Here is a 270032-nt window from a genome sequence, read left to right as displayed (position 1 = left end):
GCCCCCTGCAGCTGGAATGTCCCACGCCGTCCTCCTTTGATGCGATTTCCCTGCCGACGGTCCCCAGACTCCCCATGTAATTAGTCGTCTAACTAGACGAATAGAAGTGCGACTGTGCGGCCGTGGCCGCGCGTCAGTGGGAGCTTACTGCACAGGCACAGTACGAAGTTTTCCTGTACTGCGCCTGGCCACGGCCGCACAGCCGCACTTCTATTCGTCTTTAAGCTAGGCATGTACTATTCAAGAATGTATTCTCGATCTGAGAAATTAATAATATTTCGCTGATCAAAAATAAAAAAAAATGTCACCACTCCATATCAAGATGGAGATTTTGGTAGTGTTTGAAATTCAATCATAATGCCACCAACATTAGCTGCATACCATTTAGGCTTCTTGCACACAGGGACGTTACAGGCGCACGTTAGTGCAGCCTGTAACGCTCCCCCAACGCACAGCAATGTAACACAAGTGGGCTGTTCACACTGCCCACGTTGCGTTACATTGTAACGCAGCAAAGTGCTGCATGCTGTGCGTTCTAGGCGGCTAAGCCGCGTTAGACTGTTTGCACATGCTCAGTGATGTTGGGGAGGAGGGGAGAGCGGCCGGGCGCTTGGCTAATTAATATTCACTGCACTCAGTGACGTGCAGTGTTTACTTCCTGGAGCGGCCGCTCTGTGCGGCGATTGGCCGAGCGGGACCACGTGATGCCGCATGCGTCCAAGAGTACGCATCACGGCATCACGGACGCCAGAGTGAGCTGCACAACGCGGCTCACTCCGACGTCCACACCAGAGAGCACCAGGCATTGCGTTAGGGGCACGTTATGTGCCCTATAACGTCCCCTAAACGCAACGTCCTGGTGTGTCACTAGCCTTATACAGAAAATACAGTACTATGCAGCTGTCTATCCATCCATCTCTCACCCTCCCCTGCATTAATGTGGTAGAGAAACAGTTTTCTGAAAATGTTCAAAGTGAAAATAAAGCGAGAAAGTCTGTATTTTTTTCATAGATTGTTATTGATTTATTATTTCATCAAATGAATATCAAATTTATTTCTATTTGTCACTTTTGATGATGTTGAAGTCTCAAGGTGGCTGCACACGATACAATAAAATTATCTGATTTTACAGCAATTCGATAAAAAAAGATCAGATTTCCCAAAAAATCTAAAGCTTTTTTTTTTTAATTTTTTTTATTTGAGCAAGAAATCCGATCAGATTTTACCATTTTTTATTCAATAACAGTTGATTAGGAATAGAGGATTTATCCGATAAATTTTTATGAAAATTTAATGATGTGTGGTAGATTGTCAATTTAGTAATACACTAGTTGACCTAAGCCCATTTAAAAAACGGGCTCTACGTCTCTTCAGGCCGCCAGTCAGTGTGCATGTGCGCGCACCCGTCCACCGCACGCGCGCACCTGTCTGCCCGGCTCCCTGTCCCCGTCCTCTTGTCCCAACGGCTGTCCGTGCTGCACATGTTCAGTAGCGCAAACACACGGACACAGGGACAGGATGACGCAGGGACACTTAGGAATACTATATAGGATACACCCTAGCAATTTTCTCTGAGTTTCCAATCATTTTTATCAAAATTGGGTATAAGAATTGTATGTACATATGTGTGTGGTACTTTGGTCAGATTTTTGAAATGTTACAATCAGTTAGAAAAATTGATTGCTATTCTTGAATTGAACAGGTATTTAAAAAATTGTTTGGTGTGTGGTCACCTTTAGGGCTTGATTTACAAAACGGTGCTAAATGGCTAAACGGTTGGAGGAGATTTTAAACTAGGATCTGGGGGGAGGCGGGAGGATAAAGTCTCAATATGTAGACAAGATGAGGTAAAAAGACAGTGGGAACCTAACATTATGGAGGGTGGAGAGGGGGGTGGGGACAGTGTAAAGATTAAGGAGGTTGGTAAAAATTCAAGTAGCCCATTTCATGCAGTGCTGGGCGTAATGGAAAAAGCTACGCTTACGGATCATTACGCGTAATTTTACGCTATTATGCATTACGGAATTACGCTTACGGCGTAGACATTCAATTTCGGTACATGTCTGTAATTACGCATAGCCCTTACGCAATTACGCGTAAGAATACTGTAATTCAGGTTGTTATGTTATAGGCTTACACGTAAAATCCTACTAGCAATTAATGCGTAAGGTCATGCTGCCAAGCGGAAAAGTTGACGCATGGATCAATGTTAGGTAGCCGCCGACTTTAAGGGTTAATAGCAAAGCCCCCTTAATTGCTTAGAGCCTCAAATTTGGAGAATATATTAAGGAGATCAGAAGGAATAAGAGGAAATTTTTTTTTTCAAAAAGACCTTATAGTTTTTGAGAAAATCGATGTTAAAATTTCAAAGGAAAAATATATACATTTAAAAACCCGCCGACTTTAACGGTTAATAGCAAAGCCTGCTTAAAATTTAGGAACACCAAATTCACAGGGTATATTAAGGGGATCAGTGGGAATAAGAGGAAATTTTTTTTTTTCAAAAAGACCTTATAGTTTTTGAGAAAATCGATTTTAAAGTTTCAAGGGCAAAAATGTCTTTTAAATGCGGAAAATGTCAGTTTTTTTGCACAGGTAACAATAGTGTTTTATTTTCATAGATTCCCCCAAGTGGGAAGAGTTTTACTTACTTCGTTCTGAGTGTGGGAAATATTAAAAAAAAACGACGTGGGGTCCCCCCTCCCAGACCTCTTTAACCCCTTGTCCCCCATGCAGACTGGGATAGCCAGAATGCGGAGCACCGGACGCGTGGGGCTCCGCACCCTGACTATACCAGCCCGCATGGTCCATGGATTGGGGGGTCTCGGAAGGGGAGGGGCAGCCAAGCTTTCCCCTCCCCCTCCAAGCCCTTGTCCAATCCAAGGACAAGGGGCTCTTCTCCACCTCCGATGGGCGGTGGAGGTGGAGGCCGCGATTTCCTGGGGGGGGGTTCATGGTGGCATCTGGGAGTCCCCTTTAAAAAGGTGTCCTCTAGATGCCCACCCCCCCTCCCAGGAGAAATGAGTATAGAGGTACTTGTACCCCTTACCCATTTCCTTTAAGAGTTAAAAGTAAATAAACACACAAACACATAGAAAAAGTATTTTAATTGAACAAAAAACATAACCACGAAAAAAGTCCTTTAATATTCTTAATTAACCATTAATACTTACCTGTCCCTTTAAAAGCCAGTTCCCACGCAATATCCTCGGAAATATACTAATCAGTTACAATGTAACAAAGTTGTTACAATGTAACAACTTTGTTACTTTGTAACTCCACCGCACCCGACGTCACTCGCCGCTCACCCGCCGGCCGCCGCATACACTAACGCTAAGTCCCCGCCGGCTCCCGCCGTCCACTCCGCCCACACCTGTCACCCATATACATGCTGGCACCCATGGGTGCCAGCATGTATATAGGTGACATGTGGGAGAGGCGGGGAGGGCAGCGGAGCCGGCGGGACTTAGCGTCCTGAACCCGACAGAGCTCTGAGCTATATAGCTTAGAGCTCTCTAAGCATCTTTGTATTTGGGCTCCAAGGAAATAGACGAACTAGAGTTCATTCTGAATGACAAAGGCTATGACATTGTGGGAATAACCGAGACATGGATGGATGAAAGCCATGACTGGATAGCTAATTTAAAAGGATACAATGTGTTTAGGAGGGATAGAACAGGGAAAAAAGGTGGAGGGGTTTGTCTCTTTGTTAAGAATTCTCTTACAGCTGTCCTCAACGATGAGATGGAGTTAGATTGCGAAGATGTGGAGTCCGTTTGGGTAAATATTCATGGTGGAAATAAAAGTTGCCAATTGCTTATTGGGGTATGCTGCAGGCCACCTCTTATTAATGAAGCTGCAGAACTGCGATTACTACAGCAGATTGAAAATGCTGCAAGTAAAAATGAGGTCATAATTATGGGCGACTTCAACTTTCCAGACATTGACTGGAGTATTGAGGCTACCCATTCTGGTAAAAGCAGCAGATTTCTGGCAGCACTACAGGACAATCACTTGACTCAAATGGTAACTGAACCAACTAGGGGGAATGTGTTACTGGATCTGATCATTTCTAATAGACCAGATAATGTATCAAATGTGCAGGTTCAAGAACATTTGGGAAATAGTGATCACAACATGATAACGTTTGATCTGGTGACTGATAGGCCACGGGGCAGCGGGACCACTAAAACTATGAATTTTAGAAAAGCAAAGTTCAATCAAATTAGGCAGGCACTAAGTTTGGTGAACTGGGATAATGTACTACAAGGGGAAGACACTGAAGGGAAATGGCAAGCTTTTAAACTTATACTCAATCAATATTGTAGTATGTATATCCCATATGGAAACAAAATATCTAGGAATAAAAAAAGGCCTCTATGGATGAATAGGTTAAAGATAAAATGAAGAGGAAAAAGAATGCCTATAAGGTCTTAAAACAGGAGGGGACCGAGGCTGCACTAAGCAATTATAAGGAGTGCAATAAAAATTGTAAAAAATAAATTAGGCAGGCAAAGATTGAAGCTGAAAAACAAATCACTAAGGATATCAAATCTAACCCCAAAAAGTTTTACAGGTACATTAACTCTAAAAAAAAGAAAGGTTGACTGTATAGGACTCCTAAAGGATGAGGGTGGGAACTCAATGGTGGATGACCAAGGTAAGGCAGAGTTATTAAATGCTTTCTTTGCTTCTGTCTCCACAAAAGAAACAGCACTGTTGCAAACTACAGAGGCGGAAGAGTCTCAATCTTCTAACTGTAATATTAAATACTTAACGCAGGAAGAAGTGAAGGCAAGACTAAATAAATAAAAAATAGACAAGGCACCTGGCCCGGATAGCATGCATCCTCGGGTCCTAAGGGAATTAAGTTCAGTTATAGATAAACCCCTTTATCTTATCTTTTGTGACTCTCTTGCAACTGGCAGAGTCCCAGTGGATTGGTGTACAGCCCACGTTTTCCCATTATTTAAGAAGGGCAAAAAATCAGATCCAGGAAATTATAGACCTGTAAGCTTAACATCAGTTGTATGCAAACTATTTGAGGGGTTACTAAGAGATACTATACATGACTTCATAGTAGAAAATAATCTTATTTCTCAGCATCAACATGGGTTTACTAAAGACAGGTCCTGTTTGACTAACATGCTCAGCTTTTATGAGGTAGTGAATGCTAATATGGATATTGGGAATGCTGTAGATGTGATATACTTGGACTTTGCAAAGGCCTTCGACACTGTTCCCCACAAAAGTCTGGTGCAACAGTTGAGGATGCAAGGATTGGGGAAGAGTCTGTGTTCATGGATAGGGAACTGGCTAATGGACAGAGAACAAAGAGTTGTGGTCAATGGATCGTACTCAAAATGGGAGACTGTTAGCAGTGGGGTCCCACAGGGGTCTGTTCTGGGTCCAGTGCTCTTTAATTTATTTATTAATGACCTAGTAGATTCAGTAGTGAGCAATGTTGCTATTTTTGCAGATGATACAAAATTGTGCAGAATCATAAACTCTCAGGAAGATAGTGTCATATTGCAACAGGATCTGGATAGGATGGCTATATGGGCACATACATGGCAGATGAAATTCAATGTTGACAAATGTAAAGTCATGCATTTTGGACGTACTAATGGTCTAGCACCATACAAAATAAATGGGATACAGTTGAGGACATCAAACTTGGAGAAGGACTTAGGAGTACTCATTGACAACAAGTTAAATAATCGTACTCAATGCCAAGCAGCTGCAGCTAAAGCTAACAAAATTTTGGGATGCATTAAAAGGGAAATAAAAACTCGAGATGTTAGCATAATATTGCCCCTGTTTAACTCTCTAGTAAGGCCACATCTGGAATATGGAATTCAGTTCTGGGCACCACATTACAAAAAAGATATTGCAGTATTAGAGCAGGTGCAGAGACGAGCAACAAAATTGATACGTGGGATGGAAGGTCTCACTTATCAAGAAAGGTTAGATAAACTGGGTTTATTTAGTCTAGAGAAAAGACGCCTTAGAGGGGATCTAATTAACATGTATAAATACATCAGAGGGCAATATAATAGCTTAGCGGATGAGCTTTTTGTCCCTAGGCCTTCTCAAAGGACTAGAGGACATGATCTGCGCATGAAGGAAAAACGTTTTAGCCATTTATTTAGGAAAGGGTTCTTTACAGTAAGAGTGATTAAGATGTGAAATGCATTGCCACAGGAAGTCGTTATGACAAACTCTATACCTGCATTTAAAGGGGGCTTAGATGCTTTCCTTGCGTTGAAAGACATCCATGGCTACAATTACTAGGTAATGCCAAATGATGTTGATCCAGGGATTTTATCTGATTGCCATCTGGAGTCGGGAAGGAATTTTTCCCTTTAGGGGCTAATTGGACCATGCCTTATAAGGGTTTTTTCGCCTTCCTCTGGATCAACAGGGATATGTGAGGGCGCAGGCTGGTGTTGTACTTTATACTGGTTGAACTCCATGGACGTATGTCTTTTTTCAACCAAAATAACTATGTAACTATGCTAACTTTAGCACTGGTCCTTAGCACGTCTAAACTCAGTTGAAATGTGAGAAGTAGTGATCGTGCGCAAAGTTCCACGCGCAAAGTTTTGCGCGCGCACTGCACAGAGCGCAGGGTGCTCCGCGTGAAGTGCCCACTAAAGCCTATGGGACTTTGCGCGCGGTACTTAGCGCACGATCTGATTGAGAAAACTGGTGCTAACCTACTTAGCACCCTGGTTAGCGCGCCTTAAGACTTTAGACGTGCTAAGTAAGTTAGCACCTCTTAGTAAATCAAGCCCCTAGAGTGTCTGTATTTTCGTATGCCAAAGCACACTACTTTTTTTCTGATAAATGGTACAGTAAAAAGAAAAAAAAATAACCAGCATGCGCTGTTTTTTGGAGTGAGGAGCGATGTAGGGTGGTGAATGAGCATTTGTGGGGAGGATAGTGGCACTCCTTCATTGCATGTTGTCTAGTGATCTGCCAGAGTGGATCGATGAGCAACCTAATGGAATGCCTGTACACACGATAGAGTCTTGCCCAAGAATTTAGGTAAATTTTTGTGTACACTTTAAAGGTAATGGTGCGCACGCACCCACAATAATTGTTGCACTAGAGATTGGCACTCAGTCACTAAGGTAATGATTTGGGGCCTGAGTGTTGTACCGATGCATTACTAGACTACAGCTGAGTGCTGCGTCCTGTTGCAGTGGAGCTGGTAGGAGGTATGTGTTATGATCGCTTCTGCAGCGTTTACTGCTGACTGCAGTGGTATTGCAAACCAAGCAGTTCTAATGTCATTACATGCATTTGCTTGCATAGTTTGGTTTGCACTTAAACTAGTTGCTGATTCCATCTGCAGTCGCTCTGAAGTTAATGACAGTTTAATATGCTTTTGTGTAAACAAACATTGTCTGCTGAAATGGAGGGGCAATCCCTTTCCTGCAGGCTGCATATCATTGTCTGCCTTTTCCTGCTATCAGCCTGTGATAAATTACCATTCACTTGTGTGGGAATCTTCAGGTCTGCTCCCATTGGATGACCTCAGTATAAAGAACTGCTTCCTGCAATGCCTCATGGGCTACCATAGTCTCAGATCCTGTCTGTTACTCTGCCCGTGCCCCACCTCGTTCCTAGTCCGTGTGGACTGCGCTGACTCCTGCGAAGGGGTCAGCGAGTCCTCCTAATTCTGCTCTTGTTTCTAGAAGTTGTTACTTTGCTTGTCTTGTGTCATATATTGGTTCATCGCCAATATATAAGCATACTTGCACGTTTATTATTTTCCTTGTATTCGTGTTACGTTGATACATCAGTGTCGCTGATATATACGTACACGAACTGTTTATATCCTGTGTTCCGTTAGTCAGCGTTCCAGCATGCTGAGCTAGTTATCCTGTTCCTGGTCCTGTTTGTGGATTGCGTTCATCTCTGCGAAGAGATAGCGAATCCTTCTGAGTCCTGTTCCCTGTATTACTCCAGTCTTAGTCAGAGTTCCTGCTTATGTCATATATCGGTTCATTGCCGATATATACATATGTTAGTCAGACGTTACAAATAGTTTCATTGATAGCTGTAATTGTAATACGCTAGGAAATCATACTTATTGTATATTTATCTGTGTTACGTTCATCTATCTTGATCCTGCTATTTCCTGACTATCCTGTCCTGTCTTGGTGAGGCACGCCATCGCTGCAAACGCATTGGCTACCTCATTCCAGTCTGTTTTATTGTGGACGCTTGCTGTCACTAAGTAGTGGCTAGTTAAGCAAGCGTTCATTCTGTCTACCTGTCCTGATCTCCTCAGTCCTGGTGTATGCGTCTCAGCACTACTTGCGCTGAGACGTTATTACGAAAGTGTTGTTTGTGGCTGTTCGGATCTGCACCGGCTCTGTGCACCACAATCTCCTATTGGAGTCAGTCCTCTACTCCACTAAACTGGGGATATCCTGATCCCTTGTGCTGGTGTGTGTACCTCCTTCACGTCAGCTTATGTGTTGCATGCTGACGGTGGAGATTACACCTCCAAGCGTAACATTATGGTAGCCCCATTACCAATCCCCATTGTGGGGGGGGTTCCCAGCAAAAATGACACTGTTTGTTATGGTTCCTGTTCCTTTAAGAAATTTGAGAAACTCAATTCTGAAACAGAAAATGAGTTTTTTTTCTGAATGTACCAGGTTCCTGGCCAATCCCGAGCTCCAGGCTACTCCTGTTTCAACGTGGGCCTCCCAGCTAGTTTATGTTTTATTTAAGGGAAGATTGTTTCAGTGGGCCTACGATGTCTTGGATCATACCAATTTAAAAGAGAGACCACTGGAATTTCTAGCGTTTGTGATCCATAACTGGCTGCGCAAAACCGATTTGCCTAGCCCTTTTGATAAGCTCCTGGCAGCTTGTCAATCAGCTGCTCCTTCTACTGCGTACAAAAATAATCAGCAAGCAGATAATTGTTCTGATAACTTTTCTTCTGCTAAGGCAGCAGGGTCTAAAGCCAAACGTAAACGCTCCAAAAGAAAAGCGTTACAATCAGCAGAGTCGTTGCCCTTGGCGACTGCGCATCAGATCTGTAATGAGACTCCGCCAGTAGCAGATAATGAAATTCAGTCACCATTCAGGGGAGTCAAATGGACCTATGAAACTACTAATGAACTTTCATTGCTAGCCAGGGAAAATAAAAGTTCTTGTTTAAATGAATTATCTGAATATGATTATGAAGATATATTACAGAGTATTGAACAGATCAATTTATTCGTGCAGCAAGGGAAATTTGCATACACTACAGTTCAACACTTGCTACAGGTATTGGAGATCCTTAGGCATAAGAAATCGGCCAATCACCTGCTAAATAACCCAATGTATGTTTCTGCCACTAACACATTTGCAAACTATGATCAGCCGGAATGCTCAGCTGTTAAATATGCATGGGATCCTCCATTTGAGAAAGGAGAGATGGAAGCCCTGGTCTATGAATGGAAGAAAGATGCAAGTTCATTTTGTCAGTTTTACAGTGCAAAAAGTGAATTAGTATTGAATGCATGCATTAAGTCTGCCTATAACCTAATAAAAACTGGTGTGTGTGGGTATGACTTTATGGCTCCATTGATCGATGTGTGGAAGATGATTTTGGACGATTTTTATGCGATTCAATCAGTTGATACCAGGGAAGACACACTGTCAATTGGAGACTGTCCCACTTCTCCAGTTACTGAGTCCCTGCCATGTCTTGTGAATGTTCCTGTAACTCCACCCTGTACCATGTATAACTCAGTGTTACTTCCCAGTAAAACAGAAGCCACTGATACTTTCTTAACTTTGCCCTGCACAAATTTCTCAGCAGAGAATCCAGAGGTCCTGCTGACTTCTGAGTCCAGCCTAGCCAGTACTCATGAGTCTTTGTTCAGTGAAACAGACATTAGAAAATCTTTGCCTGCCTCTGCAAACACTTCTGTAAAATTTACCTGTGTTAATAAAGTTCAACTCCTGTCTGATCCAGCAGATGCCAATAGATGCACTACATTAGTTTCTGAGTCCCAGCAATCCTGTCTAGAAACCTCAGAACCCCAGCATCTGAATTTTCCAATTTTACAATTGAATAGTGCTTCAGATGCACAAACTTTGTGTCTTGATCTTCCTGTCTCTACACCTCGCTCTAGTTTCGTGAATAGCTCAGAGCATCTGCTATGTGAACCTGAAATCGTAGAATTATTACCTTGTTCAGAAAATGTTCCAGTGAATTTGCCCTGTACCATGAATTGTGCAGTAGATTTCTCCAATGAAACTCAGGTCACAGAATCATTATGCTGTCCAGCAGGTGCTTCCATGGTTTTGCCCTGCAATATGGACTGTTCAGTGATCCTGTCCAGTGAAGCTGTGGTCGCAGAGTCTTATGCTTCACCCAGTACTTTGGATACTTCAAACCCTCTAGCAGAGGAGTCTGAGGCACTGCTTACCTCAGTTGGTGTTGCAGTAATATTCACTTGTCTAGCAGCTGTTTTGGAATTACAGTCTGCTCTAATAAAACTTGATGAATTTCTGCCCAGCAAAGCAGAAGCCATAGAAATATTGTCCTCGTCAGCAAGTGTGTTAGATACCTTGCCCTGTACACAGTCTGATTTAACCAATATTGTTGAGTCCATCTCCAGTATTGTAACAGCCGAGGAACTCCAGCCCTGTCCTCTGAATGTTTCAGAAGTCTTGCCCTGTAACATGGATAATTCTGACTCGCTGGAAAAAATAGTAGAAATCTCAGAATTTCAGTCCGGGTTAATGAGTGTTTCTGAAACCCAGCCCTGTATCCTGGAAAATTCTGGTTTTCTGCCCGGTGTGGCAGTAGTTCCAGAGTCCCCTTCCTGTCCAGTGAGTTTCTCAGTTTTGCCTAGTTCAGTGGGGATTGCTGCAATATTGACTTGTTTTGCAGCCCTTCATGAGCTCCAGTCCAGTGTATTTGATGAGTCTCTGTCTAGTCCAGAAGAAGCTATGGGAACCCTGTCTAGTTCAGTGCATACATCAGAAGATTTGCCCTGTCTTGTAAATGCCCCTGAACATGATTTGTTAATAACCCTGCTGGAATCAGCGACATCTAAGTCTGATCCTGCAGTTTTTAGTGAGAATCCAGTAACTGTGAAGTCTAGTCGTGATGAATTTTTTTTGCCCAGTTCTGGTTTCGGTCCTGTCTTGACTGACTTTGAGGTTCGCAGTTCCTTGACATGCCCAGAGGTTTCTCTTGTGCCGGTGTGCCCAGATGTGCTTCGTATGCCAGAGTGCCCAGATGTGTCTGTGTTAGCGTTGCCGGTTGGCCTGCATGCCCGGAGATGGTTCTGGTCCCTAAAAGCCCTGATCTTGATGTTTGTCCTTGTGACCCTGACTCTGGAGTTGCCCTGGGTTCCATAGGGGTTCTTGATAGTTCTCCATGTGAGCCTAAGGGGCGTTCTGACCTGTGGGGATCTCTTTGGAGCTTCCAAGTGTTCTGGGAGATCTCTGAGGAAACTTGTCCTGGTACCTTGGACTGGTTTAACAGTGGGTTTTGTGTTGGTAAGGACAGTTCCGGTGGGCATTGCAAAGGCTTTGGCGTTTTTGGGCGGTCCTTGGAAGGCGGTGGGTATCGCTCAGAGAGTTTCTTGGGCTTGTTTTCTGGAAGTCGTGGTTCTGATGGGTGTCACACTGGGGCTTGTAGTGCTGACGGCCGGGCATGGTTCGGTAGGTTCTGGTTCCAATTGGTCTAGTTTTGGTGAGACTGATTCGGGAATTTGGTTTTGTCGGGCTGATCCGACCTTCATGAATTTTCAGTCAGATCAGTTTGCTGGATTTCCCATTTCTGATTTTTTGGTTTGGGTGGTTCAGGAGAAATATGTCAGTTTTCATAGGCGTCCAGAGGCCGCGTTTAAGGGAGGGGGTACTGTTATGATCGCTTCTGCAGCGTTTACTGCTGACTGCAGTGGTATTGCAAACCAAGCAGTTCTAATGTCATTACATGCATTTGCTTGCATAGTTTGGTTTGCACTTAAACTAGTTGCTGATTCCATCTGCAGTCGCTCTGAAGTTAATGACAGTTTAATATGCTTTTGTGTAAACAAACATTGTCTGCTGCAATGGAGGGGCAATCCCTTTCCTGCAGGCTGCATATCATTGTCTGCCTTTTCCTGCTATCAGCCTGTGATTAATTACCATTCACTTGTGTGGGAATCTGCAGGTCTGCTCCCATTGGATGACCTCAGTATAAAGAACTGCTTCCTGCAATGCCTCATGGGCTACCATAGTCTCAGATCCTGTCTTTTACTCTGCCCGTGCCCCACCTCGTTCCTAGTCCGTGTGGACTGCGCTGACTCCTGCGAAGGGGTCAGCGAGTCCTCCTAGTTCTGCTCTTGTTTCTAGAAGTCGTTACTTTGCTTGTCTTGTGTCATATATTAAGCAAAACAGACAAATGATAAGCGCTCAAGGATGCACCTGAATTGTAAGCCATCAGCGGCAATGCAGAGCCCCCTAGGGCTGAATACATGCCTCTAATGCAAAACAGATGCAAAATTATGTGCTAACTCTAATCTAAAAATTTGAGAGTGAATTTAAAACAGTGAAGGCAGCTAGCCACTAGTATACTTACATTTAAGTTTGCACAGTGGGAGACATGGCAGCGCTTTCAAACAACCTCATACCTGAATGATTTAACTGCAATGGTGAGCAGAGCTCCAGAAACTGGACTAAATTACACACCCAGCATACACTGCAGGCAAAGAGAGGGAGGGGGAATTAGTGATTAAGCTGCATCGGTGGGCAGAGCTCCAGAAGCTGGACTATATTACACACCCTGCATCACTATAGACCAAGGGGGGGGGGTGTTAGCTTCAGTGATAATTAGTGCACAAATTATGACCTAATAGACTTCCCCACGGCGGTGACGTACCCCCTTGGGGAAGACCTACCTCTAACCTAGCAATAAAAACATAATTCCTCGTGCTGCTATTCATAAATGGTATACACATTTCATAAGACAAGCAAAACAGACAAATGATAAGCGCTCAAGGATGCACCTGAATTGTAAGCCATCAGCGGCAATGCAGAGCCCCCTAGGGCTGAATACATGCCTCTAATGCAAAACAGATGCAAAATTATGTGCTAACTCTAATCTAAAAATTTGAGAGTGAATTTAAAACAGTGAAGGCAGCTAGCCACTAGTATACTTACATTTAAGTTTGCACAGTGGGAGACATGGCAGCGCTTTCAAATAACCTCATACCTGAATGATTTAACTGCAATGGTGAGCAGAGCTCCAGAAACTGGACTAAATTACACACCCAGCATACACTGCAGGCAAACTTAAATGTAAGTATACTAGTGGCTAGCTGCCTTCACTGTTTTAAATTCACTCTCAAATTTTTAGATTAGAGTTAGCACATAATTTTGCATCTGTTTTGCATTAGAGGCATGTATTCAGCCCTAGGGGGCTCTGCATTGCCGCTGATGGCTTACAATTCAGGTGCATCCTTGAGCGCTTATCATTTGTCTGTTTTGCTTGTCTTATGAAATGTGTATACCATTTATGAATAGCAGCACGAGGAATTATGTTTTTATTGCTAGGTTAGAGGTAGGTCTTCCCCAAGGGGGTACGTCACCGCCGTGGGGAAGTCTATTAGGTCATAATTTGTGCACTAATTATCACTGAAGCTAACACCCCCCCCCCCTTGGTCTATAGTGATGCAGGGTGTGTAATATAGTCCAGCTTCTGGAGCTCTGCCCACCGATGCAGCTTAATCACTAATTCCCCCTCCCTCTCTTTGCCTGCAGTGTATGCTGGGTGTGTAATTTAGTCCAGTTTCTGGAGCTCTGCTCACCATTGCAGTTAAATCATTCAGGTATGAGGTTGTTTGAAAGCGCTGCCATGTCTCCCACTGTGCAAACTTAAATGTAAGTATACTAGTGGCTAGCTGCCTTCACTGTTTTAAATTCACTCTCAAATTTTTAGATTAGAGTTAGCACATAATTTTGCATCTATTTTGCATTAGAGGCATGTATTCAGCCCTAGGGGGCTCTGCATTGCCGCTGATGGCTTACAATTCAGGTGCATCCTTGAGCGCTTATCATTTGTCTGTTTTGCTTGTCTTATGAAATGTGTATACCATTTATGAATAGCAGCACGAGGAATTATGTTTTTATTGCTAGGTTAGAGGTAGGTCTTCCCCAAGGGGGTACGTCACCGCCGTGGGGAAGTCTATTAGGTCATAATTTGTGCACTAATTATCACTGAAGCTAACACCCCTGTCACAAGAGCCCCACTGGCCGTGAACACGCAAAACCGTCCGATCCGATTCTAGCACACAGATTGAGAGCTATGGACGCAATCTGCGTAGAATTGGCGGAGTTTGAGCGTCACGACGCAGTAGGGAGCCTGTGAGGTTACGAAAATACACTTTTACTCCAACCCAGGGGTAGATTTGCCACCATCTCTGTTTTCTATCAGCCCAGAGAAAACTGCTAACTGGCTATAGACCTGTGAAACAAACAACCGGTTAAAACTGTGCAATTCCTATCTATCTATCAAAACAGTAGCGTCCCTTCGGAAGTTTAGGTCTCGTCTGTGTATACTGAATAGAAGGTTTTACTGAGAGGTAAAGACCTTTTAAAAAGCCTTTATTTGTTACAATATAAATAATTAATATATACAGACAATCGTGAACAATTAAACGATGAGAGACAGTGATAACACAGTACATAAAAGAAAAAGGGATAAAAAGGAACGAATACTTATGATTCTGTGGAAAGTCCGTTCGGGAAAAGACAAAGTTCCTTTGTTGCAGTTAGTTCGCAATATGGGCGAACCACATGGCCGTTGCTCCGCCTGCAAGATGGCCACTGCTATTTCCCCAAGCAGTGGCAGTCTTTTCGGTATGATGGAAAGTGGGGGAATTGGCTGGGGGTCCTCATGCAATCAGTTTTGAGCACTGACATTTCTGGGCGGAGTCTCAAGCTCAGCCCAGGGGCGTGTCAGGCAGTGAGTTCTCAGGGGAGGAACTTCCAGCCATCCACAAAATATGTCCAATTTCATACCCCGCCGGGGTTTTGTCGCACATGCAAACCGATTTCATATTCAGATTGGGCTGAGAATACACGTTCATAGGACATCAAACTTGCAATATTTGGGGCGCACGGGGACCCCATTATTCATATCTCAGCCCCTGCTCGGGTTACCTGGCTATGTCTAGTATCACCATATTCTACAGAATTAGGGAAACAAAATTATGTAATTTTCATATTCCTCCCATGGATGGTATTTGCAAAATGTGACAAAGTTATCAACACCATGCATTCCATACTCAGTCTAGTCGGTGCCGTCAAGACTGGGAGGAATGTAGGTGTCAATAGACCTCATGCTGTGCTAGCTTCCCCTGTTGAATAGACTCTGTTGGTATTTCAGCTCTGCCCAATTAGCACATTAGTGTCACCAGAGCTTTTCCGGGAGCCTTAACAGGATTTCTTGCTAAACCAGGTTGCTTTAGCCATATGCTAACGCAGGCCCATTCAGCCCTCATGGCAAAAGGGGGGGGGGAAGGCAGGAAGGAAAAACTTCTATTTTAAAAATAAAGAATGTCAGTTTTCCGATCACGGTTGCGATCGGACAATCGGCCGCGAATCCTCGGACGACTGGGCGTCGCCCGGCGTCACACCTCCCCCTTCCCGAGCTCTGCTCAGGGAGGTGTCAACAGGACGCCTTCCATAGCAGCTATTGGCGCTGTTGGGTCGGGTTCCCCCTGACACCGCGACAGCCCATCAGCGTTTTGGTGTCGGCTGCCTGCTTTGTGTTGGATCGTAAAGTCGTACTGCTGCAATGACAGGCTCCACCGTAGGAGCTTGCCGTTGGTTCCAGCAGTACGGTTTAGCCAACTCAGGGGATTGTGATCAGTGACGATCGTGAAGGAGCGGCCGTACAGATACGACTGCAGTTTCTGTAGGGCCCACACGATCGCCAGGCACTCCTTTTCAGTTGTGGAGTAGGCTACCTCTCGGGGCAGGAGCTTCCGGCTCAGGTAGAGGATAGGGTGTTCATCCCCCTTTCCATCCACCTGGCTGAGGACTGCGCCGAGACCGTAGTCAGAGGCATCGGTTTGCACCACAAACCGACGACTGAAGTCTGGGGCCTGAAGCACAGGGGCGCTTGCGAGGGCCTGCTTCAAGGCCTGGAAGGCATTCTCGCAAGCGGGGGTCCAGCTAACAACCTTGGGGTGCTTCTTGCTAGTGGCATCGGTCAGGGGCTTCGCCAGTGTACTATAGGCGGGAACAAATTTCCTATAGTAGCCGGCGGTCCCCAGGAACGCCTGGACCTGCTTTTTCGTGATAGGTCGAGGCCATGCCAGGATGGCGTCCACCTTTCCCGTGTCAGGTTTCAGGGTGTTACCCCCCACCCGGTGACCTAAGTACTGCACCTCGGTCATGCCAATCTGACACTTACTCGGTTTAACCGTCAGATTGGCCATGGCCAGCCTCTCTAGTACCTGGGACAGGTGTTTGAGGTGTTCTTCCCAGGTGGGGCTGAACACCGCAATGTCATCCAGATACGCTACAGCGAACCCTTGCATTCCCTCTAGCAGGTCGTTCACGGCCCGCTGAAACGTGGCGGGGGCGTTCTTCATCCCAAAGGGCATCATCGTGAACTCGAAGAGGCCGAAAGGGGTGATGAAGGCCGACTTTTGCCTCGCGTCAGGTGCAAGTGGTATCTGCCAATACCCCCGGCTCAGATCCATGATTGATAGGTACCTGGCTGATGCCAGTGTATCTAGCAGCTCATCAATGCGAGGCATGGGGTAGGCGTCTGTAGTGGTGATGGCGTTCAGTTTCCTGTAGTCTACGCAGAACCGAGTTGTCTGGTCCTTCTTGGGGACCAGGACAACAGGGGCTGCCCAGGCACTACTGGACTTTTGAACCACCCCTAACTCCAGCATCTCCCTCACCTCCTTCTGCATGTCCGCCTGTACCTCGGGAGAGACACGGTAAGCGGATTGCCTGATGGGGGGATGGGTACCTGTATCTACCCCATGCACCGCCATACTGGTCCGCCCCGGGATACCGGAGAAGGTGTGCTGGTACTGGCCCAGCACCTTCTGTAACTGCTCTTGCTGGGCTGAGGCGAGCTGTGGATTGACGTTTAGGTCGCCGTCCACATCTCGTACGTCAGCCAGCAGGTCTAACAGGGGGTCTGCCTCTCCCTGCTCTAACCGGCTGCACACTGGCAGCGCATACTGGGTCCTGTCATGGTGGGCCTTCAGCATGTTTACATGAAAGCTCTTCTGCTTCCTGCCCCCCATGTTCACTAGATACGTCAGAGGGTTTAACCGCTGCACTACAGTAAAAGGCCCCTCCCAGGCTGCTTGCAGCTTGTTCTGCCTCACGGGAAGAAGGGCATATACCTTGTCACCCACATCAAATGACCGCTCTCCAGCAGTGCGGTCATACCATGCTTTTTGTTTGGCCTGAGCCTGGGCCAGGTTGTTGGTCACTACTGCGGACAGGGACTCCATTTTGTCCCTGAACTTGAGGACGTAATCGACCACGGAGACATCAGTGGGGTCGCCCTTGCCCTCCCATGTCTCCCGCATCAATTGTAAGGGTCCTCGGACATTCCTCCCATACAGGAGTTCAAACGGGGAAAACCCGGTTGACTCCTGCGGCACCTCCCTGTACGCAAACAACAGATGAGGCAGGTATCGTTCCCAGTCCCCACCTTGCGACTCAACAAACGTGGTCAGCATTTGCTTCAGCGTCCCGTTGAACCGTTCACACAGTCCATTGGTCTGCGGGTGGTAGGGACTGGAGACAATGTGCGTCATGTGTATCTTTTTGCACAGGGCCTCCATGAGTTCGGACATAAACTGGGATCCCTGATCGGAGAGCATCTCCGCAGGGAACCCGACTCGGGAGAAAATGTTAAGTAGCGCGTCTGCTACCTTGTCCGCCCTCAGGGAGGAAAGCGCCATGGCCTCAGGATAGCGGGTGGCGTAATCCACCACCGTCAGGATGTACCTTTTGCCACTGCTGCTGGGAGTGGGCAATGGTCCAATTATGTCGACTGCCACTCTGTGAAAGGGCTCACCTATGATTGGCAGTGGACACAAGGGAGCCTTGCGGGGGTTCCCAGCCCGTTTTACCTTTTGGCAAACAGTACATGAGCGGCAATAGTTGGTCACATCGATCCGCATCCTGGGCCAGTAGAAATGACCCTGGATACGGTCAAGTGTCTTGTGGATTCCCAAGTGCCCTGCCAGGGGAATGTCATGTGCGGACTTCAGCACATGCCCCCGGAAGGCACTGGGTACCACAAGCAACTTGGTACCCACACTTGTTTCACCTTCGGTGGGCTGTACAGGCTCGCTGTACAGCTTACCACCTTCCCAATATACCTTGAAGGTATCTTCATTCGTGAGGGGCTCCGAAGCCTGTCTTCTGAGTGCCTCGAGGCTAGGGTCAGTCTGGAGTGCTTGCACAAATGCAGCACTCTCGCTCTCAGCCAGCTGGCCCGTGGCATATGCAGTTAGTGGCTGAAGGCTACCATCCCTGTGGTCAGAGGAGGGGGAGGAGGCCGGAACCTCTTCCACCTGCTCTGAGCCCAGGTTCTGAGCAGCGCGGCTGCGTGTTACTGCCAGTACAGGTACACCTTCAGACTGGCACATACTGGCATTACTCACATCCTGGCTGCATGCATGAATTACAGTGACAGGTACAACAACATTTTCATCACAAACAATCGGTATATCAAACACAGGTACCTGTGACACAGGTACTATTGGACTCGGTACCCCTGGACTGGGCACATTCAACCCACCTCCCCCCTGTTCTTGCCCCTTGGTGCAAAGTACCTTAGTGTGGGCGGAGAGTCCGTCTCCCTCCTGGCAGTCTGAGGGGCTTGGGGCAGGTTCATAATAGGACACAAGCTTGCCCAGGTCGGTCCCCAACAAAACTGGGACCGGCAGTTGGTCCAGGACCCCAACAACCTTCTCTTGAACCCCCACCCCCCAATCGATGGACACCCGAGCCTGGGGAATGCGAGAAAGAGTGCCCCCCACTCCAGTGAGGGTAAGGTATTTGTCAGGGAGGATATTTTCCGTCGGGACCAGGTGCGCACGCACCAGGGTGACATCCGCTCCAGTGTCGCGGAAACCGGTAACAAGCTGGTCGTTCACTGTAACCAGCTGGTGGTTGCTCGTAGCGGAGTGGATCCCTCTCCCACCTGCGAACATGACGTTGTTGGGTGTTCCCGGCTGGGGTGCGCTGGCTGGCGGCAGTTGCCGTGGGCGAGGTGTAGGTGGTGCAGGAGCTGGCGCTGTCTGCCTCCGCTCCGGGCAGTTAAACTTCATGTGTCCGGGCTTGCGGCAAAAGTGACAGGTGATGCCCTCTGTTACTGCAGGCCTGGACGCAGCAGCTGCGCTGGAGGGCCTCTGGGGCGCACGGCTCACAGAGGTAGGAGAGTCTGCAAAATTGTGGGACTGACCTCCTCTCCAGCTAGATGGGGCAGTCCTGCGGGTCTCCGGCACCCTGGTCGTTGCAAAGGTCTCAGCGAGGTCTGCAGCGACCGTCGCTGACGCCGGTCGGCGCTCCAGCACAAACTGGCGTACATCAGCCGGGCAAATGTTCAGAAACTGCTCCAGGACGATTAAGTCCTCCAGGACACCGTAAGACCCTTTAGTGAGGCCTAGCGTCCACTGGCGGAGTGTGGTGAGCAGACTGCTGACCACATCTTGATAAGAATCAGTAGATTTTTTCTGCCAGGACCTGAACCTTTTCCGGTAGGTTTCTGGCGTCAGCTGGTACTTAGTGATTATAGCCTCCTTTATAGCGGTATAATCATTGTCCTTTTCCACAGGCAGCTCTGAGAAAGCATCAAGCGCTTTGTAGCGCAGCAAGGGTGTCAGATGTCTGGCCCACTGGTCTTGGGACAGACGATACTGACGGCAGGCCTTTTCAAAAGACCTCAAAAACAAGTCAATGTCAGTGTCTTTTTCGATAATAGCAAATTTAAATTTTGCACTTACTGGAGCGGCAGTCCCTTCAGCAGGGAGGCTGGGCGTTGAACTCCGGCTGGCTTGCTGCACTTTCGCCATGTTCAGCTCATGCTGTCGTCTCTCCCGCGCCTCTGCAGATTGGCGTTCCTCTCGCTTTTGCTCCGCCATGTACTGCAGGTACTTGTCCACATCAGTTTCCATCAGCTTTTGCAATGCCTGCTGCATTACTGGATCAACATAACTGGACAGTCCAGTACTGGCCGGTTCCAGGCGAGTACTTTCAGGGGTTCTGGGGTCGGGGATCACACTGACAGCCTCCTGCGTATCTGTTGCCGCATTGCCCGCGGGTTGCTCAACCTCGGTACGCACAGGATCTTCAGTCTCTGGTTCCCCTCGACTTGCGTTAGATGAGCCGGTGTCCTCCACAGTGGACACCTCCAGCGTCCGCAGATTCTGGCTATCCCATCGGTACAAGTCCGTTATCAGGTCCTGCTGTTTCTTGCCGCGGATGTCCATGCCTCTCGCCTCGCACAGACTCTGCAGGTCGGATAGGACCATGACCTTGTAATTCCCGGACATTTCCATGCCAAATAAAAGAAAACTTAGGGGAGGGGTACTGGTTACACAGTCTCTCTGTATATATGAAAAATATATTGCACTCAGTCACTACCAACGAATTAGTTCGTTTCTCGATAGGGCTAATTCGATAGCCCTACCTGAGATACTATCAGCACACACAGATCCCAAACGCTGCCGACCACTGTCACAAGAGCCCCACTGGCCGTGAACACGCAAAACCGTCCGATCCGATTCTAGCACACAGATTGAGAGCTATGGACGCAATCTGCGTAGAATTGGCGGAGTTTGAGCGTCACGACGCAGTAGGGAGCCTGTGAGGTTACGAAAATACACTTTTACTCCAACCCAGGGGTAGATTTGCCACCATCTCTGTTTTCTATCAGCCCAGAGAAAACTGCTAACTGGCTATAGACCTGTGAAACAAACAACCGGTTAAAACTGTGCAATTCCTATCTATCTATCAAAACAGTAGCGTCCCTTCGGAAGTTTAGGTCTCGTCTGTGTATACTGAATAGAAGGTTTTACTGAGAGGTAAAGACCTTTTAAAAAGCCTTTATTTGTTACAATATAAATAATTAATATATACAGACAATCGTGAACAATTAAACGATGAGAGACAGTGATAACACAGTACATAAAAGAAAAAGGGATAAAAAGGAACGAATACTTATGATTCTGTGGAAAGTCCGTTCGGGAAAAGACAAAGTTCCTTTGTTGCAGTTAGTTCGCAATATGGGCGAACCACATGGCCGTTGCTCCGCCTGCAAGATGGCCACTGCTATTTCCCCAAGCAGTGGCAGTCTTTTCGGTATGATGGAAAGTGGGGGAATTGGCTGGGGGTCCTCATGCAATCAGTTTTGAGCACTGACATTTCTGGGCGGAGTCTCAAGCTCAGCCCAGGGGCGTGTCAGGCAGTGAGTTCTCAGGGGAGGAACTTCCAGCCATCCACAAAATATGTCCAATTTCATACCCCGCCGGGGTTTTGTCGCACATGCAAACCGATTTCATATTCAGATTGGGCTGAGAATACACGTTCATAGGACATCAAACTTGCAATATTTGGGGCGCACGGGGACCCCATTATTCATATCTCAGCCCCTGCTCGGGTTACCTGGCTATGTCTAGTATCACCATATTCTACAGAATTAGGGAAACAAAATTATGTAATTTTCATATTCCTCCCATGGATGGTATTTGCAAAATGTGACAAAGTTATCAACACCATGCATTCCATACTCAGTCTAGTCGGTGCCGTCAAGACTGGGAGGAATGTAGGTGTCAATAGACCTCATGCTGTGCTAGCTTCCCCTGTTGAATAGACTCTGTTGGTATTTCAGCTCTGCCCAATTAGCACATTAGTGTCACCAGAGCTTTTCCGGGAGCCTTAACAGGATTTCTTGCTAAACCAGGTTGCTTTAGCCATATGCTAACGCAGGCCCATTCAGCCCTCATGGCAAAAGGGGGGGGGAAGGCAGGAAGGAAAAACTTCTATTTTAAAAATAAAGAATGTCAGTTTTCCGATCACGGTTGCGATCGGACAATCGGCCGCGAATCCTCGGACGACTGGGCGTCGCCCGGCGTCACAACCCCCCCCCCTTGGTCTATAGTGATGCAGGGTGTGTAATATAGTCCAGCTTCTGGAGCTCTGCCCACCGATGCAGCTTAATCACTAATTCCCCCTCCCTCTCTTTGCCTGCAGTGTATGCTGGGTGTGTAATTTAGTCCAGTTTCTGGAGCTCTGCTCACCATTGCAGTTAAATCATTCAGGTATGAGGTTATTTGAAAGCGCTGCCATGTCTCCCACTGTGCAAACTTAAATGTAAGTATACTAGTGGCTAGCTGCCTTCACTGTTTTAAATTCACTCTCAAATTTTTAGATTAGAGTTAGCACATAATTTTGCATCTGTTTTGCATTAGAGGCATGTATTCAGCCCTAGGGGGCTCTGCATTGCCGCTGATGGCTTACAATTCAGGTGCATCCTTGAGCGCTTATCATTTGTCTGTTTTACTTGTCTTATGAAATGTGTATACCATTTATGAATAGCAGCACGAGGAATTATGTTTTTATTGCTAGGTTAGAGGTAGGTCTTCCCCAAGGGGGTACGTCACCGCCGTGGGGAAGTCTATTAGGTCATAATTTGTGCACTAATTATCACTGAAGCTAACACCCCCCCTTGGTCTATAGTGATGCAGGGTGTGTAATATAGTCCAGCTTCTGGAGCTCTGCCCACCGATGCAGCTTAATCACTAATTCCCCCTCCCTCTCTTTGCCTGCAGTGTATGCTGGGTGTGTAATTTAGTCCAGTTTCTGGAGCTCTGCTCACCATTGCAGTTAAATCATTCAGGTATGAGGTTATTTGAAAGCGCTGCCATGTCTCCCATTGTGTCATATATTGGTTCATCGCCAATATATACGCATACTTGCACGTTTATTATTTTCCTTGTATTCGTGTTACGTTGATACATCAGTGTCGCTGATATATACGTACACGAACTGTTTATATCCTGTGTTCCGTTAGTCAGCGTTCCAGCACGCTGAGCTAGTTATCCTGTTCCTGGTCCTGTTTGTGGATTGCGTTCATCTCTGCGAAGAGATAGCGAATCCTTCTGAGTCCTGTTCCCTGTATTACTCCAGTCTTAGTCAGAGTTCCTGCTTATGTCATATATCGGTTCATTGCCGATATATACATATGTTAGTCAGACGTTACAAATAGTTTCATTGATAGCTGTAATTGTAATACGCTAGGAAATCATACTTATTGTATATTTATCTGTGTTACGTTCATCTATCTTGATCCTGCTATTTCCTGACTATCCTGTCCTGTCTTGGTGAGGCACGCCATCGCTGCAAACGCATTGGCTACCTCATTCCAGTCTGTTTTATTGTGGACGCTTGCTGTCACTAAGTAGTGGCTAGTTAAGCAAGCGTTCATTCTGTCTACCTGTCCTGATCTCCTCAGTCCTGGTTTATGCGTCTCAGCACTACTTGCGCTGAGACGTTATTACGAAAGTGTTGTTTGTGGCTGTTCGGATCTGCACCGGCTCTGTGCACCACAATCTCCTATTGGAGTCAGTCCTCTTCTCCACTAAACTGGGGATATCCTGATCCCTTGTGCTGGTGTGTGTACCTCCTTCACGTCAGCTTATGTGTTGCATGCTGACGGTGGAGATTACACCTCCAAGCGTAACAGTATGATGATGCAGAGCTTGACATATCAGTTTCTTGTGGGTGAAGAAAGGAGGGGAACAGTGCGCTCAGTCTTCACTGTTGTTTACAGGCATGCCAGATCTTTAAGTACTTCCAGTAAAAAAGACTGCATGATCAGCGGGGTCTCAATGATAAATATTTACCTGATATGATGTACTTGGGGTTGGGGCAGCCGCACAGATGACACTAGTACCCCAACCCCCCCCCCCCCCTGCTGCCCCCGCCCTTCCCCTCGTGAATGCAGTTGCAGCCATATTTTTGAGGTCGGCTGAAGCTCATCAGAAACCTCTGCCTGTGTTCCTTAAATGTTCAGAACACCGTTTAACCCAATTCGTATGTATGTTGTCATTGTTCTCATAGCCTGCATCTATATAAAAACAGTCTAATGCTAAGCATACACGGTGCGTTTATGCGCCGGTATCGAGCCAGCGGCTCGATGCTGGCGCGTCACCGCTCATCCGCATGTGCGCTTGGATTGATTCCCGCTAGTCAATTCCCGCGGATCGATTCCAGGGATCAAGCGGGGAATCTATCCAGCGGGTCATCGGACCTGTCGGATATTATCAATCGAGCCATCAGCGGCTCGATTGATAAGGAAGAATCTCACCGTGTATGCTTAGCATAAAAGAGACTGGAATAAATCTCCCTACCTAAGTGTTACTGCCTTCAAGAACAAGGTCCATGAGATATATCTCTAAGCAAAAAATCACTTACTCCCTTAATAAAAAAGGAAGATCAATTTCTTAAGATCTGGTCTCCATGGTCGGACTGGCATTCATCTCATGATTTGGTGTTGTCAGTTTGTAGGAATTGGGCTCTTAGTTTTGGTGCTTCCCGACTCAATTTCTTTGCACTATGCTTTGTCTAATATTTAATTTCTTCATGTGGTCTCCCTGGATTTAGCCTCTTACACTGTCTCAAACGATATACATTGTAATCTTCTTTTCGAGCTAATTTACCCTTTGGCCATGCTGTATTTTTTGTTTAACCTTAATAAACTTATGTAGAAAAAAAAAGAAAAACTAAAGGTAGCCATAAGTCTAGCGATTTTGCTTCAATCGACTAAGAAATTGACTTTATTGGGCAATCATCTTCTGTGTGGTTGATAAAAAGTCGACCAACTAGTGGCCCAAACACTACAAGCAATGTCCTATGCAATTCACCATTACTAAACGATCTGACCGATGATGTGCATCCATGTCCTGAATGCAAAAAATTGATTCTGTGCCTGCATAAACCAAAACACTGCATGACAATTCACTAAGATGTTTACCTTGTGTGGCTCTCCACACAGACATCCTTCTTACCTGATTTGGTCTGATACCCTGGAGGACGGGACTTCAGTCCGACAGAGCAGGAGAAGGAGACTTTTTAAAAGGCTGTTCTGCATCTCTTTAGATGTGAATATCTGTAAAGGAATGCCAGGGATGCACTGGACAAAAAACCTTCCTTGACACACAGCTTCCACAGCTGGTAGGTGAGACTTACTGAGCAGGGCTTAGTGAATTGAAGCATGTTAGTTCTGTAAATTAAAACTTCTGCAGCATGAGGGAAATCTTAGTGAATTTGGAAAAAAAAAAGTGTAAAATACAGAATGCGGTATTTTACTACCCTAAACTATGTTATGGAAAAAAGTTGGTTTAGCATTCCTGTCTGATTGTTTTCCAGTCAAATAAAATCCATTGAATAGATCAATTGCCTAAAAGGATGGCTGCAGATTGCTACATGTGTACAAGGCCTAGGGAGCTGCAGACCTCTCACACCATATTTAGCATTATCATGCATGCATCCACTATTAGAAAAACACTGACGAAAATCAGGTCTGGATTTCTGGAAAGGCCACAAAGGCCCGGGCTTTGGGCGGTAGCTGGACATGGACAAGGGATTGCTGCATATGGAAGAATAAGCTGCAAATGGAATGTTGAAGCTACACAGACATAAGGAGAAACGTACGGACATAGGGAGCTGCTGCTCAAGGGATCTGTATATAACTGAATGGGCTGCTGTCCATGAAGATTAGACGTGGAAGAGGGGACTGCACAAGAATTATGAGAGGGTGCTGCACATGGACAAGGGAACTGCAAGAAAGGTGACCTAGGGGTGGAAAAACTATAAATCCAACCTTGACCAAAATTGGTATCTTTGAAAGAATTGGAAATAAAAAAAACACTGCTGAAGAAGTGGAATATACAAGCTCATCTTATATTTGCCAAAAACAGCTTCATCATCCCCAGAACTTTGCATGCCCACACAACTTCCTCCAACAAGATGTGCGGCATGCTGGGAAGCTGACTGATCGTCCTCTAATGTCTGAAGATCAAACAACTTCCAGGCAGAGAACCGCCCATAGCTAGCACCACAAATGAACTGTTTGGACCATACAACTCTGGTGGTTACGTTGGCTGTGTCAGTCTCTATTGTTACTTCCATGACCATTAGAAAGTGTTGACATTTTTTGCAAAGCACTTTGTATCAAATTTCCTGTTATTTCTTCCTTTTATCCAGAAACTTGGCACAGAAAATGCTTATTAGCTTTTGTAGCATATTAATTTTGCCAGCTTAAGCTGTGTAATTGCGTAAACATTTTTTATTTTTGAATTATTATTTTTTTTAATATGTGCTCTATATCGTAAGATTGCCTTACATTTTGGGCTTGATTCACTAACTGGCGCTAAGTGTTAGCGCCGGAGTAAAAAAGAGTTTTCCAGCGCTAAGGCGGTTAGTGTGCCTTATCTGAGGTTAGTGTGCCTTATCTGAGGTTAGTGTGCTTTATCTGAGGTTAGTGTGCCTTATCTGAGGTTAGGTGTGCCTTATCTGAGTTAGTGTGCCTTATCTGAGGTTAGTGTGCCTTATCTGAGGTTAGTGTGCCTTATCTGAGGTTAGGTGTGCCTTATCTGAGGTTAGTGTGCCTTATCTGAGGTTAGTGTGCCTTATCTGAGTTAGTGTGCCTTATCTGAACTTAGTGCCTCTTAAGTAGCTTTGTGCACACTAAATAGCTTTGTGCACACTAAAAGATGCACAAAGCTACATCTCACACTGCAGATAAGGCACACTATCCTCAGATAAGGCACACTAACCTCAGATAAGGTTAGCGCTGTAGTTTGTGCCCACTAAGTGATAAGGCACACTAACCGGCTTAGCGCCGGTTAGTGAATCAAGCCCTTTGTATTCTAGTTGTGAAATATTGAGTTCCACTTAGCTCATTTGAGGGTATATTCACAAGTGTGGTAACTTCTAAGCAGTAGACATCTTACGTGTGGTATGGGCAGCATGGTGGCATATTGGATGGCACCCTTGCCTTGCAGTGCTGGGTCCACGGTTCGAATCTCAGCCAGGGCAACATCTGCACAGAGTTTGTAAGTTCTCCCCGTGTCTGCGTGGGTTTCCTCCGGGCATGGCGGGTTTCCTCCCACATCCTAAAAACATACAAATAAGTTGATTGGCTTCTTACTAAAATTGTCCCTAGACTATGATACATACAATGTCAGTGTTCCCCAACCCTGTCCTCAAGGCCCACCAATAGTGGATGTTTTGTAGAAATCTGCAGAGATAGTTAATCAGCTCTGTTGATGTTTGTGGTTTCCTGCACAACATGTACTGTTGGTGGGCCTTGAGGACAGAGTTTGGGAACACTGCACTACATGATACATACAAAGACATATTACTATGGTAGGGATTAGATTGCGAGCCCCTCTGAGCAGTAATACATTATGCATATAATTAACACACCAACTGTACCATAACTTACGTCTCAGTGAGTGTATGTGGTATTACGCAATTGCTTTATGCTTTACCCAGTGGCGTAGCTAAGGAGCTGTGGGCCCCGATGCAAGTTTTACAATGGGGCCCCCCCAAGCACTCTATACATAACAATTGATACAGCGCACCAAATCCTACCAATGGCAACTACAGTGTCAGAGGTGCAAGAAGGGGATGGGGAACAGTTTGTTAATGATTACCAATATTCAAAATATCTATAGAAGTGATTATTATGAGCACAGGACCAATAGAGAGCTAATACTGTAGTTGAGGGAGGGCCCTCAGGGGCCCCTCTGGCCCAAGGGCCCCGATGCGGTCGCTACCTCTGCAACCCCTATTGCTACGCCCCTGGCTTTACCTGTTGTGCGTAAAACTTTAAAGCGACCCTGAGATGAGGGGGCATAAATGTTTTATGCACACCTGGGGCTTCCTCCAGCCCCCTCCACACGGTTCGCTCTCTCGCAGCGCTCTAAAGCCTCCTAGATTCTCCCGTAGCAGCCCCGTTCTTTGCGGCCGGTTGGGCGTACTGCGCATGTGCAGCCCGGCCGCATGCGCTAGTGTGCAGCTGCAGAATGCTCCCAGCCATGGGAGCAAGACGTGGGAGCGCACTTGGCTGCACTGAGCCTGCGCTGGCTGCCCCGACTGACCGCAGAGAGCGGGGCTGCTATGGGAGAATCTAGGAGCCTTTTAGACTGTGGCAAGGGAGCAATCTGCACGGAGGGGGCTGGAGGAAGCCCCAGATATGTACAGCAGGGCTGCCCAATACGCCAATCGCGATCTACCAGTAGATCGCAAAGGACTGCTGGGTAGATCGTGTTGGCATTTTAAAATACTACGCCAGACGTTGACTATGCAGCGCTGGTGTACCATCTAATTGTGCTCCTCTGCTCCCCTACGCAGAGCAGCACACAGCCAATAGAATCTATCTATATGTGGGGGACCTATGCCTAGCTATCTATATGTGGGGGACCTATTCCTAGCTATCTATATGGGGGACCTATGCCTAGCTATCTATATGTGGGGGACCTATTCCTAGCTATCTATATGGTGGACCTATGCCTAGCTATCTATATGTGGGGGACCTATACCTAGCTATCTATATGGGGGGGACCTATGCCTAGCTATCTATATGTGGGGGACCTATACCTAGCTATCTATATGGGGGGACCGGTGCCTAGCTATCTATATGTGAGGGACCTATGCCTAGCTATCTATATGTGGGGGACCTATTCCTAGCTATCTATATGGGGGACCTATGCCTAGCTATCTATATGTGGGGGACCTATTGCTAGCTATCTATATGGGGACCTATGCCTAGCTATCTATATGTGGGGGACCTATACCTAGCTATCTATATGGGGGGACCAGTGCCTAGCTATCTATATGTGAGGGACCTATGCCTAGCTAGATAGCTATGGGGGGGGGGGGGGACCTATGCCTAGCTAGCTATATGGGGGACCTATGCCTAGCTAGCTATATGGGGGCACCTATGCCTAGCTATCTATATGTGGTGGACCTATGCCTAGCTATCTATATAAGGGGGACCTATGCCTAGCTATATGGGGGACCTATGCCTAGCTATCTATATGGGGAGACTTATGCCTAGCTATCTATGTGTGGGGGCACCTATGCCTAGCTATATGTGGGGACCTTTGCCTAGCTATCTATATGTGGGGGCACCTATACCTGACTATTATTTATTTATTTATTTATTTGTTGTATTTATAAAGCGCCAACATATTACGCAGCGCTGAACATTAATTTAGGTTACAGACAATATTTAGGGGTGACAAACAGCAATATGACAATACAGGAATACAAGAAAACCAGGTCACACAGCACAGTATGAGTACAAGGTAATGCTTAGTCAGTCACTGGATGGGAGCATGGAGTTAGGCAAGTTAGGTTCACTCAAATGCATAGCATGGGTGCACAGTAATAGAGGTGCATGATCAGGTAGGACACAAAAGGAGTGAGGACCCTGCCCAAAGGCTTACAATCTAGAGGGAGAGGTAGGGACACGAGAGGTAGGGGACCAGAGAGTTCGGCTGTGGGTTTAGAGCAATTGTGAGGGGTGGTAGGCAAGAGTGAAAAGGTGAGTTTTGAGGGCCTTCTTGAAGGTGTTGAAGGAGGGGGCTGCCCTAATGGGTGGAGGTAGGGAGTTCCATAGTGTCGGAGCGGCTCTTGAGAAGTCTTGGAGGCGTGCATGGGACTGGGTGATGCGGGGGACGGTCAGGCAAAGTTCATTGGAGGAGCGGAGTGAGCGGCTTGGTGTGTATCTCTGAGTAAGATCAGAAATGTAGGTTGGACAGGTTTTGTGGATGGATTTGTAGGTCAGACACAATATCTTGAATCTGATTCTGGACTGGATAGGAAGCCAGTGGAGGGATTCACGGAGGGGAGCCGCCCTGGTGGAGCGATGGGAGGAGTGGATAATTCTGGCAGCCGCATTCATGATGGACTGCAGTGGGGCTATTCGGGTCTTAGGGAGTCCAGACAGAAGGGCATTGCAGTAGTCGAGGCGGGAAATTATGAGGGCATGGATGAGGAGTTTGGTGGTGGCAGGGGTCAGGAAAGGGCGAATCTTACAGATGTTACGAAGGTGGAAGTTGCAGGACTTTGTGAGGTTTTGGATGTGGGGAGTGAAGGAGAGTGCGGAGTCCAGGGTGACACCCAGACAGCGGGCTTGAGAGGTAGGGTGAATAGTAGTGTGGTTAACAGTGACCTGCACATCTGGGAGGTCCAGGGATGACCGGGGTGGGAAGATCATAAATTCCGTTTTGTCTAGATTTAGTTTTAGGAACCTAGCGGACATCCAGTAGGAGATGGCAGATAGGCAGGAGGAGACCTTGTCCATGGTAGTGGTGGATATGTCAGGGGTGTGGAGATAGATTTGGGTGTCATCTGCATACAGATGATAGTTAAAACCCATGGAGGAGATAACCTTGCCAATGGAGGATGTGTATAGGGAGAACAGTAGGGGGCCAAGGACCGAGCCTTGGGGGACTCCCACTGAGAGGTGGTTGGAGGTGGACGAGGACTCATTGAAGGAGGTCGTGAAGGAGCGGTTGGAGAGGTAGGATGAAAGCCAGGTCAGGGCGAGATCGTGAATGCCCATGGATTGGAGGGACTGGAGGAGTAGGGGATGATCTACTGTATCAAAAGCTGCTGAAAGGTCAAGGAGGAGGAGAATGGTGTATTTACCTTCAGCTTTAGCTAAGGCAAGGTCATTGACCACTTTGGTGAGAGCCGTTTCGGTTGAGTGGGCAGGCCGAAATCCAGATTGCAGTGGGTCTAGTAGTGAGTTGGCATTGAGGTACTGGGTCAGACGCTCAAGGAGTTTTGAGGCAAAGGGGAGGAGGGAGATCGGGCGGTAGTTGGAGGGTAGCGAGGGGTCGAGGGAGGGTTTCTTGAGCAGAGGCAGTACAGTGGCCTGCTTGAAGTCTGAGGGGAAGGTGCCTGTGGATAGGGAGAGGTTAAACATGGTAGTGAGGACTGGGGCCAGATCCGTGAAGTGAGGCTGAAGTAGATCAGAAGGGATAGGGTCAAGGGGGGAGGTAGTGGTATGGGAAGTCTGCAGTAGGTGGTTGACCTCCTCAGTGGTAGTAGGAGTGAAGGAGGTGAGGGGAGGATAGGGTGGAGAAGGAGTAGGTTGTGAGCAGGTGGGAGGTGAAGATTGAAGATTGGATATTTCCTGACGGATGGAGACTATTTTGTTGGTGAAGTGGGTGGCTAAATCTGTGGCAGAGAGGGAGGAAACAGAAGGTGGGGGGGTGGGTTTAAGCAGGGAGTTGAAGGTGCTAAAAAGACGCCGGGGATTGGAAGCTTGTGCTCCGATGAGCTTGGTAAAGTATTCCAGCTTCGCATGAGCAAGGGCAGTGTGGAACTGCTGCAGGTTAGTCTTGTACTGTAGGAAATCCTGGTTTAGTCGAGTTTTCCGCCATTTTCGTTCAGTGGCGCGTGTTTCCCTCTGGAGGTTGCGAGTATGGGTAGTGCGCCAGGGCTGGGGGTTAGGGGGTCGGTTGCGGCGGAATATTGGTGGAGCAGCTTTCTCTAGGGCTGATGAGAGAATTTGGTGATACTGAGCTGCAGCAAGATTAGGACAGGTTAGGGTGGGGAGAGTGGAGGAGAGGCCATGGAGGGAGTCAGCAAGGACGCCAGGGTTGAGCTTGCGTAGGTCTCGCTGCCATCGACCAGGTGGGTGGGCGGGTAGTTTGGAGGTGCCTTCCGTGAGGAGGTTGAAGGCAAGAAGGTAATGGTCTGAGGGTGGAAATGGTGCGATGTCGAGGTCTGCAATGGTGGTGGATTTAGTGAATATAAGGTCGAGAGTGTGACGTGCAGTGTGAGTGGGGGCGTTGGTGTGTTGTACTAGGCCATGTGAGTTGGCTATGGTGAGTAGCCGGGTCGCAACAGAGTTCTTGGGTTCATTGATGGGTATATTGAAATCCCCGAGGATGATGGTGGGGAGGTCAGAGGAGAGGATGTGTGGGAGCCAGGAGGCAAGGTTGTCGAGAAATTGTCGTGTGGAGCCTGGAGGGCGGTATAAGACTGCAACAATGGCTGGGAGGGGATTGTAGAGGCGGATAGTGTGGGCCTCAAATGATGTGAATTGTAGGGAGGAAGGTGGAGTGAGGACACGGAATGTGCAGGATGGGGAGAGGAGCAGACCCACCCCTCCCCCGGTCCTGTTGTCTGGTCTGGGGGTGTGACTGAGGTGAAGCCCCCCGTATGAGAGGGCAGCCTCTGCGGCAGAGTCAGAGGGGGTGAGCCATGTCTCAGTGAGTGCGAGGATGGTGAGGGATTTGGAGAGGAAGAGGTTGTGGACCTCTGTAAGTTTATTGCGGACGGATCTGGCATTCCAGAGACCGCAGGGTAGGGGGAGCATGTGCTTGTGAGTGGGATGGATGGAAATGATGTTGGGGCGAGGATGGGTGTTGAAGTTATTTGTGGACAGAGAGCTGTGAAGCGGGTCAGCAGGGGATGCTTGTCTGGCAGCAGGCTGTGGCCCAGGGTTAGGCGATATATCACCAGCAGCAAGTAAGAGTAGGAGGGAGAGAGTAAGCAAATGTGAATGGGATTTACATGTTTGTGAGGTTTTTGAGCTGCTGGAGGGAGAGAGAGATTTCAGGAGAGCTAACAGTTCATGAAAAGCTGAGTAAGGTGAGCAAAGCAGAGCAGGTGAAATTAATATGGAGTGAGGTACACTGGGAGGATGCATATTGCAATGCAACTTGTAGATGTTTCCAGACAGGCAGAACATAAGAAAAAGTGCAGTAAACATGGTAAGTGTTAATGATTATCAGCAGGAAATTTCCAACTCCTAAACAGTTTATATGAGTATGCAGTTAGTGCAAGCAAACCTGTGTACATAAAGAGTCTACTTGGTAGTGCAACATATGTCCAGCAGTGGCATTTTGAGCAACAGCATTGGAGGCAGTTGTGGATGCAGAGTAGTAGTTTCCAGCAGAGTCCTTTGGCTGTTGATTCCTGTTTGAATTCCTGGGTGAATTCTTGGTAAATTCTTGGTAAGTTGTTGCAAAGCACTTTGTAATAAATGGCACTTAGGAATTAAATGGCACCAAATGACCTAGGCCACAAGTGACCTTCTTGCAGCGTTTAAATAGGTATGATAGCTGCCATGGCTGAAATGGAAGTGATTCTCAATTAGAAATTGAGAAAACAGTTCAGCTGGGGATGGGAGTGACTACTTTAAATGTTGATAGATCTCTCGATCTCAGGAATTTTAAAAGTAGCTCGCAAGTCAAAAAAGTGTGGGCACCCCTGAGGTACAGTATAAAACTTTTATACCCACCTTGTCTTCTTATATAAAAGTTTAAACACGCTATACTGATTCCCGCAGTTTAATGAATCCCTTGATCTCTGCATTGTAAGTCTGAATACAAACTGAAGAAGCAGAGCTTTATTTGTCAATTTGCTCTCATTTCCATGTCTGGCAAGCATACACAAAAAATAAAGCTCTAATATTTGCCGTTGCAGTTCTAATGTTCACGTGTTGAATAATTTTTTTTTTTGTGTGGGGAAAGTCTGTTTTTCAAGTGTCATTAACCTCCTTGCCGGTTCAATTCCTCCGGCAAGGAGGCAGCGCAGCACTTTTTTTTTATTTATTTATTTTTTTAAATCATGTAGCGAGCCCAGGGCTCGCTACATGATAGCCGCTGACGGCAGCATCCCCCCACCCACTCCGATCGCCTTCGGCGATCAGAGTAAGCAGGAAATGCCGTTCAGAACGGGATTTCCTGCAGGGCTTCCCCGGTCGCCATGGCGGGATGACGTCATAGGGAATCCCGATTGGCCAGGCAGCGCAGGGGTCTGGGGCAGGGGCGGCTCGGCGCGGCGGGTAGCGGCGAATCGGCGGGTGGCGGCGGCGATTGCGTACTACACGCAGCTAGCAAAGTGCTAGCTGCGTGTAGGGAAAAAAAATTATGCAAATCGGCCCAGCAGGGCCTGAGAAATCCTCCTGCGCAGGTTACCCCGAGCTGAGCTCGGGATAACCGGCAAGGAGGTTAAAGTTCATCCCTTTTTCACATTTAACAGTTGCATTACACTCCTTCTTCCAACAGGTACAAGAAACAAAGGGCCTGGTGCACAAATGGCTAGTAAATTTGCCATGCGTAAGTAGCGCACAGCAATTTTACTGGTACTAATGCTAGAGGAGCAGTGCTCATTACACTATTGGTATCAAGCGAGTTAAACTTCATTACTTCAAGTACATGATCAGCCCTGAGTAGACTGACAAAACAACCCTCACACATGGGGCTTGATTCACTAAACTGTGATAACTGATATCACGGTCGCGCTAGCGTTTTGCGCTCGTTATAACGCGTTTATCTTGAAGATACCGGAGCACAACCAGATTTTAATACCAGTATGTGGTTAGAATATAGCTTTTTGGGGGATGCATTTTATTCCAAGGGCATCCACTGTAAAGGGACACTTTTGTGAACCCTGCCACAGGGCATGCATGCTTGCACATAGTAATAACTTGTGATTGTTTATAGAACTGCGCTCACAAATTCTTTGGTTGCCTGTGCCCATGGAGGAATGGTCTTCAAACTACGGCCCGCAGACCGAATGCGGCACCCCGAGGCTTTTTCACTGGCCTCCCAAACACAAAATGTATAACTTATAGATGCGGCTCACTGCACCTTTAAATATTAAAACTTACTGTTTGAGCCTGTTAACCGCCACAGAACGTTTTAATAAGTCGCTCACTCCCACCGCTGCTGTGCACACATGCGCGCCCCCTGCCACTGTTACCCGTTGGTATACCACATTTCGTGATTGGGGAAGAGGAGCGCTCCACTACCAAATCACAATGCCTGGAATGAATGGACATGACCCCGATCAGGGGCCATGTCCATTCATAAAACAGGAAGCAGTCAGAGGCAGTAAAGTGTAAAAAAAAAAAAAAAGTGAACACTCCCTATTAAACAGGAGGGTGTTTGCAGCGCCATCTAGTGGCCAAAAAGTAAAATTATACACAAATTAATAACTTATACTTCCAAAGCCCCCCCCCCCCCCAAAAAAAAACCACTTGTAAACATAAAAATCAGTTTAAAAAATTATATATATATATATATATATATATATATATATATATATATATATATATATATACATATATATGTGTATATATATATACATATATATGTGTGTGTATATATATATATATATATATATATATATATATATATATATATATATATATATATATATATATATATATAATTGCCTTAGGGACTCTGCTTTTTTAATCAATATTTTATGAGGGTATATTACTATTGCTTTACTACATAGGGGCTTGTAATTTTAGGCCAGACTAAAAAACAAAACAGGAAAATAACACCTATATTTCCAAATAATATGTACAGACGATCCAGCAAGCTCATGGTGACCCAGAAATCATTGGAGTGTGTAAGGGACTACAATGGTCCTAAAAGCCCCCTTACTTAGATGTTAAGAAAAACAAAAGTTTGCTTTCCTAAAACAGAAAGAATTTGCGATAATTCAGGTTGGAGTGAGCTCGAGATGTCTCCCAGAGCACCACTGCTGAATATATGCAAATTAACCATTGTACCCTTAGAAGCTAAACACACCTCCAGAACCGCTGGAATGCAATGATGTGTCAGCTTGTTAATTTGTACAGAGCCATAATAATCCAACATGCATACAGACTGTTTCGGATTGTTTGATCCTCATCAGTGCATGGCATGGATTAATTTGGCTCTATGGAGTAGGGCTTGTAAATCCGAGAGGTACAGACTAACCAGCAAGCTCATGGTGACCCAAAACTCATTGGAGTGTGTAAGGGACTGCAATGGTCCTAAAAGCCCCCTTACTAAGATGTTAAGAAAAACAAAAGTTTGCTTTCCTAAAACAGAAAGAATTTGCGATAATTCAGGTTGGAGTGAGCTTGAGATGTCTCCCAGAGCCTTAGAAGCTAAACACACCTCCAGAACCGCTGGAATGCAATGATGTGTCAGCTTGTTAATTTGTACAGAGCCATAATAATCCAACATGCATACAGACTGCTTCTAAGGGTACAATGGTTAATTTGCATATATTCAGCAGTGGTGCTCTGGGAGACATCTCAAGCTCACTCCAACCTGAATTATCGCAAATTCTTTCTGTTTTAGGAAAGCAAACTTTTGTTTTTCCAAATAATATATTGTCGCTATACATTGTGATAGGGACATAATTTAAATGGTTTAATTATCGGAACAAATGGGCAAATAAAACGTGTGGGTTTTATCCACAGGAGAATGTTTTATTTTAAAACTAGAAATACCGGTAACTGAGAAATAATTAATTTTTGTTCAAATTTTTTATTGTTTTTCCCGTTAGAATAAAAAAATAGAAAGCCTAATTGGTGGCGAAAAAAAGCAAGGTATAGATCATTGTGTTGTGATAAGTAGTAATAAAGTTATTGGCAAATAAAAGGGAGGAGTACTGACAGGTACAAATTGCTATGGTCCGGTAGGCCCAGTTCACATTAGCGTTTCAGCCAAAAATCCGCTTCACCGGATCCGGATGGCTATGTCCGCAGCCCGGTTCACATTGAAAATGGAAAGTGAAAACGGATCTGATCAATGATTGATCGGAACCATTTTCACTCAATTTCCTCGACAAATACATACCTAATCTTCTGTAGCAGCCAACGGTAGAGGCTTCCTCTTCTTCTGCTGTGACTACACAGCATGTCATGCGACCAGTCACATGACATGGAAGAAGACCCTCTCTCACCCACCCGCCCGGCTGCTGCACCCTCCCTCACCCTTCCATCGTTTAGATTCACGCCCCCATCCCCTGTTCACACTAGTGAAAAAACGTTCCATTTTACATTGCCCCAAATGCTGCATAATTTGTTGTCCGGATCCGTTCTGCTGGGCAGAACGGTCCGAAAAATTAGGACCTGCAGCACTTTTTAGGTCCGGGGACCGAAACATACGGAACGTATCCGTACCAACGGACGCATGTGCATGGATCCATAGGTTAACATTGGATCCATTCACATTCGTTCCCGTTTGTACAGTATACGTTCCGGTTCCGATCCGCAAAAAAAGCTAATGTGAACCGGGCCTTAGGGTAAAAAAATCCCTTAGGGGTGAATTGGTTAAACAACTGGGCCATTTCCTTCACCTCATTAGAACTCAAAAAGTTGCTGTGTAAACGTGATTAATGTCTCAGACTTCTAGATAACTAAATGTTGAATGCACAATATATTTTTTTTTTAGATATAACAAGACATACGGTAAATAAACTTTCACATAAATATTTCACTTAAAGGAAACATACTAGGAAAAAAAAATAAAAACAAGATCTACTTACCTGGGGCTTCCTCCAGCTCCTGGCAGCCGACCTATCCCTCCCCGCAGCTCCAGGGTCCCGCAGTCTCCTCCATTGTAGATGCCGACCTCGCCAGGTCGGCATCTTCTGCACCTGCGCAGAACGCTCCAGGCCACATGGGCACGAGCGGCGTGGATGCGCACTCACGCAGGCGTAGAAGATGCTGACTTGGCGAGGTCGGCATCTGCAATGGAGGAGACCCCAGGACCCTGGAGCTGCGGCGAGGGACAGATCGGCTGCCAGGGGCTGGAGGAAGCCCCAAGTAAGTAGATTTTTTTCTCCTTGAACCTTTCCTTTAAAAAAAATAGTTGAATAATTGTATTTGCATGATCTGAATTTAAAAATGTCAGTGCCATCTAGTGAATATTTTACATATTGCACAAATCTAATCTGTACTAGGGTGCTGCTCAATTTGGTATTGTAGTAGTCAGTTTGCCATCTATTGGACATTTTATGTATTACATGCTACGTCTTTTTCGTGGTTTGTAAGGCCTCTTTTTCAAAACGCAAGTGCTCCTAAAAGTGCATTGTGTATGTTTTTCCATAGAAAACCATAACTTTCATACTTATGCATTTGTATATTTGTGCACTGCTTTGACAAGAACTCAGTGTGCTGCATTTTTTTAATGGGGGAAAGGAGGCCAGAAATGTACACTTTGTAATATAATGGATAGCAGAAGGAAGTATAAACATACAAAAATGTATAACAACACGGGGAGAAAATCGTACCCATTTTAGTGAATTGAACACCTGTTTCTTGTGTGAAATAGCCCCAAGTGTTACTTTGCAATATGATTGGAGCTGTAAAAAATGATATGTGTGGATCACCCAGCAGACATTAGTTGTATTTGATGAACCGTTTGACAAAGTTGATAAAGGAGGCTGATCTAAGGAGGAAACATATACCTATGAGATAATTCATTGTTGGTGTTTTACCAGTGATAAATAGAGCATTAGTAACATAGAACACCCATACAACAATGGATGTTTTGCATATTCAGCAGTGATGCACTGGGAGATATCTCGGCTCTCACTCCAACCTGAATAATTGCAAATATTTTCTGTTTTAAGAAAGCAAACTTTTGTTTAACATAGAACAGAGTCTCATATTTTTATTTTCAGTTTAAAAGCTTTATTTTTAACACTCTAAACAGCAGCCATGATAGTCTGATGTTAATCTGCTGAAAAACAAACAAAAGTAATTTGAACATTTTTTCTAAAAACTTAGAGATGCGGAAGAGTCCCTGGCTTCCTATTTAAAAAATGTAAATATGAAATACTTAATGCAAGTAGGGGTAAATGCAATACTAAATACAATCAAAACTGATAAGGCACTGTACCTGGATGGCATAGATCCTCGGGTGCTAAGGGAATCAAGTCTAGTTATAGATAAACCCCTTTACCGTACCTTTTGTGACTTTCTTTCAAGTGGGATAGTTCCAATAGATGGCACACAGCCCACATTTCCCAAAAATCAAAAAAGCAGATCTAGAAAATTATAGACTTGTAAGCTTAACATCAGTTGTGTGCAAACTATTTGACGGTTTCCTAAGAGATGCTGTACAAAACTTATTATCAGAGAATTATCTAATTTCTCCACATCAACATCGGTTTACTAAGGGCTAGTCTTGCAATACTACAATGCTCAGCTTTTATGAGGTGGTGAAAGCTAATGTGGATATTGGGAATGGTGTAGATGTGATATACTTGGATTTTGCTATGGCCTTCAATACTGTTTCCCACAACAGTCTGGTGCACAAACTGAAGATGCAAGGACTGGGGAAGAATCTCTGTGCATGGGTAAGGAACAGGCTAATGTAGAGAAAGGATAGAGTTGTGGTCAGTGGGTCATATTCAAAATGGGTGACTGTTAGGAGTGGGGTTCCACAGGGCTCAGTACTTGGTCCAGTACTCTTCAATGTATTTATTAATTACCTAGTAGATAAAGTAGAAAGTAATAAATAGTTATTGATGGCCAGAGCAAAGTATTATTCTCTAGTAGCTTGACTTTCTGTTTGTGTATTTTCCACCAATATTCCTTAACTTATCATATATCCATTTACCATCCATGCATGTACCTCTTGGTGTGACCTGTCATATTTCAAGTATCCCTTTACACCGGCACATTTTCTTTGCAGCCTTGTATACACTGTGTTCACACAGCTTTGGGCCAGTGGCATAGCTAGGGTTTTCAGCGCCCCAGGGACAAAGACAGTTTTTGCGCCCCCTCCGGACAAAATGGGTGTGGCCACACATCAGAATGTGGTTGTAGTCATGGGTGGAGTCAAATGTTATTAAAATAGCCATATGTGCCCCCTTACCCTTTCAGAAAGCCAGATGCTCCCCGTTTAAATAGCCAGATGTGCCCCCCTTTAATTAACATTTTTCTGTTGCTAACCCTTCTGTGCTCCTCTGCAGAGGGAGGGCGAGAAGCAGGTGCAATTCGGGCAGCCAGCGAGCCACCTTTCATGCATGTGGGGGGTGCAACGGCCGTGCTGAGCACCCTCACAGTGCTGCGCCCGGGGACACATGTTCCCCCTTGCCCACCCATAGCTACGCCTCTGCTTTGGACACCATTTGATAAGGTCTGTTTTGCTATGTATCATTATTTCCAGAAACTCAAATCTGTGATTAATTAAGCATGAAGGAGTATCCCATGAATCTGGTAAAAGAAACCCCCTGCGGTACTCACACCACTGGCTGACAATCTATACTACGAAGAATCAGTGTTGTTGCTAAGCAAAATTGTGTGGGGAAATATGGGCGCGCCATGCACCATGTAATGCGAATAATGGCTATAGCGGCGCTAACACAGTAATTTGGCCGCCATCAAAATACAGTACCCAAATTATTTTATAAAAACAGCAGAATTCCTCCGCCAGCAATAGCTGACAGCGGAATTATCTCTTACCCCAGAATCCATGGCGGCCTGGAGGGGGAATAGTAATTAACGCTGCTGGGACTTTTGCTGGAGCAGGGTGGTATCATGGTGAAGATACCACCTTCCAGCAGTGAGCTGAGTTACAGTCTATCTCCAGCAGAAGAAATAAATGCCTGCTTAGCAGAACCACTGATTCAACCATCCTCTGATATTCAATTGAGAATAAAACAGAAGAAAATTTGCAATAATTCAGCTATAAGTGAACATTTGTGGTTACCCACAATGCACCACTACTGAATTTGCAAATTATCTCTTTTCGCCCCTGCAAGCCAGGCAAGCATCCAGACCCCGCTGGTGTATAGCAAGCCTATAGCTTTAAATATTACACAGCCACATCAACCCCACTTATCTACATACATGTGGGGTTGATGTGGCTGTGTAATATTTAAAGCTATAGGCTTGCTATACACCAGGGGGGTCTGGATGCTTGCCTGGCTTGCAGGGGCAAAAATAGTACATTTCCTTTGAATTAGGGATCCAGTATAGTACCAAAGAGCATAGAATTTTTCAGACTCAACAGACTGATAGCACCTTTTTTTGGATGCAAGCAAATCATTTCAGAATCCCTGTACGGAACCTACAGTTGATCGGAAGATCTGAAAAGCATGAATTGTCTCTTGGGTGCAGTGTTACCAACTCATCCCTTTAATTACTGACACATATGAATTATACAGGTTTCGTGGCTAGGTAGATGCAGTTAAGGTACTGATTATGTGTAAGTAGCCCCAGAACCTGTATAACTTAGATCTGTCAGTAATTAAAGGCAGGAGTTTGCAACACTGCTTGGTTGATGAGATTGTCTCTTGACTTGAACTGGCCACAAAAGTCGCTCTATAAAACACATCAACCCCCCCCCCCTCCCCCACACACGCACACACGCACACACGCACACACACACTAAAGATGGCATGAACCTCCGATTTTCGCTCCAGCGAAAGTACAGTTCGCGCAAACTTTTGCGAACCCCAATAGACTTTAATGGAGAGGCGAACTTTGAAAACTAGAAAAATTGATGCTGGCCACAAAAGTGATGGAAAAGATGTTTCAAGGGGTCTAACACCTGGAGGGGGCATGGCGGAGTGGGATACATGCCAAAAGTCCCCGGGAAAAATCCGGATTGGACGCAAAGCAGCGTTTTAAGGGCAGAAATCACATTGAATGCTAAATTGTAGGCCTAAAGTGCTTTAAAATATCTTGCATGTGTATACATCAATCAGGGAGTGTAATTAGAGTACTGCTTCACACTGACACACCAAACTCACTGTGTAACGCACCACAAACAGCTGTTTGCGTAGTGACGGCCATGCTAGACTGGTGCGCACCATGGCCAGAGTGCAGGCCGTGGCGGTTTTCAAGCCCATATGGTCGCTGGGCTGTGGTGGCTCAATGATAGAACAACAGTGACTGTCCAGCTGATCAAATTTGGTCTGTCCACAATGAAGCAATGACCTTATTATCTTTGGTGTGCCACCCCACGAGATACTCATATAGCCGACGGTCATTGCTTCATTGTGATACGCAAGCCCCTTCACCGCAGCAAGGTAATGATCACGAAGGGAATGGGCACATGTACATGCCTTTTGTTTTGTTGTTGCAGCTGCAGTGCAGCCAGAAAAATTAGGCAGGCATGTACACGCACCAGAAAAATTAGTATAGCGGCCGCAAAATTCAGGAATCCGCCTGGAGTCCTGGACCCTGTTAGTGGTGGCGGAGAAGGCAAGCGGCCTGCAGGCAGAGATGCTGTGTGGGGAGTGACTTAGTCTTGGGGCAGGCAGCCAGTCACACAGCGTGCAGGCAGAGATGCTGTGTGTGGGGACTGACTTAGTCTTCGGGCGGGCAGTAGCCCTCCGGGATCCATGCCTCATTCATTTTGATAAAAGTGAGGTGCTGAACACTTTTGTGACCTAGGCGACTTCTCTTCTCAGTGACAATGCCTCCAGCTGCGCTGAAGGTCCTTTCTGACAGGACGCTTGAGGCAGGGCAAGACAGAAGTTGGATGGCAAATTGGGACAGCTCAGGCCACAGGTCAAGCCTGCGCACCCAGTAGTCCAAGGGTTCATCGCTGCTCACAGTGTCTACATCCACACTTAAGGCCAGGTAGTTGGCTACCTACCGGTCCAGGCGTTGGTGGAGGGTGGATCCGGAAGCACTAAGGCAAGGCGTTGGACTAAAGAATGTCCGCATGTCCGACATCACCATGAGATCGCTGGAGCGTCCTGTCCTTGCCTGCGTGGACATGGGAGGATTACTGGCAGTGGTACCTTTATTGCGTTGTGCTGTGACATCATCCTTAAATGCATTGTAAAGCATAGTTGCCTGCTTGTTCTGCATGTGCTGCATCCTTTCTGCCTTCTGGTGAGTTGGTAACATGTCCGCCACTTTGTGCCTATACCGAGGGTCTAGTAGCGTGGTAGGTGGGTGCACTGAACACAACAGGTATGGTATATGCAGTGATGAGGTGAGTGCACTGAACACAACAGGTAGGTATATGCAGTGATGGGTATTACAATGTGCACCTGTCACACACAGACAGGTACCGGACAGGCACAGTGACACTGCGTGCGCTCAACTCACGTAGGTAGGTGGGTGGGTGCACTGTGAACAACAGGTAGGTAGGTATATGCAGTGATGGGTATTACAATGTGCACCTGTCACACACAGACAGGTAGCAGACAGGCACAGTGACACTGCGTGCGCTCAACTCACGTAGGTAGGTGGGTGCACTGTGAACAACAGGTAGGTAGGTATATGCAGTAATGGGTATTACAATGTGCACCTGTCACACACACAGGTAGTCACTGAATGTGCTGGGCCTGGCAGTGGCACACACACAGTATGAATTATCAAGGCTGTCTATGCAACACATGTGTCAGTGGGAAACACAGAAAAAAAAATAGATCACAAGAACAAGATTATCTCTCAAAAGAGCTGTTGTGGGGTGCTATTTTAGCAATAAGAATTAGCAAGGAGCAAGCTAACAAGCCTACAAGAGCCTAACTAATCATTCCCTATGAGAGTCTGCAGCAGCTGTCCCTTCTCTATTTACTGCAGGCACACAAGTGAGTAAAATGTCTGGCGGGGCCTGCCTTTTATTAGGGGGGGAGTAGCTCCAGGAGGGAGTGTAGCCTGATTGGCTACAATGTGCCTGCTGACTGTGATGTAGAGGGTCAAAGTTGACCCTAATGGTGCATTATGGGGGCAAACTGAACTTCCGCAAAATCGCAATCGCGAACCCCCGGAAGTTCGACAGCGAATGGTTCGGGTCATCTCTAACACACACCACGATGTCTCCTTAGGGATAATAATGTCAAAAAAAGTTTCTGTACCGTGTTAGCCAAACAGATTATGTAGGTAGGAAAACCCAAAGTTTTGTAAAAGAAAAGCCTTTTAGGGTTCGTTCACATCTAGGGCGTTTTTCTTGGCCTTTTTTCAAGCACAGGCGATTTTCAAAATCGCCCACAAAACGGTATAAGAAGGTTCATGTCAATGCATTTTACCCGCTTTGCGCTCTGTGAACAAAGCCTCAATGACTAGCTGATAGAGTTAAATTATGCAACCTTTCTGGGATAGGAGGATAGAAGGGGACTAGATCCCAGAAAGCTTGCATAATTTATCAGTTAGCCATTAAAAGGTATTACTTTTATAAAACTTTGTTTTTTCTACCTACATCCTTAGGGATAACAAATGATTGCCAAGTGCGACTGGGGCACCAGTATATGTATGGCAGCCTCGGCTCTTGGCTTCCCCCTTACTGTCACCATCCAACCCCCCCTCCTTCCAGAACCTGCATGAGCCAAAACCTATTATAATTTATTATTTATTTATTGTATTTATAAAGCGCCAACATATTCCGGGTACAACCCCCATCAGCGTCTCTGGCTAAAGTATCAGAGGCAGAGGATCAGCTGGACAGCCAGGCAACTGGTGTTGTTTAAAGGGAAGGTTCGCGCAGGATATAAAAAACAAACTGCACTTACCTGGGGCTTCTTCCAGCTCCTGGCAGTCGATCGGTGCCCTCGCCACAGCTCCTCTCCCTCCCGGCGTCCAGCGGTGAAGAAGCCGACCACGCCAGGTCGGCTTCCAGGTCGGCTTCATGTGCGCTCCACGGCGCAGGTCGCGTGGTGTACGTGACGTCATCGTGTCTCTACTGCGCAGGCGCAGTAGTTTTGCGCCTGCGCAGTAGAGACCCGATGACGTCCCTACACCATGTGACCCCCCGCCGTGGAGCGCACAGAAGCCGACCTAGAAGCCAACCTGGAGAGGTCGGCTTCTTCACCGCTGGACGCCGGGAGGGAGAGGAGCTGTGGCGAGGGCACCGATCGACTGCCAGGAGCTGGAAGAAGCCCCAGGTAAGTGCAGTTTGTTTTTTATATCTTTACTTTAAGAAAAATATGTCAGCCTCCAAATCCCCCCTCACTTCATGTGCTTTAAGGTTTCTTTCTGTGTAAGAATACCTTGTTAAAGCAGTAAGGACTCTGTATTCTTCATAAGAATAAAGAGTTTGAATTTCTAATTATGTTTCTTACACGGATCACACAATTCTTATGTATCGGATTCATTAGATTCGAGATTCGAAAAGTTTAAGATATTCAAGAACCTGTTTGGATTCGGATTCGAGGAAATTTGGGATTTAGAGCGATGTTGGCCGTGAGCCTATTATCAATGTAAAATGTATTCCAGAACGTGCTGCTGTGGAATAGTGTGATTCAGGTCAAGGGTAACTGTATTTACTTGAGAAGACTTTGTTACCATGGCAACAGTGGAAACTAAAATTACCCTTGTGGAATGCTCGTTATCGAGCCCAGACAGAAATACATGATCTATGAATGAGAGCTTGTAGTATAATGACCAACAGACTTGTAGCCAGTTATCCGCTGGGCATTACAGTTTTTAGTTTCAGGAGACAGGAATAAAACAATGTACACCTGCATCTGTGCTAGATATTGGGAATATACATCCAAGTGAATTAAGTAAGCATGCCTGGTGTGTACAGCCATATATTATCTTAAGGTGTATCCGAGCTAAAAAAAACCACAACTATATTACACCAGCAGCACATATACAACAGTACTACCTAGCTCAGGGGTGCCCACATTTTTTAGGCCAAGGACCATATCACTGTTCTTGAGTGTGCTAGGGGGCTGAACTAGCATACTTAAACACAATTTTTTTGCTAATTGCTGTTAGATACACCATTCCTGTGACATTTTGCCATATAAAACATTTCCATAGGAAATAACCCATATACCGTGGCGTGTGCAGTTAGCACAGGGTGGGCAAACTACGGCCCGCGGGCAGGGACGGATCTAGGGGGGAGCAAGCGGGTCTCTTGCCCCAGGCGCAGTTTGTTAAATTCTTAAAAAGGCGGCAAAATGTGGATGGGGAATGGCAGTTTAGGCGCCAAAACCTGACCTTGCCCCAGGTGCAACTTGGGGCAACTTGGTCTAGATCCGTCCTTGCCCGCGGGCCAAATCCAACCTGCGTGGCCATTTCATCCAGCCCACCAGTGCAGGGCCGGATGGTGTGTATCCCCAGGAGGTGAACTGGCTTGGGGCGTCCAATGGACGCTACAAAAGTTCACTGGTCGCAGCCCGCAGCTCACCTTCAACCTGCTGGAGTCTGTAGATTCCGGAAGGTGGAGCAGGGCTATGGGAAAATGGTGTCTGAAGCCCTACACTGGAGACTATTTGTGTCTCCAGTGCAAGGCTTCGGGCACCATTTTCCTACAGCACTGCTCCTCCTGTCAGCACGGGAGTTTTGCAGTTGGACTTGCTGCACATAAGATGAGGGGAGCTACGCTGGAGGCCTAGAGAGGAGTCTTCTGCTAGGTGAATAAATGGTTTTTCGTTACTGGTGCACCACTAGTACCAGGGGGGCTATTAGGGGGCACAAATGGGGGGGGAGGACATAAAAAAAGAACACTGCCTTAGGGCCTGTACACACTGCTGCGCTTGCGCTGCGTTTTTAAAAACTCATGCGTTTTTAAAATCGCAAGGTCTTGATGACTTGTACACACTGGTGCGATGCGTTTTTAGAAAAACGCAATCGCAGTGCCTGCTGCGCTTTTTTAAGCGCAGCGCATGAAAAACGCATTAAAAACGCATGCGCTTGCGTTTTTGCCTGCGTTTTTCAGAAGTCAGTATCCCAGAAGACTCTGCAATCTCCTGATTCCTGTTGAAATGTAAACTAGAAAAAAAACAAAGGATTCTTTAGCCAATCAGCAATTACAAGAAAAACGCAAACGCACAAAAAACGCAGGCAAAAGCGCATGCGTTTTTAAAACTACATGCACTTTAAAAACGCATGCGCTTGCGATTTTTCTTGCGTTTTTCAGTGTGTACAGGCCCTAATGTATTTTTTTTAAAGGGGGAAAAATTGTGTTATATTTTGGTGAAACACTGCCACATTACATGAATTTACTGGGAAACGCTGCGCACTATGTGTATTTCTTGGGGAACGCTGCCACATTACATGTATATTCTGGTGAAACGCTGCCACATTACATGCATTTTCTGGTGAAACGCTGCACCATTATGTGTATTTTCTGGTTCAACCATGCACCATTATGTGTATTTTCTGGGGAAACGCTGCTTATGTATATTTTCTAGTGAAACGCTGCCACACGTTTCTTGCTGTCTGAGGGGTTCTGCCTGCTGTCCATGGACCTTTTTTGTTTGGTGTCAAAGAAGTCTGACTGCTTCCATTTGCTGTTTGTGAGAGGAAGGAACGTTGTCTAATTACCTTTTGGGCCCACTGTCTTTGCATTACACTGTTACATTACAGTTAGCTCCACCCACTTCCTGTGATGGCCACACCCATGTTTTGCCGTGGCGCGCGGCACACACTCCTGTTCTGCTCTCCAACCCCCCGGTCAAACTTGAGAACCTCATGTGGCATTCGAGTCAAAAAGTTTGCCCACCCCTGAGTTAGCATGTCTCTTTTAGTATGCAGGCATAGTGCCACTGACACAGTGTTGGCTGCTAATAAGTGGCCGTTTCTGCTACAGTATTGGATGATCTATAAAGGACATGGGGTAGGGGAAAAAACACAAAAAGAGTGCACTCAGAAGACTGATGATAAAAGGTAGACCAGCCGGTCGTAGACAGATCTCACCTGATGTGGTGGCTGATATGCCCTTATGGGTATTATCAGCTTGCAGGCTTTTGTCCCTCTCAGACCAGGGACCAGGTCAGAAGCAGGCTCTTTGTCCAAAGGGATCCTGTGGCTTGATGCAGGATATCAGGAGCAGCTGTCTGGTTTGTAGCCGTTGGTGTCCCAGCACTGGCTGTAACACCAGAGCTGCAGGCACCTGTGGGCTGTATGCAGGGCCGTGCAGAGGGTCCTTAAGTGGGGGGTGCTCAAATTTAAAAAAGCGGCCTGGCAACGTCTTCCCCTGCATGCCCCACTCCTCGTTTCTGGCTATGGGGGTATTGGTTGCCATGTGGGTGCTGAATACAGATACTGGGTGCGATGTGGGTTCTGAGTGTGAGTACAGAGTGTCATGTGGGTTCTGGCTACAGTTGGGTATCGAGTGTGATGCGGGTGTTGATTGCAAGTACTTAGTGCCATGTAAGATCTGGGTGCATGTACTGGAAGTCATGTGGGTGCTGGGTACAGGTACTGATTGTGACATGGGTGCGAATACTTGGCACCATGCCTGTACTGGGTACTGGCTATGGGTGGGCTTTGGTTATCACATGGGTTTTGAATGCAGGTACTTTAGGTGCGGGTACGGGTTAAGTGGGTGCTTGGTGCAGATAGTGGGGGCCATGTGAAAGCTGTGTGCAGGTGTGAGTACTGGGTGCAATTTTAGGCCAGGGTGCAGATACTTGGCGTCGTGTGAGTACTGGGTGCCAGCTATGAGGGGAAGGGGTGGGTGCTGGGAAAAGTAGAGGTCAGTGTGGGTGCTGCAGGAAGGGGCAGGGCCATGCAGAGGATCCTCACAGGGGTGGTGCTCAAATTTGAAATTGATAAATCATGCTAAATTGTGAGTTTTAACACACACACACACACACACACACACACACACACACACACACACAGACACACACACACACACACACACACACACACACACACCTTTATAGCAGTATCAGGCAGACTTTGTGTCTCCTTTCAACCAACTCTTTTGGCGCCACCACCCTCAAATCACCAGTGGTAGGTGCCCACTGTTAGTAGGTTAGAGTGGGCACAGTGGAGCCTACGGTGGAGGCACAGACTCACCTTTCATTACTGGGACCTCTGTCCCTCTTGATCAGCACCCAAGCCTCTTTTCAGGCAAAGCCAATACGCAGTGGTTGCTAAGCATTAGTAGATGCAAAACTGCAGTAAGTGCCAAGGTGCAGCGGGTGCCCGGATACAGTGGGTGGTAAGATGCAAAGGTTCACTTTGTGCTAAGTTGAAGTGGGTGTCGAGATGCCAAAGTACAGTCTGTGTCAAGCTGCTGTGGGCACCAAGGTCCAGTTTGTATTAGGTGTTTATTTGCAGTGGGTGCTATGCAGTATTGGGTGCTGAATGAGTAGCAGATGGTGATAAACAATAGTGGGTGCCATGTGAGTGTAATTGGTACAGGCAGACATGTGAGTGTTGGGCATGTTAGTAGGGAGTGCCATGTGTGGTTTGGATGTGTGCCATGGGAGAGTACTGAGTCTCATATGGGTTCGGACCAAGGATGGGTACTGGGTGCTATTTGGGTGCTGGCCATAGATGGGTACTGGGTGCATATAATGGCTTTGGAACTTGGTGACGTGTGAGTACTGTGCCATGTGGGTGTTGATTATGGGGGTATGTGGGTCTTAGGTGCCAATACTGAGTGCCAAGTGGGTACTGGGAGTGAGTACATGGTGACATATGGGTGATGGATGCTGGATAGTGGGGTATTTGTTGTCATGTGGGTGCTAAAGGCAGATGCCGGGTGCCATGTGGGTACTGGGTGCTGACACAGGGTGTCATGTGGATTCTGGCTGTATGGGTGTGTATCAATTATCATGTAGGTGTTGATTGCAGGTACTCAGTCCCTTGTGAGTTCTGCGTGCAAGTACTGGATGTCATATGTGAGTGCTTGGTGTTTGTACTGGGCACTAAGTGGAGGCTTAGTGCAACTGGAACTACTGCAGATGAAGCATGTGGGTGTTGGGTGCAGGTACTGGGTATCATAGGTGCGAATACTTGGTGCCATGCCTGCACTGGGTGCTAGCTATGGGTGGGCATTGTGTGTTATGTGGGTTCTGAGTGCAGGTACTTTGGGTGCTAGTACTAGTTATGTGAGAACAGATAGTGGGTGCCATGTGAAGGCGGTGTGCAGGTGTGAGTAGTGAGTGCCATGTTGGGGCTGGGTGCAAGTACTGTGTCATGTGGGTGTGAGTACTGGGTGCCAGCTATAGGGTGAAGGGGTGCAGGTACTGGGTGTCATGTGGCTGTTTGATGCAAGTACAAAGTGTCATATTGAGGCCAGATGTGAGTATTTGGTGCAGGGTGCAAGTACTGGGTGCTTGCTATAGTGGGGGTTACTGTTTGAGTGTAATGTGGGTGCTGAACATTGGTGGAATTGTTGTGGGTGCAGGGGGTGGGAGATCACTGTGGGTACTGCTATGAATGGCATAGTTGCTGCTAGGGGAGGTAGAGGTTAGTGTGGTTGCTGGGGGAGGTAGAGCTCAGTGTGGGTACTGGGGGAAGGGTAGGTCACTGTGGGTGCTGGGGGGAGTAACTGTGGGTGCCGAGGAAGGTAGAGGTCAGTATGAGTGCTGGAGGAAAGGGAGGTCACTGTGGGTCCTTTGGGGGAGGTCACTGTGGGTCTTGGGGGAGGTAGAGGGGGAGGTCACTATGGGTGCTGCTGTGAATGGCATAGTTGCTTGCTGCTAAGGGAGGTAGAGGTCAGTGTGGGTGCTGGGGGAAGGGTAATTCACTGCGGGTGCTGTGGAAGGAAGAGATCAGTATGGGTGCTGGAGGAAGGGGAGGTGACTGTGGGTGCCTGGATAGTCAGTGTAGTTAATGGAGGAGGGAGTGGATGCTGGGTGTTGGGAGAGGCCCCTGTGGGCGCTTGCAATGGGAGAGATCACTGTAGGTGCTGCTTTTGGGATGGGAGGTCCCTTTGGGTGCTGCAGGGGAAAGGAGAGTAGCCACTGGGGGAGGGAAAGATCACTGTGGGTGCTGGAGGAGGGATAGGTCAGTGTGGGTGCTGGGGTAGGCAGGATCACTGCTAGAGCTGGGGAGGGAGAGGTCACTGTAGGTGCTGGGGGAGGGAGAGGTTACTGTGGGTGCTAGGTGGAGGGACAGGTCACTGTGGGTGCTAGATGGAGGGAAATGTCACTGTGGGTGCTGAGTAAGGGAGAGGTCACTGTGGGTGCTAGGTGGAGGGAGAGGTCACTGTGGGTGCTAGGTGATGGGAGATATCACTGTGGGTACTGGGGAGGGAGAGGTCAGTATGGGTCCTAGGTGGAGGGAGAAGTCACTGTGGGTGCTAGGTGGATGGAGAGGTCACTGTGGGTGCTAGGGGAGGGAGTGGTCACTGTGGGTACTAGGTGGAGGGAGAGGTCACTATGGGTGCTGGGGGAGGTAGAAGTCAGTATGGGTCCTAGGTGGAGGGAGAGGTCAGTATGCCACACTAGGATTCCTGTCTGGGCCTCTTCACTTCAAAGTGTCCCAGGCGGGGCGGAGCTTCCCGCGGGTGGGCGGGGCTTACCACGACCAGGGGCGGAGCTTATTTTGCTTATTTTCAGATCTGCAGATGAAGTCTGTTAAACAAGGTTTTGTATGAGGATCTGCAGATATCATAGACTATGAATGCATTTTGCAGGGACGGATCTTTTGCAGATACTGATCTTTTGAATGTGTACAGCATCTTTGTGTGCAGCACCTTGCAAAGATTTTTATCTGATGGGGAGTTCAGCTCAATAGAATAGACTGTGTAGTGTATGGCTCTCATACTACATGGAAGGGGGTAAAATTGGTCTGATAGCTTTCATTTATCTTTCAAGTGTGTACACACCATTACGCAGTCACACAGGAGCTAATGAAAACCTACTGTGTATAGCTAAATTTTGACCACAGTCATCCAGTGAGTAATTGTGCAAAGTTTAGAAAGCTTGGCATTTCAAACGTGATATCGGCAGCAGTATATGTTTTCTCATTGAAGTCAATGACTAAAATCTGATTGGCTGTTTTATTGGCCCACCTTTTTTTCCCCCAATCTATTAGCCCCAGTCACCCAGTGACCAACACTTTAAAGTTTGGGAAGCCAGGAGTTCAAAGTTTAAAAATGGCTGCAGTTTTCCTTTCTCAACTGAAAACCAATGAGTGAAATTTGATTGGTGGCTCCACCCACTTGCTAACCCTGAGGGCATGTTTCCACTAACGCGAATTCGCATGCATTGTCTGCATGCAAATTCGCATAACCAATACAAGTGGATGGGCCTGTTTGCACTTGTCAGGAATTCTGGGCGGTTTGCTGTGCAGAAAAAATCTGTACGGCAGACCCGTCAGAATTCGCATGCAGCACACCCGCACGCGAATCGCCGGTAATGTAATTTAATAGGAAAACCGCAATCGTTTTTTGTCTTGCAGTTTTCCATGCGTTTTCGCCTGCGTAGTCGCATAAAAACCCATGTCAATGCTTACCGGCATTGACATGGTTAAAATCGCATAGCGCAAACCGCGAGCGATTCCGCGTGAAAATCCACATGGAAACGCAAACGAATCCGCACCCGCATGCAGATTCGTTGACGCGATTTTCGCGTCAAAAACGCAACGCACAAGTGGAAACGTACCCTAAAACAAAGTCACCCAATAACCAACTGTGTTAACTTTGGGGTTCTTGGCATCAGTAATGTAAAAATGGGAGCAGTTTGAATGTCTCCATTGAAAACAATAGGTGAAATTTGATTGGGTCTTGTTGGTCTAACACACAGTTTCAACATTTTACACACACCCCTCCCCTTCCCCTGTGACATTGTGATTAACTATACAAAGTATTTGGACTCTGACATTAATACTTTCATGAATTGCAGCATTTTTTTAATTATCCCACTGAGTAGAAATTCATAGCTATGAGAGTGACAGCAGTTGGAAAATTTAAACTGTCGCTTTCAACTGCCATAAGGCAGTTTAGCTGCTGATGATGTCAGGTGGAGGATCTGGTCCAGTGGGTAAATGTCCCTGCCTGCTAATCACAAGGTTAGCGGTTCAAGTACCACCCAGGACATGGGCAGGTGGCAAAAAAAAAAAAAACTCTCTGAGCCAAGGACACCAGTGTTTTTAGGTCACTGTCGTTTTTTGACACAGCATAGCACAGACTATTTTACACTACAAGGTGAATGGCCCTTTACTGAGCCCCAGCAGGTCCTCACACTTTAACCACTTCACAACTGAGGGGTTTTACCCCTGTAGCACCAGAGCAATTTTCACCTTTCATCGTTCCTTCCATTCATTCGTCTATAACTTTGTCATTATTTATCGCAATGAAATGAACTATATCTTGTTTTTTTCGCCACCAATTAGGCTTTCTTTAGGTGGGACATTATGCCAAGAATTATTTTATTCTAAATGTGTTTTAATGGGAAAATAGGAAAAAATGTGGGGAAAAAATCACTATTTTTCAGTTTTCGGCCATTATAGTTTTTAAATAATGCATGCTACTGTAATTAAAATCCATGAAATGTACTTGCCCATTTGTCCCCTTTATTACACCGTTTAAATTATGTCCCTATCACAATGTTTGGCGCCAATATTTTATTTGGAAATAAAGGTGCATTTTTTTCAGTTTTGAGGCCATCCCTAATTACAAGCCCATCATTTATAAAGTAACAGTGTTATACCCTCTTGACATAAATATTTAAAGAGCGCAGCCCCTAAGGTAACTATTTGTGTGTTTTTTTAATTCAATTTTTTTTATTACCCCCCCCCCCCAAAAAAAATGTGGAGTGTGGGAGGTAATGAGTTAATTTATAATGTAAAACTATATACAGTGATGTGAAAAACTATTTGCCCCTGTAACGATCGGTGAAGCACAGAGAGGATCTGATTACCGGTGATCTGCAGTATCACTGGGAATACAGATATATACCAGATTATAAGTGATCTGCAGTATCACCGATAATCCGATATACCAGCTAACCTCTGTTCACCTGAGTAGAGTGTAGTGTTTGGTGTAACAGTAACACTTTGAGGACTAAGCCTCAGCGCAGTAAGGTATACTGCACGGATTCCTTCCGAAGACCTGGACTCTCCAAGACGGGAGGAGTCAGGCTGAGAGTAGGAAGGATTGTCTAAAAGTAACACTCTGGAGGAAGTGTCACTGATAGAACGGGGAACCGCCTCCAACAGTGAGGTCGGTTCTCGAGGTCGGACAAGCCAGGTCGTACACACACGGACAGATAAAGTACAATATCAAGAGGCAAAGGCGGAGTCAGGTACAGGCAGGGTTCGGCAACAGGGTATCAGAAATATCGAGGTACAAGATCAGTAGGCAGAAGCAGAGTCTAAGGACGAGCCGGGGTTCGGCAACAGAGTATCAGAAATATCGAGGTACAAGATCAGAGTTCAGGAGGATAGTCAGGCAGGCAAAAGGTCATAACAGATAATCACAATCAAACTAGTACTTTAAGCTATGAACAGAAACTAGCTAAGTGTAGGATTACAGCTCCAGCTGGTCCCGGCACACTTGCGGATCTGACTACGGATCTGGGTGCTCCCACGTATGTGATCGCACGCCAGACAACCAGCAACTGAATAAGCAGCAGAATATATAGTTGCTGGACTCTGCTGCCCCGCCCGAACCATTCAGCCAATCATGAGTCCTGCAGGAATCAGCTGACCTTCCTGATCAGCTGACACTTCCTCTGCAGGTATAAAGGTCCTGAATTCAGGCCCGCGCGAGCATAGCTCTCCATCTGCCTAGGTGCACTAACAGACCCAGCCACACCAAGCACATGCTGCTGCATGCAAACAGCCGCTTTGCTGTCAGGACATGCGGCGGCTTTTCCGCGTTCCACCACACAACCAGACGCGTGCAAACCGCCGCGTAGGACGCGGAGTCAGCCGCCTAGCTCTTGGCACACGCGGCGGCTTTTCCACGTTTCCTCACAGCCCCCTTCCTGATTTCTTATTCTTTTGCATGTTTGTCACACTTAAATGTTTCTGCTCATCAAAAACCGTTAACTATTAGTCAAAGATAACATAATTGAACACAAAATGCAGTTTTAAATGATGGTTTTTCTTATTTAGTGAGAAAAAAAACTCCAAACCTACATGGCCCTGTGTGAAAAAGAAATTGTCCCTGAACCTAATAACTGGTTGGGCCACCCTTAGCAGCAATAACTGCAATCAAGCGTTTGCGATAACTTGCAACAAGTCTTTTACAGCGCTCTGGAGAAATTTTGGCCCACTCATCTTTGCAGAATTGTTGTAATTCAGTTTTATTTGAGGGTTTTCTAGCATGAACCGCCTTTTTAAGGTCATGCCACAACAGCTCAATAGGATTCAGGTCAGGACTTTGACTAGGCCACTCCAAAGTCTTTATTTTGTTTTTCTTCAGCCATTCAGAGGTGGATTTGCTGGTGTGTTTTGGGTCATTGTCCTGCTGCAGCACCCAAGATCGCTTCAGCTTGAGTTGACAAACAGATGGCCGGACATTCTCCTTCAGGATTTTTTGGTAGACAGTAAATTCATGGTTCCATCTATCACAGCAAGCCTTCCAGGTCCTGAAGCAGCAAAACAACCCCAGACCATCACACTACCACCACCATATTTTTCTGTTGGTATGATGTTCTTATACTGAAATGCTGTGTTACTTCTACGCCACATGTAACGGGACTAGCACCTTCCAAAAAGTTCAACTTTTGTCTCGTCGGTAGATGTTGTCCTGGGGTCTTTTGTGGCCTCTCGGATGAGTTTTCTCTGCGCTCTTGGGGTAATTTTGGTCGGCCGGCCACTCCTGGGAAGGTTCATCACTGTTCCATGTTTTTGCCATTCGTGGATAATGGCTCTCACTGTGGTTCGCTGGAGTCCCAAAGCTTTAGGAATGGCTTTATAACCTTTACCAGACTGATAGATCTCAATTACTTTTGTTCTCATTTGTTCCTGAATTTCTTTGGATCTTGGCATGATGTCTAGCTTTTGAGGTGCTTTTGGTCTACTTCTCTGTGTCAGATAAGCCCCTATTTAAGTGATTTCTTGATTGAAACAGGTGTGGCAGTAATCAGGCCTAGGGGTGACTACAGAAAGTGAACTCAGGTGTGATAAACCACAGTTAAGTTATTTTTAAACAAGGGGGGCAATCACTTTTTCACACAGGGCCATGTAGATTTGGAGTTTTTTTTCTCACTAAATAATAAAAACCATCATTTAAAACTGCATTTTGTGTTCAATTATGTTATTCTTTGCAAAAGAATAAGAAATCAGGAAGGGGGCAAATAGTTTTTCACATCACTGTAGTTATATATGAAAAATGCTTTTGGGTGTAGTTTTACTATTTGGCCACGAGATGGCCACAGTAATTTTTTGTGAATGGTCCTGTGAGCTAGGACGCTTACAGGAAGGTCAATGAGGCTGGGAAACTTTTTTTTTTTCTCACAATGATTGCGATGCTTCTCATAGAAGCAGCTGATCATTGCAGGGGGGACTAAGATCAACAAACGGGACCTTTTTTTCCCGTTCGTTGATCTGCAGGTGTGCGGGCGGCGGTGTGCGGGAGTGTGTGCACGAGCGAGCTGGAGTGCGGACAGAGGCGGTAGCTGCGGGAGGGGGCGGATATCTCCGTCCCTGGTTGTGAAAGGATGGAAAAAGGAGCAGAGATATCTGCAAATGTGGGGGTTAAAGTGGTTAGATTGAAGTTTGCATATGGGGTTCTCCCACAGTACCCCATATGAGTGCTCTTTTGCCTCTGCTGGTGAAAATTAACCACTTGAGGACCACAGGTTTACATCCCCCTAGTGACCAGGTGATTTTATTTTTTTACAATTCAGCACTCTGCAGCTTTAACAGTTTATTACTCGGCCATACAACTTAGCAGCCAAATTAATATTGCCTCCTTCTCTTCCCACCAACAGAGCTTGCAGTTGGTGGTATCTGATAGCTGCTGCGATATACATTTAAAAAAAAAAATTTCTCTCGTCCGCCATATATGCCCTCCCCCCCCCCCCCCCCCCCCCCCGAGATCCAACCACAATATAATTTGAGTAAGATAACGTAGATCCATGAGTAAGATAATGTAGATCCAATCACTACACGCTCCATTCGTGGCTGGCTGGCTGATCACGGATACCCGCTCTGTTTAAGAGCAGGGAACACGTGCGCATGCGCGCCTGCATTCCCTGCAAATCTCCGCCCTCCAGGACTTGACACTAATCGCCGTTCGGCAGGCCTGGGAGAGCATACTCTACACAGTCTACTCTATTGAGCTGAACTCGCCATCAGATAAAAATCTTTGCAAGATGCTGCACAGAAAGATGCTGTACACATTCAAAAGATCAGTATCTGCAAAAGATCCGTTCCTGCAAAATGCATTCATAGTCTATCTGCAGATCCTCATACACACCTTGTTTAACAGACATTCATCTGCAGATCAGATCCACCAGCAGGGCCGTGCAGAGGGTCCTTAAGTGGGGGGTGCTCAAATTTAAAAAAGCGGCCTGGCAACATCTTCCCCTGCATGCCCCCCTCCTCGTTTCTGGCTATGGGGGTATTGGTTGTCATGTGGGTGCTGAATGCAGATACTGGGTGCGATGTGGGTTCTGAGTGTGAGTACAGAGTGTCATGTGGGTTCTGGCTACAGTTGGGTATCGAGTGTGATGCGGGTGTTGATTGCAAGTACTTAGTGCCATGTAAGATCTGGGTGCATGTACTGGAAGTCATGTGGGTGCTGGGTACAGGTACTGATTGTGACATGGGTGCGAATACTTGGCACCATGCCTGTACTGGGTACTGGCTATGGGTGGGCTTTGGTTATCACATGGGTTTTGAATGCAGGTACTTTGGGTGCGGTTACGGGTTAAGTGGGTGCTTGGTGCAGATAGTGGGAGCCATGTGAAAGCTGTGTGCAGGTGTGAGTACTGGGTGCAATTTTAGGCCAGGGTGCAGATACTTGGCGTCATGTGAGTGTGAGTACTGGGTGCCAGCTATGAGGGGAAGGGGTGGGTGCTGGGAAAAGTAGAGGTCAGTGTGGGTGCTGCAGGAAGGGGCAGGGCCGTGCAGAGGATCCTCACAGGGGTGGTGCTCAAATTTGAAATTGATAAATCATGCTAAATTGTGTATGTAATATCCCCTCTCTAAAAAGCAGAAGGCAGTTTTAACACACACACACACACACACACACACACACACACACACACACACACACACACACACACACACACACACACACACACACACACACACACACACACACACACACACACACACACACACACACACACACACACACACACACCTTTATAGCAGTATCAGACAGACTTTGTGTCTCCTTTCAACCAATTCTTTTGGCGCCACCACCCTCAAATCACCAGTGGTAGGTGCCCACTGTTAGTAGGTTAGAGTGGGCACAGTGGAGCCCACAGTGAAGGCACAGACTCACCTTTCATTACTGGGACCTCTGTCCCTCTTGATCAGCACCCAAGCCTCTTTTCAGGCAAAGAAGAAGGGGTTACCAATACGCAGTGGTTGCTAAGCATTAGTAGATGCAAAACTGCAGTAAGTGCCAAGGTGCAGCGGGTGCCCGGATACAGTGGGTGGTAAGATGCAAAGGTTCACTTTGTGCTAAGTTGAAGTGGGTGTCGAGATGCCAAAGTACAGTCTGTGTCAAGCTGCTGTGGGCACCAAGGTCCAGTTTGTATTAGGTGTTTATTTGCAGTGGGTGCTATGCAGTATTGGGTGCTGAATGAGTAGCAGATGGTGATAAACAATAGTGGGTGCCATGTGAGTGTAATTGGTACAGGCAGACATGTGAGTGTTGGACATGTTAGTAGGGAGTGCCATGTGTGGTCTGGATGTGTGCCATGGGAGAGTACTGAGTCTCATATGGGTTCGGACCAAGGATGGGTACTGGGTGCTATTTGGGTGCTGGCCATAGATGGGTACTGGGTGCATATAATGGCTTTGGAACTTGGTGACGTGTGAGTACTGTGCCATGTGGGTGTTGATTATGGGGGTATGTGGGTCTTAGGTGCCAATACTGAGTGCCAAGTGGGTACTGGGAGTGAGTACATGGTGACATATGGGTGATGGATGCTGGATAGTGGGGTATTTGTTGTCATGTGGGTGCTAAAGGCAGATGCCGGGTGCCATGTGGGTACTGGGTGCTGACACAGGGTGTCATGTGGATTCTGGCTGTATGGGTGTGTATCAACTATCATGTAGGTGTTGATTGCAGGTACTCAGTCCCTTGTGAGTTCTGGGTGCAAGTACTGGATGTCATATGTGAGTGCTTGGTGTTTGTACTGGGCACTAAGTGGAGGCTTAGTGCAACTGGAACTACTGCAGATGAAGCATGTGGGTGTTGGGTGCAGGTACTGGGTATCATAGGTGCGAATACTTGGTGCCATGCCTGCACTGGGTGCTAGCTATGGGTGGGCATTGTGTGTTATGTGGGTTCTGAGTGCAGGTACTTTGGGTGCTAGTACTAGTTATGTGAGTGCAGATAGTGGGTGCCATGTGAAAGTGGTGTGCAGGTGTGAGTAGTGAGTGCCATGTTGGGGCTGGGTGCAAGTACTGTGTCATGTGGGTGTGAATACTGGGTGCCAGCTATAGGGTGAAGGGGTGCAGGTACTGGGTGTCATGTGGCTGTTTGATGCAAGTACAAAGTGTCATATTGAGGCCAGATGTAAGTATTTGGTGCAGGGTGCAAGTACTGGGTGCTTGCTATAGTGGGGGTTACTGGTTGAGTGTAATGTGGGTGCTGAACATTGGTGGAATTGTTGTGGGTGCAGGGGGTGGGAGATCACTTTGGGTACTGCTATGAATAGCAGGGGAGGTAGAGGTTAGTGTGGTTGCTGGGGGAGGTAGAGCTCAGTGTGGGTACTGGGGGAAGGGTAGGTCACTGTGGGTGCTGGGGGGAGTAACTGTGGGTGCTGAGGAAGGTAGAGGTCAGTATGAGTGCTGGAGGAAAGGGAGGTCACTGTGGGTCCTTTGGGGGAGGTCACTGTGGGTCTTGGGGGAGGTAGAGGCCCACAGGGGCCTCTCCCAACACCCAGCATCCACTCCCTCCTCCATTAACTACACTGACTATCCAGGCACCCACAGTCACCTCCCCTTCCTCCAGCACCCATACTGATCTCTTCCTTCCACAGCACCCGCAGTGAATTACCCTTCCCCCAGCACCCACACTGACCTCTACCTCCCTTAGCAGCAAGCAACTATGCCATTCACAGCAGCACCCATAGTGACCTCCCCCTCTACCTCCCCCAAGACCCACAGTGACCTCCCCCAAAGGACCCACAGTGACCTCCCTTTCCTACAGCACTCATACTGACCTCTACCTTCCTCAGCACCCACAGTTACTCCCCCCAGCACCCACAGTGACCTACCCTTCCCCCAGTACCCACACTGAGCTCTACCTCCCCCAGCAACCACACTAACCTCTACCTCCCCTAGCAGCAACTATGCTATTCATAGCAGTACCCACAGTGATCTCCCACCCCCTGCACCCACAACAATTCCACCAATGTTCAGCACCCACATTACACTCAACCAGTAACCCCCACTATAGCAAGCACCCAGTACTTGCACCCTGCACCAAATACTTACATCTGGCCTCAATAAGACACTTTGTACTTGCATCAAACAGCCACATGACACCCAGTACCTGCACCCCTTCACCCTATAGCTGGCACCCAGTATTCACACCCACATGACACAGTACTTGCACCCAGCCCCAACATGGCACTCACTACTCACACCTGCACACCACCTTCACATGGCACCCACTATCTGCACTCACATAACTAGTACTAGCACCCAAAGTACCTGCACTCAGAACCCACATAACACACAATGCCCACCCATAGCTAGCACCCAGTGCAGGCATGGCACCAAGTATTCGCACCTATGATACCCAGTACCTGCACCCAACACCCACATGCTTCATCTGCAGTAGTTCCAGTTGCACTAAGCCTCCACTTAGTGCCCAGTACAAACACCAAGCACTCACATATGACATCCAGTACTTGCACGCAGAACTCACAAGGGACTGAGTACCTGCAATCAACACCTACATGATAATTGATACACACCCCATACAGCCAGAATCCACATGACACCCTGTGTCAGCACCCAGTACCCACATGGCACCCGGCATCTGCCTTTAGCACCCACATGACAACAAATACCCCACTATCCAGCATCCATCACCCATATGTCACCATGTACTCACTCCCAGTACCCACTTGGCACTCAGTATTGGCACCTAAGACCCACATACCCCCATAATCAACACCCACATGGCACAGTACTCACACGTCACCAAGTTCCAAAGCTATTATATGCACCCAGTACCCATCTATGGCCAGCACCCAAATAGCACCCAGTACCCATCCTTGGTCCGAACCCATATGAGACTCAGTACTCTCCCATGGCACACATCCAGACCACACATGGCACTCCCTACTAACATGTCCAACACTCACATGTCTGCCTGTACCAATTACACTCACATGGCACCCACTATTGTTTATCACCATCTGCTACTCATTCAGCACCCAATACTGCATAGCACCCACTGCAAATAAACACCTAATACAAACTGGACCTTGGTGCCCACAGCAGCTTGACACAGACTGTACTTTGGCATCTCGACACCCACTTCAACTTAGCACAAAGTGAACCTTTGCATCTTACCACCCACTGTATCCGGGCACCCGCTGCACCTTGGCACTTACTGCAGTTTTGCATCTACTAATGCTTAGCAACCACTGCGTATTGGTAACCCCTTCTTCTTTGCCTGAAAAGAGGCTTGGGTGCTGATCAAAAGGGACAGAGGTCCCAGTAATGAAAGGTGAGTCTGTGCCTCCACTGTGGGCTCCACTGTGCCCACTCTAACCTACTAACAGTGGGCACCTACCACTGGTGATTTGAGGGTGGTGGCGCCAAAAGAATTGGTTGAAAGGAGACACAAAGTCTGCCTGATACTGCTATAAAGGGGTGTGTGTGTGTGGGTGTGTGTGTGTGTGTGTGTGTGTGTGTGTGTGTGTGTTTTTAGAGAGGGGATATTACATACACAATTTAGCATGATTTATCAATTTCAAATTTGAGCACCACCCCTGTGAGGATCCTCTGCACGGCCCTGCCCCTTCCTGCAGCACCCACACTGACCTCTACTTTTCCCAGCACCCACCCCTTCCCCTCATAGCTGGCACCCAGTACTCACACTCACATGACGCCAAGTATCTGCACCCTGGCCTAAAATTGCACCCAGTACTCACACCTGCACACAGCTTTCACATGGCTCCCACTATCTGCACCAAGCACCCACTTAACCCGTAACCGCACCCAAAGTACCTGCATTCAAAACCCATGTGATAACCAAAGCCCACCCATAGCCAGTACCCAGTACAGGCATGGTGCCAAGTATTCGCACCCATGTCACAATCAGTACCTGTACCCAGCACCCACATGACTTCCAGTACATGCACCCAGATCTTACATGGCACTAAGTACTTGCAATCAACACCCGCATCACACTCGATACCCAACTGTAGCCAGAACCCACATGACACTCTGTACTCACACTCAGAACCCACATCGCACCCAGTATCTGCATTCAGCACCCACATGACAACCAATACCCCCATAGCCAGAAACGAGGAGGGGGGCATGCAGGGGAAGATGTTGCCAGGCCGCTTTTTTAAATTTGAGCACTCCCCACTTAAGGACCCTCTGCACGGCCCTGATGGGAGAGATCACTGTAGGTGCTGCTTTTGGGATGGGAGGTCCCTGTGGGTGCTGCAGGGGAAAGGAGGGTAGCCACTGGGGGGAGGGAAAGATCACTGTGGGTGCTGGAGGAGGGATAGGTCAGTGTGGGTGCTGGGGTAGGCAGGATCACTGCTAGAGCTGGGGAGGGAGAGGTCACTGTGGGTGCTGGGGGAGGGAGAGGTTACTGTGGGTGCTAGGTGGAGGGAAAGGTCACTGTGGGTGCTGAGTAAGGGAGAGGTCACTGTGGGTGCTAGATGGAGGGAAAGGTCACTGTGGGTGCTGAGTAAGGGAGAGGTCACTGTGGGTGCTAGGTGGAGGGAAGAGGTCACTGTGGGTGCTAGGTGATGGGAGATATCACTGTGGGTACTAGGGAGGGAGAGGTCAGTATGGGTCCTAGGTGGAGGGAGAAGTCACTGTGGGTGCTAGGTGGATGGAGAGGTCACTGTGGGTGCTAGGGGAGGGAGTGGTCACTGTGGGTACTAGGTGGAGGGAGAGGTCACTATGGGTGCTGGGGGAGGTAGAAGTCAGTATGGGTCCTAGGTGGAGGGAGAGGTCAGTATGCCACACTAGGATTCCTGTCTGGGCCTCTTCACTTCAAAGTGTCCCAGGCGGGGGCGGAGCTTCCCGTGGGTGGGGCTTATCGAGATCAGGGGCGGAGCATATTTTGCCCCGCGAGAGGGGCCTTTTTTGAAGGTTTTTAAAAAGAGGGGGTGCCTGGGCACCCAGAGCACCCCCCTCTGCACGTGCCTAGCTGTATGAGACTCAATCCCTTAGCAGGGAGGGTCTACTTCCTGAAAAGATAGCAATCCACACACTGGAGCATGGCTTGATGTTTTGCAGAACTGCAGTAACAGCCACTTCAGTGCTACTGCTCACCACCCAGCCACTGCTGTGGTGTATCTGAACAGAGCAGTGTGTGTGCGCAAGCTATAGTATTGTTCTCTTACAGTAACTGTGTTATATGCCTTCTCATTCTCCCATACATTCTCCCATACTGCGCAGTCTCTGCTGCCACCGGTTTAGCTGATACTTTGTTCTTGCTTTGCAGCTGCTGTGAGTACACTTTGGATGGTTATTTGGAGAGGAGGGCATTTGTTTTTTTTGGCCTCTGCGTCTCCAGTGTATCTCTTAGGCTTTAGGGAGGGTCCATGATTTATACTTGCACCCATGCTCACTACCACCAGGGGTGCCTCTAGCCATTTTATCACTTTAGGCGAGAAGACCTGTGCCCCTCTCCCCATGAAAATAATCATAATGTGGCAGTTTTTCGCCATAAAGAAATTGTAATGCGGCAGTGTTTCACTTGAAAATAATCGTTATGCGGCAGCGCTTCGCCAGAAATTAATCAAAAAAGGGCAATGTTTCACCAGAAAATAATCGTAATGCAGCAGCATTTCACCAGAGGTTATACTTATTGCGGCAGCGTTTCACCAGAAAATACACAATGTGGGCAGCGTTTCACCAAAAAATACATGTAATCTGGGCAGCGTTTCACCAGAAAATACACATAGGCAGGGCTCCTCTCCCCCCCTCCCTCCCATTAGTTCCCCCTAACAGCCTTGATACCTGCCTGCACCTATAAGAAAAAAAGAAATTCTCACCTGCAGAAGACTCCTCTCTCGGCCTCCCTTCGGCACGCGGCAGCTCCCCCGATGATCTTCATGCAGCAACTTCGGGTGCAAAACCTCCACTTTGACAGGCAGAGGAGGGCTACGGGAAAATTGCGCCCGGAGCCCTGCACTGGAGACACAAATAGTCTCCAGTGCAGAGCTTCGGATACAATTTTTCGGTAGCCCCTGCTCTGCCTGCCGGAACCCAAAGACTCTGCAAGCTACAGAAATGAGCTTACGGGCTGCGGGCAGTGGACGCTGCAAGCCAGTTCACCACCTGGGGACACAACATCTGGTGGGGGGGTGGCCGCAGTCGCCCCCCCCCCCTCCCCCCGTGCCTCCCCTCCCGCACAGCACTCGTGACCCCCTGGTCGGCCTGGTGAACCAGACGCCTCTGCAAGAGGGTCAGAAGGAAGCACAAAGGGGGACACAAGGAGTCACAAAGGAGGACAGATGGAGTCACAGGGGGACTAAAGGAGGCACACAGGGGACAAAAGAAGGCACAATGGGGGACAGAGGAAGGCACAGGGGGACTGAAGAAGGCACACAGGGGGTCATAGGGAGGCACAGGGGGATGGAAGGTGGCACAAGGTCAGAAGAAGTCACAAAGGAGGTTAGAAGGAGGCATAAGGGGACAGAAGGATGTACACAGGGGGACAGAATGAGGCACAATGGGGGACAAAAGGAGGCACAATGTGGGACAGAATGAGACACAAAGGAGGACAGAAAGAGGCACAAGGACAGAAGGAGGTACGTAAAGCGGCAGTGGGAGGTACGGGGGACAGAATAAGGCATGAAGGCCAGAAGGGGGACTGAAGGAGGCACAAAGTGGGGCAGAAGGAGGCACAAAGTGGGGCAGAAGGAGGCACAAAGGGGAGCAGAAGGAGGCACAATGGGGACAGATTAAGGCACAAAGGGGGGCAAAAGAAGGCACAGGAGGAAAGAAGGGGGCATAGGGGGACTGAAGGAGGCACAGAGAGGACAAAAGGAGGCACGATGGGGGAACAAAAAAAAGCACAAAGGGGGTCAGAGGGAGGCACAGGGAGACAGAAGGAGGCACAAAAGGGGGACAGAAGATGGCAGAGGGGGGTGTAAGGAGGCACAGAGAGATAGAAGGAGGCAGAGGGGGACAGACAGAGCCACAGGGAGACAGAAGAAGGCTCAAAGGGGCACACAAGGAGGCACAGGGGGACAGAGGAAGGCGCAGGGGACAGAGGTAGCACATGGGGACTGAAGAGGCACATGGAGAAAGAAGGAGGCACAAAGGTAAACAGAAGGAGGCAGAGTAGGACTGAAGGAGTAAGAGGGGGGCAGAGGTAGCACAAGGGGACAAAGAAAGGCAAAGGGGACACAAGGAGGCACAGGGGGACAGAATAAGGCACAGAGGGGCACAGAAGGATGCAGAGGTGGCAAAGGGGGACTGAAGGAGGCAACAGGCACAAAGGGAGACAGAAGGAGGCATAAAGGGAGACAGAAGGACAAACGGGGTCAGACATGGCACAAGGGACTGAAGGAGGCACAAGGAGACAGAAGGAGGCACAAAGGGGGGAAAGAAGGATGCACAAGGAAGAAAGTAGATCAAAGGCGCAGCACCAACTCCATGCAGTTAGGGTTTATTAGATTAAAGCAGTAGGCATACAAGCATTGGAGGGACAAACACCAGCCTTACAGCCCTTTCGCGGGGCTCCCGCTTCCTCAGAGACCAGAAGGTGTTACACAGGTGTTAAAGCTACTGCTTTAATCTAATAAACCCTAACTGCATGGAGTTGGTGCTGCGCCTTTGATCTACTTTCTTTCTTGATGAATCTACTGCGAAAGCACTTCCAGGTTGGGAAGATTTAGAAGCTAATCTGCTGGCTATAGTGTCTGGTGCTGACCTCTACCTCTACCAAGTATCGTAGGATGCACAAGGCACAGCAGTGGCAGCTGCCTGCAACTTACGCTAAGTAGATGCAGCAGAAGCAAGTAATAGAACACCCATGGGGCGGGGCTTATTCCAGGGGCTTCATTTGGGGGTGGGGCTTAACCCAGCAACATGGCGCCATGGTACTCCAGGCAATGGCCTGTACTGCCTATGCCTAAAGGCGTCCCTGACTACCACTCTATTCAAGAACCAGTTGACACAATTGATCATCATCCCCTAGAGGTCACCAAGTTGAATGTCCTTAGCAGCAGATAGCACAATCCTTTGGACCTGTGGGGTTTCTCCTCTACCAGCGGATCTTATTTACAAAAATAGCTTTTTCACTCTTCTCAGAAAAGACATTGCAGAACCTTCAGCTCATATCTGGTGGACCTGTCACAAAGTCTCTAGGTTCTGGTTCAAAATGGAATACTCTTCACGAGTACTATACAGGCCATTTCATAAAGGTCCTAAAATGTTGCTCCTGGGCCACAAACCAAGTCGTACAAAGCACCCTGAACACAGAATGATCCAGCACATAGCCAACACTGCAAAAACCCATATAGCAGCCAGCAAGCTAGTTGTCTTCTGCAATCTCACTTACCATTGTATTTAAAAACTCAACTACATTATGATATTCGAAAGGATAAATGCAAGGATTGTTGACCACTAGTTAGGCCTTCCAAAACACATGAGGCCCCTGGAAAGCATTTAGCAGGGAGGGAGGCCTCAGGTATTGCAAAATAGTTCAAACATTTACTAGTGATTTTTAGCCCAATTTTTTTCAGTTTCTGTATGTCTGATATGCTGTAGCAGCTCTGATCTTGGACCTGCTTTAGTCTTAAAGCGGACCTGACTCATAACGTCCTCTCTGCTCTAAAAGATAAGCAAAAGCATAATAACCTTTAAAGAAAAATGTCTTTGTTACAGCTGACACAAATTCTGCAATAAATCTGGAGTATGTCTACTTCCTGCTTTCATGAAAGCAGACATAGGCTTAACATCCTGTGTTTAAAAATTAGCTGCTCTGCTGAGGAAGCCAGCTGACACAGCTGAGAGATCAAATTACAACTTGTGCTTAGTCACAGATGAGGGGGAATTAGACAGGGTAAACTCTCTAAATACATACAGGGTCCATTTCTCTGTCCTGTGCAAGAGTTCAGGTCCACTTAAAGTTTTATTTTGTGTTACTAACTGTACATGCCGGTGTATCTTATATACTTGGTGCTTATTTGCACCGATTATTCTCCCTTTGCTTATCTCTTGACATAAACTGTTCAGTTGCTTTGGACTCTCTCGTGATTATATGCTGCATCTATGTATAGACGGCGCCTTTGTGTGATATTAGGATCCTTTGTAAAATATGTACTTGTTTTTCTTGCAAAATAAAGTGATATTGAAAATTAAATAAAAGACAGTGCAGAATGTCAGACATTACTTCTCTGGTTAAACAACGAAGGAAAGAGGTGCCCTGGTATAATAAAAGTGGTCTAAAAACAGCTTAAAAACAATAGTAAGTATGAGGTAGCTTATCTCAATGACGAAATCTTTGTAATTTATACAAAAGATTTTTATAAGCACAGGCAACGCGTTTCGCGGGTCTCAGCCCGCTTCATCAGGCCAATAGCAGTGCCTATAACAGCAATAAAAGCTCCTCAGTACACTCATACACAAATGTCAATCATGATAATAAAAAATCATACATATTGCACATCATATCAAACCGCATGACATATTTCCAGATGCGTGTCTATATATATGTATACACGCAGCTCTCTATTTTTTAGGGGATGGAACCTAAAATAATCCTTTGGTGGTTATATAATTGTTTAATAAGAAAGTGACATAATGTTTTTTTTTTTTTGTTTTTTTTTAAATCTATATAAATAAAAGTAGAATTAGTCCTGACAAATAGCAGTAGGGATATTAGTAAAAGTGATCTTAATATATCTATCTATCTATATATATGTGTATGAGTGTACTGAGGAGCTTTTATTGCTGTTATAGGCACTGCTATTGGCCTGATGAAGCGGGCTGAGACCCATGAAACGCGTTTGCCTGTGCTAATAAAAATCTTTTGTATAAATTACAAAGATTTCGTCATTGAGGTAAGCTACCTCATACTTCCTATTGTTTTTAAGCTGTTTTTAGACACTTTTATTATACCAGGGCACCTCTTTCCTTCGTTGTTTAACCAGAGAAGTAATGTCTGACATTCTGCACTGTCTTTTATTTAATTTTCAATATCACTTTATTTACCAGGGGCGCCTCTTTCCTTCGTTGTGCTAAGTTTACCCCCGAACATACCCTGTCCGAGGGGTGGCCACAGACCACTAGTGGAGCTCTGCAGTGGATCCTGTCCCCTTTTTGATAACTAAGAGAGGCGACTATCCTCTGGTCCTGACCAGGACCACCCCGAGTGAAGTCGGGTTTGTTGTACCTTCCTGCTTCCTGTAGTTGGTTGCCCCACAGCAACCTCCCATTGTGAGTAGTGCCTTTAATTCTTTTACTCCCATAGCGATTACTGACATATTGCACTACTGGGCTCCTGCTTCTGTCTCCTGTGTTATTTACTATAGGGTGTTGAACCACCCTACCCCAATTGCTCTGGTTAAACAGGTTGTACAAGAGTATCTGAACGAGTACTCAGAGAACCTAAACATGAGCTCATTTTACACCTTTAGAGGAATGGCTACAGTAGGAAACAAATCGTCTCCCAATAATGATCTTGCTAAGTGATATTGGAGGGACATTTAAGATGGTGATTGGACTAACATTAGTAACAAAAGCAATGTGTTCCGTGGTGGACAACACTGAGGACAACTTCAGGGCCATCATGAACAGGATTTCTGCTCTAAATGAATTCAAAATGGCATCAAATGTTATCAGAGAAGCTGCTATAAATACAGTGGCATAGCTATGGAGCTATAGGCCCCGGTGCGAGTTTTACATTGGGCCCCCTCCCAGCACTCCGTACATAACACTTTATACGGCGCAACAAAACCTGTTAAGGTCATCCACAGTATTAGAGGTGCGAGAAGGGGATGGGGAACAGTTTGTTAATGATTGTTACTATTCAAAGCATCTGTACAAGTGATTATTACCAGCACAGGACCAATAAATAGCTAATTACATTGGTTGAAGAAGGGCCCCAAGGGGCCCCTCTGGCCCAAGGGCCCCGATGCGGTCGCTACCTCTGCATCCCCTAGTGCTACGCCACTGTATAAATATAGTTAAACATACTGCCGGAGCCAGAGCTGGGACAAGGTCCTCCAGTACGCAAGGCTGAGACACCAGACTGCGCCCCTCCATCCCTGCCACCCCAGCTGTCACACACTGATTGCTATTTGACTAAGAGGTGCCCCAGGGGCCCCCAACCCCTGTCACCTTAATCTCTAGGCTTGCAGTTCACTGCCATGTATGCCTTTTTCCTATTTCTCTCTGCTTTAAACACAATAGGAGATGATAGCTGAGTGAGTTGTACGCCTCCTCCTACACTGCGCCCTGAGGCTGGAGCCTCTCTTGCCTCTGCCTCAGCCCGGCCCTGCCGGAGCCATGCTCTGTAGTGTCAGTGGAAACAACACATTGGCCCATATGCAATTCCCCATTTCTCCTAAGCTGTCTCCTTGGAGATAATTTTCTTCATCTGTTTAGAATAACCTTTAAACACTCTGTGATTGACAATTACTAAAAAGTAGGTGATAAAGTACTGCCAACGTTATTTTCAGTATTTGTTTTCTTGCTGGTGGTATAAAAGGAATTTTATTTACAAGTTGTGAAAATATCACCGAGGAGAAAACTCAGGAGAAAATGTAATTGCATATGGGCCATTGTGACTAAAGAACTGGCTCCAGATAAAATAGGTGCAAGATTCCCTTTAATAGTAAAACACTATAGTAGTTATTCAGCGATACCACACATCACAGGAAGGCAAGCCTTTGGGCAGGGTCCTCCTCCTTTTGTGTCCTACCTGATCATGCACCTCCATTACTGTGCACCCATGCTAGGCATCTGAGTGAACCTAACTTGCCTAATCACCATGCTCCCCTCCAGTGACTAAGCATTACCTTGTACTCATACTGCGCTGTGTGATCTGGTTATTCCTGTATTGTCGTATTGCTGTACGTCACCTAAATATTGTCTGCAGCAACCTAAACTAATGTCCAGCGCTGCGTAATATGTTGGCGCTTTATAAATACAATAAATAAATAAATAAATAAGGTAATTCCACTCTCATACTGCAGAACACATGTCCACAACATATTCCAGTTGATAAGCAGGCCCTTACTAATTGTAACTTTGCCTTCTTAAAACAGAAGGCAGTTGCAATAATTGAGCTTTAAGTGAGCAACTGTGATGTCCCATGATGTATCACTCCTCAATATGCAAATATGCAAATCATCTCTTTATGCCCCAGAGAGCAAGGCGCGCATCCAGAACCACTGGTGTATCATGAACAGGGGAGCCTCTAGGCATAGGCAGTACAGGCCATTGCCTGGAGTGCCATTTGTCCTGGGGGGCGCCATGTTGCTGGATTAATCCCCACCCCCAGACCAAGCCTCACCCCGTGGGTGTTCTATTACTTGCTTCTGCTGCATCTACTTAGCGTAAGTTGCAGGCAGCTGCCACCTCTGTGCTTTGTACATCCTTCTTTTCCCCTTTGTGCCTCCTTCAGTCACTTGTGCCATTTCTGACTCCGTTTGTTCTTCTGTCTGCCATTGTGCCTCCTTCTGTCCCCCTGTGCCTCCTTATGCCCCTTTGCCTTTATTTGTCCCCTTGTGCTACCTCTGCCACCTGTCCCTCCTTCAGTCCCACTCTGCCTCCTTCTGTCCTCTTGTGCCTCCTTCTGCCCCATGTGCCTCTTCAGACCCTATGTGCCATCTCTGTCCCCTGTGCCTCCTTTTGTGTCTCCTTCTGCCCCCTCTGTGTCTCCTACTGTTTCCCTGTGCTTCCTTCTGCCACGCTTTGTGCTTTCTTCTGTCCCCCATCGTGCCTCCTTTTGTCCCCTGTGTGCCTCCTTCTGTCCCCATGTGCCTCCTTCATTCCCCCTGTGCCTCTTTCTTTCCTCCTGTTCCTCCTTTTGTCCCCATTTGTGCCTCAATCTGTCCCCATTGTGACGCCTCCTGACCCACTTTGTGCCTCCTTCTGCCCCACTTTGTGCCCCTTTTCCTTCCCCTTGTCCCTCTTTCTGTCTTGTTTTGTGCCTCCTTCTGGCCCTCATGCCTTCTTCTGTCCCCCTGTACCTCCAGCTGCCCCTCTGTGTACCTCCATCTGTCCTCCTGTACCTCCTTCTGTCCTCCTTTGTATTTCATTCTGTCCCCCATTGTGCCTCCTTTTGTCCCCATTGTGCCTCATTCTGTCCCCTTGTGCCTCCTTCTGTCCTCCTTTGTGACTTCTTCTGACCCTTGTGCTCCTTCTGTCCCCCTGTGCCTCCCTATGTCCCCCTGTGTGCCCTCTTCCTTACATGTATTTTCTTTCTTACATGTACTTTCTGGTGAAACGCTGCCGCAATAAATGTAATTTTTGGTGAAACGCTACTGAATTACAATTTTCTGGTTAAACATTGCCGCATTACGGTTATTTCCTGGTGAAATGCTGCCCCATTACGATTATTTTCATGGGGGAGCACCATGGGGGCAGGGGGGCGCCACATGTTTTCTTGCCTGGCGTGACAAAATGGCTAGAGGCACCCCTGATCGTGAACCTGGTCGGTGTATCATGAACCTGGCTGGCAGTGCATGGCATTGATTGATATGGCTCTATGAGTTAGAGGATCAACCCTTTCTGATTCACTGTTGGACTTGGTCTGACTGTGGACTGTGCTCCCCAGCTCCTGATGTCTGACTATGTCTGACAAGTACCAATACGGCTGTCGCTGGACTTGCTGTTGTCAGATGTAATCCGACACAGCCTAAGCCCCTTTAGATCAAATTGTTGAACGATGGCTGACACTTTGATCAGTTCTGGCAGCACTCTGAGCCATGAAAATATTATATTACGTGGATGCATTTGGGCTACCTGGGGCACCGCTGGATCTAGTCTGGCGGGACGGCAGGCCCCACTGATGGACAGGTCACCTCCCTGGGTATAGACTCAAGCGGCTTCTCCTGCAACAGCACTGCAAGGTCACTCATGCCCCCCCCCCCCCCCCCCCCCCCACACACACACACACACACACACACACAGTGGATGAAAAATTAAGTGCCGTGGAATTGTGGTTCATCTCAAAATTGGGCTAGACTTCTAACCCCTTGTGGACCAATAAGCTTTAGACACCCATGGCTGTCTCACTTGTTCACCAGTTGGTTTTCCTTGCACATCTTTTGGTAGATATGCCAACATATTGCGTATCTTTCACTGCGTAATATGTTGGCGCTTTATAAATACAAGAAATAATAATAATAGTTACTAACCACTGCATATCAGGAACCCACAAGACCTGCTGTTTTGGAGATGCTCTAAACCAGGTGTCTATCTAGGTATCTCAATTCGACTGTTGGCAAACCTCACAGATTCTTTACTGCTTCCAACACATCACCTAGAACAGTGGTGGTGAACCTTGGCACACATGGCAGAAGGGGCAATGGATGGGGGGAGGGTGTTAACATCTAGCTGTATATATTAAGGGTAGAGGTCTTCTGACCACTTTTTATATACTGGGGGGGGGGGGGGGAAGGGGCATCTGGCTACCTATACTGATGGGGAACATCTGGCTGTCTCTACTTGGGGGGGGGCATCTGGCTCCCTATACTGCTATACTGAGTAGGAGTTCATCTGGCTACATTTACTGGGGAATGGGGAGGGGGGGGGTCACCTGACTAAACATACTGGGGGAGTTGATAGCATCTAACTGTTTAGAATGGAAGGGGTAGTCTGACTATCTATACTAGGGGCTCATCTGACTGATGGGTGGGGTCATGTGACTGCCTATACTTTAGGGGGGGGGGGGTCATTTGGCTATCTATACTCTGGGGAGGGGACTGGCTGTAAATACTATGGGGTAATCTGGCTACCTATACTGGGAAGGTCATTTGGCTGTCTATACTGGGGTAGCCACCTAACTACCTATACTGGGCAGGGGAGATTGACATCTGGCTGTCTGTACTGGGGGTAGCTCCTCTAGCTACCTATACTGGGAGGGCTGTTTCACCAGGCTACCTATAGTAGATGTGGGGCATCTGTCTGCCTTTTACGGGGGGGGGGGGGGCGCATTTGGCCACCTATACTGGGGGAGACATCTGTCTGCTTATACTAGTGGTGGGGTCACCCACTTACTACCAATACTGGGTGGGTCATGTCGCTACCTAAAGCAGGTGAGGGTCATCTGGCCGTCTTCACTGGAGGGGTGGGTACATCTAGATACCTATAATGGGTGGGGGGCACCTGGCTGTCTTCACTGGGGGGATTGGCAGCATTTGGTTACTTATACTGGGGGAGACAGCTTATACTGGTGGGGGGCTCATCTGACTTCCTATATGGGGGGGGGGGCAGGGGGGTATATGGTTACCTATACTGGGTGTAGGCATCTGGCTGTCTTCACTGAGGAAGAGGACATCTGGATACCTATACTACGGGGCCACCTGGAAACCTATACAGAGTATAGTGAAATAAGTGTGTATTAGGTTGCAGTTTGGTCGGTCTCTAAAAGGTTCGCCATCACTGTTCTAGCCGAACTGACTGCTCCTCTGGCGCTTAAATTATCTCACTCATTGACAGGTGCGTTTGTTTTGAGATAATATTAAATAATTTCAGCTTTCAATGATTTAAAGAGACTCTGTAACAAAATGTTCAGCCCTATTTCTTCTATCCTATAAGTTATTATACCTGTTCTAATGTGGTCTGGAATACTGCAGCCTTTTCTAGTTGTACTTTCTCAGTAATATCTCTAATCTTCTTTTCTTTGTCAAGCTTTGTCGACCCAGAGAGGAATGCACTGCCTCTGCTGTGACAGGGAGAAGTTATGCATGCCCCCCCCCCATGCCCCCTGCAGGCTCTGTGTGTGTGCTTTGTTTATCCCTCACAGACAGGTCTCGGCTCTCAATTTCAGCTTGTCTGAGGGGGAAAGGTGCTGCCCATGCTGAGAAACTATGAGAATCCCTGACTGGAGTGCAGAAAATTCACTATGTAATAAAAACTTGTAGCATACTGTAACATGATATATATACTGTGTATATATATATATATATATATATATATATATATATATGTATATATATATATATATATATATATATATATATATATATATATATATACATATATACATACATATATACATACATACATACATATATATATATATATATATATATATATAGTATATATTTATATATATATATATATATACATACATCACTTCCTGGTTAGCAGCCATGTTTTTCATTTGTAAATACTGCCTAAAACTGGCAATTAAAAGCCAGGATCACGGCGGGGAGCGGTGGAAACGGCAAAGAGGGATCCAGCAGATCACAATGACTCGATTGGTATGTTTTTTATTGTACAAATCGGACAGTACAGATTCTCTTTAAGTGGTCCCCGCAGTGCCATGCGCACATGTGTCTGTGGCCCCCATGTGTGCGCATGGTGCATGGGCTCAGCATTGGCCCAGCACATGCGCACTACTGGGGGGGCCCCCTTGGACGCAAGTGTATGCAGTTTTACTACATAGGATATATGATATGCCCTATGTAGTAAAACTGCAAATATGTCCCCCATTTATATGGTCAGTGAGATAGTGATAATAGCATGCAAGCAACTTTAATGTAAATTATATATATGCATCTTGGAAGAGCAGCCACATTCACTTCCTGCAAATGTAAATGTAAGTCGGAACTATGGGCGTCTTGTTTACCCTTCTAGTCCCTGTGATAAATGCTTAGATCAACAGCGTTCTACTTTTCATTTTAAGCCTTCACATATTTGCAAGGCTTTATTCCAGGTTGTCTGTTCAAGTCAGCAACACATCTTTATTTGGAGCTGTCTTCTATTGATATTTATGCAGCAATAACCCAAATCCTGCTGCTATCTATGGTGCAGAAACTTACAAGCAGCAGAGAGATAATGGCACTATCATCAAATATGTTGTGCAGTGAGAAGGGGAGGGGCCCAGTGCGCGGCCCCGCCCCCCGGGCACAAAGAGGCGAGCAGCTGCTGCAGGGAGGAGGGAGTCAGCTGAGACCTGGAAGAGGGGAGGAAGCATCATATGATACAGAGGAAGCAGCTAGGCTGGTGTATGAGTGTGACATTCAATCCCCGTGTGCAGGGAGATCCTGTGTAAGGTAAGAGCCTGTATCACCCTCCACAGCCTTCCATCTATAGAGCATCGATGCTGGAGGTTATCCATACATGCTGTGCATTGGAGATGGGGCTGGGGCACAGCATCTTACCTGTATGTACACACTATGCACAGCCCCATCATGCTCCTGTACTCAGCTCTCCATGGATAATGTGTGTCAGGTGCTGCTGTGGACCAGCCAGGCATATTCTGCACAGCACACTGCCATATAAAATGTGTGCTGGGATTCCTCAATGCTGTACCTCCCACCTATGTTGTAATGTATAAGCCCTTTTATTGTATGTTGACCTCATGACCTCTGGGCGATGCCTTGTGATTATCTGTGAGCACAAAGAGCCCACACAGAATAATACAAGATGAGAAAATGCTGCTGTGGCTAAGTGCTTATTTAAAAGTTCTGTAAAAGCTTATAAATATGGAATTTCCTGGAGTTATTATAGGCCTATTTAACTTTTAGGCTACTTGGATGGTGTTGTGTTGTGGCGTAGTGGCCACATTGTAATGTGACTTACCACAATGCAAAGCAACACTTATGCAACGTTCACAGTGTGTTGGGTGTGGTATAATGGAGTGTGGCACCCCAACACACTACATGCAGTGCCTTACCGCAAAAGACGCATGTTATCACTCACTGTATGTGCCACAATGCACAGATAACATGGAGTGCTGCTGTCCTGTTGTGTCCTGGTCAGGGCTGCTCAAATCCGGATCCGGGAGACATCCGGATAGTTCTGTCCGGATATCTCCCAGTTACCTGTCTTACGTCTTCTTCGTCCGTCCCTCGGCGCCTCCCACGATGCGGTCCAATCGGCGGTCACGTGATTACAAACACTTCCTCCTTCCGGGTTGAAGGAGGAAGTGTTTGTAATCACGTGACGCGCGTGGACCGCATTGTGGGAGGCGCCGAGGGACGGACGAAGAAGACGTCAGACAGGTAAGATTGGCCCACCCCGCACAGGTTTACTGGGAGATATCCGGATAGCAACTATCCTGGTATCTCCTGGATCCGGATTTGAGCAGTCCTGGTGTTACAGGGAATGCAATGCCCACTGTGAACGTAGCCTTACAGAAAAACTGAATTGTTGTGCGTAGTAACCAGCGCCATGGAAGATGGTGGCGGTATGTAAATCCAAAAGAATAACAACAATCTCTCCTACCTAAGGGCATATTCACAGTGGGATGTTGTGTTTTAATGCAACGTTAAAGTCGCAATGTGTCTGCTCTTAGAGGTAACGCTCTGCAAGCAGTGAGTTATCATAACACAACATTTTTCAACGCGATGTTAACGTCGCACTGTGAACATCCCATAGGATTATCATTGCAGTGCAGTAAGCTGCGTTATAAGACTTTATAACGCAGCTCCGCAACGTGGCACTGTGAATGCGACCTCAATGGTGAACACAAGCTAGCAGTATCAAGGCAAATATTCTACGAGTAAGGGAAATTGCATGACTGCTTCCACAGAAATAGCACAGAGGAGGGCCTCAGCCCAAAATCCAGAGCTGTCATGGCAGAAATTCCAGAACCGCAATTTCTGCTTTATTTTATCTATTTCTGTTAGTTCTTCTTATACATCTTTTGCAGTGCTGTACGAAGTATATTGTCACTTAACTATCCCTCAGAGGGGCTTACAATCAAATCCCTACCATAGTCCTATGTCTATGTATGTCTCGTGTAGTGTATGTATCGTAGACTAGGGCCAATTTAGGGGAAGCTAATCAACATATCTGTATGTTTTTGGGATGTGGGAGGGAACTGGAGTGCCCGGATGAAACCCACACAGACATGGGGAGGACATACAAACTCTGTGCAGATAGTGCCCTAGCTGGAAATTGGACTAGGGACCCAGAGTTACAAGGTGAGAGTGCCAACCACTACACCACCGTGCTGCCCAGGCTGCCCTGCTCATTTGTTGGCTTGACAAAAGAGGGAAGAGGACAGTTACAACTAAGCTCTATCTAACACAAAATGCGTAGCTTCTTTTGTGGCTTTTTTATGCTCTCTTGGGTTAATTCTATTTACTTATTTTGTATTTATTTAGTGCCAACATCTTCTGGAAGCATTTTACAGCAAATATACTCTTATCACTAATTGTCCTCAGAGGAGCTCACTATCTAATCCCTACTATAGGCTTACATCCATCATAGTCTAAGGGCCCTTTCACAGTAGGAGTTCATCTGTGCGTTTTGGCGGATCATTCCTAGGATGCTTTTAGAAAGGTAACATGAAAGTCTATGGCTTTCATGTTAAGTTTTACATTAGACAAAACGTTCCATAGCGTTACACGGTAACGCATCTGGGAGCTTCGTAACGTCCAGCACCGGCGTTTTCCCGACGGTTAACTTAGAACTACCTCCACTGATCAGCATCACACCGCAACTTCCCTGCATCACGTCACAGGTCATAACGCATAATGCTTTAATTGATTTTGACTATACTTACCTGGGGCTTCTTCCAGTCCCCGTTGCCGGGCGCGTTCTACGCACACACAGTTCTCAAAAGAATGAACCCTGCATGCGCAAAATTTTCCCAGTGATGGGAGTGTGATCAAGAAGGGAATGTGACAGTAGGTGCAACTGGCGTTCTGTGTATGCCAGTTACGCCTACTGGGGAAAGATATCAGCCCTCGGGGCCTTTTATGCAGGAGACTGGACTGTCCATCCTGTCAGATTGCTTCCTGAAGCACCATAACAAACAGACCTATGCAAAAGTCCTCAAGCCAGTGAATAAACACGTTGATTGTACAGTGAACAGAGAGGGAGGATGGCTGGCACTTTCATTAACCTCCTTGGCGGTATGATTATTTCCGGATTTTAGAGTCTTTTCAGCATGTTTCAGACCCTAAAATCAGGAAAAAATCATGCTGCCAGAAAAACAACAGAAGCTCCAGCATTCACTCACCTTCCTGGGCTCCAGCGCTGCCATTTTCCCTCCGTCCTCCGGGTGGCGTTGTAACTCAGAAGTGAGATCACTGACGGCAATCTCATCAGAGTGATTCAGAGCCTCTGAGGACAGGAAGGAGAACAGCTACCGACGTCTGGATCCCCCGGGAGGTGAGTAAAAAATGCCCGCAATGCGCTATACTCTGCATAGAGTTCCTGGGGCTTAATGCGTTAATTGTATAAAAATATAGGTACTTACAGTCACATGTTGAAAGTGGCTATATGCAGTTCTGTGGGCGCCAGGGCCAGTGATCCCTACAGATGACGGGTTTGCGCTGCCAGCGCTTGCTCACTGTGCGATCAAAGCTGGAGGTGTGTCACTGTAGCATGGGTTTAACTCCACAGCTCCAGTACTACGGCAACCAGTGATGCCCAGACTCGTTGCACAAATTACAGCTGTCCAATAAGCAGACAAATATTTACATATTTCAAGGCAGTAGCAGAAAACATATAACGCCTATAGGCAGGGCTGTGGAGTCGGTACAGAAATGATCCAACTCCTACTTAGTTATGAAACCACCAACTCCAGGTACCCAAAATTGCTCCGACTCTGACACCTTAGTCTAATACCTGGGCTGTGGAGTTGTTACAAAAATCATCTGACTCCTCAGTTTATGAAACCTCCGACTTCCTCTCCAGGTACCCAAAATTTCTCCGACTCCACAGCCCTGCCTATAAGACGACTGACGTTCTAGTTGCAGTTTTTTTTGGAGATGGTAGCGTCCCGCAGTGGGACCTGACAGACTACAGGGGGTTAAAGGAAGCCCCAGGTAAATAAAAATACCCTTTTTGGGGGGAGCAAATTCAGGTGTGCTTTGACTTATCTGTACAATTTGGCATCCGGGGGAAACTAGAGTGCCTGGAAGGAACCCATGCAAACACGGGGAGAACATATAATCTGAACTGGGGACCAGCATTGCAAGGCAAGAGTGCTATCCATTTCCCCGCTTTGCCACTCCTATTATTTGCTATAGCACTGGCATCTTCTGCAACACCTTGCAGAGTACACAGAACCATTCATGTCACATGGCCGTTTCTCATGATCTAAAGTATTAAAGGAACTCTTTATAGTAAAATGTGCCAAGACATACAAAACTACTATGCAGTGGCTAGCAGACCTCTCTCGCCTTTCCTCCCATAAGTAATAGATTGCCCAGCAAGCTCATGGTGAACCAGAAATCCTAGGAGTTTGTAAGGGGGCTGAAAGAGACCAAAAAATCCCTCCTACTATAACGCTATGCAAAACAGAAATTTGCTTTCTTAACCTCCTTGCCGGTTATCCCGAACTCAGTTCGGGGTAACCTGCGCAGGAGGATTTCTCAGGCCCCGCTGGGCCGATTTAGCTAGCTGCTTGTAACTTCCGATCGCCGCCAATCCGCCGCGCCGAGTCGCACCCCCCCCGCCCCAGACCCCTGTGCTGCCTGGTCAATCAGTGCCAGGCAGCGTTGAGGGGCGGATCGGGATTCCCTATGACGTCCCGACGTCCATGACGTCATCCCGCCCGGTCGCCATGGCGACCGGGGAAGCCCTGCAGGAAATCCCCGTTCTGAACGGGATTTCCTGCTTACTCTGATCGCCGAAGGCGATCAGAGTGGGTGGGGGGATCCTGCCGCTCAGCGGCTACATGATTTAAAAAAAAAAAACAAAAAAAAAAAAAAAACCTCCTGTGCTGCCTCCTTGCCGGGGGAATTGAACCGGCAAGGAGGTTAAAACAGAAGGTACAGGTAGTCCCCAACTTATGAATGCCCAACTTATGAATGATCCACTGATACGAACTGCATGGATTCTGTGGAAACAAGTCGAATTTTTTTTTTTTCCAATTTGGACTAGTTTTTGAGAAAATGGAATAATAAAAAAAAATTCAAAGAAAAAAAATGCCTTTTAAACTTTTATAGGCAGGTACAGGGGGCAGAGATGACACAGAGGGGGACACTGGAGGCACAGGGGGGGTACAGAGAAGATACAGGGGGCAGAGATGGCACAGAGGGGGACACTGGAGGCACAGGGGGGTACAGAGGAGATACAGGGGGCAGAGATGGCACAGTGTTACGACTTAAAGGGGAACTGAAGAGAGAGGTATATGGAGGCTGTCATGTTTATTTCCTTTTAATCAATACCAGTTGCCTGGCAGCCCTGCTGATCCTCTGCCTCTAATACTATTAGCCATAGCCCCTGAACAAGCATGCAGCAGATCAGGTGTTTCAGTGGTTCAGACTTATAAGTCTGATCTGACAAGACTAGCTGCATGCTTGTTTCTGGTTTTAATCAGATACTACTGCAGAGAAATAGACCAGCAGGGCTGCCAGGCAACTGGTATTGATTAAAAGGAAATAAACATGACAGCCTCCATATACCTCTCTCTTCAGTTCCCCTTTAAGAACAAACCTAAAGTCCCTATCCCGTTCATTAACTGGGGACTGCCTGTATTTGCAATTATTCAGGTTGGAGTGAGTATATGAGATCTCCCACAATGCATCACTGCAGAATATGAAAATCATCCATTGTTGTCCCTGAAAATGAAAGACACCTCCAGAACTGCTGGAATGCAATGATGTGCCAGCTTTTTAATTGTACAGAGCCACAATAATCCAACATGCATACAGATTCTGGATTGGTTGATCCTCATCAGTGCATGGCATGGATTAATGTGGCTCTATGGAGTAGGATTTGAAACACAATTACAGATTGCCCAGAAAACGAAAACTCTATTTTACACCACCAATGCAGTCTATACAAAACCTTAGATTGCGTATGTATTTAACTTCCTATTTACATTCCTTTTCCATACCCTCTGCAGCCCCCAGTAGGGGTTCCACAGAAGAGAAACTACATTCCCTACAAGGCATGGTACAAAGATACTTCCTGCATCCACATGCCTCCTGAAAGCAATGGTCAGCAATGGAAAAATGTTCAGTTATTAAGTGAGACCCTCTGACCTGATGAGCTGACTTTGCTGTTGGGGTCATTAGGTTTGGGCAGTGTTTTTTGCACAGCAATATATTGGGGCAGTAAGTAATAACTTCTGTGGTTGTTTAGTGTAACTGGCTGCTTTGGGCAGCTTCTTGGCTTGTCATTGCTCCACTGTTCACACAGACTCTCCAGCATACTCTGATTCCTGCAGAGAGAGCTTTACGAGCTATGTACATTTTTACCTCCCCAGGATGTTTATAGAAGAATTACTGCGATCACTTTGGAAGAAATATGTTTACATTTTTTTATCTCAAGCTATTAACACGGTATATAAATGCTACAGAATGTCGCGTGCCAACCAGAAAATGTGTATCTAAGATGGCAGTATTTACCACAGTAACGCAAGCAGTAGAGGACCAGCGATATGCTGTAGAGGTAGATGTTGCAGTCCACAGGCTGGATAGGACCATAGCAAATATTTCACCAATTAGAGGCTCTGAGAGCCACGTATGTGTAGTGCCACCACCGTTTCAGTTGGACATCGGGTGGTGCTGCTAGTAAAAATATTGGTAATTTACAATACTGATATTATACTCCTCTTCACAATTTGGAATAGAGCTACCTCGTGCCTTACATAAACTGGGCTTCTTTCAATCAATCAGCTCTGCTACTCACAGGAAAGGTCACACTCTGGACCTTATATTCCATACTGGGCTGTCAATATCCAATGTGGAAATTAATCCTGTTGCCTGGTCAGACCATCACACTATCCACTTCTCCCTCTCAATACCAGCTGTCAAACACCAGGTCAAGAATCAAATAAAATATTGCCGCTTAAAAGGGCTAACACCTCAACATATCCGAGATAACCTTAGCTTTGATGAATTGACTGACTCCAGCTTGAACCCTGATACTCTGGTGTTTAAATACAACAAATGTGTGTCCTCCACCTTTGAGACCATTGCTCCTCTGCGCACCAAATATCTTACTCTTCACCATCATGCACAGTGGTTTGATAACACCATAAAAGAGCTGAAAAGACAAGGCCGAAAACTTGAGACTGTGGCGCAAATCTCAGTCCCCAGAAGACAAACATGCCTTAATCCTCCACTTGAATGCTGGATACACACCATGCGTTTCCGCGTCGAATGCGTCCGTCGATACGCGTCGATTCGATTATTTCCGAACGCATTTAGATGATTTTTAGGTTGATTGCCATGTAAAGTATGGCAAATCGACCTAACGATCCATCGAAGCTTGAATCGGACATGTCGAAAATAATCAAATCGATGCGTACCGACGGACGCATCGAACGCGGAAACGCATGGTGTGTATCCAGCAGAAGAACTACCAAAAGGTAATCACGGGAAAAAAAATCATCCTTTCTATCACAAGAGATTGCAAATGCAGTTAACAAACCAGCCCAACTGTTCCGCACAGTGGAAAGACTCTGCAACCCAGCATGTCAAAAACTTAATATCGAGTCTTCAAGGGACCTCCTGTGACCAATTTGCCCATTTCTTCACAGACAAAGTCTCCACTATAAGGTCCGCCATCCAACTGACAGCATCTGAGCCTAATATAGCGCCGAAGACCATTAGCAGAGACAACGTAACACCCTGGTCAAACTTCAAAGAAATTGATGAAGAAGTCACATCAAGAATCCTCCTTCACCTCCGCCTAACTACCTGTGACCTGGATCCTGGCCCAACACAGTTCATGCTGAACTGCCCCGACCTGTTTGTACCGGTATTCCTCAAAATTGTTATCTGTTCCTTACAATCAGGGATATTTTCTGCTTTACTGAAGGAAGCAATCATCAGGCCTCTCCTCAAAAAACCCTCCCTGGACCCAGATGCAATGACCAGCTACAGACCTGTCTCTAACCTCCCCTTTCTGGGCAAGCTAATTGAAAAAGCTGTTTACCTCCAGCTAGAAGCCAAAATCCTACAAAACAGTTATGACCCATTCCAGTCTGGCTTCAGGAAACACCACAGCACTGAAACTGCCATCATCCAAATATGCAACCACCTGCTCATGGCAAGAGACAGAGGAGAGTGCTCGATCCTTATACTACTAGACTGGCTTTCTGCAGCCTTTAAAGAGACCCCGAGGGGTGTTTAAAGAATGTTATCTGCATACAGAGGCTGGATCTGCCTATACAGCCCAGCCTCTGTTGCTATCCCAAACCCCACTAAGGTCCCCCTGCACTCTGCAATCCCTCATAAATCACAGCCGAGCTGTGAGGCTGTGTTTACATCTGTAGTGTCAGTCTCAGCTGCTCCCCCGCCTCCTGCATAGCTCCGCTCCCTGCCCCCGTCCCTTCCCTCCAATCAGCAGGGAGGGAAGGGATGCAGGCGGGGACTGGAGTTCTGCAGGAGGCGGGGAGAGCAGCAGACTGACACTATAGAGATAAACACAGCCAGCTCTGACAAGCTGTTTGTCAGCAGCGTGGCTGTAATTTATGAGGGATTGCAGAGTGCAGGGGGACCTTAGGGGGGTTTGAGATAGCAACAGAGGCTGGGCTGTATAGGCAGATCCAGCCTCTGTATGCAGATAATATTCTTTAAACCCACCTCGGGTTCTCTTTAATACAGTTGACCATGACATCTTGATAAGCAAGCTACAGGAATACTGCGGCATTGATGGCATATTTCTTCAGTGGTTCCAATCCTTCTTGAGTGGCAGAACCCACAAAGTGTCTATGAAGCCCTTCCTGTCCACCCCTGTATCACTTAAATATGGGGTGCCCCAGGGCTCAATCCTCTCTCCCCTGCTTTTCACGATTTACATGATACCACTTGGAAAACTAATCCAAAAACATGGCCTGACATACCACTGCTATGCAGACGACACCCAACTATATCTTTCCTTCAAGCCTGGTGTGACAGACCCAACTCTCTAACTATAAACACCTGCTTACGTGAACTACAGCAATGGATGAATGACAACTGGCTGAAACTAAATGCAGACAAACTGAAGTCCTTCTGATTGGAGGGCAGAGCATGATAACAAAACAACTTAACTTGCAGTCTTCACCACTGGGAATAGGAGGCACGGATCTACGCAGCTCTGATCATGTGCGTAGCCTGGGAGTTCTAATTGATTGGGATTTAAACTTCAGAACTCAAATCTCTGCTGTGGTGAAATCTTCCTATTTTCACCTGAAGAACATTGCAAAAATCATGCACCTCATCCCCCAGAAGATCTGCCAACCTTAGTCCATGCCTTCATCACATCCCGACTGGACTACTGTAATGCTCTCTACACCGGCCTTCCAAAAAAGGTCTTGTACCGCCTACAGCTGATACAGAATACTGCTGCCTGACTGCTAACCAACCCCGTCACTGCCAAATAACGCCAGTCCTGCACTCCCTTCACTGGCTACCTATAGAATGGAGGGTCCTATTCAAGATCGGCCTACTGACATTTAAATCCCTGAATAATCTGGGCCCTGGATACATGAAAGATATGTTGCAGCTGCGTAGCAATCCCCGCATTCTCAGATCCACAGGTTCTAATAATCTAGTCATACCCAGAGTCCACTTGGAAACTTTTGGTCCCAGAGCCTTCTGTCATGCTGCCCCTACGTTTTGGAACTCCTTACCTCAACAGATCAGGACAGCTCCATCCCTGGACGTGTTTAAATCCAGACTGAAAACCCACCTGTTCAGTTTGGCATTTGCAGAAATATAACTTTTGTTGTGTGAATACTTCATCCTACTACCAATTACTGAATCTGAGAGAGCCTAAGCGCTTTGAGTCCTATGGGAGAAAAGCGCTATAGAAATGTTATTGTATTGTATTGTATTGTATACTACAGACTAACCTGGCCCCATTCTCACACAAACCCTGCACACCCTTCTAGGGCTTAACACTAACCCCACCCTTCTAGGGCCTAACACTAACCCTGACCCCACGCTTCTAAAGCCTAACACTAACCTCCCCCTCGTTATAACGATCACTAATCCTAGCACCCAAATGACCTGAGTGACCTCAACTTGCCTAATCTCCATGCTCCCATCCAGTGACTGACTAAGCATTACCTTGTACTCTTACTGTGCTGCGTGATCTGGTTTGCATGTATTCCTGTATTGTCATATTGCTGTATGTGACACCTAAATATTGTCTGTAACCATAACTAATGTCCAGCGCTGCATAATTTGTTGGCGCTTTATAAATTAAATAAATAAACCACATTGAACACACAACTGCTGATAATTTACATTGGTATGAATCCTGAATTCATGAACGGTAAAATGATGCAACGACATGCAGAAACTCCTGTTTATTTGATGTCATTAAAGAAAAGTGTTTTTGTGTTCTATCGTTTCTCTCCAGGGGTATCGGAGGAGATCATTTGCATCCATCCCCTTCTCTGAGTAGCTAATCATGATCCACAGCCTGTTCCTCATCAATCCATCCGGGGACATCTTCTTGGAAAAACACTGGAAAAGTGTGGTGTCCAGATCTGTCTGTGACTACTTTTTTGAAGCTCAAGAAAGGGCATCGGATCCAGAGAATGTCCCACCCATCATCCAGACACCTCACCACTATCTGCTCAGTGTTTACAGGCATTCTATCTTTTTTGTAGCCGTCATACAGACTGAGGTACCGCCTCTGTTTGCCATTGAATTTCTTCACCGTGTGGTGGACACATTTCAGGTAGGACTTCACACTAGTTGTCTTCCTGATTTGGGCTAGGCTTTATTTATTGCCTACATTGGTAACTTCATTAGCGTGTATTTTAAGTCTAGTTGCAATTCATATTTGGGATCTACCGAGTTGCCTGTGTGGCATGGCTCTAAGTCCTCTTTTTGACCATAGCAGCCAGTCCAATCCATCTGTTGATTTGGCCTTGCTGGAGGAGCAGCAGAATAAGATGAATTGGTGGTACACAACTGGTATTATCATTTCTTTTGATACTTAAAAGGAATATGGTATTTGAGCATAGAAGTCTAACCAAAAGTGCAGAAGTCCTGCAGGCTACACAAATTGAGTGTATGTAGTGTGGGAGCACCAGGGTAGTCTACCACCCTGTTGGAAGCCGTGAAAGCAGATAATGTTCCATATTGATTGAACCTGCAGGTCCACAGGAACTTGTGAAAGTGCTCCCGCCCAACCAACGTTGTGCTTGTCTGCATTATTTACTTTACACAGTAAAAGGAAAAAAATTCTACACTTGTGGTTGAGCTTGGGTCTTTATCTGCTTATTTGTTTAGCCCTCAAAGTACATAAAGAAATGATATTGGATCCCCTATAAAGGATGTCCTGACAAAGATCTGGCCCTTGCAGCCTAGTTCCTAATTCACACTGACTGTTTTAAACCATAGTGATGTTATGTCCTGTTTACCAAAACAAGGTAAGAGATGGACAGCAAGTGTGGATTCTGCTAGTCAGGGAGGGGCTTCTAACATCAGAACCATACCAAGCCATTGCCCTGCCCACTGCTATCAGAAGCCAACCTTCTAGCATATCCTAGACTGTTTAGGTTGACAGGAGATTACATCACTGTTTAAAACTGCCAGTGTGTGCCTACACACCTTTGACTCCTGTCGGGGATTGAGACCCGCTCCCCTTGGGTGATATCACTGGGCTGGCCTGTTCTGTTGCTTTGGGGGAGGGGGGAGTGGAGGGACGGGGGGGAGCAGCGTGCACAAAGAAGTTGGCCATCGCGCGGCCAAATTGATCGACCCAGCAGATCAGCGGTTGGGAGGCCACTGTACACACGCATATCAGCTGAGGCGGTTATCAGCCGCCTCAGCTGACTAAATTTAGTCAGGTGTTTGTACAAGGCTTTAGAAAGGTACTAGTCCATAATGATCAGATCTTTGTGCATAAGTACAGTTATACTTCAAGTAATTAAAGATGTTGGTTGGAAGATCCAGTGGGATTTATTTAAAAAACGAAAGTGTTCTCCATAACAGGTCAAGTAAATAGGTAATGCAATGTGAAGAAACTGAGTAGTAACTGTCGTCTTAACTGAAAATTTAGGGACATAAATTCATCAGTGTACAGTATTTGTCACATAGCGATTTAATCCTGGCCTTCTCTGACATTTACACAGTGCCTTTGCTCCTGTTTTATTAGGATTACTTTGGCTCCTGCTCGGAAGTGGTCATTAAGGAGAATGTTGTGGTTGTCTATGAGGTCCTTGAGGAGATGTTGGATAATGGATTCCCTCTTGCCACTGAATCCAACATACTTAAAGAGCTTATCAAGCCCCCTACTATTCTCCGCAGTGTTGTGAACACAATTACAGGTATCCGGTTTTGATGTTTTGTTATGTGAAAACTTCCTTGCTTACACAATATTGGTAAAAAGATGCCCAGCTGAAGATAAGACTGAGTTAAAGAGAGCCTGAGGTGGGCTTATAAAATACAAAAAAACTAGGCTACCTGACGGGGGGCTGAGCGGATCAGGTAGTTGCCTAAACGTCCATTCTCCGCCGCTCCTGTGGGCCACACTAATCCACTTTCACTTTCGTGACCTCTGGGTCATGACGCTGGAAGTAGAGAGTTTTTTTTTTGTTTTCCCTCTGTCGCAGCATGCGGGAAGGCAAGGGAGCAGCAGGTGGCGCGGCCAGGGAGAGAGAGCTGCCAAACCCTGCAGGAACGCCCCTAGTGGGCGTTTTGAGCAGGGAATCCCTCTCCCCCATGTTTACCTCAGAGATAGCGACAAATTATGAGGCAGAGAACATGTCTCTGTGTCCCATCTGCCCCTCCACACACATGGACCGCCTCAGGTTCTCTTTAAAACCAACAATAAAAAAACGAGTGAGGTGGACAGCACATTAAACATGCATGCCAACAATGTGGCTCGTTATTTAAAAAAAAAACCGTTTTAACTTTAAAGGTGCCCATATACTCGTCAGATTAGCAGCAGATAGATCATCAGATGGATTTCTTATCAATCTTATGTGTTTAGGAACATTTTTTTTTTTTACTAGGATTAGAATTCCAATAGATTTAAGTTTGAAATCTATTGAAAATCGATCTGATGGCATTTTTTTGCCATCAGATTTCCATTAGGGCCAATGCAAAATGATAAGCAATCTCAACAGATGGACCTAGATTTTCCAGCTTGCCAGATTGATTGAAATCGAAATCGTTCGCCAATTGATCGATCTGTCAACCGATTTGCAATCGACCGATCAATTTTGATCGATCGGCCAAAAATCGGCCGAGTTTATGGGCCTTCTGTAATTATTTTATTGCACACATCAGCAGAGAACGAACAAAAGCTTTCATCAGCAGGGGAGTGGAAATATTGGACACTATGGGCCTGATTCACAAAGCGGTGCTAACAGTTAGCACGCTGGTGAAAAGCCCTTTATCACACCTAAACTCAGTTTAGGCATGATAACTTTAGGCGTGATAAGTTTAGGCGTTATAAGTTTAAGCACCAACTGGGTTAGTACCGCAGTGCACAGCTGATCAAAAGTTTTGCGCTAGCAAAGTCTGGTGCACTTTGTATAGAGTTTAATGGCGCTGCTTTGCGTGCGGGACTTTGTGCGCGATCTAAACTTATCTAAACTTATCACACCTAAACTTATCATGCCTAAACTGGCTTTCCACCAGCGTGGTGCAATGGTTATCATGCCTAAAGTCTCTAACTGGGTTAGCACCGCTTTGTGAATCGAGCCCTATGCTTCAAAGAGTTTACAGAAGATGTATCTTCACAGATGCTATCTTCACACCATTCCCTGGATAAATAATGGGCAGCTAGAAGGGGGGGAGGGGGGGGGGGACATGGCAGCTCCTATAGCTATTAGAAAGCAGGACAAACTGCAAAAAAATATAATGGCGCATGGTTCCCTTTTAATGGTGTATCAAGAACAGAAACTTGAAGCTTATGTGTTTGAAGCAACGAATGAGATAAGCTAGAGCCTCTTCTTGTTGGAGTTTGTTCCTCCACCTGCCCTCAGAAGTATCTTCTTAGTAGTATAAAGGGTATGTTATTGTAAAAAAATACAGGCATAGATTACTCACATTATGGCTCCTAATATAAATAGGATCCATTGCCACACACAGCGTGTATACACATAAAAGTAAATGAAGTTTCCTGCTCTCATGACCTGACTGTTTTTGCCCTCCTGGCATCATCAGAAGAATTGTTACTATAAGGCAAGATTCTCATTAGTGCTAAAGCCATTGAGAACAGCTTGCTCTGCTAATGTTGCCACACATAGTCCCCAATGTTAGGGCAGTGATGGCGTAGTGTCCATTTTGCATGCTAATTTTCCATAGGGGAAATCGCCATGGGTCACCCAGGGAATAAGCTGAAGCTGCTGATCCAATATCCTTGATCATGTGTATGCCGCCATTAGACCCTGTATCTATCTTCATTGCTCTTCTGATAATGAGAACAACGCGCAAACTCTACTGTTAAACCCCACTATGAATTTAGCCTGTATGTGAAAGCTGTGCACTGACGGCTATGCAGAACATGATTCACTGATAGGAATCCAAGAGAAGATAATAAAATGTATATCACTTATTAGATTGGATTATATTTTGTTTATTTACAGGTAGCTCAAATGTGGGCGACCAGCTCCCAACAGGCCAGCTGTCAGTGGTTCCATGGAGGAGGACAGGAGTGAAGTATACCAACAACGAGGCCTACTTTGATGTCATAGAAGAGATAGATGCCATCATTGACAAATCAGGTCAGTGATTAATGCATGTGTAATTAGTGACCTATCAAGAGGGAGCAGAGAGGCGGGGCCAGCATTGCAGTTAAAAGTCAAGGACGCAATTTTGACACCTGAAAACTGTTCACGTTGTATGGTGTGCTCAGGGTTTTTTTTTTCAAAGACTGAACATTTTAAGAATATACTACTAAATAACAGGCCTGCTTTAAGCGTATTGGTACGCATACTATGGAACTAGTGCAGGGGTAGGGAACCTATGGCTCGGGAGCCAGATGTGGCTCTTTTGATGGCTACATCTGGCTCTTAGTAAGGGGTTGATTCACTAAGCTACACTGCTTAAGAAGCACAGCTTACTGTGACAGCGCAAGTAACATTTTCAAAGTAGGCTAGGCACACTACTGCTGTAGCATGCACTACTAACTTAGTTGCGCTACTCCAAAACTAACGGCCGCTCCAATTGTCCCACCCTGGATCCTGTCAGGTCCAGTGACTTTGTAGGACAGGATCCCTGCACTTTGATTGGCCCAAAAGGTTGCCTGTCACTTGACAGGCAGGTTATTGGGCCAAAGCGCAGGGATCTTGTCCTACAAACTGAATCAACCCCCAAGTCAGCGAGCTAATTGTACAAGCTGTTAGTCAGTATTTCTCCTGTCTGGCTCTCAGGGAAATTGTTGATGTTGCTGAAACCCAAGAGAAGCTGAAGACGTGTCTGACACTTCCGCTGCCCGGAGGATCAACTGTGTACACATCACCATGGCAACAGGGATGTGAGCCCTCTGCTGCGCATGCACACTGTGCCAGTTTGAAAGATATTGTATGGCTCTTACAGAATTACATTTTAAAATATGTGGCGTTTATGTCTCGCTCAGCCAAAAAGGTTCCTAACCCCTGAACTAGTGCTTTAGCGGTGCCCAGCTTCAGGGCTCAGTGCTGTGCGCCGCAACCACCTGCTTCGTTGCATCAAACTTGTGCCAACCTCTCACATATTGTAATGGAGCAGTCTCTTATCAGATGTCACCAGGGGGGTGGTGGAACTGTGGGTGCCAGGTAACAGGGGGCCTGGACTATCTACTACAGTGAGATGTCAGGTTCCAAATCCCTACGTTTACAGTTGGTATACTTGGCTTATAGGAAGAGTTGCTCTTGTGCCGCAGAGCTCATGGGAAAAGAACATTGGTGAGGCTCTGATTTGCTGTGATGACTTCCAGCTACTGTCTCTTCTATACTGCAGGCTGCACAGTGACCGCTGAGATCCAGGGAGTGATAGACGCCTGTGTAAAGCTGAGCGGGATGCCGGATTTAACCCTCTCCTTCATGGTATGTCTGTATGTTTCGTGGTACAGTGACACTGCCAAACTAGCCAAATGATTGGTTAATGTCATTAATAAAGTGTGTGTGTGTGTGTGTGTGTGTGTGTGTGTGTGTGTGTGTGTGTGTGTGTGTGTGTGTTTTTATCTTTAAAGGGAACTAGAGACAACCTAAAGAAAAGATTTTATACATACCTGGGGCTATCTCCAGTCCCATACGCACGGATCGCTCCCACGCCGCCGTCTTCTGCTGCCCGAAAAAGTCTCCCGTCACTGACGTCATCGGAGCCAGGCTACACAGAAGTGCGCCCTCTACGTATCTCTCCAGCGGCCGATGGAGAGATACGCAAAGAGCACACTTCTGCTACGCTAGACTGGCTCCGTCTGACGGAAGTGCGGGGACCCGGTTCTCGTAGATGCGGGCAGCGGAGGATGGCGGCGTGGGTGCGATCCGTGCGTATGGGGCTGGAGGAAGCCCCAGATATGTATAAAATCTTTTCTTTAGATTGTCTCTGGTTCTCTTTAAAGAAAACCTATACTGAAAATTAAAAGTCAAAATAAACATACACAAGTCATACTTGCCTCCCGTGCAGTCTACTCCTCAATCTATTTTTCCTCTCCTGCGTCCTGTTTGTCCACTGTGATCAATAGAATGCTCCGTCCTCCATTTTGAAAATGGCTATTACCCCATAACAGCTTCCTGGTCAGCACACTGTTAAACTGTAACATCGCCCACTTGAGCCATAGGGAAACATGGACACATCAGTTCTCCTCTCAGCTGTAACTGACAGCAACTAATATTTTACTGACCGCAACTGATATATTTCAGATCTGACAAAATATTGTCAGAACTGGAAGGGATTATTGTCAGAAGAAAATGGTGAGCTTCTGAGAGGAACTGATGGCAAGGTAGCTATGTAATGTTCATTTGAAGTTACCTCATGTCTTTATTTTAAATAATTTTACTCAGTACAGGTTCTCTTTAAGGGTAATATGGGGTAATTTAGTTATGCATTTGAATTACATTCAGGGATGCATTTGACTTTTGTCATATTAAAGTGGAACTCCAGTGAAATTCGGTATCTGTAAAATGTCTTCCTTGGTCAATTATTAACAGTCCGGCAGTCAGTCTTGTGATTCAAATAGCCCAGCCACACAACACTCTGGGGAAAAGCCTTCACTGTACCTGCTGAATGGACAGTGTGGAAAAGCAGCAGAATGATTTTACTGGCACTGTCAGGATTTGGATGCACTGTGTTTCCAGTGGTAATCACCAGCTGGTGGCTGGATGGTGTAATGGTTAGGGACTCTGCCTCTGATGCAGGAGACCAGGGTTCGAATATCTGCTCTGCCTGTTCAGTAAGCCGGCACCTATTCAGTAGGAGACCTTGGGCAAGTCTCCCTAACACTGCTACTGCCTATAGAACGCGCCCTAGTGGCTGCAGCTCTGGCGGTTTGAGTCCGCCAGGAGAAAAGCGCGATATAAATGTTGTTTGTCTTGTAATCATGGCTCATTTGATGGGTGGGATTTATGGAAGGACTAATCATCACCAAAGCACCGTCCCAGGAATAGGGCAACTTTGCTGCTTGGCTTATCCCTGACAAGGGCCACCAGGTTTTGTAAAGTCCCAGCTGAAATGTGGAATAACTCAAGTGTCAAGAGCATGTGGCAGATGGATACAGGGGGTGCCAGGCAGGAAGCTGGGCAGTTGTAAGTTGATTATACTTGGGCAATGAAAGCAGTAGTCAATAACTGGATAAGGAGCACAGAAGTGACACTAATAATACAGTATGAAATACATATATCCAGGCACACCGCCTCTAGTTAGGACATTAAATAAGTTATTAAGGAAAGGGAGGTGCTGAAGGGGGTGTGGCTAGAAAACAGCAAAAATCTATTAACCCTTCGCGCTCTCACATGCAAATGTTTAAACAAATGCATTCACTCATCCAGGTACAACTGTTATCCCTACAGCTAAGTTAAAAGCCGGGGTTTTATTTCCCAGAAGAATGCATTCTTATGCTTAGTCACCTATACTGCGCAGAAGTACCCAGGTAAACATAGGTGTCATAACTCTAGCCCTGTAACATGCATAGTGCAGACATGCAAACACATTCATTGCATCAAACCTATCAATGGATTAGGAGCACACATCCTGACGTCCTCTCCTGGGACAGACAGTGCATCTTACCAATCGCACAAGGGAGCTAACGTTATGTGTCCATGTGCACCATGCGCATACACCAGCATAAGCTGTGTGCATGCTGACAAACACATACAGGGGAAGGAGGGAGTGCACTGAATTAGACCCCAGCCACAGGGGTCAGTAACAAGAAAAAAATACATATATCCAGGCACACCGGCTCTAGTTAGGACATTAAATAAGTTATTAAGGAAATAATAATAATACAGTATGGAAGCATTGGATTCTTTGGCGCTTTTACAGTGTCCTGACCATCCTTAATCATTTTATTATTATTATTATTATTATTATTATTATTATTTAGTATTTATATAGCGCCGACATATTACGCAGCGCTGTACAGTGTATATATATCTTGTCACTAACTGTCCCTCAAAGGAGCTCACAATCTAATCCCTACCATTGCCATATGTCTATATTATGTAGTGTAAGTACTGTAGTCTAGGGCCAATTTTTTTTGGGGGGGGAGCCAATTAACTTATCTGTATGTTTTTGGAATGTGGGAGGAAACCGGAGTGCCCGGAGGAAACCCACGCAGACACGGAGAGAACATACAAACTCTTTGCAGATAGTGCCCTGGCTGAGATTCGAACCAGGGACCCAGCGCTGCAAGGCGAGAGAGCTAACCACTATGCCACCGTGCTGCCCAAATAAAGTGTCTGCCTTAATAAAGTGAACCTGAGGTGAGAGATCTATCGAGGCTGACCTATGTATTTTAAACAGTGCACATTGCCTGGCAGTCCTGCTGATCTTCTGCCTCTAAAGCTGTTAAGCTGTTAGCCATAGACCTTGAACAAGCATGCGGATCAGATGTTCAGAATCAGAATTCCTTTATTTCGCCAAGCATGGGTGGGCCGTGCCCGGAATTGGATTTGGCACATTGATGGCATAGAAAGAGTCAAAATCAACAGACAGGAGTAGTACACCAGAGCAAGAGTAGTACAACAGAACATGATTAATACAACAAGACATGAGAATACATATTTGTGGTAGGGTCCAGCAGGGACAGCAGCGTGTGACAGCAGATAACACTGGCATGACCTAACCAAGGCAGATAACAAGCAGCCGCAGCCAGGGTCGGATGTTAGGGGGGGGGGGGGGACAGTAGAACGGGCATAGTTCAAGAGTCTAATGGCAGTGGGGAAAAAGGTGTTCATGCGCCTACTGGTTTTTGCAGGGATGGACTGGAACCTCCGACATAGTTTGAGTCGCCTGAAAAAACTGTGACCAGGGTGTGAGTGGTCACACAATTTTCATTGCCCTGTTACGCAGCCTGGTGTTGTAGATGAGATCTCCGTTGAGCTGATGACCCTCTGAAGTTTGTATCTGTCACTGGTGGTGCAGCCAGCAAACCAGACCAGGATGGATGAGCAGAGAACTGACTCTATCGTCGCAGAGTAGAAGGACCTTAGAAGTTCTTGGGCAATACCAAACTTCTTTAGTTGCCGAAGGAAGAAAAGTCTTTGCTGAGCCTTCTTCTGAATTGCGGTGGTATTAGCCTTCCAGGTCAGGTCGTCAGAGATGGTCGTACCCAGAAGGCGGACACTAGGAACCCTAGCGACTTCTATACCCTCGATGTACATCGGGGGGGGGGGGGATTACTGGTATACTTCCTGAAATCAATGACCATCTCCACAGTTTTGGCTGTGTTGAGAACCAGTTTATTCTCTCTACACCAATTGCAGACTCTGTCGACCTCCTGGCGGTAGACCTGCTCGTCATTCTCACTAACAAGGCCAACAATTGTGGTAGCCGCCCTGAGGGGCTCCAGTGTTTGTCACTCTGGGTCTGGAGAATATGTTGCCCAGCTTCACAACCTGGGACCTGTTCGAAAGAAAGTCTGTGATCCAGAGGCGAAGAGTAGGATGGACTTCCAGCTCCGTGAGATTGTCATGCAGGATACGGGGGCAGATAGTGTTAAAGGCCGATCTGAAGTCCAGGAGAAGGATTCTAGCATAGGAGTTTGGCCTGTCTAGGTGGTCAGTGATAAATTCCAGGCAGATGTTGATAGCATCGTCCGTGGACCTGTTTGCTCTGTATGCGAACTGGAGAGGGTCCAGTCGGTCTAGAGTAGTGATCTTGAGCAGAGACAGGACCACTTTTTCAAAGGTCTTCATGACCACTGATGTTAATGACAAGATTAGCTGCATGCTTGTCTCGGGTGTGTGATTCAGACACTACTACAGCCAAAGAGATCAGGAGGACAGCCAGGTAACTGGTATTGTTTATACATATGTCAGCCTCCATATTCCTTCCCTTCCAGGTTCCCTTTAAACTTGTTGGTTGTCTGTGACATCTGAAATGCAGATTCCTATGTACACTGCTCTATTACCACCAGCAGATAGCACTGGTGTACACTTATAGAATATCTGCGTTAATAACTTATGAGAGATGGCAGGGTTAGGTATTAGTCAATGTTGTAGGACACAAAACAGACAATCATCTGCCAGTTTTGATTAGTGAACTTTAATGTGTTATTCCTGTTCTGGAAAAACAAAAGCAGAGCAGGTTGCTATGTAGTGTAAATGAAATGGGTTGAGATGGGTTAGAAACTACACTCAATAGGCTCTAAATGCATGTAGGGATTCACAATGTTGGCCCTAGATGGTGCTAAAAGTTCAAACTGCACTCATAAGGCAGCTAACTGGTGCCTCTGACAAAGTGGATCACTTCCCATTTGCAGCACAGTTATTACCGGACCTTGCTTCCCCTCTACAGATTTTTCCTTCTCGGGTTTGCTTTTCGTTTGCAATGCTTTACACTGACAACGCTGATATAGTGAAAAGCCTTGATTAGTGAAGAACCCCCCCCCCCCCCTCATTGATTTACTAAACAAAAACTAGCTGTGTTGAGGCAGCCATGAGAAATTAGGAATTTACTATGTCATTTCCACAGCCACTGCTATTTCGGAGTTTCAACTTTTAGTGATGTTGATAAACTTTTCCCTTACAAAAATGACAAGAAAAAGTTCACAAAACTTAGGCCTCATTTCCACTATACCACACAGATAGCCACACATTTCTACACACAGCACCACTATTGCTCGCTTACATGAAAAAAGGCGCGTGGGATTGTCTCTAGTAGAATTACTGATATTCTACTAATTCCAGTAGTAAAATATTGGTAATCTTTACTGATATTTTTACAATGTCTTGTCTTGATCTAATACTACAATCATTTAGAACCCTCCCTCTGCCAATGCCTATCCCTAAGACTGCCCTCTACCGATGCCTAAGTTCTCCCTCTACCGATGCCTAAACTCTCCCTCCACCGATGCCTATGCCTAAGCTCTCCCTCTACCGATGCCTAAGCTCTCCCTCTACCGATACCTAACCCTAAGCTCTCCCTCTACCGATACCTAACCCTAAGCTCTCCCTCTACCGATACCTAACCCTAAGCTCTCCCTCTACCGATACCTAACCCTAAGCTCTCCTTCTACCGATGCCTAACCCTAAGCTCTCCCTCCACTGATGCCTACCCTTAAGCTCTCCCTCCACTGATGCCTAACCCTAAGCTCTCCCACGACCGATGCCTAACCCTAAGCTCTCCCACGACCGATGCCTAACCCTAAGCTCTTCCTCTACCGATGCCTAACCCTTAACCCTCCCTCTACCGATTTCTAACCCTAAGCTCTCCCTCTACTGATGTCTAACCCTAAGCTCTCCCACCACCGATGCCTAATGCTAAGCTCTCCCTCTACCGATTTCTAACCCTAAGCTCTCCCTCTACCGATGCCTAACCCTGGGCTCTCCCTCTACCGATGCCTAACCCTAAGCTCTCCCTCTACCGATTTCTAACCCTTAACCCTCCCTCTACCGATGCCTAACCCTCCCTCTACCAATTTCTAACCCTAAGCTCTCTTTCTACTGATGCCTAAACCTAAGCTCTCCCTAGACCTCCCCCCTACTGATGCCTAACCTTAACCTACACCCACCGCAAAGCCTCGATTTGCGGCAAAGAAGGTACATTTTGGCACCCGATAGAATCGCAGAGGCATGTGCAAATGTGTGCATAGTGGGCACATTCTAATTTACCTTCTTTGCCACAAATCGCACCCATTTTAAAACCATGATTCCCGCAAAGAAAGGTAAACTTCAACGCCCGATGGCGGGCGCCACCATGTGCTGGAATTTCCCTTCTTTGATGCAAATCTGTCTTTTTTAATGTCTTTATAATGGGTGCCTATGGTGGCGCCCTTTTTTTTGGGGGGGGGGGGGCTCCTGCACCCTTTTTTCCTGATTAGTATTACTTATTGTTGTAGTGCTGGTCCTGTACAGTGAATGGGATAGCACTGTGTTGCATACAAAAATGCCTGGGCCACACTGGCACTAAAAAATGGATTGTTAATGGTTTGTAACAGAACAGATCCAAATGGATACTAATGGATCTGTTCACATTGGTCTGTTCGAACGGATCCATTCCGCACAGACCGCTGGATGGACTGCAATTTTGGATCTGTAGTCATTTTTCCGGATTGGCTGATGTGTCACATTGATCGCGCACTAACAGAACGGAGTGCCAGAGATGGAAAACTGATGCCTTTAAAAACTGACCTGTTCCACGGATCAGTATTTATACGGCTCAGTTTCCCATCCCTGCCAGTGTGAACTGGAGCCTTAGTGTGTTGTGTTTGTCTATGTACAGCTGGCAGATGGTATTTCCACTCTTGAGCTTGCATCTGGTGTTTTTTTTGTGACTGAGGTGGGTTTATACAGTATGTATGCAGAGTAGCAGCAAGGACAGTGCATCACCGATGGCATAGTTTTTCTCTTTTTTTTTTTCTTTCCCAGAATCCACGGCTCCTGGATGACGTCAGCTTCCACCCTTGTGTACGGTTTAAGCGTTGGGAATCTGAGAGAATCCTGTCTTTCATCCCTCCAGATGGCAACTTCCGACTCTTGTCCTACCATGTCAGCGCACAGAAGTAAGCAAGGGGAGCGGGAATGTAAACAGAGGTTACTGAAACATTTTTTTTATTTTTTATTTTTTTTTGTAATTCAATTTTTATTGGCGAGTTTTGAAGTTTGTAACACATAAACAAATGCATATCAACCATATTAGTTAAACCGAAAGACTAATAAAACTTTCACAGATCTTTCAAGTGCTAGACAGTTGTCACTCCTGAATAATCAAGTTTAATATTGGATCTCCTAGGTCTTGTAAACATAGCAGGGTAAAATCTAGCTGGCATCTAGTCCAAACCAGTGGCAAAAAAACATTGTTCTAGTTAGTAATATAAACATCAACATCCATCATTATAGAGACCCTGAGGAACTTAAAGGGAAGGTTCAGGGACTAGCTAAAAAAAATAAAAATCCATTTCCACTTACCTGGGGCTTCCTCCAGCCCGTGGCAGGCAGGAGGTGCCCTCCGCCCTGCTCCGCAGGCTCCCGGTGGTCTCCGGTGGCCGACCCGACCTGGCCAGGCCGGCGGCCAGGTCGGGCCTCTTCTGCGCTCCATGGTGCGTTCTACGCCGGCGCGCTGACGTCATCGGACGTCCTCCGGGTTGTATTGCGCAGGCTCAGAAATACTGAGCCTGCGCAGCACAGCCCGGAGGACGTCCGATGACGTCAGTGCGCCGGCGTGGAACGCACCATGGAGCGCAGAAGAGGCCCGACCTGGCCGCCGGCCTGGCCAGGTCGGGTCGGCCACCGGAGACCACCGGGAGCCTGCGGACCGGTGCCGAGGGCACCTCCTGCTTGCCACGGGCTGGAGGAAGCCCCAGGTAAGTGGACATGGATTTTTATTTTTTTTAGCTAGTCCCTGAACCTTCCCTTTAACCACCCTGGCGTTCTGATTAAATCGCCAGGGTGGCTGCGGGAGGGTTTTTTTTAAATAAAAAAAAAACTATTTCATGCAGCCAACTGAAAGTTGGCTGCATGAAAGCCCACTAGAGGGTGCTCCGGAGGCGAACTTCCGATCGCCTCCGGCGCCCAGAATAAACAAGGAAGGCCGCAATGAGCGGCCTTCCTTGTTTTGCTTACATCGTCGCCATAGCGACGAGCGGAGTGACGTCATCGACGTCAGCCGACGTCCTGACGTCAGCCGCCTCCGATCCAGCCCTTAGCGCTGGCCGGAACTTTTTGTTCCGGCTACGCTGGGCTCAGGCGGCTGGGGGGACCCTCTTTCGCCGCTGCTCGCGGCGGATCGATCAGGCAGCACACGCGGCTGGCAAAGTGCCGGCTGCGTGTGCTGCTTTTTATTTGACAAAAATCGGCCCAGCAGGGCCTGAGCGGCAGCCTCTGGCGGTGTTGGACGAGCTGAGCTCGTCCAGACCGCTCAGCAGGTTAACATGGCTAATACCTATAAATATACAGTATACTATAAAATGTGCGCTCTCTCATGCACAAATTGCAAAAACAGTGCAAGAAGATACGCTGTAAAGGTTCGCACTGGCACTTTTTGTCTATATTGGCCATCTTTTTTGCACTAGCACTTTCATTGGTATGCTTTACTCTAAATACTCTTTCACTTTTTTTGGCATTTTCTATGGTGTTATCTCCCTTACACCAGCACCATATGATATTTATGAATATTAACAATATTGCACAGATCTATGCATATTTATTTTTCTGCATTTTTATTGTATGCTTTACTGAAAATATGTTTATATTTTTTTCAGTTTTTGCAATTTTGTTCTTGAGATTTATTATTAGTATGTATACAGACTTATGGATGTCATGTGACCATGCCTTGTTTTTAACATTGTTTTTAAACATGCACATTTGATACAATAAAGAGTTTCTAAAAGGTGAAGCAGTGATTATTTTGATTTCGTCAATTATGACTTTAGAATGGGAATTCTGATTCTTGAGGTTGTTTGTGCGTGTCAAGTGAGAGGCAGCCTATTGGGCAAATCATAGTGCGGGGATAATGTCCTTTAAAGTGACTGGACCCGCAGGGGCTCAGGGTAGGACGAGTGGAGCTCTTGTCATTGCCAATTAGCAGGCATAAGTTTGTAGTGCTCACTATGCTACTATGATAAGGCCCCTTAACTCTGATAAGGCCCCTTAACTCTGATAAGGCCCCTTAACTCTGATAAGGCCCCTTAACTCTAATAAGGCACACTATGTGGCTTTTCACTCCGAAGCTAACACTTAGCGCCGGTTAGTGAATCAAGCCCCTTGTGTTTTTTCTTTTTGTGTGCAGTACTCAAGTAGTACATCAGTACACAACTTGGTATGTATAGATTGTCGAAACCACTTCACAACTTATTAAAGCAAACCTGTGGGGGTGGGGTTAGATACCTGAAGTGAAGAATCTGGAGGCTGCTATCTTCATTCTCTAATAAACAATTCCAGTTGGCTAACTTCTGTGTTTCAAGCTCTGCTTGTAGTATTTTTGAGGCTAGGTTCACAGTGGTCAGTTGCATAGCGAACGCATTACGAGTGTGAACTGCAGTGAAGACTGAACATAGACTCTAATACAAAGCCTGCATGCAGCTGGTTAGTAATAACTACCAAGTTACCCAGTTAAAACCCAGTACTGTGAATTATCAAATTATATGGGCAGTGAGATGACATGTAGAATTATTCTGCAACCCAACTGAACGCTGTGATCTAGCCTAGCCACTGGCCCAAAATGAGCTTGTAGATCAGGTGCTGGGACTTGTGTGTGTGACTTCGCTGGCTGCATGCTTGTTGCAGGTGTGTGGCTCAAACACTTCAGGTTCCTTTTAATGTGTTGGCTGATTGAGTTATGTAGCGATTTTTACCTTTTTTGCCCAAGACTTTTCCCTATGAATTTACAGCACCTGGAGCTGATGCCTAAATTACACCATCTACAGTTTTGATGTAAGGCAGCAAATTAAAATTTTTTGCCAAACACAATAACCCGATATCAAACACACACTTTGTTACTTCATTAACACTCTGCATAGATGTGTCTTGACAACATTTTAATGCATGGAATCCCTGGTGACAGGATTTTTCAGATATCGGATATACTCGCAAATAAGCCAAGGTACTCACTTTTCCCACACAAACCAGGAAAAAGTGATTGACTCACGTATAAGAGCCCCTACCCAGTATAGCCCCCCCCCCCCCCACCACCACAGTAGCCTGTTTAGCCCCAGTTCAAGTCAGCCCCTCTCCCCATAGCCAGATGTACCCCAAGGATTATACAGCTGTGTCTTAAGATGCCACTAGATGGCGTCATAGATATGAGAGACACGATTGCCACACAGGAAGAAACCCTGATCATTGTACCGCTGACATGTTGCTGGCTTCGATTCATAAGCCACGGGACATAGGTAGTCTTGAGCAGTACACACTACAAACCATGTTGCAGGGGATGGAGGGCATGGGCACAGCAGGGAGCCAGCTGGCAAGAGCAGGATCACTAGTGCACAATCCTTAAGCTCCTCTGCCAGTAACAAAACCTGCTCGACCATCTGTTCTGCTCCACTGACTCGCATATAAGCTGAGGGGATAACTTTTGAGCACATTTTTTTGTGCTGCAAAGTTAGGCTTATACGCGAGTATACAGTATACAGTAACTGTGACCTTGATCGCTGTGAAGAACAATCCAGTTGTGTCCACTGAAGAGGTCTACTTATCTTCTCAGTATTTGTTAAAGTGGACCTGAACTCTTGCACAGGACAGAAGGAAAACCAAGAGAAATGCAGCCTGTATGTATTCAGAGCATTTACCCTGTCCAATTCCCCCTGATCTGTGAATAATCACAAATGTAATTTGATCCCTCAGCTGCCATGGCAGAGAGCTAATTGATAAACACAGGATGTTAACCCTATATCTGCTTCCATGAAAGCAGGAAGTAGATACATTGCAGATTTATTGTAGGATTTTTATCGGCTGTAACAAAGAAATGTTTTTTTCTTTAAAGGTTATTATGCTGTTGCATATCTTTTAGAGCAGAGAGGAAGTTCTGAGTTCAGGTCCGCTTTAATGCTCAATATGCTCCTCCTGGTACAGTTCTGCAATTGATTGGTTGTTTTCTTTCAGCCTGGTTGCCATTCCAGTCTATGTGAAGCACGGGATCAGTTTTCGGGAAGGGAGCAGTTCTGGGCGATTTGAGGTGACGCTGGGACCTAAGCAGACAATGGGCAAAAGCGTGGAAGGTGTGACTCTTACCGGACAGATGCCGAAGGGGGTCCTAAATATGACTCTGACCCCATCTCAGGGGACCCACGTTTTCGATCCAGTGACCAAGGTGTGTTACATAGTTACATAGTTATTTGGGTTGAAAAACAACATCCCTCCATTGAGTTCAACCAGAATTGGGTGTGCCGTGTCAGATACAAATATGAATACACAGCATGAGGATACTCATTTTATATACAGTGAGGTAAAGAAGCATTTGATCCGCTGCTGAATTTGACCAGTTGCCTTCTGACCTGGAACTAACCAGTCTTTTTAATTGCAATGGTAGGTTTATTGTAGATGAGAGAGACAAACCAACCACGAAAGAACCCTCAAAAATCGAGTGTCCCAAAGTCAGAGCTTTGTCCATTGTAAAGAGTGAAACAAGAGGTTGGGGGGAGCATATGAGGTGTCCCACAGTGCATCACTGCTCAATCATATTTGTTGTCCCTGATAGCTAAACATGTCTCCAGGACCGCTGGAATGCAATGATGTGCCAGAGCCACAATAATCCAACATGTATACAGATTGTTTTGGATTGGTTGATCCTCATCAAGTTAGCAAAAATATTGCAAAGTTAAATTGATCACAGTACTACATGAACTTAAAATACTCTGTCTGCTTCCACAGCTGTTGTCTTGGGATGTCGGGAAAATTAATCCTCAGAAATTACCGAGTCTTAAGGGAACCATGGTCCTCCAAGCCGGATGCTCAAAACCAGATGAGAACCCAACCCTGAACCTGCACTTTAAAATCCAGCAACTGGCCATCTCAGGTACACACTGCACTGCCTGCCACTGCTTTTACTGCTTAGTTATAGTACAAGACCTCTACAGCTTGCCAAACTACATCGTCAATGCACCAGGGTTCAAGATCCAAAATCATAAAGGACCGCAAAGACATATTTATTTATCTTTACCCCTTCAGCCTTTGAGTGAGGAGAGTGAGTACGTTCATTAATCACTATGTACCCAGGCGTCCTTATTTAAAAAAAAAAAATAAAGTCTTTTGTGATTCAAGAAAATTAAATAGTTGCTATCCGGATATCTCCCAGTAAACCTGGGCGGGCGGGCGGGGGGGGGGCACTCTTACCTGTCTGACGTCTTCTTCATCCGTCCCTCGGCGCCACCCACGATGCGCTCCACACGCGTCACGTGATTACAAACACTTCCTCCTTCAACCCGGAAGCAGGAATTGTTTGTAATCACGTGACCGCCGCTTGGACCGCATCGTGGGAGGCGCCGAGGGATGGACCGAAGAAGACATCAGACAGGTAAGATTAACTGGGAGATATCCGGATAGAACTAACCAGATGTCTCCCGGATCTGGATTTGAGCAGCACTGCTTCCAGATTCTTTCCCAAATCTTAAGTTACTTATGTTATTTCTAGAATTAACAGTGAAAATTAATCAAGTCTTCCTAAAGGCAGAAGAAGTATTTGAAATCTGAGTTCTGACTACTAGTAGAAGTTTAGGGTATGTGACAATGGTTCATAGTTCTCCAGATTCCTATGTCTGATAAGGTGTGTACACACCTTTGACTGAAGTCAGTGGTTGATCTGCTGGGCGTATTGCTGCTTCGCTAGCTACTGTAGCCCCTGACTGCATACTCAGACGACAAGCTCGGTTGCTATGCGGGGGCAGATGAACATCAGAGCGGTGCGTATGTGACGTCACGCGGCAGGCAGGCAGGCAGGGGAGTGGCGTGCACAATTAAATTGGCCATCTCTTGGTCCACCGAGCATATTGCTTGCGGGGATGTCAGGATCTACTGTACACAAGCCTGACTATTGGCCCAGATGGTCATTATCCGCTGACTCAGCTGACTTTAATCGTGTGTATGTAGCTTTAGGACTTGCTAATGATGTTTAACCACTTCATCCCAAAGCGGTTTTTACCCTAACAGACAAGAGGGATTTTCACCTTTCAGTGCTCCTCCCTTTCATTTGCCAATAGCTTAATCACTACTAATCACGATGAAATAATCTATATCTTGTTTTTTTTCACCACCAATTGGGCTTTTTGGGGTTGATATTTGTTTTCAGTATTACTTTATTTTCTATGCATTTTAAAGAGAAAAACAAGGAAAAAATGAAAAAATATACTATTTTTCTAATTTCATCCCCTATAGTTTTAATATAAACACTGCTACTGTGCATAAAACCCACACATTTTATCTGCCCATTTGTTCTGGTTATCACAAGATTTTAATTATGTCCATAGTAGAAAGTATGGTGACAATATAGTATTTGGAAATAAAGGTGTATTTTTTGTTTGGTGTTTTTTTTTTTTTCTCACTATGTGCACAGGAATGTACGCTCGGGAGAGCGCACAGCGGCAGCAGCACTATCTGACTCACAAAAACGTCCTGGAGCCATTAAGAGGCTCTAGTAGGACGTTTTTATGAGTCAGCTTGTCATTAAGTGCTTAAACTTTACTTAGAATCAAGTATTGCATTTTCAGAGGACCACAGTTGGGAAGCCCCAGCCAGGCTTCTACCACAAACACCCTGAATAAGAGCGACTTATTACCCAGTTTACAGAGGCTGGCAAAGTAAGATAAAAAGAGCTTTGTATTTATGTGTAAGCCAAATGTGGGCCTGCATCAGAGCCTGTGTAAAGCATGCCTCTTTAAAATGAGGTATATAATAAGGATGCGTTTCCACAACGATATTTAATTTTGCTTTTTTTTTCTGTATGCAAATTTTTGTTATTTTACATAGTAGAAATTTTAGTAGGAAGGCCTTTTAATCTCTCCTAGTCTCCAATAATTTCCTAGTGGTTTTGGGTCACACTGAGCTGCTTAGATACTCTGTTGTACTGATCCATCCAAGCCCTAACCCATAGAGCCATATCAATCCCTGCTATGTTCTGATGTGGACCAAAAGTCCAAAACAGACTGTCTGCATGTTGGGTTGGTGTGGCTCTTTAAAATGTATTAGCTAAAGGCTCGCTATACACCAGAAGTTATAGATGTAAGCAGCCTGGCTTCACTGAAGCGATAATTTGCATATTCAGCAGAGGTGCATTGTGGGTAACCAGTTACCCACTTACAGCTGAATTATCACAAATACCTTCTGTTTTAAGAAGGCAAACCACTCAGCATTTTTATTTTATGTGACATTTTTTATGTAAATTTTTGAATGCATCTAGCGTAATTGACAATCCTTTTTACCATTTTATTTTATTATGTATTTATATATCCACTCCCTGTATCTACTCCCTGCATTTTGTGATTAGTGATGATCAATAAGATGCAAATAATTTTGAGTTCATGCAGGATTATGTACAGTTTGGTTACAAATTTATGCAGCTTGAAAATGGACCAATCAAGTCCCACCAAGGTTTAAACTGATTGGTCCATTTTCAGCCTGCAATATATTTGCATCCAGAATTTACATAATCCAGCATGAAGTCAGAATTCTTTCCCAGCTCATTGCTCATCTCTATTAGTGATCTACTTGAGGCAGAACTCTCCTGTGGTTTCTGATGATCAAGGAATGTATGAGACTAGATGAAGACTAATAGTACTTTTCTGCTTCCTGCAGGTCTGAAGGTGAACAGGCTGGACATGTATGGTGAGAAGTACAAACCTTTCAAAGGAATCAAATACATGACCAAGGCTGGCAAGTTCCAAGTCAGAACATAAGTGGGTGCTGTTATCCAAGGGACAATCCCCAACACGTGAGAGGTTCAGCCATTCCTGATACCCACACAATCTCCTTCTGATGTACATAAGCAGAGTGTGAAGAGGACTTGACTTGTCCTGTGTGTTTCTAGATCACAAGTAGAGGCTTGGTTGCCTGTGTGTGATTGGATGTTTTCTGGTGACCTAGTGGTCCTGACTAAGATTCCCCTGGGATAGAGACCGCCGAAGAACATGCAGTTTGCACACCTGGCCTGCTCTTATCAAAAGTTGGTAGTTATGCAGAACTGCCCTTATGCTAGGAACACACGATGCAGTTTCCGGTCCAATTGACAGGAATCAGCTGATTATTTCCGGTCTGTTTGTGTTCGATAAAAGGATCGATTTTGCAAAGTTGTCATCGGAAAATCAATCTCTTTATCATTCAGGAGCAGTTTGGACTTGTATACACGATACAATTTCCCTTCTGATTACTCGTCGATTGGATGGGAAATTGCGTTGTGTGTGTTCCCAGCATAAGAGTTGCTGATGGTTTGTTAGTGGTTTTGAGTCTGCAGTTGCGTTTGCTTATAATTACACTGAACTTGTTTTATCCTCATAAATTCAGCCTGTCCTTTAGTTATTAAAATCCGTTCTTCCTGCTGGTGTGTGTATGGCTGTAGACAACCGCTGATCCATTAAAGTGTACCTGAGCTGAAGCTCAGGTACAAAATCAGATACCTTAAGAGAGTGAGCCTCAGGATCCCCTCACTACTCTATGGTCCCCCATTTTGCTGAGCTTGACCCCCTGGAAGTTTAACGACTATACATTGTCACTAATCACATCAGGGCCGCGCTTCTTCTCTTCCTGGATCAAGTGCGCAGTAGCGCACTGGGCATCCACAGGCTGGCTCAGTCGGCCATTGCACTTGATCCAGGAAGAGGAGCTGTGTGACCCTGATGTGAAAGGGGGCCACGCTTGTGACAACCAGGGGAAGACTTATTAGGATCCTGAAGCTTCCCTTCTTCATAGTAAGTATCAGATATTGAACCCGAGCTTCGGGACTTACCTGGGTCTTCCTCCAGCCCCTGTAGCCCGCGAGGTCACCCAGCAGCCTCCTGGCTCCTCTCTTGGTCCCGCTGGTTGCTCTGTTAATCGTCATGCCTTGCCTTATCACTCCGGCTGGTGTGAGAGTCCGGCGCATGCGCAGTTCTCTAAGACTGAACCGTGCATGCACAGGACTCTCACGCCGGCGGACATGCCGCATAGCGGGGGCAAGCACAGTCGACTTTAGGCCAAAGTCGCTGATTAACTGAGTAGCCAGGAGGACGCTGGGGGACCTTGCGGGTTACGGGGTGCTGGAGAAAGCCCCATGTAAGTCCAAATTGCGATACTGAGCAGAGCTTGGGGTCCTTTAGCACAAGCCTGCATTTGCTGAGTCGCATGCTAAAGTCACGCATTCACCAACCATGGGGAAAAAGTGGTTGTATCCATATCTCCTCTCACATTAGTTGTGAAGGAAGTTGGTTGAGTGGTGTAATCACCATGCGGTGACAAGGCAGCCTGTCTCCATTACCTGGATGGAAGCTCCATGTGGATGTTATCACTGATACTTTGAAGGTCCTGGTTGGGTCAATTCAGTGTTAAGTTAGTTAGTTGAAGGGAGGGTTTAGTTGGGTAAAATGTATTTATGACCTTGGGCTATAAATAAGGCTTGGCCAAGTTTGCAGGGTGATTTATGTTCTCCATTCCTAAGAAGCTTAGTGAAACAGGTCCAGTTAATGAGTGAGTTGTGAACGGGGCATCTTGTCACTATAGGTTCTTCAGAAACCAGATACTAAGGGTTTTTGTTTTGTTTTTTTAGTTAGAAGAATGTAAATTCCTTTCAATCTACTGTTACGAAGACAAGGCACTCCCAAAAGTGGGCCAACACTCTATAGACTACCGGTCTCTTGGAAATGCTGTACATTATGTGTATGTATGAATAAGTTTGTGTATTGTTCTCCAGTATATGACTACTGTGTCTGACTACTGAGTAGAAAACCTCAAGTTCATCCTGGAAATGCAAGTTTCCTATGCAAGTAATGCAGGTGCCTGTGGCTTTATTGTGGCTTTATTGCTGATGATTGCTTTTCCGTCCACTGTTTTGCTGCCTGCAGGTTTTGGCAGGTTGCCTAATTGTGACAGATTTCAGTTAGCTTTAGGTTGGAGCTCTCCCTTGTTTGTATGGGATGGCGGATAGATTTTGTAAGGCAATTCTGTCTACTCATAGGTTGCCCATTTGTGTGCAGGTTTCAGATGTGGAATTATATTACACATCTGAAACCTGCACAACTGCAATGGTGCATGAAATGCTGAAGATGAATGTGCAATGCAGCCAGATGTGAGCGTACTACTGACCCCATCCAGGGTGCTGATTTATATTGCCTGTGACTTCTTGGATTTGTCTTAATCATCCTGATATTGCTGAAATAATAAGATCTGGTCATGCATTATTTGCCTGTGTGGTAGTAAAGAGCACTGCATGTGACCAAAATTTCTAGGATGACTTGAAGGAAATTATGGTAATTTAATCTTAAATTTATTCAGTGTTCTTGAATGAAAACCATTACTGTTCTCCTTTGACTTATTACAATAAAAAAAAATGTAAAAACTTGTCCTGCCTTTTTACTTTCATCCTGACCTAGATTCCTCCGGATGTGCCAAACCACACGCATAATGGGGAAGTAGTGCCTTGAAAGTTAGCTGTCTGAGAACCAAAAACTAGGATGACCTGTATGACTGTCTCCTACATACTGTATTGACTTACTGTAGAACACATGTCAAACCCCGGCCCATGGGCTATATTTGGCACTCTGAGCCATCAGGATTGTCCCTCAGGTGGTTTCCCCACTTTACATTATGTTTGGCCCACTCCAGACCACCAGAGAAACTATATTAGATCACCAGGGAAGCCATATGGGGAGGGAGACAGCCCTAGATACCAGGGAACTATATAGGGGAAGGAGGAGGCCACTATACACCAGGGAACTGTATAGGGGAGGGAGGAGGCATTAGGCATCAGGGGCTTGTATAGGGGAGGGGGGGGGGGGGGGGCTATCAGAAACCAGGGAACTTTACAAGGCAAAGAGGTGGCCAATAGACATTTAAGTCGGCCCACAACTTTGTACCAGAGCTCAATTTTGGCCCGCTTTGTATTTGAGTTCCACGCCCCTGCTGTAGAATATTAAAGGACCGCTAGGAAAATGAGTAACATTTAAAATACATGTAAACACATAATGCAAGATGCACATTTCTCCCTGAGAAACATGCACTATACATTACTTTTTCCCCTATGTTGTTGCTGCTTAAATTAAGCAGTAAAAACACGACAGATCTGACAGGATTTGGACTTGTCCATCTCCTCACGGTGGATTATCAGTATTTCCTTTATTCTTTACAAAGGCACTCCCTATAAAGGTTCTATATAGAGATACGAGCCAACCTCCCCATTCACTTTCATACTATTTTGGCATTTGGATTGAGTAATTGCCATTCAGAAAAATAAAGAAAACTTTGAGAACCCCCCATGAGGAGATAAACTAGTATGAAACCTGTCAGATTTTAACTACCTACTGTAAGTGACAGCAACATAGGAGAAAATAAATGTGTAAAACCACTTCAAAAGTATAAATAATAGCGTCAAAATGGTCATCAGAGATATGCCTGTGCTCAACCCATCCAGTTTTGCCCTTCTGGAATCATCAGGGGTAACATTATCTGGCATCAGGTTTGCATCCTCTCCTCTTCAGTGCTGCCAGAACTCTATTTGTTCCATCCTGGTCTTCAGCATGCAGCATGAGGGCAGTGGTGAGTGAGCTCAGTGGCTGCACTGAGGGCTACTGGTTCTGTATCTGATGCTGGAGAAGGTAATACATTGTTCCACTTCTCTACTCTATTATGAACAGAAGGTAATGGGTCCCATAAGGCCCTGGGCCTCCTTGAAATTGCAGGTTCTGTAGCCCCAGCAGCTTTGCCAGTGCCACCAACCCAGGCCCGGATTGACATCACTGGAGCTTATAGGCACAGATGTCCTGGCACCCTAGACTTCACCCTCCATGAACCTACAAACCTCCACCAAACTGCATTGCAAGTGTGCTGACTGTCCCAGCTGTCACTTCTCCCTTACCTTGCCCGTCAGGTAGGTAGGTAGTTACAGGTGCCTCTTAATATTAGGTAGTCAGAAGTACCCTCAATATTAAGTAACTAGAGGTGCCCCCAATTATTAGGCAGCTAGATGAACCTCAGTATTAAGTAGCTAGAGGTGCACCTGACTCAGGGTGAGTAACCTCATTTACACTCTCATCTGGACTCTGCATTGGCAAGGAGATGCTTGAAAAGAGGAATGAGTCGCCTTTCCATCAGGCGCCTGTAGGCATGTGACTTATGGTAAATCCGGCCCTGCATCAACCTATCTTCCAGTCTTCACTATCTGTCTATCCGTACGGGATCATACGTGATGTTATCATGGATAATGCAGTGCTGTACTGCCGGAACATTCTACATGACACTGTGACCCATATGCAATTAACTGTTTCTCCTACATGAGATTTTCATACCTTATTAATAAAGTGCATTTTAAAGGGAATGTGAAGTGAAAATAAACTTGTTGTATGATATAATGAATTGCATGTGTAGCACAGCTAAGACGTAGAACATTAGTAGCAAATATATGAGTCTCCTATTGATTCCAGTACAGGAAGAGTTAAGAAACGTCACTATCTATGCAAAAGAGCTTCACTGAGCTCTCCAACTTATTTAGTCAGAGAGCAGTGCTCTAAGGGCCCATTCAAGCTAGAGCGTTTTGCTGCGATTTCAGCAAACCGCTAGCGCTTTTTAAAAGCGCTAGTGTAATGAAACTCTATGGGCCCGTTCTTACTTGGGCGATTTGTGCTAATTGCAGCAAATCGGCCAAAAACGTGAAACGCAAACGCGTCGCCTCCACCATTTTCAGGCAATTTGTCGGCGATCGTGTTTCAGTGCTATAGAAATGCTAAATGTGATCGCGCCAAAATCGCCACGGCGTTCAGTGATTTTTCTGCATGAAATCGTGGAAAAATCACTCCTGCAAAACGCCGGCAAAAATCGCCGGCGTGTTGTAAGTGTGAATGGGGCCTGAGTGCTTCTGAAGCACTTATGCATGAAAGAAACAGTGAAACACAACTTCAGATGTTTCTACTGAATGGGAGTTGAAAGAGTCATTAGCTCTGCTCTGTTTCATAGTTTAAAATGCAGAGTAGTTTGTAAACTGCAAATATTAGAGAATGATTCAATGCTATTAAAAAAAGCTATATAACTGAAAATAAAAATGAGACTTTTCTTTGCTACTAATGTTCTATTAATTATCTGTACTATATACACAATTCATTATATTATCATAATAATTTTTTCGATTCACTGGCAAACAAGAAAATATTCAGGATCATTTTGATGGCACTTTTCGCCTACTTTTTGGTATTTTTTTCAATTGCAAAGTGCTGAAAAGTTATTTTAACCACTTAACAACCTCTGCCACGCTTATCTACGCCCCTTTAAAGTTCACCTGAGTCACAGGGGCGTAGATAGGCAACTCCTGTTTATTTTGCTGCTGTGCGCAATCGCGTTCGATCGAGTGCGCGTTCGCGTCCGCGTGCACGCGGATGTGCATACGCGTTGGGCACCCGCTGGTTCGTGATTGGCTGATGTGAACATGTGTTCACAAAGCCAATGACGGTGCTCATTCATGCAGAATGTGTGTAAACATTGAATCAGTCACTATGCTGTTACAGTTACTGAGATCACTCGTGAGAGGATCTCAGATAACTAACACAGCATTAGTGACTGATCAGCATCAGTGAGGTTTTTTTTTAAAATAAATTATACCCCCATTAAGCCCATTAACCCTTGCCTCCCTTAAATGTGAAAATTGCTGTGGTTTTTAGGTGAAAAACCCTGTGGTAGAGAAGTGGTTAAACATCAGATGAAAAAATATCGCCTAACTTAGGAGATGAAGTGAATGGAATATGGGCCTGTGTGTAATGCTGAGCGGTTACTCCACATTCTTTAGGACAGGAACATTTAGAAACTTTAGGTAGGTGCGTTGCCTTGGGCCAAAATTGACATTCATTTTGCTTTTTAGTATTGATACAGAATGTAAATCAACCAGCATAACCATTACACACATCAACAAAACAGCATTTATTAAATAACTGGCCTTAACATAAACTGAAAACCTCAATAAAAGATACATAACTGGAGCCTGATAGTACACCACTCCCTAAAACCCAACAGCCTCACATAGTTCACTGTATGTTAGGGTCCACCGCTGCGTTGCAAATACTGTTTTCAGGATGTGCAATGCAAAGTGCATTTTGTGAAAGGAGCTCAATATGGACTTTTCTCATCACTGTGCAAACTACACTTAAGCTGGCCACTAACGGTCCAATTTCTAGCGAAAAATCGTTCGGGGGATCAGAAACTGATTGGTTGTAAATAATCTAAGTCGATGGGCACAATCGATAATGAACGATTATAAAAACAATCGTCCGATTGAATTTTCGTCAAACCATAATTTGGATTTTCTTGTTGGTCGTGATAGATGGGAAGCAATGATTGGTTAGTTGATGGTGTAGTGAACGATTTTTCGTCCGATCAGAATTTCTGATCGCTTGAACGATTTTTCGCCAGAAATTGGACCGTTAGTGGCCACCTTAAGGGCTGGTTCACACTTGCTGCAATAAAACACTGGTCCCCAAGGGCATTCCCATTGCAGCATTGGGATTTTTATGATATTGAAATTCCGCTGCATACTGCATTTTCGCAACAATTCTGCTTTGAAGGCATGTGAAAAAAACACATTTTTTCAAAACGGCTTAGAAAATCGCTTTTCAAAATGGCAATCACTAGAAATTGCACATTGCAAGTGTGAACCAGGCCTCACTCCGTCTAGAATGCGCAGTTTTCTTTACTGATGGAAACAACAAGCTGCATGAATGATGTGTATTTATGACCTCTCGTCTGCTCTCTAAAGATGTGATCTTGAACTGAATATTTTATCAATTTATTCTCTTTAGTACTACAAATGCATTTTTTAAAAACAATATTTTTTTTTTCCAGTAACATGAAATACTGTATAGAAGAGGTGCAGTACATAAAGGCCTTCTATAGACTTCACAAAAGCCAGATATTTGGTGTGATCTGGCCTTGGGTGGATTATCCAATAGAACAGTGAAATATCATTGCATATTTTCCAGATTTCTTCAGATCTTGTCTTCTCACTATGAATCATCACAGATGTTTCTAAACGCTTAAGAATTTTCCATATCACTGCCACAGGAAGAATATACATTTGTAATACTAAATCCCAATAAATAAATAAAAAATACTTAAAGGATACATGACTCAAGGCAAAGCTACCTAAGGTAAGCACAGAGGAATGGTCAAGCCGGATCCGCATACCTCTGTGCATTGTCCAATCCTCTCCTTGTTCCCCCTGGCCCCTGTAACCACTCTTTGAAAAATGTGAGTGATGGCTAAAGACAAATTGTCAGACAGGAAGAGGCAGGCTTGTATTGATGTTCCCTCCTACCACCCTCCCACTCCCTCTCTTAAGGGGGCAGAGAGGAGGAGGGTGATAGGAGGGAACATCGCAGCAAGCCTGCCTCTTCCTGTCTGACAATTTGACTTTTTCAAGGAGTAATTATGGGGGCAAGGGGAACACGGAGAGGAATAGACAACACATGAAGGTATGTGGATCCAGAATAAGCATCACTCTGTGCTCACCTCAGGTAGCTTTGCGTCAGGTGATTTCTTTTAAAGTGTTTTGTTGGCCTTTGTAAGGCTGTAAGGATAAATAAAAAAATAATAAATACTCACTATTTCCTAGTGGTTAAAATACACCTGTCAGTTACATACAATAAAAGTGTCCATGTGAAAGTGGTTTCATAAGAAAAGTCTAATCTACCAGCCAATCAGGATCAGTTTTATACTCCAACTTTTTGTTTCTGATACAGATTTAAAGAGGAACTGCAGTAAAAATAACATAATTTAAAAAAGTGCTTAATTTATTCAATAATTATTTATAAATGTATTAGTCAGTGTTTGATCCTTGTAAAATCTTTCCTCTCCCTGACTTACATTCTGAAATTTATCACATGGCGACCTCTTTACTGCTGGCAGGTGATGTCTGTGGAAGGAGATGCTGCTTTTTAGCAGTTGGAAACAGCTTTTAATTCCCTCAATGCAACACGGCTCCCACAGTGTGCTGTCAGTACCTAGGTCCTGACATCACACTGTGGGAGGGGTTTCACCACAATTTCAGCCATACAGACCCCCCTGATGATCCGTTTTAGAAAAGGTAGAGATTTCTCGCGGAAATGGGGTATCAGCTACTTATTGGGATGAAGTTCAATCCTTGGCTATAGTTCATATAGCTTTAATAAACAAACAGGGACAGGTTTCATAGGGGCACCACTGTTGGGCTCTCCTGCTTAGACATGCCATTATTGGAAGAACGCCTGATATGTCCAGTCACATGATATCACTGCAATCAGTGCTGCTGCCTCTATAGTGACTGCACCACCTATAGCTGTCTCCTCCATACCACCTATGCCACCCATCCCACACCTTTTATGGTGCCACCTATTTTTGCCTAATTTTCAATTTCCAGTTGACTAGCTGCATTATTGTTTTTTTTTTTTTATTGGCAGGTGGGGTTTAAAGCCCTAGGTACCTAATCCTATAGAACCACCAGATTCATGGAGATGTCTATTTACTTTACCTTAAGTCTCTTGAACCCCATCTGAAGTGAATAAAGGCAAGGTGAAAACCATTGTCCTTATTGCAGCAGGTTAGTGCGCTGAGTTTGATTGCTGCTGCCCAAAATGATTGCCAGCAAAACCTAGTGTCAGTACTGGTGCTCATAGATCGCCAGGTCTGATCAGCAAAGACTAGTTCACTGTAATTGTCAGGCTATAGTCCCTGCAGCAGGGTGCCTCCCAATCATCCTTGTACCTCCCTCTTCCCTCTATATAGAGTAGAAAAGGCATTTTAAATTCAAATTAATGTTTGGGAACGAAAAACGAAATCTGATTGGCTGGTGTGAGGAAATACATATTCTTATTACATATATTCTTCTAAATGAAGCCAATTGCCACAATGCAGATTCAGATGAGATTTGGAATCTTAACATCTGAATGTGATTGGTGGCTAAGGGCAGTACCAACAATATTTAAAGAGAAACCCCACCCAAATCTTCTCTTTGTTTTTGCATAGATTATTTCTTCTAGTTGTCCAGGACACAAGCGGAAAGGTATCTCCACCAGCATTGCCAGTTCTGTTTGGCTGCTGCAGCCACTTCTCAGCCAGACATTGGTGTGTTTCTCCTCCAGTGGATTACATAATATAGAAAAGGAACGTGTTTAGGAAGTCCAGCTGGGCCAGACTGCCATGCTTATGGTGACCTTTTCATTAATGGTGGAAACAGATGATTGTCATCAATGTCTCTGAGATGTAAGCAGGGTGCTTGAGTCTACTCAAACTTGGCACTTAAGACACTTCTATAAAAATTCAGGCCAATGTGTCCCATCTGAACGTTCAGCTTCATGCACCAATGGTGACACAGGTTCTTGGCCTACCAAAAAGCTGCGTTCGGAAGAATCGGGACATATTATGGCCTCCTCCGATGTCCATAAATAGCAGGTACCATTTAACAAAAGTAAATTGTTTTTGGACCCTGACATCTCCACAGATGTCATAGTGGTTTAAAGCGATTAAAAGTTTGAAGAGCCTCTGAGGTCATCAGTACATCCGGATCCCTGTGTGTTGTTCTATCCAGTCCAGGTATTGCATCACTCGGGTGTAAACGCCAGGTTTGTCCTTTCGTCCGCATCCCTCGCCCCAACTTATGATGCCAAACAGATGCATGCGGCCGTTCACGAGACAGACCAGGGGTCCCCCGGAGTCACCCTGCAGGAAGAAAGACAAATGACTTGAGAATGGAAGGTCTTCTTCTGGATAAGCAACATTCAAGCTGAATACCATAGGTTTCCCTAAAGCAGCCAATCAGAGGATTTCATGCTGTTTGGAATGATATAAATCTCTGCCAAAATACATAATAGAGGAACGTAACAAACCCTGTAAACTTGGCCTGAGTTTATTATAGATTGACGGTTGTTTGTGCCGTAGTGACAGTTGTAGGACAACTATCACAAACTATTGTAAAATGTAAAATACCTACATCTAAAAATGTACATTTCGCCCAGAGTAAAATGGACTGTAAATTACTTCTTTCCTATATTGCTACCACTTACAGTAGTGAAAAATCTGATAGATCTGTCAGGTTTAGGGCTAGTCCATCCATTCATGGGGATTCTTAGTTATTTCTTAATTTACAAAAGCACTTACAGGACTGCAGTTGCTCAGTCCAACTGCCACCAATCCGAAGATTAATCCTCCACATTTAGGCCCCTTTAACACATGTTGCGTCGCTTTACATCGTGGTATTTCCCCAGCTCCCCCCCCCCGCTCCTATGTCGCAGTGGCCAATAGTCCTGGTGAGACTGGCCACAGTACCTGTGGTGCAACACGATGCAATGCAAGTGCTTCAGATAATGCAGAGGCAATGCAGACTGCAGAGCGGTACAAGCAGTACCACTTGGAGTCAATGGCACCACAACAATCAATTTAGATTGTTGCAGTAGTGGTGCGGCGCACATAGCCGATCATTCAAAATTAAGTGACGTACTTCCTGTTCAGCAGGAAGCACATCACTGAGCAGGGGGCGGAGCTACTCACTCTGACGCAGATTAATTTAAACACAAAACGGTGCGATTGTCCTGCGGTGGGCTCTCCTGCTGTTAGACAATCGCACAACACCATGTGTGAAATCAGCCTTAACCCACCTCATCTATAACCTCATCACTTTAAAAAAACAAAAAAAAACCCAAAACAGCTTTATTCACAAATAAATAATCAGCGAATCATTTGATTAGATCCCTCCTCATCACTTTTAGGACGGAAGTCATTTTGAGCTTACCTGGCAGGCATCATCCACGTGCCGGGTGTCACCAGCACAGAGCATGTTGGGAGTCACGGTTCGGTCGGGAAATTGCTTTGGGGTGCACATAATGTCGGGGTACAGTCTGACATGGCCTTCTTTTAGCTGACTGGAGTAGTATGGAGAGACTACAAAGAAACAGAAAACAGAGACTTAGAATTTCAGTCACTACTCACACTTAGGATTTCTCTGTGCTTCTTGAAACTACTAGAGCTTGCTTGGGCCAGCACTGAGCCCTTCCGCACCCCTGCTATATCAAGCAATAGGCCTGTTGGGCCTAATTTTTGGTAGAGTTGCCGTGGGCAGCAACCACACAGCAATTTTACCATTACTAGCGCAGGGGGAGTACCAGCTATAATCGCTGCATGCATTACTGCGGTAACCCTTGCATTTTATGGTAATGGGCATTACCCCAAATATTACCACAGCAAATGCACACGTTAACCTGTTAGCATGTGGCACTAATGGGTTAATGGCAAGTGCTCCCTCTGTGCAAGTAACAGTAAAATTGCCACGCACTCCTTCCTCATGTCAACTTTACCAGAGATTAGTGCATCCGGCTCATCGAAGACGGAGTGCAATGGCACAGCCTTCCGGTACGCAACAACAGTTGGTCGATGAGATGCTAATTATTCTGACTTGCATGCAAATTGTATGTAACTTGGATTTGGGCCAACATACAGTATATGGTAAATATAACTAAGTTGCAGGTTACAGACTTAGAGGTCGTACTGCTGCGGTCGGCATGCATTTTTCTTGCTTTACTATTCCTGAAACCTCCAGTGCAGCACACGTGGTTAGTTGCTCTGCCCCGAGTACTTCACAGGACCTTATACCTAATAAAAATATGTGACTCCCAGGACTGGGAGACCTCCAAGCTTTTGTTATGTCCTTATCTTCATAGTGAACCAGTGATTTTCATGACCTCAAAATGTTTTATTCTTTACCCCTTATCTGACCCCATCATGTGGTCTGTCCGCACAGGTTTGGCCTTCCCCTGCAAGGTGCATGGATGTACCATCCCCACTCAGCCTTGAGGTTATAAATGGTCGCAGCTCCAAAAAAAAAAGTACCTTATGCGAACAACATAAAATTCAACCCGCAACAGGGGTGAGACTAGTACTGTAAGAATAAGCAACAACTGGAGTCATTCAACTGATGGAAGGAAAGTAAGTGTGGGCTTCACTGATCGAGATATCAGACATTTTTTATTCAAAATAATGCACAATAACGTCAACGCATTTCATGGCCTATAGCCGCTTCGTCGGGTCAAGAACAAGTGCCAAATCGGCGCTAGTCTGTGAGCACTGAGCGCCTAGCCCTAGCTTTTTATCCCTCAGTTGGACACCTCCAGTTGTTGTTTAGAATAGGTATTATTACTTGTCGTTATAAACAAGTCTGACAGACCCCAAATCAAGGATTTGTAGTCTTCATGATGTACACTTATTATGGTTGCTTACACTCTTCCTGCTTCCCGAATCCACTAATCTCGCACTCTGTCCAGTCTGCTAGTTTCTGTCCCCTCACAGGCATGCAGGCCGGTCTGGTAGTGTCTGTCTCCATGGCGCAGGACCCAGAAAGAGACTTCAGCTTCAGAAGTGCTGCAATACAGGAATATCTCACATAAAGGAAGAGCTGATGAACAGAAAGAGCTGTGCAGAGATACGCATGTATGTATATTGTCAGGCAGAAACACAAGTTTATAGTGAACAAGCAGCATTCATATCATGTGGACGGATACACCAATGTCCCTGGATTACTGTTCATTGCCATAAAGAGGAACTATAGCAAAATAACCTAATGAATAAAAAGGGAGATATGGCTTGCTTGGCAGTTGGAAACAGCTATTATTTCCCACAAAGCAACGAGGTTCACAGACAGCAAACTGTCAGGACCATGGCCCTGACATCACACTGTGGGAGGGGTTTCTCTACAATATCAGCCATGCAGATGGCCTTGATTATGTATTCAAGAAGAGGCAGAGATTTCCCTTAGGAAAGGGGGTATCGGCTACTGATTGGGATGAGGTTCAATCCTGGGTTGAAGTTTCTCTTTGATTCACTGCTCTTGTCTTGTGTCATTTACATGTCAGACTTTATACATAAATACACTCTTAACCACCATCTTCACTTCAACAGTCACTTGTTAATGACTACCAGGTTTAGGACCTCTTCCCACACATGTCTCCAAGACTTCTCTGCTGTTGCCACCACTCTCTAGAACCTCTTCAAACTTCCTTGCTCAATAACTATCACCTATTATCTGTAGTCCTATTTCCCCTACCTGTTGTATACTATGTTCCCCCAATTCCTAGACTGTGAGGTGGATTAGTCCTCCTGTGTCACAGTTTGTATCTGTAACATATACAGGATTGTCACTTGTGGCCCCTTTTTATTGTATAGCAACCTGTAAAGTTGCAGTTTTGTAAATAAAAGATAATACAAATAACCCTCAAACCAAGCCATGTGTTGAGTGCAAATACTGATTTTTCCCCTGACATTGAAAGTATGACTTCTTCCCTGTTCTGCATTGAACTCTAGTGTATTAAGCTTCAGCATGAATCCCGTGCACTGATGGCAGGATCCCTAATACAACAAAAAAGGTTTCCTTGTAGGCTACCATGGAAGTTTAGTGGATAGCACACTTCCCTTGCAGCTTTAGGGACCCCGGTTCAAATCTGGACCAGAACATCTGCCTGGAGTTTGTACTGCATGTTCTCCCTGTGTTAGTTGTCCTCCTCCAGTTTCCTCCCACATCACAAAAAAACAAACTAACTAGTTAACTGACATAAGACTGGTAAGGATTAGATTGTGAGCTCTTTAGATGGGGCATCCCTGGGTCCCAGCAGGTCCCTGGAGTCGGCTGAACTTCCTTGTGTGGAAGTAGCACATATGCTTATTTGTAGGACAATTAAGACACAGAAATCACCATTTTCATTTTGGCATACATATGAAATCGGCGCCGGTAGACTTGGGCACAGGATACAGCCGGTATATGGCTGATCCTGCTTCTGCACAAGTCCGGGCCGTATTAATTACTATTTCCCCTCCAGGCCGCCATGGATAGTGAGGGAATGAAATAATTCGGCTTCCAGCTGGAAGCCGAATTATAGTGTTTTAAAAGCAACTGCCATCTGGAGTCGGGAAGGAATTTTTCCCTTTAGGGGCTAATTGGACCATGCCTTGTAAGGGTTTTTTCGCCTTCCTCTGGATCAACAGGGATATGTGAGGGAGCAGGCTGGTGTTGTACTTTATACTGCTTGAACTCGATGGACGTGTCTTTTTTCAACCAAAATAACTATGTAACTGTAACTTCGGCTCCGTCTTCTGATGGAGCCAAGGTTACTCACTGAGAGCCTAATACAAGTAATTCCTATTCAAGTCTATGGAGGCGCCGGCTGCGCCCAAATCTAGTAGCGCTGAAAAGCACTGCTCCGTTCATTTTGACAGAAGACACAGCACACACAATAGGTTTTCTAAACACAACTACTGCCGCCCACAAGTGACAGTAAATGGCCGAGTGCATTACAGATGGGTGCTAATCTACAGGCCACAGATGTGTTCTGTTGCTATAGAGAAGCATGATAGTGCAGTGCACAGCGTCATGACGTGGCGGGATGTGTAGGGGGAACAATCAGCTCGGCCTGCACTTGGCTGAGACTGTCCGGCACTACAGATCTCTCGGTGACACATTGAGGACGCCATACGCACACTAGAGTCTTTGCAGAGATGTCCCCAACCAGCTGCGTCAGCTAAGGAACATCAAACGCGTGTACAAGGCTGCTTAATTCATGCAGGTACTGATAGAAGCCAGTCAGCTGCTTTAATATGTTGGTATCATTCTGTGGGTGGCAACAGTGCAGTGGTAGAAAGGCGTTTCATAGTGCCACATGCCACAGCAATATTATCCTGTGCAGACAGGAGGGTAACAAGTGGCAGTCTGTGGTTAATGACCACCTGGAAATTGCTGCTGCACCTGCAGTAGATTAATGGACAATTGGCAGCTGAACCTCGAAGTAACAGCAGAATGCAACTGATTAGCAATCTGAGCTTTCCCTCTGGTAGTACATGTTTTAATGGTTCCAGAACTAAAGTGTCACATTTTTTGAAGGAATTTCTACTTCTATGAATGACCTTCCACACAAGTTTACTGCTTCATCACAGAGTTTCTTTTAAGGTACTGGCCCTTCTGGCAATATTTACTCACCAATGTCATTATCAAAGGTATTCTCATCAAACTGCGGGTGTACATAGATTTCTTCCACCTTGAAACCTTGTTCCTGTTCTCCCCGCTCAGTGCGGATCGTCCGGCCCAGCTTGACACGGATTTTGTTGGCGGTCAAACTGAAAAAGAAAGGTGTCTGTGCACTGAAAGAACATAATAAGATCTAGATTACCACTAATGAAAACAGCTAAATACTGTACTTACCTCACCAGGCAGTGGGCAGCTGTCAGCACCCAGCAGCGATCGATGAGGGTCCCCCCACAAAAGAAGTACTCAGCCCGCTTGTGCACTTGAAATAAAGATGCCATCCATGGGTGAGAAGTGATCTGTGTACCTCGGCCTCCAGCAATACGGAATCGGGGCTGTAGCGGTAATTGGGCCCTTCGGACGCCACATGTGGCTGAGAAACAAAGCACAAAAATTAGAGTAGGACATTGAGGCTGCATTAAAAGGTTGCTGTGTTACAGCATGAAGTGGTGTCATTGTCCACACAGCCACATTGTCTGAAATCACCTCATGCAGCTTATGTTCTGTACTGTATCGGTTGGATGACTAGCTGTTTGTGGCTGGTGGAACCAGTCAACATACATGATGTTAGAGAATACCAATGAAGAATGTTGTGTGGTAAAGCCAAGATAAGATGCCATTATAATCTTTCTATAGTTGACGCTTTGGCTCTGCTGGAATTAAATTAGAATGGTTTGTACACTAACTATGCCTTGATTTAATGTGTTTAATGTGCACTAACTTGTCAGTCTGTTGCAAGAATGTCCAGTTTATGCAGTCTCCCATCACAACGTCTGAGGTGTAACACAGCAGATTATTTTGGGTGATGCCAATAAGGAATGGTACTGAGGCTCAAAACTTTGCAGTGTGAGGATGTTATGGGTTGTTGGAAACTTAAAGATTGTATGGACAGAACAGGTGAAAGCCTCAGTCTATATGGGAGTCATACTGCATTGTGATTGGGTGACAGAGCTGATGCAAGGAGGAACTAGTGCCAAAATACAGCAGTAATGTCCATGATATTGTCAGAGTGAGATTGCCAGGAAAAGCAGAGGTGTAACTATGGAGAAAGAAGATATTGCAGGGTAGCCCAGGTTTATGGGGAACACCGATATCTTATTCTACCGTCCTCTAATACAGGGATCTTACCTTTAGGGTAGGTGTTATTGTGGCCACACTTGTTATGGGTCGGGAAAGTCACTGTGGTTGTACTGTTGTGAGGAGGCAACTGTGGGCAAACATTTGTCCACTGGCATATGCCCCACCCCCCCTGACACTGAGGTCACAATGGGGGAGCAGAAACAACTTCCCGATTCTCCAGGTGCCGTCTTCCAGCATCCTGCAGCTCCCGGCGGCTTTTCTGTGTCCATGCACGGCTCCTAGTGTGTCACCTGACCCAATGTAGGTCAGGTGACATGCCGGGATCCATACACGGAGGACGCCAGTAAGCCGCTGGAAGCTGCAGGATGTGCAGCAGATGGCCCCCGGACAATCCATAATTGGTTTCTGCTGCTCCAGGAGGGGGTAGTTTGTGCTATTCTAGCGCCGGTTCAAGCACCCGCCAAGTACATGTATGCGGCATCAGGCAATCCGCGGGAGTTTGCTGTACAAGGCTTTGCATAATTTCCCATAATCCATTTGTGTCATAATAGCTGCCTATAAACTAGAAGTAGCCCATGTCCCATTACATCATATTTTATATAACGATCTCCATGGTACTTACAGCATCGAGGGACATCACAGAATTCCCAGCCTGTTTGTGTTCCATTCATCACATGACACCAAGGACGGACATCCTCATCCGGATTCCTGTGTAATGCGCACAACAAAAATGGCTGCTGCTTTAATAAGAATGTGACTGGGTCTCACAGAGGTAGAACTAGGTATAGGAAAGCAAGAAGCACACATGGTTCTGCACTAGACTGAAATCTGGGGGGAAGTTCATTCCGTTATTCCCATGGTTGGCGCTCCTGTGAGAAAAATCAGTGTGTGAAAAATATTCTTTACACCCCCAGGACATTTTCATTGTGCCCCTCATATGAAAAGGAAGGTCTGTGAGGCTTGTGACATAACAATAGCAGGGGCGTAGCAACAGGGGGTGCAGAGGTAGCGACCGCATTGGGGCCCTTGGGCCAGAGGGGCCCCGAAGGGCCCTCTCTCAACTACAGTATTAGCTCTCTATCGGTCCTGTGCTCATAATAATCACTTCTATAGATGCTTTGAATAGTGGTAATCATTAACAAACTGTTTCCCATTCCCTTCTTACACCTCTGACACTGTAGTTGCCATCGGCAGGTTTTGGTGCGCAGTATCAATTGTTATGTATAGGGTGCTTGGGGGGCCCCATTGTAAAACTTTCATCGGGGCCCACAGCTCCTTAGCTACGCCACTGAACAATAGAGATGGTTTTGAGCTATTTTTAGCACTCCTTTAGAGGTTTAGGATACAAGATGAAGCATGTGTTCATTAAGGCTGGTTTTACACCTGGCCTTTGCGTTTGCGGTGCGATGTTTTACCCTCATTGCATCCCATAGCAACGCAAAAAAGTCAATAATTTTACCCCGTGGCAGAGTGCCCCAGCAGGGCCATATGCAAAGCGCCCCCCTTTATACTGCATTAAAATGGTAAGGTTGAACAACCAAGATTGTATGGTGTGTGGCCAAAATAGTTTCAAGCAGACCTAAACTCAGAACTTCCCCTGTGCTCTAAAATATAAGTCACCGTATAATAACCTTTAAAGACAAACATTTCTTTGCAGATTTATTTCAGGAGTTCTATGAGCTGTAACAGTGTGTCTACTTCCTGCTTTAACCACTTGAGGACCACAGTGGTAAACCCCCTTAAAGAGACTCTGTAACCTCAAAAACATCCCCTGGGGGGTACTCACCTCGGGTGGGGGAAGCCTCCGGATCCTAATGAGGCTTCCCACGCCGTCCTCTGTCCCACGGGGGTCTCGCTGCAGCCCTCCGAACAGCCGGCGACAGACCCGACTGTAAAATCAATATTTACCTTTGCTGGCTTCAGCGGGGGCGCTGTGGCTGCTTTCCGCTCCGAACTACACGGAAATACCCGATCTCAGTCGGGTCCGCTCTACTGCGCAGGCGCCGGAAACTTGCGCCTGCGCAGTAGAGCAGACCCGACGGCGATCGGGTATTTCCGCGTAGTTCGGAGCCGACAGCCGTCAGAGCACCTGCGCAGGAGCCGGGAAGGTAAATAATGACGTCATCTTGTACGGAGGGCTGCAGCGAGACCCCCGTGGGACAGAGGACGGCGTGGGAAGCCTCATTAGGATCCGGAGGCTTCCCCCACCCAAGGTGAGTACCCCCCAGGGGATCTTTTGATGTTACAGATCCTCTTTAAAGACCAGGCTGTTTGTTTCATAATTAGCCACTGCAGCTTTAAGGCCAAGCTGCAGGGCTGCACAACACAGCACAGGAGTGATTTCCCCTCCCCCCTTTTCTCCCCACCAACAGAGAGCTCTGTTGGTGGGGTCTGATCGCCCCCCGTGCTTGATTTTTTTTTTACTTATTTTTTACTATTTTTGCCTTTTTATTCCCCCCAATCCCCTCCCTCCCCCCAATCACGCGATCACCTGTCATAGGCTTCTGTCTATGAGAGCCGATCGCTCTCTTGTCCCCAAGGGGGACAGCCGTGTCACACGGCTGTCCTCAGTACAGCGTTGCTGCTGATCGCAGCGCTGCACTGTGTAAATAGACGGCAACCACGGCGTCTAACAGTCTCCCGGGCGGCAACAGCCGCTCGGAGACTGAAAAGGGGGCGGAGCTCCGCCCCCGAGAAGGAGATGCGCGCGCACCCTGCGCTCGATCACTTCAGTAGCCGGCTCCAGGACCTGACGCCAATTGGCGTTAGGAGGTCCTGGGGCTGCCGCCGTGGCCATGCCCATTGGCATGGAGCGGCCTTAGAGTAGTTAATGGAAGCAGACAAAGGGTTAAAATCCTGTGTTTACATATTAGCTGTGTTTGCCAAAGTACTACTAAATTTTTGTGCTGACACAGCTGAGAGGTCAAATTACACTTGTGATTACTTGAAGGTGAGGGAGAATTAGACAGGCTTTTCTCTCTAAGAACACACAGGGTGCATTTCCCTCTGTTCCTTGTGTCATGTGCAAGAGTTCAGGTCGACAGATGAGAGCCGGTACCTGTCTTACAGTATACATGATGTTGTCACAATATGCATCCATTAATAATGATAATAGGTATTCTATACCAGAGATAGCACTCACCTGCAATAGTTGTGGCTGCCCAGACCAAGACTGCGGGCAGAGGTGATCCAAGAACTAAAGGCTTTGGTCTTCACCAGTGGAGAGTCCCAGCGTAAGCAGCTGACACCCGATGAGGTGGTACTGTGAGACCCCCGATATGACGTCCCTCGCTCTGAATAACAGTCTTGGGTGTCTGTACAGGATAAAATATACATTGTGAGTGTGAGTATTATAGCTAAGTTTTAAGTTCAGCACCTTTTTAATCAAAGGTTGGTCAGCTGACCAGGCAGCACCAATGATACACTAAGCAATGTCAGTACTGTCTGATGTAAGCAGGGCCGGCCCGCTTATGAGGCGGGGTGAAACTTTTGCCTCAGGCGGCAAACTTCTAGGTGCGGCACCCGCCCGTCCGTGGGTGCAGGGGGCCTGCCGCCGAGCCGGAGGGGTAGCGGGCAGGACGGGGGTATTGGGCCTAGCGGTGGGGAGGGGAGTCGGACCCCCCCTCCCTTGCCTGGGTTCCCTCGATCTGCGCTCCCCTCCAGCTGTAAATAGTTAGGAAGCAGCCGATAGTAAGAGGCACGGGCGGGGAGCACTTACCTTTTCCCGCGTTCCAGCGTGCGCTCCACTGACGTCACTTCCTGCAATGCCGTCCACTTACAATACAGTGGGCGGCCGCGGCGAAAAATGGGTGTGGCTATCCCGCATAAGTGGGCGTGGCCATGACATGTGGGTGGAGCAGGAGGGCGGATTGGGGCGGGGCTGTTTGCGGGGAAAAAATGGATGTTGGGGTGATTGAGGCGCGCGTAGCGCGCCGAAAGATTGGCGCGGCCATGACATTGTATGGGCGAAGCTTAACCGTAGCACAGCAAATATAGCCAACTATGACCATTAAATAAATAATAAATGCAGCAACAGTTACCCCAGACACCAGAAAATAAAAACGCAATTTGGGCCACATTTCAGCAGAAATCAAACGCAATTAGGGCACATTTTCAGCAGAAATCAAACGCAATTAGGGCACATTTTCAGCCGAAATCAAACGCAATTAGGGCACATTTTCAGCAGAAATCAAACGCAATTAGGGCAGAGTTCAGCAGAAATCAAACGCAATTAGGGCCACATTTTCAGCAGATATCAAACGCAATTAGGGCACAGTTCAGCAGAAATCAATCGCAACTAGGGCCACATTTTCAGCAGATATCAAACGCAATTAGGGCACAGTTCAGCAGAAATCAATCGCAATTAGGGCCACATTTTCAGCAGATATCAAACGCATTTAGGGCACAGTTCAGCAGAAATCAATCGCAATTAGGGCCACATTTTCAGCAGATATCAAACGCAATTAGGGCACAGTTCAGCAGAAATCAATCGCAATTAGGGCCACATTTTCAGCAGATATCAAACGCAATTAGGGCACAGTTCAGCAGAAATCAATCGCAATTAGGGCCACATTTTCAGCAGATATCAAACGCATTTAGGGCACAGTTCAGCAGAAATCAATCGCAATTAGGGCCACATTTTCAGCAGATATCAAACGCAATTAGGGCACAGTTCAGCAGAAATCAATCGCAATTAGGGCCACATTTTCAGCAGATATCAAACGCATTTAGGGCACAGTTCAGCAGAAATCAATCGCAACAATTAGGGCCACATTTTCAGCAGATATCAAACGCAATTAGGGCACAGTTCAGCAGAAATCAATCGCAATTAGGGCCACATTTTCAGCAGATATCAAACGCATTTAGGGCACAGTTCAGCAGAAATCAATCGCAATTAGGGCCACATTTTCAGCAGATATCAAACGCATTTAGGGCACAGTTCAGCAGAAATCAATCGCAATTAGGGCCACATTTTCAGCAGATATCAAACGCATTTAGGGCACAGTTCAGCAGAAATCAATCGCAATTAGGGCCACATTTTCAGCAGATATCAAACGCAATTAGGGCACAGTTCAGCAGAAATCAATCGCAATTAGGGCCACATTTTCAGCAGATATCAAACGCATTTAGGGCACAGTTCAGCAGAAATCAATCGCAATTAGGGCCACATTTTCAGCAGATATCAAACGCATTTAGGGCACAGTTCAGCAGAAATCAATCGCAATTAGGGCCACATTTTCAGCAGATATCAAACGCAATTAGGGCACAGTTCAGCAGAAATCAATCGCAATTAGGGCCACATTTTCAGCAGATATCAAATGCAATTAGGGCACAGTTCAGCAGAAATCAATCGCAATTAGGGCTGCGGCTGCAAAAAGAAAAGAATTTACTCACCTGGCAGGCTGGCACTGGCAGAAGTCTTCTCTCCCTGGTCTCCTCTCCCGGCCGGCTCCTCAGGCGCGCAGTTCCCACGGAGCTCCCTCCCTGGCTTCCTCCTCCAATCTCCCGCGCTGATTCATGCAGGGCTACGGGTCGGGAAGATGGCCACCCGAAGCCCTGTACTGGAGACATAGTCTCCAGAGCAGGGCTTCGGCGGCGGCCATCTTCCTGTAGCCCTGCTCTGCTCTGCCAGTGCCAGCCCGGCGGGGCTGCGGGGAAAAAGTGACGTCACGCCGACGTCACGGAGCCGCCGAGGCCCCTAAGATTGTGAGGCCCCAAGCGACCGCTTGGTTCGCTTTATGCATCGCGGCGCCCCTGCTATGCTGTGTTCCTTTTTTTCTTTCTCTGCCTGAAAGAGCTAAACATCAAGTATACAAGTGACCGGTTCTGTCCAGTCGGGACCCAGTCAGACTATAGCATAAACTTCACTGATTAGGAATTACAGCCATAAAATAAAATTAGGAATTACAGCCATAAAATACTTACCTGGCAGAAAATGGCTTCTGAGAGCAGGAAAGAGATAAAGAAAAGGGCCAACAGTTCATATGTTTAAAGAGAACTAGTGACGCCCCCTCCTGGCACTGCTTTCCTGCTATGAGGATACATAGCAGGAAAGCAGAGCCACAAGAGTGCAGACTTGAAAAGACATCACAGAAGACTGACTCAGCTATAATCATTTTGGGGCAAAGCTAGGCTGAATGCTCAGTCGGAGATTCTTATCAGAGCTGATAACAGGCAGACTGAGCAGTGAAGAATGAAATAAAGAGCAGAGTAGGTATTAACTGTCATGTTCTGATTGAAATATATGGTAAAATACATGAGGGTGCTTCGTCTCTGGTTCTCTTTAAGCTCTGGCATACTTCAATGAATGCGTCATTTAGCAGAGACAATGAAACAGTAAAAACTTAAAAAGTAGATTTAAATACTGAAAAAAATAAAACTGTGGGATATCTAAAAAAGTGATTTTTAGGAGAAGGAGGGGGATATATACAATTGTTTATACTATCAGTTTACTTTCACCTCATGTTTCCTTTAAAGATCTCTCAAAATCTGACACCTCACTGGCCCCGTCCGCAAGTCCCAACAGCTGTCTGGGTCCGTGCTTCGCACATGCACAGTAGCTAAAGGCATGGACCAAGCTACACAGAGACAGTGTACGCAGGGACACTTGTCTCTTATTAGGTAGGATTTTAGGAGATGGAAGATAGATACCATTGTTTATCTCATCAGTATATTTTCACCTCGGCATTCATTTAAAACCACATTTAAAGACATCCGAGCAGTCTAAAGGGGCCCATACACTCAGCTGATTTTCTGGCCGACCGATCGATCCTGATCGATCGATCGCAAATCGGTTGCCCAATCGACCGATCGATGGCCGATTTCGATGGATTTCCATCGAACTGGCAGGGTGGAAAATTTAGGTCAATCTGATGAGATTGCTTATCAGTTTGCATTGGCCTTAATGGAAATCTGATGGCAAAAAAATGCCATCAGATCGAATTTCAATAGATTTCAAACTGAAATCTATTGGAATTCTATCCTGGTAAAAAATGTTCTAAAAACGCATCAGATAGATCATCAGATGCATTTCTTATCTATCTGCTGCCAATCTGACGAGTGTATGGGCACCTTTATAGTGTTTCATTGTATACAATGAACAGAGGTGACAAAAGTATAAGATTAGATTAAATTTGCCATTTAAGTTGGTTTTTAAGCTCATTTAATCTAATCTTATACTTTTGGCGCCTCTGTTCATTGTATACAATTTTGAATCCACCCTTGGTGGAGGGTTGCTATCCTTTCTTCCTGTCTACAGAGAGCGACTTCTTAATCCTGAGTGGGGTCAGGACAATCTCCCCACCTGCCTTTACAGTGGTTGCCTGCTGGTGACCCTGACTTGTGAGTATTTAGCAATACAAACTTATTGCCACCTTGTCCAGTACGAATTACACTATTGGGGCTCTTGGTGTTTCCTGTTTTTATAGTGTTTCATATTCATTTTTTACTGTGTTTAATGTTTTAGAGGAGAAAATAATATTTTGAGTATAAACACACTTTACTGTATAGCTAATGTAATAGTATTGAATAAGGTGTGGAATTCAATAGCTTTTTACGGGTCACGATGTACTTTGCAGGGCCTTCGTTAGAGAGCTTTTTGATACTTTTTGGCTCACTACAAAACCACAAAGTACTGCTCAGTTTTCCATATTCCATTTCGGAATTCTGCACACTGATCTATTTCCAAAAAAGTTGGTACATGCAGTGTACAGGCCAGCATCCAGTTCAGACACCAGGAAAATCTTGTACCCGTAAATTGTTCCTTGGCAAACGGAAAGACGTGTAAACAGTTCCTACCCTGACCTTTGTCAAATGACTTAAGAGATCACAGAATGTTTTGTAGATAGGTCATCTCGAGGGCATATTATTACTACGTCAATTCACTTCTCAAAGCCAAATGTAGCACTGTAAACAAAAGGGTTATACAATTTCCTGAAATCATTTCCAGATTTGTGATTTGATATGATATTTGGAGTCTTCCATAAAATTGCCTTAAAGTGGATCCGAGATGAAAAACTAACTATAACAAGTAACTTGTCTATATATCTTATCTAAAGTTTAGATAGTTTAGACAGCAAATCTAGCTGTGAACAGCTTCAACAGAATATGATTATTTCTTCCTGTGATACAATGAGAGCAGCCCTGTTGTTTGTAAACATTACACACAGGCAAAGCTGATAGCATCTCCAGCTCTCTGCCTGTGACAAATTAACTCTGCTCTCCTCCTCCCCTCTGCCTCTGAAATCTCTGGCTAGTAACCTCCTCCTCCTCCTCCTCCTGCCCAGACTGATATCTCATAAGCCCTTGCTACAGTGCCAAGGTTCTCTGAAAAAGCTGTGGGCGAGGCTTGTTTAGTTTATAGGGAATTAGAGTATTAAAACAAAAAAAAGTATTTGGCTTGAGGAATGCCCAATAAACTATATGAAAGAAACACAATTATGCAATGAGTAAAAGTTTATCTCGGATCCACTTTAATCTAACAGGATTTCATGGAGAACATTGTGACTTTACTAATACACATCATTATAGTGTTTGCATCATGTCTTCCTGTCATTAAACACTAGTGCCTGGTGCAAGCTATGAAGTGAGGTGGTCCATTATCGAAGTGACATCACCTGATAAATTGCTCATGATGAGGCTACAACTGGCCACCTTACTGTAATATGGTAGTATACAAAAGTTCATAGAGAAAATATAAAGGCTCTTATTAGACGTATTACAGGCTTAAGACTCACCTTTGGCTGAAAGGTATGTGGAGCCATATAATATTATCCACCCCCTGACTTCCTAGTGCCCGGCTATGTCATTAAGCTATTCTTAGAGGAATGATGTTGTTCTGTGAAATGTAAAACTATAGGCTTGCTATACACCAGCAGTTCTGGATGTAAGTCTGCCATCAGGAGCATAAAGAGATCATTTGGATATTCAGTAGTGATGCATTGTGGGAAAACACAGTTACAAATTTAAATCTGAATTATCGCAAATACCTTCTGTTTTAAGAAGGCAAACCACACTAAACATTGCTTTATTAGGAGAGCTTTTGGGTCTCTTTTGGTCCCCTACACTTTCCTAGTGGTTTTGGGTCACCTTGAGCTGCTTGGGCATTCTCTTAGAGGTATAAAAGTCATCTGACCAAGACAGGGCCGGGCCCGAGGCGAGAGAGGCTCTAGCCTCAGGGCACAGTGTAGGATGGGCGCACAACTCACTCAGCTATCATTCCCCTATTGTGTTAGAAACAGAGAGAAATAAGAAAAGGGCATACATGGCAGTGACTGCAAGCCAGATAACTAGAGATTACTCTCCTACTCTAATAGCAATCAGTGTGTGACGGCTGGGGTGGGAGGGATGGAGGGGCGCACTTTGGTGTCTTAGCCTTGGGTGCTGGAGGACCTTGTCCTGGCTCTGGACCAAGTGGAAGTTGTAGCCTCGCCAGGGCCTGTTTAAATCCGCTTGCCCCCTTCCCCCTCTGGGTTTTGCACTCACTTGCCACACGTCCACCCCAACTGCGGCAATTATTATTATTATTATTATTTAGTATTTATATAGCGCCAACATATTACGCAACACTGTACAGTGTATATATATATATATATTGTCTTGTCACTAACTGTCCCTCAAAGGAGCTCACAATCTAATCCCTACCATTGCCATATGTCTATATTATGTAGTGTAAGTATTGTAGTCTAGGGCCAATTTTTTAGGGGGAGTCAATTAACTTGTCCGTATGTTTTTGGAATGTGGGAGGAAACCAGAGTGCCCGGAGGAAACCCACGCAGACACGGAGAGAACATACAAACTCTTTGCAGATAGTGCTCTGGCTGGGATTCGAACCAGGGACCCAGCGCTGCAAGGCGAGAGAGCTAACCACTACGCCACCGTGCTGCCCTCCTATTGTCATAGACTTGCAGGAGCGGTCACCTGGTACAAGCAATAAACGTAGTAAAGGATTGTGGGTGCTGTAGTGCCAATGCATGTGGAAGAAAACGCATCCCTTATTGCCAAGCCGCCATCACGTGTCCCACTAATCCGACGTACAGCAATCTGCAATATGTAGTGCTGTAGTAGCCTTCAGCAGCGATGCAGCCAGCCAGCCACACATAGTGCAGGGGACTTGGAGCCGTTGAAAGTCCAGCAGCACAGAAGGACCAGGCAGAGGTTGGGGACCCTGGGGCAATTGCTTCCTTTGCCTTAATGGTATCGCCCGCTTTGAGCCTCGCCAACATCTTTGCCTGCCCAGCAGTGTTTTTATGGAAGCTTGGAACAACTCCTGTACAAGCTTCCAAAGCGGGATCCATCAATAATATCCAAACTGAGTAAAGAATAATAAACATGACAGCCTCCATAGCCCTCTCACCTTGGGTTCCCTTTAAGGTTAAGTTCTCCTTGGCATGTATATCAAATGCTCAAATCAACAAATCAGGTTTTAGCTGTTAAATGACAATTACACAGGTAATTACACAGGTTTCAAAAGCAATTTCCAGAACTTTTACTGAGAAATTCTGAGCAGAACCTCTTGATACACACCGGCTTTGCACTGAGGAACACTGCAATGCTCCCAGCTGTATATTCCACCTTTAGATACATAACACCAGGGCTTTGCGTCACCATCAGGATTCCTGTGGAGGAAAAGAGGGTACTTTAATTTATATTTTCTGTATTTCCAGCTTTTTATGTCAGGCAATAATTTACATACAGGTGCATACAGCGCAAAGGAAGAACTACTTCAGTGCAGCAGTTACTTTAGCCGTTGGGGGGCCCTGGGCTGAGGGGCCCACCAACTACTTACTCCCCTTTGTTGATTGTTATTTTGTATTGTTATACCCTATATTCTGTTGTACAGTGCCACAGAAGAAGGTGCTGGCACCAGGCCCGGATTTACATCAAAAGAGCCTATTGGCACAGATGACCTGGCACTCTATACTTCGCCCTGCATGAACCTACAAACACCCGCTGAACCGCACTGTAAGTGTGCTAGCTGTCCAGCTGTCACTTCTTCCTTAGTTCCCTTGCCCGTCATAGGTAGCTACAGTTCCCCCTTTAGTATTAGGTAGCCAGAGTTATCCTCAGTATTAAGTAGCTAAAAGTGCCCCAAGTATTAGGTGGCTAGGGGAATCTCAGTATTAAGTAGCTGGAGGTACCCCTGACTGAAGGGAGATCTCGTCAGTGGAATGCAGAGAACAGGGTGAGTAACCTCTCATTTACACTCTGCTCGGGACTCTGCAAAGGTAAGGCGGGAGGGAGGCACTAGTGGAGGAAAATGAGACGCCTTTCCATCATCAGGCGCCTGTAGGCACATGCCTACAGTGCCTTATGGTAAATCCGGCTCGGCCTGGCACTATATAAATCAACAATAATACTTGTTACATCCCCTGCCTCAGGTAGGGCCAGTTTACAAAATATAAGTGGAAAGAAAATAGAAACATTATAGGCAATTAAATGGCACATGTAAAATAAATCACTTATCTGATTGTAGCGGTATTAGTTCAGTTTAAAAAAAGGTTGATTGCAGTACATTGAAATATACTGTATACCGGAGTGCTGTATACTGAGAGCATACAGTGTTCACCCCAGAATTTTTTCCAGCCGGGTGGCATGAAAAAGTAGCCGGGTGGGGCGAGATCAGAGAATGCGGGGCCAGTGCTTCTGTGAGCAACTCTGCTTACAGCATAGGAGGAGGTGAGCTGATGACAGCCGGGTGGTCACCAAAACTAGCCGGGTGTAGCACCCAGCTAAAAGAGCCTGGTGAGAACACTGGCATATCACATAGGAGTCTATTTATAAATCGGCAAACAGCCTTTTCACGAAAAAATGAGTATTTGTCAGACCACCACATTTAGGGGACCCAATGGGGATGCCCATACACAAACGACTGCTTCCATTTGTAAGGAATAGAGAAGCCTGCAGGAGTCACACCACTATCCAAATAAGTTTAGTAAAGTCATGTGAGTGGAGGTGATAGCCCAAAGCAAAAGCCTTGTATTTCTCCTATGTTGCTGTCCTTTACAGTAGGCAGTACAGTACAGTAGGTTTCAGACTAGTCCATCTCCACATAGGGAGTTCTCAGTACTTTATCTTTTACAAACACACTCCATAGAAGGATCTATACAAAGATACTGGCCAGTCTTCTTATTCGGTTGTACACTATTTTGGAAGTTGGACATTCAACAGTTGCTTTTGAAAATACAGAAAACCCTGAGAGTCTCCCACTAATAAAGAGAAGGACTAGTCCAGAATCTGTCAGATTTTTACAACCTATTGTGACAGGAACACAGGACAAAAGTAAGTTATGGTGCATTTAACACAGAAACAAATGTACATTTTACACATATAAATACAATTTGAATCTACATTTTTTTTACGATAGTGGTCCTTTAATAAGGTTAATAGGGTACAGAGATTGCAGCACTGACTATCAAGGGATATAAACTGTTGGCCTTTCTATAAATCTATCATTATAAAAGTCAAGTGGCTTATCAGATCAGGATCGGCTTATCAGATCACCACTTCCTCATAAGTACAGCACAGTAGGCCTTATTGATCAAAGCTTTACCAAACTGCTTTAAAATAAATGTGATAGCTATGTAGTACAGCCTTATGGCCAGCAGGTGGCAGTATGGTCTTTGAAATTAAGATTAGTGTGAGCCTAAAGAAAACAAAAAGGTCTGAAAAGCAAGCCAAGCTCATCTTTACCTACCTACAACAGAAGACATTAGCAAGTATTCTGCCTCACATGAGCAAGAAGTCACACTACAACTCTGAATGTAATATGTACTGAATTCTTCTGCCTACTTCTGAATCAGACCCAGGCTTTAAAAAAATCTACACTATTGCTGAAAAAATGCATATAGTATATCAGTTCTACACAAGCTATTTTTTTTCTTAAATACCTTTACATGTCAGTCTGCAGACAGCTATGCATTTCCAGTCATGGCACATGATGCAAAACATGCTTATTTGTAGTACATACGCTGGAGAACACCACACCCAAATCTCTGGCCACCGCCAGTGAAGTTCATTTGCAGACACACCTAGTTACCATTTTCTGAACTCACTTGACAAATTATTTTATTTTTCTCTACACGTTTAGATTTTCTTTAAATAGAACCCGAGGGTCAAAAGTCAAATAAGGAAAAGGATCTACCAGAGGCTTTCCATGCCGTCCTCCGCCACTGCCTGTCTTACTGCGCAGACACTCCCATGTTGGTGCAGGTGCCGTACGGCGGCACTTGTCCTTGAAGAGGAGTGTAGTAATGAGCTTGTAATCTGACAAGACAAGACAAATAACATTTATATTGCGCTTTTCTCCTTGCGGACTCAAAGCGCCAGAGCAGAGCAGCAGCCACTAGGGTGCGCTCTATTGGCAGTAGCAGTGTAAGGGAGACTTGCCAAAGGTCTCCTACTGAATTAGTGCTGGCTTACTGAACAGGCAGAGCCGAGATTCGAACCCTGGTCTCCTGTGTCAGAGGCAGAGCCCTTAACCATTACACCATCAGCCAACTGCACAAGAGCTTGCCGGATTCCTTTGGGGGGGCTTGTGCCTGGCAACGGCGGAATGGAGGATGACGTGGGCTATACAGGATCCAGAGGTGAGTATATGACTTTTGACCTGAGGTTTGCCTTGGGTACACTTTAAAGAGAATATGTACTGTCCGATTTGTACAATAAAAAAAACATACCAATCAAGACACTGTGATCTCCTGGATTCCTCTTTGCCGCTTCCGCCCCCCCCCCCTCCCCCCCTGCAATCCTGGCTTTTAATCGCCCAGCTTTAAGCAGTGTTTACAAACAAAAAACACGGCCGCTAACCAGGAAGTGAGATATATAGATATATATATATATATATATATATATATATATATATACATATATATATACATATATATATATATATATATATACATATATATATATACATATATATATATACACACAGGCTGAAACAAAAAGCAGAGGCCTGTCTGTGAGGGATAAACAAAGCACACACACAAAGCCTGCAGGGGGCCTGCAGAGGGTGTGCATAACTTCTCCCTATCACAGCAGAGGCAGCATTCTTCTATGTGCCGACAAAGCCTGACAAAGGAAAGAAGATTAGTTACTGTATATTACAGAGACAGTGTAACTAGAAAAGGCAGCAGTACCCAGAGCACGTTAGAACAGGTATACGAACTTACAGGATAGAAGAAATAAGGCTGAAAATTTTGTTACTGAGTCTCTTTAATCAGCATATTTCAAAATCACACCAGGGACTTTCCTAGGGAAGCAGGAAATTTGGGCGCATGAGGCAGGTGGACAAAAAGGGTGCCACCATTCACTCCCATAATAAATATCGTTTAATTGGCGCCTAACAGGAAAAAAGGGCGCCGGAGAAAAATAACGTTTTAAAAGCGGCGCCCAGAGACTTTTAATGTTTTATAACTGCTTCTCATGATTACACATTTAATGATTTATAATTTTTTACACATTATTTTTAAACGAAAAACAGTACAATATTTTTTAAAACATTACTTTTTAACGGAAAATTGTAAAATTTTTCTTTTTCAAAACATTATTTTTAAACGAAAAACCGCACAATATTTTTTAAAACGTTATTAATGCTTATCACAGGGGGTCTTAGGTTTAGGCACCACCAGGGGTCTTAGGTTTAGGCACCAACAGGGGGGGTCTTAGGTTTAGGCACCACCAGGGGGGTCTTAGGTTTAGGCACCACCAGGGGAGTCTTAGGTTTAGGCACCACCAGGGGGGTCTTAGGTTTAGGCACTACCAGGGGTGTCTTAGGTTTAGGCACCACCAGGGGTGTCTTAGGTTTAGGCACCACCAGGGGGGTCTAGGGGTTAGGGATAGGTACAGGGAGGGTTCTGAGTGAGAGTAGGGTTAGGTATAGCTTTAGTAACATTCTTATTAATGTTTTATAAAACGTTATTATAAATATCACTTTTTAAGCAGGGAAGATTAACGTTTTTACAATTGCCGATTTCATACACATTAATGATTTATAACTTTATAAAACATTTTTAAACGAAATATAGCACAATTTTTTTTAAACGTTATTCATGATTATCGTTTAAAACCGTGCGCCCTTTTTTCCCGGCGCCCTTTTTTAACGTACGCCTTTCCTAGGAGTCCCTGGGGACTTGGTACACTAATATTTAGTTATTTTTCTACAGCAAGCATATACATGCATTCACTTCCTGTGCTGGTTACCTGCAGTAGTTGTGATTGCCCAGTCCAAGCTGCAGAGCCTCTCTGTGCTGTGCAGTATATCTCTTCTCGCTGAGCCCTGGGGAGTTCCAGTTCACACACACTGCTCCGCTCACTGTACGGCTGTGATTCCCTCTGTATGACTGGCCAGAGCCTTCATAACATGTGGCCAGTAAGTCTGCAGGAAGGTACAGAGACAAACAGGTCATTCTGCTGAGCCACATTTACCATCAGTATGAAAGCTATCACTATCAGTTACAGATTGCCCAGCAAGCTCATGGTGAAGCAGAACTCCTAGGAGTGTGTAAGGGGCTAAAAAGGACCAAAAATCCCTCTTACTAAGATGCTATGCAAAACAGAAATGTGCAGAGTGACCATTGCCAGTGTATAGATACTCAGCATCCTACAGTGCAGTGCAAAATGACCATAATTAGTATTGTATTTGAACCATACCTGTTTCACAGTGTTCTCCAGAGAAACCGGGTAGACATTGGCAGAGGTAGTTGGAGGAGTACACAGCTTGGCGACAGCGTCCCCCATTGTAGCACTTGGTTTCTGTACATTCTGTTGGAAGAGATAGTGCTAAGTGACTATTTTTGGTCCATTTAGCCACATGTAGTCTTCTTGGTCAGTGTATGATGCAAATGGCAGCTATGCTAACTATGTGTGTGTAATGACCCCAGACTCATTTAAAATAATTCAAGTGCACTTTATCTCCTCTCCGAATAAGGTACCAGCCAGCCTCCCTACTTACTTGCACACTATTTTGGCAGTTAGACTTAGCAACTGCCATTTCTTTTGAAAACAAAGAAAACCTTGAGAACCCCCCCCCCCCATAAGGAGATGGGCTGATCCAAAACCTGTCAGATCTGTCAAACCCCCCCCCCATAAGGAGATGGGCTGATCCAAAACCTGTCAGATCTGTCAAATTTTAACTGCTTACTTTTTTTGCTGGAGTGGCCCCCAATGCAGTTAATGAGACCTGATCTTTCTTTAGTCTATATAACTTATTGTAATGATCTGTGCCTGTGTCATCCTGCTGGTGGCAGCACTAAGGAACTTGAGGTGGACTTCCGCTGTCTACCAGCAGATGGCTCTCATATTGCTGGGAGCAGTGCTATTCCTAGGCTCACCAGCAGATGGAACTGTGGAAGATTCTGGCCAGTCACCTGAGCAATGTGCTGCATATTTAAGGCCGGACTTCCTAGCAGCACATTGCTAGGTCATTCCGTTTGTCTGCTCGCTGCAGTTGTGACTCTGGTCATCAAGTCCTGTGTTCCTGAACTCTGTTCCAGTATTCTGTACTCCTGGTATTTGATACTTGCTAGTCTGACTATTCTCTGTCTTCTGCCTTTGTACTTTGTATTCTCTGATTATTGATCCTGGCTTGTATGACTATTCTTCCGTGTGCTGATTCTGCTGAGACGTGTCTGTATATATTGTATTATTGTATATATTCTCATATTGTGTGTGTTGATGTATATATTTGTATAGATAGATAGATAGTCAGGGTTCTGGTATTTGTGGTGCACCACACGTTGTTTGATTGTATATTGTATGTGTATGGTGATCTGCATTTGTACACTTGCATTATTGTAAATAAAACACATTTATCATTCTACTCTGTTGTGCAGACGTCAGTATTTCCATTGTGATCTTCTGGTTTTGTTAAACCAAAACGATTGCCATGCAGAGATCGTGGATCTTCCAGTCTGGTTCCAGTCACGACCACGATCTGCATGGCCAATCGTTACACTTATAATAAAGAATGAAGATTTCTTATCGGCTGCCACACAACTCTCGGTTTTCTGATTATTAGCACACTCCCAAATGTATATTCACTTACATTTCTGAAAGCTAACTGTGTGTAGAACAGTATTTTTCTATATCTTACCAGTAAAAGGCACACTGTGGCATTTTCTCCGCCCATCCTCGCAGCGACAGAACTCCACCCTGCGTCTGACTGGTCGCAGCCAGGTGTCCCCGCCTCTATATATTCTTCCCAGGGGCTTCTCTACACATAAAGCTATATGAAGAGATAAGAGAAAAGTGATGAGCACTGATGTGCAGAGTATAATACAGCTGTCTATGACCCTTATTCAAGTCACTTTTTCGCCTAAGTTTTCTCCTAGGTGATTTTTCACACGGTATCAATAAAATACATTTTAAGCCACCAGCAAGCAATTTTGACTGTACTTTTTTCACTTACCGTATATACTCGGATATAAGTCGACTTCGTGTATAAGTCGACCCCAATATTTGACCCTCTTAACCCTCTGGGCGATACAATTATATCGCCCAAGAGGTGGCGCAGCACTATTTTTTAATTTTTTTAATTTTTTAAATCATGTAGCGAGCCCAGGGCTCGCTACATGATAGCCGCAGCGCAGCGGCATCCCCCCACCCACTCCGATCGCCTTCGGCGATCAGAGTAAGCAGGAAATCCCGTTCAGAACGGGATTTCCTGCTGGGCTTCCCTGGTCGCCATGGCGACGGGGCGGGATGACGTCACCGACGTCATGGACGTCGTGACGTCATAGGGAGTTCCGATCCACCCCTCAGCGCTGCCTGGCACTGATTGGCCAGGCTGCGCAAGGGGTTGGGGAGGGGGGGGGCTGCGCGGAACGGCGGGTAGCGGCAGATCGGCGGCGAGCGGCGGCGATCGGAAGTTACACGCAGCTAGCAAAGTGCTAGCTGCGTGTAACAAAAAAAAAATTATGCAAATCGGCCCAGCGGGGCCTGAGAAATCCTCCTGCGCGACATACCCCGAGCTCAGCTCGGGATTATCGCTCAGGAGGTTAAGCTGGAATTTTTTAATTACTCAAGTATAAGTCTATCTAGCAAAGTTGGTGGCTGCACAGTAGACTTGAAGCCTTGCACAAGACATAATGAAAACAGAGAAATGCACCCTGTATATATTAAGAGAGTTTAGCCTGTCTAATCCCCACTCATCTGTGTCTTATAAAAAGTTGTAATTTGATCTCTCCTCTGTGTCACCTGACAAAGCAGATAAGCTCATTTGAGAGCACAGGATGTCAACAATATACCTGCTTCCATGAAAGCAGGAAGTAGACACACTACAGCTGATACAAATTCTGCAATACATCTGCAAACAAAAGGCATTTTTCTTTTAAAGGTTATTATGCTATTGCATTTCTTTTAGAGCAGAGAGAAAGATCTGAGATCAGGTCCACTTTAAACAATAAACCCTTCCCAGAGCCCCAGCAGCCAGCGTCTCTCTATCCCTCCCCACAGCGCTAAATCACAGACAACACACTAAAAATCCCCCCTCCCTCCCAGCACAACTCTGTAATGTTATGCGCTGGGAGGGGTGCTTCTTTCTGTCCCCTTCCCCGCAATGCTAAACTATTTTGTGCTTCCATCCTCTCTCTCCTTCCTCTGTGCAATCTAATGCAGCAGAAGCCAACACTTACAGTTCCATTGCCAGCGCTGAATCCTCTATACACTCTCCATTCATGCCGCTCTCTGTCCAATAGTACAGCTCCGGTTACTGATGTCATGAGACTTCATGTGTCATGTGACATCGGGAGTCAAGCTGTACTATTGGACAGAGAGCGGAAAGGAGGAAGTATAGGGGATACCGCACTGGCAATGAAGCTTAATCGCCGGTGTCCTGTCATGAAAAGCTGCTTTCATCAGGGATAGGCTGGCAAGGACAGTGATCGCTGGCTGTAACGGAGGGATTTTTAGAGCGGCTTCTACCCCCGCAGCGGTTGTAGGAGCCGCTCTACATCCCTCTGTTCTAGCTACCGATCACTGTCCTCACCTGCCTATCCCTGATGCAAGCAGCTTTTTATCACAGGACACCGGCGATTTAATCTCCGCCCCCCGCCATTCGCATCATTGTCCCATGCCCATCTAATTGCCCTGAAGTGTCAGCACTTACAGCGAGTGCCAGGGAGAGAGCTGCATTATTAATTTTAACAGTTACAATGGGGCAAAGTGAGCGGCTCCTACCCCCGCAGCCGCCGGAGCATCACATGCTCAGCGGGGACCAGCATTCTCAGCTGCCGCCTGAGAGAATAAGTAATGAGCGGGGGTTAGTCCATTCTCCTGCTTGCAGGGGGGCACAGCATTGTGGCATCTAGGAATCTTAGAGCAGGGGGATACAATCTGGTTGGCTGGCAGCACTAGGGGGGGCATACTGCAGCAGATGCAGAGCAGAGGGGTCAATTGATACTCAGCTACAAGTCATAAATTTAGGTTTGACGCGAGTATAAGTCGACCCCCCTACTTTATAAAAATAGATCAGACCTAAATTTCTCGACTTATAGCCGAGTATATACGGTACTGTTTGGACTTTTTTTTAGCTGATTGCTGGAAAGTTATTTTAAACAGAAGATGAATCATTATTAACACAGGAGAAAAAACAAATTGAATAATACCCTCTGGGTTCACTGAACATAAAGGTATCCCTGTATTTAGATATACAGTACTTAGAGTGACCTATAACATGTCTCAGGGTATGCTCAGAAGCTCCTGGCTGAACTTCTATTTTATCACAGCTGGTTAAGTACTGGATATCATTTCCTGAGGAGGTGATCATTGAAGGACAAAATGTTCTTTGAAGCTTGACCTGGATTTATTTTTCAGACTATAAGACACATGTTTAGAGGGCAAAAACCATGGAAAAATGCTAAACCAGGTGTGTCCATGGTCTAGGGGGCATCTTGTAGATGTTCTCTCACAATTATTGTGACTTACATATCTGTCACTTGACCAACCCGATCACATGCTTCTCCATGAGTTCTCCTAGACTAGACTATCACTTTTCCTGACTCTCTGGGAACAGCAATTCTCAGCTCTAAAATCATGAAGGCTGCCTTTTAGAAAAACGTCACGTGCCTGTCACAGTAAATGGCCATATACCTCACTAAGGTTTTCAAGTAACCCATACTTCTAAAAGAACATCTACCTCCTACCTAATCTGTACAGAACCCCTTAAAATGAAAATAGGTAAATAATTACATGTTAATGTCCTCGCTCCTCTCTTCTCTCGATGGTGAAGGACCTGAGGAGAATAGTTAAAAAAATAATTTGTAAATTCAAACTTAAAAGCCTTGCAATTTTTATAATATGAAATTAATTATAGGAACTCTTTCGCGAATGAGGAAAAAAATAAAAAGTGGTTTATGCATAAACCATTAAACATCCTTCTAAAATAGTGTAAAAAGTTTTTTTTTTAATGAATAGTTTCATCAAAGCAACATGTAATCCTCACTGTTTGTAAACACTGATGGATGATGGACTGAGAGGCTAATCCATTTAATAGGGATGTTTTTTTTTTTTTCCTTTCATAGTTACATAGTTATTTTGGTTGAAAAAAAGACATACGTCCATCTAGTTCAACCAGAGAACAAAGTACAACACCAGCCTACTCCCTCACATATCCCAGTTTATCCAGAGGACCTGCCTAACATAGCTCCTGCCTACCTAGTTTTCAGTGGTGTAATCCACTGCTGGCAGGAATCCCCATTATAGCATAATGGCTGAGCTCCACTGAGCCTGGCAACAAGACTCCCTGTGCAGAGAGTCATTCTGCTATCAGCTGCTCGGAGAATCAGCCAGAATCAGCCCCATCTACACCATACGATTCTTTGTCCGATTCGATTCAATTCGATTCGATTCATTGATTCGATTCAATCCAACCTGTCCAATTCATGATTCGATTCCATTCGATTCAAATTGAATCGAATCATGAATCGGACCTGTCAGATTGAATCAAATCGAATCGAATCGGACAAAGAATCGTATGGTGTAGATGGGGCTGATTCTAGCTGATTCTCCCAGCAGCTGATAACAGAACGACTCTCTGCACAGACGGGAGTCTTGTTGCCAACAATGTAAACACATATAGAGGAGCTCAGTGTAGCTCAGCCGTTATGCTATAATGGGGATTCCTGCCAGCAGTGGATTACACCACTTAAAACTAGGTAGGCAGGAGTTATGTTTGTGAAATGAAAGTTAAAATAAACCCCTAACAAATGGATTAGCCTCCCAGTCCGTCACCTGTCAGTGTTTACAAACAGTAAGGATTACACGTTGCTTTGATGAAACCATTCATTTTTTTTATTTTAGAAGGATGTTTAACCACTTGACGACCAGGGGATTTTTCAGTGATCGGTGCTGCGTGGGCTCTACAGCCCGCAGCACCGATCAGGAGTGCAGCAGGGCGATCAGACTACCCCCCTTTTTTCCCCACTAGGGGGATGTCCTGCTGGGGGGGTCTGATCGCCGCCGGCTGCATTTCCTTAGCGGGGGGGCTCTTCAAAGCCCCCCTCCGCAGCGTTCTCCGCCGTCTCGCTCGCTCCCTCCCTCTCCCTACCCCTCTGAGCGGCGCAGGACGCTATCAGATGCCGGCGATCCCCGGCCAATCAGAGGCCGGGGATCGCCGATCTACATCACGGCGCTGCTGCGCAGCACCGCCGTATGATGTAAACAGTGGGGATTTCTTCCCCGCCTGTTTACATTTTGCCGCGATCGGCGGCTCTCCGGCTGTTCACGGAGACACCCTCCGTGAACTGACATGGAAAGGCCGCTCAAACGAGCGGCTGTTTCCATGGAAACCCTTCAGACAACCAGTTTACGCCTCGTCAAGAGGTTAATAGTTTATGCCTAAACCAATTTTTATTTTTTTCCTCATTCGCGAAAGAGGTCCTTTAAAAAACAAAAATATACAGTAAGTATGGCCCCAGTTATATAAATTAATGATGATTTGAGTATACTTTGCAAAATGAATCAAGCCTTTATATTAAACGATCTCACCTGTTGTGAGGAGATTACGGCCTCCACAAGGATGAGAGTCAGGATCATTTTCATGGCTTTGGACTGTAAATGCAATTCAAGCTGTGAAGAAAAAAAAGAACAATGAGGAGGACAGAAAAAATAAAAATAAAAACCTGAATCATGTTTTACATGTTGTGCCACAAACCTCCAGCCACTAGGGGATGCTGCAGCTCATAGCTGCTACTGAAACTGAGGGGAGTGGTGCACTCATGGCCCATTTATGTTGTTTGTCGTTAATACTGACACTGACAAGTGGACCACCAGTCCAGTTAATGAAGAATCTACAGTCTGTTTCATGGAGCACTTCAGTGCTGGTTTCTTATAATTTTTATTCTTATTATTATTTTAGAGGCGGGTATTCCAGCTATGGCCTAAAGGCTAATGTCTGGCCACTCGTCTCATTTTTCTGTTTGCACACAGATTCAGGCTGAGTCATATATAAGGAGCCCTTCGGAGCATAGATTTCCAGACAAGAGCTGGAGATTGGAAATACAATGCAGACAAAGCCCAGCTCAACCCAATATTGAGCATGGCAAATTTGGATAGAAATTGGGTTGATCAGTAAATATATAGTGCATGAGGAAGCAAAATGGTGGGCAAAATAGCTAAGGTGCTTTCCAAACTGCATACAGCTCTAAGTAGTAAGTACAATAGAGACAAGACTATATTTCACAATGCATCTGCATGGAAGGCGGGATTTGTACTTGACAGGAAATAGAAGGTAAGCAAATGTAAGACCTCAGTCTTCAAACAGGAAAATACTAAGGGCATTACAGGACTTACACCTGTATGGATAGGTGACCTTACACCCCCCCCCCCCCCCCCCCACACACACACACACACAGATGCCTGACCCTAACCTCCCCCTACTGATGCCTAAGCCATCTCCACCCCCCCCCCCCAAGCGCCGCACCGATGCCTAACTCTCACCGTTCCACACTCCCCCCGCTGCATACCTGTGCCCCCTGTGCTGCTAAGGTATTGGGTGCCACAGAAGTTAGGGCACATGTTAATTGCAGCTATAAAGGAAATTTGGGCCTTAGACGTCTGATAAATTTCCCTTTATAGCCACAAATAACATAGGCCCCTATGTGGAACCAAAGCTTCCACAGCGCCCACATCTTCTGTTCTGCTATTTCAGTAAAGACTTAAGGTGGCCACTAATGATCCAATTCCTAGTGAAAAATTGTTCGAGCATATCAGAAATTCTGATTGGAAGGGAAATTGTTCACTACACCATCAACGAACCAATATTTGCTTCCTATCTATCACAACCAACAAGAAAATCCAAATTTTGGTTCGACGAAAATCCAATCGGACGGATGTTTTTATACTCGTTTGTAACTGATTGTACCCATCAACGGAGATTATTTACAACCAAACCGATCAGAATTTCTGATTGCTCAAACGATTTTTCGCTAGAAATTGGACCGTTAGTGGCCACTTTTAGACAATGTAGCAGCAATCTCTTTTTGAGGTGATAATACACATGTTATAATGTGTCTATGGATCCCCTGATTGGTGCCTCCAGCTCACAGCATGGCCTCCTATCAGTTACATGAATCATGTAAAGTAACAAGTTTCCTCCGTATTCATGCGGTCCAGGAATGTGCGCAGCCTTCTGAGAGTCACCCTCACACACTGCAGTGCGGTCTGACACTATCTTCTGATGTTATCAGCTTATAAAAGCCAGATACACCCCTTTCAGCTATAACTTCCATAATGTTTACCTCATAGTTACAGCACTAAGTGACTCTGCTGTGAGCAAACTAACAGGATGTAAACCAAACTGTAAATAATATCTTGCTGTGTATGTAATAAATACATGAGTGTATACTGTATATGTAACTGTGTCTGCCCAGGAACGCTGTGTGGAGGAGGCTTTACAGTGATGTATTGTAGTTGTACACATTTCTGTAGTGCTGAAATATTCTGCTACTAAGCGGAATTCCAAGAACAGAGATAATTATACTGGGATAACTCAGACCTGCTTCTCTCATGCTGACTGATTTCATCTCTATGGCCAGCTTCACAGTAGAGCATTGTGTACCCTGTACAACCAGGATCGCAATGGAGGGGAAGGCTAGCATTGGCCTCAATTCACTCAAAGGCAGTTCACTAAAACAATTGAGGTCGGTAAAATACAGCATTCGGTATTTTATAATTTTTTTCCAATTTCACTAAGATTTCTCGCATGCGATAGAGGTTTGGTAAAATTCAGAAAAAAACCATGCTTCAATTCACTTATGCTAGGCACACACCATACAATCGATTTTCCGATCCATTTCCATAGAAGTGGACGGAAATCGATCGAAGTTAAGATCGGACATGTTGGAAAAAAAATTGATCTGGCAGGTAAATCTAACAGAAAATTGTATGGTGTGTACCTAGCATTACAAGTCTGCATGAGCTGGTCTAATTCAGTCCAGTGCATCCCGAGCACCCCTTTAAATGTTTATCTATGCTAATTAGAGAGAGCTATTCTGCGTATTAGTATACTTATATGCACATCTAAAGAGATAAAGAAAATCCTTTTTAAATGTCTCCTGCTCTGCCGTTCTGAAGTCCCGCCCTCCAGAGTATCGGATCAGATGGGGTGAGAAGCAGGGCTGCGCGGCTCCTCTTATTGGCTGTCTACCACATCTGTCGACTTTTACCGCATGGATATCGTAAGTTGTCAGCTGGTCATCGCTAGAGATAAATACTGAACACTTTTACTTGATTTACCGGGGGGGGGGGGGGGGGGGGCGTTGGGGGCCCTAGGCACCTCTTAGTTTAATAGCAATCAGTGTGTGGTGGCTGGAGTGAGAGGGATGGGGGGGGCGCACTTTGGTTTCTCAGCCTTGGACACTGAAGGACCTTGTCCCGGCTCTGGTCCAATGCAGCGCACCGCAAACCCTTAGTGTGAACATAGCCTAAACATAGAGCCATATTTGCAAGGCAAATAAACAAGATGTCTGAAGATAACCATAGTAAAGCTACATACTCGCGTAGCCATTTATCGAACTATTTTTCCTGCGACTGATGATTTTTTGCACAATGAGCGATCATCTCCATTCCCCATGATCTCACAACATGGGCACTTGCACACAACTAGGCGAACGACTCTTTGTGATGTGCGGTGATAACGAGCGTCACGGCGGATCGGATATTTAAGATCCCAAACGACTCCTGCGCAAAGTGCCGCGACCGCGTGAACTCTCGTTTGCCCCCATAGTGTGCCGTCACGTGTCTCTGTGGGTGGGAAGATAGATCAGGGAACGCTCGTTCATCGGGCCGCGTCGCTGAGCGTTCCCCTGATCCATCTAGCAGTGAGTATGGGGCTTAACCTTTCAGGGATCTCTAGGAATGATCACTTATCATAACATTTTGCAGAAGAATACACTTCTGATCAATGGACAGTCTAATCATTCTGATCGAGTCTTTCTTCATTAATATTGGCAGTCCTATTGTTAGTTAACTGAGTAGAGAAATGTCTCAGGCTCCTTCACAAGCAGTCTGGAGTGAATGTTTCTCTCCCTCAGGCCGTAAATACACATGACAGGTAAAGTCTATAGAACTGAGTGGCTTTCTGACACATTCCCCAACATCAAATGTGAGTGGAGCACTAACCTCTACAAACATGAGGATTAGGGGGATTTACAGAGGAGAAAATGGAGGATAAACAGCATGATCTGGTAATGACTCATAACAATGTTGCCTACAATCTCTCAGCATCGTCAGCACTGTCTAGAGAAAGCATCAGCAATCACTGCAGTGCTAAATAGTGACATTCCCCAGGCTGAGCGCAGTGTTCTCATCAGAAGGATAATGACTCTCTTCAGGTAATTCTTCCCACTAACAACTAAAATCTATTCACATACCCACAGCCAGTATTTCCAGACTCTATCATGGTGCTGCTGGACAGAGAAATCAAACGTCTTATCCTTTTCAGTTTAATACAAATTAGCTAAATGAGCTAAATCAGGGGTGTCAAATTCAATCACGTAAGAGGCCAAAATCTAAATCATAGTCTAAGTCGCCGGCCAAATTTCATGGTTAGTTTGGTTGAAAAAAGACATTCATCCATCAAGTCCACCCACACAAAAAAAATTGTTTATTAAGATTTAACATTTTTTGAACTGTCTCAAATTAAGTGGCGTAACTATAGCGACCGTGGGAGGGCCTGGGAACCCACTCTTCCCCCCTTCTACAAAATAGCGGTTTAATATTTACCTGCGCTAGCGCAGTGTCGGGTCTCCTTTAATCTTCCACACAGACACATGCTCTATGCTGCATATCTCTGTCTCTGAATGTAGGTCACGTGATCGGGAGCTGGGGGTATGGAAGTATAGAGCGTGCTGCTGTTGTGAAGAACAGAAGAGACACAACATCGCTGGAGCAGATAAATAATGCTCTGCTCTGCAGCGCTACTCTGCTGTGTGGGGAGATAGTGCCGGGGAGTAATGGTGGGTAGGTTTCTGTGTTTTACTATCCACTGGTGTGGGGGCGTTGTCTCCAAGGAGGGGTCCTAGGGGTTGTTGCTGCACCCAGGTTTTAACCAGAAACAGTCATCTCCTGGATGGGTCCGCACAAAATGGCAAGGAGGGCCGCATTCAGCCCGCCGGCCTTGTGTTTGACACCAGTGAGCTAAATGCTTGTACTTATAACTATTTTCTTATTTGCAGTTTGTAAAGGTGGCCATACTCTGATCAGTTTTTTCCATTGATATCTGACCAATTGGATCATTTGATCGAATCTGCTCGAAATCAATGCCGCAAATTATTTCCGATTGATTTTCGGCCAAAACTGATTGAATCAGTCAATTGCTCCAGACAGAAGATATAGCTCGATTGGTGGTGGGTCAGAAGTGTCACAAGCCTTATGCTAGGTACACACGACACATTTTTAGGTTCAATAAATGAATTTGATAGATAATTTCCGACATGTCCGATATTACTTTTTATCGTTTTACCGCTCGATTTCTCATAGAAGTGAATGAAAATTGATTAGAAGGGGGCGTGGTTTGGCGCTGCTTGAAGATGGCCGCGTAAGAGACACTCTCCGCCACAGATCCGCTCTTTCACTCAGCCTCCGGCTAATATGAACACCACCAAAGCACCTAAGAAGTGCCAGACGAACCCTAAGAGCACCGGGAACACAGAGGTACCGGCATCTAAATCAATCCCGGAGATCTTTCGCCAACAGAAGTCCGGACAATCGGGGCCTACTAGTAGCAACATGGCGACGGTTCCTCCTAAGCCCAACGCTACGCAGCAAAACGAGCTTAGAGACTCACATATCCGCTCCGAGAAGGGAGTCCTGGACAGATTGAACACCATGCCAACAACTGAGATTATGCAGGCAATCGCCGCGGAAATCAAAGAAACCTTTACCGCAGCCATTATGGAACTGAAAGAGGACGTCACACAGATCAATAAACGTCTGCAGACAGTGGAATAAGAAGGGCAAAATACCAAACAACAGGTCAGTGATATGCAAAGTCATGCAGCTTATCAAGACTCCAGAATGTTAGACTTCCAGCAAAGGCTGGAAGATCTCGACAATAGGGGCAGGCGAAATAATATCAGAGTGAGGGGTCTGCCTGAATCCATCCCAAACGACCAGATTAAACCTGCTATCACCGCCATTTTTAATGGTCTGCTAGAAAGGCCTAAAGACACGCAGATAGATCTGGAAAGGGCGCACAGAGCTTTTAAACCTAGACGCAACGATGACGACCCACCAAGAGACGTTATTTGCTGCTTCGCAAGCTTCTCCCTCAAAGAAGAAATTATGAAAAAGGCAAGGGAACAAGAGGAGATTAAGTTTAACGATGCAGATATAAAGATGTTCCAAGACCTCTCTGCCATTACCCTCCAGAATAGGAGAGCGCTGAAACCTTTGCTGCAAATGCTCAGAGAGAGAAGCATTGCCTACCGCTGGAGATTCCCCTTCTGTTTGCACGCGACAAAAGGATCCATTAACGCTCTGCTACGTATCCCAGCAGATACGCCACACTTTTGCAAGATATTAGGTCTACCAAAAGTCCACCTACCAGAATGGCTCCCTGAAGGAGAAGATACGTCATCCTCTCAAGAGACAGGACCATCACACAGACCTCTGAACTCTGGAGACACCCGCAAAATGCCACCTAAGGGCTCTAGATTCTACGGTACAGGTCGGAGACGGAGATATAGCTCTACATCAGATACACAAAAAGACCACCTGAACGATACCCAACAAGATGATACTATTGAGCTCGAGGACGCACCGCCAGAGCCAGAGAACTCCTTCTCAACCTGACCGTGGTGGCACTTGTTCACCGGACAATCGCCCAGAGAACGCTCCTAGAGATTGCCTGGAAGTAAAAATACTGGATTTCGCTGCTCTTACGGTACAATGTTTCTGGCTGAGGAGCTGATAGCTAACTTTTCCCCTGTTTCTCCCTACCCCGCTCCCTCTCCCGTTTCCCTCCTTATAAGTCTATTAAGAAGTTAATATACCATATCATTTTAAAGGACACTACCTGCTTTAAGTTAGTCTTTGGACTGATAAACTGGCAAGTTTATACCAGGAAGCAAAAGATAATTTCATATGTTTTAGTTTAAGCTAACTGGTACTTTACATACGTATAAGATATCTTGCCTCCTAGCTATCACAGGCTCGCTTAAAGTATTTAAGGAAAATTGATTAGAAAAGATAAGTGAATTGAGCGGGAAATCGAGCGGAAAACAAATCAAAAATCGATTAAAAAAACGTATCATGTGTACCTAGCATTAGACATGGTTCACAATGGCATAAAGAACATTCAGTTTACGGAATGGATCTGAATGGATGCATAAGGATCCTATGCAAAGCTATAGAATCCGTTCATAACAGTTCATTCAGAATGGATCTGTTTGTTTTGTTTCCAACAAACAGAATGCAAGTTTGGATAATCTGCGATAATTCCGAATGGGCTGGATGAAGCAAATACCAATGACTATACTAAGGGCCTGAACCCACTAATGCAGTTGTGTCCACATTTCAGCTACACATCAATGCCACAGATGCTTAAAAGTGGACACAACTGCGTTAGTGGACTCAGCCCTGAGGGGGTAAAGACTGGGAATGGAAAACACAGATGAAAAACCAATGTAACAAACTGATCTGTTTGAAACTAAAAAGGGACCCGATTTTACAGTATCCGTTTTTCATGTGTGCATAAATCTGTACATTTCCAGTCCAGTCCAGTCAGTTTTCTATCAGTTTTACCTGACAGGATTGGAACTGTACACCTTTTTTGTGTAAACACACCCATAGTAAACTGATACAAAACTGACAGGATTGGACATGTACCCCTTTTATGTGTGAACCAAGCCATAGAAAACTCATACAAAACTGATGCAAAACTGACAGGACAGGACTGGACCGGACATGTACAGATTTTAGCGATGCCACTGCAACTGTATATTGTTGCAAGCTGTGTAATATTGGAGCTGGGAATAGTGGTTGGGGTGTGGATCTAATTACAGTCCTATATGAATATCTATTGGTCATCCAATGACTCAGAGGCCGATGTTGTGAAGCAGAGGAAAACCTCACTCCAGGCCTAGTCTGACCCATTGGGTTTCCATGGAAATGCTCTACTTGGCTCAGAGTCTGACCTGCTTGGAAGGGAAAATGAAATGACTTTGGAGTTGTTTGCATCATGTCTCACCATCAGTCACTGGCCTCTTCTCATCTTCTCCCACATCTCACACACTCTACCCCATGTTTACAGATCATGGAGCCAGTTCCCGGTACAGATCACACATGGGATCCAGCAAGTCTGCTTTCCTCATCAGTTGATCAAGCTTACAAGTATTTTTGACTATTTATACTAAATCCAGACAATATTTCACAACCTGAATTTCTCCCGGTTAAACTAGGAATAACCTTCTGATGATTTCCAGTTCCCAAATTACTCTGACATTTGTATTCTTGCCTCAGTCCAGAAACATATCGCTTTGCTTCAACTAAAGTGAGGTGTGGTCTGTTAGTCACAGTGATTTCCTCAGAAACGTTCTTCTGGACATAACGATAAACATCTCTGTAGATTATACTGTAAACGAGAACTTATTTTGCTATCTTTCACAACATCTTCCTCAGATACACTGCCCTGTGCTGTAAGCATTAAAAATAGCAAGGAACTAGCAGTTTGTTGTTAAAATTTTTTATTTTTATTTTATGTTGACCAAACCCACATATTTTCTATCAAAGGGTATTTCCAGGTTTCTTATGAAATTCAATTTCCCGTTCTAATGTAAAATTCCTTTCTCAGCTTCTGCAATTCTATTATTATTATTATTATTATTATTATCGTGTATTTAGCACTGACATCTTCCCCAGTGTTTCAATGCTGGAACGAGGGGAGCAAGAGAGGAGAGGGAAGGCTCTATTGGGTCCATAGGTAAGTATCTGACCTTTTTTTTTTATTTAGTCACTTGACATTTACATTAAAGTGCACCCAAGCCGAAGCTCGACTACACAAAATTAGACACTTACCTAAAGAAAGGGAAGCCTCAGGATCCTATTGAGGCTTCCCTCTGTAGTCTGCTATCCCCCACTGCTGAGCAGGGCCCCCTCAAAGATTAACAACAAGGCATTGTTGCTAATCCTATCAGGGCCGTGCAGCACCTCTTCCGCATTCATGGCCGCATAGTAGCTTACTGAGCCCGCCTGCACATGCACAGTACGCCGTGAGCTCTGCTACTGCACATACGTGGGCAAGCTTCTAATGCGCGGTTATGAATGCGGAAAAGGAGCCGCGTGGCCAGGATGTGGAGGGGGTCCGCACTCACCAACGGGGGGCTTCTGACAACTGAGGGAAGCCTCATTAGGATCCTAAGGCTTCCCTCTATTCATGGTAAGTATCTGTTTTTGAACCCGAGCTTCAGCTTGGGTTCGCTTTATATCACAGACATAACAAGAAAACTAGTTGTAGTGCAAATAATAAACTCAGGAGAAATCTGCAGTGTGAAGTCCGTCATTGTTCTTGGCTAGTGCCAGATACTATACCTCCCTAGCACGTATTATAGGGAATGTCAGCTATACAATAAAGTCCCTTTGCATGAAAGCCCACAGCGGTTTAGTGGTTAGCAGTGTTCTCCTGAATCAGTGGGGTCCTGGATTCAGTGCCCACCAGGGAGGTTATCTGTCTGGTGCGCTGACGGTTGTTTGTCAGGGCCTATTCATTGTCCCATAACAACCCCATAACATGCCAGAAGATTACTGAGTGTCCTTCCAACAATAGCCCAGACAACTATGAAGCTTTTGTAAGATACGATCCTGAGCCTCCGGGATCAGACATCCCCCCCATCCACAAGCACAAGTCACTGAAGTGCTGGCACTAATGAACAACCTTAGAAACGTAGCTGCCAGATGAGTCATAGAAACTGCCTGTGCATGTAACTGAACTAAGGCAAAACCTCAATTACAGTGAAAGTACATAGTTACTGGTGTTTATATGCCAGTGTGGTGCATAAATAAAAAGTATGTTTTCTTCCTTTTCTGTGCGTGTGTATTTGGGCTGTAAAAATGCTGAGTGACCTCTAGGCAAAGGCTGCACGGGTCATTTTCAGGCACACTGTAAAGGTGGCCACAGATTTATAGATTGCCATCTAATGTGGGACCTATTTCTTCCACACACTGCACATCGATTTTCAACAGGTTTCAGGATAAACAAGGCAAGATGAGTAAAGAACACAAGGACTAGAAGGAATTCTGATATGCAATACATTATAGATAATGTAACAGTGACACCTGTGGGCTGGAGGAAGGAACACCACACAAATGTTAGGTTTAATCACCTACCAAGCTACCAAAACCGGTAAAAAGGGTGCCCGCGGCGCTTTTGAAAGAAGGGTGCCACAATAAGTGCCAATCATAAAAGCCCCAATTAGCAGAAATAGGCGGAAATTTATCAGGGCTGTCTGCTATGCAAATTGCGGATATTTATAGCTGCAATTTGAAATAGAGGTGCCCGCTAAATTTCTACCTATTGGCATTAATTGTAGCTTTGCGGCAGGTATTTTAATGTTAGGAATGTAGAGAGGGCTTTAGGGGATAAGGTTTGGCCCCACGGGGGAATGAGGGGGAGTTAAGGGTTAGGGCACCACATGGGGAAGGGGGATTAAGGGTAGTTAGGCATTGGTAGAGGGAAGCTTAAGGGTTAGGCATCGGTAGAGGGAGGGTTGAGGGTTAGTTATTGGTAACGGGAGGGTTCTGTGTAAGAGTAGGGGTAGGTTAGGTCATAGTAAAATATCTGTAAAGATTACCAATATTTTATTATTGCAATGAAGTAGTAGAATATCAGTAATTTTACTATTATTCCACTAGCAGCAATACCCGGCGCCATTTTTTTTTTACAGGTGCCTTTATTACATTCACACCAAGCTTTTTATGTAGCGAAACTACCATGGATGTGCAACCATTAATAAGGAATTTTACTTGTTATTGCTCTTTAGACACAACACGTATTAAAATATCTGAAATATTGTGAACAATAAACATTAACCCCTAACATTTAGTGCTACATGGGGTGCTACCTGATGGATTACAATAATTAGAGGCAACACTCAGAACTTTCTCTTTAACTCAGGTAAATATAGTCATTGGGAAATTTTCTCTTCAGGCTCAGCTCTTGAACTTCTAGTGTTCTAGGAATGTGGCATTCCTAGAACACTAGAAGTTCAAGAGCTGAGCCTGATTTATGTCAGTCAACTGAGCTCATCAACATCCACCTAACCATGATGTCTTCATATAGAGATGTGAAAAGGTGAGTCCACAGGAAACAAAACAGCTGTAACACACAGATAATATGAGCTTCGAGCCAATGGTTCTGTGTCATCCCATTTAGGCTGCAGCATGGCACGAGACAGGGGTGTCCCTTGTCTCCATTACTATTTGCAATCGCCATTGAGCCACGCGTATTTGGGGTTCTCCTCACATCTCTGGTTTTCAATATGGCAATTTTGAGGAAAAAAAATCTTGCTTTATGCGAATGATGCATTGCTTTATTTGGCAAATACACAGTCCTCGTTAGCAGCTGCCATTGATCTGCTTAATACATTTAAAGGATACTCCGGTCTTTATGTGAATTGGGGAATATGAGTTTCAGAATTGCAGACTTTAGGGTTTAGCTTTTGTTATGCAATCAGAGCATATATGAAATGGCTGAAACAACGGTTTGCACAGCTGGTCTAGCGTGTGGAAAGATGTCCTTTAGTCCACTCCACTTAATGATCTTCCACCGGTAACACCGGACTTCTCTATATTTTCAAGAAGCCATTTTCTGAGGCACTGGGTGCACTGATGGCCCTGCTTATCTGATATAGTCTGAAGGGTGTACAGTATCTCCATGCTACAGTTATGAATAGATCAGTGCAGCCAGCATTATCAACCAAAATATGAGTAGGGATTGTTTATTAAAAAAAACAACATTAGACATTAGGGTAATTAGAAATGCTTGTCTTTCATTTATCTCAGGTTTCCTTAACCACCTTAGCGGTATGGACGAGCTCAGCTCGTCCATTACCGCCAGAGGGTGCCACTCAGGCCCTGCTGGGCTGATTTTGATCAAATAAAAAGCAGCACACGCAGCCGGCACTTTGCCAGCCGCGTGTGCTGCCTGATCGCCGATCCGCCGCGTGCAGCGGCGAAAGAGGGTCCCCCCAGCCGCCCGAGCCCTGCGCAGCCGGAACAAATAGTTCCGGCCAGCGCTAAGGGCTGGATCGGAGGCGGCTGACGTCAGGACGTCACTCCGCTCGTCGCCATGGCGACGAGGAAAGCCAAACAAGGAAGGCTGCTCATTGCAGCCTTCCTTGTTAATTCTGATCGCCAGTGGCGATCGGAATTATGCTTCAGGAGCGCACCCTAGTGGGCTTTCATGCAGCCAACTTTCAGTTGGCTGCATGAAATAGTTTTTTTTTAATTTAAAAAAAAACCCTCCCGCAGCCGCCCTGGCGATCTCAATAGAACACCAGGGTGGTTGAAGGTAAGTCAGGCATGGATCAGCTTTTCAGCTCCACTTTCAACAGCAGTCCCAAAAAAGATGTGCAGACAAGGGTCTGTGCCATGCAACTTGTACTGTTTTATAGAGAAGAGCATGAGGTCACTGTGTGACCCTGCCCTAAAAATATACACCAGGAGGTCACTGGCCATCGTAGACAAATTATCTCAATTTAAAATCTCAAATCACCAACATCTTCCGCAGTGCTGTACAGAGTATATTGTCTTGTCACTTAACTGTCCCTCTCCACTCCTCCCATCGCTCCACCAGGGCGGCTCCCCTCCACTGGCTTCCTATCCAGTCCAGAATCAGATTCAAGATATTGTGTCTGACCTACAAATCCGTCCACAAAACCTGTCCAACCTACATTTCTGATCTTACTCAGAGATACACACCAAGCCGCTCACTCCGCTCCTCCAATGAACTTCGCCTGACCGTCCCCTGCATCACCCAGTCCCATGCACGCCTCCAGGACTTTTCAAGAGCAGCTCCAACACTATGGAACTCCCTACCTCCACCCATTAGGGCAGTCCCCTCCTTCAACACCTTCAAGAAGGCCCTCAAAACTCACCTTTTCACTCTGGCCTACCACCCCTCACAATTGCTCTAAACCCACAGCTGAACTCTGGTCCCCCTACCTCTCGTGTCCCTACCTCTCCCTCTAGATTGTAAGCCTTTGGGCAGGGTCCTCCTTTTGTGTCCTACCTGATCATGCACCTCCATTACTGTAAACCCATGCTATGCATTTGAGTGAACCTAACTTGCCTAATCTCCATGCTCCCATCCAAAGACTGACTAAGCATTACCTTGTTCTCATACTGTGCTGTGTGATCTGGTCTTTCTTGTATTCCTGTACTGTCATATTGCGGTTTGTCACCCCTAAATATTGTCTGTAACCTAAACTAATGTCCAGTGCTGCGTAATATGTTAGCGCTTTAAAGATACAATAAATACATAAATAAATAATAATTTAGGTGGAAGTCAGTTAACTTATCTGTAGGTTTTGTGTATATGGGAGGAAACTGGAGTGCCCAGAGGAAACCCACACAGACACGGGGAGCACATACAAACTCCATACAGATGTTGCCCTGGCTGGGAATTGAACCAGGGATCCTGCGCTGCAAGGCGAGAACCCCAGCACTCCAATCAAATTTTCTCTTTGACTTATTCAGAATCTGGTCAAATTGGATTGGCTCTCGGCAATACAGATAGTTATAATACAAGGAAGCTTATGAGTTTTTTGCAGTGTGTGCTCTATGATATATTGTGCTCACATACCTTCAGCATAGTGGTAGTTCTGCTGGAGTTTCTGCAGTCCCCGGTGGTGTTTGTGCTTTGTTAGCTGGCTGTTGTTCTTGCACACTTGAAGCAGCTGCAGAGAGATGAGAGGGAAACATAACTGAGGGGTTAGTCAGCAGTGTGAGGGAAAAGACATGGAAAGAGGGGGAGGAGGGAGACAGGGCCTGCAGGACCAGAACATGAGAGTAGAGAGGGAATTCATCAGGGGAAGTTATAGAGACATAAAGAAGAAGGTGACTGAGCACACAAAGCAAAGATGGGAAACAGTTCATCATGAAGACAACACAGGACGTTTGTAATGGGAGTGTGGTAACAAGTACAAGAAAACTAGGAATAGAAATGAACAAAGTTAATGCAAGATCTCTCCCTGTTGGTATCTATAGAACTAAAGGGCAGACGTAATATGCATGGCGTGGACACAGTGCTGCGTGCGCATGTTACAACTGCCGCCTACTGCGCTCATGGCAATGCACGTGCATGAGGCAAGTGTGCTTGTGCAATGGGAGCTCTGCGGCGGGCGTGGACAGCAGGGGTAGGAGGGGGTCATGCAGCTGGGGGTCACACAGTGGATTCTTAAAAAGAATCAGAGGATTACTCTTTGTATATAAATAAATACACAATATACTCTTTGTATATATAAAAAAAACCTGAATCTTATGTTGTACATATGGGCCTAGTTTACACTGCCGGCTTCGTAGTGCCATGATGCCATATTTTAATGCTTCACAATGTTTCATGTGGAAAATCTCCATTGTGCTGATTCGCCAGTATAAATAAGATGGATTGTAGGACTTCACGTCTGAGGGCTGTCAAGTAAAATCCCATCACTTGCAGGGAAGGGATACAAGACAAAAAAAAAATCAAACCCCTCCATTGAAATATCAATTTGCCTTCGTATAGTGGTATCAGGTATTAAAATGCCTGGAATCAATGTCTGTAAAACTTTTAGCAACAGTACAATAAATGTGTGTTGTTTATACATCTGGCCTGTAGGTGTCACTGTTCTATTTGAACTACTGAGTAGGATGATCAGACTGTGGGTAATTGGTTCCTGTTCTGCCAGTCTAGAAACAGGAGAGAAGACACTACTGTATTTTTCAGACTATAGGACGCTCCTGACCATAAGACGCACCTAGGTTTAGAAGACAAAAAACAGGGGGAAAAATATATACTAAACCTGGTGGATCCATCATGAAGCATCCATTATGAAGTATGCCCACTTTGTACCTCATGCTCCCTTGTACCTCTTGTGTCTCCCTGTGTCCTCCTCTGCCCCCCTTGTGTCCTCCTGTCACACAGAGGCATGCTCATAGGGGACACAGGAGTCCTGTGTCCCCTATGAGCATGCCTCTGTCCTCCTTGTGTCCTCCTCTATGCCCGTTTGTGTCCCCGTCCCCCTCTGCACGGGCACAGTACAGGGAGTCCCCTACATTGCGGCGGGTTGGAGGTTCGTATTGGCAGGCCTTCACAAGTCAGGAGCTCCCTGCATTTGGACTATAAGATGCAGTGTTTTTTCCCCACTTCTGGGGTAAAAAAAAATACAGTACTTAACAGGAGAGAAGATAGTACGAAATCCTCTAAATAAACCTAGTATCTGCCTCCGTGACTACCGAACACAACAAAATGCTTGAAAATCTCTGTGTGTGCTTTTCCAATCACTTAAAAATAGTCCATGTAAACAAATTCAAAGAACCCAACTCTTTGGTCCCTTTGAGCCCCTTATATTTTCCTATTGGTTCTGGGTCACCATGAGCTGTCTGCAAATTCTAAACTTTCTGCTGTCTGAAGCAAACTTTAGAGGATGCCCTGCTACCCAACCTCCCACCCTTGACGTATATCTATATATCTATATCTATATCTATATATATATATATATATATATATATATATATATATATACCGGTATATATATAATCACCATTGCCAGTCAGAGGGGACGCAAGGGCCAAAGGGCGAAGGCGCTGGTACCAAATTGGTGAATCACAGCCTCCCATTGCTCCTTTTGCTAACTGGTGCCGATGGTCTTGTGGGTAGGTGCACTGCACCATCATTGGGCCAATCACTGCACTCGATCAGAAGCAGTGACCTACATGCCCTATGATATCAAAGGGAAGGGCGACAGGTGCCACCAGTCAAATGAGGATGGGGATTCGGGGATGCATAGAAAGGTAGTGTGTGTGCCAGTAAGGCGACCCTCATAGTTACACCCCTGGTCATGCACCCAAAGTACTTGAGAGTTGGTGGTTTCACTGATACTGTGGCTGGATAGTGTACTGGCTAAGGGCTCTGCCTCTGACACAGGAGACCTGAGACCAAATCTTGTTCAGTAAGCCAGCACCTAGTGAGGAGTTTCTTGGGCAAGACTCCCTAACACTGCTACTGCCTACTGAGTGCGCTCTTGTGGCTGCCTCGCAAGCGCTTTGAGTCCGACAGGAGAAAGGTGCTATACAAAAATTGCAATTATTATTATTATACTGGGTGCTAGGTCCATACATGTTCAGGAAAGGATGAGATTTTTGCAGCTCAAATGCTTTGAGTCCGTCAGGAGCTATACAAAGCGCTATACAAATACTGGAATTACTATTATTATTATTTACAATACCATTGCTGTAAAGTTAACAATGGATACAGTGTATGTGTTTTTAATCTGAAGCAACACTGCAGTCTACTCATTCTCTGAGGAATGCGTCAATCAGGACGGCTTTTTACCAATTAGTCGCTATGGTTTTACTAAATATAAAAGCAATGCTGGGGGTAAAGCCGGCGGCGATGGGAAAATTCTGAAGTATGCAGCGTGTCTAACCCGTGATTATTAATAAAATATTTTCTGTACATTTCATCTTCCCTACCGAGACATAAGAAAACCATTAATATTGCTTGTGGACACGCAATACTAGGGATCAGAGGTTAAAGTTAATAAACCAACCAAGTGATTGAGGCTGTATGACATGAGGTAATTTGCCTGCGCAAGCTGCTTTGTCTGACTGCAGTGACTCCCCCATGAGAATACTGCATGTTTACATGGGTTTAATTGCTTTCCGATGTTGTGTTCTGGAAGAACAAAGTTCCGTTTTATTACTAAACTATTACTAAACCAGTGTTTTGACACAAAGGCTGATCTATTAATAAGAGCTCCCAGACAGTGATTTCTGCCGCTTACCAAATGTTCATCCTTTTCTATTTATCTCCATGGACAAGAAGTATAGAAATGATTCATGATGGCCATAATCTGCTAAGTACGAATGAAATTTTGCCTAATTTTTCTCAATTCATGGACATTTAAATTATTTTGGGTAATCCATTTGTAGTTTTACGTAATTACATGACATTTCACGTCATTTTGTGCTGAATTTAGCAGTTAATAGCAAAGCCCCTATACAGGCTGCTGTCACCAAAATGGCTACATATGTTAAGGGGAAGAGTGAAAACAAGTAAAAAAATCAATTTCAAAAAGACCTTGTAGTTTTTTAGATAACAATTTCAAAATAAATTATCTCAAAAACTACAAGTTCTTTTTGAAAAATATTTTTTTTACTTGTTCCCACTCTTCCCCTTACTGTGGACCCAAATTAAAAATACAAGATTTCAGAAATAAAATCTATTTTCTAAGTTATAATAATAAATAGCAGCCTTTTTTCAGCTGCATGATGACAAATATAAAATATTTTACATTTATTGGAGAAACCCCTCCCTTCCTTTCATATTGCCGGGACTAAATCCGGCAAACTGGTGGAGTAGATGGTGTCCGGCAATGGAGGAATTGCTAATGGCTGCCACCTGTATAATCCTTGTTATGCAAAGAGAAGGGTGAAAAGCATGCACTGAAATGCTCATAGGCTTGAAGGAGTGTTTATTTATCTTTGTATGTGTCAGAGTGGTGCAACTAAATATTTTGAATTAAAAAATGTTTTTGGTTTGGGTCCGCTTTAACGTACATAGCAATTTCGGTGGCTGCCTGTATGGGGCTTTGCTATTAACCGCTGAAGTCAGCACTAAATTATGAGAAAATTACACAAAATTGTGAAACTATGGTTTCTGATTACGTTCACACATAAAATCAATTTTGCATTACGATGCATAGTAATTGCAAATTATGATACAAAAATCAGCTAAACAGATTGTTAGAATCAGCTAAACCGATTGTTAAATCGACCAAGGTGTAGTCAGACGAGGCCAAACTGAAACTTCAAGCCTGTTTTGAATGCAAGGACTGGAAGCGCCAAACCTGGATGAATGGGCCGATAACGTCGCCTCATACATCAGTTTCTGCGAGGACTTGTGTGTACCAATGAAATCCTTCAAGGTGTACCCGAACAACAAGCTGTGGTTCACCAACAAGCTACGGCAGCTGTGGAGGTGCAAGGAGGCTGCACACAAGTCCGGGAACCAGGAGGACTACAGAATGGCAAAAAACGACCTTAATCGGGAGCTGAGAGCTGCCAAAAAAAGAGTATGCTGAGAGAATGAGACTCAACCTATGCTCAAACAACTCACGTGCTGTATGGAAGGGGCTGAAGGCCGCCACTAACTATGAGCCCCAACCCCAGCATGCAACACCCAGCCTGATACTAGCAGAAGAACGCAGCAGATTCTACTGCAGGTTTGAGAACCAGGGAGCACTGGAGGGGAACCTGGTACCGGCTTCACAACCTCTGTGCCCTGCAAACATCCTGAGCCTGCCCTCTCCCTAGGTGGTGAGTGAGGCTGAGGTCCTGCACCTCTTATCAACACTAAATGCCAGGAAAGCCTCCGGCCCCAACGGAGTATCTCCGGCCTGCCTGAAAACTTGCTCCCATCCTCTTCGTCATATTCACCAAGTCCCTAGAGGTAGGCAAGGTCCCCGCATGTTTCAAGAGGTCTACCATCATACCTGTCCCTAAAAAACAAGGGGTCTCCGAGCTTAACAACTTTAGGCCCGTGGCCCTGACGTCCGTCATCATGAAAACCATGGAGAGGGCAGTCCTAGCCTACCTTAAGCTCTCCACTTCGCCCCACCTAGACCCCTACCAGTTTGCCTATAGGGCAAACAGGTCCACAGATGATGCAATCAATATCTGCCTGGAGCTTATCAACGACCACCTTGACAGGCCAGACTCATATGCTAGGATACTACTACTGGACTTCAGCTCGGCCTTTAATACCATCTGCCCACGCATTCTCCAACGTGACCTAGCTGCACTTGAAGTCCACCCAAGTCTACAACTTTGGATCACTGACTTTCTCACCATCAGGTCCCAAGTCGTCAGACTGGGCAATATCCACTCCCAAACTGTGACCACGAACACAGGTGCTCCTCAAGACTGCGTCCTGTCACCACTGCTGCTCTCCCTCTACACGAACAATTGCAGATCTGAGGCAGACTCTGTCAAGGTCATCAAGCTCACAGACGCCTTGTCATCATGGCCTTGACATCAAGGATAATGTCCAGGAGTACTGTCAGCAGGTGGAGAGAATTTGCAGTGATCTCAAACAACATCACCGCCATCCAATGGAAAGCCAAGCAGAGACTCTTCTTCCACCGCCAGCTGAGAAAGTTCGGCATGACTCAAGTAATTCTAAATAGCTTCTACTCCGCCACCATCGAGTCGATCCTCTGCTCTTCCATCTTGGTCTGGTATGCCGGCGCCACCACCAGCGACAAGGACATACTACAGAGAGTCATCAGGTCAGCGGAGAGGATCATTGCATGCCCCCTCCCCTCCCTTGCCCTACTACACAACAAAAGACTTAGATCCAGGGCACTGAGGATTGCCACACCCAGGCCACCACTACTTCAGCCTGCTGCCATTGGGCCGGAGGCTACGGGTCATCTCCACAAAGACCACGAGACATAGAAACTCTTTCTTCCCCTCAGCGGTCAACCTCCTAAATTCTCTTCACATACTACCGACAATTCAAGCCCCAACGTGCTGAGGGGCCAGCTGCGCTACGGCTGATCAGTTGACAGAACCAACCAGCCCAAAAGACTAACTGCCAGTCACCTCAGTGTCACACTGGGGACTGTGATGCATATTGTAATGTAATGTGAACTTAATGCCTTTGCTGTTGCTGCTATCTATCTATGTCTCTTTCTATCTATGTCTTCTTCCTGAGCTATATGCAGGGCCGGTTTAAGCAACAATGGGGCCCCAGGGCAAAATAAACCTGGGGGGCCCCCCCAAGATATACCCTGGAACAAAAATCGGCATTAGGGGACCTTATTTGCAGCTGGTATAGTCAGGGTGTGAAGTCCCAATCGGTCGAAGCTCCACATTCTGGCTATCCCAGCCTGCATGGGGGACAAGGGGTTAAAAAGTTTCAGGATGGGGGACCCCACATAATTTTTTTTTTAATTCCCACACTCTGTACATAAAAAAAAAATTGGGAAAATAGGAACAAATGCCAGGGATCTTCATACAGCCATATTGCGTCTGTATAGCGATCCCTGGCCAAAGCGCTGGGCTGCGTATAGACCCCCTGGAAACCCAGTCAGGAAATTTATTGCGCTTTCGTTTGATGCATGTAAAATTACACTACCGTTAGGTTTGCTACTAAAAGTGACATTTACCGCATTTAAAAGTATACTTTTTTCCTTCGAAACTTTAAAATCAATTTTCTCAAAAACTATAAGGTCTTTTTGAAAAATTGTTTTTTCCTCTTATTCCTAATGATCTCCTTAACATTTCCTGCAAATTTAGGGTTTCTAGCATTTAAGGTGGATTTCCTATTAACCATTAAAGTCGGCAAGTTTTTAAATGTGTATTTTTTTTTCCTTTTAAACTTTAAAATCGATTTTCTCAAAAACTATAAGGCCGATTTGAAAAAAATGTTTTTCCTCTTGTAGCCACTGGGGGCCCCTACAAGCTCTGGGGCCCTGGGGCAGCTGCCTCCTTTGCCTCTATGGTAGCGCCGGCCCTGGCTATATGTATTGTGCCAAAAACAATTCCAAGCATGACCCAGTAATGCTTGGCTAAATAAATGATTCTGATTCTAATTCTGATTCTGAAGTTGTGATCATGTCTAGAAGTGATCCCTGTAAGCACAGTGGGGTATATTAACTGCGATAAAGTGTAAGGCATAAGCAGTAGGAATATATACATGGTATTTACACACGTGAAACTTTACTGTACGTAACTAATTAACTCTGGTAACTAAAGTGTGACACATTTAACATATAAGTAGCGCAAGAATGGTGATGTAAAGGGAACTTGTAACTTGGAAAAGAAAAAAAGTAATATATTGCCCTACATAGAAGCCTCTGGATTATGGTTATCCTTGGGTTCCTTCCCATTCCCCAAGCCTAGTTCTCTTATCTCTCATGGATGAGCACTTACTTTTACTGTGCACTTCCAGTCGAATGCTTAAAGGACAACTGAAATGAAATGAGAAGAATGTGGAGGCTGCCATGTTTATTTCAATGTTAAGTATACCAGTTGCCTAGCTGCCCTGCTAATCTCTTTGGCCGCAGTAGTGTCTGAATAACACCAGAAACAAGCATGCCGCTAATCTTGTCAGATCTGACAATAATGGCAGAAATGCCTGATCTGCTGCATGCTTGTTCAGGGTCTATGGCTGAAATTACTAAAGGCCAAGGATCAGCAGCCTCCAAGAATACGGCAGCCTCCATATAATTCTCACCTTGAGATCATTTTAAGAGTGCCAGGGACAGGGGCATAACTAGAAATCCCTGGGCCCCCTTACAAAAAAATCTGAGCGGGCCCCTTCCCCCCCCCCCCCCCGGATGCCCTCTCAGAGCTGTTTTGAGGGGGGTGGCTAAGGGGTCGCAGCATGAGGGGAGAGCACTGGACATCGGCGGGGCGGTCCCCTCCCTCACCTCGCGCTTCCCTTCAGCATCAATTACATTGCGAGCAGCGGCAGACAGTGAGCAGCAACACCTACCTTCATCCATAGATCTCCTATCTCTAAGAGCCTCATGCTACTTCCTGTTTAAACAGGAAGTAGCGTCAGACACTGAACCTCTGGATGAAGGTATGTGTTGCTGCCCGCCGCTGCTCGCAATGTAATTGATGCTGGAGGGGAACGTGCTTAGAGGAGAGGCCAAGGTGAGGGAGGGGGTAGACCGTTCAAACCTCCCTGCCGATGTCCAATGCTCTCCCCTCATGCTGCGACCCTACCCTCCAAAACAGCCCTGAGCGCTGCATGGCTCGCATACCCTATTGTTACGCCCCTGGCTAGGGACAGGGAAGTGGGTGTGGGTGGGTGGGACGCCAAGGACAACCAGAACCGTGGACTTAACTAATTTTTTTCCTTTGATTTAGGGCTTGTTCACATCATGACGCACTTCCGTGTGCATTTAGAAGAGCTTATGATGTGCGATATGCAAGAACGACAGATATATATGTTATATAGACAGCCCATCTGCCGTTCACATCATAGGCACTGCGCAGCAATACGATGCGCTATGATGTGCTTGCGTATTGCTGCATGCGTTCTGTCCACAAGTGCAGTGCTGATCCATTCACTCTAATGAATGGGATCAGCAGCGCGTAGCGGCGCAAATGGCGTGCGATTGTACGCGTTGTGTTTCGATTACATGGCCATCTGTGCATCATGATATGGACGAACCCTAAGGAGTATTTTAACTGCACTTTAAATATACAGTCTACTTTTGTTGAGAAAATTCAGTATTTTCAATTAAGCTTTATACATTGTGAGGAGAATTCAGGAATCGAGTCTGAAGAAGGCTTGTCAGCTTAAAGCTTACTCTTTTTTTCCCCTAAGTGAACCAATTAAATGGTATCACCCTGATTCAAAACTTCTTGCTTTTACTGATGGCTAACACGGTACAACACTCTACTGCTACTACATTGCAAGGACAAACCTAATTTGATCTTAAATTATTCGTGTCTTAGTGCATATGAAACACAAATATTCCACAGTGTGCCTAACAGAAACTAGCAGATAGGCGAGTTTGCTGTCCCTGGATTGGTCCCATGTGTTGAAAATGGGTATTGCCCCTTACCCTGTCAGCTATTTACACCTGCAGCAGGTGAAAGTCACGGGGCAACAGTACTCCAAGTTTTCTACTTTACATCTTACACTGCACATAGCCACATATACTGTCCAAAGCACCCCCTATGACAGCTTCTCTGAGTTGTTTATGGAATAGTCCTACCCCCCTTCCCCTACTACAAGACAGCTAATAGCAGTTATCTCTCCCAGCCACAAGGTTATCAGACTTGGCAGCCTCCAGCTCCCTCACACACACTGACTGTGCTGGAGGAGCTGTCTCCTGACCTCAGACTGATGATGTGTTATTGATCTAGTACACATACTTCACACTTATAGGAAGTAATAGGCGCTTTGCACTGGAAGGACTGGGAAATGCAGACGACAGACAAATAGTGTGTTGCTATGATTGCAGGTTACTAGAGGAAACAAGGACTGAGAAGAATAAATCAAATTTACTTTAAACACCCAATCAGATTCTGATAGTTTCTTATTTGGTTGATAAATTAAGCTCCTTACTGCCTAATTGGACGTTCAGGGGTTGCTAGTACAAGCCTACGGTCCGCACACAGGCACAATTGTCCCACAATCGTGCCACCTGCCAGAACAGACCTCAGTCCACACTGCGGGGCCCCCATGCAGTATACACAAAAGCTGAGCTTTTGGAGGTTTCAAAGAAGGCTTTAGGTCGCATTCACAGTGGCACGTTTCGAAGCTGCATTATAAAGTCGTATAACGCAGCTAACCGCACTGCAATGATAATCCTATGGGACAGTCACAGTGCGACGTTAACATCGCGTTGAAAAATGTTACATTATGGTAACTCACTGCTTGCAGTGCGTTACCTCTTAACACAGACACGGTGCAACTTTAACGTTGCATTAAAACACAACATCCCACTGTGAATATGCTCTAAAAGTTACCTTTATTTTACCACTTTTGTGATTTTGTTGATTCTTTTGGGCTAATAGGAAATTCCATTTATCCAAAACTCACCATTCAGAATATTGCTCCTAAACCCTTGCTCTAAAAAACCTGATACAGGAATGGCCTCTTGTGTAAAACAAATAAATAAATAATACTGTACAAACCAAAGACTTACAGTATTATTTATTGTATTTATTATATTTATAAAGTGCCAACATATTATGCAGCGCTGTACAATAGATAAATGGGGTTAACATACTACTGTAGAACATACAAGGAGTTCAGAACAAGAAACAAGATCATGTGATGGGGTTAAATGTCTGGAAATTCATCTTAGTCCAGTCTGAATACTATAAACTGATATACACAGGAAAAAAGTGCTATTGTATAAACAGAATATACACACCAGAGGCTGCATCCTATAACCCGAAAAGCAGTGCAAAGGAAAAAAAAGTCTGATTGTATAAATGGAATATACACATCAGAGATTGCATCTTATAACCCGATATACAAAAGAAAAAAAGTCCTAATGTAAAAATGAAATATACACCCACATACACATGCATCCTACAAAGTGATATACAAAGAAGGACATAACAACCTATTAAATTATATATATTCACCATATCAAAAAAAATATTGTATAAATGGGAAATACACACTAGAGACTGCATCCTACAAACTGATATACAAAGAGAAAAATAGTATTGTATAAATCAGATTTATACACCAGAGAGCCTGATTTATCAAACACTAGTGACAGGAAAGTTGAAGGAAAACTGATGCAAAAATGGAGCAGGTGCCAAAATCAAGGATTCTGATTGATTGCTCTGCGCGATTGCTCCATTTTTGCACTTGTAATGCATCAGTTTTGATTAAATTTTCCTTTCGGTGGTTTTGATAAATCTGACCGTGCGTCCTATAAAGTTATATACAGAGAGAAAAAAGTCCTGTTTTTTAAATTACATATATACACCAGACACTGTTCGCTACAAACTAATATGCAGAGGAGAAAAGTCCCAATGTCTATAAACCTATATATACAGACAGTCCCCTACTTACAAACAATGTAAGGGCTGGGACCCACTAGAGTGATTTTCTGAGCGTTTAGGGAGCTATTCAAACCGCTAGCAATTTCCCTAAACGCTTAGCGTTGGATGGGCCAAATTCCACTGGAGCAATTGCGATTACCAAATCACAAAACGCAGGACATGCAGCATTTTTCGAGTTTAGCGTTAGCGGTTAGCATTTCTGCAATGTAAAGTATATAAACGCTGGCGTAATCGCTCATCAAAACCTGCACAAAGCGATTTTGCTAGCGTTTTGAAATGATTGCACGCTGTAACAAAATTAAAATTAATTGAAAGGACCAATCAGAATTTAAAACGCTAATCGCTAATCGCTGGCAAAAAGACTTTTTTTTAAAAAATCTACCAAAATCGCTTAGAAAACGCTCATACAAAACACTAGCGATTGCGATTAGCGATAACGATTTGTAGTGGGTTCCAGGCCTAAGTTACAATTTTTCATACAAACAAAGTTGTCTTCATGCTCCAAAACAAACAGTACTGTTTTTGGTCTTACTTATTTTTGTTGTTACGGGTTACAGCATGCTATAAACAGTTATAAGTACGGTACAGGGTAGTTGAAAACAAATTAAAAGCATGTTAGAAACTACCAAAAAACATGTTGTTTAAACTACACGTCCAAATCCAGAGTTGTCTGAAAGTAAATGATTGATCCACATTTCACTATGCATAACACAGGACTCAACTTACACACAAATTCAACTTACAAACTTTCTGAACATAACCTGTTTGTAAGTAGGAGACCACGTGTATATATAAAGCCTGAAACACAACTGTGCAATTTTCACTTCAGATCCTATTCGAGTGATCAGATCGATATTCAGACTTAACATTGATCAGATGGTGTAGTGGATAGCACTCTCGCCTTGCAGTGCTGGGTCCATGGTTTAAATCCCAGCCAGGGCACTATCTGCATGGAGTTTGTATGTGCTCCTCGTGTCTGCGCGGGTTTCCTCCAGGCACTCAGTTTACCTCCCACATCCCAAAACATACAGATAAGCTTTCACTAAATTGGCCCTACACTATGATACATACACTACATGATACATACATACATAGACATATGACAGTGGTAGGGATTAGATTGTGAGCTCCTCTGAGGGATGGATAAGTGACTAGACTATATACTCACTACAGCGCTGCAGAAGATGTTGGTGCTATATAAATACTAAATAATAATATGGAGAAAAGCTAGCGTACACACGTATGTCATTTGTTTCAAATTCCGATCAATTTTCCAATTGGATATCGACTGAAAATGAACTGAAAGGACATACACGCAGAACAATAGCCAGTATTTCAATCGATATTTTCCAGCATGCTTGATCTGCTTCTGGTCGAGAAAGAGATCGATTTTTAGCTTGGGATCAGTTGCTGGCAATTTGTAGGCTGTGTACTTTTTTTTTTTTTTTTTGCTCAATCAGACCATTTTCACGATTGGAAATTGGATCTGAAGTGAAAATGGTATGGTGTGTACAAGCCTTAAAGGAAAGCTAAAGCCAAATAATCAGTTTAACTTACCTGGGGCCATTTGTAGCACCCTGGAGTCACCCTGTGCCCGCGCCGTCATATGGAGACCCTCTGCCCAGCAGCGGAGACCCTGCAAAGCTAGCCAGCCTCGTGCCTCCTCTCTGCATCCCCGCTGCGTTGCGTTCTGCGCATGCACAGTACAGGAAAATTGCTACTGTGCATGCGCAGAATGCTCCCTGCAATGGGAGCATAATCAGGGTGCTCAGTAGCTTCTAAATGGCAAAGACCAGCCAGCTTTTAGGGGGTTGCCGCTGCTTGCTGGAGAACCATGGAAGTACGGCGCGGGCACGGGGTGCCTCCAGGGGGCTGCAAAAAGCCTCAGGTAAGGTAAAAAGATTTTTTTATTTGGCTTTAGTAACCCTTTTAATATATATAATACTTTGTATAAAATAACATGAATCATTCAGAAACAAACTGAAAGCCAGAAACACATATAGAGAAGTGGGGAAATGTAAAAGCAATAAGTCCATAATGAATGAATGAGCAGTAGAGCAGCTCAGTCTGAGTTTGGATAGCAGTCACTTACTTGCATCCAGCCTGTGCCTCGGCAGCAATGTGAAGAATTCTGCATCATCTCTCTCTTTATAAGGCTGGTAATACGGGGCAGTCAGCCTGCAGTGACGTCAGCAACTCAGCACTTCATCTCCTCCTCCCCAGGACCCAGCAGTGACCCTCTTATTGCAGACATTAGTATTATTTTAGTACCCCCTGCTGGTCACTTTTGCTTTTTTTTCCCTGAATGCTCGGAAATCTACTATTCAAGTGAACAGGAAGTAAGAACATTTAACCTGAAAAAAGCAACGGTGGAATGGAATATACTGGCAGCAGTAGAGTATGTTGTTAGAATGTGTGGAAACTGAAGAAGACAGAAGGCAGGTTTGTAAATCAGATGCCAGAGAGAGCAAAGTGTTCATGGGAAATACTTCAAGGAGTCCCTCATATTGCATAGAGGTGGTAAGATCGTACAATCAAGATTTCTTAGCAGAAAGCCAGTCGTCATGTCTGTACAGTGATCATTCCTAAGCTGTCAACTGCAAGGATCATTAGGGCTAAAGACACACTAAAGAGATTTTGCCTGCGTTTTTTGGATCGCCGACAATCACCAGCGATTCCAAAAACGTTTTTGCCAATGGTGAACCCATTAGAGTGATTACGGTTAGGGCTTATCACAAGACATGCAGCAATTTACGCTCCAATGCTAGCGTCCTCCATCCATACATGCACCCAACGTGGCTTCCGGCATATATGGGCGCACGTGTAATGCCGGTAACCATGAGGGGTGTGTGTATGGATGGAGCACAGAGCCAGGTGGGACAGCGTGGGGGGTTCTGTTGCATTCGTTGCTCATCCCTAATCACACACCTTTACTACCACATACCTGATTGTGCATGTCAGCCCTACATCTTGCAGCATGTCCCATCGTTACATGCAACCAATTTCAGCCTGAAACTGGTCACATCATTGATCTGGCATGCTCTTTGCGGCACCGATTTTCATCCGCTTCGATTATAATAATCAAATTTGATGGTCGATTGGCAGCCAAGTTGCCTGATGTATGGCCAACATAACACTACCATATTATATACCAATGTCTGTATTTTTATGTACCCACTAGTAAAAAGGCCCACCCGTAAAATAACGGGAGTTAGGTCACAGCCGCTACCCCCGCAATGCGCGCACATACGCGTCCCGCTTGAACGTTCCCCACCACTGTCTGCAGTATATGCACACAGGGAGCTGCTTGCTTGGCAGGTGGAAAAAGCTGTTATTTCCCACAATGCAATGAGAACCTCGGTGAACCACACACAGCAAACTGTCAGATCCGGCCCTGTGTCCTCACTGCCCTGGCTGCGCACATGCTCAGTACAAAAAGCCAGGGACACACAACCATTCAGTTGATGACGCAGGGACACTTGCATTTTATTGTATAGGATTTTTTGGCGCTATATTACAGTATGTATTGTATATGTGACCTGCAACAGGATAGTTGCCACCAAGTATGATACATTATAAAATACCTTATCAGCACCTAGCAAATAAAAATCTATATATATGTCGAACACGGCCATTAAAGCGCTGCATGAATTAGGCGCGGCTATTCTTTTAATGCAATTATCGGCTATAACACTCCTTGCCGGCGCAGACTGCATAGTATGGGCGCAATGTAAAATAACGTATATTGCGGCTATATGTGTATATTTAGCGTGGGAAACATTATTAGGTTATCTCGCTGTAATGGAGGGGGGGAGCCACAGAGAGGGCAGCCCGACCTCTCCCTCCCCTTCTCTCCCCGCGCCGCCCTCCGTGCTCCGTTCTATGACTCAGAGTAATGCGCACCGACATAGGTGTAAATACCTACCTCACCTCCAATTGCCGCTCACTCGCCGCCGGTCTTCTCCTCTCTAGCTAGAGAGGAGAAGACCGGCGGCGAGTGAGCGGCAATTGGAGGTGAGGTAGGTATTTACATCGCTTCCCTATGTCGGTGCGCATTACTCTGAGTCATAGAACGGAGCACGGAGGGCGGCGCGGGGAGAGAAGGGGAGGGAGAGGTCGGGCTGCCCTCTCTGTGGCTCCCCCCCTCCATTACAGCGAGATAACCTAATAATGTTTCCCACGCTAAATATACACATATAGCCGCAATATAAGAAGGGCAAGGTCGGCTGCTCTCCCTGCGGCTGCTGCTCAGGCTCCTTTCGCCATTACAGCACATAACTGATACATATAGCCGCTATAGACATATAGCCGCTATATAACAAGCACGATAATCGCGCCCAATTCAACAAGCGGCTAATTCAAATGGTCCCTGGTTAACTACATAATATAATAACATTCGTAAAGTGATTTTATCAAAGTTAAATTAAAAAAAACTAAACAGAGCTAATAATACCATTGCTTTTCTTCGTTCACATTTCCTCCTTTTTTTCTTTTTTTTGTTTTGCAAAAAACCCCAGTATTATAGGCTATGAGTTACAAAGATATGAGGATAGAAAAGTCCAGCAAAAAGTTTGACGCACATTAGCCATTGTGTTAGTTCCTGATGCTTGGAATGTTGTTATTTTTGTAGCAGTTTTCCTGATCTGTGTGTTTGCTGTGCTATTGTTTGATCTTGAATCTAAGGAAGGGGTGCTGAACAGTCAACTGGGCAAATAAAGCCTAAAAAAAGAACATTCGTTCACGTTTTAAACAAAAAAACATCCTAAACATGCCCATTCATCTCAGCAGTGGAATTATAAATAAAGACAATTATGGTGGAATGGTTAGGGTTAGGGTAAGGCCCTGTTCACACCTGGAATCGCAAAATGCGATTTTGCATTGAGATATTTTGCGATCTTGTTGTAATTGCATTTTTCAATTCTTATTTCAGTGATTGAGAATCACAACACAATTTTCTGCAAAATGCAGCATGCAACGCGTTTGTGATCAACGGAAATCGCAATCACGCTGCAATCCCCGCAGTGTGAGTAATCCCATAGGATTACATGTGTGACGGCGCTTTGCTGATCGCCGCCAACAACATAATAACATTTAAAGAAGAACATTTCTTTGTTACAGCTGATACAAATCCTGCAATACATCTGCAGTGTGTCTACTTCCTGCTTTCATGGAAGCAGCGATAGAGTTAAAATCCTACGTTTACAAATTAGCTGCTCTGCAGAGGCAGCCAGCTGGCACAGCTGAGCGATCAAATTACACTGGTGAGTAGTCCCAGATGAGTGGGAATTAGACAGGCTAAACTCTCTAAATACATACAGGGTGCATTTCTCTTTGTTTTCTTTCTGTACCGTGCAAGACTTCAAGTCCACTTTAACTACGCCACTGTCAAAGGAGCCACGTTCTTTCAAATGTCTGTTTTGGGTTCCAGACAGTACATTTAAAAATGAATACTTCAGTGTTTATTGGAAGATGCATGTCAAGTTCCAGGAGTCAACAGAAAAGGTAATGCTCATGGGTAATCCCAAGGAACACCCATTACTTATTTTAAGTCTGCAACAAACAGTAGAGAGAGTTTGAGAAGTAACCGAGCCCTTACAGTACACTCTGGGGTTGTTTGTCAGCTTAATCCTTATCAAAACTATGTAGTTAAACTTGCAACATAAGGATGTAATATCTTCCCTGGAAGAGATGTTTGCGTGTCATCGCATATGTTGGTGTGACCTTGTTAAACGCTTTACTACCGTAATGTGTTCTGTTCCTGAAAATAAAATAAAGAATATTTAAAAAAAAAAGAAACATTCAATACCAGGGAGTTTTTTTCTTCCCAACTAAAATCATACACCATTTTTCCATATTGTCATCAATGACATAATTACAGCGATATCACGAACAGTACATTATAGTTATCAATGTATGTGGTTCAGAGGCGCCAAAGTGAAATAAAAGGATTAAAAACAGTTTAAAAAATAGAGGAGGTAAACAGAAACTTACCTCCTCTCAGAGAAAAAAACTCAATGATAAGGTTAAAGGGAACCTGAAGTGAGATTGATATGGAAGCTGCCATATTTATTTCCTTTAAAACGATACAGGTTGCCAGGCTGGCCTACTGATGTTTCTGACATCAGTAGTGTCTGAATCTCACACCAGAAACAAGCATCCGGGTAATCTTGCCAGATTTTCGTTACAAACATCTGATCTGCTGCATGCTTTTTTGGGGGCTATGGCTAAATGTATTATAGGCAGAGGACCAGCAGGGCAGTCAGGTAACCTGGATTGTTTAAAATGAAATACATATGGAAGCCTTCATATCTTCAGATTCCCTTTAAGAGCTGTAATTTTATTGATCCAAATGAACAAAACTCTCATAGACTCATAGATTGCAACGCGTTTCTCAGGACTAGGTCCCCGCTTCTTCAGGCATATAAAGAGTGTAAAACCTCCAACAAGACGTCATAGAGCACAACATTACATTTATCACAAAACATTATATTTATCTAGAAAATGTATGTTAAATTACTTTTCTCCTATGCCACTTATAGTAGATAGTGAAAATGTATTAGATCCTCATGGGGTACGTACTTTACTCTGTAATGTAAATTTTATGGGTATGTGTTTTAAATTTCACAATTGTTTGCAATAGTGGTCCTTTAATAGCCTTACAGGGCTGGTTGTCATCCCTGTACAATTGAGTACTGAGAAATATGTAAATAGGTGAGAAATTGGTATTGGAGGGATTACAAATGAGAACTGGAAGAATGTGCTTACTAAAGCAGTTAAAGCAAAAATGTGATTTTTAAAAAGGAGAAAAACCTCCAGATGCTTCCCCTGTCCCCCTCCGCCAGGCCATGCCAGCACTGAGACCCCCAAAGCTCGTAGGTGTGCAGCTGCACAGCACCTGCGCAGTAGCATGGACCCGCTCAAGCTTCGGCAGCAGAAGCCAGGCCAGATCAGGTCCATGCTGCTGCGCATGGGGGAGCAGTCCACCAGGGCGAGACGCACATGGTTTTTTAAGTGGGGGGGGCAGTACTGGACTGACTCAATCAGTGGCATACCTAGGGAATTTGACTCCCAGTGCCGACTATTTGTAAACACACCACCCCCCCCCCACCCCCTCCGCGCCAAACAACCAATTTTTGTGATGGGAGGGTTGACTGGTTGGGGCGCCGAGCGTGTCGCTTCAAAATTTAGGGGATTTAGAGGAAAAGGAGTCATCTGGATGTGGACGGAGCAAACTGTTATGAAACTCTGTACTTAATACAGTGCTGCAGAAGATGACAGTGCTATATAAATACACAATAATAATATGGTAGGACATTAGACTATGACTACAGTACAATTAGATTGTGAGGTCCTCTGAGGATAGTCAGAAAAAGAGGACATACGAAAGAGGGGAATGCATAGGAGGAGGGGGGATAAAGAGATAGAGGCACAAGACAGAGAGCCTGGTGGGAGGGGAGAAATGGCAGGAAGACCTCTCACCAGGACTGCAGACATCACCAGTGCTGTTTGGCAGGTACATGCTGTTTAAAGAAGCCACTAAAATCTGAAAAGAGGAAAGGGTCATGGGGGAAGACAACAGGGTGGGAGGGGGAGCTGGGAAAGGAGATAACATTACCTGCAATCAACAAATATAGAAAGATGATTGGCTGTATTAGTTAGAGTGAGGATATAAAAGGAATGTGATAATGTGAATATATGTCAGTCTGTCTTACACTTGATAAAGGAGGTTACTCCGAAACGTCGTGGCTGTTTACCTATGACATGACTGAATAAAAGAGCTTAAATACAGATGGTGCCAGCGTATATACTTCTACGATTGATGGAGTGGTGATTCCATTGCTGGGCACATCTAAGACCACCGGTGACTGGGTGCATCTCTGCAAGATTCTATTACCTGCAATCAACCTAATCTAAATTGGCTGGAGCTTGCTTCTCTGCTCACTACAGAAGTTGGCTGTCAGCACCTGTATCACTGGCGTCTGCAACATCAGACTGCCCTGCATTATTAATTGCTCTGATAACGATAAATAATCAATGGTCCAGGGCACTGTGGTATTACAGCAGCCAGTGCACATGGCTGCTGATGACAGGCAAATTTTGAAGCACTAAACACATCCTGCCACCTCTCCCTGCTAATGTCCCGACTGCAGCACAGCAACCATACTCACCCTGCTGCTCTGCACATTCACTCACTGCAGGATGTGTGTAGAGAGCAAGGAGGCACATTGCCCATGAGACAGGAAGGGGGAAGGGTGCTACATCTAGTGCAGGAAGTAGTACAGTCCCCAGCACTGCCTGCTGCAATTTTCCAGAATGTTGCCCAAACCAGGGGCGTAGCAATAGGCCCTGCAGCGCCTGCGCCCGCGGGGGGGCCCGGCCCCCCCCTGGGGCCCGCTCGGGGCCGTTTTTTGGGGGCTGGAGGGGTGGCAGCATGAGGGGAAAGCCTTGCCCACAGTCGGCGGGGAGAGGGGAAGTTCCCCCCTCTCCCTCACCTCGGGGCTCTCCCCTCTGCGCTCCCCTCCAGCTAGTCAATGTGTGTGGGCAGCGGGCAGCGGCGGCGGGATACATACCTTCTTCCTTGCGTTCCATCGCCGCCTTCTCGGTCTAGCGGCTGACGTCACTTCCGGAAGCGGAAGTGACGTCAGCCGCTAGAGCGAGAAGGCGGCGATGGAACGCAAGGAAGAAGGTATGTATCCCGCTGCTGCCCGCTGCCCACACACATTGACTAGCTGGAGGGGGATTTTCAGGTGTCTGCTGCCCACATTACGATTTTCAGGTGTCTGCTGCCCACATTACGATTTTCAGGTGTCTGCTGCCCACATTACGATTTTCAGGTGTCTGCTGCCCACATTACGATTTTCAGGTGTCTGCTGCCCACATTACGATTTTCTGGTGACTGCTGCCCACATTACGATTTTCTGGTCACTGCTGCCCACATTGCGATTTTCTGGTCACTGCTGCCCACATTACGATTTTCAGGTGTCTGCTGCCCACATTACGATTTTCTGGTGACTGCTGCCCACATTACGATTTTCAGGTGCCTGCTGCCCACATTACGATTTTCAGGTGACTGCTGCCCACATTACGATTTTCAGGTGTCTGCTGCCCACATTACGATTTTCTGGTCACTGCTGCCCACATTGCGATTTTCTGGTCACTGCTGCCCACATTGCGATTTTCAGGTGTCTGCTGCCCACATTACGATTTTCAGGTGTCTGCTGCCCACATTACGATTTTCAGGTGTCTGCTGCCCACATTGCGATTTTCAGGTGTCTGCTGCCCACATTACGATTTTCAGGTGCCTGCCGCCCACATTACGATTTTCAGGTGTCTGCTGCCCACATTACGATTTTCAGGTGTCTGCTGCCCACATTACGATTTTCAGGTGTCTGCTGCCCACATTACGATTTTCTGGTGTCTGCTGCCCACATTACGATTTTCAGGTGTCTGCTGCCCACATTGCGATTTTCTGGTGTCTGCTGCCCACATTACGATTTTCTGGTGTATGCTGCCCACATTAGGATTTTCTGGTGACTGCTGCCCACATTGCGATTTTCTGGTGACTGCTGCCCACATTAGGATTTTCTGGTGACTGATGCCCACATTGCGATTTTCTGGTGACTGCTGCCCACATGGCGATTTTCTGGTGACTGCTGCCCACATTGCGATTTTCTGGTGAACTCTGCCCACATTACGATTTTCTGTCCCACATTACGATATTCTGGTGAACGCTGCCCACATTACGATTGTCTGGTGAATGCTGTCCACGTTACAATTTTCTGGTGACTGCTGCTCACGTTACGATTCTCTGGTGAACTCTGCCCACATTATGATTTTCTGGCGAACTCTGCCCACATTATGATTTTCTGGTGAACGCTGCCCACATTACGATTGTCTGGTGAATGCTGTCCACGTTACAATTTTCTGGTGACTGGTGCCCACATTACGATTTTCTGGTGAACTCTGCCCACATTATGATTTTCTAAAGGCCCACATTACGATTTTCTGGTGAACTCTGCCCACATTACGATTTTCTGGCCCACATTACGATTGTCTGGTAAAATGCTGCCCACTTTACAATTAATTTACAGTGAAACGCTGCCCCATTACGATTATTTGGCACCTATGGGGGGGGGGGGGCCCATCCAAATATTCGCAGGGGGGCCCAGTGATTTCTAGTTACGCCCCTGGCCCAAACTATGAAAAAAGGGCCCAGGTGGAAGAACACAGCACCACAGAGGCACCCCTAGCCATGGCTATACCTGGTGCTGTGAGCACCTGCAGCCTTATGGTAGGTACGCCACTGGACGCAATGGAGAAGGATGGGGGAAGCCTCTGAATTACCCAGAGGCTTCCCTCTATTTAGGTGAGTACCCCTTGTCAGTCGGTGTTAGTATATACTAATGGCATAGATAACTGTTACTTAAAGGGAAGGCCCGAGCACACTAGAAATAAAAAAAAATCTTACCTCGGGCTTCCTCCAGTCCCTGGCAGCCGTCCTGTGCCCTCGCCGCAGCTCCTGTGGCTCCCGGGCCCCTCCGGTGCAGATGCCGACCTCGCCAGAACGGCATCTACTGCGTCTCAGTGAGCGGCTCTGTACAGTCCGGATGACATCAGCATGACTCTGTGAGCCGTACGCTGAAGCGTAGGAGGCATTTTGTACCGAAGGGGACCCTGGGCCACCGGTGGGGACTGGAGCTGCGGTGAAGGCACAGGACGGCTGCCAGGGGCTGGAAGGAGCCCTGCCAACAGGGCTGGCCCGCTCATGAGGCGGGGTGAAACTTTTGCCTCAGGCGGCAAATTTCTAGGGGCGGCATCCGCCCGTCCGTGGGTGCGGGGGGGGGGGGAGCGGCCGCCGAGCTGGAGGGGTAGCGGGCAGGATGGGAGCATTGGGCCTAGCGGTGGGGAGGGGAGTCGGACCCCCCCTCCCTTGCCTGGGTCTCCCGATCTGCGCTCCCCTCCAGCTTTAAATAGCGAGTAAGCAGCCGACAGTAAGAAGCACGGGCGGGGGAATCACTCACCTCTTCCTCGTTCCAGCGTGCGCTCCACTGACGTCACTTCCTGCAACGCCGCCCACTGTATTGTACATGGCCGGCATTGCAGGAAGGGGGGGGGGGGGCAGCAATTTTTCCAAAATTTGCCTCAGGCAGCAAAAAGTCTAAGGCCGGCCCTGCCTGCCAAGTGGATTTTTTTTTTTTTTTATCCTGCTCGGTTGTGTCCTTTAATCGTTTGTTAGATCTATGATGGCCTCATCTTCCTTCTGATAAGTCAGACTGGGATGTATGCAATAAACTGGGTTATAGCACACCCGAAGTAAGAGAGATATGGAGGCTGACATATTTATTTCCTTTTTTAACAATGCACATTGCATAGCTGTCCTGCTGATCCTCTGCCTCGTAATTACCCATAGACCCTGAACAAGCATATGCAGATCAGATGTTTCTGACTGAAGTCTGGCTGGATTAGCCATATGCTTGTTACAGATGTGTGATTCCGACACTACTCAAGCCAAAGAGATCAGCAAGAAAGCTAGGCAACTGGTATTGTTTAAAAGGAAATAAATATGGCAGCCTTCATATTCCTCTCACTTCAGGTGTACTTTAACCCCCTTGCCGGTCCAATTCCCACGGCAAGGGGGCAGCGCAGCACTTTAAAAAAAATTTTTTTTAATCATGTAGCGAGCCCAGGGCTCGCTAAATGATAGCCGCTGAGCAGCGGCATCCCCCCACCCACTCCGATCGCCTCCGGCGATCAGAGTAAGCAGGAAATCCAGTTCAGAACAGGATTTCCTGCTGGGCTTCCCCGGTCACCATGGTGACGGGGCAGGATGACGTCACCGACGTCATGGACGTCGGGACGTCAGAGGGAATCATGATCCACCCCTCAGCGCTGCTTGGCACTGATTGGCCAGGCTGCGCAGGGGTTCTGGTGGGGGGGAGGCCGGAGCGGCGCGGCGGGTAGCGGCGAATCGGCGGCGAGCGGCGTCGATCGTAGTATGCACACAGCTAGCAAAGTGCTAGCTGCGTGCAACATAAAAAAAAATTATGCAAATCCGCCCAGCGGGGCCTGAGAAATCCTCCTGAGCAGGTTACCCCGAGCTGAGCTCGGGATAACCGGCAAGGAGGTTAAGCAGAATTACTTACATTACATTACATGCAATGCATTACGCTCTGCTCATGGTAAAACTTTATGTGCGTAATTGTGCTTAAGATGTAAATACATTTCTGCTTTACAATTTCCACACAGGCTGCTGTTCCCTCAAAGGGTTTCCTCTGCCCCCTCCATAGGACTGAACATGGACAGCCAATTGCTTTGAGCATACTTGTTCATATGTTGATCTGTGCCAATAATTGGACTGTCTCGTGTTTATAATGGACACCCTTTACCATTTTTTTTTCATCACACTGTATAAAATTCTCCCACTTTTGAAAAGAAAGGATAATGGAAAATAAAGACTCATTACATGCAAAGCGGGATATTTCAAGCCTTTATTTGTTATAATGTTGATGATTATGGCTTACAGCTTATGAGAACGGCAACATAAAAATCTCAGACCATTAGAATATTGTGATAATCTCCCTGTGTCCCTGCGTCCAGCTGTCCCTGTGTCCCTGTTATTTGCTACTGCACATGTGCGCAGTACGGACAGCTGTATGGGACCAGGGAGCGAGGCGGGTGAGCGAGGTGGGCGGGAGCCTGTTTTTAAACGGGCTTGGGTCTACTAGTGTTCAATATTCTAGGCTCAAAGTGCCAGACTCTACACTCAGCTAATTCATCCAAAATACCTGCAAGGGGTTCTTATTTCTTTTATTAGTTTCACCTTTTAAGTTGAATTACTGAAGTAAATGGACTAGCACGATATTCAAATTTTTTGCATTTCACCTGTATATTGAAAATTGCACTGAACTGTGGTAAACACTACAACTTCAAATGATTGTTGGATATGCAAAATACAAAATGTGGCAACTATTATTGCTATTTCATATATTAGTTTCACCGGTATACCGTTTCACCTTTTAAGTTGAATTACTGAAATAAATGGAGTTTTGCACAATTTTCTAATTTTTCAAGTTTCACCTGTACATGATATTATTATTACTATTTAGTGTGTGTACAGAATGTGTTTGGTGTTTACCGCCAGAATTCACAGCGCCCCCATTGAGATGAATGGCGTTTATCTCATAGTGTTTACTATTGATTACTGACATTCGCACCGTGGTTGATAGAGTTTTGTTAGACACTGCGTGTAGCTTCGAGCATCGGCTGCATTCGCGGTTCTGTATTCTTCTGGGGCATACATGTCAAACTTCGGCCCGTAGGCCATATTTGGCCCTCAGAGCCATTCAATTTGGCCCTCAAGTGGATTCCCCACTTTGCATTATATTTGGCCCACTCTAGCGAACATGCTGAAATCAGCGCATGGAGATTTCGGAACAGCCGGCGCCACCATAGGCCGTAATAGGAATTACGGCTATAGCAGCGCACAGGGAGTAACTTCGGCGCCGTCAGAAGATGGAGCTGAAGTTACTTTTAAAACATAATAATTCAGCTTCCAGCAATTGCTGGAAGCCGAATTATTTCATTCCCCACCATCCATGGTGGCCTGGATTTTTAGTATTTAATACCGCCGGGACTTGTGCGCTAGCAGGATCAGCCATATACCGGCTGTATCCTGCACCCAAGTCTCCTGCGCCGTTCTCTCTCGTACGCCACTCTAGACCACCAGGGAAGCTATATTGGAGGTGAAGTCCTAGAACACCAGGGAAGCCATATGGGGAGGTAGGGGGAGAGCACTAAACACTAAGGAACTGTATAGGGGAGACTGGGGGTCTCTAGACACCAGGTAACTGTATAGGGGAGGGAGGCCTTCTAGACACCAGAGAACTTTATAAGAGAAGAAGGTGGCCAGTAGACACTGAGGTTGGCCCGTGACTAGGTCCCAGCGTACAATTTTGGCCCGCAATTAGTTTCCAGTGTACAATTTCGGCCCACTTTGTATTTGAGTTTGACTAGGGGCTCAAAACAGGATACGACAATAAAACACCAGAAGCCGATGCCAGAAGCTTTTCTGCTTGGTAGCAAATATACCATTGTTTACAAGCCAACCCCGCCATTGCCACATATCACCAATCCAAAATTGGCATACTAACATTCAAATTCCTACACGACCTAGGCCCCGGATACCTGAAGGATTTGTTGCAATTGCGTCACACCACCCACAACCTCAGATCAGAAGGATCCAATAACTTGAGTCCAGAGTCCAATTAAAAACCTTTATAGCCAGAGATTTCTGTCATGCTGTCTCTACCCTGTGGAATGCCTTGCCAATCGTAATCAAGACAGCTCCAACCCTGGACACATTTAAATTAAAACTGAGAAGCCACCTGTTTAGTTTGGCATTTATGATCACATAACTTTTCCCCTGTACACATCTCTATGTACTGATCTGAGGCAAGCTTATGCGCTTTGGAACCTTTGGGAGAAAAGCGCTTTACAAATGTTTTGTTGTTGTAGCATCGGCTACATGAGCCGCCAGCAGCTGGACGTTGGTGAATCATGTTGAAGACAGCCGTAAGCAAGTTCATGTTTGTTTATTAGTCTATAGTTGTGCTTTGAAGGACAGCTGCAATCTTTTGGTGCATTCTTGAAACCAGGTCCCTCAGTAGTGTCACTGATGTTCCTTCCCAGGCTTGCAGAAGCACACCGTATCTAGGGTGAAACAGATCACACCGATAGGAATGTCTGCAGATTTGCTATTGGTAAGGATATCAACTAAATTGGTGCAATGACGGAATTCCGAGTAAAAGCTTTCTTTCACAAGATCAGCCCACGGCACCATCTGAACGCTGCTCTGGGGAGACTGGAGGGGGCTGGGTTATCAGACAGGCACATTACACATCAAATGATCAATGGCAGCTCACAGCAGTTTAACAAACGTCTTGCTGTAGTTAGATGGAAAACATGCAGGCAGTGTGACTGCTCTGGACGTCATTTACAGAGGAGTAATCTCTTTTATTTTTCCTGAACGCCGCCCATGTTCTGGGCACATACTCCCTTCATACCAGGTTGCCAACCTAATTTTTTTTCCCTGGACAAAAGGGTAAAAAAGTCTGGACACCAACATTCTTCCATGAAAGGGGGAAGAGTTATTAGTTTGCCTTGTAAGGGACTTCTGGATGATAAAGGTGATACTGATATAGAAAGATGATAGAGGTGAAGAAATGCCTCCAGAAAGTTAATTTCAATGTACATTGTGACACATTGGCCTTTGTTTGTGTATATCAGGCCTGAGGCAGAGGCAAGAGAGGCTCCAGCCTCAGGGCGCAGTGTAGGAGGGGCGCACAACTCACTCAGCTATCATTCCCCTATTGTGTTTGAAGCAGAGAGAAATAAGAAAAGGGGATACATGGTGGGGATTGCGAGCCAGATAACTAGAGATCAAGGTGTTGGGGTGTGTGTGTAGGGGGGGGCATGGAGGCCCTGGGGTGCCTCTTAGTCTAATAGCAATCAGTGTGTGATGGCTGGAGTGGGAGGGATGGGGGGGGGGGCACGTTGGTGTCTCAGACTCAGTCTTGGGTGCTGGATGACCTTGTCCCGCCTCTGTGTGTATATTATGTTGCTGCTTGATTACTCCTGATGAAGCCCGTCACGAGCATCAGTGTATATATTTTAATATTTATTATTACTATACAGTATTCATACAGCACCAACATCTTCCACAGCGCTGTACAGTGTATAGTGTCTTGTCACTAACTGTCCTTCAGAGGGACAATCTAATCCCTACCATAGTCATGTGTATGTGTACTGTATGTATTGTGTAGTGCATGTATCGTAGTCTTGGGCCAATTTAGGGGGAAGTGAATTAACTTATCTGTATGTTTTTGGAATGTGGGAGGAAACCAGAGTGCCTGGAGGAAACCCACACACACAAACTTGTGCAGATAATGCACTGGCTGGGATCCGGGAAGGCAAGATTGCTAACCACTACGCCACCATGCTGCCACCCTGCTGCTGGTTAAATAAAGTCTACTATTTTATGAATTAGTGAGATATCATCATTACTCCTTTGTACATTGCGGGTTCAGTCCTTGCAGACAAAGAGTTGAAATTACTGTATCTTACCATTTAATAAAGAGTTCATGGTATGCATATAGAGTGAGGTGTAGCTAGCACTGTATTAGCTAGGCCTATTTTTAACATTGAGTCTCAGGCAACCAGAAAGCACGCTTATCTGGCATCAACCAATCCCCATCAGTGTCGGATAACCGATACTCTATTGTACTATGAACCATTTATGAAAAATATATTCATTGTAACAGAATGCTATATTCAGAGAGAGTCCAGTCTGGTAATTTCGCAGTTTTCCTCTCTCCCGTGCTATCCGTGACTTTCACCCAACACTTGTTTCCTGTCTGCTATTTTTCCTTTTCTGTCATTCTATCTGCTCTGGCTGCTGCAGAGCGCACTTGACTTCTTTCCTGCGACTGATGACATCATGTGAGAGATCATACCATGCTAATCTGCTGCCCACCCTGGTGTGACGCAAGTTTGCAGGGACTCAGCATGACAGGTCTCCTGTTCCTGTCCCCAGTGTATGCTGGGATAGTGGTGTGATGGAGGCTGGAGCAGACACACATTAGACCACCCTGTGCATCACTCCAACTTTCAGGGAAAGACCAGGAAACGGTGACCTCTGATTATCATTGTGTAAAAATAGAATACTCTCCACTGTGCCATACAAGGCACTTTCATTATTCGTTACCATGGGGATTGGTTACAGATTTCCACCACTCCCTAATCTGTGAATTGGGTAAAGGTGACTGTCATGTTTTTTTATGCCATATGTTCTTGCACATATCCGGTGGTGACAAGGCACAGAGTAACTTTAGGATCCTTTAATGTGTAACTGAGTTATACCTAACTCTAACTAAACTGTAAGGAAGAACACAACCTCCACCTTAAAGTACCCCCCTGATCTTGTTTTTATATGAAATGTTTTTAATACTTTTTTATTTGTGATTTTATGACATGGGTCACAGCACTATCCTTCCCATCCACCAACCTCCCTGTCCCCCGCTCTGCTCAGCCTAAATATTTGACTTGAGCAGAACGTCGATGATGGGCGGGATGGAAGTGTCAGTAATTCCTCCTCTCTGCCCATCCTCCGGAACGCCACTTGCCACTGATAGTTCCTATATGCACAGCACGCTAGGGAGCTGCGCTATGTGAAGTCTTTTGGTAATTGCACTCTGGTAGTAATAGCTGTATTAGTACACTATCGTTCTGAGCTAAATTATCCTGCATATCTTCCTACCTCTCTGGAAGGTCTTTCACTGTCTCTTATTCAGATCAGGCCTCCTCTTCACATCCTCTGTCTGAAGGGGTACCTCAAGGCTCTGTCCTCGGTCCCCTCCTCTTTTCCATCTACATGCACGGTCTTGGTAACTTGATCAACTCATTTGGTTTTCAATACCACCTATATGCTGATGATACACAACTGTACCTCTCGGCCCCAGACCTTAACTCCCTTCTCACACGGGTTCCCGACTGCCTGTCCGCCATATCCTCTTTCATGTCCTCTCGCTTCTTAAAACTTAATATGAATAAAACTGAACTAATAGTCTTTCCACCCTCCCTGTCCACCTCTTTGCCTGATATTACAATAAATGTTAACAACATGTCTATAACATCAGTTCCCAAAGCACGGTGCTTGGGGGTAATATTTGATTCTTCTCTCTCATTTATTCCTCAGATCAACTCCCTAACCAGCTCCTGTCATCCCCAACTCAAAAACATAGCACGCATCCAACCTTTTCTCTCTCATGACACAACCAAAATGTTAGTACATATATATAGACATATGGCAATGGTAGGGATTAGATTGTGAGCTCCTTTAAGGGACAGTTAGTGACAAGATATATATATATATATATATATATATATACTGTACAGCGCTGCGTAATATGGCGGCGCTATATAAATACTAAATAATAATAATAATAATACATGCTCTTATATCTCGAGTGGACTATTGCAATATACTGCTTGGTGGACTTCCAACTAAGCGACTAGCACCGCTCAATTCTGTACTGAACTCTGCTGCTCGACTCATTCATCTCTCCTCTCGCTCTTCCTCTGCTGACCATCTCTGTCAAGCTCTTCACTGGCTACCAATTAACCAGAGGATTTAGTTGAAACTCTTAACCCTAACCTACAAAGCTCTCCACAATCGCTCTCCCCTGTACATCTCCTCACTAGTCCTTAGATATCAACCCAACCGCAATCTCAGATCTGCACACAAGCTTCTTTTATCCTCTTCTACAATTACTTCTTCACATTCACGTGTACAAGACTTCTCACATGCCTCACCCCTCCTATGGAATGCCCTTCCACAGCACATGCGCTACTCTCCCACCTTTGAAATCTGTAAACGCTTCCTCAAAACCCACCTTTTCCGACAAGCATACTCTCAAGCTTAGGCCATGCAAACACTAAATAACCTAAGTACGAACTGCCAGTACATATACTGTATACTTCCCCTCCTCTTGTTTCCACCCCATTCCTTTAGATTGTAAGCTCGCAAGGGCAGGGCTCTCACCCTTTTGTGTCATGGAATGTTATTAATTTAATTGCTTGCACTCTGTTAGACATTTATACATTTTAGTCATCATGGCAAATTTGCTATTGTAATCAGCAGTTCTGTATTTTGTATCAGTGTGCATATTTGATGTATAGCATTGTCTGTATCATTATGTATCCCTTGTTTGTTTTCTTACATTGTACAGCGCCACGGAATATGTTGGCGCTTTATAAATAAATAATAATTACCTAAATTACTAATACAGCTATTAGTACACTAGCGTTCCAGAGTGCTATTACCACAAGAACGCACACGACGCAGCTCCTTAGCGCACTGTGCATATAGGAACTATCAGTGGCAAGTAGAGGGGGTGTTCCTGAGGATGGGCAGAGAGGAGGAACTACTGACACTTCCTCTCCGCCCATCATCGACGTTCTGCTCAAGTCAAATATTTAGGCTGAGCAGAGGGGGGGACCGGGGGGAAGGTGGGGTATTTGCTAGATGGGGAGGATGTATAAAAAACATTAAAAGTATGTTATTTTAAAGCGAGTTCAGGGGTACTTTAAGATGCCCATTTACAGTATAATTTTTTCATGTGATCTTTCGACACAGTTTGAACGATCGTAACTAATTGGAAGGCAATTATCGATTGTTCCCATTAACAGAGCGATTTAAGAAGGTTTTAAACTCCTATTCACTCATAAAATCCAACTTTCGGATCGATAATTTTTCCTTTTCCGTTGGATCAAAGAATTGTATCACATCTCTTTGCACCACAAACAGCGCAGTTTTCTATACAATTCGATCATAAAAAGTGTCTAGAGATCGAATCTGAAGGAAAAATTGTATCGTTAATGGGCACCTTTACTGTGATAAATTGGGTGAAATAATTTGACTATACTCTTACAGAGAATATATAAAAAAAAAAAAAGAAAGAAAAATAGCCCTGGGGGTACTTACCTCGGGAAGGGGAAGCCTCTGGATCCTAATGTAGATACATCTTCCTCCTCAGTAGATACATCTTGTCTGTTCATTTTTTCAGGTGACTGTATCAGGTGATCATGTGCACCATCAGCCACCATGGTCATTAATCAATGACACCTCCAACTATAAACGCCTGCTTAGCTCAACTACAGCAATGGATGAATGACAACTGGCTGAGACTAAATGCAGATAAAACTGAAGTCCCTCTGATCAAAGGGCAGCGCATGACAACAAAACAACTTCACTTGCAGTCTTCACCGCTGGGAATAGGAGACATAGATCTACACAGCTCAGATCATGCGCGTAGCCTGAGAGTTCTAATTGATGAGGATTTAAACTTCAGAACTCACATGTCTGTCGTGGTGAAATTATCCGATTTTACCTGAAGAACATTGCAAAAATCAAGCACCTCATCCCCCCAGAAGATCTGCCAACTTTAGTTCATGCCTTCATTACATCCTGCCTGGACTACTGTAATGCTCTCTCCACTAGCCTTCCAAAAAAGGTCTTATACTGCCTACAGCTGATACAGATTGCTGCTGCCAGACTGTTAATCAATCCGGCCCCATCACTGCCACATAACGCCAGTCCTGCACCCCCTTCACTGGCTACCTATGAAATGGATCCTATTCAAGATTGGCCTACTGACATTAAATGACTACATAATCTGGGCCTTGGATACATGAAAGAAATGTTGCAGTTGCATAGCAATCCCCGCAATCTCAGATTCACAGCCTTAATAATCTAGTCATACCCACCTGGAGTCCACCTGGAAACTTTTGGTCTCAGAACCTTCTGTCGTGCCGCTCCTACATTATGCAACACCTTAACTCAGAAGATCAGGACAGCTACATCTCTGGATGTGTCACAATCAATGTAGATAACACCCCAATAGCATCAACCCTCAAAGCTCGTTGCCTAGGGGTAACTCTGGACTCTGAGCTCTCCTTTAAACCACATATTAACACTTTAACTACCTCCTGCTACTTCCATCTCAAAAACATTTCCAGAATCCGTCCCTTCCTTTCACAAGAAGCAACTAAAATGCTTGTGCATGCCCTAATCATCTCCCGTCTTGACTACTGCAACACCCTACTCCCTACTAAACTCTGCGGCCAGTCTCATCCACCTCTCTTCTAGATCCTCTGAGGCAGCCCCTCTCTGCCAATCCCTCCATTGGCTACCAGTTGCCCAAAGGATGCAGTTTAAACTTCTCACACTTGCATACAAAGCTCTACACAAGCTATCGCCTCCATACATTTCCTCTTTAATCTCCAGATATCTCCCCGCCCGGACCCTCCGTTCCTCACAGGAGACCCTTTTGTCATCCAGCCTAGTCACCTCCTCTCACTCTCGCATCCAAGACTTCTCACGGGCTGTCCCTCTCCTTTGGAACTCCCTCCCTCAGGCGGTGCGTCATGCCACGAGTCTGGAAACCTTCAAACGTACTCTGAAAACACACTTGTTCAGACTAGTGATGCTCAAATACCCCTTTTTAAAATTCGAGTTTGGTCGAATTCGAATAGTAAATTATTCGAGGTCAGTTGAATATTCGAGTCGAATAATTTTTACTATTCGATTCGACCTCGGACTTCGAGCTCACTATTCGAGTCGGTATTCGAGCTCATTATTCGAGCTGACTATTCGAATTGGCCTTAAATAGCTTCCAACACTTGTTTTGAGGGTGAATGATGCAAGAAACATCTTTTTTTCCAAGTAACAACAGCAAGTGATTATGTGGGGATGTTCCTTTAAAAAAAAAAAGGTGAAAAGAGAAGTTGTGTCCAGAATTTTGTTCAGTACTGTATATACTTCTTCTTCTTCTTCTTCTTCTTTATCTTCTATCTTCTTCTTCTTCTATATCTTCTTCTTCTATATCTTCTTCTTCTATATCTTCTTCTATATTGTCTTCTTCTTCTTCTTCTTCTTCTTCATCTTCTTCTTCTTCATCTTCTTCATCTTCTTCATCATCATCTTCTTCATCTTCTTCATCATCATCTTCTTCTTCTTCTTCTTCATCTTCTTCTTCTTCTTCATCTTCTTCATCTTCTTCTTCTTCATCTTCTTCTTCTTCATCTTCTTCTTCATCTTCTTCATCTTCTTCATCTTCTTCTTCTTCATCTTCTTCTTCATCTTCTTCATCTTCTTCATCTTCTTCTTCTTCTTCTTCATCTTCTTCTTCTTCTCCTTCTTCTTCATCTTCTTCTTCTTCATCTTCTTCATCTTCTTCTTCTTCATTTTCTTCTTCTTCATCTTCTTCTCCTTCTTCTTCTTCTTCTTCTTCTTCATCTTCTTCTTCTTCATCTTCTTCATCTTCTTCTATATCGTCTTCTTCTTCACTTATTTCTCTTTTCAATTTTTTTTTTAAAGAAATGCAGCTATTTTTGAGCGTAACAAATAGCTGGTGGCGCACGCATGTTGTAAGCGCCATTGTATGTGCTCCCTGGCAGTGGAAACACACAGACAGCAGGAGGTAAATTCAGCAGCAGGAGGAGGAGGATGAGTGTGTGGCAGCAGGCAGTCAATGAGGCAGGCAGCGTGACATAATAGCCCTGGTACCTAGCGGTGATACCAGGGCTGTAAATAAACACAGCAGGCAGGAGGTCCCAGACAGCGGTCGTGCAGCCCACATCGTGTCCAATACACAACTGGGACAACACAGTTTTCAACCCGGGCACCTCAGAAAAATTAAACCTTTTTTTTTTAATGGTTTTTTGGTTTTGTTTGTACAACCAATTACACAGATATATAGCTATTGTTTGACGTAATAGCTGGTGGCAGAGTGGCAGCAGAATGTAATTCTGTGTACCCTGGCAGTGGGAAACACAGACCGACAGCAGCAGTAGCAGGAGGAATGGAGGAGTAATGTGAGCAGCTATTGTTTGACGTAATAGCTGGTGGCAGTGTGGCAGCAGAAGGTAATTCTGTGTACTCTGGCAGTGGGAAACACAGACAGACAGCAGCAGCAGGAGGAATGGAGGAGTAGTGTGAGTGTGGCAGCAGGCAGGCAGCGTGACATAATAGCCCTGGTACCTAGCGGTGATAACAGGGCTGTAAATAAACACAACAGGAGGTCCCAGACAGCGGTCGTGCAGCCCACATCGTGTCCACTACACAACTGGGACAACACAGTTTTCAACCCGGGCACCTCAGAAAAATTAAACCTTTTTTTTTTTTTAATGGTTTTTTGGTTTTGTTTGTACAACCAATTACACAGATATATAGCTATTGTTTGACGTAATAGCTGGTGGCAGTGTGGCAGCAGAAGGTAATTCTGTGTACCCTGGCAGTGGGAAACACAGACAGACAGCAGCAGCAGGAGGAATGTAGGAGTAGTGTGAGTGTGGCAGCAGGCAGGCAGCGTGACATAATAGCCCTGGTACCTAGCGGTGATACCAGGGCTGTAAATAAACACAACAGGAGGTCCCAGACAGCGGTCGTGCAGCCCACATCGTGTCCAATACACAACTGGGACAACACAGTTTTCAACCCGGGCACCTCAGAAAAATTAAACCTTTTTTTTTTTTTTTAATGGTTTTTTGGTTTTGTTTGTACAACCAATTACACAGATATATAGCTATTGTTTGACGTAATAGCTGGTGGCAGTGTGGCAGCAGAATGTAATTCTGTGTACCCTGGCAGTGGGAAACACAGACCGACAGCAGCAGCAGCAGGAGGAATGGAGGAGTAATGTGAGCAGCTATTGTTTGACGTAATAGCTGGTGGCAGAGTGGCAGCAGAAGGTAATTCTGTGTACCCTGGCAGTGGGAAACACAGACAGACAGCAGCAGCAGGAGGAATGGAGGAGTAGTGTGAGTGTGGCAGCAGGCAGGCAGCGTGACATAATAGCCCTGGTACCTAGCGGTGATACCAGGGCTGTAAATAAACGCAACAGGAGGTCCCAGACAGCGGTCGTGCAGCCCACATCGTGTCCAATACACAACTGGGACAACACAGTTTTCAACCCGGGCACCTCAGAAAAATTAAACCTTTTTTTTTTTTTTATGTTTTTTTGGTTTTGTTTGTACAACCAATTACACAGATATATAGCTATTGTTTGACGTAATAGCTGGTGGCAGAGTGGCAGCAGAATGTAATTCTGTGTACCCTGGCAGTGGGAAACACAGACAGACAGCAGAAGGGCAGTACACAGCAGCCCACTGTAGGTGTAAAATGTGTGGCTGCAGGCGACGTAATAGTCAAACTGAACCAGGCTGGCTTAGTGAGCAGGAGCCAGGAGGTGGTAAAGGGTGGTAAGGCACATTAACGATGGTTCTTAGCCAGTTCATGTCCCCCTCTCGCCGACAACAGGGGCCAGGAACTCGCCTTCCACCCACGCCTGGTTCATCTTGAGAAACGTCAGTCTGTCCACAGACTTGTGAGACAGACGTGAGCGTTTCTCGGTGACCACGCCACCAGCTGCACTGAAGCAGTGCTCGGACAGCACGCTGGAAGGGGGGCAGGACAGCACTTCCAGGGCGTAATGCGCCAGCTCGCTCCAGATCTCCAGGCGCTTGACCCAATACTCCATGGGATCAACAGGGGCATCGCTGTCAAGCCCGCTGTAGGACCCCATGTAGTCAGCCACCATGCGGGTCAGGCGCTGGCTGTGACCGGAGGAGGATGCTGCTGCATCATGCACCTCCTCTCTAGTCACTGCTGCCGGAGCCTCTACAGTCCTGTAGAGCTCGTGGCTGAGAGACAGCAGGTCTGTGGGGCGCTTGCTGCTGGATGCAGGCACCTGCTGCTGCCTCTGTGCTGGCTGCTGGACAGTGGGGGTGGAAGGCTGGGGGAAGGCTTCCTCCAAGCGCTCAACAAGGGCCTGCTGCAAGCTCCTTATTTGTTGCGCTGGGTCTCCTCCTGCAGGCGGCAGGAACTGGCTCAACTTCCCCTTGAGGCGTGGGTCCAACATCATGCTGATCCAGATGTCCTCCCTCTGCTTCATCTGGATCACCCTGGGGTCCTTGCACAGGCACGCCAGCATGTGCGCTGCCATTGGGAAGAGGCGGGCCACGTGTGCTGGCACATCGACGGCAGTGCTGTCCTCCTCATCCTCCTCCTCTGCCGCCTCATCCTCTCTCCACCCCCGCACCAACTCAGCTGCGCTGTGCTGATCCCCCTCATCAGCAGCAAGGTCAGGGACCTCCACCAAGTCCTCCTCCTCCTCCCCCTCAGAGGTGGACTGTGCAGCTGCTTGCCGCTCCTGCTGGTCCAAGGCTGCCGCTCCCTGTTCCAGCAAAGCATCGAGGGCCCTGTTCAGCAGACAAACCAGGGGCACCCACTCGCAGACCATAGCATGGTCCCTGCTCACCATGTTAGTGGCCTGCAGAAAGGGAGCCAGTACTAAGCACACCTGCTGCATGTGCCTCCAGTCATCATCGGGGACGATGGACGGGATGTTGCTGGTCTTGTCCCTTCTCTGAGCGGCGGAAACAGTGGCCAGGGCAAGGTACTGGTTGACAGCGTGCTTCTGTTCAACCAGACGCTCCAACATCGCCAGGGTGGAGTTCCAGCGAGTCGGAACGTCAAGGATCAGCCGATGGCGTGGCAGCTCCAGCTCCTTTTGCACGTCTTCCAGGCTCGCACAGGCTGCAGCCGAGCGCCGGAAGTGACGCACAACGTTCCTTGCCATTTCCAGCAGTTCGCCCATCCCCTGGTAGGTGCGCAAGAACTTTTGCACCACCAGGTTCAGCACGTGGGCAAGACAGGGGATGTGGGTCAGGTTTCCCCTGTCTATTGCGGCAACCAGATTGGCCCCATTGTCGGCCACCACCTCTCTGACTCTGAGGCCTCTGGGGGTCAGCCAAATCCTCTCCTGCTCCTGGAGTTTGGCCAACACATGGGTTGCCGTCAGCTTGGTCTTCCCAAGGCTGACCAAGTGCAGCAGCGCTTGGCAGTGGCGGGCCTTCACGCTGCTGCTGAGGCGGGGGGTTTGGCCAGGTGTGCCGGAGGATGGCAGAGGATCGGAGGAACCTGCTGCAGTTCCCCTGACCCTGCGGGGGGGCACCACCCACTGTGTTGCTGCTGCTGTGCCCGCTGCTGCTCTCCCATCCTCACCCCCTTCCACCAAGCTGACCCAGTGGACAGTGAAAGACAGGTAGCGGCCTGTCCCGAAACGGCTGCTCCAGGAGTCCATGGTGACGTGGACCCTTTCACCAACCGCGTGCTCCAGCCCTCGCTCCACATTGGCCATCACAAAGCGGTGCAGTGCAGGAATGGCCTTGCGGGCGAAGAAGTGTCTGCTGGGGAGCTGCCAGTCTGGGGCTGCACAAGCAAGCAGCGCACGCATGTCGCTCCCCTCCTGCACAAGCGTGTACGGCAGGAGTTGGGAGCACATGGCCCGTGCCAGCAAGCCGTTCAGCTGCCGCACGCGACGGCTGCTGGGAGGCAGAGCCCTAACCACCCCCTGGAAGGACTCGCTCAAAAGGCTCTGGCGTGGCCTTTTGCTGGCACGGGAATCAGCAGACACAGCAGAGGAGGCCACTGAGGACTGGCTGCCAGAACAGGCCTCAGTGTCGGCGGCAGGAGTTGCAGAGGGGGGAGGAGCAGTGCGTTTCCGCACTCCTGCTGGTGCTGCTGGAGGAGCAGGAGGGCGGGTGGCTGCTGTTGCTGAAGGCTGTGCAGTGATGGGTGTGGTGCCACTGCCAGCACCAGATGCCTTCAGCCTCTGGAACTCCTCATGCTGGTGGAAATGTTTCGCAGCAAGGTGGTTGATGAGCGAGCTGGTGCTGAACTTTAAGGGGTCTGCACCTCTGCTCAACTTCCGCTGACAGTGGTTGCAAGTGGCGTACTTGCTGTACACTGTGGGCATGGTGAAAAAACGCCAGATTGGTGACAAAAACGACCCCCTACGGCATGGAACCGCTGCTGCCTGTCTCCCTGTGGTGGTTGGGGGGGGGGCTTGGGTGCGGCTGGTGGTGGTACTGGCAGATGCTGCTGCTGCTGAGCCTGAGACACCAGCAGGCTGTGGGACCTGCCTACTGCTGCCAATGCTTGCAATGATGCGCCTCCTTGCAAGGCCCACAAGCGCATCCTCCTCCTCCTCCTCAGAGCTGCTGAGGACGACATCCCCTGGAGGTGGTGGCACCCAGTCTCTGTCTGTCACCGTGTCATCATCAGCCTCCCCCTCCTGAAACATGTCCTGCTGGGATGATGACCCCCCAAACTCCTCTCCTGATGCATGGATGGGCTGCTTGACTGTCGCCACAGTCTTGCTGTCCAATCCCTCAAGAGTGCTGAGTGACAGGTCGGCGACTGACGGTGAACTGGCCTCCTCCCCAGGCCCTGCTGGGCGGCTGCTGCGAACAGGGGTGGTGGTGGTGAGGGTGGAGGCCTCGGATGCAGAGCTGATGGCGGGCTGCTCATCCTCCATCATCAGTTGCACCACAGTGTCTGCATCCTTTTCCTCAATGGGACGTTTCCGACCCGGCTGGAGGAAAATCGGAGCAGGTGCTACACGCTGCTGCTGCTGCTGTGTCTCTGCAGCGTGAGTTGCAGATGCTCCTGCTGGGCGGCGCCCAAGGCGTCCACGGCCAGTGGCTATGGGAGGAATGTTAGCCACTGACGCTGCTGCTGCTGCTGCGGAACTGTGCATGGTGGCGCGGCCGCGCCCGCGGCTTGCCACAATGCTGCTCCCTCTCCTCCTGATTCCCTTGCTGCCCTTCCCCTTGCCCAAACCGCGCTGGCTGCCACTTCCAGACATCTTCGATGTTTTGGGCGTAAACACAAAAGTTTTTGAAAAGGGCGGGTGAAAAGTGGGGTACTTTAATGGAGTGGGTTGGTGGGTGAGGTGACTGAGTGAGTGTCCCGACTCCCTAGTACAGTAAGTAAGTAGTAACAGTCAGGAAGTACAACTAGCAGTTACAATAATCAGTAGTAATCACAAGGAAATAGAGTGTGTGTACACTACAGACAGTGAGTGCACGCACGCGCAAACACGCGCAGGAGCTGGCCTATGAACAGAGAGTGAGTGAGTGTCCCTAGTACAGTAAGTAAGTAGTAACAGTCAGGAAGTACAACTAGAAGTTACAATAATCAGTAGTAATCACAAGGAAATAGAGTGTGTGTACACTACAGACAGTGAGTGCACGCACGCGCACACACGTGCAGGAGCTAGCCTATGAACAGTGACTGAGTGAGTGTCCCTACTACAGTAAGTAAGTAGTAACTGTCAGGAAGTAGAATTTACAATAATCAATCAGTAATCAGAAGGAAATAGAGTGTGTGTACAGTACACAGACAGTGAGTGCACGCACACGCAGGAGCTAGCCTATGAACAGTGACAGTCAGTGAGTGTCCTAGTACAGTTACAGTATATAACTATTCAGAAGGAAATAGAGTGTGTGTACAGTACACAGACAGTGAGTGAGTGCACGCACACGCAGGAGCTAGCCTATGAACAGTGACAGTCAGTGAGTGTCCTAGTACAGTTACAGTATATAACTATTCAGAAGGAAATAGAGTGTGTGTACAGTACACAGACAGTGATTGCACGCACACGCAGGAGCTAGCCTATGAACAGTGACAGTCAGTGAGTGTCCTAGTACAGTTACAGTATATAACTATTCAGAAGGAAATAGAGTGTGTGTACAGTACACAGACAGTGAGTGAGTGCACGCACACGCAGGAGCTAGCCTATGAACAGTGACAGTCAGTGAGTGTCCTAGTACAGTTACAGTATATAACTATTCAGAAGGAAATAGAGTGTGTGTACAGTACACAGACAGTGAGTGCACGCACACGCAGGAGCTAGTAGCCTATGAACAGTGACAGTCAGTGAGTGTCCTAGTACAGTTACAGTATATAACTATTCAGAAGGAAATAGAGTGTGTGTACACAGACAGTGAGTGCAAGCACACGCAGGAGCTAGTAGCCTATGAACAGTGACAGTGAGTGTCCTAGTACAGTTACAGTATATAACTACAATACAAAATACAATCACTAAGTAGTAAAGGACAGCAGAAATACTGTCTAATACTATCTAATACTGTCTAATACTAATGAGAAATAAACTAACAGAGGACAGGAGGACAGCTGCCCACACAGGCAGGCCCTGAGGCCTAAAGCTGTAAGCCTGCAGCAGCTGGCCTGTCTCTATGTAACACAAAAGCTACTAACTAAAATACAATGTCTATCTAACTAACAACAATATAGGTGTGTATAGGACGTGTATGTGAGCAAAAACGCTAGGTAAATGACCACAATAGAGCTCTTGCTAAGCCAAAGCACAAAGGAGCAACTCTCTCTCTATGCAAGTCTCAGGCAAGGACGGAGAAACGGAACATGGCGGCCGCTATTTATAGGGTAGGGGCTGGCCAGGGTCCCCCTCTGTGATTGGCTGCCGTCAGAGGGCCTGGGAGCCCTCTGATTGGCTCTAAGGACATCAATCTGGGCTATGACGCTATTCGAGCTCGGTATTCGAGCTCGAATAGCGCCGTTTGCTCGAATAGCTCGAATAGTGAATGGGCTATTCGCGTTTACTCGAATAGCCCATTCGAATAGCTGCAGCTATTCGGAGCTCGAATACCGAGCTCGAATAGCTGAAAAAGAGCTCGAATATTCGAGCTACTCGAATATTCGAGCTCTGCTGAGCACCACTGGTTCAGACAAGCCTATAATTTGCTATAGGCAGCACTGAAGGCACACTGGCTCACCCACTAATCCTTGTGTTTCCTTCCCTTTTGTTTCCTCCCCACTACCCTCTAGATTGTAAGCCCGCAAGGGCAGGGACCTCCTCCTAGTGTTTTCTCATACTGATGTTATTTTAACATATGTACATGTACCAACTACATAGCAACTATGTATGTATCTATATTTATTCTATTCAATGTCATGACTGTACAGTGTCTTGTATTTCTTATGTATATTTGTTCCCCATTATTTGTTTGTATTATGTACAGCGTGTGAGAAAACGCGGAAGAGCCGCCGCCATGAGCCAGCGGCAGGCGGCTCTTTCCGCACATAGTGGCGCCACACACGGAGAGGCAGCCGCCTCCTCTCAGTATGAGACGGCTGTCTCCGTGCAGGGCTCAACGGAGTGCGGAGAAACCGCCGCGTCGGACGCGGCGGTTAGCGCGCATGCCCCCGCTACGGAGGTACCGCAGAGTGGGGCTGGTGTGGCTGGGACACGTAGTCCCTCTAGATTTAGAGTGACGCGCGCACGCACTCAGGCAGGGTTTATATGACAGCCAGAAGTAGTCAGCTGACCAGGCTGGTCAGCTGACTCTGGCTCCACTACTCATTGGTCCAGCACCGTGGGAGGTGCTGGAGAGGTACATGTGTATGTATACTGCTAGCTGGTCATTCCCCTGGTGTCTGGCGTTGCGATCACATACGTGGGAGCACCCAGATCCGTAGTCAGATCCGCAAGTGTGTCGGGACCAGCTGGAGCTGTAATCCTACACTTAGCTAGATTCTGTTGATAGCTTAAAGTACTAGTTTGATTGTAATTATCTGTTATGACTTCCTGCTTGCCTGACTATCCTCCTGAACTCTGATCTTGCACCTCGATATTTCTGATACTCCGCTGCCGAACCCCGGCTTGTCCCTAGACTCTGCTTCTGCCTCCTGATTTTGTACCTCGATATATCTGATACCCCGTTGCCGAACCCTGCCTCGAGAACTGACCTTACCGTTAGAGGCGGTTCCTCGCTCTGTTAGCGACCCTTCCTCCTGAGGGTTACTTTCAGACAATCCTTCCTGCTGTCAGCCCGACTCCTCCTGTCTTGGAGAGTCCGGGTCTGCGGAAGGTATCCGTGCAGTACTCCTTACTGCACTGAGGCCTAGTCCTCTAAGTGTTACTGTTACACCAAACACTACACTCTACTCAGGTGAACAGAGGTTAGCTGGTATATCGGATTATCGGTGATACTGCAGATCACTTATAATCTGGTATACATCTGTATTCCCCGTGATACTGCAGATCACTGGTAATCAGATCCTCTCTGTGCTTCACCGATCGTTACACAGCGCTACGGAAGATGCTGGCGCTATATAAATAAAAAATAATATTAATAATAATAATAATGTGTTTAAATCCAGACTGAAAACCCACCTGTTTAGTTTGGCATTTGCAGAAATATGTTTGTTATGTTAATACTTCATCCTACTACCAATTACTGAACCTGAGAGAGCCTAAGCTCCTTGAGTTCTATACAGGGAGTGCAGAATTATTAGGCAAATGAGTATTTTGACCACATCATCCTCTTTATGCATGTTGTCTTTTTTCAAGCTGTATAGGCTCGAAAGCCTACTACCAATTAAGCATATTAGGTGATGTGCATCTCTGTAATGAGAAGGGGTGTGGTCTAATGACATCAACACCCTATATCAGGTGTGTAGAATTATTAGGCAACTTCCTTTCCTTTGGCAAAATGGGTCAAAAGATGGACTTTACAGGCTCAGAAAAGTCAAAAATAGTGAGATATCTTGCAAAGGGATGCAGCACTCTTAAAATTGCAAAGCTTCTGAAGCGTGATCATCGAACAATCAAGCATTTCATTCTAAATAGTCAACAGGGTCGCAAGAAGCGTGTGGAAAAACCAAGGCGCAAAATAACTACCCATGAACTGAGAAAAGTCAAGCGTGCAGCTGCCAAGATGCCACTTGCCACCAGTTTGGCCATATTTCAGAGCTGCAACATCACTGGAGTGCCTAAAAGCACAAGGTGTGCAATACTCAGAGACATGGCCAAGGTAAGAAAGGCTGAAAGACGACCACCACTGAACAAGACACACAAGCTGAAACGTCAAGACTGAGCCAAGAAATATCTCAAGACTGATTTTTCTAAGGTTTTATGGACTGATGAAATGAGAGTGAGTCTTGATGGGCCAGATGGATGGGCCCGTGGCTGGATTGGTAAAGGGCAGAGAGCTCCAGTCCGACTCAGACTCCAGCAAGGTGGAGGTGGAGTACTGGTTTGGGCTGGAATCATCAAAGATGAGCTTGTGGAGCCTTTTCGGGTTGAGGATGGAGTCAAGCTCAACTTCCAGTCCTACTGCCAGTTTCTGGAAGACACCTTCTTCAAGCAGTGCTACAGGAAGAAGTCTGCATCCTTCAAGAAAAACATGATTTTCCTGCAGGACAATGCTCCATCACACGCGTCCAAGTACTCCACAGCGTGGCTGGCAAGAAAGGGTATAAAAGAAGAAAAACTAATGACACGGCCTCCTTGTTCACCTGATCTGAACCCCATTGAGAACCTGTGGTCCATCATAAAATGTGAGATTTACAAGGAGGGAAAACAGTACACCTCTCTGAACAGTGTCTGGGAGGCTGTGGTTGCTGCAATGTTGATGGTGAACAGATCAAAACACTGACAGAATCCATGGATGGCAGGCTTTTGAGTGTCCTTGCAAAGAAAGGTGGCGATATTGGTCACTGATTTGTTTTTGTTTTGTTTTTGAATGTCAGAAATGTATATTTATGAATGTTGAGAGTTATATTGGTTTCACTGGTAAATATAAATAATTGAAATGGGTATATATTTGTTTTTTGTTAAGTTTCCTAATAATTATGCACAGTAATAGTCACCTGCACACACAGATATCCAACTAAAACAGCTAAAACTAAAAACAAACTAAAAACTACTTTCAAAAATATTCAGCTTTGATATTAATGAGTTTTTTGGGTTCATTGAGAACATGGTTGTTGTTCAATAATAAAATTATTCCTCAAAAATGCAACTTGCCTAATAATTCTGCACTCCCTGTAGAAGAAGAGCGCTATAGAAATGTTATTGCTATTGTTACCTGACCAAAGTACAAACAGATAAAAAAAAGTAGGGGGTCTGTTATTGGATTCACAAATACTGTTTATTGTAGTACAGCAGCATGTGGGACGTCATTGTCCAAGCCCTGTACAGACAAATGATTATTATTATTTTTAGTATTTTTATAGCACCAGCAGGGCCGGCCCGCTCATGAGGCGGGGTGAAACTTTTGCCTCAGGCGGCACATTTCTCGAGCTGGAGGGGTAGCGGGCAGGACGGGGGTATTGGGCCTAGCGGTGGGGAGGGGGGTCGGACCCCCCTCCCTTGCCTGGGTCCCCCGATCTGCGCTCCCCTCCACCTCCACTGACGTCATTTCCTGCAACGCCGTCCACTTACAATACAGTGGGCGGCGTTGAAAGAAGTGACGTCAGTGGAGCGCACGCTGGTCTGGAACGAGGAAGAGGTGACCCGCCGCTAGGCCCAATACCCCCGTCCTGCCCGCTACCCCTCCAGCTTGACGGCGAGCCAAAGCCCCCCCCCCCCCCCCCCCCGTTAGCAATAATTTTTTCAAAATTTTTTAAAAATTTGCCTCAGGCGGCAAAAAGTCTAGGGCCGGCCCTGAGCACCAGCATATTCCACAGTGCTGTACACAGTATATTATGTATCTTGTCCCTCAGAGGAGCTGATAATCTAATCCCTACCATAGTCATATGTCTATATCATGTAATGTATGTAATCCTAGTCTAGGGGCAATTTTTAGGGGGAAGCCAATTAACTCATCTGTATGTTTATTGAATGTGAGAGGAAACCAGAGTGCCTGGAGGAAACCCATGCAGACACGAGAAGAACATACAAACCTAATGCAGATAGTGCCCTGGCTGGGATTAGAAAAGTGGAACCCACCACTACGCCACCGTGCTGAAGGAGTTTAAAAAGCTCCAATATCTTGTATCCCCCTTGTTGCAGACGTTATCTGTTAATCATTGCTTTAGCTATTTATGTGAAGCCGAATGTGCTATACATTCCATCAGGAGGCTCTCAGGATCAGCCCTTTCCTGTACACAGTAAGCCAAGGAAAATGCCTCCTAAATCTCTTATCATCTGTGCCAACAGTCATCGTTTCTAGTGATTAAACCGCACATATGGTTACTGGTCATAGGAAACGGCTGTGTGCTGGGCAGAGCCAGACATAATATGGGTGGATCTTTAGTCTTTCACTTATGGAAAATGTATAGCTTAAAGCATGAGCAACAGTAAGGGCTCAGTCAGTAACTGCATGTTTTAATTATGGTCCAGTAGTTTTGTGGCATAGGTGACTAATCTACGTAGTGCAAACTAAACAGTTTAATTTCTTCTTTAGCTGGCCAAATATTACAGTGGGCCACTTACTTACATTAGACTGTTATTGGAGGACTTAAAGGGACCCTGAACAGACCCTTACAATGAAAATCTGCACTTACATGGGGCTTCCTCCAGCCCCCCTATAGCCCGCGAGATGCCTCTGCATCCTCTGGGTCCCCTCTGTGGCCCCGGCTGGGCTGGCAGCCCCCGTAAGCCTGGCAATTTCAGCCGAAGTTATGCGCAGCTGCTTATTCGTGGCCTGCCTGCGCAACCAACTCAATCACGTGCCCATTACCGTAAGCATCCTGCACATGTGCGGTTCTCGAAAGACTGAACCGTGCATGGGTAGGACGCTTATGGCGATGGGCATATGATTCAGCCAGGTGCACGGACAGGCCACGCATGTCCAGTTGCGCACGACTTTACCCGAAGTCGCCAAGCTAACGCCACCAGGGGGACCATGGAGGGGTCAAAGAGGACGCCAAGGCAACTCGGGGCTACAGGAGGCTGGAAGAAGCCCCAGGTAAGTGCAGATTTTCATGTTAAGGGTCTGCTCAGGGTCCCTTTAAAGTGGGATTGTCAGCCATAAAATCAAACTCCTATCACCCACTGATCTGTGTTTATTATGTAAGTCTGCTTTCTGGCCCTGCATTGCAAGTATTCCAATATAATCATAAATGTGTCTGCTGTGATGAATCTTATCTCAATCAGCCTTGCTCTTTTCTCGTACATTGCCGAGGAGAGGGAAGCTAAAAAAAAAGCCTTGTTATCTTCCCTTCTTCCCCTCCCACATTCCTGCTCATGGCGGGGGCGTGCACGTGGCCATCGCCAGTACGGAGGGGCTGAGGAGGACAGCTAGAGACTCTGTGCTGCTCATGAGGCTGAAGGAAGCCCCGGGTAAGTATAAATTGAAGAGAACCTGATGTGTTTTTTTGGGGGGCAGATGGGACACAGAGGCATGTTCTCTGCCTCATGATCTGCCTCTTCCCCCCCCCCCCACACACACACACACCGCCGCTCTCTGCCCCCCCCCCCCCCCCCACCTCCTCGCTATAGCCTTCCGAGATTAGTGACAATATTTGTCGCTATCTCGGAGGTGAACATGTAGGAGAGGGATTCCCTGTACAAAAGTTCCTGCAGGGTTTCCAGAGATGCCATTGGGCAGCTCTCTCTCCTTGGCCACGCCCCCTGCCTCTTCCCCGCATGCCTGCATTCCAGCGTCATGACCCAGAGGTCATGAAAGTGAAAGTGTGCCATTGCGGCCCACAGTAGCGGCGGTTTTTGCGGCTACTTGATCTATGCAGCAGCCCCCTGGATCAGGTAGCCTTTTTTTATTTTTTTCATGAGCCCACCTTGGGCTCTCTTTAAGTCTAGTGTGCCATCTCTGGTACACTTTAAAGAGGAACCGTAACAACATATAGTAGAATGCAGTAAATTATTCAGAATACCCAGGATACCCATTTTATGTTAAATATCCAGGATTTTAACCAGCTCCCTTGAGCTGCATTATTGTGACAACATCTATTAAGGTCCACCCCCACCCCTCTCCACAATGCTGCAAATATTATCCCTGAGGCAGTATGAGTGAGTGTGTGGATACGCAGGCGTGCATGTACTAACTGGCAGATTATAAATATATACCAGTGAATGTGCATTACAATTGTTTGATCTTTGCTAACAGGAGGCTGGTTAGATTGACAGATTGCAAGCAGGTGGACTCCGCTAAATGTTCAGTATTTTTAAGATAGTGAGGAAATTGCCTAGCCACCTGGTCAATCCTTGACTCACTAGTGGCAGGTCCCTCTCTCTGCTGTCCCTATGAGGGCAGAGCTCTGTGCGCTGGTCAGGAGCCGCTTTCTTTGGTTCCTGACCAGTGACGTAGCTAAGGTGCTGTGGGCCACAATGCAAGTTTTACAATGGGGCCCCGCAAACACTCTATACATAGCAATTAATACGGTGCACCAAAACCTGCTGATGGGAACTACGGTGTCAGAGGTGCAAAAAGGGAATGGGGAACAGTTTGTTAATGATTACCACTATTCAAAGTATCTATAGAAGTCATTATTATGAGCACAGGACCAATAGAGAGCTAATACTGCAGTTGAGGGAGGGCCCTCCGGGGCCCCGATGCGGTCGCAACCTCTGCAATCCCTATTGCTATGCCTCTGCTCCTGACCCTGTCCATCAATATAAGCCAATGGGATTGGCCCACAGTGATGACAGGGTCAGGAGCCCATGAAATCGGCTCCTGACCGGCTCACAGAGTTCTGCCGTCAATACTGATGGCAGGGGGAGTGAATTGCGGCAGGGCAAAGCGGCACAATCGGCGGAAGTGGCGGGACCTCATGGTGGCGATGTTAAATATATGTTCTGTCAGAGCCGTGCAGCCACAAGCAGCAGGTAGATTTCAACCGCGCTGGTCCAGAAGCGGTTAAGCGCTGAGATCACACCCATAGCATTACATGAGCAAGAGCTTTTAAAATCGCAGGCGCTCAGAAAAAGCTCTTGCAGTGTGAACCAGCCCTTATGGTTCCTATGGAGGAGCTCACAATCTAATGTCCCTACCATAGTCAACTGTCCCCATCATAGACTAAGTTCAATTTTATTTGGAGGGGAAACAAAAACTATAAACCTGTCAGGCATAGTTTGGAAATATGGGAGGAAACATACACAAATATGGGGAGTACCGTAAGTACAAACTCCATGTAGATAGTGTCCTCGCCGAGATTCGCTTCTAGGACCCAAGGCTGCAAGGCTAGTATGCATCCACATATCCATTATGCACCCCCACCCCACACAATAAAGGTGGCCACACATCTTAAGCCCCATCTACATCATACAATTTTTGTCCAATTCAATTAATTGATTCGATTCAACCCGACATATCCAATCAAGATTCAATTCGACTCGATTCAATTTGCCATTGTTTTGCAATGTCAAATTGAATCAAATCGAATCCTGATCGGACATGTCAATCCCGATCATACATGTTGGAGTGAATCAAATCGAATCAATGAATCGAATTGGACAAAAAAATTGTATGGTGTAGATGGGGCTATACAATTTTTTTTATTTCTCTTCAATTCAAGATTTACAATCATTTTTTCTGTAACATTTGACAAATCTGACAAATGAACCACACCTATTCAATTTTTCCCCACTTATGAAAAACATTCTTTACTGAAAACTTTCTTGCAAAAAATTGATCAGAAATTTCCACCACTCCCGATCGAGGAAAAAAAAAAAAAAAAGAAAATTTGATCAGAATTTTCACTGAAATAGAAAACAGCTTTCAATACCTCTGTACAAACTATCGTTTTTATCAAATCAGGTAATTTTATTGTTTCGTGTGTGGTCACCTCAAGACACAGGGAGAAAATGACTGATAAATAAGTGACTCCTTACAGAAATAGAATTTGTTTCAGACACTGGTGTTAAAAGTGGTCATTCAGATCAAAGAAAGGAGTCTGCAAAAAGTGCTATTAAATTTCATAAAGGTTTCAGAAGCTTTTGTTTTAGCATTCTGTGACTTTTACCTTTGCTGACAGTAGAATGACTGTGCTATAGCAGGTGTAATGTGAGCCCCCATCACCTGCATGACTGATACCGGCTGAATCATAGCTTTACAATGCAGCGGTTTCTGTTCAGAAAAACAGAGCATTGTCAGTTGGCAATTTGACACAGTCTTGGTGGAATGTGAGTGTTTGTCATCGGAATGTAATGATGTGCGCTGAAGCTTAAACAGGCTCCTGCCATTATCACTTTAAGTGAACCCTGTACGATAGCAATGTGCAAATTTGGACAGAGGCGCCAGGCAGGTTAAAATTATCTAAAAACAACTAAAAAGGAGGAGTACAGGTGGACTTACCTCCTGAAATGATGGACAATCGAGATTGTTCAAATTGCAAATAACAATTTATTTTGGCACCCCGCAATGCGTTTTGCAGGTATAACCCGCTTCATCAGGCAAGGAGTGCAAGCTCAAAAAGGTCCAATAGTGGCAATGCGCAGAGAGCGACTTCTTAAACCTGAGTGGGGTCAGGTTCTAATGCTCCCCACCTGCATTTCAAGTGGTTGCCTATGTGGTAACCCGTGTTTGTGAGTATATCCACATCTGTTAATTATTTTGCCAACAATTGTTAGACTTACTGCACTATATTGGGCTCTCGGTTTTTCTTTTTGTTTCAAGTGCTGTATGATAGCAAGTCTCATATATTTTGAAAAATATCTATTTTATGATTTGCAAGTGCAACCACCAATTCCAATATGGGTCATGCAGTCAAGCCCATAATCCTTGTAAAACTTCACCTTTAACCAGTTATCGTCCTGGGTACAGTATATCTACACCTCTTGAGACTTCATCTTAGCTTCAGGGGTGTAGATATTGGTACCTCACCGCAATCACCTGCCCCTCTCTCCTGCGTGCGCTCCCGTGTGCACTCCCATGCGCGTTCTCAGGGGCGTCTCTAGCTATTTTGTCACTCCAGGCGAGAAAACTTGTGGCGCCCCCCCCCCCCAACGCAGCAATGATTCACCATAAAATAATTATAACGCAGCAATGATTCACCATAAAATAATTGTAATGTGGGCAGCATTCACCAGAAAATAATCGTAATGCGGCAGCGTTCACCAGAAAATAATCGTAATGTGGCCAGCATACACCAGGAAATAATCAATGTGTCCAGCGTTCACCAGGAAATAATCATAATGCGGCAGCGTTCACCAGGAAATAATCATAATGCGGCCAGCGTTCCCCAGGAAATAATCGTAATGTGGCAGCGTTCCCCAGGAAATAATCGTAATGTGGCCAGCGTTCACCAGGAAATAGTCGTAATGCGGCCAGTGTTCCCCAGGAAATAATCGTAATGTGGCAGCGTTCACCAGGAAATAATCATAATGTGGCCATCGTTCCCCAGGAAATAATCGTAATGTGACAGCGTTCACCAGGAAATAATCGTAATGCGGCCAGCGTTCCCCAGGAAATAATCATAATGTGGCCAGCGTTCCCCAGGAAATAATCGTAATGTGGCCAGTGTTCCCCAGGAAATAATCGTAATGTGGCCAGCGTTCCCCAGGAAATAATCGTAATGTGGCAGCGTTCACCAGGAAATAGTCGTAATGCGGCCAGCGTTCCCCAGGAAATAATCGTAATGCGGCCAGCGTTCCCCAGGAAATAATCGTAATGCGGCCAGCGTTCCCCAGGAAATAATCGTAATGTGGCAGTGTTCACCAGGAAATAATCGTAATGCGGCCAGCGTTCCCCAGGAAATAATCGTAATGTGGCAGCGTTCACCAGGAAATAATCATAATGTGGCCAGCGTTCCCCAGGAAATAATCGTAATGTGGCAGCGTTCACCAGGAAATAATCGTAATGCGGCCAGCGTTCCCCAGGAAATAATCATAATGCGGCCAGCGTTCCCTAGGAAATAATCGTAATGTGGCCAGCGTTCCCCAGGAAATAATCCTAACGTCGCCAGCATTCACCAGGTAATAAACATAATGTGGCCAGGGGAGGTGGGGGCGGAAATCCGGGCCAGCTAGGGGGGCATATAAAAAAATTATCAAGACGAGCAGTAGCAGAGGGCACTCACTGTGAGGTGTCGCCTCTGCAGATATTTTGTGTAGAGAGCCGGCGGTAGCACTGGTCCCTGTGGTGCGTCACTCACAGTGCCTTCAACCACATGTGACAGGCGGGGGGCGGAGTTCGGGGCCGCGCCGACATGTAAACTAACTAGCGTGCGGCAATCACACGCTCTGCACAGAGAGGGGGCAGGGAGAGGGGGCGGACCAGTAGGCGGCAGCACCGCACATATAAACTAACGTGCATGTTGCTCGCTCTGAAAGGAGGAGAGGAAGGGGGCGGACCAGTAGGCGGCGCCGGGCACAGGCTGATCTGCCTGTCACAGCCGGCGCCGACGTGGGTGAAAGGAAAAATAAAAAATAAATAAATAAACACGCTCAGAGCGGCGAGAGAGCGCCCACTTCCATCAACGGCGCCATAGGCGAAAATTTATAGTTGCCTAGTGACTCAGACGCCCCTGCGCGTTCTCCTCGCCGGCGGTTAGTACACTGATTAGTGAATGGGAACATGTGTTCCCATTCACCGATCAAAGTGCCTGTAACTAATGACCATGGCATCAGCGAGCTGCCGTTGGTCATTCTCAAAAGTGAAAGTAAAGCATACACACATTACTTCTTGTGTACTGTTCACAGTACATAGGAATTATTATTATTATTATTATTGATTTATAAAGTGCCAACATATTCCGTGGCGCTGTACAAAGTAAGAAACAAACATGGGGTACATAATAATACAGACAATGGTGTACACCAAAATACAAGATACATAATTAGTGACAAAATACAAATTATAGAATTGGCAATGACAGTGATAAAATTAACATGACGAATAAAATGTATAATGGTTACCAAGACACAAAAGGGGGAGAGAGCCCTGCCCTTGCAAGCTTACAATCTAAAGGGAATGGGGGGGGGGGAGGGGGGGCGAAACAGGAAGAGGTGTAGTATGCAGCAAATATATAGAGGATTTGTGTTTTAGGATACCTAGTAGGAGGGAAACTTGGTCTTAGTACAAAGGGAAGTGGCCTAAGGTAGCGCATATGCTTGTCGGAACAAGTGTGATTTTAGAGAGCGTTTAAAGGTAACAAAGGTTGGCGAGTGACGGATGTGTTGTGGGAGGGCATTCCAGAGGAGGGGTGCAGCACATGCGAAGTCTTGTAAACGTGAATGTGAGGAGTTGATTCTAGAGGAAGACAACAGAAGATCATGTGCCGATCTGAGATTGCGATTGGGTTTGTATCTGAAAATTAGTGAGGATATGTACCGGGGAGAGAGATTGTGGAGAGCTTCGTAGGTTAGGGTTAGGAGTTTGAACTGAATCCTCTGGTTAATTTGCAGCCAGTGAAGAGCTTGGCAAAGAGGGTCAGCAGAGGAAGATCGAGAAGAAAGATGAATGAGACGAGCAGCTGAGTTTAGTACCGACTGGAGCGGGGCCAGTTTGTTAGAAGGTAGTCCACAAAGTAGTCGTTGCAGTAGTCCAGACGAGAAATTATGAGAGCATGTATTAACATTTTAGTTGTGTCTTGAGTGAGAAAGGGACGGATGCGAGATATATTTTTGAGTTGGAGATGGCAGGAGCTGGTTATGGAGTGAACATGAGGAATAAAAGAGAGATGACTCGAATATCACCCCCAAGCACCGAGCTTTGGGAACTGAAGTTATGGGAGTGTTATTAACATTTATTGTTACTTCAGGTAGGGAGGTGGACAGAGACGGTGGAAAAATTATTAGTTCTGTTTTACTCATATTAAGTTTTAGGAAGCGAGAGGACATGAAGGAGGATATAGCAGACGAGCAGTCAGGAACACGTTTAAGGAGGGAGTTAAGGTCTGGGGCAGAGAGGTACAGTTGTGTATCGTCTGCATAGAGGTGCTATTGAAACCCGAATGAGTTGATTAAATCACCAAGACCATGCATGTAGATGGAAAAGAGGAGAGGACCAAGGACAGAGCCTTGGGGAACCCCGACAGACAAAGCATGAGGAGAAGAGATCTGATCTGAGTAGGAGACTGTGAAGGACCTTCCAGAGAGGTAGGAAGATAACCATGTGAGAGCAAGGCCCTTTATTCTGACATGAAAGTATTTGTAGGAGTAAGGTGTGGTCGACAGTATCAAATGCTGATGACAGGTCAAGAAGGATGAGTATGGAAAATTGACCTTTTGGATTTGGCTGTAAGAAGGTCATTGGCCACTTTGGTAAGGGCTGTTTCCGTGGAGTGGTTAGAGCGAAAGCCAGACTGGAACTGATCAAGTAGAGAGTTAGCAGATAAATAATGGCTTAATTCTGCATGTATATGGCGTTCAAGTAGTTTGGATGCAAATGGGAGAAGTGACACTGGGCGGTAGTTGTCAAGTGTGGTAGGATCTAGAGAAGGTTTTTTAAGTAGTGGTGTCACAACAGCTTTTTTAAGTGGGGACGGAAAGATGCCAGTAGAGAGGGACAGGTTAAATAGCGTTGTTAGTGCAGGCAAGAGAGATGACGATATCTGCGGAATGAAATGGGAGGGAATAGGATCCAAAGAACAGGTGGTTAGATTAGCTTTGGCAATTATAGAGGAGAGAGAGTGTTCAGAGAGTGGAGAGAAATCAGTTAGAGAACAGTCAATGAGAGGTGTGGAGGTGGGATTTGAGGGCTGCGTGGAGAATGCACTTCTGATTTTGTCAATTTTATCAGTGAAGTATGTTGCAAATTCTTCAGCTGATAAGCAAGATGAAGGAGGAGGAGGAGGGTGATGGAGAACGGAGTTGAAGGTGCTGAACAAGCGTTTTGGATTGTGTAAATGGCCGGATATTAGGGAATAAAAATAGGACTTTTTTTGCCACAGAGAGTGCGTTTCTGAAGTTGTTCAAGGCAATTTTATATGAGATGAAGTCCTCACTTGTGTTACTTTTCCTCCAGCGCCGTTCAGCTGCTCTAGAGCATCTTTTTAACTGTTTAGTGGCTTTGGTCATCCAGGGTTGGCGACAGACACGGTGAGGGCGGGCATTGACGAGCGGGGTGAAGTCATCCATGACTTTTGTAATGGAGCTGTTGTAGTGTATAGCAGCCGAATCTGGGTCAGTGAAGGATTGTGTGAGGAGAGGTGTCAGGGCATCAGAGACAGTTTGAATGTCTAGATTGCGATAGTTTCTTCGAGTATGTAAGCGTGCTTGTGCCAGGGTGGTAGGAAAAGAGGAGGAGAGAGAGAAGCTAAGTAGGTTATGGTCAGAGAGTGGTAGTGGATCATTAGTAAAGTCAGTGACAGAGCAGAGACGAGTGAATACAAGGTCAAGCGTATGGCCATCATTGTGGGTTGAGGTAGAGGACCACTGAGACAAGCCATAGGAGGAAGTGAGTGTTAGAAGTTTTTTGGAGACAGTGTTATTGGTGTCAATAGGAATGTTAAAATCACCCATGATGATGGTAGGGATGTCAGAGGATAGGAACTGGAGAAGCCAGGCAGATAAATGATCCAAGAAAACAGAAGCAGGGCCTGGAGGGCGGTAAATAACTGCAATTTGGAGGTTCGAGGGAGAGCATAGTCGGACTGCATGGACTTCAAAGGATGGCAGGGAGAGAGAGGGAATAGGAGTGAGAGGCATGAAGGAGCATTTGTCTGAGAGGAGAATGCCCACACCACCACCATGTTTATTCCCACTTCTAGGAGTGTGGCTAAAGTGGAAACCTCCATAGGAGAGGGCGGGAAGGTGAGACTGTGTCAGAAGGGGTCAGCCAGGTTTCAGTGATCCCAAACAATGTGAAAGCATTGGAAATGAAAAGATCATGGATCATGAATAAACTGGCGGTGGGGGGCATCTAGTGGCCAAAAAGCAACAAGACACTCTACATACATTATAATAAATAAGAATAAATAAATCCTCAATTAATTAACCCCCCCCCCCCCCCACACACACACACACACACACACAGCTACATTAAAAAATACAAAAATAGCTCAACTTTTTTAATATGTATTCCATGAAGGTATATTACTGTCATTTTTGCAAATAAGGCCTTGTAATTAGTGATATAGTTTGAATGAATACAAAACAGAAAAAAATACCCCTTTATCTCCAAATAAAATATTGTGTCATCATACATTGTATTAGGGACACAATTTAAATGTTGTAATAACTGGCACAAATGGGCAAATAAAATGTGTAGGTTTTCTCCACATTAGCATGTTTATTTTAAAACTATAATGACTGAAAACTGATAAATAATTATTTTTTTATTATTATCCCCCTTAAAATGCATTTAGAATAAAATAATTCTTAGCAAAAGGTACCACCCAAAGAAAGCCTGATTGGCGACAAAAAAAGAAAACAAGATTATTTCGGTGTGAGAAGTAGTGTGAGAAGTAGTGATAAAGTTATTGGCGAATGAATGGGAGGAGCGCTAAAATGTGAAAATTGTTCTGGTCCATAAGGGGAACACCACCTGTAGTGGTCAAGTGGTTAATTCCGCAACTTTAAAATGAGTGTAAAGGCAGCGATGTATCTTGATCATGAATATATATTATTTATGTATTGTATGTTAGAGTTTTAACTTGAATTCATGCATGCAATAAAACACTGTTATCAGACCATAGTTTTTCAGAAGTGTTCCTGAGCCAATGCATTGATTTCTCTTACAGACTTTTGGTTTTCAATATAGTCCCACCTGAGACCCTGAAGATCACGACCATTCAATACTGGATTTTGGCCTTGTCTCTTGCATACAAAGATTTCTACAGCTTTTCCAAATTTTTTAATGATATTATATATTGTAGATGAAATTGTTGTAATATTTGGGCAGCACAATGGCGTAGTGGTTAGCGCTCTCGCTTTGCAACGCTGGGTCCCCGGGGCAAATCCCAGCCAGGTCAACATCTGCAAGGAGTTTTTATGTTCTTCCCGTGTCTGCGTGGGTTTTCTCCGGGTACTCTGGTTTCCTCCCACATCCCAAAAACATACAGATAAGTTAATTGGCTTCCCCCCTAAATTGGCCCTAGATTACAATAGATACACTACACAATATAGACATATGACAATGGTAGGAACTAGATTGTGAGCTCCTTTGAGGGCCAGTTAGTGACAAGACTATAGTGTATATATATATACTCTGTACAGTGCTGCGGAATATGTCGGTGCTATATAAATACTAAATAATAATAATATTTGACCATGCAGTGGTTCAGTGGTTCACGGAGTGGAGTCCCCTCCCTATCTTTACTTCTAAAAGACATTGGTCTCTACGCAATTAACTTTTACTCCTGAGTTATCTCCTTTGAGATAATTTTGATTATCATATTCTCTTTAAAATAACTTTTAAAGAGACACTGTAACATCAAAAAGATCCCCTGGGGGGTACTCACCTTGGGTGGGGGAAGCCTCCGGATCCTAATGAGGCTTCCCACGCCATCCTCTGTCCCACGGGGGTCTCGCCGCAGCCCTCCGAACAGCCGGCGACTGTGCCGACTGTCAGTTCAATATTTACCTTTGCTGGCTCCAGCGGGGGCGCTGTGGCGACTTTCGGCACGGAAATAGACGGAAATACCCGATCTCCGTCGGGTCCGCTCTACTGCGCAGGCGCCGGAAACTTGCGCCAGCGCAGTAGAGCAGACCCGACGGCGATCGGGTATTTCCGCCTACTTCGGCGCCGACAGCCGTCAGAGCGCCTGCGCAGGAGCCAGGAAGGTAAATATTACGTCACCGCTGCACGGAGGGCTGCAGCGAGACCCCTGACGGATGGAGGACGGCGTGGGAAGCCTCATTAGGATCCGGAGGCTTCCCCCACCCGAGGTGAGTACCCCCCAGGGGCCGTTTTGTCGTTACAGTTCCTCTTTAAGCATTTTACAATTGAAAATGTACCTAAAAGTACATTTGAAACAGGTGGAAAAGTACTATCAAAATTATTTTGAGTATTTTCTTGATTGCTGGTGGTTTCAAACACATTTCATGACAAGGGCCCATATGTAATTAACTTTTTCTCCTTAGTTTTCTCCGAGTTAATATTTTCACAACTTGAGCCCTATGCAATTACCAAAATTCTTAAATTAGGCGTCAGTAACATCGCCTAATGCAATTGCATTTAACACCTCCCCCTCCCGGGAAGCAACGCTTCCTGCCAAACATAGATGTAAACTTTTCCCCTGCTCTAAGCAGGCGAAAAGACCGATCGCCGGTGTCGGCAAGCTGTTTTTGGCATCTGGGAGCCTCCTTTACTAAGGACACCCCAGATTCCAGGGATTTAAATAGGTAAAGGCGTCAGTTTTGACTTCTTATCTATTTAAAATGAGACAAAAAACATACCTCCATCGTTCCCGTCTCGTTGCTTGTCCCACGCCGCTCCTCCACTCATTCTTCTGCCGTCTCTGTCAGTATTTTCAGAGCCCGGCAAAGCATCTTTAAGTCTTCCACCAGGGCTCCCCATTTGTCCACTACGTGGCCCAATTAGAATCATTCTGATTCTCATTGGTCCAATTAGAATCAGGATGATTCTCATTGGGCCACCTAGTGGATGAATGGGAAGCCCCAGACGGAGATTCAAAGATGCTTCTGCTGTGGCTCCCATTAAGAAGAGGACGGTGGTGGCAGGAAAGAAGGTCCCAGGCTCCAGCGGGTCCAGCGGGGAGGCGACAGACGGCAGGGAGGATGCAAAGGCTGGCTCTTGTGACGTATGCGCGTGCATCTCCCGGGGGAGCGAGACTGCAGTGCCTTGGTGCTGAAGGACAGCTCCACGGCATAAATGCCTCGCTCCACATTACTCACTACACAGGAGCATCGCTCAGCAAATACACCTAGTATTCGACTGAGTTATGCTCCTTTATGCAAGGACATCGCTCAGGTGAAACTGGCAATTGAATTTGCCGGTAAATCCTGAGCAATGTGAGAAGATAAGAAGCTTGCATGTTTTAAGCTTCTTATCTTCTCAAATTGCATATGGCCCCTTGGCCCATATGCAATTCAATTTTTCCCCTGAGTTTTCTCCTAGGAGATAATTTTCAGCCTTTTGCAAACAAAAAAGTACCATGCACAAATAGATGAAAAAGTACTATGAAAATTATCTTGAGTATTTTCTTGTTTGTAAGTGGTTTAACCACTTCGCATCCAGACCTTGTTTTCAACATATTGACCAGAGCAGTTTTGACAGTTTAGCTATGTCCCTATTTAATCAGAAATAACTTTGTCCCTACTTATGACACAGAAATGAAATATATATTGTTTTTTTCAAGACAAACTAGGCTTTCATAGTATGCCATTTTTTCCCTCAAACAATTTTGCTTTCTATGAATTGTAATGGTAAAACAAAGAAAAAAATAGAAAAAACATGTATTTCTCAGTTTTACCAATTCCCGTTTAAAAATAAAAAGTGCTACTGTAGATAAAAAACACACATTTTGTTTTACTGTTTCTACTGTTTATCACAAAACTTAGACTATGTTCCTGTCACAATTTATGGTGAAGATATTTGATTCTGAAATAATGCTACAGAGTGTGTTTTTCACTATGAATGAGAAAATAAAGTATTTTTAATGGTAAAAATCAATGTCATTAGCTCAGGAAACTTATATTCCTATTCACCAATTAGTCCTGCATCAGATAGTGCCAGAAATGTGCACAGGAGCAAGCCCAATCCTGCACAGCACTGCTTCAATACAGGTCAGTAGATTCTACTGACCTGTGGCTTAGATGAAGTCCCAGAGGACGTATATCTACTGACCTGTGGACGAAGTGGTTAAAGGGCATTTTATTGACAAGGTGTGAAAATATCACCTAGGAGAAAACTTAGAAGAAAAAGTGAATTGCATGTGGGCCCTTGTCGACAAAATACCTTTTAAGCCCGCCCGCATGGAAGAAAATAATTTTGATAGTTCTTTTCCTACTACTCTTGGTGCTTTTTCAGTTGTGAATTGCTAAAAATGTTATTTTACATAGAAGATTAAAAATGATCACCTAGGAGAAAAATCAGGAGAAAAAGTGAATTGCATATGGGCCTTAGGCCCTTATTCCATTCACTTTTTCTCATAAGTTTTCTCATAGGTAATATTTTTTCAACTTATCAATAAAATGTCTTTTAAGCCACCAACAAGTAAGTAAATACTACTCAAAATAACTTTGGCAGTACTTTTTCACTTACTTTTTGGTAATATTTAAATTGCAGAGAAATGAAAAGTTATTTTAAACAGAAGAAAAAAAATATCTCTTAGGAGAAAACATTAATTCAATAAGGGCCTTGGGCCCATATGCAATTAGTTTTTCTCCTGACTTTTCTCCAGGATGATATTTTCACAACTTGTCAGTTAAATGCCTTCTAAACTAAGCAAGCAAAAAAAAATAAATAAAAGAAAATCAATAGTACTTTATCACTACTTTTTTATGCATTTTCAAATGGAAAGTGCTGAAAAATTATTTTAAAAAGAATATGAAAAATTATCTCCTAGGGGAAAACTCATGAGAAACAGTTAATTGCATATGGACACGTGACTCTTGTTCAATTTACTTTGTCTAATAAGTTTTCTTTATTGATAAGGTATGAAAACAACATCTTGGCCCACAATATGCAATTAACTTTTTCTCCTGAGTTTTCTTCTAGCTGATAATTTTTCATCTTCTCTTTAAAATAACTTTTTCAGTACTTTGCAATTGAATAAGTATCAGAAAGTAAGTGAAAAAGTACTATCAAAGTTATTTTAACAACTTTCTTACTTGCCACTTTCCAGTGGTTTTGAAAACTGTACTATATTATATAACAATGATGATGAGGATCAAACAATCTGAAACAGCCTGTATGCATGTTGGATTATTATGGCTCTGTACACATTAACAAGCTGACACATCATTGCATTCCAGCGGTTCTGGAGGTGTGTTTAGCTTCTAAGGGTAACAATGGTTAATTTGCATATATTCAGCAGTGGTGCCTGGGAGACATCTCAAGCTCACTCCAGCCTGAATTATCGCAAATTCTTTCTGTTTTAAGAAAGCAAGCTTTTGTTTTTCTTAACATCTTAGTAAGGGGGCTTTTAGGACCATTGTAGTCCCTTACACACCCCAATGAGTTCTCGGTCACCATGAGCTTGCTGGTTAGTCTGTACCTCTCGGATTTACAAGCCCTACTGCATAGAGCCAAATTAATCCATGCCATGCACTGATGAGGATCAAACAATCCGAAACAGTCTGTATGCATGTTGGATTATTATGGCTCTGTACAAATTAACAAGCTGACACATCATTGCATTCCAGCGGTTCTGGAGGTGTGTTTAGCTTCTAAGGGTACAATGGTTAATTTGCATATATTCAGCAGTGTTGCTCTGGGAGAAATCTCAAGCTCACTCCAGCCTGAATTATCGCAAATTCTTTCTGTTTTAAGAAAGAAAACTTTTGTTTTTATATAACAATGTGTGACAAAAACACTCAGGAGAAAAACTGGGATAAAAAGTGAAATTGCATTTGGGCCCTCGTGGGAGAAAAGTCAGGAGAAAAGTTTATTGAATAGGGACCTTAGTCTCTGTGGGATGCTCTTTTTATATCCATTCATGTTTCAGACCTGTTGCCAGTTAATGTAATCACAGTAGTTGTGAGACCTGGGCCCATATGCAATTTACTTTTTCACCTGAGTTTTCTCCTAGGTGAAATTTTCAAACTTGTCAATAAAATGCCTTTGAAACCAACACCAAGCAAACAAATACTTGGAATAATTTTGATAGTACTTTTTCAAGTACTTTTTCCATTACAAAGTACTAAAAAGTTATTATAAATTGAAGATGAAAAATTATCTCCTAGGAGAAAACTCAGGTGAAAAAGTGAATTGCATACGGCTCCTGGTGTGTTTTTTTTTCTTGCGATATACAATTTTTCTGCTGTTCTGTTGTCTATGTTCCAGCAGATTTGGAATATGTTTCTGGCATCAGATTTGTTTGCAATTGTTAACAAATTGTGAACGACATCTGTATTTACAAACAGGAAACAATTGCAAAATAACAAGGATGGTAAGTACCTAAACATGGGAAGTTTAGATCCACAGTTCTAAAAAAACAAATACACTTATCTGTTGATGGTTTCTCTGAGAACTGTTCTAGAATTGTGTTAGGCTTTACACATCTTCAGACATACAAGCACTTCCTGTTCTGAAGGCAATTTAGTGTCACAGGAGATGGACCTTAAATTTTGCTTTCTTAAAACAGAAGGAATTTTAGATAATTCAGCTTAAATGAGCAACTCTGGTTTCCCATGATGCATCACTCCTGAATATGCAGATCATCTCTTCATGAGCCTGAAAGCAAGGCTACTCATCCATATCAATCCATGCCATGGACTGATGAGGAACAGAAAGTTCCAAACAGGTTGTCTGCATGTTTGGTTATGTGTCTCTGTCAAATGTATAAGCTAAAGGCTCACAATACACCAGTGGTTCTGGATGTGTGTCTGGCTTTCAGGAGCATAAAGAGATGATTTGCATATTCGGGAGTGATGCATCATGGGAATCCAACACTTCAAGCTGAATTATGGCAAATACCTTCTGTTTTTAGAAGGCAAAATTACATTTAGATTGGCTTTTTAATAGAGGGCTTTCAGGTCCATTCTAGTCCTCTAGATGTTGCTAGTGGTTGTGGATCACCATGAGCTCTCTGGGCATTCTGTAGAAGTTGGACTGTGCATATCTCTTCGCTGGGCTTGTTGATTGGCACAACCCATGAAGGCAGAGCAGGATCATCCACCAGGCAACCTAGGCAGATGTCTAGTGGGTGTCAAGGGGCTCACCTGTCACCTTATTTGACCTCTCTCCACTCAGCTTACCAAAAAGACCACAAGGGGGCCTCAAACCTACTACCTTGCCTAGGGCCCCATTCAGGGGCGTAAATAGAAATCACTGGGCCCCCGCAAAACTTTGGATGTGGCCCCTCCCCCCGCCTTTCTGCACAGGTAAACTGAGAACCAATGTTATTCAATTGGCTAGTGCACACTTGAATGTGTTTTTCCCCATGCAGATAAAAATTGACAGCAGTGAAGCACTGCATGCATTTTCTCTATTAATTACATTAGCTACTATGATAAAACAAGCATATTTTCACACATACAGACACACATGGTGCACAGAAAACGCATACAGAAAACTGACAGACAAGTGTGCTCCCAGCCTCAGCTTATTACATTCACTCTGTCCTCCTATGATGATGCAGAACTGGCTCTGCAGACTTCTCCAGCATCACTACAGTACAGAGCACTTGGGAATAGGATGGAGAGGTTGGGGGTAGGGCATTGTACACAAGAGCCTGCGGCAAACCGGTTTAGGGACTGTCTACAAATCTTTGTCGACAAAACTTTGTGTGATTCCTTATCAATCGCTGAGCAGATGCAGTCATTAGAACAATTGTGCAGAGAGCAGAACGTTTTTTTCCTCTCTGTGCCCTTAGTTGTCAATCTCTCAGGACAGGGAAAAAAAACTTTTCACCCCACGAGCCCCTTGCGGATTCTGGGCCCCCCTGCGGCTGCATCCCTTGCAAGGTCTATTGTTATGCCCCTGGCCCCATTACATCTAAATCCATCTCTGCTTGAAGAGCTGTCTCTGTGCTTCAGATTCCTAAATGGGAATTTGTTTTCCTTGCTCTGGAACGCCAATTGCATAACTGTGTACATTTTATAGAGATGTGTAACAAAAATAACATAGAACAAAGTTCATGAAAGCATCTTCATAGTACATTTTGTCGTCCCCCGCACTGAGTTTCCATGGTCCAGTGTATTTATCCTGCATCATGTCACTTCCTCCTCCCCGTGTCCTGAGCACATGGGGGAAACGGGACGTCAGTGCAGCGAATGTTTGTAGAATGTAGCAAAATAAATAGTTTACACATGACGTTACCCTCGCGTATTGCTGCACTGCATGTGACATCGCTGGATCATCTGATAGAGCCAAAAACGCAGAAAAATAAATTTTGATTTGTTACATCTAAAATTGCATCTAAACTAAATCAACAGAATGATGACATGGATTCCAGCGGCGTGAGAAGTCATGCCAAATGACAAGCTTCTCTTGTTAATGCAGAGCGGATATAGCAAATCATGCATTAAATAAGATACAAAATGAGATTTATCATCCTGACTAACTGCTGTAGACGTCACTTACATTATTTCTGCTTTCCAGTTTTACATAAGAGCCTTTCAGAGTCATGTATTGCTATAATGAAGAATGGAATTGCAAAAAAAAGTTCAGACTGTCAAACAGGAAAAGTTAACTCATAATGGGGTAGCACTTGAAACAAAAAGAAAAACCGAGAGCCCAAGATAGTGCAGTAAGTCTAACAATTGTTGGCGAAATAATTAACAGATGTTGATATACTCACAAACACGAGTTACCACATAGGCAACTGTCACGATTCCGCGAACGCCATTGCGGCAAGCGCATGTAATTGCGCACAAAATCGGTTCTGGAGTACCCCTTTAAATGCCTTAGCCTGCTTTTAGAAAAATGAGTGTTCTTCCAGCTCACCAGCCCTGCAATGGGAGATGTGAGTGCTTATTTACACTTCCTGACATCCCCAATAAAACCCAAGAAACCAGAGCATTCACATAGCTCACAGATCTACTACAAGGAATTGCTGATAAGAAGCAGGATACAGGAACGCATCGTAAAATCATTAGGTGACATTCCTGCCTGTCTTGAGAACACCCAGAGACATGTCCCTGGCTTAATGAGCTTTTGATATCTCATTTCATAGTAGTCCATAATTCGATGGATATTGCGGAACCGTTTGGGCCCAGCGGTCCACAACTCACAGTACGCCATGCGAATAGCGCAGCACACCTTCTGAGACGTTAACCGACCACCTAGTCATCTCACAGCCTGAGATATCTATTACATCGGCAGGGAAGGTGGCACTCCAAGCGAGTTTGATATCGATTGGTTCAGCGCATGCTGACGGAATGTAAAATGTTGGGTTTTATATGATATGTCAGATATCCGCTGAGTTATGGCATACTTGGAGAAACTGCCAATTCTGTCCCTCAGACAATAGGGGCGGACTTCAGCAGCCTGAGGTCAGATTGTTAAGGGGGGAAACATCTCCTTTTACAACTCCGCCCTCTGGCAGTGGAAGAGTTAAAACCAACAATGCTGGGGAGAGAACAGAGTCTTTTGCCCAGCCATCCTGTACCATCACGGATTTGGGCTGGATGATAAAAGGATTAATACCTATTCCACAGAACTTTCCAGAATTGGACTATATATCTCTGTGGGACCTACCGCAAAGGACACGGTAACTTGACAAACTGCTCAGACTGTAATCAGCTATTATTTTCATAACGAACTCTTATTATTTCTGTATCAAATTGTTTCTATTGCTATATTTTGTTTTGCATTATTTCTTTAAATAAACGATTGAAAAATCGTTCGTCTAAGTGCTGTTCTGAAACAAATCTCCGCCAAAAGAATTCACATCTTCCGAGAGACATGTTACCATAACTGTTTTGATATTAGATATTGTTAGTTTCGCTATCTCTAGAAAGGTTGTCTAATTAACCCTTTTTTTTACAGGATTTAGCTAGAGTTAGAATTAGCGCATTCGCACGCTTTTATTGCGGATTGGTGGCAGCGACCTGGCCTCTATATGAGAGCACAGATTGTATCGATTGTATATACAATCGGAATTGGACTGTGTGTGGACTCACCAACCAATCCAAAAGGTTACTTTGCCTGCAGTTCTGACTGTCTTCAGGATTCCCTCAGGGTCTGAGGCTTTATGGTAAACTGCAGCAAAGGGAACAGGAATTGGTGGGTGACTGCGCATACGTCACATTGGTGGCAGCGGTCTGGCCTCTATATGAGAGCACAGATTGTATCGATTGTATATACAATCGGAATTGGACTGTGTGTGGACTCACCAACCAATCCAAAAGGTTACTTTGCCTGCAGTTCTGACTGTCTTCAGGATTCCCTCAGGGTCTGAGGCTTTATGGTAAACTGCAGCAAAGGGAACAGGAATTGGTGGGTGACTGCGCATACGTCACATTGGTAGGCAGCGGTGGGGCGGAGCCCAAATTGCTGTTAGTTTTTGCAGTTGTTTGGAGATCATTTTCAGAACAATAGAACATTGTTATTTAAGTAACTGTTCTACAGAGCTTAAGCTCTGAGCACATAGACGGTGCATCTTGATATAGCATAGAACCAGATTATTACAGTTTTTATTTGGCTATGTCTGAGCAAGTCAATTACCAAAACATGTCCTTGCCCGACCTACAAAACCTTTGTCAGGCTCGGGGCATCGATTATCGGGGAAAACCCCAAGCTACACTGAGGACCATCCTCATGGAAGCCGATGCCTAGGTGATTGATGTCTTGCCACAATCCAGTCCAGAGAGACAGGATTCTCCTGAGCCGGAAAGTGCTGATGTTGCAGACACAGCTCAGGAAACTGAAAGTACCCACAGGGACTTTGAGGCACCCAGAAATGCGGCAGATGACCCTCACAGAGGGACCGACAGCCCTGTTCCATCCCTCCCTGTCTCTGATCCAGTGGAACAGCAGCTGCTGCAGCACCTGAGAGACACTGGCGACCAGGCATACCTGCAGTTCCTTCTCCAGTCCCGGAGAGAGGAGCGACAGTTCCAGCTCCAGAGAGAGGAGTTGCAGCATCAGCGTTCCCTTGAACTGGCCCGGATGAGACAGGCAGAGCAGTCTTCCACCCCTAGCCATCTTCTTGCAGGGGGTACACCGATGCCTGTGCCTGTGACCCCCAAAGCAAAATTTCCTGTAATGGAAAAGGGGGTGGACATTGATCTCTATCTGCGGTCATTTGAGAAAGCGTGCCGACAGTTTCGCATCCCAGAGGCACAGTGGGCCATCCATCTGACACCCCAGCTGACTGGTAAAGCGCTGGATGCCTATGCCGAGATGCCCACCGATCAAGACTGTGATTATAAAGCTATCAAGGAGGCTATAATCGCTAAGTTCCAGTTAACTCCTGAAGTTTACCGGAAAAAGTTCCGTGCCCTGCAGAAGGCACCCACAGACTCTCACACAGATGTGGTTAGCCGTCTGGGCACCACCTTCCATCAATGGGTTCGAGTCCTTAAAGAAAAGACTTTTGAAGCTATTGCGGATCTGATGATCCATGATCAGTTCCTCGCTATATGTGCTGCAGATGTGAGGCAGTTTGTGTTGGAGCGGAAGCCTCCATCTGCCAAAGAAGCTGCTGAGCTGGCAGACATGTTTGTTGCCACCCGGGTGCCGGATCTTCGCAAACCCGCGGCCCCGGAGACCCGCAGACCGGCGGTACCAGATACTCGAAAATCCCTGGTACCTGACAGAGACAGAGCCCTGTCCCAGAACTGGAGAGAAGGCAGGCCTGCTGGCCCTGGGAACCGTGAGGCAAGGAAGCCCTGGTGTGAGCTGTGTCACAGGCCCGGACACACCAAGCAAAACTGCTATGCGAGGAAGTCAGCCCAGCCATCTAGCCCACAGGGGGCTAGCAACTCCACACCACCATCTGGCCCAGCCGGGGTCAGCAACGCCGCAACTCCATCCAATGTGCTGCTCGTCGGTGGTCCCCAAATGCAACAGGGATCCAGCAATCACCAGCCTGTTGTTGTGAACGGGCAGACCGTCATCGGATTCCGTGATACCGGAGCCGATATTACCCTAGTTCGCTCAAGTCTTGTTAAGGAGGAGGATATCCTCCCAGGAAAGTACCTCACTCTGACAGGAGTCGGAGGTACTCGCACCCATGTTGCCCAGGCCCGAGTTGCGATCGACTGGGGAGTTGGATGCCAAGAGCGGGTTGTTGGGGTCTTGGATGATATTCCTGTTGAAACCGTGCTTGGCACGGATCTGGGCACCCTTGTGTGCCGTTACGAGTACCCTGCGGACATGCAGGAGGCCCAAGCCGGACTCCCTGAACAAAACCAGGTACTGTGCAAACCTTTGGGAAAACATAGGGACAGGGACACTTTAACTGTTTTTTCTACCATACCTAACGCAGCTAGGCGGGAGGTATCAGATGTAGACTTACAACCCACTGATTGTCATTTACATGTTTCTGCACCTGTCATCACTGATGAAAATGCATGTGTCCCTGATAACTGTGATGTGGATTGTATTGTACCTGTTCTAGCCATTACCCGTAATAGGGCTAAGAGCCTGAGCTCAGAGCCACCAGAGGAGGTCTCGGCCTACCCTGATCCCTCTGACCGACAGGCCTGTGATAATGTTGAAAGTGATATATTGTGTGATGACAATGTATGTGTAAATGTGCTGGCCAACACTCCCAGTGTGTCCAGTGACCTGAGCTCCGAGCAGGCCCCTGCGCCTAACTCTGACCCCAGGGAAAGTACTTCTCCTCAGCTGACCTCCTATGCCACTGGTCAGCTAACTGAGACCTGCAGTCCTGCATTCTTGCAGGCCTTGCAGAATGACCCCGGCCTGGAAGAGCTTAGGGCCCAGGCCGCTAAGCCACCAGCTGAGGGGGCTCAATTCAGAGTGTATTGGGACAATGGCAGGCTGTACAGCGAAGCTGTACAGAGTGACCCAGGCGAGAACACAAGATGGTTAGTGGTACCCAGTGAGTTCAGAGGGCATGTGCTCAAGACAGCACATGACATCCCACTGGCGGGACACTTGGGCATACACAAAACCCGAGCACGTGTTCAGAAACACTTTTACTGGCCTAAGATACGAGTAGATGTGACTAATTACTGCCGATCTTGTACCACATGCCAGAGGGTAAAAACGGCCGGGAGTACCCGAAAAGCTCCCTTGTGCCCACTGCCAATCATTGACGAGCCCTTCCGGAGGGTGGCAGTGGACATAATAGGCCCTCTGCCCGTTGCAAGCAGGTCTGGCAAGCGGTACATATAAACGTGTGTGGATTATGCCACTCGTTATCCAGAGGCAGTGGCACTGTCTTCCCTTAGATCTGAGACAGTAGCAGATGCCTTAATTGGAATCTTCACGCGTGTGGGCTTCCCAGCAGAGATGATCTCTGACCAAGGCTCCTGCTTTCTGTCTAAGCTAATGGAAGCCCTCTGTGAGAAAATACAAATGACACATATGGTCTCCAGTCCCTACCACCCACAGACCAACGGTTTGTGTGAACGATTCAATGGCACGTTAAAGCAAATGCTGACAACGTTCGCTGAATCACAAGGTAAGGACTGGGAGCGATACTTGCCTCATTTGCTATTTGCCTACAGAGAAGTGCCGCAGGAGTCCACAGGGTTCTCGCCCTTTGAACTCCTGTATGGAAGAGATGTCCGCGGGCCATTAAAATTGATTCGTGAGGCCTGGGAGGGCAAAAGTGACCCCTCAGAAGTCTCAGTAGTGGATTATGTCCTTAAATTCAGGGACAAAATGGAGTCACTCGCTGCCATGGTGACTGAAAACATGACCAAGGCCCAGGCCAAGCAGAAGGCCCTGTACGACCGTACTGCCTGGGACCGATCATTTGCAGAAGGCGACATGGTGTACGCGCTGCTTCCGGTGCGGCAAAACAAATTGCAGGCCGCATATGAAGGACCGTACACCATCCTGAAAAAAGTAACCCCAGTCACTTACCTGGTGAGTTTGGGAGGTAAGCGACAGAAACTGTTCCATGTGAACATGCTAAAAGCCCATGAGGACCGAACCCAATATGTGCTAGCGGTGTGCAGTCAGTTAGAACAGGGAGAGGCCGATCCACTGCCAGACTTGCTAGTGGGCATACGAGAAGTGGCCGACGACTTGCATGTCAACCCCCATCTTTCGCACTCCCAGCAAGCCCAGCTGGGAAAAGTGCTAAAAACCTATAGGCACACATTCTCGGGAACCCCTGGGCAAACCTCTTTAGCAGTCCACAGGGTAGATACGGGAACCCACGCGCCCATAAGGCAATTCCCCTATCGGACCTCTCCGGAGGTGCAGGCACAGATGAAGCAAGAGATTGAGGAGATGCTGCAGTTAGGAGTCATACAGAAATCCTCGAGTCCATGGGCTGCCCCGGTCGTCCTTGTTCCCAAGAAGGACAAGACCACACAGTTCTGTGTTGACTACAGGAGACTGAATGACATCACCACAACCGATGCGTATCCCATGCCTCGAATTGATGAACTGTTAGATCAGCTGGCCTCTGCCAGCTACCTAACAATCATGGATTTGAGCCGTGGATACTGGCAGATTCCCCTCGCGCCTGACGCACGAGAGAAATCGGCGTTCATCACACCCTTTGGCCTCTATGAATTTACTGTGATGCCTTTTGGTATGAAGAATGCTCCAGCCACCTTTCAGCGGGCTATGAATGACCTGCTGGAAGGGATGCACGGTTTTGCGGTTGCATATCTGGATGATATCGCCGTATTCAGCCCAACCTGGGAGGACCACCTTGACCACCTAGCGCAAGTATTAGAGAAACTGTCCACTGCCAATCTGACTGTAAAACCCAGCAAATGTCAAATTGGCATGACCGAGGTACAGTACCTTGGACACCGAGTAGGAAGTCAGCAACTGAGGCCTGAGACAGGAAAGATCGACGCCATCCTGTCATGGCCGAGCCCTGTCACCAAGAAACAGGTGCAGGCGTTCCTGGGGACGGCAGGATACTATAGGAAGTTTGTTCCCAACTATAGTACCCTGGCCAAACCCCTGACTGACGCTACGGGTAAAAAGCAACCCCAAACTGTCCAGTGGACACCCCACTGCGAAAAGGCCTTTCGGGCCTTGAAGGAGGCGCTGGCTAGCGCTCCCATCCTTCAAGCCCCAGACTTTAGCTGTCGGTTTATAGTGCAGACCGATGCCTCTGACTTTGGTCTAGGGGCCGTTCTCAGCCAGGTGGATGCGACCGGAAACGAACACCCTGTCGTCTACCTGAGCCGAAAGTTACTCCCCAGGGAAGTAGCGTACGCTACAACTGAGAAAGAGTGCCTGGCGATTGTGTGGGCCCTCCAGAAGTTACAATCGTACCTTTATGGACGGTCCTTCACGGTCATCACTGACCACAACCCCCTTAACTGGCTGAATCGCACTGCGGGTAGCAACGGGAAACTCCTACGTTGGAGCCTGGCGCTACAGCAGTACGATTTCACCATCCAGCATAAGGCGGGGAGTCGCCACCAAAACGCAGATGGCCTTTCTCGCTGTGGTGAACCCTACAACACCAAAGGAGTAAGTTGCTCAGTACAAGGCATTGTGGGAATGCCTAGCCCCACCGCAACGAGTTCGGGGGGAGGTGTCACGATTCCGCGAACGCCATTGCGGCAAGCGCATGTAATTGCGCACAAAATCGGTTCTGGAGTACCCCTTTAAATGCCTTAGCCTGCTTTTAGAAAAATGAGTGTTCTTCCAGCTCACCAGCCCTGCAATGGGAGATGTGAGTGCTTATTTACACTTCCTGACATCCCCAATAAAACCCAAGAAACCAGAGCATTCACATAGCTCACAGATCTACTACAAGGAATTGCTGATAAGAAGCAGGATACAGGAACGCATCGTAAAATCATTAGGTGACATTCAGTCTCCTGTAGTCAACACAGAACCGCGTGGTCTTGTCCTTCTTGGGAACAAGGACGACCGGGGCAGCCCATGAACTCTTATTATTTCTGTATCAAATTGTTTCTATTGCTATATTTTGTTTTGCATTATTTCTTTAAATAAACGATTGAAAAATCATTCGTCTAAGTGCTGTTCTGAAACAAATCTCCGCCAAAAGAATTCACATCTTCCGAGAGACATGTTACCATAACTGTTTTGATATTAGATATTGTTAGTTTCGCTATCTCTAGAAAGGTTGTCTAATTAACCCTTTTTTTTACAGGATTTAGCTAGAGTTAGAATTAGCGCATTCGCACGCTTTTATTGCGGATTGGTGGCAGCGACCTGGCCTCTATATGAGAGCACAGATTGTATCGATTGTATATACAATCGGAATTGGACTGTGTGTGGACTCACCAACCAATCCAAAAGGTTACTTTGCCTGCAGTTCTGACTGTCTTCAGGATTCCCTCAGGGTCTGAGGCTTTATGGTAAACTGCAGCAAAGGGAACAGGAATTGGTGGGTGACTGCGCATACGTCACAGCAACCACTTGAAATGCAGGTGGGGAGCATTAGAACCTGACCCCACTCAGGTTTAAGAAGTCGCTCTCTGTAGATAGAAAGAAGGGGACAGTCCCCTCCACCCAAGGTGGACTATATACTGTGCAAATTTACTGTGCCTTTTAAATCACCATCTGAGGCGCATTGCCACTATTGGACCTTTTTGAGCTTGCACTCCTTGCCTGATGAAGCGGGTTATACCTGCGAAACACGTTGCGGAGTGCCAAAATAAATTGTTATTTTGCGATTTGAACAATCTCGATTGTCCATCATTTCAGGAGGTAAGTCCACCTGTAACCTCCTTTTTAGTTATTTTTAGATCATTTTAACCTGCCTGGCGCCTCTGTCCAAATTTGCACTAATAATGGGGTAGGTTCACAAAACTCATATTTCATAAATTATATAAGCTTATTAACTCATGAATTCTCTCTCCTTCACTTTTTCTCCTGAGTTTTTTCTAGGTGCTAATTTTTTAATCTTCTCTTTACAATAACTTTTCAACATTTTGCTGTTGAAAAAGTACCAAAAGTACCGGTAGTAGAAAATGTATTACCAAAATGATTTTTTGTATTTTTCTTGCTTGCTGGGTGTTTAAAAGTAATTTTATTGTCAAGCTGTGAAAATATCACCTAGGAGAAAAACTAAGGAGAAAAATTGAATTGCATATCGGCCCTTGGCCTTTTTACAATTCCCTTTTTCTCCTCGGTTTTCTCATAGATCATTTTCATATTTTCTTTAAAATAACTTTTCAACACTTTGCAATTTAAAAAGTGCTAAAAAGTTGGTGAAAAAGTACGATCAAAATAATTTTGAGTATTTTCTTGCTTGCTGGTGATTTAAAAGGCATTCTATTGACAAGTTTAAAAATATCACCTAACTTGTCAATAAAATGCCTTTTTAAACCACATGGGAGCAAGAAAATACTCCAATGTTGACAGTACTTTTTCACCTACTTTTTGGTACTTTTCTGATTGCAGAGTAGAGATGTAGCGAACGGTTCGCCGGCGAACGCTTCCAGGCGAACTTTGGGGGTTCGCGTTCGCCTGCACCAGGCGAACTTTTGCGGAAGTTCGATTCGCCCCATAATGCACTATGAGGGTCAACTTTGACCCTCTGCATCACAGTCAGCAGGCACATTGTAGCCATTCAGGCTACACTAAGCCCTGGAGCCCCACCCCCACTTATATAAGGCAGGCTGCAGCGGCCATTAGCCTCACTCGTGTGCCTGCTAGAGACAGACTAGGGACAGCTGCTGCAGACTTGTTCTTCTAGGGACAGATTAGTTAGGCTCTTGGCTTGCTCCTGGATGATTGTTATTGCTAAAATAGCACCCCTCAGCTCTCTTTTGAGAGATAATGTTTTCCTGATGTGTTTTTTTGTGTGTGTTGCTCACTGACATTATACAGCCCTATCTGTTGCAGCTGGACCTTGGTAATTGTTATTACTGAGCCAGCCAGGCCCTTCCTAACTATCTATACTGGGACACCTACCAATGCCTACCTAACTACTGGGGCACCTACTTACCTATACGGGGACACCTACCTACCTATACTAGGGGACCTACCTATGTCTACCTACCTATACTGGGACTCCTACCTATGCCTAGCTAACTACTGGGACACCTACCTATGCCTACCTACCTATACTGGGTCTCCTACCTATGCCTACCTACATACAAGAAGATAATAAGGTCTTTGCTTCATTGTGGACAGACCAAATTCGATCAGCTGGACAGTCACTGTTGTTCTATCATTGAGCTACCACAGCCCGGCGACCATATGGGCTGGAAAACTGCCACGGCCTGCACTCTGGCCATGCTGCGCACCAGTCCAGCACGGCCGTCACTACGCAAACAGCTGTTTGCGGTGCGTTACACAGTGAGTTTGGTGTGTCAGTGTGAAGCAGAACTCTAATTGCACTCCCTGATTGATGTATACACATGCAAGATGTTTGAAAGCACGTTAGGCCTGCAATTTAGCATTCAATGTGATTTCTGCCCTTAAAACGCTGCTTTGCGTCACATCCAGATTTTTCACCGGGACTTTTGGCATGTATCCCACTCCGCCATGCCCCCGTCCAGGTGTTAGACCCCTTGAAACATCTTTTCCATCACTTTTGTGGCCAGCATCATTTTTTCTATTTTTCAAAGTTCGCATCCCCATTGAAGTCTATTGCGGTTCGCGAACTTTTACGCGAACCGAACCTTCCGCGGAAGTTCGCGAACGGGGTTCGCGAACCAAAAATCGGAGGTTCGCGACATCTCTATTGCAGAGTGCTTGAAAATTTCTTTAAATAGAACATGGAAAATTATCTCCTAGGAGAAAACTCAGTAGAAAAAGCTAATTGCAGTTGGACCCTTGGGCCCATATGCAATTCAGTTTTTTACCTGAGTTTTCTCCTAGGTGATATTTTTCCAACTTGTAAATAAAATGCCTTTTACACCACCAGCAAGCAAACAAATACGCAAAATAATTTTGACAGTACTTTTTCACTTATTCCTTGGTACTTTTTTTTACATTGTAAAGTGCTAAAAACTTACAGTAATTTAAATTGAAGATGAAAAATTATCTTCTAGCAGAAAACTCAGATGGAAAAGTGAATTGCGTATGGGCCTTGGTCCTTATTCAATTGACTTTTTCTCCTGTTTTCTCCTAGACTAGTAGAAAAAAAATGTAATCTTCTGTTTGATAACTGTTTTTTTTACTTTTCAGCAATTGAAAAAGTACCAAAAGTAGGTGAAAATGTATTTTCTTGCATGTTGGTGGCTTAAAAGGCATTTCATTGAGTAGGTGGGAAAATATTACTTAGGAAAAAACGTAGGAGAAACAGTGAATTTAATAAATGCCCTTAGTTAATCATGTCAGATCTCCTTAAGACCGGTACCCACAACAAATTTTTAAGATGATTTTTTAGACACCAGCGATTTTTTGAGTGACAAGCAAACGTTTCCGTGATCTTGCGACATAGTATAGGCGCGCGATTATGCAAACGGTGTTTGCGATGCGCATTGACAACGACCGTCACAGTGGATCGGATCCTTAAGATGCCCAATGACTCCCACGCGAAGTACTGCGATCGCTTAAACTCTCGTTCGCGCCTGTCATGTGCCTTCATATGCTGTCGCGTATACCGACCAACAGGAAAATGGTTCAGGGAACGTTCATCGACGTGGGACATCGCTGAGATCCATCTTCCTGCTGTTTAATCCCACGTGTTATTGTATACGATGGAGCCCTGACCTTTTTCTTAAGTTTAAAGGTGCCCACTAATTATACAAACTTGATTGTACAATCTCACCAAATCTATGTTGTAGAACGGTAAATTGAGTGAATTTGCATTCATACTTTAGGGTAGTGCTTCATATTACACAGAACTTGTAGTAAGATTGTGCAATCAGGACTGCATCATTAGTGGACACCTTTATTATTATTTATATAGAGCCGACATCTTCCGCAGCGCTGTCGATTGTCTTGTCACTTAACTGTCCCTCAGAGGGGCTCAAAGTCTAATCCCTACCATAGTCCTATGTATGTATTGTGTAGTGTATGTATGTATTGTAGTCTAGGGCCAATTTAGGCCCGGTTCACATTAGCGGTGGCCGTCCGGAATCGCCGTGCCGGAGCCGGACCGCTTTCAGAACGGACGGAACGGACGCACGGCATGGCAATGAAAGCCTATGCGTCCGTTCACATGCGTCCGTTCTGCCGGACCGGAGCCGGACCGGATCCGTGCCGGATCCGGACTCCGGCGTCCGTTCCAACATGCGCTATTTTTTGGTCCGGCTCCTCCGGCAGCCGTATCCGGAGCGGAGCCGGACTGCACCATCCGGCCAATACAAAGCAATGAGAGCCGGAGAGCGCACAACACACTGGCTACAAAAACCGGACGTTCTACCCCACTTCCTATGCATTTTGGATGGGGACCACATGGGCCCAGCGAAGAGTGGGGCAGCAGCGATTTCATGCTGGAGCTCTTTTTGCCAGCAACATGTCTGCTGAAGGAGGCGAACAACAGAGAGAATTCCCAGGTTTACGAGTAACAACAGAGAGAATTCCCAGGTTTACGAGTAACAACAGAGAGAATTCCCAGGTTTACGAGTAAATGCCTGGATCCATGGTCCCAACTGCAGTCTCTGTATCCACGGATGGTCTCCACACGTCCACCTGTCTCCAACAATGACCCCAGACCCTTCTGCTGACCTCCCAGACCCCAGGTAATTAAAAGGATGTTATCTCCTTAAGAAACCGGATCCGGACCGCAACCGTGTTCACACCGCACGGAAACCGGATGCAAACGGACCGGATCCGGATAGGAACCGTACGGATCAGGTCCGGTCCGGATACGGTGCGGTCCGGACATCCGGTGCGGTTTTTACTAAACCGCAAGTGTGAACCGGGCCAAGCCAATGAACTTATCTTTTTATGTTTTTGGGATGTGGGAGGAAACCAAAGTGCCCGGAGAAAACCCACACAAACACGGGGAGAACATACAAACTCCTTGCAGATAGTGCCCTGGCTGGGATTCAAACCGGGGACCTAGCGCTGCAAGGATGAACAAAGGAAGAAATAGATACTATCTTACATAGAATAAATTCCAAAATTCTGCAGCTGTCACCAGAAGTTTAGGACAAAAATCTTAGTAGGGCTAAATTCTAGTGACATCTCTCAAAAATGTGAATTCCCCATTGATGAGAGATTTACTCTAACATCTTATTACCCTACTTCAGATGCCTGCCCCACCGCAGAAGTTTCAGGCAGGTAAGGACTAATGTAATTATTTTATTGCACACATTAGCAAGAGCAAACAAAAGCTTTTACCAGCAGGGGTGGGTAGATAGGATAGTGTGTTTCAAAGAGTTTAGAGAAGTCACAGATGCTATCTTTACACCTTTTCCTGGATCAATAATGGGCAGCTAGAAGGGGAGGGGCAACATGGCAGATCATATAGCTATTAAAAACCAGGTCCTTTTAGCCTCTGGGGTGGGATGAGGAGAAATCACCCCAAATAGGACACAAGCACAAAAAAGGTTTCTCCACACACTCTGCAAAGCAAAAACAAAGTCCTTTTGCTGGAATTCACAAGTCCGTAATTTAGTGCCAACAGGACGCCTTCAAGGCTCCATTTCCATATCAGTCCTATCCAGGATGTTGGAAAGAATAAGAAGTATTTTTATCTTCCTACTTCTATATCTGGTTATTGTTAATCTGCTACGTTAAGGCTGCTTGCACACCAAGACGTTACAGGCGCACGTTAGTGCGCCTGTAACGCTCCCCCAACGCACAGCAATGTAACACAAGTGGGCTGTTCACACAGCCCACGTTGCGTTACATGTAACGCTGCACGTCCTGTGCAAAGTGCAGCATGCTACGGCGTTGGAGCGGCTATAGCCGCGTTAGACTGTTTGCACATGCGCAGTGGGGGGCGGAGGAGGCGGGGAGAGCCAGCTACAGTAGCCGCGCACATGGCTACTTAATATTCACTGCACTGGCGGGCGCTGATTGGCCGGCGGGACCACGTGATGCGGAGTGTCTCGCTCCGCATCACGTGGTCCCGCTGGCCAATCAGCGCCACTCTGGGAGATATTATGGGCATCGAGCAGCCTAACGCGGCTCACTCTACCGTCGGCTTTTGCAGCACCATACGTTGTGTTAGGTGCACGTTATGCGACCTTAACGTGCCACCTAACACAACGTCTTGGTGTGCAAGAAGCCTAAACCTCAGGAGGGCGTCTAGGAAAAAGTTCTTCTCATAATTTGCAAACATTAATTTTCCTGGCAATTATGCTCAGCATTTCCGAATGTATTTCTGTCTACACCAAGCGCGATTTATTTTTATGTGCATTTAATTTTGCCCATAGCCCATCTCTTCAGAATTTGTCTGTTTAAAGGACAACTTTTAAAGTTAACTAAAATTGTAAATGCCACATATATTTCCAATAATTACTAGCAAATAGCTCTCTCAGCTGTATATGAGATGTGTGTGTGTGTGTGTGTGCTTTCTCTGTTAATAGTGACAGAGACTTGGAACCTATCTACATGGTACAGCTCTGGCCCTGACACCGACTTTGTTACATAAAGCTGATACACAAGGTTTTTTTTCAAGCAGGTTGTGATCAGAGACTTCTGAAAAGCTTTCTACTGTTGCTGGCTAAAAGCTCTATAGGTATATGAGGTGTAAGGAATTACAGTTTCTTTGATAATTCTTTATTAAGAATTTATAATCAATTAAATATGCCCCCATGCTAAATCATTTAACTCCAGTAATACAAAAGAGTAATCCTACAAAAATCTATTGAACATTTAATCACTGCGCATTTTATACAAGTCATTTTTGGGGGCTGAATACCATTGAATGTTATTATTCATTTTGCAGCTGCTCCAATTTTTAAGGAAATTTGATGGAAACTGTGGCAACGGTGTATAGTTGTGTGTGAAAGATACCCAGAACTCTCTCCTTTCTGTGTCTTGGAATTAGTTATACATTTTATTCATTGTGTTACTTTTGTCACTGTGATTAGCAATTCTGTATTTTGTACCAATTCTGTATTTTGTATATTGGTGTATACCATTGTCTGTATTATTATGTACCCCCTGTTTGTTTCTTACTTTGTACAACACCACAGAATCTGTTAGCGCTCTAGAAATTATTATTAATAATAATAACTTTCATCTAGTCAATCATTAATTTGTAAGTCAGCAAAAAGCAGAAAGTAAATTATCAGGCATTGTCTCGCATCCCTTTGTGCCCTGATTGGCTAGTTCTCCCTGCTGATGCTTTGCTGATGCTTTGATGCAGGTTATATGAAGAAGAGCTTACATTCACAGTTATGGAGGAGGATGCTGGTAAACAGTTTGAAGAAGGGCTTATACCCAAAACCTAGTCCTTTGATGCATGTGTGCTCTCCAACGCACATGATTGGACTACATTTTGCTGTGAGCATGCCTGCTTTCCAATGCTGTCCAATACACATTCCGTATGTTTCCTCCTTTTGCCATAGTGGACAAACATTCTCTATGCAGTGTAGAAGGGAAGCATTGGTGAGTAGTGACCAAACTCCTTCACAAATGATCGGCCAGACTCGTAGCTAGGGTTTTCAGCACCCGGGGACAAAGGCAATTTTTGCACCCCTGTGGGGATGCCTGCACAGTGCAATGTGCACTGTGCCAAAAAGGGCATGGCCATGCAACAGAATGTGGGAAAGGCCATTAGTGTAGCTACATGTAGATAAACTTAGCAGTGGTATAAGAAGCCTGCCCAAGAGGTTAGGGGAAATTAGCTCTAGGCATTTGGACAAAACAGGTTTAGAAGAGGGATTAGGATTATAGGGATATAGTTAAAATTAAGGGAAAACATTATGCCTGGTACATATGATGCTAACTCCCGTCAGATCAATGGTCAAATCGATAATTTCCGGTATGTCCAACCTGTTCCCGATAGAGAACAGGATTTTGTGAAGTAGCGATCTGAAAATTGTTCCTGTTCTCAATCAGGAGTAGACTGGAAAGGAAATAGCATCCAGTGTACCAGCCTTTGGGTTGGTTAAAGAGAAACTCCGATCAAGAATTGAACTTTATCCCAATCAGTAGCTGATACCCCCTTTTACATGAGAAATCTATTCTTTTTCACAAACAGACCATCAGGGGGCGCTGCATGACTGATATTGTGGTCAAATCTCTCCCACAAGAAACTCTGAGTACGTACTCTTGGCAGTTTCCTGTCTGTGAATCTTGTTGCATTGTGGGAAATAGCGGTTTACAGCTGTTTCCAACTGCCAAAACAGCAAGAAGCAGCTACATCACCTGCCAGCAGTAAAAACCATGTGATAAATGTCAGAATGTACATCAGGGATTTAAAATATTTTACAATAGGCAAACACTGACCAAATCATTTCTACATAATTATTGTAAAAATGAAGCACTTTTTTTATTACATTATTTTTACTGGAGTTCCTCTTTAAGGTGGCCATACATCAGATGATTTGGCGACCAATCGACTATCCAATTCGATAATTATCGAATTGGATGAAAATCGGTGCTGCCACAAGCATGCCCGTTTGACCATGCCTCAATTTCAGGTTGAAATTGGTCACATATCAGTCGGGCGTGCTGCAAGATACACAAGATGAGGCTCCGTCATTCATCCATGTGCCCCACGTGGTTGCCAGCTTAACGTGGATGTGTTTGTGACTTCACACAAATTACCCATCTATACGCCGGCAACCACGTGGGGCACGTGAATGAAGCCAGTGGCAGACACGGACAGGTAAATTACATTGCTCCAGGGAGAATGTTTAACATTAGGGGGGACCAGCAAGGTGGCGGATGCAGCGTCATAAGGCAGATTCCCGAGAAGTTCCATGCTGAAATAGATCAGGAGTTGGCCTGCAGTGTTTGGGCTGGCACAGATCTCTCTTCGATCAGATAGGATCAGATAGAGATCGGTCTCTTGGTCGATCTGCCCATACATCTTCTGATGTATGGGCACCTTTGGGGTTACAGCTCACGAAATTAGGGTGATTAAATTGTGAGAGGAAGATTTTTTTATTTATTTTTTTGGGGAGGGGGGGGGGAGAAGATGAAAGGAGAGGGAGAGAGAAGGAAATGAAACAGTGGGGAAAGCAAAGAGAGAGTGTGATGGGGAGTTAAGTAAAGGATAGGGAAGCAGAAAGGGAGAGAAGGAAAGGAGATACAGTATTTGCTTCAGGATTGCAGTCTTTTTTGGCTGTCCTGTATGGCAAATGAGGGAGAGAAGAGACAGATAGTACACCAGAAATCACACATACAGGAGTAGCAAGCTTCTTAATTGCAGCTGCTATCCAGACCTCTCACAGAGCATTCCCCTCCTGCCCCAGTTTTACATGTGACACATTCCCCTCTCCCACCCCTATAGAATTCACTGGTATCTAGTGGTTTCCTCCCCCACCTACACAGAATTCGCAGTAGCTGCTTGGGCTCTGGCAAAAGTAGTAAAACCTGATTGTGTCCACTCTACTGCACTGATTTATAAAGCAGCCCAGAAAGTTCAAGCAGTCACAGGAAATATATCATTAAAAAACATTCTCTGACACTCTGACTACTGCCTGAAAAGAAACGCTGGACAGTGTATGGAGACAAGAGGGGGAAAGAGCAGGCAGCTAACAACAAGTACCACTGGCCTTTGGAGCTCATCTAATCACAGCAGAACAACGCTGGCTTGTTAGCAGCAGATCTCCAGCAGCAGACAGACTCACCCTGTCCCTGCTTGGAGTCTCTGCATCACGGAGCTGCACTTCAGATGAGTTGTCACCTTATTCTTGCCTCTTTTTCCCCTCGACTGTCCTGCTGCTCAAGATCATGCAGCTGCCGCTCTTCATTCAAACTGTGCGCTGTGTGCACAGTGAAGGGGCGGAGCAAGGATGCGTCTTCCTGCTCTGCTGAAAACCGTCTAGTATTGGGCACTTTGAGAGCAGCAGCTGTCTTGTTGGTTAATATCTTCCGCTGTGTGTGAGACACAGCCGGGAGAGACATGAGGGGGCGGGGCAGCCAAGTGCCTGCTCTGCCGCTGCTTATCTATTGCAGAGACAGCCCTGGCTTCTGGCTTAAATAGGAAAAACAAAATTAATATCAGCTTCACTGCGCCCCCCAGATGCTGTGCAGGGGGGGCAGATGTCCCATCCTGCCCCCACCTCCCTACGCCTGCCCTCCAGGCATCTGAGCTGTCTACAACTTAACTTTATTTTGTCTTGATCCAGTTGAAAAGGTGTTACCAATTGTGATTTTATTTTATTGAGTTCAGTATTATAGTATTAGGTACCAGCTGGAGTGGGCAGTATTCAGTTTGAAGTGTGTCTACTTTATCTCTGTTCATGACTGGTCTTGTGGATCTCAATGCTCTAGCTCAGACATTGGTCAATTTCTAAAGGTGCCATAGAAAATAATTGTGACAACTCCAAGCATCCTCACAGTGACCTCACAGTCGACAACCACAAACCGCACAGAGGCTACCTATACAGGGGCCCCCTATACCTGGCTACCTATAAAGGGAGGACCTATACCTGGCTACCTATACTGGGACACCTATACCTGGCTACCTATACTGGAGGCACCTATACCTGCCTACCTACACTGGAAGCACCTATACCTGGCTACCTATACTGGAGGCACCTATACCTGCCTACCTACACTGGAAGCACCTATACCTGGCTACTTATACTGGGGGCACCTATACCTGGCTATCTATATACTGGGGGCACCTATACCTGGCTACGTATACTGGGGGACCTATACCTGGCTATCTATACTGGGGGACCTATACCTGGCTATCTATACTGGGGGCACCTATACTAGGCTATCTATACTGGGGGCACCTATAGCAAGCTACCGATCAGAGTATTGTGTACCACCTGGAGTGGGCCGTATTCACTAAGGAGTGTCTACTTTAACTCTGCTCTTGACTGGTCTTGTGGATCTCAGTGCTCAAGCTCAGACATTGGTAAATTTCTTAAAAAGGTGCCATAGAAAATAATTGTGACAACTCTTTGCATCCTCACAGTGACCTCACAGTCTACAACCACAAACCGCACCGAGTCCTGCTTGTGACAGTTTTGAAATGAACTCACTGCTGCACATGATCTAATTCTTCTCGTTAACAACACCATAGCCCTGAAATCCATACAAACGCGTACAGTGTTGTGATATTTATAAACCGGTCCCGGAACTGTATGCTTTCCTCTCCAGCTTGAAGCTGGATGTGGATGAGTCACTATTCCACCATAGCTCACAGCATTATTGTAGTGTGTCAGAAGACTTTATTATGCTACTACAAAGTGCAGGCTAACTTCCCTGAGAATGTGACACAATGCCGCAATAGTCATTCAGTACAACAATCCTGTCATTGAAGACTTCCGCTTTATAACAGTGATGCCAGTTGATGCTGCTTTTTAAAGGACAACTGAAGTGAGAGGAATATGGAGGCTGCTATATTTATTTCCTTTTAAACAATGCACATTTCCTGGCTGTCCAGCTGATTGTCAGGCTTGTCTGGTCAATGACTATAGGTCAGGCAGTATGCCCATATGATTGACCTATAGCCCCGCCCATAACACCTGCACAAACTCCTACCTAACTTAGAACTATGGAATACATATATCCAGGCACATCGCCTTTAGTTAGGACATTAAATAAATTATTAGGGAAAGGGAGGTGCTGAAGGGGGTGTGGCTAGAAAACAGCAAAAATCTATTAACCCTTCGCACACTCACATGCAAATGTTCAAACAAATGCATTCACAGATTCACTCATCCAGGCACAACTGTTATCCCTACAGCTAAATTAAAAGCCAGGGTTTTAGTTCACAGAAGAATGCATTCTTATGCTTAGTCACCTATACTGCGCAGAAGTACCCAGGTAAACATAGGTGTCCTATCTCTGGCCCTGTAACATGCATAGTGCAGACATGCAAACACATTCATTGCATCAAACCTATCAATGGATTAGGAGCACACATCCTAACTTCCTCTCCTGGGAAAGACGGTGCATCTTACCAATCGCACAAGGGAGCTAACGCTATGTGTCCATGTGCACCATGCGCATACACCAGCATAAGCTGTGTGCATGCTGACAAATACATACAGGGGAAGGAGGGAGTGCACTGAATTGGACCCTAGCCACAGGGGTCAGTAGTAAAATGGAAATACATGTATCCAGGCACATCGCCTCTAGTTAGGACATTAAATAAATTATTAGGGAAAGGGAGGTGCTGAAGGGGGTGTGGCTAGAAAACAGCAAAAATCTATTAACCCTTCGCACACTCACATGCAAATGTTCAAACAAATGCATAAGAATGCATTCTTCTGTGAACTAAAACCCTGGCTTTTAATTTAGCTGTAGGGATAACAGTTGTGCCTGGATGAGTGAATCTGTGAATGCATTTGTTTGAACATTTGCATGTGAGTGTGCGAAGGGTTAATAGATTTTTGCTGTTTTCTAGCCACACCCTCTTCAGCACCTCCCTTTCCCTAATAATTTATTTAATGTCCTAACTAGAGGCGATGTGCCTGGATACATGTATTTCCATTTTACTTCTGACCCCTGTGGCTAGGGTCCAATTCAGTGCACTCCCTCCTTCCCCTGTATGTATTTGTCAGCATGCACACAGCTTATGCTGGTGTATGCGCATGGTGCACATGGACACATAGCGTTAGCTCCCTTCTGCGATTGGTAAGATGCACCGTCTTTCCCAGGAGAGGAAGTTAGGATGTGTGCTCCTAATCCATTGATAGGTTTGATGCAATGAATGTGTTTGCATGTCTGCACTATGCATGTTACAGGGCCAGAGTTAGGACACCTATGTTTACCTGGGTACTTCTGCGCAGTATAGGTGACTAAGCATAAGAATGCATTCTTCTGTGAACTAAAACCCTGGCTTTTAATTTAGCTGTAGGGATAACAGTTGTGCCTGGATGAGTGAATCTGTGAATGCATTTGTTTGAACATTTGCATGTGAGTGTGCGAAGGGTTAATTGATTTTTACTTAGAACTACAATAACCCTGCAGGTAGATGTAACATACAGACTGACAGATAGTATCCACCAAACAAAGCAGTATGAGTAATACAAGGCACAGTATTCACAAGTAATATAGTCACCTGAGCCCTGAAGGCGAAGGCAGTCCAGATGATAGCCAGGTGACTGCAGGCTGGAGGAGATAGGTTTAGGCAGTTCAAAAACTTTACTGGAAGCGTGGTCGGTTCAAGCCAATGTCGGTCCAGGCAGAGTTCATGGAAGTCCTTTAACCTCCTTGCCGGTTATCCCGAGCTCAGCTCGGGGTAACCTGCGCAGGAGGATATCTCAGGCCCCGCTGGGCCGATTTGCATAATTTTTTTTGTTACAAGCACCTAGCACTTTGCTAGCTGCTTGTAACTTCCGCTCGCCGCCGCTCGCCGCCGATCCGCCGCAATCCGCCGCGCCGAGTCGCTCCCCCCCGCCCCAGAGCCCTGCGCTGCCTGGCCAATCAGTGCCAGGCAGCGTTGAGGGGCGGATCGGGATTCCCTATGACGTCCCGAATTCCATGACGTCGGTGACGTCATCCCGCCCCGTCGCCATGGCGACCGGGGAAGCCCTGCAGGAAATCCCGTTCTCAACGGGATTCCCTGCATACTCTGATCGCCGAAGGCGATCGGAGTGGGTGGGGGGATGCCGCCGCTTAGCGGCTATCATGTAGCGAGCCCTTGGCTCGCTACATGATTTAAAAAAAAAAAAAAAATGTGCGGCGCTGCCTCCTTGCCGGATTTTTTAGACCGGCAAGGAGGTTAACAAGAAGTGGTCAATCCAGGTGGCAATCAGGCAAATCCAGGCACAAGAAGAGTTGGCAACAGGTAATCCAATAGGAAGGCGTGGTCAAGAACAAGCAGTGGTCGGCAGCAGGAATCAATCTAGAGTAAAGCTTGGTCAGGATACAGGCAAAGTCAGGAACAAGATCAATCAGGGTGTGAGCGCAGTCTCAGCAACAAGCCACAGCATAAGCTATCACGGGCGATAACTGAGGGTACTCACCTTAGGTTTATACAAGGGCTAACCAATCAGAAAGCAAAGGAATCCAAAGTAACCAATCCCATAACAGCATGTCAGCAAGTCAGCTGACACGCAATGTGCACACGTGGTTATTGTTTGCAGCGGCGGAGCGCGTACTGAGAATGCGTCTGCCACCTATCCAATGGGAGCTAAACGCCATGCACTCCAGTGACGTCAGAGACCTGCCAAAGCAATGGGTCTTGGCATTCTGCAGCCATGAGTGGCCACTGGATCTTACCCTGATTCTCTGCATGTAATAATTTTAGCCATAGACCCTGAACTACAGGAGCTTGCCGATCAGATTTGACTGGATTAGCCACATGCTTGTTTGAGTTGTGAGATTCAAACACTACTAATGCATTAAGGATCAACAGGACAACCAGACTACTGGTATTGGTACTAAAATAAATTTTGTAAGTCAGCCTCCATATCCCTTTCAATTCAGTTGCCCTTTAAATACAATTTCAATTATTTTCTATATTTTTATGATATGTTATGTTTGTCTCAGACATTCACAGGTATAAAAAATTACTTAATTTGTGTTATTTAAAGAAAACCTGAAGTGTACAAAAAACTTGTGATATAATGAATTGTATGTGTAGTACGGAGAGTCATATATTTTTAATTTTCAGTTGTATAGCTTTTTTCTGTCGTTTAAACTATACCATACAACATAGCAGAGTTATTGAACTTTCCTGCAGTAAAACCTTTTCTCAAGCTTTATCTCACTGTTTCTTTGCTGTTTAAAGCGAACCTCCAGGCTAAAAATCTACTCAGCAGCCCTGAAAAGGCTTGGTGTTTCTTTAACAGTTTCACAGCATCAGAACTTTTTTTTTCTTACCCAAGCCTCATTTTTAGCTGCAAAGCATGATGGGATTTCTGATGTTATTGTTATATAGGTAGAAAAAAAACAACGTTTTGTAAGAAATAATACCTTTTAATGGCTAACTAATAGAGTTAAATGATGCAAGCTTTCTGGGATCTAGTCCCCTTCTTCAGGCATATTTCCAGATGTAAGCTGAAGTAAAACACTGATGCAGATAAATGGTAAACACGAAGATGACAGTTGTGTTGGTTACTGTTTATCCGTTGTCAGGTGTCAGGTGATCAGCAGGCTGGAGCCAGTGAGTTAGTGCAACCAATGATGTCATTGTTGTTCTTCTGCTATCTTGGAGCATTTTTTTTTTCTAATTTTGAATTTGAGATTTGAAGCCTAGCGCACACAGCTGGGAGGGGTGATCAGGACACAGGACAGTTGTAACTGTGTCTCATGCTCCCTGTCACCTCCTTTCCACCAAAAAGATAGCTGCCACCTTGAAAGATATGGCTGCCCCCATGAATTCACAAACATTTGCCTGTTCTTTTAAAACAGGGTGGGTAAGAGATTGCATTGCCTATCTATTTTAATTAACATAACTAATGTAACTTAATGACAGTGTGTTTGTTTAGGCTGAAGTTCCCCTTTAAGTGCTTCAGAAAACAGGACTGTATTCACCTAATGGGTCAGAGAGCTCAGTTAAGCTCTTTTGCATAGATAAAGTGAAGGTTGGTTTTTTTTAACTCTTCCTGTGCTGGAAAACAATATGAGTATTTTTCCTTTGCTACTAATGCTTTGCTTCCTAGCTGTAATACCCATACAATTCATTATATCATAAGTTTATTTTCGCTTCAGGTTTGCTTTAAATCATGAATGGTAATCTCTAGATCCAGTGAAGCCACGTGCTTAGATTTATATATTGCAAATTATTACAGTATAAAACAAATGCAACTATAAAACATTTTATGTTTGACAAACATAAAATGTTTTATAGTTGCATTTGTTTTATACTGTAATAATTTACCTGTTTTATACTGTAGTTGCATTTCTGATAAAAGCAATGAAAAAAAAAAATGAGGGTGAATTAAAGTGAATGGGAACCGCGTTTTAAAAAAATTAAGCAAATGCTTACCTAAGGAGAGGGAAGGCTCTGGGTCGTAGAGAGCCTTCCGTTTCCTCACTTGGTACCCTCTATCCTGTGCTGGCTCCACCACGTTTCAATCCCCCACCGAATGGGTATTTGGAGGTCTTCGGGAGCCGTGTCCTCACAAAGACGTGCGGCTCCATACTGCACAGGCGTGAGCGTGCAACAGAGCGTGCTTGCGCAGGTGCAGTACAGGGCCGCCCTTCTTCAGGAGCACTCGGGCTCCCTGAAGACTTCTGAAGCCTCCTTCGGCCAGGTAAAGCAGTATTTGACTAAATTAGTCAAATACTGCTACCGGGCGAGCCAGCACTGGAACGAGGGGACTAGGAGAGGAGCGGGAAGGCTCTATAGGACCCAGAGCCTATAGGACCCAGAGCCTTCCCTCTCCTTGGGTAAGTATCTGTCTCATTTTTTAAAATGAGGTTCCCATTCACTTTAAGGCTGTAAAAAGATGCTGGTGCACAGGGGGATCCCAAGTTATGCCAGGGATGTGTTCCAGGTGGCATTCATGTAAATCTAGTGTCACATATCGTAGAGGCTTATTTATCCAACACAGGCGGGGACTTTGCGCTTGCCGGTTGCTTGAGAAGTCAAGCTACTGGCGTTAAAAATAACACTAACCACCCCAAACAGCTTAACAGCGTAGCGGCATACCTCCCAACTTTATGAGATCAGAAAGAGGGACATTATGCCACACCCTTGCCACACCTCTAGCCACGCCCCCAGCACACCTCTAGTTACGCATACTGTCAACATTTCATATGTTGTTTTCATAATTCAAAACCACACTGGTAATATCTATCGTGGTTCATTTGCCTTCATATTAACATCTGCAAATAACAAATATATCAATTTAACGATAGTCTGAAGCCAATTAAAATACTTGTTTTTACCAGTTATTTATGTTACAGAACAAGTGACACCCATGCTAACCTAGAAATAAAAAACACATATATAAGTAGATAAATACTAGTTCTACTTACATAACAGATGTATTGCACTGTCCATGTTATGGTTCCTGTGAATTTTATAAAGGAAAAGCAGCGATTTCTATTTTAGACAGTTTGCATCTTGGTTAACTTTGACCTCCTGACATCATTTCCTCCCTCACTCTTTTTTCTCTCCTCTTGCTAATTGTGTAATCATTTCCCACGCTACTCCCAGAGTCTTCAGACACTCCCACTGAGGTCTATACTAGGAAGTGCCCTGTCTTATGTCATTAGAAGGAGGGAGATTTAAAGGAAAGAGGAGGAATATATTATAGATAAAACAGCTTGCAACTGTTTGACAATGGCAATTAAAGGGCCAGTGCTCCTAAGGAATGTGATAACTCCAAACCATAACAGCAGAAAAAGTTTTGAATGCAGGATTAGCATCTTTATCACTTAATACACTCCGACCAGTTGCTGTTGAAAGTTGATTTTTATGGGGACAATCCCACTTTAAAGAATATAAGCAGTGCTAAAACGCCGCATTCCCGCGGCAGAACGATGCTGCCTGAAATACGTGTCTCCCTGAGTTGCTAGAACTCGGAGGGGGAATAGTAATTAGAGGTGTACCGAACGGTTCGCCGGCGAACGGTTCCAGGCGAACATTGGGGGTTCGCGTTCGCCTGCGCCAGGCGAACTTTTCCTGGAAGTTCGATTCGCCCCATAATGCACTATGAGGGTCAACTTTGACCCTCTGCATCACAGTCAGCAGGCACATTGTAGCCATTCAGGCTACAGTAAGCCCTGGAGCCCCAACCCCCTCTTATATAAGGCAGCCTCCGGCGGCCATTACAGTCACTCGTGTGCCTGCTAGAGAGAGGAAAGGGACAGCTGCTGCAGACTTTTTCTCTTAGGGACAGATTAGTTAGGTTCTAGGCTGCTTTGCTTGTTCCTGACTGATTAATATTGCTTTTAAAGCACCCAGCAACAGCTCTTTTCAGAGCTCAACCTGTACATTTATTTTTTCTGACACTTTTGTTGCATGCACAGCCTTGCTAATTGATAGTGTGTGTGCCACTGCCAGCAGCCCAGCACATTCAGTGACTGACTGCCTGTGTGTGTGACAGGGAGCTGCACATTGTACTACCCAGTACTGCATATACCCCAGTACCTGTTGTGTTTACTTAACTCACCTCATCACTGCATATACCTAGCTTTGTGTTGAGTGAACCCAGCTCACTGCATCTAACTACCCAGTACCTGTTGTGTTTACTTAACCCACCTCATCACTGCATATACCTAGCGTTGTGTTGAGTGAACCCAGCTCACTGCATCTAAGTCTAACTACCTGTTGTGTTGAGTGAGAACCCACCTCACTGCATCTTAAGTACCTTTACTGTATACTGTTCAGTGAACCCAGCTTACTGCATCTAACTACCCAGTACCTGTTGTGTTTACTTAACCCACATCATCACTGCATATACCTAGCGTGGTGTTGAGTGAACCCAGCTCACTGCATCTAACTACCTGTTGTGTTGAGTGTGAACCCACCTGGCCACCTCACTGCATCTAACTACCTGTTGTGTTGAGTGAGAACCCACCTCACTGCATCTTAAGTACCTTTACTGTTGAGTGAACCCAGCTCACTGCATCTAACTACCCAGTACCTGTTGTGTTTACTTAACCCACCTCATCACTGCATATACCTAGCCTTGTGTTGAGTGAACCCAGCTCACTGCATCTAATTACCTGTTGTGTTGAGTGTGAACCCACCTGGCCACCTCACTGCATCTAACTACCTGTTGTGTTGAGTGAGAACCCACCTCACTGCATCTTAAGTACCTTTACTGTTGAGTGAACCCAGCTCACTGCATCTAACTACCCAGTACCTGTTGTGTTTACTTAACCCACCTCATCACTGCATATACCTAGCCTTGTGTTGAGTGAACCCACCTCACTGCATCTTAAGTACCTTTACTGTTGAGTGAACCCAGCTCACTGCATCTAACTACCCAGTACCTGTTGTGTTTACTTAACCCACCTCATCACTGCATATACCTAGCGTTGTGTTGAGTGAACCCAGCTCACTGCATCTAAGTCTAACTACCTGTTGTGTTGAGTGAGAACCCACCTCACTGCATCTTAAGTACCTTTACTGTTGAGTGAACCCAGCTCACTGCATCTAACTACCTGTTGTGTTGAGTGTGAACCCACCTGGCCACCTCACTGCATCTAACTACCTGTTGTGTTGAGTGAGAACCCACCTCACTGCATCTTAAGTACCTTTACTGTTGAGTGAACCCAGCTCACTGCATCTAACTACCCAGTACCTGTTGTGTTTACTTAACCCACCTCATCACTGCTTATACCTAGCCTTGTGTTGAGTGAACCCAGCTCACTGCATCTAATTACCTGTTGTGTTGAGTGTGAACCCACCTGGCCACCTCACTGCATCTAACTACCTGTTGTGTTGAGTGAGAACCCACCTCACTGCATCTTAAGTACCTTTACTGTTGAGTGAACCCAGCTCACTGCATCTAACTACCTGTTGTGTTGAGTGAGAACCCACCTCACTGCATATAGCTAGCATACCCCTGAGATGGACAAAATGGACAAACCAGGTAGAGGAAGAGGTAGAGGCAGACCCAGAGGAAGGCCACCAGGCACCGGCAGGTCTGTGGCTGTGCGAGGTGGTGTTGCTGTGATTTCATGCGGACCTGCCCCAAAATACAGGGCTCAGAAGAAGGCACGTGCCATCACTTCCCAAAATCGTGAGGAGGTGATTGAGTATTTAACACAGAACACCTCATCTCCCGCAGCCACCAGCGCTACAACAAGCACCACATCCGCTGCATTTGACACTTCGCAGGAGTTATTTGGTGGTGGTGGTGAAATCACTGATTCCCAGCCACTACTGCAACAACAACAAGAAGGCGCAGGTACACCACCTCATACGTCTGAGTTAGGTGGCGATAGTATGGACGTAACGTGTGTGGATGGGGATGATGGTGGACCACCTGAAGTTGGTGCACTTGAGGAGGTGTCTGAGGAAAGCGCAGCTGGCCAGGAGGATTATGATGACGATTATACGGATACCACATATGTTCCCGGTAGAGGAGATGACCAGGGGGACAGTTCAGAGGAGGAGTCAGAGAGGAGTAGGAGGAGACGACTCCATGATAGAAGCAGAGGGAGCTCGTCCTCAGAAACAGCTGGGGGCAGTGTCCGGTGCCATGTATCGCCAGCTATGGCCAGGGAGCACACATGCCCTTCAACGTCAGCTGCTGCTGATGCCACCGTAGCGCCATCACCCCAGGGGGCCTCAGCGGTTTGGAAATTTTTTCACGTGTGTGTCTCAGATCGGAGCAAAGCCATCTGTTGTCTCTGCCAGCAAAAATTGAGCCGTGGAAAGGCCAACTGTCACGTAGGGACAAGTGCTTTACGAAGGCACCTGGAGAGAAGGCACAAACAGCTATGGCAAGAACACCTGAGGAAAAGAAGCACCCCTCAAAAGACAAGCAGCGGAGAACAACCGTGGCAGCCGTCACAGGGGGCTTCTGCTGCTCCACGTTCCCATGGTATTGTTCGTGGCTGGGGGGGGGGGGGGAGGAAGAATGGATACACTTTTAAACAATTTAAAAATACAACCATCTAAACTTTCAAACAATTTAAAAATACAACCATCTAAACTTTCAAACAATTTAAAAATACAACCATCTAAACTTTCAAACAATTTAAAAATACAACCATCTATCATTTTCAAAAAATTTAAAAAAAGGGCAAAAAAACTTGCCCTCCGTAAAACATTCTTGGCAAATGCTTTCGACTTGGTTTGTCTTCCGCTGGCTCAAGGGTCCATCTGACCACAGATGCCTGGTCTGCAAAGCACGGTCAGGGCAGCTACAGCATGGGTCTCAGCAGGCTCCCACTTCGGGCCGCAATCCAACCTTCATTCCCCGCGGTGACAATGGCAGACTTGCCCTCCATAACGGATTCCCGTTAAAGGATTTAAAGTTAATTCATTTCAAATACACAGCAGGGCCTCGAAAGTCCGCCTCCTGTATTGTTATTTTTTATCACTACCTCGGGGTGGGCGTGCATGCCTACCTGCTGCCCTCCTTGGATGTGTAGTGGTAGCCGTTTCTCAGGCTCCACACCGGATTCCATCCCTCATTTCCCGGCCATTACCCGGGGTCACAAATGACAGACTTGCCCGCCTCCATATGATTCTCGTGAAAGGAATGTGGTGTCATCTTTGCCCGCCATAACTGGTTCTCGTTAAAGGATTTAAAGTACATTCATTTCAAATACACAGCAGGGCCTCGAAAGTCCGCCTCCTGTATTGTTATTTTTGGTCACTACCTCGGGGCGAGCGTGCATGCCTACCTGCTGCCCTCCTTGGATGTGTGGTGGTAGCCGTTTCTCAGGCTCCACACCGGATTCCATCCCTCATTCCCCGGCCATTACCCGGAGTCACAAATGACAGACTTGCCCGCCTCCATATGATTCTCATGAAAGGAATGTGGTGTCATCTTTGCCCGCCATAACTGGTTCTCGTTAAAGGATTTAAAGTACATTCATTTCAAATACACAGCAGGGCCTCGAAAGTCCTCCTCCTGTATTGTTATTTTTGGTCACTACCTCGGGGCGGGCGGGCGTGCATGCCTGCCCGCTGCCCTCCTTGGATGTGTAGTGGTAGCCGTTGCTCAGGCTCCACACCGGATTCAAACCTCTCATTCCCCGGCCATTACCCGGGGTCACAATGGCAGACTTGCCCGCCTCCACAGGATTCTCATTGTAGCGGTACTGAACAAGTACACAGCAAGTAGAAAATGTAAATTAAAAACAAAACGTAAGCTTTTTAACAATGCCATGGAAAGTTGAGAAGGAAGTCACACATTACCTGACATCACTGAGTGAGGAAGAGCAATCACGCCATGTTGCGCAGTAGTCCAGCACGGCCGTCACTACACAAACAGCTGTTTGCGGTGCGTTACACAGTGAGTTTGGTGTGTCAGTGTGAAGCAGTACTCTAATTACACTCCCTGTTTGATGTATACACATGCAAGATGTTTGAAAGCACGTTAGGCCTGCAATTTAGCATTCAATGTGATTTCTGCCCTTAAAACGCTGCTTTGCGTCACATCCAGATTTTTCACCGGGACTTTTGGCATGTATCCCACTCCGCCATGCCCCCCTCCAGGTGTTAGACCCTTTGAAACATCTTTTCCATCACTTTTGTGGCCAGCATAATTTTTTCTATTTTTCAAAGTTCGCCTCCCCATTGAAGTCTATTGCGGTTCGCGAATTTTTCCGCGAACCGAACCTTCTGCGGAAGTTCGCGAACCCGGTTCGCGAACCGAAAATCGGAGGTTCGCGACATCTCTAATAGTAATCAGTGCGGGCCCAGAGGTTGTGCAGGAGCAGGGGGAGCCATTTTTCGGCTTCAGCCTACGCCGAGATGGTCCGTGCTGAGAATGGGTGCCCCATTACATTTTATCCACCTCTGTCCCAGCCCTTATAGAACACTTGAAGGAGGACCGCAGTTGGCCCACAGGCGCAGGGGCCCTGGTGCTGTCACTACCTCTGCATTTCCCATTTCTACACCGCTAATTCTCTATGCATCAAAAGTAAAATTTAATCTGCTTATTAACTTTCCAACTCTTTGTTTTGTTTTTTTTCAAACATTAACTTATCAAGTAATTGTGTCTGATCAATTTTTGCATTTTGCATTTGTTACAAAAATCACTGTAACAAAATATGCTTTCTTATGCTGATCAGCACACAGGGCCGGATTTACCATAAGGCACTGTAGGCCCGTGCCTACAGGCGCATGATGATGGTAAGGCAGCTCACTTCCCTCCCTCATTACCTCCCTCCACCTGCAGCAGAGTGAGCGGAGTGTAAGGGCCCTTTTCCACCAGCGCGTTTGCGCTGGCTGAATCGCAAAACCGCAAACCGCTAGCGATTTTACAATCGCTACGGTTTGCTTTTTAACATAGGAATCGCGGTAGGTAATTTCCACTACCGCGATTCGTTTTTTACTTGATCGCGATCGCGCCGCGGAGCGACTTTTGCCGCGATTTTGCTATGCAGTGCATAGCATAGCAAAATCGCGTCCGCGAACGTCGGGGAATCGGCGGTAATTGCGATTCAGCAATCGCTAGCGTTCAGCGTGAACGCTAGCGATTGCTAGTGGAAAAGGGCCCTAAATGAGAGGTTACTCACCCTGCTCTCGGCATTCCACTGGCGAGATCTCCCTTCAGTCAGGGGCACCTCTAGCTACTTAATACTGAGGTTTCTCTACCTACCCAATACTTGGGGCACCTCTAGCTACTTAATATTGAGACACAAAGATGGAGACACCGAGAGCCCAATATAGTGTAGTATGTACTGGTAGAATGGATATGTAAGGTAAGTATGCAGATATACTCACAAACAAGGGTTACCAGTATATCAGCAGGTGGGGAGATTAGACCTGTCCCCACTCAGGATTAAGAAGTCACTCTCTGTAGATAGGAAATACGGGGCAGCACCCCTCCACCAAGGGTGGACACAGGAACTGTACATGCAGACAGAGGCGCCAAAAGAATAACATTTACTAAAAATGTTAAAATGAGAGGAGGCAGAGGTGGACTTACCTCCTCCAAGCAGACACACAAAGAGACTGTTGTATATATTCAAAACAACAAGGATTTATTTATACACTCCAAAAAGTGCAACGTGTTTCGCAGGCATCTCCTGCTTCATCAGGCAATAAAAAATGGAGCATGTACTGTGGGACAGAAAGGCTGGTTGACTGAGTCATACTGAGCTTTTGTTGTTTTGAATATATAACAGTCTCTTTGTGTGTCTGCTTGGAGGAGGTAAGTCCACCTCTGCCTCCTCTCATTTTAACATTTTTAGTAAATTTTATTCTTTTGGCGCCTCTGTCTGCATATACAGTACTTATTATTGAGGGTACTTCATGCTACCTAATACTTGGTGGCACCTGAAGCTACCTATGACAGGCAAGGGAAGGAAGTGAGAAGTTTGGTGAGGGGTTTGTAGGTTCATGGAGGGCAAAATCTTTGGTGCCAGGACATCTGTGCCTATAAGCTCCTGTGAGGTAAATCTGGGCCCGTCAGCACAAGATGTGGATCCAGAACACACGTTTTCCAAAATCCTTGCAGTGTGTGCTTGGAAAGAATTGCACTTTTGTCAGCAAAACTGGAGTTTGATATTTAACTTGTAATGACTGTTGCATAATTCATCAGCTCAGTAGGCGAATACGATATCTGATTAGTAATAAAGAAAACAATAACGGGAACAGAAATTCCTCTGTGTCATCATCCTCGCTTGTCAGCGCGCCACTGATCTCCTGCTGATGGGATAGCAGACACATCCCTGTCCTGGTAGTGTCAGTGCTGCCAGGTGCCTGATGGCTGATTGCTCTGCTTCTGCGGTTGCTAGGTGGCACAGCTTGGCATGCTGTGGGAGGAGGAGAGGTCGTAGGATTCCAGGAATTCATCATATGGACTCATCCTAGCTGGAGATGGTATCTGCAGTGCTGTAACTTCCTGCAGCATCATCAGACGAGGATACAGAACAGGTGAAGTCATCTGTTCAGGGCAGATAAACCATTAGCATGACCTAACCACCATGTGCGTCCAGAAATAATGCTGTGGGAAAAACGTGCCCTATTACCAGCAGGTGACATGGAACAATAGTAGGAGCAGGAGAGTGTTGTACCGTGTTAGCCATCAGCAAATGCAAGAAGTTTTGAATCAGGATGATACCATTTCATGGCTAACTTAAAGCGGACCTGAACTAATAACCTCCTCTCTGCTCTAAAATATACGCAACAGCATAATAACCTTTAAAGAAAAACATTTCTTTGGTACAGCTGATACAAATCCTAAAATAAATCTGCAGTGTCTTTTAGCTGCAGGCAGCTGACACAGCTGAGAGATCAAATTGTAACTTGTGATTAGTAACAGGTAAGGGGGAAACTAGACAGGCTAAACTCTCTAAATACATACAGGGTGCATTTCTCTAGGGTTTCCTTCTGTCCTGTGCAAGAGTCCACTCAACTGAAGAGAGGGATATGAAGGCTGCCATATTTATTTGCTTTTAAGCAATACCAGTAGCTTGGCAATCCTACTGACCCTCTGCCTCTAATAATGTTAGCCATAGACCCTGAACAAGCATGCAGCAGATCAGGTGTCATGCTTGTTTCTGGTGTAATTCAGACACTACTGCAGCCAAATAGAGCAACAGGGCTGCCAGGCAACTGGTATTGATATTTAAAAAGAAATAAATATGTCAGCCCCCATATTCTTTTTACTTCAGTTGTCCTTTTAGAGAAAAATTGTAAGCTTTCGGATAATACAGTAAGCCTCCTCAGACTCGAATCACATATGCTGACAAGATTGCATGTATATAGCTGTCTGTTCTAAAATCTTGTTAGCATACAGGAAAAGAGTCTGAAGAAGGCTGAGTAGCCGAAAGCTTACTCCTTTCTTTTCAGCTATCCAATAAATGGTATCACCCTCATTCAGGGTACGTTTCCACTTGTGCGTTGCGTTTTTGATGCGAAAATCACGGCAACGAATCTGCATGCAGTTGCGGTTTTGTTAGCGTTAGCATGCAGATTTTCACATGGAATCGCTTGCGGTTTGCGCTATGCGATTTTTTTTATGCTTGCCGGCATTGACATGGGTTTTTCAGCGGAAACACTGGGAAAACCGCAAGACTAATACGCTTGCGGTTTTCCTATTTAGTTACATTACCGACGATTCAAATGCGGGTGTGCGGCGTGCAAATTCTGATGGTTCTGCCGTGCAGATTTTTCCTGCACGACAAACCGCACAGAATCCCGCACAAGTGGAAACAGTCCCAATATTTTTAATGGGTTATGCAAATCTGCATGCAGAAAACGCATGCCAATTCGCTCTAGTGGAAACGGACCCTCAATGCTCCTTGCATGGAACAATAAATAACTAAAATGATTTGAATTATTTGAGAAACCTCCAGACCAAACATACAGTTCTCATAAATACGCATAGCTGTTAAACATCCTTTTTTGGGAAAGACAGTTTAAATTGATAAGGTCTCTTTTCCACGGACAGTTGAACTGTGTGCTCATCAAACAGTTGCCAGGCAACAGTGAGCAGTTACCAGGCAGCAACAAGCAGGTGTGAGAATTTGAGAGGCATTTCACTACCTATCAACAGTCCATGGAAAAGAGGCCTATTATAGTGATGGTCAGGTAGATGCAAATAACTTCAAGTTGATGCAAATGTATGCACCTTGAAAATGAACCAATCGAATTTTACCTCAGCAGGATTTTATTGGTTCATTTTCAAGCGGCATAAATTTGCATCAAAATTTGCATAAATGTGCATCAACTCAAAGTTATTTGCATCTACTTGACCATCACTAATTGGTAATACCGGAATTGGTACATTGGTAGTTTTCTCTCCCAGCTCTGTAGTGAGCAGCAGTAACATAGGGGCCGAAGGCTGTGTGACCAGGGGCGTAACAGTAGCCCCTGTGACCCCCACCAGGGGGGAAGGGGTAGTGGCTGGGGGGCCCCGCTCCTTTGTATATGCAGAGAGCAGCAGCAGAGCCATACATTAGCAGCTTTTGGTGGCAGGACATCTCCTCCACTCTCCCATACAGCACCATGCGGCTTCCGTTCTTGTATGTCATGTGACATGTAGGAGAGAGTCACATGGTGCTGTACGGCGCTTGTACAGTGAAGAGGAGTGCAGAGAAGATGTCGCACTGCCAGAAGCTGGGACTGTTAGGCTCCGCTGCCACTGCTGCTCTGCATTTACACAGCAGTGGTGTGGAAGGTGTCAGGGGCCCGACAGACAGACCTCTGCAAGGGGCCCGGCTTGATGTAGTTATCAGTGGCGTAGCAATGGGGGTTGCAGAGGTAGCGACCAAATCGGGGGGCCCTTGGGCCAGAGGGGCCCGAAGGGTCCACCCTCTATCACAGTATTAGCTCTCTATTGGTCCTGTGCTTGTAATAATCACTTTTATAGATGCTTTGAATAGTAGTAATCCTTAACACACTGTTCCCCATCCCCTTCTTGCACCTCTAACACTGTAGTTGCCATTGGCAGGTTTTGTTGTCCAATATCAATTATTATGCATAGAGTGCTTGGGGGGCCCCATTGTAAAACTTGCACCGGGGCACATAGCTCCTTAGAGCTACACCAATGGTAGTTATGCCCCTATAAAGGAGAGGTTCTTTAAAACTTTACTTTTAACAACACAATGAAAATAGATTCAGGAGGGTATAACTATTTAAAATCATTTAAAGCGATTAATGTGACTTTAATTCAAATTAAAACTGGCAGCTCATATAAATCAATGGACTCCTTCACATCAAATGCAATTTCTGCATGCGGGAAAAAAACACCAGCATGCAGCATTTTTATGCAGATTTGTGTTACCTTGTTTACAATCATTAGCTATTGTGGAAAAATGTACAGTATGTGTCACAACACAGAATAATGTGTATGGTATGCAGGGAAAGTATGAACTCTCCCTGACCTGTATATACACATGAAGTGGTGATGGTACGTGCATCTTATTATTTTAAGTAGGATTGTCAGCCATAAAATCAAATTCCATTTATCCTCTGCTCTGTGATTATTATGTAGTCTACAACCTTACCCTGCATTGCAAGCATTCCAATATAAGCATAAATGTCTCTGCTGTAACAAATCTTATCTCAGTCAGCCTGGCTCTATTCTGGCACATTGCCAGGGATAGGGAAGCTTGTTATATCCCCTCCCACATTCCTGCTCCTCACTGATTGGCTGAGGGCACTTCAGGGTGACACAAAGCTGAGAATGGAGATAAAGCTCACCGCTATGCAGAACCTGCTGAAATACGATATATGTTGTGCTCACATGTGTTTACAAAGCAAGCTAGATATGACAGTGCAGTTTCTAGGCGGAAAAAAAAAAGTGAGGATGGAAATGACATCAGGATTGGCTTCAGTCAGAGGCAGTAAAATAGAAAATGCCTGTTTTCGCTTTTTTTTACTATATAAAATTCACTGGGGGACATTTATCAACAGTGTCTGAGACAAAATATTGGTAGGTTTTTAGAAATCGGTGCAGAACTGTCTCAAGCATCTTAAGAAATCACCAGATAGTGCAGATTCCTTCTTAAACTGTTGTAAAATAGGAGAAGATAGGACAATCTCTCAGACAGTGCAGTGTGTGAGGGGAATTGCTGTTGCTGAGGTAACCAATACATCTGCTGTATTGATTACAGCAGGCTCTGAGGAGGAATTCAGCAGGGGGGAGGAGCACTTCACGTCTAGTCTGCACTATCTGTAGAAGTGCTATCAAGCACTTCTTAAGCTGCAGCAGTTTAGGGATGGATTTGCACTTTTCTTAACTGTAGTGCAACTCTAGAAATTCACGCTAAACTGCCGCTATTACCTAAGATTGAAGAAGGTGCTTATCATGCAGAACTGTTCTTCCTGCTGGTTAGAACAGTTTAAAAAGAAAAAAACTGTCGGTAATGCTTTGATAAATCTGGCCCACTGAAATCAAAACGTGAACAGTATAATACATATGTTATGTAAGTGGAACAAGTTTCTATCTACTTATTTTTGTGTTTTTTTCCTGGGATAGTATGGCTGTCCCTACTGCTTTAAATGCAAAACATGAAACATGAACAGTAAACTATAATAAAACAATCAAATAAAAAAACACATAGATTTACCTTCTGCATTGTCGTGTGCCAACATTTTCCGCCATCCTATCAGATAATGATCATAGCGGATGTTTCAAATGACATGGAGTTGGCTGACTACACAAAGGTCACACCTTAACACTGCTCTGTGCCAAGTACAGTTTAACAATTAAAGGACATTCTATCTGCAATATTATTGCACATTGAATTTTGCAAAAAATAATAATTGCAATATAAAAAGTTATTATGCAAAACTGGGATTCATCCAGAACAAATCATGGAAATGAAAACAACATACAGGAAGGAGGGCCCTCTGAGCCCCTCCCAAGTTCACCACTCTTCCTTACTGTTTCCTCTCACCTGCAATGGCATCCTGAGTGGCGTGACTCACTGCAGACAGCTGCTGACTGCACTGCCCAGCTCATATCCGAGCACATGGGTGAAACAGAATGGAAAGCAGAGACTGCATTTCCAATGACGGTATGATAGTCGTTATTTAGCATCTCAGTGCACTCTTCAAGGTTTTTTATTGTTAGTAAATCTGAATAGGTGATTGTAATTCTCACACAATTTCTATATTTGATGCAGTAATTCATGTACCCAGCAAGGCTGGATTTCTGGAAAGGACACAAAGGCCCGGGCCTTGGGCACCAGCAGCCCAAGGGGGCACCTGAACATAAAAGAGGAGTTGCTACATAGGAAAGAGGAGGCTGAAAATTGGGAAGCTGATACCCAAGGGAGCTGTTCATGAACAGAAGGGCTACAGTAAATGCATGATACACATGGAAGAGGGGGCTGCACATGGAATGGGAGAGGTTGCTGTACATGGATGATACACATGGAAGAGGGGCTGCACATGGAATGGGAGAGGTTGCTGTACATGGATGATGCACATGGAAGAGGGGGCAGCACATGAAATGGGAGGGGCTGCTGTACATGGATGATACATATGGAAGAGGGGGCTGCACATGGAATGGGAGGGGCTGCAGCACATGGAATGGGAGAAGCTGCTGTACATGGATGATAGACATGGAAGGGGGGGGGGGCTGCACATGGAATGGGAGAGGCTGCTGTACATGGATGATACACATGGAAGAGGGAGCTGCACATAGAGTGGGAGGGGCTGCTGTACATGGATGATACACATGGAAGAGGGGGCTGCACATGGAATGGGAGAGGCTGCTGTACATTGATGATAGACATGGAAGAGGGGGCTGCACATGGAATGAGAGAGGCTGCTGCACATGGATGATAGACATGGAAGAGGGGGCTGCACATGGAATGGGAGGGGTTGCTGTAAATGGATGATACACATGGAAGAGGGGGCTGCACATAGAATGAGAGAGGCTGCTGCACATGGATGATAGACATGGAAGAGGGGGCTGCACATGGAATGGGAGGGGTTGCTGTAAATGGATGATACACATGGAAGAGGGGGCTGCACATGGAATGAGAGAGGCTGCTGCACATGGATGATAGACATGGAAGAGGGGGCTGCACATGGAATGAGAGAGGCTGCTGTAAATGGATGATACACATGGAAGAGGGGGCTGCACATAGAATGAGAGAGGCTGCTGCACATGGATGATAGACATGGAAGAGGGGGCTGCACATGGAATGAGAGAGGCTGCTGTAAATGGATGATACACATGGAAGAGGGGGCTGCACATAGAATGAGAGAGGCTGCTGTACATGGATGATAGACATGGAAGAGGGGGCTGCACATGGAATGGGAGAGGCTGCTGTACATGGATGATACACATGGAAGAGGGAGCTGCACATAGAGTGGGAGGGGCTGCTGTACATGGATGATACACATGGAAGAGGGGGCTGCACATGGAATGGGAGAGGCTGCTGTACATGGATGATAGACATGGAAGGGGGGGCAACACATGGAATGGGAGAGGCTGCTGTAAATGGATGATACACATGGAAGAAGGGGGCTGCACATAGAATGAGAGAGGCTGCTGTACATGAATGATAAACATGGAAGAGGGGGCTGCACATAGAATGAGAGAGGCTGCTGCACATGGATGATAGACATGGAAGAGGAGGCTGCACATGGAATGAGAGAGGCTGCTGTACATGAATGATACACATGGAAGAAGGGGGTGTACATGGAATGGGAGGGGCTCTGCTGCACATGGAAGGGGAGCCACAATATACTTGGCCAAGGGCAACAAAAAGTATAAATCTGGCTTTGGTCCCCAGAGATGCTGCCAGCAGGCAAGGAGCTGGTAGTGGAGTGGGTGTTCTCCCCTGTGCAGCCGAGAGGATGACTCTTTATGGCCATTCTTATCCTTTATTCACATTCTTACTATAATGAAATTGGGCTGAAGTTGTACTGCTGGCGGCAAACAGTTAATCTCTTAGCAAAGAAAGTTGTGGGAAAAGTCCGGTGGTCCGTGCTCACAGGAAGGCTGGATAAAGCTTTTACAAATGGTAACCAGTGCTCAGGAACACTTTAGGTAGGATACATAAAGGGTGTACTAAGAAATTGGGCTGATTCCTACTACAGTAACTGCTTAGGACATAGTCTGAACAATTTGTCAGCAGTCATTTAACCAAGCTGAAGAATCATGAAGTAGATAGATAAATAGATAGATAGATAGATAGATAGATAGATAGATAGAGTAGATAGTATTTATACAGCACCAACATCCTCCGCAGCACTCACAGGGTATATAGTCATGTCACTAGCTGTCCCTCAGAGGAGCTCACAATCTAATCTCTACCATAGTCATATGTCTATGTATGTATCGTGCAGTGTATATATCGCAGTCTAGGGCCAACTTTAGGGGTAAACCAATTAACCTACCTGTATGTTTTCAGTATGCGAGAGGAAACCAGAGTGCCCGGGGGAAACCATCCAGACTCCATGCAGGATGGGATTCAAACTGGGGACCTAGCTGTAACGATCGGTGAAGCACAGAGAGACTCTGATTACCGGTGATCTGCAGAATCACTGGGAATACAGATATATACCAGATTATATGTGATCTGCAGTATCACCGATAATCCGATATACAAGCTAACCTCTGTTCACCTGAGTAGAGTGTAGTGTTTGGTGTAACAGTAACACTTAGAGGACAAGGCCTCAGTGCAGCAAGGAGTACTGCACAGATTCCCTCCGCAGACCTGAGCTCTCCAAGACGGGAGGAGTCAGACTGACAGAAGGAGGGATAGTCTGAAAGTGACCCTCAGGAGGAAGAGTCGCTAACAGAGCGAGGAACCGCCTCTAACGGTAAGGTCGGTTCTCGAGGTCGGACAAGCCAGGTCGTACACACACGGACAGATAAAGTACAAGATCAGGAGGCAAAGGCGGAGTCTAAATACAGGCAGAGTTCGGCAACAGGGTATCAGATATATCGGGGTACAGAATCAGGAGGCAGAAGCAGAGTCGAGGAACGAGCCGGGGTTCGGCAACAGAATATCAGAAATATCGAGGTACAAGATCAGAGTTCAGAGGGATAGTCAAGGCAGGCAAAGGTCATAACATATAATCACAATCAAACTAGTACTTTAAGTGTAGGATTACAGCTCCAGCTGGTCCCGGCACACTTGCGGATCTGACTACGGATCTGGGTGCTCCCACGTATGTGATTGCAACGCCAGACAAAGAGCAAGTGAACAGCCAGCAGTATATATACTCAAGGACCTTTCCAGGACCTCCCTAATTGCTGGACCAATGAAAGTTGTGGAAAATGTCAGCTGACCAGCATGGTCAGCTGACTCACTTCTGGCTGTTATTTAAACTCAGCCTCTGTGCTCGCGCGCGTGTAAGTCTGAATCTTGGTGGACTATCAGTCCCAGCCACACCAGTACTGTTTTGCAATGTATCTAGTGAACCAAGTGCGGGAGCCGCCTCCGATGCGGATTCCGCCGTTACCGATGCGGATTCCGCCGTTCCCAACGCGGATTCCGCCGCTCTGCCTGAGCGGTTTGCGGCGGTACTTCCGCGTTGAGACGCGCTGCTGGACGCGGAAACAGCCGCCTCACCTCGAGAGCCGGCGGCTTTTCCGCGTTTCCTCACACTAGCGCTGCAAGGCGATAGTGATATATATATATATATATATATATATTCACCTAAAGGATTATTAGGAACACCATACTAATACGGTGTTTGACCCCCTTTCAACTTCAGAACTGCCTTAATTCTACATGGCATTGATTCAACAAGGTGCTGAAAGCATTGTTTAGAAATGTTGGCCCATATTGATAGGATAGCATCTTGCAGTTGATGGAGATTTGTGGGATACACATCCAGGGCATGAAGTTCCTGTTCCATCACATCCAAAAAATGCTCTATTGGGTTGAGATCTGGTGACTGTGGGGGCCATTTTAGTACAGTGAACTCATTGTCATGTTTAATAGAAACCAATTTGAAATGAATCAAGCTTTGTGACATGGTGCATTATCCTGCTGGAAGCAGCCATCAGAGGATGGGTGCATGGTGGTCATGAAGGGATGGACATGGTCAGAAACAATGGTTAGGTAGCCCGCAGCATTTAAACGATGCCCAATTGGTACTGAAGGTCCTAAAGTGTGCCAAGAAAACATCCCCCACACCATTACACCACCACCACCAGCCTGCACAGTGGTAACAAGGCATGATGGATCCATGTTCTCATTCTGTTTACACCAAATTCTGACTCTATCAAGACTTATCAGACCAGGCAACATTTTTCCAGTCTTCAACTGTCCAATTTTGGTGAGCTTGTGCAAATTGTAGCCTCTTTTTCCTATTTGTAGTGGAGATGAGTGGTACCCGGTCGGATCTTCTGCTCTTGTAGCCCGTCCACCTCACGGTTGTGCGTGTTGTGGCTTCACAAATGCTTTGCTGCATACCTTGGTTGTAACGAGTGGTTATTTCAGTCAACATTGCTCATCTATCAGCTTGAATCAGTCGGCCCATTCTCGTCTGACCTCTAGCATCAACAAGGCATTTTCGCCCACAGGACTGCCACATACTGGATGTTTTTCCCTTTCCACACCATTCTTTGTAAACCTTAGAAATGGTTGTGCGTGAAAATCCCAGTAACTGAGCAGATTGTGAAATACTCAGACCGGCCCGTCTGGCACTAACAACCATGCCACGCTCAAAATTTTTTTTTTTATCCCATTCTGACATTCAGTTTGGAGTTCCTGAGATTGTCTTGACCAGGACCACACCCCTAAATGCATTGAAGTACCTGCCATGTGATTGGTTGATTAGGTAATTGCATTAATGAGAAATTGAACAGGAGTTCTTAATAATCCTTTAGGTGAATGTATATACCCACCTATAACTGCTAACAGAGGCTGAGAAGCCACCTGGCACAGTGCTGAAGGTGGGGTACCCCTGTTAGTGCTTTAGGATTAAGGGGCTCTATTAGGGACTTCCATGCGGCACTGTCACTCACCTGTCAATATTTATTATATAAATAGTTCCTTGCTAGCCAAAATGTTCCAGTGGATCTCTGACATAACAATGCGCTGGCCAAACCACTGGGCTAAGTGTTCTGCCAAGCACTGTTAAGTCATACCGGAATATCGAAAGAACTGAAAAATAAGACTGGTGGCTCATTTGTTCTGAGTAGAAGAGGAAGCTCTTGGAAATGATCAGGAATGATACGATGCAATCTAATCTCTGTTTCATGAAATTGGGCCAAAAAAAGTAAAGATCCTCATCGAGAAACATCTGCCAAAGATATTCCCTGAGCTGCAAGCCAATAAAGAACTTCTTTGAAAAGTCTGAAAATATTTGATACTCACTAAATAATACATTAATTTTTCGGACAAAACTGTGACAGTTCCCCTAATCAAACACGCAAACAGATAACATTATAGAGTAGATTGTGTCCCAACTTAAAGCGCACCTAAACCCAGGACTTCCTTTCTGCTCTAAAAGATATGCAACAGCATAATAACCTTTAAAGAAAACATTTCCATGTTACAGCTGATACAAATCCTGCAATAAATCTGCAATGTGTCTACTTCCTGCTTTCATGGAAGAAGACATATTGTTAACATCCTGTGTTTAGCAATTAGCTTCTCTGCTGTAGCAGTCAGCTGACACAGCTAGAGATCAAATTACAACTTGTGATTAGCCACAGATGAGGGGGCATGAGGGCCCATTCACACTTGAAAGCGCAAAACTTGCGTGAGTGATTTTTCAGCGGAAAAAATCACTGAACACTGCGGCGATCTTTCCGCGATCGCGTTTAGCTTCTATAGCACTGAAACGAGATCGCCGGGAAATTGCCTGAAAATGGTGCAGGCGACGCGTTTACGTTTGACGATTTGCAGCGATTAGCGCAAATTGCCCCAATTAGAACGGGTCCATAGGGTTTAATTACACTAGAGCTTTCAAAAGTGCTAGTGTTTGAGCATATTGCCGAAATCGCCGGCAAAACGCTCAAGTCTGAATGGGCTAAACTCTCTAAATACATGCAGGCTGCATTTCTCTGTTTTCCTTCAGTCTTTTGTAAGGATAGGTCCACTTTAAAACACATGAACTACACTAAAAAATGACCTAGGGTTTCTTCCAGCTCCCTGTAATGTGTCAGGTCCCTCGGCTGCCTCTGGGTCCCCAGAACTGGCACTCTAAAGCACACAGCATCCACTTCTCCTGCTTCAGCTACATTATCAAATCCTAATGGACTATCCACCTAGTAAACTTCCTACCTCTACTGTGAGTCTGGGTTCCCACTACGCAAGATGTACAATGGTGAGTTCACACATATCCTGAGTGGGATACTTTGTGCCCTGTCACGTGTCCGTCGACATTTTGCCACTACTCACCATTGTGAATTCGTTACGCATCTGTTCTGCTGACACCGCCACCATTCGCGTCCCCCCCACCTCTCAGGTCCTTCACCACTGCTGCCACCATCACCGGAACATTCAGCCGGTATATAGAGTGAAATCCCAACAGAAGCAGGCTCCCATTGGATTGCAATGAACATCCTGCCTAGCAACAGGGGGGGTCCTTATTGGTCCACCACTCTGTGAACCAATGAGAATCTTCCCTGTTGCTAAGCAGGATTCTCATTGTTTTTTTTTGTTTTTGTTTTTTTTTTGGGGGGGGGGGGGGTTGCAATCAAGTCAGAGCCTGCTCCTGTTGGGACTCTGATCTGTATACGTGTGCCACCCCTCACCATAGAACAGAACATGCTGCTTGGTTGTGACTTGAACTTGAAACTGACACTCTTAGGCTTGGTTCCTAGTGGCGTTCCGCTCGTGTGTTCGTCTGCGTTGGTTCGTTTTTTGAGGATTTTTTCTCCGATTCTCCAACGATCACCTGCGCGCTGCTTTTTTTTTGTAAAAGTGCTTTTCTAAGCGCTTTTGCAGAGTGATTGCATTTTTTCACTTCCTGACGTCAGTCAGGAAGTGAACTCTTTGAACCGGAAAATAATAAATTCAATGTATTTATTCTTAAAAAGGTTCACACAATCGCTGCACAAATCGATTTTGTGAGCGTTTTACTATACCTTCCATTGAGGCCAAATCGCCTCAAAAGTGGCCTATGCAACGCTTTTCTGAGCGGATCGGAAATGAACCACTGAGATGTGAACTCTCTCATAGAGAATCATTGCACAAGAGTTTTTAGGGCGATGTTGTAAAATAGCCCACGCTTGAAAAATGGGCAAAAACACCCTTAGTGTGAACGAACCCTCAGGGCACATTTTGCGATTGATTAGCGGTTTTTAAAATCGCTCCCATTCACTTTTATTAAAATCGCAGTAAAAATCACGGAAATATTACTGCAATTTCAAGATCGCCTCTGTGAAAATTGCAGCGATTTTTTTCAGGAGATTTAAATGAAAGTGAACGGGAACGATTTTAGAAAAAGCTAATCAATCGCAAAACGCTCAGAAAAGCGCTTCTGGTGTGAATGGGCCCTGAGGGCCTGTTTCCACTACATGCGGATTCCAGATGCAGTAAACTGACTTCAATGAATGCCTATGGGAAATCTGAATCAGAAAAATTGTGTTTAGTGGAAACAGCTCCATAGGCATTCATTGGAGTCAGTTTTTCTGCATCCAGAATCTGCGTGTAGTGGAAACAGGCCCTTAAAGGAGTCATCAGGGGAAATATGCTAAAATAAGTGGTACTGCGCAGTCCACTCCGGCCCACGTGGCGGTGATTGACAGCGCCGCTCGCGCAAGCGCAGTACAGAGCGACCCGGAGATCGCTCTGACGTCATCGCCGGGGACCGGGACGGACCTGCGGCGAACGGCTGTGGGCAGAGCTGCGGCGAGGGACATGCTGGGAGCTTGGAGCTGGATGAAGCCCCCGGTAAGTACCACTTATTTTAGCATATTTCCCCTGATGACTCCTTTAAGCTTTGTACACCTTTGATAAAAGTCGTTTGAAATGTCCATTGAACGTCAGATTTTGCCGTTTCGGATGACAATTGACCAGTATTGGGTATTCTACACAGCCCAACAGGCAGATCAGTGCAGACGACTATTGGGCAGATATTGTGCATTGTGTACAAGTCGTGTAAACAACATTGTTCAAGAGGATGCACGCATGTCATGTGAAATGTCAGAATCAGAATCAGTTTTATTTCGCCAAGTACAGCAAGAGCTGTAATCGGAATTATTTGTGGTACACATGGCATAGGCAGTGTAAAGACAGACAGAGAAGGACAGACGCAAAACGCATACAAATACAAAGATAGAAATGCAGTGGTCAGGACCGTACTGGCCATTTCACTGCTGTGCAGGGCAGTCAGGTAATAATAAGGTGCACTAAAACGTCCACAGTCCCTTTACGGATAAAGAACCTGGGCAGGCAGAGGCAGGAATCGGCTGACCGACCCGGCAGTTAGAGATTCAGGCCGGGCCGAGGAAGGTTAGAGTTCAGTAGCCGAACAGCCTGGGGGAAGAAGGTGTTCTTCTGCCTAGTAGTTTTGGATGGTAAAGTCCTGTAGCGGCGGCCCAATGGGAGGAGCCTGAAGTAGTGGCTGCCTGGGTGGGAGGGGTCGCGGGAGATCATGGTTGCCCTCTTTCTCATCCTAGAAGAGTGGAGGAGATCAAGAGGAGGAAGAGGAGAGCCGATGATCTTCTCTGCGTCAGTTATGACTCTCTGCAGTTTCTGTTTGTCGCTGGCCTTTGCGCCCGCATACCAGACAATTACAGAGGAGCAGAGGATAGATTCTGTGGTGGCGGTATAGAAGCCGGTAAGCAGCTCCCTGGGCATGCCAAATCTCTTCAGTTGGTGCAGGAAGAACAACCGCTGCTGGGATTTCTTCTGAATTTTGGTGGTGTTAAGCCCCCATTTCAGGTTGTTAGTGAGAGTCGTGCCGAGGAACCGAACCGATGATACCTTAGAGACTTCTGTCCCTCCAATGAGGACAGGTGGGAGGGGGGTAGGGTTTCTCCTGATGTCAACGACTAGTTCAACAGTCTTTGCTGTGTTGAGGACCAGGTTGTTGTCGCTGCACCATTTGCATATTCTCTCGACTTCACTGCGGTACTCATGCTCCCCGTTGCTACCAATAAGGCCGATGATGGTGGTGTCGTCTGCAAACTTGATGACCTTCACAGAGTCAGCGGATGAGATGCAGTTGTTGGTATAGAGGGAGAACAGCAGAGGTGACAAAACACAGCCTTGTGGGGCCCCTGTGTTTGTGGTCCGGACGCTGGAGTAGTAGTTGCCAAGCTTCACCTGTTGCGTTCTGTTAGTCAGGAAGTCCTTGATCCATGCTCGGAGAGAAGGATCAATTCCGAGCTGCGTCAGATTGGTGATCAGAATGTCTGGACAGATCGTGTTGAACGCTGAGCTAAAGTCTAGGAACAGGATCCTAGCATAGGAGGCGGGGCTGTACAGGTGCTCAGTGATGTGAGCCATGCTGACATTGATGGCGTCCTCCACGGATCGGTTAGTCCTATAGGCAAATTGGAGTGGGTCTAAAAGGGAGTCCGTGGACCTCTTCAGGTGGGCAAGGACCAGCCGCTCGAGGAGCTTCATGATATTTGAGGTTAGGGCCACTGGTCGGGAGTTATTTAGCTCAGTACTGCCTGTTTTCTTTGGGACCGGTACAATTTTAGACCTCTTAAAACAGGAGGGGACTGTACCACCAGATAATGACTGCTTAAATAAGGAGGTGAGCACAGGGGCTAGCTGATCGGCACAGGTACGCAAGCAGATGGACGACACACCGTCAGGGCCCGAAGATTTCCTGGGGTTCAGCTTGCGGAGGTGCCGGAGTACCTCTGATTCCTGAACAGCACCCGGTGCCAGGGCGACGAGTTCACCCGAGGGGGGGGGTTGGAGATGTTTGGCTCGCGGGCTGGTTGGGAAGTTTCTCGAACCTGCAGTAGAACTCATTGAGCTCCTCCGCCAGTCGGGGGCTAGGGGTCACCGTTTGGGGAGCCGGTTTGAAGTTCGCCCTTCCATACCTCCCGTGTGTTGGTCGACTGGAGGCAGAGCCCCAGCTTTTCGGCGTAGGCCCTTTTTGCCAAACGCAGTTCTCTTTTCAGGGCGTGCCTGGCTTCTCTGAATTCCTCTGAAGAGCTCGACCTGTGCGCTTCCTCTTTGCGTTTCCGAAGCCGGCGGAGCCTGTCGTTGAACCAGGGCTTGTCGTTGGGATAGACTCTGAAAGACTTCGACGGAATACACGCTTCTTCGCAGAAGCTAATGTAGGAGGTGACATTCTCGGCCCATTCGTCAAGGGTGGGTGCCTCTAGAGCCGACCAGTCGGTGGTTTCAAAGCAAGCTTGGAGCTCCAGTTTGGCGTCTGCTGTCCATTTCTTTGAGGTTTTGACGATGGGCTTTGAGGTCTCCAGGAGCCTCCTGTAGGTGGGGATCAGGTGTATCGTGTTGTGGTCAGAGTTCCCAAGGGGGGCTCCTTGGATGGCCTTATAAGCACACTTTTGGACCGTATAGCAGTGGTCCAGGATGTTACAGTTCCTGGTAGGACAGGTGATGTGCTGCCGGTAGCGGGGCAACACGTGCCGAAGGTTCGCCTTATTGAAGTCGCCCAAGATGATGAACAGGGCCTCCGGATGGGCTGTTTCCCAGCACGATATGCAGTCACTGAGTACCTGCAGGGCAGTCTTGGAGCATGCGTCGGGAGGGATGTAGACCCCCACGAGGACAAGGGAAGAGAACTCCCTAGGGGAGTACCGAGGCCTGCAGTTTATGGCAAAGATCTCAACATCAGGAGTGCAGGCCTTGTGGAGAGTGGTGGTGTCGGAGCACCAGGAGGAGTTTATGTAAAAGCATACACCACCTCCTCTCGTTTTCCCAGAGAGGGCTGCGTCACGGTCTGCTCTTAGGAGGTTGTAGCCTGGTAGGAGGTTGTAGTTTTCAAATGACATAGTGGTTTGTAATATCGGTGTGAACAATGTTGTTTAACCTACTTGTCGTTTCTTTTTGCCAGGAAATGTCGTTTGTGTGCACCAACTTTTATCTAGCCTGTGTTCAAACCAATGAAGCCTTTGTCTGCCTGAACCAACAACTGCTTCACTAGTGCAGTACTGCCATCTGCTGACTTTAAATGGAATACCCTTTGGTGTTGTATCGTATTGTATGTGTTTGCCATCAGTAAAAACAAGAAGTTTTGAATCAGGATGATATCATTTATTGGCTAATTTAAAATGTACCTGAGATGTAAGAAAATAAAAGTTTTATACATATCTGGGCCTTCCTCCAGCCTTTTCTGCACCGATCGCTCCCACGCCATCTTCCTCCGCCTCCACGTTTATTTTTTAAGATTTAACCGCGCATGAGCAGGACTGTCACGCCGGCCGGCGTGACGCGTAGCTGGCCGGCGTAATGGGTCTATACACGGAAGCGGGAAGCAGACCTGACGACTTCAGGCTGAAGTCGTTCTGTAACCGGGTCCAGGGAAGGAGCCAGGAGGACGCCAGCGGACCTCTCAGCCTATCGATATAAGGAGCATTTCTGACGCTGAAACCAGGATAATTCTTCTTCGTCTTCCAACCCATAGAAGTCTATCAGTTCCCATGCCAAAATGATTTTTTAGTTGGCCTTGAGGACAGATCAATTACTAGATCAAATACTCTCCTTGCATCAAAATAGCTGGAAGTTCCAGAGCAATTCAGACAGATGGTATCTTGTGTTTACTGTATGTGTGTAAACATGCCTGCTATTTCTGCTATTTATAGCACCAGGCACATCTTACATCCCAGGGGGTCACACTTGGCTAAATCACGTTCTCACTCAATGCAAAATCACATGCAAAAATGCAGGTCTTTGTATGGGCCTAGCAACCCTGAGTTTCAGAGTTGTGATTTTTGTGCATTTTAACTAGTTCGTGTTCCACAGTTTTTACCCCTTAAACTGGAACTGAAAGCTGTCATTAAACGTTTATAAACACGTATAAGTTTTGCAGGGGGTAATGTTGGGTTAATAGGCTAGGCTGGGGCTAAAAATTAAATGGGGATTGAAAAAAAAAAAACTTTTGTTTATTGGGACCATGTCAATTTAAAATTTTTTTTCAACTTGTACAACTTTTTTTTTTATTTTCCTAACTTTATTGAATTATTGTTGCTATTAGCTATCATTAACAGGACTGTGCACGCGCACAAGCCTGCACACACACAGTCACGGGCACACGCAGCAGTAGGCGGCTGTTTTTAATGCAGGACGTATATTCTACATCCTGGAACACACAGCAGCACTAATTAGGACGTAGAACGTGTTTCCTGATGAGACAAGCGTAACTTTTATTTTAGAATAGCTCGGGCTCACTTTAAAGCGGACCTGAACTCTTGCACAGGACACAAGGAAAACAGAGAGAAATTCTCCCTGTGTGTTTTTAAGAGAAAAGAGCCTGTCTAATTGTGTATATTTGTTTTTGCCACTTGGTCTTTTTGCCGCAGGGTGAGCTGAATGACAGCTCACCCTGCTGCCGCTGAAATTTCAGGGGCATTAATTACTATTCCCCATCTGCGTCCTAGCAACTCAGAGGGAGAAGTAATTTGGGGTCCGGCAGTCACTGGATCTCCATATTACCCGTCCATGGGGTGCGGACCATAGCATTGTTGCCATAACCGTGCCAATCTCAGGCACTACGCGGGGTGATATGTGCGCAGAGAAGCCCTACCTCGGTCTAATTCCCCCTCATTTGTAAGTAATCACAAGTGTCAGCACAGAAATTTGGCAGTCCTCAGCAGACACAGCTATTATGTACACAGGGGGCTAACCTTTTGTCTGCTTCCAAAAAAAGTACTAGATTTATTGAAGGAGGAGTTCTGTAAGCTGTAACAAAGAAATGTTTTTTTTGTTTGTTTTTTTTGAAGGTACAGTTGCTAACCTTTTAGAGTAGAGAGGAAGTTCAGGTCCACTTTAAGCAAAAAAACAGTGGGGCCTTATAGTTTTCAAAGGAATTGATTTGATCTGTTGTAGCAGGAAGACCCCTTATAGTGCCCCTACATAGGTCTCCCCTTTCATTGTAGTTCCCTAATATATAATGCCCCTTTATAGTTCCAGGTCATTTATAGTGTAATCCTATATAATGCCACAATCAGGGCTCAGGGCTGCTCAAATCCGAAACCGGGAGACATCCGGATAGTTCTATCCAGATATCTCCCAGTAAACGTGTGCGTGTGTGCGTGCGTCAATCTTACCTGTCTGACGTCTTCTTCGTCCGTCCCTCGGCGCCTCCCACAATGCGCTCCAAGCGGCGGTCACATGATTACAAACACTTCCTCCTTCCGGGTTGCAGGAGGAAGTGTTTGTAATCACGTGACGCGCGTGGAGCGCATTGTGGGAGGCGCCAAGGGATGGACAAAGAAGACGTCAGACAGGTAAGATTGACGCCCCCCACCCCCCGCACAGGTAACTGGGAGATATCCGGATAGCAACTATCCAGATGTTTCCCAGTTTTGGATTTGAGCAGCCCTAGCCACAATTACACTGCAAGTAAAATGTAGTTTTCCCTCATAGAGGCAGGGCCTGTTTCCACTAGCCGCCGTGCATCCTGCGAGACACACGGTGGCACTTCCTTTTTGTGCGAGTACGCAGTCGAATCCCAAAAGCCGTGCCATGCATGGCTATGGGATTTGCTGCCTCCCACTTGAAAAAAATGCTGCAATGTCGGCCGAATTGCAAAGGCAAGAGATTCCGACAGTGGCAGCATTATCCCCTATAGCAGAGTTTTTGCTTGCGATCTGCTTGCGGGTAAACTCTGTGGATTTGGCCCACTTTCCGCAGCAGTGGAAACGTGTCCTAAGGCCCCATTTACACTTGAAAGGGCAAAACGTGGGCGATTTTTGCGGGAGTGATTTTTCCGC

At 45.7% G+C, this 270032-nt stretch overlaps 2 protein-coding genes across 6 annotated transcripts; one reads left to right on the top strand and one right to left on the bottom strand.

Moving 5' to 3' along the window:
• The first annotated feature begins 74911 nt into the window (after positions 1–74911).
• On the top strand, positions 74912–108436 carry AP3M2 (adaptor related protein complex 3 subunit mu 2). The gene is made up of 9 exons (XM_068274643.1): positions 74912–75021; positions 85232–85555; positions 86981–87152; positions 89421–89558; positions 90775–90860; positions 97845–97978; positions 102018–102225; positions 102786–102930; positions 105702–108436. Exons 2-9 carry the CDS (start codon positions 85283–85285, stop codon positions 105800–105802), a joined length of 1257 nt encoding a protein of 418 aa, XP_068130744.1. The 5' UTR covers positions 74912–75021; positions 85232–85282; the 3' UTR covers positions 105803–108436.
• A 3540-nt stretch (positions 108437–111976) lies between these two features.
• Positions 111977–236986, bottom strand: PLAT (plasminogen activator, tissue type). 5 transcript variants are annotated; one of them, XM_068274639.1, is made up of 15 exons: positions 236924–236986; positions 157481–157574; positions 144169–144249; positions 142372–142414; positions 139277–139408; positions 137836–137946; positions 137386–137560; positions 132709–132800; positions 125327–125498; positions 122807–122892; positions 121282–121477; positions 121060–121196; positions 118314–118454; positions 116833–116981; positions 111977–115763 (listed from the first exon to the last, which is right to left on the bottom strand). In XM_068274639.1, the coding sequence occupies exons 2-15, from the start codon at positions 157487–157489 to the stop codon at positions 115596–115598; spliced, it is 1692 nt and encodes a 563-aa protein (XP_068130740.1). In that variant the 5' UTR covers positions 157490–157574; positions 236924–236986; the 3' UTR covers positions 111977–115595. The 5 variants fall into 5 exon arrangements, with proteins under 5 accessions (XP_068130740.1, XP_068130738.1, XP_068130739.1 ...); XM_068274637.1 differs by having other exon boundaries at positions 236868–236956; XM_068274638.1 differs by lacking the exon at positions 236924–236986 and adding an exon at positions 170522–170540.
• Positions 236987–270032: the final 33046 nt, after the last annotated feature.

This window comes from Hyperolius riggenbachi, chromosome 3 (genome assembly GCF_040937935.1).
Source record: "Hyperolius riggenbachi isolate aHypRig1 chromosome 3, aHypRig1.pri, whole genome shotgun sequence".
In the NCBI taxonomy this organism is placed as follows: domain Eukaryota; kingdom Metazoa; phylum Chordata; class Amphibia; order Anura; family Hyperoliidae; genus Hyperolius; species Hyperolius riggenbachi.
The sequence above is the reverse complement of the archived record's forward strand: the minus strand, read 5'-3'. Positions and strand labels throughout refer to the sequence as shown.

Excerpts from the sequence above, each read along its gene's own strand:
- PLAT (XM_068274639.1), bottom strand. Across the intron at positions 132,801-137,385 it reads GGCAATCACAACTACTGCAG|GAATCCTGATGGTGACGCAA; the intron begins GTAACCAGCACA and ends TTTCCTCCACAG. Across the intron at positions 121,478-122,806 it reads CTGTGATGTCCCTCGATGCT|CCACATGTGGCGTCCGAAGG; the intron begins GTAAGTACCATG and ends TTTGTTTCTCAG.
- AP3M2 (XM_068274643.1), top strand. The coding sequence starts at position 85,283 with ATGATCCACAGCCTGTTCCTCATCAATCCATCCGGGGACATCTTCTTG. Across the intron at positions 87,153-89,420 it reads TGTTGTGAACACAATTACAG|GTAGCTCAAATGTGGGCGAC; the intron begins GTATCCGGTTTT and ends GTTTATTTACAG. Across the intron at positions 102,226-102,785 it reads TTTTCGATCCAGTGACCAAG|CTGTTGTCTTGGGATGTCGG; the intron begins GTGTGTTACATA and ends CTGCTTCCACAG.